Source organism: Monodon monoceros, unplaced genomic scaffold, assembly GCF_005190385.1.
Source record: "Monodon monoceros isolate NGI ecotype Baffin Bay Population unplaced genomic scaffold, NGI_Narwhal_1 Super_Scaffold_3, whole genome shotgun sequence".
Taxonomy (NCBI): Eukaryota; Metazoa; Chordata; class Mammalia; order Artiodactyla; family Monodontidae; genus Monodon; species Monodon monoceros.
The window spans coordinates 66339367-66615177 of NW_021703780.1; the positions used below are offsets into that span (position 1 = coordinate 66339367).

The 275811-nt window shown below is 52.1% G+C and overlaps 11 protein-coding genes and 3 pseudogenes across 27 annotated transcripts in view; 7 read left to right on the forward strand and 7 right to left on the reverse strand.

Annotated features, from left to right (window-relative positions):
• The first annotated feature begins 4136 nt into the window (after positions 1–4136).
• ALAS1 (5'-aminolevulinate synthase 1) lies at positions 4137–17981 on the forward strand. 2 transcript variants are annotated; one of them, XM_029244014.1, is made up of 11 exons: positions 4137–4312; positions 5282–5500; positions 8653–8880; positions 9645–9794; positions 10205–10427; positions 11512–11696; positions 12547–12726; positions 13038–13202; positions 15297–15565; positions 16283–16445; positions 17667–17981. In XM_029244014.1, the coding sequence occupies exons 2-11, from the start codon at positions 5302–5304 to the stop codon at positions 17825–17827; spliced, it is 1923 nt and encodes a 640-aa protein (XP_029099847.1). In that variant the 5' UTR covers positions 4137–4312; positions 5282–5301; the 3' UTR covers positions 17828–17981. The 2 variants fall into 2 exon arrangements, with proteins under 2 accessions (XP_029099847.1, XP_029099846.1); XM_029244013.1 differs by lacking the exon at positions 4137–4312 and adding an exon at positions 4448–4910 and having other exon boundaries at positions 17667–17979.
• A 5324-nt stretch (positions 17982–23305) lies between these two features.
• On the reverse strand, positions 23306–40973 carry LOC114907445 (twinfilin-2). 3 transcript variants are annotated; one of them, XM_029243118.1, is made up of 9 exons: positions 40793–40973; positions 36996–37073; positions 34527–34705; positions 34017–34112; positions 33679–33783; positions 33405–33530; positions 32560–32710; positions 32322–32443; positions 23306–26631 (listed from the first exon to the last, which is right to left on the reverse strand). In XM_029243118.1, exons 1-9 carry the CDS (start codon positions 40815–40817, stop codon positions 23542–23544), a joined length of 3972 nt encoding a protein of 1323 aa, XP_029098951.1. In that variant the 5' UTR covers positions 40818–40973; the 3' UTR covers positions 23306–23541. The 3 variants fall into 3 exon arrangements, with proteins under 3 accessions (XP_029098951.1, XP_029098949.1, XP_029098950.1); XM_029243117.1 differs by lacking the exon at positions 23306–26631 and adding an exon at positions 31274–31881; XM_029243116.1 differs by lacking the exons at positions 32322–32443; positions 32560–32710; positions 33405–33530; ... (3 more) ...; positions 36996–37073; positions 40793–40973 and adding an exon at positions 27515–29628 and having other exon boundaries at positions 23380–26631.
• A 9262-nt stretch (positions 40974–50235) lies between these two features.
• Positions 50236–62434, forward strand: PPM1M (protein phosphatase, Mg2+/Mn2+ dependent 1M). 3 transcript variants are annotated; one of them, XM_029242874.1, is made up of 10 exons: positions 50236–50504; positions 51184–51307; positions 51461–51715; positions 52167–52279; positions 52656–52740; positions 52830–52948; positions 53114–53177; positions 53410–53517; positions 53630–53778; positions 60984–62434. In XM_029242874.1, exons 1-10 carry the CDS (start codon positions 50281–50283, stop codon positions 61174–61176), a joined length of 1434 nt encoding a protein of 477 aa, XP_029098707.1. In that variant the 5' UTR covers positions 50236–50280; the 3' UTR covers positions 61177–62434. The 3 variants fall into 3 exon arrangements, with proteins under 3 accessions (XP_029098707.1, XP_029098708.1, XP_029098709.1); XM_029242875.1 differs by lacking the exon at positions 60984–62434 and adding an exon at positions 54123–55014; XM_029242876.1 differs by lacking the exon at positions 53410–53517 and having other exon boundaries at positions 50241–50504.
• Positions 58682–76847, reverse strand: WDR82 (WD repeat domain 82). The gene is made up of 9 exons (XM_029242877.1): positions 76410–76847; positions 72227–72324; positions 69415–69481; positions 63372–63471; positions 62850–62966; positions 62450–62605; positions 61563–61632; positions 60866–61008; positions 58682–59866 (listed from the first exon to the last, which is right to left on the reverse strand). Exons 1-9 carry the CDS (start codon positions 76568–76570, stop codon positions 59837–59839), a joined length of 942 nt encoding a protein of 313 aa, XP_029098710.1. The 5' UTR covers positions 76571–76847; the 3' UTR covers positions 58682–59836.
• Positions 65162–65594, forward strand: LOC114907048 (annotated as a pseudogene).
• Positions 76848–96780: 19933 nt separating the features above from the next.
• Positions 96781–102706, forward strand: GLYCTK (glycerate kinase). 3 transcript variants are annotated; one of them, XM_029244317.1, is made up of 5 exons: positions 96781–97007; positions 97492–97907; positions 98139–98290; positions 98892–99067; positions 99330–100572. In XM_029244317.1, the coding sequence occupies exons 2-5, from the start codon at positions 97531–97533 to the stop codon at positions 100194–100196; spliced, it is 1572 nt and encodes a 523-aa protein (XP_029100150.1). In that variant the 5' UTR covers positions 96781–97007; positions 97492–97530; the 3' UTR covers positions 100197–100572. The 3 variants fall into 3 exon arrangements, with proteins under 3 accessions (XP_029100150.1, XP_029100151.1, XP_029100152.1); XM_029244318.1 differs by lacking the exon at positions 96781–97007 and having other exon boundaries at positions 97232–97907; positions 99330–99846; positions 100116–102706; XM_029244319.1 differs by lacking the exons at positions 96781–97007; positions 98892–99067 and having other exon boundaries at positions 97232–97907.
• An 8231-nt stretch (positions 102707–110937) lies between these two features.
• On the forward strand, positions 110938–201379 carry DNAH1 (dynein axonemal heavy chain 1). Its single transcript, XM_029244354.1, has 80 exons — positions 110938–110964; positions 111990–112154; positions 112269–112385; positions 128862–129234; positions 130247–130319; positions 132547–132721; positions 133167–133323; positions 134256–134388; positions 136755–136916; positions 137486–137738; positions 149323–149480; positions 150536–150747; positions 151437–151735; positions 153135–153285; positions 153986–154179; positions 154275–154500; positions 154985–155104; positions 155460–155542; positions 156596–156737; positions 157318–157473; positions 157882–158080; positions 158160–158413; positions 158987–159199; positions 160741–160905; positions 161626–161747; positions 161906–162011; positions 162595–162774; positions 163418–163558; positions 164178–164341; positions 164571–164684; positions 165439–165627; positions 165911–166016; positions 166717–166830; positions 167287–167436; positions 168931–169017; positions 169110–169296; positions 171803–171894; positions 172275–172429; positions 173892–174069; positions 174864–175058; positions 175147–175266; positions 175487–175645; positions 175805–175909; positions 177023–177163; positions 177311–177471; positions 177874–178031; positions 178389–178562; positions 179362–179400; positions 181893–182071; positions 183073–183303; positions 183999–184195; positions 184618–184753; positions 185675–185883; positions 186094–186265; positions 187263–187454; positions 187845–187955; positions 188761–188946; positions 189383–189574; positions 191060–191227; positions 191317–191508; positions 191688–191819; positions 192163–192288; positions 192932–193051; positions 193174–193323; positions 193418–193578; positions 194410–194635; positions 194773–194968; positions 195282–195433; positions 195976–196172; positions 196420–196564; positions 196823–196981; positions 197065–197196; positions 197586–197756; positions 197846–198025; positions 198094–198270; positions 198897–199067; positions 199186–199316; positions 199668–200019; positions 200338–200572; positions 201137–201379. Exons 3-80 carry the CDS (start codon positions 112345–112347, stop codon positions 201256–201258), a joined length of 12876 nt encoding a protein of 4291 aa, XP_029100187.1. The 5' UTR covers positions 110938–110964; positions 111990–112154; positions 112269–112344; the 3' UTR covers positions 201259–201379.
• LOC114908087 lies at positions 143200–143682 on the reverse strand (annotated as a pseudogene).
• A 452-nt stretch (positions 201380–201831) lies between the features above and the next one.
• BAP1 (BRCA1 associated protein 1) lies at positions 201832–210626 on the reverse strand. Of its 3 annotated transcripts, none has more exons than XM_029243988.1 (17): positions 210434–210626; positions 210306–210335; positions 210142–210196; positions 209018–209150; positions 208571–208690; positions 208038–208099; positions 207810–207952; positions 207464–207542; positions 206879–207002; positions 206420–206567; positions 205764–205948; positions 205187–205320; positions 204214–204692; positions 203939–204099; positions 203573–203665; positions 203367–203439; positions 201832–203153 (listed from the first exon to the last, which is right to left on the reverse strand). In XM_029243988.1, exons 1-17 carry the CDS (start codon positions 210468–210470, stop codon positions 203020–203022), a joined length of 2190 nt encoding a protein of 729 aa, XP_029099821.1. In that variant the 5' UTR covers positions 210471–210626; the 3' UTR covers positions 201832–203019. The 3 variants fall into 3 exon arrangements, with proteins under 3 accessions (XP_029099821.1, XP_029099822.1, XP_029099820.1); XM_029243989.1 differs by having other exon boundaries at positions 202312–203153; positions 203522–203665; positions 209090–209150; positions 210434–210526; XM_029243987.1 differs by having other exon boundaries at positions 202312–203153; positions 203522–203665; positions 210434–210526.
• Positions 210627–210844: 218 nt separating this feature from the next.
• On the forward strand, positions 210845–222678 carry PHF7 (PHD finger protein 7). The gene is made up of 11 exons (XM_029243261.1): positions 210845–211497; positions 212676–212779; positions 213538–213590; positions 213990–214081; positions 218883–218984; positions 219360–219484; positions 219948–220107; positions 220675–220781; positions 221213–221329; positions 221754–221878; positions 222099–222678. Exons 2-11 carry the CDS (start codon positions 212736–212738, stop codon positions 222215–222217), a joined length of 1044 nt encoding a protein of 347 aa, XP_029099094.1. The 5' UTR covers positions 210845–211497; positions 212676–212735; the 3' UTR covers positions 222218–222678.
• LOC114907523 lies at positions 213880–216232 on the reverse strand (annotated as a pseudogene).
• A 9422-nt stretch (positions 222679–232100) lies between the features above and the next one.
• SEMA3G (semaphorin 3G) lies at positions 232101–242228 on the reverse strand. 4 transcript variants are annotated; one of them, XM_029244402.1, is made up of 16 exons: positions 242058–242228; positions 240105–240265; positions 239928–239990; positions 239613–239732; positions 239251–239341; positions 239013–239129; positions 238634–238779; positions 238319–238433; positions 238158–238227; positions 237734–237878; positions 237186–237417; positions 237000–237091; positions 236313–236354; positions 235349–235577; positions 234897–235036; positions 232101–233567 (listed from the first exon to the last, which is right to left on the reverse strand). In XM_029244402.1, exons 1-16 carry the CDS (start codon positions 242164–242166, stop codon positions 233121–233123), a joined length of 2319 nt encoding a protein of 772 aa, XP_029100235.1. In that variant the 5' UTR covers positions 242167–242228; the 3' UTR covers positions 232101–233120. The 4 variants fall into 4 exon arrangements, with proteins under 4 accessions (XP_029100235.1, XP_029100234.1, XP_029100237.1 ...); XM_029244401.1 differs by having other exon boundaries at positions 232101–233570; XM_029244403.1 differs by having other exon boundaries at positions 233231–233514.
• Positions 242229–256108: 13880 nt separating this feature from the next.
• TNNC1 (troponin C1, slow skeletal and cardiac type) lies at positions 256109–259106 on the reverse strand. Its single transcript, XM_029243444.1, has 6 exons — positions 259057–259106; positions 257536–257566; positions 257168–257314; positions 256772–256886; positions 256410–256546; positions 256109–256327 (listed from the first exon to the last, which is right to left on the reverse strand). The coding sequence occupies exons 1-6, from the start codon at positions 259078–259080 to the stop codon at positions 256296–256298; spliced, it is 486 nt and encodes a 161-aa protein (XP_029099277.1). The 5' UTR covers positions 259081–259106; the 3' UTR covers positions 256109–256295.
• Positions 259107–260552: 1446 nt separating this feature from the next.
• The window catches only part of NISCH (nischarin), a 44257-nt gene continuing 28998 nt past the window's right edge, over positions 260553–275811 (forward strand). For all 5 annotated transcript variants that reach the window (XM_029244118.1, XM_029244119.1, XM_029244116.1 and 2 more), the window contains exons 1-7: positions 260553–260781; positions 262972–263055; positions 263743–263925; positions 271532–271580; positions 272600–272763; positions 273140–273235; positions 274541–274636. In XM_029244118.1, the coding sequence (XP_029099951.1) occupies positions 260686–260781; positions 262972–263055; positions 263743–263925; positions 271532–271580; positions 272600–272763; positions 273140–273235; positions 274541–274636 (768 nt within the window). In that variant the 5' untranslated portion in view covers positions 260553–260685. The remainder of the gene's footprint in view (positions 260782–262971; positions 263056–263742; positions 263926–271531; positions 271581–272599; positions 272764–273139; positions 273236–274540; positions 274637–275811) is intronic.

A 275811-nucleotide genomic window follows, 5' to 3' on the forward strand; every position in this document is an offset into this window, starting at 1 on the left:
GGACATCACATGTCCACAGGGTTGGGGACCCACTGAAGGGAGCGCTGGTGGAGAAGTGGAGACAGCACGTCCTGCCTGGGCCAGCCCAGGGGCTCCAGGTCTGCTGAGTCCTCAAGAGAAGCTGGAAATCTAAGTTTCAATTTAATGATCTCCTGACTGCAAAATCTTGACAACTAATTCACATGTTTAAAAGCACTGTGTGGGGACTTCCCTGGTGGTGCAATGGATAAGACTCCACGCTCCCAATGCAGGGGCCCCGGGTTTGATCCCTGGTCAGGGAACTAGATCCCACATGCATGCCGCAACTAAGAGTTCGCATGCCACAACCAAGGAGCCCACCTGCCACAACTAAGACCCGGCGCAACCAAATAAATTAATTAATTAAAAAAATAAAAGCACCTTGTGGGTCAAACAGAACATGTCTGGGCCACAGTCTGTGGGTGGTAGACTAGAAGGCTAGGTTCCAGGGCCCTCTGGGGCTCTCTGGAAGGATAGTGTTTGCTCTGGGGGCATTTCCTGCTCTCATTTGGCAAGAGGGTGGCATGCTGTTCCTTGTGTACCACCCCAGACCTGCTTCCTGGAGCATTTGATGGCTTTGCTCCACTCTGGCCTCTTTCCCCGACTAGTCAATCGGAGTTCACCCCTTGACCTGTAGATGGCTTCACAAACACAGGCCCAGGCCTGCCCCAGGTAGGCCAGAGCCTGAGAGGGTTCCAAAGGCAGGGTCAGCATAAGGCAGGTGTTGGGGGCCTCAGAACCCTCTTGCCCCGCCCAATCCCCAAATTCCTATCATAACTCCTGGGCCCTATCACTGTAAATCCTGGAGCTCATGTTTCCAACCCTCAGGGCAGACCTGAGCTGTTTCTAGAAACTCTAGCCACTCTGCAAAGCTGGCCCCTCACCCACCACTATTCAGACAGGGACTGACACCCCAAGGAGCACTGCTGGGCCAAGGCCACACTGACCATGAGCAGCACAGGCTGGAGGTTTTGTCTGTCTCTAAAACTGTCTCATGTCCATTCGGGTCTCCTCAAGGTGAAGGCTAGCAAGATTTCTCAGCTGGCTGGCAGACGCGGAAAATGAGGCCCAGAGGAAAGCAGTAAGCTTGCTCAAGGTCCCTGGGCTGCGTGATCCTTATAGAGGGGCACTGCTAAAAATAGTTCCTGGAACCCAGAGTGGAAAAGGATGAATCCTGGGGCTAGCGTCAATGTTTTTCTTTTGCCTTGATCCCTGGGCAGATGCTGTATGCAGCAGCCCCTGAGGGTGAAGATGACGCAGACGGGGCAGAGAGTGGGGAGGAAGGAGAAAGTCAGGGAGGCCAGATCCCAGCATCATCCCCAGAACGGAGCCTGACCTTGCCTGAACTCCGAAGGCTTGGGCTCCCCTGCCCAGGGCCAGGGTGATAAGATGAGTTTATATCGCAGCTCTGAGGAGGGAGGCAAGACAGGATTGAGGGAGAGAAAAGAGAGGGAAGGAAAAATCACGGGGTAGGGAGAGGGGAGTAAGAATGTTAAACCCAGGAGAGGGACGACAACTTTGCCAGAATGGGGCCCACCCAGACTCATCACTGAGGCAGGAGGGGCACTCCCACTTCACAGATGCAAAATCTGAGGCTTAGGGCATGGGGTAATTTGCCCAAGATCCCAGAATCAGAAAGTAGCACAGTCAAGATTAGAATTTATGGCTTTAGCCTTTGCCCTTCAAGCAAGGTCTCAAACTGAAACCACTCAGGCAGCATTTCCCAAAATGTGGCCCCAATATACCCTACCCCTGCATTACCAGGAGGGAGCCTGGTTAAAATGCAGATTCCTGGGTCAGAATCAAAGGGGCATGGCCCAGGAATATGCATTTTGACCAGTGCCCTGCTGGTGGTTCTTTGAGACCTAACACTGGGAAGCTCTGTGGCTCTCTTTTGGCTTTTCTGGTCTGACTTCCTAGCCCTACATCCTAGCTGCACCCCTGCAGCCAAGCTATTCAAACTGAGTCACCCTGCCCTCCAGGACAGAACTGGGCCTTTCCCATCCAATGACTCGCCCACCAGTCTCCCAGTCCCATATAGACCCACCCTTCCAGCCAGTACCTCTCTTCTGGAAGCCTTCCTTGTGTCTGGGATTCCCCTCTCCTTCAGCCTGTGTTGAAGTAATATTGGGTTGGCCCAATAGTTCATTTGGGTTTCCCATAACATCTTACGGAAAAACCCTAACGAACTTTTGGGCCAACCCAATAGCCTCCTCCTCCCTCTGAAATTATTTACAACATCCTATTTTACTTTCCGAGTGGATCTGCTTTGTTTCCCAACCTTTCCCTCTATTAAACAGGAAACTCCCAGAGGACTAGAAACTTATTGGTTTAAACAATAAGCCTCTGAAATCCATGACTTCACTTGACCCTCTGCCAACCACAAGTGGCAAGGCTGGGAGAGCTTTACAATGAGGAAATGGAGCCTTAGAGAGATTGTAGCCTACCTAAGACCAAATTAGATTGAGCCGGGGTTAGAACCCATGTCCAGCTCCGATGTCCAGTTCTTTCTGCTTCTGCTTTGCCTCTGATCACTCAAACAGCTCTGCGACGCGGGCAGAACAGGGATTATGATCCCATTGCTCAGATAAGGAAAAGTGAGGCCCAGAAATGGACAAAGCACTCAATACCATCTTTACCCTGTTTTGGCTGCACTTGGGTCTGACCTTTTCTCTTACCCTCTCTCCGGCTGTTGGGCACTGCCCAGGGCCCCTCAGCAGGATGGGGCAGAGCTGAACTCTGGGTTCCCAGGCAAAGCCCTCATCCTGGACCCCTGGAACGGTCCCAGTGCCACTCCAGACCCAGGTGCCTCCTCTTCAGGTGGAGACCCGCCTCACCTGCCTTGCAGCTGGCTGGAGATTCAAAGAGAGGGAATTGGGAAATACCTGGACACACCTTGGTCACCATCACTCTAGACTTTGTCCCTTTTATTAATGCCCAGCTGAGGAGGAAGCAACCTGGGTGGTCCTTTCCTGAAGAGTGGAGGAGGGCAACTCGGAGCCTGGCACGGGCCCAGCCCAACCAAGCCCAAGTTAAGCTGGGAAGGGTGTGGAGCAAGGAGGCCAGGCTGGCGTTCCTGAGAGGGGTTTGCCAAGCTGTACTCCACAGGTGTGGTCTGGGGGAGACTCAAAGGAGGTGAGGGCAACTCTGAACTTTGGGAGAGAGTACTGAGTCACCCAGCTGGTGCCCGGCCAGGGTGGCCAGCAGGGACTTTGGACAGCCCACAATGGAAAATAAAAATAACAATTGGGCTTCCCTGGTGGCGCAGTGGTTGAGAGTCTGCCTGCCGATGCAGCGGACACGGGTTCGTGCCCCGGTCCGGGAAGATCCCACATGCCGCGGAGCGGCTGGGCCCGTGAGCCATGGCCGCTGACCCTGCGCTTCCGGAGCCTGTGCTCCGCAACGGGAGAGGCCACAACAATGAGAGGCCCGCGTACCGCAAAAAAAAAAAGTAATAATAATAATAATTAATATATGTCAACCCCCAACTATGTGTCAGGTCCCTTGCCTCCACCCTCACCCCCCACCCAGTGTGTAGTGTGTGGGTTCCATCCAGCCCTGTTCCTTGTGCTCCTTCTCTGCATCAGGTTAAGTCCCTTTATTTCGGACCAGAAAATGCCACGGCTGGGTCTCCGTCTGCTTCTCCTCGTCCTCCTCACTACGGACCCCTCCCTCCAGCTCCCTGGTCATCACCCCCAGGACCACTCCATCCTTGGTCAATCCAGCCCCCCCTCCTCCGGGAAGTCCTCCGCCATGAAAAAAGCCCCGGGTGGGTCAGATCCTGCTTAAGACCCTGGTCCGGAACTCCTCGTTTCCCCTCCCTCCTCTATATCCAAGGCACCCGTTTTTGCAGCCCTATAACCCCCTGGTTACCCTAGAGGCGCTTCCCCTCCGACTCTGCCCTTTTATGCTCCACAAAGGATCCTGAAGCATAGGGTAGTTAGGGGAAGCGGCAAGGTGGTGCAGCATGAAGTCATCCGTCCCCAGCCTTGTTCTTCGTCCTCCCAGCAGACAGTCCCGGTAAGCCCAGGTCCCACCAGCACAAACCGAGCTTAAGGAGGAGGGCCTTTACGCCCCGCCCCGCCCTTCCAACTTCTGGAGTGCCCCGAGGCACGCCTGCGCGGAGGACGCCCCGGCCCATGGCGCATGCGCAGCTGTCTATCTGTGTATATTAGGACGACTGGGTTCGCGGCCTGAGGATTCTCGCGGATAAGGGCAAGGGTTTGCTTCTACCCTTGTTTGGGTACACGCCGCCGACGCCGCCTCCGCCGCCTCCGCCGAGTCTCCCGCGCAGGTGAGGGCCCCGCGCTCTGGATGCGGCGCGGCCGGGGACAACCCCCCGCGTGTCCTGCTTGCCTGCGCCCCGCTACTCCGGCCATTGGGACCCCATCCCCCACCGCTCTAATCACCCGCCGCCTCGGGGTCAACTTTCATATGCCCGATCTTCTACCTGATCGGCCCCCTCACGGCGTTCCCCGTTTAACTGACCGCTTTCGAATTCCCTTCTTAGACACCTCCCGTTATTCTCGAGCTCTCGACGCCCCGGGTAACCACAGACCTCCCCTGCCCAGGACCACCACTTTCCACCAGACCCACGGCCCTCATTTTTTAGCCCTTGTCTCTTCCCAGTTAGCCCCAGCGGCGCTTCCCCTCGTATCCCTGGCCTTCTTTATGCCCCCTCCTTTCTCAGTTCTGCCCAGTTCACGGAGCTGTAGGGGCATAACCTCGGGGAAATCCTGGCCTCAGGAACCCAGGGCCGGACTGGATGCCTTCTTGGGGTCTGGGAGTGTAGGGACCCGGAGAAGATCAGGATCCCTAAGAGTCTTCTCTGCCTTGATGGATGACAGTGGCTTCTTCCCTGGCCTCACTTCTTCACCTGGGTGGGTGCCAAGGTGTGTTATCTGCACTTCTGCACTGTGTATCTTCCTCAAGGAGCCTCTGACCTCCTAAACCTGTTCCTGACTTGTCCCTCCTGTCCCACCCCCTTGGTTATTGATCATCAGTATTTACCGTATTTGGTAAAGTAGTTTTGCAGGTGCCTTTGTATGGAGCTGGGGAATGAAGGTGATCTGGGTAGAGTGTGGTCACCACTTCTTAGTTGAGTCCCTCATCAGTGCTGTCCTTAGACATTTTTGAGTGAGACTTGTTAGTATCCCACAGTACCCTTGCTATAAATTTCAGGTGACACCTGAATCCAGTGACCTTGGAGTGGTATTTGCGTGATTATTAACAAGTGTTGGTATCACTCCTCATCTTTGTACAGGATCAGTGCACCTCCGGGACATGGAGACTGTTGTTCGCCGCTGCCCATTCTTATCCCGAGTGCCTCAGGCCTTTCTGCAGAAGGCAGGCAAATCTCTATTGTTCTATGCCCAAAACTGCCCTAAGATGATGGAAGTTGGGGCCAAGCCAGCCCCTCGGGCCCTGTCCGCTTCAGCAGTACTCTGCCAGCAGGTCAAAGAAACCCCTCCGGCCAACGAGAGTAAGTGTCCTTAGCAATGAAGTAGAGAGTGGTGATGTTTGCATTCATTACAAGACCCTGGAAGCAATTCTCACGCACAGTGCTGATGAGGGTCACGCGAGGCGGTTACTTGGTGCCAGGGTCAGTTCTCTGCATAGATTATCTCATGGAATTGTCATCCTAACCCCACAAAGTAGGCAGTTTTAGTTTTCACATCTTTAAAGGTGAAACAGTGGCCAGCATTCCACCTTGTGGATTGCATGTCAGTGTCTGTTGGAGTTTGTGAGTTGTCAGTTCCTCATTCATGTAAATGTAAAGTTGGAATCTTTACGGTAAAGTTGGAATGTAGAAGCTTGTAGCTTTTAAAGTGGTGATTTTTTTTCTTCTTTTTTTTTTTTCCTTGCCTTTGCTATGTTGCCTGACCTGTGCCTTTTGCCCTCAATTCCTTTCTGTGCTATGCCTTCCCAAATTCCTGGTAGTTTCTTATGCAGTCACTTATCATACCTTATCTCTTTGTCTGGCTCCAGACCACATAGGCTATTCCAGGCTAAACCATCTTCAAAGTCAACTCTACCTGTGAGTTTTTCAGTTAGGTTAGGCTACACTGAGGTATCAAGCAACCCCCAAATCTCAGGGCTTAACACATAAAGATTTCTGTCTTGTTCACGCAAGGTCCACTTTGGGTCATCAGGGCAATTCTGTTCTAAGCAGTGACCTGGGGTTCCACACTCTGGTGTCCTACAGCTTTAACTCTGAAATAGGTGGCTTCTGGGTCACTATTGCATAAGGGGAAAGTGAGAGGGTCTCAAACCAGCTCATCTTTTTAAAACTTTTCATAACAGTAAATTTCAATTATGAACAACAATAATCAATCCAGGGCCAATTTTGCTTCACTTGTGTCCCCATTCACCCCGCCTGCTCCCACTGGATTAACTTGAAACTGATTCCAGAAATTTCCTCTGTAAATATCAGTATGCACCTTTAAAAGATATGAGTTATTTCTTTTTTTGCGGGCCGGGGCACACCACGTGGCATGTGGGATCCCAGTTCCTTAACCAGGGATCGAACCAGTGGAAGCGCGGATTCTTAACCACTGGACCGCCAGGGAAGTCCCTATGAGTTCTTTCTAAAAGCACCATCACAATACCATTATCACACCTAAAAAATGATGCAATTTCCTAATATCATCAAATACTCAGCCCCACCGGCTCTCGGATATTTTAGCCAGGAAGCAACACACAACATCCATTGGCCAGAACTAGTCACACGGCTCCAACTAAATGCACGGATGCTAGTTTTCTCTTTTTTTAATTATGTTTTTTACTGTGGCAAAATGCATATAACATAAAACTTACCATCTCAACCATTTTTAAGTGTACAGTGGTATTAAGTACATTCATATTGTTCTGCAGCCATCACCACCATCCAGTGTCCAGAACTCTTTTCATTGTCCCAAACTGAAACTCTGAGCCAACTAAATACTAACTCCCCATCCTCCTCCCCCAGATCCTAGCAAACATTATTCTACTTTCTCTTTATGAATTTGACTACTCTAGAAACCTCACATAAGTGGAATCATACAAAATTTGTTAAAGTAGTGATTTTTTTGACACATGTATCTTTTTTTTTTTTTTTGGCACGGCTTGCGGGATTTTAGTTCCCCGACTAGGGATCAAACCCAAGCCCCCTGCAGTGGAAGTGCTGAGTCCTAACTACTGGACCACCAGGGAATTCCCTTAACACATGTATCTTTATTTTGTATATGAATTTTTAAATTTTGCTTTTAATAAAGACATCAGAGATTTAGTTTTGGTCTGTCTTTGCCAGGAAGGAACGAAGCTTTTCAGATACCACTTAATTCTAGGGAATAATTTACCTTACAGGCTCTGTTAGGTATGTTCTCTGGATGTGGACTTGTAAGAAAAGAATGTTTTTTACTAGAAAGGATTTAATCCTTTCTAGGATTTCTTTTCCTCTTTACCATTGTTTAGGAGTTAGTTATGTTTTTTACCATTCTGTCCCTAGCAGTAGATTCCTCTTCTGTTCCTGGTTGAGTAAAATGTGACTTATCCACTTGATAGACTGCCATGCATCCATCACAAATGATACTCACAAACTATTTACTAGCTTATGTAGATCTTTATAATGAAAAGGGCAGAATAAACAAGCATATACAGAATAAGTACAACTTTTTCTAAATCTACACATAAGGGGTAAAGAAAGATAATATGCCAAGTTGTCTGCAATGGTTATGTTTTGAATAATAGAACTCTATTTTTCTAGACTTCCTACAATGAATACATATTTACTGACTTTTATAGTGAGTGAAATGAACTTGAAAGCAGGTTTTTTAAAAATTTTATTTTTTCACCGCACAGCATGCAGGATCTTAGTTCCCACACCAGGGATTGAACCCCTGCCCCCTGCAGTAGAAGGGTGGAGTCCTAACAACTGAACTGCTGGGGAATTCCCCAAGGCAATTTTTTTGCTTTCCTTTATAGATTTTAATACAAACTGTATTGAGACACTGCCCAAGTTGTAGGAGAGCCTAGCCTATGACTCACAGGAGGATTCCAGAATGATGAAGAAAGACTTCTCTGGAAGGAAGATGAATGCATTTGCTCAAGGGGAGAGGGAAGTCTAGAAGCTTACCAGTCAACTGCATTAAGTCATGAACTTCTTTGAGGCATTTAGAGAAAACTGGTAGTTTATCTGTTAAGCAATGGCAAGCTTTTTTTGTCAAGAATCTGTTTAGAAAATATTAGCAGAGAAAAAAACCGTATGACCACTTCCAGTTACCTTCAAGAGTGTGTCCTCGCATGAAATATGCTGAGTGTACTTGGGATAGATTTACTGGAAATAATTCAACTCAAGAATGCTGGGCTGTCTAGAACTAGAAAATACTACTTTGGGGATTTATAAGTGAGAAATACTATGGGTTTGAGAGGTAGGTGAACTGTGCCGGTTAACTCTTCACAGGAACATTGTGTCCAGTGAGGCAGATGAGAAAACAGTTGATTTAGCAGAACCTAATAAGAATAAACTTGTCTTTGGATCATGGGATAGAGTAAGTATAAGGTTTGTCTTTGAGGCAACAAGAGAAAGAAACAAGTGGGCTTCTGTGTACCGTGCAACCAGATCTGATGCTTCAGTTTTAACATTTCCCCCCTCAGAGGACAAAACTGCCAAAGCCAAGGTGCAGCAGGCTCCTGATGGATCCCAGCAGACTCCAGATGGCACGCAGCTTCCGTCTGGACACCCCTCCCTTGCCGCGAGCCAGGGCACTGCGAGCAAATGCCCTTTCCTGGCAGCCCAGATGAGCCAGGGCGGCAGCAGCGTCTTCTGCAAAGCCAGCCTAGAGCTTCAGGAGGATGTGCAGGAAATGCATGCCGTGAGGGAAGGTAAACAGATGACATGAGCCATCAGAAGAGCAAAGAGGTTCTTTGGCTCTTTCAGACCCTCAGATTTATGTGTGAACTATTATTAGGGTAGTATTTGTGTCAGCACCTTCCTGTTTTAGGGCCGAGGAAGAAGGTCATCAAGATAGAGGACTGTATGGCAAAATGTGGAAGTTCTTCTTCTGTGTGTGTGTGTAGGATATAACCAGCTTTTACAGTAATTCTTTAATTTCTGAAAATACCCCTCAGGCATAAACTATTACCAGTTGCCCTTTGTTTCTTTCCCACCATTTGGTTGGATAAAAGGTAAAAAGCAGTGTTACTGCAGTAAGTGCTAGTTTTAGGACTCCCAAGCTGTGTGTCTTAGTGGTGGTCATTGAGTGGCAACCTTAATTCCACTTGTGGCTGTATCCATGGAACACATAAGGTCCCCAGAAATTCTCCCCAGCAGAAATGATACAAGTGGCTGAAATTGTTTTCTGTGAAGAAATTAGGGTAGGGGGGGTGTGATGGGGAAGGCAAACCAGCCAGAAAAAAAAAGCTTTGGACTTTAATGTTCCTCAAAGCTGACTGGTAGCTCTGAAAAAAAACCAAACAGTAACTAAAGAAGAAGAAAAGCTTCATACACTCAGTTACATCTCACTTTCGTTATGATGGGCTATTTTTGTGAACTAGGCAGTAAGCCATTTTTAACAGTATGTCTGGAAGGTATTGTAGACTCAGAATAGAACATTGGTCCCCTTTGCCTCTTGCTACTTTTGTTACAGAGGTTGCCCAAACCTCAGTGAATCCCAGTGTGATTAGTGTGAAGACCGATGGAGGGGAGCTGAGTGGTTTGCTGAAGAACTTTCAGGACATCATGCGAAAGCAACGACCAGAAGGAGTGTCCCACCTTCTTCAAGATAATTTGCCAAAATGTGAGTCTTCTTGTTATTTGCCTGATGCAGGAGAGTTTATAACTTAAACATACATCAGATTAAACGTATAATTGCATGGTGAGTTGTGGATTAAAAGCCATGTCTCTTGCTTGATGCAAGTAGATGCTCTTGGCCATAGTGAATGCCAGTCCTATTGATAGCCTGCCTCATCTCTCTTAATACCTACTGTCTGCTCACGGGGTCAGACATTGTCATTTGAGACATACACAGACTCAAGATAGGGATGTCAAGGAACTTGCCCAGATGAGTACTTAGTACTTAGTACGTTAGTTTGTCCAGAATCTCCTTGCTCCTGAATGGCCAAGCTGGGATTGGAACCTAGGTCTTACACCAAAGCCTAGATGTGCTTTTTAACCGTCAAACTGTACCATCTTTTGTTCGGTTTTTAGCTGTTTCCACTTTTCAGTATGATCATTTCTTTGAGAAGAAAATTGATGAGAAAAAAAATGACCATACCTATCGAGTTTTCAAAACTGTGAACCGGAGGGCGCAGTTCTTCCCCATGGCAGATGACTACTCAGACTCTCTCGTCACCAAAAAGCAGGTGTCCGTCTGGTGTAGCAATGACTACCTAGGAATGAGTTGCCACCCACGGGTGTGTGGAGCCGTCATGTAAGTAGCCTTCAGTTTTCAGATGTCACTGGCACGTCACTGGCATGACTTAGCAAGACACTGATGATTTATAGAAATTGGATCTTTTATGGGGGGGGTATTCAGCAGCTGAAAGTGTGCCATAGCAAAATGCTCTTCTTAGCCTTTAAAAATATGTACAGGTTACTTTTAGAGAAACTCTAATGTGTAAGTAGTTGGTGGAGCCCCTTTGTGAGAGTTTTTTCTGGGCTCATTGACTACACATGTCCACTTACTACCCCTCCACAGGCAAGTCTTGCACAGAGGCTTCCTGGCTTGTGGTTGTGGGTGGAGAAATACAAATCGAGCAGCACTGGATGGTAGAGGGACTGCCCTGGTGGTACAGTGGTTAGGACTCCACGCTCCCAGTGCAGGGGGCCCGGGTTCAGTCCCTGGTCAGGGAACTAGATCCCACATGCATGCTGCAACTAGGGAACTAGATCCCACATGCATGCTGTAACTAAGAGTTCACACATGACAACTAAGGAGGCTGCTTGCTGCAACTAAGACCCAGTGCAACCAAATAAATAATTAAAAAAAAAAAAAAAAAAAGGGCTGGTAGAGCCTGTCGTTCATGTCCTTCAGGAGGTTTGCCATGGCTAGGAACACTTGAGAGAGTTGCTGGTCAAACTCTCCAAGCAGGCTTGCTAGAGAGAGCCCAGTCTGAGGTTTAGTAATAGAGATAGCCTAACATTATGGGACTGGTTCACAAAGAGTTTAGGTAACCACCATTCAAGATGTCCCTCTAGAGCCTGAGGTCATGTTATTGGAGAAAAAGATGTTTGTCAGAGAAAAGAAATCTCAGTAAGTTAACTAAAACTCAACTAAGATTGTTAACACTTGCTCTTGATGTTCCCTAGAGGCCTCATCACCCTGGTGTTGAGACCTTCTCCCGCCCAGTCTAGAGATGAAGTGGGTTGAAACTTGTGTGAACTTCTGGTTCACAGGGAGAGAGGTGCTACATCAACATCAGTTTCAGTCTCCTGGATCCTGGAGGGAGGAATGTTCGCATCGTATTCAGAACCATGAGATTTATTTTCTGTCTGCTCTTTTTTTTTTTTAAAAGGGACACTTTGAAACAGCATGGTACTGGAGCAGGGGGTACTAGAAATATTTCTGGAACTAGTAAATTCCACGTGGACCTGGAGCAGGAGCTGGCTGACCTCCACGGGAAAGATGCAGCACTCCTGTTTTCCTCGTGCTTTGTGGCCAACGACTCGACCCTCTTCACTCTGGCTAAGATGATGCCAGGTAGGAAACTGTCGTGGGCGCCTTAGAGTTTTCTGGCTTTCTTAGTAGTAACAGGAATATTGACAACAAAGAAAGCTTACCAGAACCACTCAAGAGTTATGATAGTAACTGGGAGCATTTGTTCTTGAACTGAGCATAAAGTGTTAACTGTGTATTATAAATGCCAGTAGAACATGATAACGATAAAGAATCAGATTTGCAGGGCTTGTCTTTAAGCTAATTGCTTCCAGTGTGCTTTGTACTCTAAGAAAATCCTTTGGAGAATTCTCTTAATTATGTGTAGTTATCTTTCTTTCTAAAAAAAAAAAAATTAATTTATTTTTGGCTGCATTGGGTCTTCGTTGCTGCGCACGGGCTTCTCATTGTGGTGGCTTCTCTTATGGTGGAGCATGGGCTCTAGGCGCACGGGCTTCAGTAGTTGTGGCTCGCTGGCTTCAGTAGTCATGGCACGTGGGCTCAGTAGTTGTGGCATGCAGGCTCTAGAGCACAGTCTCAGTAGTTGTGGCACACGGGCTTAGCTGCTCCGCAGCATGTAGGATCTTCCCAAACCAGGGATCGAACCCGTGTCCCCTGCAATGGCAAGCCCTGTAGTTATCTTCCATTGAGTTTGGAGTGAGACAGCCAGATTTAAAAGCAGATTAGTTGCATGCCACTGGGTTATTTTATACCTATGGGCCTTCTCAGAGGAGAAGCACTAGTTAGTTATTTTTCCAGGAAGAAACTGCCACACAGGGTCTTTTTCCTACTGGGCAAAGCAACATTTTCAGGTCAAAGTCTGTTGTCCTTGACTGTCGAGGAAATAATTTGTCTTTGGTGCAGATGGCAATAAATAGCATTTTTGTGTTGCTAGGCTGTGAGATTTACTCTGATTCTGGGAACCATGCCTCCATGATCCAAGGGATTTGGAACAGCCGAGTGCCAAAGTACATCTACCGCCACAATGATGTCGACCACCTCCGAGAACTGCTGCAGAGGTCTGACCCTGCCGTCCCCAAGATTGTCGCATTTGAAACTGTCCACTCAATGGATGGTAAGTCTAGGTAGAGGCCAATCTGGAATCTTAAATGAAAACAAGGCCTGAACTTTCATTTTTGTAGTTTCTTTTCACTTTGCCAGGATTTTGTAGTTGCGGGACACTGTATAGATTGGGATGAATGTAGATATTCTACTCTGGCTTTTACTAGTCTCCAAACCCCAAGGTAATCCAGAAACTGGGGGAAGTTAATTGGTTTCCCCAATGTTAAAAATATCTTAGAACATACGTTGTTGTGTTGTAACTCTTACCAAAACAGAAATTCATGAAATAGCAAGCACTTCAACGTGGTCTGTGGTCTCTCCTAGGGGCAGTGTGCCCACTGGAAGAGCTGTGTGACGTGGCCCATGAGTTTGGAGCAATCACCTTTGTGGATGAGGTCCATGCGGTTGGGCTGTACGGGGCTCAAGGAGGAGGGATTGGCGATCGGGATGGAGTTATGCCAAAAATGGACATCATTTCTGGAACACTTGGTATGTACACTCTGCATAGTCTGTAATCTGCACTAAAATTACATTCTTTTAACAAGGCCAAGGACTACTGGTCTAACAGGTCAGGTGAGGAGATGGTCTGATAGCATCTAAAGCCTGGGTCACTTTTTTGAGTGAGTTTTTCTTTCCTCAGTGAGTGGTGGCACAGCTTATCAGAATCCCTTGAGTCATGGCATGGCCCCCAGAATCAAAGTAAATCTCACAGCCTAACATGATAGAAGTACCATTTGTTGCCATCTGAGCTCATTCCAAATAGTTGTAGCTTTAGGTATACGCCGTGGCAACAGCCTTTACTCTCTGTGCGTCAGATTTTTCCCTTATATTAAAAAAAAATAAAAAAGAAGAATTTTAGTGCTTTTCTCCTAGAGCTGCAGGTAAGGCATTGTGCTGTGAAGCACTGAGCTCTGTGCCTACCGGGTGGGAACATTCCAGTTCACCTGGCTACTTTGTATTTCCTCTGTTCCTCCCAATAGAGAGGCTGTGTCTCTTGGAGCAACTCCAGACTCTTCCAGACTCCATAGCCATGCTGCCTGCTGGGTGTAAATCTTGCATGCTTAATAACTCACTAGCTGTGTGACCTTGGGTTTGTGGTTAACTTCTCTGTGCCTCAGTTTCCTCATCAATATGATGGAGGTAACAATAGAACCCACCTCAGCTTGGAGAAGATAAATGAACTGTATACAAACAATTACTGTAGACATTCTTTTGTCTATGAGGTAAAAATGTAAACTGTACAAATTTTTTTTTTTTTTTTTTGGCTGCATTGGGTCTTTGTTGCTGCACACAGGCTTTCTCTAGTTGCGGCGAGCGGGGTCTACTCTTCATTGCGGTGGGCATGCTTCTCATTGAGGTGGCTTCTCTTGTTGCAGAGCACGGGCTCTAGGCACATGGGCTTCAGTAGTTGTGGCACGAGGGCTCAGTAGTTGTGGCGTGCAGGCTCAGTAGTTGTGGCACACGGGCTTAGTTGCTCCACAGCATGTGGGATCTTCCCGGACCAGGGCTCGAACCCGTGTCCCCTGCATTGGCAGGCGGATTCTTAACCATTGCACCACCAGGCAAGTCCAACTGTACAAATCTGAGGATTTCAAAAGCTACTAAGGCAGCTGGAGACCACGTAGTGGTTAGCTAAAGTGCCACTTTACAGCCTGTAGTTGGTAAAGGAAGGGCAGGGAAAAAAAGAGCGTCCTTCAGCACTATGAAGGGGCGTGAGAACGTCGTGCAGACCAGTAGAGCCTGGGGCCTCGCAGGGCAGAGCCTTGCCAAGAGGAAAGCTCTTGTTCATGTGTCCTAATTCCAGCAGCCCTTTTCTTGTAAAGAGCTCTTATGACGTGGGCTCTTTGAAGGTATGGTCACTGTGAGATGAAAAGGGCTGGAGAGAGAGATTTTCCACTGTCAGAGATTATACCAACCCAGCAGTGCGCGGGGCTCAAGCAAGACTGTTAATTACAGAACATAATGTTAAGATCGAGGAGGACTCTTCTGGAGTCATTAATCCTGAAACCCGAGATACCGATTATACAAGGGGACTTAACAAGAATTGAAAAATGAGGCCAGCCCTAAATCAACCCTAACAGGGTCTGAGTTTTCATATTTATCCAGCAAACACTCCTTGTCAGAGTTTTGTGGTTACTTAAGTAGAAATTAATACCAGCCCTGCCAAAACAGTTAATGTCTTAGCTGGGTGACATTCCGGCCTCAAGGGTAATTCTCACAGTGAGCCCCCCGCTCAGACCCTGCCCTGGAGCAGGCGCCATGCAGAGCGAGGGGGAATGCAGCCAGCCTGGGTGGGAAGGGAGGTGGCACGTGGGGCTCAGGCAGGCTGTGATCAGTCGCCAGTGCCAGGCCTGGTCTGGAGACCTGTGCTTTGATCCTGGTCAGACACCAGCTTGGTCTTGTGACTTTGGTCAAGACCCTTTCATAACGTTCTCAGCTTTTTCCCGTTTGGAAATGGGCTTGATTTGAGTCTTAGGGCAAATAAAGATGAGGAAGAGAAGAGTGAATGCTCTGAGGCTCTGCAGCACCTGGGTGTGCACACTTAGGGCAGTTGCTGTAATAAATGAGCCTGTCTCCTCCCAGGCAAAGCCTTTGGCTGTGTTGGAGGGTACATCGCCAGTACGAGTTCCCTGATCGACACCATCCGGTCCTATGCGGCGGGCTTCATCTTCACCACCTCCCTGCCGCCCATGCTGCTGGCTGGAGCGCTGGAGTCTGTGCGGATCCTGAAGAGCACCGAGGGCCGGGTGCTTCGGCGCCAACACCAGCGCAACGTCAAGCTCATGAGGCAGATGCTAATGGACGCCAGCCTCCCAGTCGTCCACTGCCCCAGTCACATCATCCCCGTCCGGGTAATGAGTGGCCTGTGATTGGACTCGCTGGGGGCTGGGGCTCCGCACTCGATGGGAGATGTCCTGGTTCATGCCTTCCTGAAGTTGGGCTGCGGCGGGGTGACTGCCAGGGCGAGGGACTGTAGCCAGTGGCCCTCTGCCGTGTTTCTGCCTTTGGTTGACTTCACAATGAGAATGAAGCCTTTGAACCCAGCAGGCTGGAGCAGAGGTTCCTCCTCCAGAGCACTAGCCTTGACAGGGTAAACACAGAGCTTGTATCTGGAAAGCTCCGGAAGCCTGAGCTTGGCTAGCTTTGAAGTATGGCTTTCTATTCATTTAATTTTGAAATGGGTCTTGCTTTGCCTGCTACAAAGGGTAGCCCTGTTGGTGTCACAGTTGAATTCATCTGAGTAGTGGAGCTGGTATAAAAGCTGCCTTATCCCCAGGATGCACACGTCCAACTACCGTCATACTGGGGTCACAGAAGCTCCCGTTTCCCCCATTCGGAGTCTGGGCGGGAGATCAGTGTGAAATTTACTTCTAATATGGTTTCAGTTCTCTGGTCTGTAGTGAACAACACTGGACCCTTTAAGTCGCAGGTGTCTGGGCAGCGCTTTACCTCTGTGCCAGCCTTGCATACGTGGCTCCAGCCTGAGCCACGTGGGCACGCGTGTCACTGGTCTGCTAAGAGGTGGTCCATCCGGTTCTGGTCTTACCTTCTGTCATCATCAAACTTAGGTTGCAGATGCTGCTAAAAACACGGAGGTCTGTAATGAGCTCATGAGCAGACATAACATCTACGTCCAAGCGATCAATTACCCCACCGTGCGCCGGGGGGAGGAGCTGCTGCGCATCGCCCCCACGCCCCACCACACGCCGCAGATGATGAACTACTTCGTGGGTGAGTAGCCGGGGAGCCGCCAGCGCCTCATGGGAGAGTGGCATGAAGCTGTCTTTTCAGTGTCTATAATTGAAGCCATTCAGAGTCATTCAGATTTGTCTCTTCTTTTTCCAAGTAATTCAGAATGTTCTCAGATGGTATAAAACTGTAAAAGACACTTAGTCGTTTGTGTTCACTTCAGGAGGGTGCAGTCATTTGGGAAGTGCTGAGGGAGGCTGCTAATCCACTCACTGTTCCCATGCCCCTGTCTGTGTGACTCAAGGATGCCTGGTCACGGCTGTTGCAGGAGAGATGCCTCTGAAGGCCTAAGTCTGCCCAGGCCTCCAGAGCTCAGCTCTGTACTTCTCTCTGTTCTCTGAACCAACTCCACACAAACCCCTTCTGATGAGAGTCATTGTTCAGCATTTTATATCCTCATAGTTCTGTAGAAGCCAGTCCTTCACCCCCCCCCCGCATCCACCTAAAGGCAGAGACCAACGGGCTGCTCCTGGTTGCCTCTGCCTCAAAGGTGCGTTCTCCTCCTGAGCCGCCACCCCTGTCTGAGGTGTTTCCCCTGCCTGGAGCCTTTAGGGCTGCTCTGCTAGGCGTGCTCAGCCCGACACAGTGGAGCCATGTGGGAGCAACTTCTTTCCTGAAGGCATGTAAAGGAAAGCCAGAGTTGGGTTTTGTTTCTCTTTTTTTTTTTTTATAACAGCCTATTAAGATGGAATTCACATACCGCAAGTTCCACCCTTTCAACGTATGAAATTCAGTGGTTTTTAGGTAATGTGGTGCAACTGTCACCACTCTGATTCCAGAACATTTTCATCACCTCAAAGAGAAACTGCACACCCCTTAGCAGCCCCTCCCCATCCCCAGCCCCCGTCAGCCATCGGCCCTGATCCACTTTCTGCCTATACATTTTATGTAAGTGGAATAGTACAATATATGGCCCTTTATGCCTGGCTTCTTTCACAGCACAGTGCTTTCAAGGTTCAGCCATGTTGTAGCATGAATCAGCACTTCATTTCTTTTTATTACCAAATAATCCTCCTTGGCACAGATCTACCACATTTTGTTTATCCATCAATTGACGGATGTTTGGGTTATTTCCACTTTTTGACTATTACGAAAATAATGCTGCTGTGAACATTTGTGTGCAAGTTTTTGTTGGGGGCATGTGTTTCCATTTGTCTTGGGTATGTACTGCCTTTAATTTTTAAAAACTGTTCCTCCTCACAGAGAATCTGCTGGCCACGTGGAAGCGAGTTGGGCTGGAACTCAAGCCACATTCCTCAGCCGAGTGCAACTTCTGCAGGAGGCCGCTGCATTTTGAAGTGATGAGCGAAAGAGAGAAATCCTACTTCTTTGGTATGAGCAAGTTGGTGTCTGCTCAGGCCTGAGTGTGTCGCGCCCTCAATTACTTCACCTAACCCCAGGCCACATTGTATCCAGGTAGTCAGTTCTCCAGAGTTGTCTTTGTATGTGAATTAAATTATATTAAATTTTAATCTGTAGTAAACGTGTAGTCCTGAAAATAAATTCTTGTCTAAATCATGGGTCCTCTTTTCATTGGCTCCTGAATCAAAAAATCATTCATCCCTTTAAACTTGGTCTGTATTGTTGAGATGTATGAAGTATATAAAAACATCCTGGTCCTCTGGTAGTGGCTCCAGACCCTGCTGGGATAGCAGGACCTCCCAGTCCGCAGGAAGCTAGCATGTCTTTAATGCGAGCCAGGTGGTGGCGCAGCTGCGCCCCAGCCTGAGCAGTTCTGAGAGCAGTCACCACAGGGCACCACACGGCGGCTGTTTCACTCCGAGCCTCTCCCCACACCTTACGCGCAGACCGCGCTGCAGCGGCTTCTCCCTTTCCGCTTTCCCTTCCCAGCCACTGCCTCCCTCTCACACTTCCCTGTGAAAGTTGGGCAGTCGGGCTTGTCTGTCACCAGCAGGTCCTCCAGCACCAGCTGCACCTGTGATCGCGCCCCTCCCCTCAAAGTGGAGGCGTTTGTGCTCCTTCCCCTGACTCATGCCCCTCGTGTTCCGGGTCCCCTGGCTTCTCGTGCATTCCTGCAACTATCTCTTGCCTTCTCCCCATTGGCCTGCAGCAGGCTCTCCCTCAGTCTTGACCCCCAGCTAGCTGCTGCCTCCGTCCTGCCCCTTTTCTGTTTAGCCCTCCCCACTTGGTCCTTCAGCCTGTTCCTTGTGGAGGCCGCTCTTTTCTTGCCACATCTTGCTGCTTCTTGCCAAATCCAGTGGCCTCCTGTTTTCCTTTCATTGGATCTCCCAGTAGTGTTTGAGGTGGTTGTCCTTGGCCTTTTTACAGCTTCCTCTAAGCTTCCGTGCCACTGACCTCTCCTGATTGCCCTCCTCCTTCCTGAACTGGTCCTTCTCTGAACATTGAGGACCCCCTGGGTTCATCTCTAACTGCATGTAACCCTTCCCCTCCCTGCACAGGATCTCCCCCAGCCCTGGGGGAGACTGGGTTTCCAGTTCCAGCTGTATGTCACTGAGGGCCAGCAAACAAGCACCTGAACCACGCAGCTCCTGAGGGCGCCCTGGGTCTGCCCACTCCTCCCCTTCCTGCCTTCCTCCTCATCTTCCCACATCTACCCAGTTACTCCCGCCTCTCATGTGGAAAACAACTCTGTCTTGCCCACGCATGACACTGTTAGCAAGTCGTGTACGTCTTACCTCAAAGATACACCTCAGGCCAGGCCACTTCCTGTCACCTCCCACTGCTATCATCCTGCTCATGCCACCATCATCCTGGCACCCGCCCCAGCCTCTACCCCACACAGCAGCCTGAGAGAGCTTTTTTAAAAAAATGGAGTTCCGTGGCGGTCCAGTGGTTAGGACTTGGCGCTTACAGTGACGGAGCCCGGGTTTGATCCCTGGTTGGGGAACTAGGATCCCGTGCAGTGCAGCCTAAAAAACATATATATCACATCCTGTCCCTCCTCTGTAGAAAATTTTTCTGGGTCTTCGAATTGCACTCATTAAATTCTAGACTGTCACACAGACTGATGACATTCTCTGGGATCAGGATCCCATCCAGCTCTGCAGCCTCATCTCCCATCCCACCCCAGTCTGTTCACTCTGCCTCACGTGTGGAAGCATACTCCTGGGCCTCAAATACCCACGGACGTTCTCACCAGCTTCCAGACCTCAGTGTTGTTAGCCATTGTTTCTCTCCTGGATTTCTCTTCCCTGGATCGTGGTGTGGATGCCTCTCTTCACACAGGACAAGGGTCCGTGTGGAGACCTTCCCTGAGCCCCCGGACTAAGGCAGCCCCTCCTGTGTTCTCACCATCACTTGGCCTCCCCCCGGGCTTCCCTTCAAAGCCTTGGTCACCACCCCTGTTGACCGTTTCCCTGTCATTCTCCTTGCTTCTCTCTCCCCAATGCCGTGCACTGTACCTGACACACACAGTGGACATTGAGCAAATGTGTTGAGTGAACGAAAGGGGACTGTCTCAGCTGTAACGAAACACCACAGACTGCGGGGCTTAAACAACAAACATTTGTTTCTCACCATTCTGGAGACTGGAAGTCGCGGTCAAGGTGCCAGCAGATTCAGTTCCTGGTGACAGCCCCTCTCCCTGGCCTGCACGCAGCTGCTTTCTCACTATAAAATGTACGTGACCTTTCCCTCTTCCTCTTCTTATAACACCACTAACCCCACCACAAGGGGCCCACCTGCTGCCCTAATTTAAATCTGATTACCTTCCAAAGGCCCCACCTCCAAACGCCATCACCTGGGGGTTATTGTTTCAACCCATGGGAGGACAAACATTCAGCCCATAATAGGGACCAGTGAGAACACCCAAGGCTACTTTACCAGAAAGAATAGGTGAGCCGAAGATGGAGGACACAGAGCCTCCTGGCCTCGCTGGCCTGTCTCAGCTCCAGGGGTAGCTGGGGGTGGCCCCATGCCCCTAATCAGCCCAGGCACTGAGAGAGCTCACTGAGCCCTGGTCCCATCAGATAAAGCCACACATCTGGGCAGGCCGCTGGGCGTGATGGAAGTCACGTCCCCTTGGAAAAACCATGCGGTTCCTTTCTGCTCAGGAAACATGCCTCACTCAGCCTTCCCAGCTCTGTTCCCTCACGAAAGCCTTCAGGGCCTTTCCATTGTCCTACACGTTCCCACGCCTGGAACTCCCTCCACCTCCTTTCCGCCCAGTGTGGTTTCCCCTCTACCTTGGGTCGTGTTTCTCTCTGAATGCTTAATGAGACCCACCTTCCTTCTCATTAAGACTCAGAGCCAGCTGGGTCAACAAGGTCATGAGCTCAACTTCTCCTTGCTGCTGGTGGTTATGAGAACAAAGGATGATGGAATGTTCTGGAGGGCGCGGGTGGGTTTATCAACTGCTTACACAGGAGAAGCTTGGCTTCTAATAAGAGTCCAAGTGTGAAAATGTATGATGTCATGGAAGTTTCCCAAGAATATTTAGAAGCCTAGGGTGTTAAATAAAATGTATTAAGGGGGAAAGGGAGAGCTGTAGCTTAGAATCTTAGCAGGTAGCATTTCCTTACATTTACATTTCTTCGCGTCAAGTTGTCCTAAGTCTCATGCCCTCTACTTGTCTAGCACACACTGCTCCCCAACAACAAAGAAGCACAAGGAGGCAACACCAGGGTCCGCAGGCACCCCGGTCCTCCTCCCAGCTTCACGAGCCTCTGATGCAACCACATTTACCTCCAAACCCCGTTCAGTGCTCTGGGCAGGGGCCCTGATTCAGGAGGGTCCATCTCTGGGTGGAGAGAGAAAATCTCGAAGCCATATCAGCTAGTTGTCCTCAGCATAAGTCCTTTACCTAATAAGGACCACCAAGGACCCGCTAGGTTTCCCAGACTTTACACACATTACCACAAACCCTTGTAACAGCCTGCAGAGTAACTCTGGCCATCCCCATTTTCAGATGAGCGAACAGACTCTGCAAGGTAGGTCACCTGCACAGGATAACCCAAATGGCAGAGCTGGTGATCGCCCCAGGTAATCTGACCTGAGGCCCATCTCTTCCACAGCCTTGCAGAGCTGCGCTGTGGGCAGTGTCGAGGATGTCCAGCAGTGTGGAGGAGAGGGCTGGGAGCCAGCCACGAGCACCCTTCCTGACCACCGTATATCCCTCCCAGCTCCTAGCGCCCCCTGTGGGGCCTGGGTTAGTGGCTCTGTCCCCGACGCCATAGACAGCAGCAGAGCCTTTCCCTGCAGATTGAACCAAGCACCATGGACCCGTAGACTCACTTAAGCGGAGCCCAACAGTGCTCCTACCATAGCCCCCATGCTTCATCTCCTCTTCTTCTGAATCCTCAGCCCCAAAAGAACCAGGTCTGGGAGCGTGAGCGAGTGACCGTGTATGTGGAGGCTCTAGCTGGGAACTACCCAAGGGCAGACTCTGCTGGTCTGAGACAGGCAAATCGTGCTTCCCACATGCAAAATGTTGTGCCCTGGACAGGGCCCTGACTCCTGATCCAGATGTTGCCAGAGCGGTCTCAGAGCCACTCAGCAGGGGCCTCCCCCAAGACTCCAGCCTGGGGGAAGGATGGTTCCTGTTTTCTTTTCTCCCCGGGCATGGGCCACGGAAGCTCATGGGGCCACGCTATAAATTCAGCCTGCCCTTCCAGAAGCCGGATTGGGTCAGGGCCCTTGTGGGGCTTCTGATAGGTGGGTCAGAGATCCTCCTCTCTCTTCCTTTCAGGCAGGCAGATAATAGGGGATGCCAGCCCCCTGCAGGAACCCCTATACCCAGGTCAGAAAGGAGAAGGAAACCTATATTTCTCTCCCACCTGTGGCCTGGAGGGAGGGAAAAAGCAGCCTCCCAGCCCCACCAGGGCTGCAAAATTAGCCAGGTCTGCATGAGCTCCAACCTTCCAGCCCAGAGGCCCTGAGCTGCCCCAAACTGGCCTGGGCCAGCTCGTTCCACTCTCCCACCGCCCCAGGCCCCAGCTCTGACTGAGAGGCTGCAAGTGTCTCCTCTGCTCCTCGAAGGGCAGATTTACTTGTGGGGATGGTGAGGCAGCCGGCCTGGGCAAAGCACCACAAGAACTCTGGGCCTGACAGAACCCACAACTCCCCAAACACTTGTGGAGACCATGAACAGGTTGTCTCCAAACACTGGGCATGTGGGCATCAAGGCTCCTGGCAGTATCCCAAAATCTATACTGAAATCTAGTATCAAAACTAGAAACACACACACATACTCCATCCTGGCTGCAACTCTCACCTAAGTGCAGTCAGCTGTGAGAGGTGGCGGCTCATCTAGGTGTCCATTTGATGTCAGAACAGAGAGACTCAGCATGTGCTCTAGGTGGAAACAGAAAGGGATGGATTGTGAGCTCACCCTAGAATCTTCCCTGACTCTCAGCTCGCTGCGGCCAGGATTCACCCTCAGGCCTTCCTCTCCCCAGCCTGGACCAGCCTCCTGGGTGCAGGACAGAAATGGCCACCAGAGGGCGCAATCACCCCTCTGAACTTGCCTCAAATCTTCCCTATCTCCTTAGGAATGAACATTCCCCAGGGCCGCTGCCTCCAAGGAATCTGGCGCCAGTCAGAAATGAAGGGGGCCTGCAGGTTCTCTGCCCTTGAGGCAGCTTCATTTCCATCTGGTGAGGGAGGCAGATCCTGAGACCAGTTCCAGAGGAATGCTGAGCTCGGTAGGCCTGGGCATCTGGGGAGGGGTTGACAGGGGCAGAAGACCCAGCCTGCTCTCTGGGAAAGACCAAGGCCGCACTTGGTGACCTTCCTCAGACTCCCCTGAAAAGATGCCAGTGAACACAATTGCCCTTAGCATCTTCCCTCCCCTGCGGACCCATGCCCCGTGGGCCCTCCCTTTTTCTCCATGACAATTACCCCCAAATCACCTCTTGCTCCCCTTCATTTTAGGAAGGCCTGGAGAATTCTCCCCTTTTCCTCCCACTCACACCTCCAGTGAGCTCAGGGTTAGGGGTTGGCCCTCCGGTAGCATTTATTAAGTGCCTGCTATATTCCAGGGGGCTGAGGGGAGGGGGAGGCAGAGCAGTGGTCTCGCAGAGCAAGGCAGGTTGGGGCATCCCAGGCAGAGGGGCAAGTAGAGGTGGGGCGATGAGGCACGCTGGGCTGTTGCTCTGTGCTATTCAGCTGTCGTGGGGCCCCGGCAGAAGTTCCGGTTGTAGAAATGGCGGTTGTCCCTGGTCAGGGCTGTGCCCAGCTGGGCCCAGAAGCTGCCCTGGCCACTGGGCTGGTGGGGCCAAAGGAGGACGCTCTGGCGGCACAGGCGCTGGCGCAGCCGCACGTAGCGGGAGCGGTAGGCTTCGGGGCGCAGGATCACCAGCACCACGACGTCCTTGCGGTCCTCCAGCAGGCGCTGCTGGGCCAGCAGGAAGCTGGCACGCAAGAGGCCGCTGACCCGGTCCGTGTGGGCCAGCACAAACAAGGTCTTGCGGCTGCTGTAGACCGAGGCCCAAAGGTTCTCAAAGAGCGTCTTGCCGGGTAGCCAGTCACGCTCCTCCAGGCATAGGCGGAGTGCCCGGCGCCCACGGCGCTCCTCCAGCTGCACCCGCAGCTCGTTGTACACCCAGTCGGCCACTGCACTCTGTGCCTTGTCGAAGACCACGAAGGCATCGTAGAACAGGGCATCTGCGCCCCGCCGCTGCCCCCACCGGGGCAGCCAGGTGAGGCACAGGTGGAAGCAGTACCAGAGGTCCCAGCCGCAGAGGTGGTGCAGCATGGGCACAGCCAGGCCCAGGGCCACCACCATCAGGGAGAGGCCAAAACAGTCCCAGGAGAGGTCCTCGTCCAGGCAGAGGCGCAGGTCCTGTGCGAAGATGCTGCGGCCCTGGAGCTGGCGCGGACTGCCACACTTGACTCGGCTGGGCAGCCCGGGCACGGCAGCCTGCACCTCCAGCAGGAAGTCCACAAAGGCCGCCCCACAGGCGCAGTGCAACGGGTTGGTGCTCACGTCTAGGATTTTCAGGGTGCCCGCTAGGGAGCCAAACCAGGAGGGCTCCACCGTCTTGAGGGCGTTGGCACTGAGGTTGAGCTCTTCCAGCCGCTTGGCGAGCACAAAGAAGCCGGGGGTCACGAAGCCGATGCTGTTGCCGCTGAGGTCCAACTTCCGGAGCCGGGTACCAGACGGCAGGCTGCCATTGCTCAGGGCCTTCAGCTGGTTTCCCGCCAGGTCCAGTGTTTCCAGCTGGGGCAGGAGGGCCAGGCTGCTCCAGTTGAAGAAGCCCAGGTTATTGTCACGGAGACGCAGCAGCTTCAGGCTCTTGGGGAGGTTGTCCAGGGTACATGGCAAGAGGGTATGCAGGCGGTTCTGGGACAGGTCCAGCAGGACCAGGCTTCTCAGGCCTTGGAAGAAGCGGAGATAGAGGTCTCCCTCAGCCCACATCTGGCTCAGGGCATTGCCACTGAAATCCAGGGCCTGCAGCGAGGCGCTGCAGAGCTGCTGGGACACACGGCTACAGATGTCGTTGTGTGCCAGGCTGAGGTAGCGCAGGGAGCGCAGCTGGGCCACGAAGCTGAGATTGTGGCCCACGCCCTGCATGCTGAAAGGCTGGCTGTTGTAGCTGAGGTCCAGCGCCTCCAGTCGCGGCAGCTCCGTGAACGAGCTCCCGTGGTACAGGTCCAGCTTGTTGTGGGACAGGTCCAGCACCCGCAGGCTGGTCAGCGGCACGAACTGGGAGCCATTGACCGCCTGCGAGATGCTGTTGTGGCTCAGGCGCAGGCACTGGAGGCGTGAGAGGCGGGCAAACATCTCTGGCTGGATCGTCACCAGGTTGTTCCGTGACAGGTCCAAGGTGAAGCTGAAGTTCTTGCAGCTTAGCATGAAGTCCTCCAAGCTGAGGGTGTCCAGTGGGCCTGGAGCGAGGTCCCTGGACGGCAGCCAGATCTTCGGCCCACTGTCCGCCTCCCCCAAGGTGGCTGCCGGCCTTGCAGCTCCACTGATGCGGTTGTCCGACAGGTCCACGTAGAGCAGGCCCGGGAAGGCCCCGAAGATGCTGAGCTGGGCCTGGTTGATGAAGTTCATCTGCAGACGCAGAATCTGTAGCATGGGCAGGTGTGTCAGCGGCTGAAGCGTGGTCTCGCTGAGCGAGCGGAAGAAGATGCCGTGCATGTCTAGCTCCTTCAGGGAAAGCAGGCCCCTGAAGGAGGGCGCCAGGTGCAGGTGGGCGAAGGACACCTTCTTGTGGTAATTGAAGGACAGGTTGAGGCTGCGCAGCCGGGCCAGGCCCCGGAAGGCCGTGGTCTTGGTGATGCAGTCATAGAGGAAGTTCTCACTCAGGTCTAGCACTTGGAGCCTGCCCAGGCCACGGAACCATCTGTTGTCCAGTCTGTAGAGAGAACTGTCCTTCAACACCAGGCCTTCGAGGCGGCTCAGGTGGCTGAAGGTGTCGGGGTGCAGCTTGGGGAAGTGCTTCGGACACTCCATGCAGGGGTTGCGGGCATGGTCACAGCGGCGGCAGTTCCCACCCACGTCCAGCACGCGCAGGGCGGTCAGATTGGCCAGGTCCTCGGGCGCCAGGGTGACAATGTGGTTATAGGACAACAGCAGGGTCTCCAGGCTGGGGGGCAGGAGACGGGGCACCTCCGTGAGGTTGTTGTACTTGAGCGACAGGTGCGTGAGGTTGCCCAGGCCAAGGAGGGCGCCCGGGGCCACCTCCAGTGTCCGGTGGCAGGGGTTCTTGTAGTAGCAGTTGCCGTCCATGTACAGAAAGCGCAGGGCGTGTAGGCCGGCGAAGTGGGTGGGGTCTAGCACCAGGATGTTAGTGTGGCTCAGCGACAGGGACACGAGGGACCTGGGCAGGGCGGGCACGGTCGTGATGCCGTTGTAGCTCAGGTGCAGCTCCTCGAGGGTGGGCACGGCCAGGAAGGTGTTGGGCTCGATGGTCATGTGGCAGGGGAAGTGCATGGGGCTGAGGCCGGCCGGCGGGCAGTTCCACTTGAGGTTGAGGATCCGCAGGCTGGACAGGTGGGCGAAGTCGGAGTCATGCAGGTGGTGGATGCGGTTGGAGAGCAAAGAGAGGCTGGTGACATTGGCCCGGGGCGCCGCAGCCGAGAAGTGTGGCACGGACTTCAGGAACAACCAGTTGCAGTTCACCAGGCCGTGGGGCTGGAGTTCACAGGGCAGGAAAGCAGGCAGGGTGCCCTGGGCCAGGGCTGCAGCCAGTGCCACCGCCTGCACCAGGAGAGAAAGGGAGTGCCGGGCACGGCAGGGGCCCTGTGGGGTGGGCACCGTGTGAGGGCACGGCCCCAGCTCCACCTCTCCTGCCCCCCCCCCAGGTCTCCCGCAGGGCTCCCAGCCCTCCAAGGAGGTTCCTGTTTCTCTGCCCAGTGCCCATCCCACCTCCAAGGCCCACAGGGAACTTGGACTCGGGTCTGAGGCCCAGCCTTTGACTCAGAACGGGGAGTCAGAACTGGTTCTGAGACCTGGAATCCAGACTCATGATCTAGAGCTTTCACTCAACCAAACCCCAACTGGACAGGAGAGCCAGGTAGGTGGTCAACAGGCCCCCCAGGATCTCCCCGACTCTCCCCTTCCATTCCTCAGAGGTCATTTCTCTTTCCTCCTGAGCAAGGGGGCATCTTCCCTTCCCTCCAGCCCCCTGAAAATCTCCCTCTGCTTTCTACCAGGCTTCTCCCAGCCCTCCCTCTCTGTTTGGCCAAGAGGTGGGAATGAGGGTCTCCTGCTGGGGCTCAGGCTGTCTACCACCCAGGGTCCTGGCCAGAGTGGGCACTGCCCAGCTCTTTCCCCGTCTGCCCACCTCACCCAGCCCAAGCACTCAACCTGCTGTGGGTCAGAACGGATTGGAGGGGAGGTTGGGCAGCAAAGGGCAGACAGGGCCCAGCCTGGGTGCTCCCCTTGCTCGCAGCCCAGCACCACCACTGAGCGCAGCCCTAGGCCCCAACCTCCTCACCCAAGCAATGGGTTTGTGTCTCATGGCTCAGAGAAGGTCTTCTGCTCTGATATCTTCAGGGTTCAGTGAGTTTCCCCAGGGCCACCTGGGTGACTGTCCCTTTCACCATTGCAGCCACCAATCCCACCTTTCTCCCTACCACTTCCCACTGTCCCCTTCCCTGGGGACTGAGGGCTGCTGTCCTACCATGACAGGGAATGGGGGCTTCTCCAGAGGGTCTGGCTGGCAGACTAGGCAGCAGCTGCAGGGAAGGATGCTTCGCATTCACAGCCCCTTCCCGTGGTGACGGCTTGGGGAACAGAGGAAGTGAGAATTTCGCAATAACCTAGCCCCCTTCCCTCCCCCACCCCATGCCCAGGGCAGGGGTGTCGGGGTGGGGGGCGGGGATGCAATGAGTCAGGCCATTTGCATAGTCAGGTGGCAGCCGGCCCCTTCACCTCTTCCTCTTTCCACTCTCCCCCCAACCCCTCTTCTCCACAGCCTGTCCTAAGAACCCTCCACATCCCACATGGGCCTCACACCGGTCCTCTGGGAAGTCTGGGGAGAAACAACCACCCAGAGCCCAGTCTAAGGTCAGTGAGAGAGTGGAATTAGGGGCAGTGCCAGACCTGGGTGGGCTACTGACACCCATGCCAGGGCCTGCTCAGCCCCTGCCCCCAGGCAGCACTCTCAGGCCAGCAGCTCCCGCACTGCCCTTTCCTGCCCTGCGGCTCCATCCCCAGGGCTGTGTGCCATGCCGGGCCTGGCATACAGGGTCGGGGGGCAGCACTGGCCTTGCCCAGGCTCACCTGCCCCACTGCAGCTGCCACTTCCTCTAGGAGCAGGGACTCCTATGCATTCCCAACACACCATCAGAGAACAAACCCCATGGCTGGACCAGCTGAGACCTCCTGGCTCATCCTCCCCTGAGGCTCTTCTCACACGATCCTTCTGACCCAGGTAATCGTAACAGATCACTCAGGCCCAAAGCCTCAAGGTGACCCGGGACCCTCAGCAAGTCCTGCTGGCTCCAGGTTCAGAATCTGCCCGTTGCCCCCCGCCTTCACATCCACCAGCCTGGTCTGAGCCGCCATCACCTCTTGCCTAGACCAGTGCAGTCATCGCCTCCTCAGGGCTGTCCTGATTCTGCTCTCAAGCCCCAAAGCTTATTCTCATTAGACCCTTAGGTCACATTAGGTCCCTCCTCTGCTCAGACGCCTCCACGGCCCTTTCTGGGGTCAAAGCCAGTCTACATCATAGCCAGCAAGGTCCTATGGTATCTGCCCTCTCACTGCCTCCCTGACCAGTCTCCAGCCATTGGCCTTCTAGCTGTGGCTTGAACACACCCATGTACTCTCCTGCCCCAGGGCCTTTGAATGTGCTGTTTGTTTATTTAGCTGTGCTGGGTCTTAGTTGTGGCATACAGGATCTTCATTGTGGCGTGCAGGATCTTTTAGTTGCGGCATGAGGGATCTAGTTCCCTGACCAGGGATCAATCCTGGGCCCCCTGCATTGGGAGCATGGAGTCTTAACCTCTGGTCCACCAGGGAGTCCCCATTCCCTCTGTCTTGAAGCTTTTTCCAGATACTCACATAGCCCCCTCCCTCACCACCTTTACATCTCTGCTCACACATCACCCTCTCAATGAGGCTTTCTCTGACATTCTTATAAACCTCCTACCCCAGATTGGGTTTTCCTGAGCTCTTTTACGTAATTTGTCCTTAACAGTTTTTACCTGCTAACATACCATAATACTGATTTTTCATGGTTTCTTGTATATTCTCTTATTCCTCTGCTGGAACGTCAGCTACTTGAGGGCAAGGACCTCTTTGTCTGTGTCCCCAGAGCCCAGCACAGTACCCGGAACATAGCAGGTGCTCAATATTTGCTGAATCCATGGGTCTCCAGCACTCAGCCCTGGGCAGGCACAGAGAGTGTTTCTGAGTCATGGTTGAATGAATGAACAAATAGGGCTTCTGCTGGGAGGGGGAAGCTTCTCTGTGCTTCTCTGTGCCCACCTCTGGACGGGTGTCATGGCAGGCAGGCGCCAAGCTGCCAGGCGTCCAGCTGGTGCACAGGCCCAGGTGGTTTAGCAGTCTGAGGGCGATGGCATTGTCCTCCTGCTCACCTGAGAACCAGTGTTCGGGGTGGGAAAGGACAGGTCTCCTTCTCTGGATTCTGGCTAGGGTTCCAGCTCTCCTCCCTACAATTCTAAGTGCTTCAGGACTTCCCTGGTGGCACAGTGGTTAAGAATCCACCTGCCAATGCAGGAGACATGGGTTTGAGCCCTGGTCCGGGAAGATCCCACATGCCTTGGAGCAACTAAGCCCGTGCACAACTACTAAGCCTGTGCTCTAGAGCCCACGAGCCACAACTACTGAGCCTGTGTGCTGCAACTACTGAAGCCCGTTAGCCTAGAGCCCAGAGCCCGCGCTCCGCAACAAGAGAAGCCACTGCAGTGAGAAGCCCATGCACTGCAACGAAGAGTAGCCCCTGCCCGCCGCAACAGGAGAAAGCCTGCGTGCAGCAACGAAAACCCAATGCAGCCAAAAATTAATTAATTAATTTTAAAAATAAATAAATAAGGGCTTTAGTAGGGGCTGAGAGAGGCCCCAGGGATGGGATACTGCCCTGAGTCCCAGCCCAAGATGCACTCTCAAGAAAAAGGACGGTGCCCATCGAGCAGCTGAATCCATCATCAGCCCCACATGTCCCCACCCCTGCACAACTCCCACCCAGGATGGGCGGGGTCTTCCACCCACTTCTCAGAGGCAGAGAATGAAGTTCTGGTTCCTGCTGAATCCCAAGCCTGAGGGAGATTCTCCCAGACTCCCTGGGACCAGAAACCCAGGCCCTTCGGGGCAGAATGCAGGTACCCAAGAGAGGGCCCATGAGATGACAGTGAAGTCTGCACATGCACACACCGGCTGGAGACACCAAGACCCAGAGGTCCACGGAAACAGCCACCATGCCTCAGGGCCACGGCAGCCAGGAAACCTAGTGGACAGAGCTTACTCAGTGTGGCAGGCCCCCAAGGAGGTCCATGTCCTAATTGCCAGAACCTGTGAATATGTTCCCTTATGTGATAGAGACTTCGCAGGTGGGATTAAGTTAAGGATCTTGAGATGGGCAGAGTATTCCGGATTATCTGAATACAATCACAATGTCCTTATAAGACAGAGGCAGAGGGGATTTGACTACTGATGGCCATATGATCACAGAAGCAGAGGGAAGCAGAATCAGAGATAAGATGCTATGCCCCTGGCTTTTAAGATGGAGGGGCCACAAGCCAAGGAATGCAACCGGCCTCTAGAAGGTGGAAAAGGTGAGGAAATGGATTCCCCCGAGGCCTCCAGAAGGAAACAGCCCTGCTAAAACTGTGACGTTAGCCCTGTAAGACTCATTTCAGACTTAAGAACCGTGAGAGAATAAATGTGTAGTTTTTTGTTTGTTTGTTTTTGCGGTATGCAAGCCTCTCACTGTTGTGGCCTCTCCCGCCGCGGAGCACAGGCTCCGGACGCGCAGGCCCAGCGGCCATGGCTCACAGGGCTAGCCAGTCCGCGGCATGTGGGATCTTCCCGGACCGGGGCACGAACCCGTGTCCCCTGCCTCGGCAGGCGGACTCTCAACCACCGCGCCACCAGGGAAGCCCTAAATGTGTAGTTTTAAGCCACTAAGTTTGTGGTACTTTGTTACGGCAGCCACAGAAAACGAATCTACCCAGATCCCCTATATCACAGCAGAGGTGTGCCTGCCTCTTGGATGGAGCTCCCATCGACAAGCCGGCCTCTCCACGTTGTGCCCTCGTATACAGGAACACAGATTCCCACACATCTGCAGCCGGGAGGGCTGGGGCTCCACCTAGCAGGCCAACAGGCCCCTTCTGCATTGGGAGGGGACAGTTCTATGCTCAGGGCTTCCCCATTCCCGGTGCCAGAGGTGGTCCCTCAGGGCCAGACTCAGCTGTTGATTTAAAAATATTTTATTCTTTAAAAAATACAGCATTCAACCATCTCGTCCTGCAATGACCCCCTGCCCCAGCCCCGAATGACTGCACCCCTTGTGGCCAAAGGCTTCTGGGCCATGCTGGGACCCTAGTCTCAGTTCCCCTGGGGGCCAGGTTCATGCCAGGCCCCCCACCCAGCCCCTTGAACCAGCTGGGCAGGGTCCCCAGATGCCCTGGGCACATGGAAGAGAGGCAGGAACAGCAGAGGGGGAGGGTCGCAAAATGCCAGCCCAGTGGTCCTCGGAAGCTGCAAGAATGTTCACTCACCAGCCCTCCTGCCCACAGGAGGTCACCCCAGAGCCCAGGCTGGGAAGGAGGGAGGTGGCCGCGGGGATGGGGTCGGGGTCGGGTAGGGGCAGCCCCACAGTTCCACATGCCAGCAGGGCTCGGGTCCCGCCACCTAGCTGTCGTCCCCATTCTCGCCGGGGCCACGGATGAGGCGCTTGTGGCCCCGCTTGCCCCCGGGGCCCTTGGGCTTGGCGAAGGCCTGCTTGAAGGCGTGCTGCTTGGGGTGCACCTCGTCATAGAGGAAGCTGGCCGTCAGCTCCGCCCCGTCGCCAATCTCAATCTGTGCAGGGCAAGGCAGTGGTCGGTCACTCCAAGGGTGGAGGGCCCTAACACACACCACCCTTGGTCACCCCCACTCCTGGGGCACCCCCCTGATCTCTCTCACTCTAGCCCTGGGGTGTCCTCTCAGATCCCCACCTGAAACGCACCTCCAGGAGCACAGAGCCTAGGGCCTGCTGCCCTGAAGGCCTTGTCACCCCCTACCTACCTTCCAGACCCAGGAAAAGGAGAGACATGGGTGTCACAGCTGGGGCTTGTCCAAGACATCAGTTACCTGGGCGGCCTGGGCTATGCACACTGCCCCCTGGGCCTCAGTCTCCCCATCCAACCAACAGGGCAACAATGCCCCTGCTCTGCCATTCTCACGGGACCCTGATGCCCCACGTGGAGGGTGGGGTGACAGGGCCCTGGGAGGCGAGGCCCTAGGGAATGGGCACCCACCTTCTTGGCGATCTCCAGCTGGAAGTCCTGCTCCACGGAATCGAGGAGGCGGCTCTTGCAGCTGGAGTAGAGCATGCGCTCCTTGATGCTGCACTTGTAGCCAGGCATCGAGTAGATGAACACTGCAGAGAACAGGGAGGTGAGCCGCGGTGGGCCTGGGACTCCTGCCGCCCCATGGCCCCTGCAGGCGGCCCACCCAGCTGTGGGCCAGCGCGGGAACCCTGCTGTGGCCACTCACCCACAGACTCCAGGGGGTCACCCTCATGGGTGTGCTTGTAGAGGAAGAAGTGGTAGCGGGCAGCATCTCGGGGCACCCGTGATGGCAGCTGCGCCACGTCCGTTGGCTCTGTGTGCACCAGTTCGATGGTCTCCCGCTCCAGGTCCAGCTTCTGCCGAGGGGCAGGGGGAGACGTAAGGGCACCGCGCGGGGGAGGGCCCAGGCCCACCCTCGACAACAAGAATTCCCTGAGGTGGGAACCTGCTGTCATCTCCCTCTCCCGGGGCTCCCCTCCCCCATCCTGCCATGCGGGTCCCTCTGAAGAGGCCACTCCTGGGCGCTGCCCCAACTCTGCCCCTTTGAATACTCTGCTAGAGGAGCAAGTCCCAGCAAGGACAATGGACAGGACAGTGGAGAGGGCCTTCACCTCAAGGAGGCATCACCCTTGGGCCAGCCTATCCTCAGAGCTGAGGACCCATTCTGCTTGAAAGGGGGCAGGCTGGACCACTGGGGCAGAGGGACCCTGGTTGGGGACAGGGGGTGGTCAGGGGGCTGCAGAGGGAGTCTGGGACAGGAAGGGGCTCAGGGCTGAGGGGTGAACCCAGGGGTGATGTGTGTGCAGCGTGGAGGGCAGACTGAGGGACGGCGTCCCACAGGAGTCCCTGTGGGTGAGCCGGGCAGGGCCGGGCGGGGGAGCAGAGTGCAGCCACCACACGTGGCTACTGTAGGCAACAGGTAGGGATGGAGGGCAGCGTGTTCCCACCAGTACGTGGGTGAGCTGAAGTGAGCATGTGCGTGTGCGCAGGAGCAGGGTGGAGGCGCAGCACACCCTGAGCGTGTGCCTGGGACAGGGGACGGACACCCACCAGCTGGATGTAGTTGACTGTCTTCTGTCTGAGCTGCTGAAGTGCCCGCTGGGCCTGAGGCTGCAGAGGGAAGGCCAGGCCCTGCAGGGTCTGGTGTTTGCTCTCCACACTGATCTCTGTCTTCACCTGGGGACAGATGAACATTAAGCGAGGCCCTCACATGCCCAAACCAGGGTGTAGCCCACCTGGGGAGCACAGGCTTGGCCAGCAGGGCATGACGTGACCTCGAAGGCCTCGGGCCAGGACTGCTGCCCACCCTGTCCAGCGCACCCACCTCGTTAATACGGATCTGCTGAAGTTCTCTCTCGGCTGAGGTCAGCGGGGCGGGCGCCGCACAGGATGACAGGTGCTTCTGGTACCCAGCAAAGGAGAGGTCATCCTGGCCGGTGGATGTAGAGGCATAAATGAGCACCTTGGGGTGGGCTGGCAGAAGCCCACTAAGTTCCCCAGCTTGCAGACCTTGGACCCTCACAGCCCTCCCTACTCACCCCCAAGCCTGGCACCCACTTACTCTGGACCCTGTATAACACCTCACCCTCTGTGGGTTCATGACCGCAACCTAGTGATCCTGGCCTTGAAGGGGGCGAGGGGCACCCAGGGGAGGGGGCCTACCTTCACAGTCCCGAAGAGCTCATCCTTGATGTGGCCGCCCCCAAACTCCTTCTTCACTGTGGCCCGTGTGGCTGCATACAGCATCTTCAGCCGCACCTGAAGGGTGGGGGCCAAGCCATGAGACCCCTGCAGGCAGGGCTGCCCGTCCAGGAGCAGACAGGAGCCTCTGGGTGAGGACCTGGTCACTTCATTGTGCCCACACACCCAGCAGAGGGCGCAGCAGAGCACCCAGCAGAGGGGGCGAGGCTGCAGTAGGGTGACTCAGACAGCAGGGGGAGCCGCTGTCCAGCCCAACCTCTTGCCTCCTAGAGCCAGGCTGATCTGGCTGGGAGGCTCTCAGAGACCCCAGGCTCCAAGCGCAGGACCTCATCCCTTGCTCTCGTACCCTCTAGAGCAGGATCTGATGTCTCCCCCGTTCAGACTCCCTGGGGCAGGGCTGTGTTATCTCAATCAGACCCAGCTTCCCCCTTCCTCCAATCTGGGGGCTGGGCAGGGGTCCCTAGGACTCACAGGGGAATTATCAGGTGACCAGGCGAGGAAGAGCCACTCGAAGCCCTGGGCGTTCTGCGTGTCCAAGCGGTAGAGCAGGTAGCAAGGCTGCTGGGCATCCAGCAGCGGCAGCACGGCCCCATCATAGTCCTGGTCCCAGCAGCCCACCAGCTCCCTCGAAGCACCCAGCACGAGCTGCTCTGGGGGCAGAGGCCAGGTGAGCCAAGGAGTAGCCATGTCCCACACCCACCTGTGACTGTGGGCCTCGGCCTCTGGCGGTGACTCAGACCCACTGACCACCCACCCCACCTTCCCCTGGAGCCACCACGTCCCTGAAGGCTGTCTGTGTGACTCAGTCATGAGTGAATGAGGACACACAGCCGCCAGCCCGAGGTCGCACCTTCTACACACACACACACACACACACACACACACACACACAGAAATGGTCTCAAGAACATGCCCACAGCTGACCCAGCACAGGCAACTGCACCAAGACACACAGCCAGATGCCCACAGCCATCGACAACGCGACCCCTCACAGACATCCACACACTCAGACCCACCGCACAGCTCCTCAGCACACAGCCCCACTGGGCTACCTACTGCCCCCTCCTCCCTCAGCCTGGGGCTCCAGCAGACCCCCCAGCACACCCTTCTCAAAAAAATGTGCTATGGGAAGTGGGATCACAGCCTCAGGCCACAGGGATCTGCAGGCACAAAGGCACATGGGCAAGAGGGAGACAGGGGCTCTTACCAGACGCTGTATAAACGGCTACCCTGCTGCCCCCGACCAGCTGCAGCTTCCCCAAAAGTAACAAATCAAAAGCAGCCAACCTCTAAATGCCTGGGGCCGAGTGGCTGAATGGGGTATCGAGGCTGGACATACATTTGACCTATCAGCCCACAAGGCCTCAGTGTGGCACCGAACACCAGCCTGGATGTGCACAGGCCCAGGCTAGAGGAAGAACTGGGGCAAGGGGACAATCACCACCTGGCCAGGGGGTACCGGCACCTGACTACCAGGCCCTCCTGATGGGGGCATGGGGCCTGGTTGTCCAGGAGTCCCAACAAGCCAGGCCGCCTCCCTCTGGCCTTGGCCTCCTCACCTATCCTCCCAGAGCTCAGATGGGATCAAGGCTGAAACCCAGCAGTCACAGGCCGACTGGACCCCAACAGCACTGCCCAAGTTGTTTAATGTGTTGCCAACATTTTTCAAACTGGGAAGTTTCACATAAGAAGTGGAATTCATGGCTTCTCTAGAAAAATCAGGAAATCAAGCCACACTCAGTGGGAGCTGGGCAATGGCTGCCTGTCAGGAGGCCTGGACCCTCCTGGGCGCTCCCAGGTGCCCCAACAGCTGTAATGCTGAATGCAGGTAAGGGCTCACCTAGAGACTCCTCCTGGTAAACGTCTACAGGGACGACCTGTCTGGGAGGCGACAGGGAAGGCTGAGGACTGGGGTCCCTGAGTCTACTTCTTCGGAGGGGTCCAGGGAGCTGACCTACCCCAATGACCCCAACCCAGCCTCTGAGGGCATCTGAATCTGGGGACCCTGGACAAAGCCCAGCACAACTCTGGCCCTAAAGCCTGGGGTGAATTCTGGGTCTGGGAAGACCCTGCTTTGACCCAATTCAATGTGTGAAAAGTCAGCTGGGCACCAAGCCCATTCGGGGAGCCCCCAGCAGGGCCCACTACTGCATGGCTACCAAGAAGGGCTGGAAGGATTCGTGGTGGCCCGGCTCAGCCCCAGTCCTGGAGTCTGTACCCTTTACTTCCAGGGCCAGCCCCTCAGCTGTCCTCTACTCCAGGACTCCTCTACCCCAAGTCCCCCCAAGCCTCAGTCTAATCCTCTACCTCCTCAAAGCCCCTCCCCACTTCAGGCCTCAGCTCAAGCTCACCTGCCCCCCCAACCCCTATATCCCCAGCACCTCCCTTTGCGGAAGCCCCAGGTATCCCGGGTCCAGGTCAAGGCCTAGCCAAGCCCGGAATCCCCTAGTCCTGCTCTCAAAGAGGCTGACACGAGTCCCTTCTCCCCATTGTGAGGGCACTTCCCAAGGTTAGGGCCCTGGCTTCTCCTTAGGAATCTCCCCGAGCCAGTGGCCAAGCGAGGCCAGGCCTGCCGACCACACAGGGAGGTGAGTGGCACTAGCCACACGGGGCAGCGCCTGGCCTTACTCATCCTCTGCCACCCTACCTAACCCAGCCCAGCCCCCTGACTAGGCCAACGGCCAAGTACAGAGCCTCTGCGGAGGCTGCGCTGGACCCCCCGGGGAGGGCTCTCCTTGCTATCCCCCCAGCTTCAGCCTCCTGCTCAGTGTAACAGGCAGAATGACCATGCCCACCTCCAGCCCTCTCCTACAAGACACCTCCCATTTCCAGATGGGAAACTGAGGTCCTGAGGGGGCTGGAGGCCAATGTCCCCCACCTCCCAGAGAAGCAGCGGGGTCCAGCCACCAGCCTGTACCCTCGCCTGTAGGAAGCACTCACCGTCCTCAATGACGACTTTGATGAGTCGCACAGAACCAGCCCGCGCCTTGGCAAAGAACTCCTTCAGCTCCTCGGTAGCTACCAGAACAAGAAACATGGTGGAGGATGAGCAGACAGAGGGAGCACGGTGGGCAGGAACACACTCAGGGCCCGCTCTGTCCTGGGGGTCTGGTGGCGGAGCTGGGAGCCGGGTTAAATACGGCCCCCCATGTGACTGGGAACCTGAGACAGCCGCTGAACACAAGCTCCCAAATTTAGCCAGCAGAGGTGGCAGGCGGGCGGCCTGCTGGCTGGGATGGCTCTGTTGACAGGGCACATGGGGATGGGACAGCCCACCCGAGAATGGGGCGGGCTCTGGGACAGGCCAAACCAGCCAGAGTGAACGGCCCCCTCCTGTCCCCTGCCCCCCAAGAAGGCCCAGCACAGAGCTGGCCTGGGACACTCCCAGCACCGTCATGTCCACAGACAGAATACAAGAACAACTGCTCCCAATGCACACTGCCCACTATGTCTACTCACACATGTATATGCATACACACACGCATGCATTGCGTGTTGCACGTGCCAATGGGTACATACTCAGTCAGGAATGTGTGAACGAAACACATAAACACTATGTGACAGAGAGACGAACAGAAATGCAAACGCCCTCATACATGAACACACCACTCAGCTGGTCAAACATAAATGGACACACACATTTAAATGTGCAAACACACAGACACACACACACAGATACAGTCCCCAGGGTGCTAATAAATTCACACACAGGCAAATGCAGAGCATGGCTAACATGTTTGTACAGGCAAGTGGCTGTACAAAGTGTACACAGAAATAGAGGTACACACTGACACACATGCATGCACACCCAGCCCCGCCCACCAGCCACGCTGCCTAACCCTGAAAGGCCCTGGGGAGCCAGGCCAGCTCTGGCACAGCCCTGCCAGGAGGCGATAAGCCTCCACCCCCAGGCAGCTGGAAAGAGGAGTGACTCTCAGGGTCTCCCCAAAACAGACCCTGTCTTGGTCCCTGAGCCACAGACCTTAAAGGTGACAGCCAGTGACCAAGGACCCAAGTGCAGAAGTGAGGATCATGGTCAGAGCTAGGGAAGATCTAGCTCTGGAAGTCACAGATATACTGGTGGTTCAGAGAGGGAAACCAAGGTCCAAGTTGGGAAGGACCTACTTGGGTCTCTGGGTGCACAGGGCCAGGCCAGCATGACCTTGGGGCTGCCCAGGGGTCAGGAGAATTCTGCAGGAACACAGCTGGACGGCTGAGGTCAGAGAATATTTATAGGGCCCAGACCCGGCAGCTCAAGGGCGGGGTGGGGGGAGCCTTTAGGAAAACAAACTCTGGTCATGTCCTCAGGTGCCCATCATGCAGGGTGACCCTGAGCCTGAGACCTCACGCTGTGTACCACCCTCCAAGGCCACTGGGTGGGCAGGGTCCCAGCTAAGCCCGGCAGGCCCTTGGGGCTGAGAGCAGCATGGCATGGAGACACAGCCCCAATGCGCCAGGACAGAGCTGCCCCTCAGCAGACCTCAAGCAGGTCCCTGATGAAGAGCTTTACCTCAGGGGCTCCACCTTTCCCATAGCTATCTGTGACCTCTGACCTCATTGAACCTCAAACTCATCTATAACATGGAGCTAATACCCCTCACATGGTTAGAGCCTCTCCTAATAACAATTACTAATATTTTTTTAAGATTTTTTTCTGATGTGGACCATTTTTTTAAAGTATTTATTGAATTTGTTACAATATTGTTTCTGTTTTATGTTTTGGTTTTTGGCCCTGAGGCATGTGGGATCTTAGCTCCCCGACCAGGGATTGAACCTCCACCTTCTGCAGCAGCAGGTGAAGCCTTAACCACTGGACTGTCAGGGAAGTCCCAGAAATTATTAATTTTTATTACTGTGATGACGGCGGGACAGGCCGCACTGAGCTGTCACTTCCACCTGCTCAGACCTCTCCCAGGGAGAGGCTGACACGCCCCTTCTAGTGTTACCAGGACAAAGTGACACCCCGGTAGTGGAAGAGACATCCCCCTCCATGCCTCCTCAGCCACCATCAATAATCCAGAGGCCAGGCCTGGGACACCTGAGCCTCTATCATCAAAGATTCATGTCCCCCACCCCCACCCCCCGCTGCCTTACCTCCCGCCCCCCTCCCAGTAAGCCTCAGGTTACAGGTCTCTCCCCTGCCCAGCTCTGAGGCAGCAGGTCCACACCTATGGCCATGTCAAGGTTGGCACCTGGGCATCCAGGGTGATCTCTCCTGCGGCCTCCTCAGGACAGAAATGGGAAGGAGTGGGTTGCTCCCAGGCAGAAGGAGGGCTGGGAGGGGGGCTCGGCCCTCAGATTCCCCTAGGCAGGCCCATTGCAGCATATGGGAAATGAGGGAGTGAGGAAAGGCCCAGGCCACAGGACCGGTCAGCCTACAGTGGGGAGGAGGAGCCCTAACTTCTGATCCCCTCTCAGTCGGAGGCAGCAGCAATGATCAGACAAAGGGGAAGGAAGGGGCAGGTCCGGTGAGGGGCTGTTCCCTTCTGTGGGGCTGAGTCATGAAGCTGCCCCTCCAGCTCTTCTTGGAGGATGGCTGGCCCAGACCCAGGCCCCTGCCTTTTCTGGTCCTGTGGGGTGTGGCCAGGGAAACCCTCTCAGGGCCAGCCACCAAGCGGCCACAACCACAAGCAGAGATCCAGGCGGTCAGGCTGGTTGATGGTGATGGCCCAGGGCAGGGGATCCTGATGTGGTGGGAGGAGTGGCTGACAGCCAAACCACTGGGCTATCTGGGCCTTCCCCACAGGCCAGGCAGCCCTCCCAGGCCAGTGACACAGGAGGACACTGAGGCCCATGTAGGGTCAGGACACCTGGCTCCTGGCCACTGCTTCTTCCCCATCCTGTATAAGGAGGAAACCGGCCCCTTGGGGGAGGAGGGTGATGCTCTGGGCTGGAGAAGCTTGGGGTGGGGGGAGCTGGCCTAGAATCTCTAGGGTCAGGACCCTCTTCCCTGCCTCCAGCTTGGAGCAGGAGCCTTCCAGCACTGGCTGGGGCAGACTCAGGGGATCAGAGTGGAAAATGGCAGGGAGATCAGAGGTCAAGGTCAGATTGGCGACTCTCCACATCCCACTTAGAAAAAAACCTGTCCCAGGTTTTTCCCAGCCTAGTCTGTGAGGGTCCCAGGAGGAGCCCAAGGTCAGGGCCCCCTCCTCACACAGACACAAACCAATACGAGCCATACATGCATCCATGGTAACAAACGAACACTGAAATGCACCCAACTTGTGCACACGCACACAGACACCCACAGACATGTGCACACAGTCACGAAACACTGATGTCTAAAGATGATTCCATGCGACAGTGTCCAATCAGCCATTAGTGCATGTGCACTGGATGTACACAAGCAGTCAGATCCAGATGTGCACACACAGGACTGTACACACAAGACAAAATGCACATGCGTGCACACTCCCTCAGATGTGCACATCCGGGTACACCCACCCCCAGAAAGGAACAAAAATACATAGATGGGCACACACAGGCACATCCACCCCCAGGGAACACCGATACTTCCACCCCAGCTGTGTGCGTACATGTACGCCCACCCTCAACTATACACAGTAAGTGCGCATCCCACCAAGATGTGCCCACCCCAGGCGACCCGCGGCTGCAAAAGAGAACAGGAAGCTTCCCCAGGCTGGTGCCGGGGAGGAAACAGGGGCCGAGAGCCAGCAAGGGGGCGCAGCCGCGAGCACTGACCCTCGGCCCCCTGCCCGTCCGCCATCCTCCCTCACCGTGGATGCCGGTCTGGTGCGCCATGACTCTGTGCCCCGCTCCGCCCGCGCCGTCGGAGCCCTCGGCTTGGCCCCGGCCCGGCTCGGCTCGCTTGGACTCGTAGGAGGAAAAGAAGTAGGAGGATGTGGTGGCGGCCGCCCAGCCTCGCGCAGCTTCCCGGGCGGTGCCGCAGACCCGCCCCCAGAGCGCCCCGCCCCTGACGGGCGAGACCCGGAGGGGGCGGGGACTCGGGGCCGCGCGTGCGCGTAGTGGGCGCCTGGTTTCGGGTGGGCCCACGACAGAGTTGATCGCCTTGTTCGCGCGCTTGCGCGTGCCCTGTTTGTAGCCGAGAACAGGGCCTGCGTGTGGCCGAGCGTGTGTGGGCGCACGCGTGTTTGAGCCTGTGCACCATGATCCGAGTGGTCTATGGCTGGGGTGTGTCCGTGAGTTCCGACCAGGTGGGTTTGTAGGTGGGTGGGATCCACGGATACCCCAACCTGTGGCCTTAAAGCGGGCGGGGGGCGGGTGTGGTCTGTATGTGGATGGGCGTGCGTGTGTTTGAGTGGCATCCCTTTCCTCGGAGACGTTTCTTGAGCGTCTCCTGGGGGGCCTGGGCTCCTCGAGGCGTCCCGGCCCGCAGGCCCTGCCCTAGCAGTGGGAGCCCAGACCGACATTCTACTAGGCAGTCAGCAAATGAGCTGTGTCTGTGGCAGCGAGCGCCCTGTGCAGAGTAAGAGACCACTAGGAAGAGGTGATATTTGAGCGGAGACCTGGAGGAAAGCCTGGTAGAGCGAGGGAAAAGTTTTCTGAGAAGAGGGAATTGCGTGTGCAAAAGCGCAGAGGTTGAAGGAGGGTCAGAGCTTGGTGAGTCTGAGAAACTTCCAACTCCTAATCAACTTCTGGCTCCATACACAGCAGACTTGCCTTCTCTGGCATCAGCCCCTGCCTGCTGTTACCAACATAATGTATCTTCTAGGCCACCGTGATTGAGTCAGGATGAGCACATGACCCCAGTCTGTCCAGTCAGAGCCTGTCCTGGGACTTTGGATGGGACGATTAGAAAGGAGGTGGGCTTTGGGGGCTGGGGTTGCTGAGAGTTGATGATGGATGATGTGGCCTGCCTGGTATCTAGCCCCAGCTTGAGCTCCCTGCACCCTGTCCCTCTACCCCACCCTAACTAGGCAGAATTGAGCCCTCCTCTGTGTGTCCCAGACCCTGGGTTTCCTGTCTCCTGAGAGTCCAACTCACACAAAATTGAAAGGTTTTCTTGTTCATCTTCCTGTGCACGCCCTGAGGACTGGGCCTGTGTAGTAGGCTCACCGTGGCCACCCTAGCACTCACAGTGGAACATAAAAACCATGTGTGGCCCTGCAGCCAGCCCTTGGGAGAACGGTTCGTAGGTAAGTGCCCCCAACTCTGAGATCTGTCACAGCCCAGATGAGGCCAGCAACACAGAGCCACTGGTTACATCAACTCTCAGACCTGGCCACCTCCATAAGAACACTTGACAATTCCACAGAACCATAAGAACCTTGACCTCTTGGAAACAGGACTTAACCAAGAAAACAGATTGATGAAAAATAATAAGGTTATGTTCCCTATTAAAATGTCCATCACTGGGTGAACTACATGGCATCCTTAACATCAAGGTCTCCCCTGATACCTGGTTGGCCCCACCCTGTGTCATTCTCTGTTTTTATCACTACCTGATTCATATATTTACTTGCTTATTTGTTTATTGTCTTTCCCCCCACCAGTCATTAAATTTTTGCCCCTGCTCTATCCCCAACACCTAGAACAGTGCCCAGGATTAGTAGGTGCTCAATAATATTTGCCAAATAAAAAAAGTGTCTGAATGAACTATGAGTCTTTGTGTTGCACACTAACTATGACTGGGCACCTTTACTTAATCCTCATGACAGCCCTACAGGGTAGGTGTTATTTTCTCCTTACAGATGAAGAATATGAGGTTTGGAGAGAGAAAGTGATTTGATCAAAGTCACAAGGTAGTGAGTGTCCCCAAGAACCTTAGTTTCCTTTACTCAAATTGGAACAAAGGATGAGAAATCCTGCTGGGCAGTGGCCCTCATCGCCTCCATCACTGTCTCACACCTGAGTGATGAGGGTTTAACCAGAGAAAGGAACTTCCTGGGAGACTGGGATTGGGGCCCAGTCCTGCGCAGTTTCAGAGCCTAGGATGCAAGCGAGGAGCCTAAGGACCAGTGGAATATCCAAACAGACTGCATCTCTGGCTGAGATCTGGTTTCAGGCAGAAAGATGAGAAAGCTGCACACAGCTCCTCAAATGAGTCTAGGGATGATCAGAGTGTCCAGGAGCAGGTTGGTTGCTCCTTTCTTGCTGATGTTTCTCAACAAAGAGTCAGCCATTGAAATTATTGGAACATACATATTTTTTTTTCAGGTCGATCAAATATTTAAATGTTTTTTTAAGTGAACTATAAAAATACTGAAGAAACAAAGGGAGAAGATTGTAAAATCTTAGAGTAGAGAAGTCCTTCTGAGTATGTCACCAAACCCAGAAACCATAAGAGAAAAAAACATTTATTTACATTAAAAATAAAAAGTCTATGTGGAGTAATATTCCATTGTATATGTGTATTACTCAGCCATAAAAAGAAACGAAATTGAGCTATTTGTAATGAGGTGGATGGACCTAGAGTCTGTCATACAGAGTGAAGTAAGTCAGAAAGAGAAAGACAAATACCGTATGCTAACACATATATATGGAATTTAAGAAAAAAAAATGTCATGAAGAACCTAGGGGTAAGACAGGAATAAAGACACAGACCTACTAGAGAATGTACTTGAGGATATGGGGAGGGGGAAGGGTAAGCTGTGACAAAGCGAGAGAGAGGCATGGACATATATACACTACCAAACGTAAGGTAGATAGCTAGTGGGAAGCAGCCGCATAGCACAGGGAGATCAGCTCGGTGCTTTGTGACCACCTGGAGGGGTGGGATAGGGAGGGTGGGAGAGAGGGAGACGCAAGACAGAAGAGATATGGGAACATATGTATATGTATAACTGATTCACTTTGTTATGAAGCAGAAACTAACACACCATTGTAAAGCAATTATACTCCAATAAAAATGTAAAAAAAAAAAAAGTCTATGTGGAAAAACCCACCATCAAAACCAAAACACAAACATAAAACTGTAACTGGCTACAAACAATGTACTTGCAAGTCATTTCAAAATAAAGAGCTGATTTCCCTAATATATAAAGAGCTCTCATAAATCAATAAGAAAAAGACCAATGGCCCAGTAGAAAACTGGGCATAAGATACAAAAAGACCATCTACAGAAAAGGAACTACAAATAATGTCTCTCAAACCTGTGAAAAGTTGGTTATCCTTTCCTATTAAGATAAATGGAAATCAGAGACTTCCATGGTGGCACAGTGGTTAAGAATCCTCCTGACAATGCAGGGGACATGTGTTTGAGCCCTGGTCCGGGAAGATCCTACATGCCTCAGAGCAACTAAGCCCATGCACCACAACTGCTGAGCCTGTGCTCTAAAGCCCACGAGCCACAGCTGCTGGGCCCACATGCCACAGCTGCTGAGGCCCACCTGCCTAGAGCCTGTGCTCTACAACAGGAGAGGCTACTGCAATGAGAAGCCTGCATGTGGCAACGAAGAGTAGCCCCCGCTCGCCTCAACTAGAGAAAGCCCACGCACAGCAACGAAGACCCAACGCAGCCAAAAATAAATAAATAAATAAAAATTAATTCATTTTTAAAAAGATAAATGGAAATCAAACTAAACTTGCATATTTTTTACTTATAGGTAAAGATTAAAAACTTTAATAATGGGCTTCCCTGGTGGCGCAGTGGTTGAGAGTCTGCCTGCCGATGCAGGGGACACGGGTTCGTGCCCTGATCCGGGAAGATCCCACATGCCGCGGAGCGGATAGGCCCGTGAGCCATGGCCGCTGGGACTGCGCGTCTGGAGCCTGTGCTCTGCAACGGGAGAGGGCACATCAGTGAGAAGCCCGCGTACCGCAAAAAAAAAGAAAAACAAACAAAACTTTAATAAAAAAATTGCAATGGTCAAAGGATGGGGAAATAGACTGATTGGTGCAACCTTCATGTAGGACAATATCTACAAAATTATTAATGTGTATTCCCTCCCCCCCTTTTAAATTGAGGTGAAATTCACATAACATAAAATTAACCATTTTAAAGTGAACAATTCAGTACATTCACTATGTTGTACAACCACCACCTCTGTCTAGTTCCAAAACATTCTTTTTTTTTAAAATTATTTATTTATTTATTTTTGGCTGAATTGGGTCTTTGTTGCTGCACGTGGGCTTTCTCTAGTTGAGGGGAGCAGGGGCTACTCTTCTTTTTCTATGGATTTACTTATTTTGGATATTTAATATGAATGGAAGCTTAGAATATGCGACCTTTTGTGTATGGCTTCTTTTTTTAAATATTTATTTATTTATTTGGCTGCACCAGGTCTTAGTTGCGGCATGTGAACTCTCAGTTGCAGCATCTGGGATCTAGTTCCCTGGCCAGGGATCGAACCTGGGCCCCCTGCATTTACAGCATGGAGTCTTAGCCACTGGACTACCAGGGGAGTCCTGCATATGGCTTCTTAATATAACGTTTTGGAGGTTCATCTACCTTGTAGCATGTATCAGCATTTCATTCCTTTTTATGTCTGAATAGTATTCCATTGTGCATATATGCTACAATTTGTTTATCCATTCATCCAGTTGATGGATATTTGGGTTGTTTCCATCTTTTTTTTTTTTTTTTTTTTGCGGTTCCGGATGCGCAGGCTCAGCAGCCATGGCTCACGGGCCCAGCCGCTCCGCGGCATGTGGGATCTTCCCGGACCAGGGCATGAACCCGTATCCCCTGCATCGGCAGGCGGACTCTCAACCACTGCGCCACCAGGGAAGCCCCTGTTTCCATCTTTTGACTATTATGAATAGTGTTGCTATGAACAAGGAATGCCTTTGACACAACAGTTCCATTACTAGGCTGATCCTACTAATATGCCCACGCAAAAAATTGAAAACAATCTAAATGTTCATCATTGGGGGGCTAGCTACATAAAGTCTGCATATTTGCAGAGACTGCTCTGCAGCCCTCAAAAGGAACAAGGCAGCTCTTCAAGGACTGATACAAAAAGATAGAGGTATCTTATGTGAAAACTTCAGGTGCAGTATACAGTGTAGAGTATGCTATCATTTGGGTAAAGAAAAGGAGGGGAAGAGGAAAGATTTAACATATATATCTATATAATTTTTATTTATCCATTTATTTAAAGTGAGATATAATTGACATATAACATTGTATTAGTCCAAGGTGTACAACATGATTTGATATATGTATATATTGTGAAAGGATTACCACAATAAGTTTAGTTAATATCCATCACCACCACAGTTACAAGTTTTTTTCCTTGTGATAACTTTTAAGATCTGTTCTCTTAGCAGCTTTCAAATATACAATGCAGTATTTATTTATTTATTTATTTATTTAGCTGCATTGGGTCTTTGTTGCTGCACGAGGGCTTTTCTCTGGTTGTGGCGAGCAGGGGCTACTCTTTGTTGCAGTGCGCAGGCTTCTCATTGCAGTGGCTTCTCTTGTGGAGCATGGGCTCAGTAGTTGTGGCTCGCGGGCTCTAGAGTGCAGGTTCAGTAGTTGTGGTGCATGGGCTTAGTTGCTCCGCAGCATGTGGGATCTCCCCGGACCAGGGCTCGAACCCATGTCCCCTGCGTTGGCAGGTGGATTCCTAACCACTGCGCCACCAGGGAAGCCCTACAATACAGTATTGTTAACTATAGTCATCATGCTGTACAGTACATCTCCAGGACTTATGTATCTTATAACTGGAAGTTTGTACCTTTTGACCCCCTTCATTCATTTTGCCTCCACCTCCCACCACCTCCTGCCCCGCCACCTCTGGCAACCACCAATCTATTCTCTGTATCTATGAGTTTGGGTTTTGTTTTTTGTTTTGTAGATTCCACGTATAAGAGAGATCAAGCAGTATTTGTCTTTCTCTGACTTATTTCACTTGGCATAATGCCCTCAAGGTCCATCCACATTGTTACAAATGGCCGAATTTCTTTTTTTATGGCTGAAAATATAAAATATATAGAATATATATAATAAATTAAACATGTATTCTATATAGTGTATAGAATATATAATAAATATATTCTATATAATATATAGATTCTATATTATATATATATATATATATATATATACACACACACATATATGAACTTTCTTTACCCATTTATTCATTGATGGACACACAGGTTGTTTCCATGTCTTGGCTATTGTAAATAATGCTGCAGTAAACATGGTGGAGGCAGATATCTTTGAGGTAGCGATTTTGTTTTCTTCAGATAAATATCAAGAAGTGGAATTGCTGGATCATATAGTAGTTCTATTTTTAATTTTTTGAGGAACCTCCATACTGTTTTCCATAGTGGCTACACCAATTTACATCCCCGCAACAATACACAACAGTTCCCTTTTCTCCACATTCTTTTGCCAGCACATGTTATTTCTGGTCTTACATGTTTTTGTTTTTGTTTTTGTTTTTTTGCTTGAACTTGCACAGAATACCCCTGACATCTCTGGAAGGATCCACAAGAAACTAGTAATATTGGTTGTCTTCAGAGGGGGGAACTGTTTGAGCCATAGTGAAATGTATTAAATTTTTTGAATTAAATCTAAAATAAATCTTGTCAAGAACAGATATGGGACTCAACAAAAGCTATTTTCATGGTGCATGAAAAAAACATAGCATAAAAATCTTTTTCCTTTTTCTAAGCTTGCTCCTTCCCCTGCCTCCATCCCTCACATGCTGACTGAGTTAGCTGAGGCAAGGTCTCCGGCCAGGAGGGGGCAGGCTTGGGTTCCTTCCAGCGGTTGAGAGAAGGGTGTCAGGATAAGGGTATAACTGGAAAGTGAGGAGTTGCATGGCCTCCAGGGAGGACTCTACCCAGAAATGAAGACAGACCCACCCCAAGGAACCTCACCTACAACTTCAGGCACTGGAGACAGAAGAGCCTGGAGGCTTCTGGAGAGAAAAAAAGGTAAACAGAAGCCAATCCAAAGGCCTGGGAATGACAGGGGCACTGGATATCAGCAGCAGCAACAGCCAAAAAACAATGAACAGAGCAGTCAGAAAGAATTCTGAGCCAAAATATCAATCAAAAGCAAAGGCAGGGCTTCCCTGGTGGCGCAGTGGTTGAGAGTCTGCCTGCCGATGCAGGGGACAAGGGTTCGTGCCCTGGTCTGGGAAGATCCCACATGCCGCGGAGCAGCTAGGCCTGTGAGCCATGGCTGCTGAGCCTGCATGTCTGGAGCCTGTGCTCTGCAACAGGAGAGGCCACAACAGTGAGAGGCCCGCGTACCGCAAAAAACAAAAAACAAAAACAACAAAAAAAGGCAGAATACAAACCCTTTCAGAATTGCAAGGACCCAGAAAATTACCAGGACCCAGTCATCCTTTCTTGGAAAGTTGTTAGAGGATGTGCTTCAGCAAAATGACGGAGTAAACCAAGAGAGTCAGGCTTGGGATCCAGGCAAGAGCAGAGGCTCCCAGGAGCCTAGGGAGCCAGAGGAGCCTTGGTAGCACTGGAGGAACACTTAGGTCAGCTTGGAACAGGGAGGATGGGATTGCCATAGGGCTCCACATGGCTCTGAAAACTTAAAATAGTTAAGCTGGGCAACAGACCACCTGTGACACCTGGCTGCCAGGAGCTTCTCTGAATACACCTACAGGACAAGATCTTCATCTACCCAGGGGAGTCCAAGATGGTGAGTTTGGGGAATAAACTGTGTTTGCATTGTTTCCTCTAGTTTTAGACTTTAACAGCTTCTGAGCCATTGGCTGGTGGGATGAGGAGGTTACCCCACTGATAGAATTGGGTTTGCCCCACTCTGGGTCCCTGGTCCATTTCTGTCCTGATGACAGGTTGTAGCTCAGGTGTCCTTTGGAAAGCTTTCTCTGACTTCTCCCCCTCCCCCTTGCCAGCTGGATCAAGCACCACCCACCAGGACTTCCACCATCACTGCAGGGGAGCTCATTTCCATTAGTACTGCACTCCTGTGCCTAGTGCTTGGGGCCTGACACACATGGTGGGGTCAGTAAATTAGCTCCCAGGCTACCCTGGAACTGAATCATTTGAGGGAGGGGCTGTTGGGCACAGCTCCCTGACCCAGGAACCTTCTTCCTTGGGTGGAGGGAACTCCCAATGGGGCAAGGCTGGCCTCCTGGAGGAAGTAAGGCCTAGTGAGCATATGCTGGGCTTGGGTGTGGAGGCGAAGGTAGGGACTCCTCCTGCAGCCCTCCCTGGGCCCTGGGCTGTGGGGCCTCAGGGGCTTTGGGTTGTCAAGCCTGCCTTCCTGGAGGAGGGAAGGGGAAGAGAAATACCCTCTGGGGGTTCTGAGTCAGCTGCACTGTCATAATGGAAACAGCACAGCCCTGGGTGTCAGGACACTTCCCCTCTGTGGGCCTCAGAGTTCCCCTCGTTATGAGATGGAAATAACAGTCCTGCATAGGGAGTTGGGCTTCAGTGACAGAGGGTGACAAAGCACTCTGTTAACATGCTGCTGACCCCGCTGACCCAGTGGTGGTAGGTAACCAGGAGTTAAGAGGCTGCAACATCTTGCCTCCAACCCAGATGAAAGTCTTTCACTTCCCTTAGGCGCAAGTCTGAATTCTGACCAGTTGGAGTCTTTTGGGGACCATGGATTCCTTTTGTCCATCAGTCACTTGCACTCTAGTGAGGCCCCTGCTGTCTTGTCTAGAGAGGACATCTTGATTGGAGGAGCAGCTGTTTAGGAGACCTGGCCTTGAGGGCGGGAGCTGCTTGTCAGGATAAGGAAGGCCAGGGTGACCACCAAGCCCCATCTGGGAGTGGAGGGTGCCAGGCCGAGTGGGTAGGCATGGAGGTCTCCTGAGGGAACACTGTGCTCTGAGACTCTTACTCAATGTGTCAGTCTGACACCTCCAAGGACATCTTGTTCCCATCTTGCCCTTGCGTAACGTCCGGGCCCAGCAAGAAGAGGCCTGAGGCTCTGCCATGGACACTGATCCAGCCCGGAGGCCCAGGTGTGCTCTCATCGACCCCTACAGCCTCCCTGGGTAGGGAGGAGGGACTTTTCCCTCTCAAAGACTCGTGCCCCTTACGTGTGGGTGAATGTCAGCCTGCTCAGGTTCCTGTGTGAGCCGGGCCAGCGTCTTCGTCTATCTACGCCTCAGTGTTCTTGCCTGTAAAGTGGGGTTGATAACAGCGTTGGCTGATTAGGAGGCTTGAGGAGCCGGATGGCACCCAGGCCGCCCACAGACTCCGGGACGGCGGGAGGTTGGGGTTTGGGGGCGTCACCGCCCAGCCGGCCCCGCCCCGCCCCGGCCCGCTTCCTCCTCCCGGGTCGGGCGGGCGGTGCCGCCGGCCCAGCCTTCTGCCCGGCGCCCCGCGGGCAGCCCCGGGCCGCTGCGCCATGTCCGCCAACTGGTTCCGGCGCCGCTTCCTGCCAGGGGGTCCGCTCCCCGCGCCGCGGCCGCCCCGGCCCCGCGCCAGCCCCGTGCCCTACCGGCGGCCCCGCTTCCTGCGCGGCTCAGGCTCCAGCCCCGGCACCGCCGACGCCTCGTGCCGCCCGGACGCCCGGCCAGTGCGCAGCCCGGTGCGGGGCCGCGCGCTGCCCTGGAACGCAGGCTACGCCGAGTGAGTGCCCGGCCCCGAGCGGCCCCCCTGCCCCCGACACTCCCCGCTCCCTGCGACTTTCAATCCTGAGGCCCCGACCCCCACCCTGTGATCCTGCCTGGGGTCCCGTGCTGACCGAGAAAACAGGCCAAGCTGAGTGAAGGATCCCGCCTCCCCAACCTTGTGGATATCTCCCTCTTGTCGGCACTTCCGCACTCTTGACAACCTCCCCTATTCCACCTCAGGTCGGGAAGGACCTGCCCCCCTGGGGCTTTCAAAAGAGGTAGGGACACTGGGTAGAATTCCAGCGTTCTGGGCTTTGGAGACTCCCCCCCCCCACCCCACACACACACATCTCACCCTGGGTTATGGCCTGTGCAGCATTGGACAGGGATTCTGGCTGAGGAGGGACAGGGGGTAGGCAAGGAAGCCCCACACCTCCGCAGGCAGACTTGCCCTTACCTCCCGGCCCAGGTCAGCAGGTAAGCTCCAGATGGGCTGGGCCCTGAGTTTTGCTTTAGCTGTGACGTTACTGAACAGTTAGCAAATTTCCAGCATTTGTTTGTCCAGGTGTGTGTCAGGGACAGCATGGGGGCTGTTACTCGAGGGAGGGTTCCTCTCTGTGTTCCAAATCTGTTCTCTGTGCCCATGGGGGCATAGGTGTGTCCCTAAAGGGTCACTGATCACTTCCTGGCCTCAGGATCATCAATGCAGAGAAATCTGAATTCAATGAGGATCAGGCGGCCTGTGGGAAGCTGTGCATCCGGAGATTTGAGTTTGGGGTTGAAGAGGACCAGGAATGGCTGACCTTGTGCCCAGAGAAGGTGAGTGCAGCTGGGCCTGAGCCCCTTTTACAGGCTGGGGCCAAGATTGGGGCCAGGACTGTAGACTGAGGTTCTTGCCCTAGTGCCCTACATTCAGCCAGGGGACAACTGGGGAGGCCAGGCAGAGCCTGACGCCAAGCCCTTCCTGTGCAGTTCCTGACAGGTCATTACTGGGCACTGTTTGATGGTCACGGTGGTCCAGCTGCAGCTATCCTGGCTGCCAACACCCTGCACTCCTGCCTACGCCAGCAGCTGGAGGCGGTGGTAGAGGGCATGGTGGCCACTCAGCCCCCCATGCACCTCAGCGGCCACTGCATCCGCCCTAGTGACCCCCAGTTTGTGGAAGAAAAGGGCATTAGGGCAGAAGACTTGGTGGTCGGGGCTCTGGAGAGTGCCTTCCAGGAGTGTGTGAGTGTGACCTTTGGCTGGGAAAGGAGGGCAGGTTTTACCCTCAGGGACCTGAGGGACTCTGGGTTGTGGGGTGTCCCTGCACATGATGGTGATCACCCTGGATCTTTGGATTGGGAGGACAGATTGGGTTGGTTGGTTTGTTACTAAACAGTTATCATACCACCCATTTATCCAGCGCCTACTATATGCTAGGTGCTTTTACCTGTATCATCTTGTTCCACACCCTGTTGGTCCTTGGTTTCCCTTCCTCACTGTTTTGAATAGGACTTCTCTACCTCCAAAGGGATATGTCTAGATCTCCTGACCACAGGGATCTTGGAGTCATAGCTAGACTTTGCGCTGGGACTGCCATGCTTGCTAGTGGGGAAGTAAACTGTAGGGTGAGGGTTGGGGACAGTGGTATGCTGGCAGTACAAGCAGCAGCTAAAGTAGCCTTGGTTTGCTCCAGGATGAGGTGATTGGGCGAGAGCTGGAGGCCTCAGGCCAGGTGGGTGGCTGCACAGCCCTGGTGGCTGTGACCCTGCAAGGAAAGCTGTATGTGGCCAATGCTGGGGATAGCAGGTGAGTGAGCCTGGAGGGTGGGCAGGGTGGGGTGGGCAGACAGGCAGCAGAGGCAGTGGGGACAGTGAAAGGGGGAAGTCGAGAGACAGAATTGGGGAAGATTGGCTGAATTGTGTACTTAGCATGTGTACTTAGAATGTGTTGAGTGTGAGGGCGGACAGCAGATGCCAGGGAGGGCAGAGACCTCAGGGGCCAGGCCAGATGGCTGCGGCTTTACCCTGCAGGCCTTAGGCAGTCATGGGGGCCTTTGAGCAAGGGATTGTTATGGGCAGAACTAGCCCCTGGTGGTTGCAGAAGGGGCCGGCAGGAGGGAGGCTATGGGTAAGGATGGAGGCTGCCCCACAGACCTCTCCCTCTCCTCTAAAACCTCATCCAGGGCCATCTTGGTGCGGAGGGATGAGGTACGGCCCCTGAGCTCTGAATTCACCCCGGAGACTGAGCGGCAGCGGATCCAGCAGCTGGTAGGTGCCCTTGGCAGAGGGAGGCTGTGCAGCCCCAACTCCTGGGCCACCAGAGGGAGCCTGATCTGAGCATGGCCTCCCTATTCCAGGCCTTTCTCTACCCTGAGCTTCTGGCTGGTGAGTTCACCAGACTGGAGTTCCCTCGGCGACTGAAGGGGGATGACTTGGGGCAGAAGGTTTTGTTCAGGGATCACCACATGAGCGGCTGGTGAGCGAGGTGGGGTTGGGGGACACAGTGGGGAGAGCCCTGGGGTCCAGGCTCAGCTGTGTGGCCTGGGGCAGTCCCCTTCTACCTGGGCAGGGTGGGCCCTGTGTTGGGGCTGGTGAGGTGGTTAAGTAGGGCCTGGGTTGATACTGGGTTTGCTCCTGTTAGGAGCTACAAGTGCGTGGAGCAGTCGGATCTCAAGTACCCACTGATTCATGGACAGGGTAGGCAGGTCAGTGAATGGCGCCTCCAAGAATCTCTCTTAAATTAAATTGCCCCCTGTAGAGGTGGGAGCTCCTTTGTCCCTTGTGGGGAGCTTTGGCTGGGGTCCTAGGGACTGCTCCGAGGTCAGAGGATGTTTCTCCCTCAGCCCAGGCGCCAGGGCCACAGTCCACCTCTTGTGTGCTTTACTTGTACATTTGCTGGGGCTGTTTGCTGTCACCTCATACCTCCCTTGTCTCCAGGCTCGGTTACTGGGAACACTGGCTGTCTCCCGGGGCCTAGGAGACCATCAGCTCAAAGTCCTGGACACAAATATTCAGCTCAAGCCCTTCTTGCTCTCTGTCCCACAGGTGAGGGGGCAATAGCCTACACCAGCTTCTATCTGCCCAGAAAGGCAGACTACGCAAAGTTGGCTGGAGCTGGGAAGGGAGCCAGTGAGGAAACCTTAGGCTTAACTTGCAGGTGACTGTGCTGGATATGGACCAGCTGGAGCCGCAGGAAGAGGATGTAGTTGTCATGGCGACTGATGGGCTCTGGGATGTCCTGTCCAATGAGCAGGTGGCACGGCTGGTGCGGAGCTTCCTCCCTGGCAACCGAGAGGACCCACACAGGTACTATAGCTGCTGGGGATCTGCCTGGGCCTGAGTTGGTGCCAGCAGAAACACCAAGAAGTCATGGCTGAGAAGACAACACTGCAGATGAGTCCGGCTAACAGTTGGCCAGGACTAGAGCTATCTCAAGCTTCCTGGGGGTGACTGTGGGTCCCAAAAATCTCTGAGTCCAGACACCCATGGTCCAACCTGTGGCCTTCCCAGGCTTGTGGCTTGCTTGGCCCCACAGTTAAGACTGCATTGCTTGGGTCCTCAGTGTCCAGCACTGTGCAAGTTCTCCCTGAGGGCTGGCCTTGCCTCTTTGCTCTGGCCCCGAAAGTACATCTGCAGGATGGTCCCCACAGGTTCTCGGAGCTGGCCCAAATGCTGATACACAGCACACAGGGGAAGGACGACAGTCCCACACAGGAAGGGCAGGTGTCCTACGACGACGTCTCTGTGTTCGTGATTCCCTTGCACAACCAGGGCCAAGGGCGCAGTAGCCACTGAGGATTCAAACATCGCATCCCAGAACCACTTACGGGCCAGGTGCATTGTGAGCGTCCACCATGGTCAACAGCAGGTCTGCCTGCCCCACCCCCAGACCCAGCCCTGACCCCAACCCACTTCAAGGGAAGCATTTCTACAAGGCAGTCAGAACTGGAAGAACGCAGGGAGTCCAGCTCCCCAGGTCCCCCTTTGGCAGGCAGGGAAAGAGTGCTAATATCAATAATGTCTGGCAGAGTCACTTTACAACTTAGGAATCCATGTAAGCCTCCTCAGATAGGATCCTTAACAGCCCACTATATTACTCCCAGATGGGGACAGCTGGACTATGGGCATTGGCCAAGGATGCCAGGAAGGGCAGACAGCCTGTGTTTGGATCCAGGTCTCTAATGCATGAATGTCAGATTGTCTACTCAAACAACCCCCAAAGCCCATGCAGTGTCTTATGGGAAGCCTCGTATCTGCTAAACAGCCATCTTGAAGCAGCCCTTGGAGAGAGACCAGTTCAGGTCCTACCCTGCTCCCCTCCGTGCTGGAGGAGAGGCACAGGCCCAGGGGCTAAAGCTGGGGGAGAACTAAGGGCCAAGAAGGAGCCCCAGAGTTGGCTGAGTAGTGAATGCCCCGATTACTGCTGCTGCCTCTAGCCCAGTCTCCCAATTGCTCCTCTCTGGCTCCAGCCCTGCCCTAGGCTGATGCCTCAACAACACCATTTTGTTGTTCCCCATCACCTTCCTATTAAATGTTTGTGTGCAGAAGAACCCTTGTGAATCGTGAATTGCTGTATAGCTTGACATTACAGTATACCTTTTGCTTTTTCTTGTTCCCTTCTAAAAAAATCACTCTTAGCCTTAGCTCCATCTTTCAAGTTTGCCTATAGTCAGCATTGTGTTTTCTCTGTGGTGTCCCCAGTTCGCAGCTTGGGGTGAGCCCCAGTGAGACAACTGCTGCCCAGGGAACAGAAAGGAGGTCTCCACCATCATCTGTGGGCTCTGGGCTTGAGGTATTGGAAGGGATGCCTTGTTTTTTTAAGGCAAATTATAGTGATTTTAGTATAAAGTTTATAGTAAATTTATAATAAAGCTAGATTTACCGACTGGAGACAGCAAGTCAGTTGGGGCTCCAGAGCTGGCTGTTTGATGATGAGTAGCTTAGTTCTTCATGTTCCTCACAAGACTGTTTTTATCATCCAGCACTTGCCAAGGCTCAAATGCTCAGTAAGTGTTTGTTGAATTATTTGTTGAATTTCATGACCTCAGCCTTTCCTAACTCTTCCCTGGTCTACTCCTACTTTGGTCTACAATTGAGATTAATTCTTACCAGGCAACTCACAGCCCTAAACTGCAGCCAGAAAGGACAAGGGCCAGTAGGCCACAAAACTGATGGTTAAACTTGTTTATTTAACACAATGGGGAGACTTTCAGACCTCCTTTCCTGCCCATTAACTCATTTTAGACTCTACTTCCTGCATGTTCTCTAGGGAAGAGATAGGAAAAACTAGGAAACTACTCATTTTTTACCTAGTCATATTCCATAGCCCAGCACTTCTGGGCCTACATCTGTCCGCAGCTGGTCCTGAGAAAATGTGGTTGGCCCCAGAAGCTCTGGGCAGCCTCTCCAGGACTCTAATTAGGCAGCTGGCAAGAACAAGAGTGTGCCCTACCAGCCTGCAGTTTTACTTCCTCTTTCCTCAGCAGTCCCCACCCCCACCACTCACCTTCCTTCCCCCCCACCCCACCCCAGCAAAGCGTAGGCAGTATCCTGTGCCTGCCAACCAATCACCCACATCAACTACTGAGCCTGCTTGCCCCAAGTCTGCTTTGCTTTCCTTCTGATCCGGCCCACTGCCTGGTCTTGCTCCTCACACCACCAGGCTGAAACCCAGGGAGTGGGCAACAGTGGATCTCTCAACTGCGAACAAGCCAAACTGACAGGAGTGACCACTGCAGGGGCAGCCACTGACTTACGTGTTCATGTCTCTCAGCAGAGCCAAACGCTGCAGTAGCCCTCCCACCAGGCCGTGAGGGGGGGACTCTTCCTGCTTGAGCAGTCGTGTTGAGAGCCTATGCATGGCCTACCACTCACAAGGCGGGATGCTCCCTCTGCTGACCTCTAGAGTCCTTGGCCAACCTCTAATGACCATGCGCAAAGTGGCAGGCCAAAGGTGTTGCAGCTGAGGATGCTACTAGTGAGTTATCAACTCACCAGCCAGGCAATGGGTTTACAAGCAAGTGCCCAGGCCTTCTGCCAGAACTGGTACAGGAGCCTCAAAGGCACCCCACTGTCCTTGCCCCCCACAAACCAGGGCCTAGGAGGATGAACCTTATTCCAGCTAGAGGCTGCCAATCTGATCAAGGGTTGAGGTAACAGTGGGGGATGAAAGGCAGCCTGAGGTACATGCCAGATGCAGTCTTTGAGGATCTCAGGCCGACCTTTTCCTGGTCACTCATTTCTGGCCCTATGGCTGCTTATTAGAACCTGGAGTTGAGGAGACCCAGGCTGCTATGCATTGAGAGCTGGATCTAGGGGTTCCTCCCACCAGCCCACAGGCCTTAGTCACCAGGGGCAGTCCCAGGGAGCCCAACAACCCATCCACACAGCATTACAATGAGTCCCAGTGTGAGCTAGGAGATCTAACAGGAGACAACCCATCCCCTCCCTCCAACTCTAGGAACCAGGCAAACAATGCTATGAAAACTCAGTGGAAGAGGCTGCAGCCATAAAATTCTGTTTAAGACAGATAACATGGAAAAAACGTTTATATGTTAAGTACAAAAAGGACATAAAATTGTATATACAGTAGAATAACAACTATGTAAACACACCAAAAATCTATGCACAGAAATGTCTAGAGGAACACTAAACACCAAAAGATTAGCAGTGGTAACATTTTGGTGGCAAACTGATTCTTTTTAAAAGTCCCAGATTTTTCTTAATAAGCATTAATTATGATTGCAACGGTTTTCTTAAAAAAAAAAAAATACCCCACTGGCTGGTGGTTGAGCAGTGCAATGTCACTGTCACATATAAATCAGAGGCTTTGGCCCTGACTCTTGAGAGCGTGGTGCGCCCCCCACCCCCAGGAAAGCTTAAGCACCTCTGGCTCCTACTGAGGGTGTCCTGACAGCCCTGGTGCTCCTCAGCCTCTCTGACCCACAGACTCTTTTCTCCCTTAATTCTGCCTTTTCCCACTACCACATCATCTTCGGTCACTTCCAGCTGCATCCTTCCCTCTCCTTCCCAACTCAGGAGCCAGCTCTGCAGCCACAGGTCCCCATAAATAGAAGCAGTGCAGTGCAGTGCATATTTTCAAAGGACATGGTGCCTCAGCTTTGGACACGCAGGAACTCAATACAAATCATTTTCCTGCTGATAGACAAGTCATGGTGGCTGCTCTGGGTACAGATATGTTAATTATGCAGGCTTTCTTATTAACCTGTAGTTCCAAGTACTTTCTCTGAACAGTTATTCCTACCATGAATTTTCTATCCTGGAAAGCCAGGGGTGGGCAGTAACAGCTCAGATCACTTGGTTTCTAAAAGTCCCTCCACGCTGAGAATGCAGAGCTATACGGTGTGTGGCACCTCAGAAGCTGCAGATTCCAGCCTATGTCTGGGAAAGACGTATGCCCCTTGCTTTTAAGGTTATGGAACAAGCCAAAAAGTAACTGCTAAAAAAGCAAAACAAAACAGTAATTGCTAGCAATTCACAGCCTATTCCTGCTGCTGAACAGAGGCAGTAATGGCTTGCTTTCCCCACTAGCAGCTAGGTACTCTTGGGCAAGTCAAACATAACCTTGTTGAGCCTGTTTCTGGATCTGCAGGGAATGTGTTACTTGCTTAGATGTTTGGGAACTTAGTGAAATAATATGCCACTTGTCCTGCTCTAAGAAGGCCATGCAGGGGAAAAGGCAATGAGCTACGTGCAGCTCACCTCAACCCCGATCAGGAATCCTCCCTCTCCCAGGAGAAGGCAAGGAAAAGAAGTTAAGAAAGCAGACATACCAGGTAAACAGGAGTGACCTATAATTGGCAAACAAGCCTCAGACAAGCTGAAAATGCTCTGGTTCCAGCATCCTGTCCCCAAATGCTGGGAGCCAGACACAAAAGGCATGCAAAAGTGACTGTCACACACATACAGGCGCAGACAGAGCATCACTGGGCAAAAAGGGGGCTAATACTGCAGAGAAGGCCCCAAAGTGCGGCTTGAGGAACACAAGGGAGTCATTCCAAGACCCTCACTTAGCTGCCATGGGACAGCAAACACTCAAAAGCTTTGCTTTTGTTCAGTCTCCCAAAGGGAAAAAGGTAATAGGGAAGACTAACACTTGTGACAAACACTATTAGCAAGAATGCAGTCTTTCTCCTGGGGCAGAGGACTCTATCTCCTTCAGATACTTTTTAAATATATATATATATATATATATATATATATATATATATATATATATACACACACACACACACACATATGCATACATACATATATGTATATATGTATGCACACACATGATATATTTAAATGAAGGTGTACACACACTGTGCTAAAATACAAACAACAGAAATTCCAAGTCATATATAAAAAGGCTGAATATAACATATAACATATAACACAAGCCTAGAGCCAGCTCCTGGTTGGGAGCTGGGGAAGGGGTGGTATCATCTGGAGACTATGTACACAACTTGTAGTGGGCAGGGAAGGCATCAGTGTAAACAACTCAGACTCACTCCACAATACTGGCCCACAGAAAAGCGTGATGTATCTCATGTACAAAAATAGACGCCCACCTTGCTTCTGTATACAACCAAACTTGGCAGGCACCCAGAAGGACTGTGTGTTAGTTTTGATGACAGGGCACCACACCAAGCTGCTGCTAAACCTCCCAGCCCTAGGAACTCATCTGCTACCCCTCCTCCCTCACCCAGAGCCTGAGGCACACCCAGATCATCCACCCTCACATGACTAACTTGCAAGGCTTCCTGGCAAGCAAGGTCCTTCTGTATCTGTCCCTTTCTGACCCTAAGATATATGGAGACTTATTTCTGTAAATATTTGGCACCTAAGTAACTTGATGGTTGTGGATAATGCCACAATGACACAGGGAGAACCAGTAACAAGACATGCAGGGTGAGGGCAAGGGGCACTGAGCTGCCCCAGCATCTCAAAACCAGAACTGTGGCTTCCCACGCATTTATGGGGGTGGGCAAAGGGATGTGCAGAATTAACAACTTCACCGACTCCTCAGCAGCAAATACATTCAAAACTGAAGGTGTCTTGAGGGCCCCACTATACCCTAGTCACGAGTCTGGTCACTCCTCTGGAGGAGCTCGGTGCAGTGACAGCTGGAAAATCTGAGTCCTGATTGAATCTGCCGCACCAAGAGTCCTTTTGAAGAAGCTTGGCAAAGTAATTTTTTTCTTTTGAGCAAATGTACAGCACATCCTTGGGAAGGCCATGTGGAAGGATGCTCTCCAGCCCAGTCAAATGATCCAATCTCACTATTATCTTAGTTCCCTCTGAGTTTTTTCCTACTGGCCACCCTCGCTGTACAGAAAACAGCCAAGCACTATGCAGGTCAGTCATCAATGGTGGGCAACCAGAAGGCCTGGATGGAAGGAGAACATAAGTCAACTTTAAAAAGCCAAGCCCCTCTCCTCATTTCTGAGGGTTTTTCTTACCCCTCCCCAACCATCAAGGCACCCAACCCCAAAGTTAGAGGAGTTATGGCTGGTGGCCTTCCCTCCTGACCAGTTGACTCTGGCAATCTGTGGACAAACACTCCCCCATCTATGTGAAAGTAAACGTTGTCTAACTTCCACCATAGTGGTCCAGTGGTAAAGAAAAGAAGAAGTGCTGTCTGGGGAGGTGGGTGTTTGGCCTCACAGCTAATCTACCAGGTGACCTCAGACAGACCCTCTCATTCATGAGCTGTAAAAAATGTGAGGGACTGGACTGGATGGTTTTGCTGCATTTTTTTCTGACACTGTTTTCTTTGTTTAAAAAACAAACAAACAAAAGAAATGGAGCAATGTGTTCTGGGTAAGCTAGTAATGAAATGCCTCATACCCAAATACCCAGGTAGGTTTAGGAGATGCTAAGAGGAAACTGGAGGCTGAGACTCACTGATGTTTTGTTCTGCTAGTGTTGTCTAGGAAGAGACAGGGGCCTGGAGAAAACTCTAACTGGTGAGTTGTGATCAACTGTAAGAATTTCTGATGAACTCAGCATAACCTGAGAAGAATGGAAAACTGAAAGGTTACAGCCACAAAAGGCTGGTTCAAAGTATTTTAAGAAGCCAAAACGCTGTGAGGCATAGCCCCAGGTAGTTTGGGCATAAAACCAGGAGCCAGAGCAAAAAAACTGGCCTAAGATCTCCTGGGAGCTCGCGATCCCAGGTCATGGAAAGAAGAGCAAAAGTGAAAGACCAGAGCAACCAAAGATCAGATAATAGAGGTGAAATAGGGAAGCCACCAGCTGAGAAACATGAACTTCCGTGCTTGTAATTGTACCTATTTAGAACACAGCTCACTGTGCTCATTGAAGGACCCACCACCCCAACTGGAAAGGGCCCCTAGATGAAGGACATCTCCCGTTGTTCACATACCATGTTGGAACAAGCACTGGCAAAGGTCATGAACTTGGGGTTGAACTGCAAACAGGTAATGGGGCCTGTGTGTTTACCATCCAACACAGCTACTTTTATACCACTCTCTCCATTCCAGACATGGATCTTGCCATCCTCTGAACCTGAAGAGAATGATCAAGGAATATAACAACAGCTCAAGGCACAATACAAAGACAAGTGGCAAACAGACATGGATTGACATCTGGAGAGAGGCCAAGCTTCAGGACCCAGCCACCAGCAGAAATGGAGAGGGAGTAATGGCAGTGAAGAAAAGACACTTTGGGAACTGATCTAGACCCTAGTTATTTGTTCCTAGGCAAGTCACTTCCCCTCTAACTTCAGTTTTCTCATTTAAAAAGGGGGCTGAATACGATCACCCTACGAACATCTACACTAAGGTGACTGAATGAAGGGTTACATCAGTGCTTGTAGAGTTTAACTCTATGATGGTCCAGGGAAGACCAACATTAACGCCCGTTCCCAGAAAAGAAAGCAAAGTCAGGACAGTTTAAAGACACTATACCTTTGACATAACGTGCTACACAGAAATCTGAGAAACTCTATCTCAAAAGGATAATAAATAATATCTTAAATTAGTTAAAACTAACAGAAATAACATAATGCACAGTACCAGATAAGTAACACCCAAGGGGCGGGGGGGATAAAGGAAGCTTACCAATCATAATAAACTGCGAGTCTGGAGTAAACGAGGCCTCCAGTGTGACGGCTTTGCTGTTGGCATAACCCTAAAACAAGCAGAACAATTCTCATTACAGTGCCATTAACAAAAAATAATGGCCTACAAACACTGACCCCAGCACATACATCTTCTTCTTCTTTTTTTTTGATTAAAAAAAATTTTTTACAGTAAAATATAGATAACAATTTACTATTTTAAGTATTTTTAAGTGTACAGTTCAGTGGCACTAAGTATACTTAAAATGCTATGCAACCATTACCATCTTCTGCCTCCAAAACCTCTTCATTATTCCGAACAGAAACTTCATAATCTTTAATAGTAACTCCCCATTTCCCTCTTCCCCTGCTCCCTGGCAATCTCTGTTCTACTATCTATCTCTATTCTAGGAAACTAATATAAAAGTGGAATCGTCCAACAGTTGTCCTTTTGTGTCTGGCTTATTTCACTTAGCATAATGTTTTCAAGGTTCATCCATGTTGTAGTACATACATCACCTTCCTTTCTGTGAAACCCTTTCTTCCTCATGCACAGTGCTACCAAGGTTTCAAATTTGGCTACCACCCTTTACAATTCACCCCCTTATCCCCAACTCCATATTCAAGGGGGCAAGAAAATGTTTATGGTCAGAAGTTTATTATATTATCTAAACACCAAACTTGAGTCACTGGGTGAGAAGTGAATGTCTCAGAATCCAAAAGAAATAATGCCACGTGCAGGAAGAAAATGCAAGTCCATGCCTCGATGAGTGAGCCAAGGACAACTGCCGGTCTCCACCAACTAGCTAACACAATTCTCAGAAGGGATGAGCATGGAAAAAAGGTAGAGTATGGGGAAAAAAACACGGTTAAAAGTTGTCAGCTCACCCCAAACGTATGCATCACCACTCCCTTGAATGCATCGATCAGACGGATGAAGCTGCCATTGGTGGAGATGAGGATGAGTTTGCCATCATTGCTGAACTTAAGCCCTGTCCACTCACAAGTCCGATCATACTGCATCTTAAATGTCGCAAATGGCCCCTGCAAAAGACAGACAGCAGCCCTAGGCCCAAGGCACATCAATAATTCCTTCTGCCAGAGCCAAATCTCATTCTATCCCTTTAGATTCCTTTTTGACTAGGGAAAGCAGAAGATGAAGTACTGCTCTGACACTTTCTAATATCTACCACATACCTCCTCTACTGTAGAAAAAGGCTCTTAAATGTCCATCTCACCCTTCAAAACTTCCATAATATCAAGACGGTTCAAAGATTCAAAGATTTACCTTATCAAAAGAGCGAAGATCATAAAGTTTGACCATTTCAGAATTGACACCTGCAGCAAAAATTAATCCTTCTGGATCAAAAGAACAAACTGGCTTGCCCTGTAAATGCATGAGACCCTGAGAAAAAAGAAATTTTTAAAAAGTTAATGAACCCAGGATGCTACCAAAAGCAAACACAAAACTAACTAAAATGAAGTTAAAAAAAACCTGGTCTCCATGCAATTGATTTCAGATCAACCCTAACTGTATAATTTTATAGACACTGAATTCAAATAAAAACAAATCCCTGGAGTCTAAAATATATAGCTCAAAGGCTCCAGGAAAACTGCTTTTAAAGCACTAAGCCACAGATCATAATAAGTATGCACCGGATTAAGGTATTAGCTTAATTACCAGCTACCTACCAGGAAAAGATCTCCAAAATTTAAAGACTCTGGGATCCCAGGAAAGAATCACTGCTTTCCCCCTTCCTTGAGAGGGAGAGTTGAAAACGCTTAAAGTGTAACTGTGAGGTAACATTACCTGGCAGTTAGGAGACCGGAGATCCCAGAGCCGAATGGTCTTATCAAGAGACCCAGAAATGAAAGTATCATCCACAGGTGACATGGACAAGGCCACCACCCTGCAATGCATCAAGATAAATAGTAGTTGAAGCGAAATATTAACAAAAATTGGATATGAACTCTAAACCACTTTACCTGCCTACCTATACATATGTGTTCTCCTAAAAACTCCATTTTAAGAAACACATACGCAAGCAATCTGGAACAATCAAAGGCAATTAGTATAAAAAAGCAACTTAAAGCTACAGCATAAAAATAAATGATTCCAATGCAAATCAAATCATAATGAAATACCACTTCATACCCACTAGCAAAGCTATAATCAAAAAGAGAGATAACAACTGTTGGTGAGGATGTGGAGAAACTGGAACCCTCATACACTGCTGGTAGGAATGTAAAATGGTACAGTTGCTTTGAATAAGTTTTATACTTCCTCAAAAAGTTAGAGTTACTATATGATCCAAACATTCCACTCTTAGGTATATACCCAAGAAAAATGAAAACATATGTCCAAAAAATCCCCCGTACATGTATGTTCACAACAGCATTATTCATAATTACTAAAAAGTGGAAACAACCCAAATATCCATCACCTAATGAATGGATAAAGAAAACGTGTTATTGTCATACAAGAATATTATTTGGCAATAAAAAAAATGAAGTACTGGGGCTTCCCTGGTGGTGCAGTGGTTAAGAATCCGCCTGCCAATGCAGGGGACACAGGTTCGAGCCCTGGTCTGGGGAGATCCCACATGCTGCAGAGCAACTAAGCCCGTGCGCCACAACTACTGAGCCTGCGCTCTAGAGCCCGCGAGCCACAACTACTGAGCCTGCGAGCCACAACTAGTGAGCCCGCGAGCCTAGAGACCGTGCTCCGCAACGAGAAGCCACTGCAATGTGAAACCTGCGCACCACAACGAAGAGTAGTCCCCACTCACCGCTACTAAAGCGCGTGCAGCAATGAAGACCCAACGCAGCCAAAAATAAATAAATAAAAAAGAAATGAAGTACTGATTCATATTACAACATGTATGAAGTGAAAGAAGTCAGACACAAAAGGCCACATATGATCTGGTTCCATTTATACAAAATATCCAGAATAGGCAGTTATAGAGACAGAAAGTAGATTAGTGGTTGCCAGGGGCTGGGAAGAGGGGAAATGGGGAGTGTTAATGGGTACAGGGTTTCTATCTGGGGTGACGAATATGTTCTGGAATTAGATAGTGGTGATGGTTGCCCAACTCTGTGAATATACAAAAAACCACTGAATTGTACACTTTAAAAGGATGAATTTATGGTACTGAACTGTATCTCAATTAAAAAAAAAAAAAGCATGATTCCTTAACTAGAGGTTTGTGGACTATACTGATGTTCTCAAACCTGAGTGGCACCAGCATCACCTGGAGGGTGGGTTAAAACAGACTGCTGGGATCCACTGCCAGAATTTCTAATCCAGTAGGTCTGGGGTGAGGTCTGAGAATCTGTGTTTCTAACAAGCTCCTCAGTGATGGTGAGACTGGTGGTTTGGGCCCCACACTAAGAGAGCCACAGCCCTATGCTAATAGCCTATGCTATATTTCTGATATGGGTCCCCTCTTATGGTTACACCAGTCACTCACTGAAAAACACTTCTTCCAAGGCCTCATCCTGAGCTCTCTTGTCCCCTCTGCTCATGTTCTTGCTCTGCCACGCTCTGCGTTGAAGACACCCATCATCTCCCCGGCATTTGGGCCCAGCCCGTGGAGAAGGATGGCATGTGACTCCACTTTACTTGCCTCTTTCTTGGAGCATGCCACAGCCCTAACCAGAGGGATCCTTGAGGTCCGTGGGCTATGACCTGTACAGTGCCTATAAGTCTGTAGTACATAGAGGAAGCCCTTGTGAAAATGGACACTCAGATGGCTCTTCCTTCTGGGTGTTATGGAAGAGTAGTTCCACATTCTGCCTTGGCTAAAAAACGCTTCACAGACAAAGGAGCTGGTGTCACAGGTGAAGATTACAGAGGAAATGTTGGTGCTATACTGTCTCATTTTGACAAAAAAAAAATTGGAGTAAAAAAAGCGGATCAAATTGCACAGCTCATTTGTGAATGGGTTTTTTAAATGTAGAAATAGAAGAAGTTCAAATTTTGGATGACTCTGAAAGGGGTTCAGGAAGTTTTGGTTCCACTAGAAAGAATTAAAATGTATGCCATGAGTAAAAAATGGAAAAGTGTATTTTTTCTTAAAGTTTTTGACCAAAAAAAAAAAATTCTTCCAATATAACTAAATTAACATTTGCACTAGATCATCAACTTAAAAATTTAAAAGATACTATAAGCCAAAATTTCCTGGGAATGCTGAGGTGGTAATAAAACGGAGTGAGCAGAATGCATATGAACATGTAATTTTACGTCACAGTATTCAGGTCAAAAGTTCAGAGGAAGTCTATCTTGGCACAAGGCTCTACGATGAGAGGTAGAGGGAATACAAGGAGGAACAAGACTTCAACTCTAAGGAAGCTTAACTGTCTAGTCCAGACAACTCCAAGAGAGGGTCAGAGAAGGCTTTCAGGAAGAAGCAGCACCTGTGGTGAACAGGGTTTCAATGGGAGTGGCCTTTCTGGAAGTTGCCAGATAGGAAGGCATGAGGCAGTTCAGGAAGCAGCCCAGAGTTCACTTCAACTGGAGTGGTGGGAGATAACACTGGGAAAATGGGTCAGAGGGAAAAGAATCTGACTCCAAGGTTTCTTGAGGGAGGCTGTGGTCAGAGCTGTAAAAACAGGGTGCAGAAGCAGGATGTTGAGGGACGGGGAGATTAGGAGTTGACAATAATTTACCTGAGCTAGGACAGAAGCAAAGGAGTATGGAGCACAATGACACATGAGGTTAAACCTAAGTAGAATCAACGGGATTTAACAACTCACTGGATGTGAAGGCAGGGAAAAAGTAGTGAACAGGTAACAGAGACTTTGAGTCGGGAGAATTGGAAGGGACAGAGATGAAGAAACATGAGGCAGACAGAGGAGCTGGCCCAAGGAATTTAACGATGGATGGAGTATTGGACCTGTAGGTAGAAGTTGAGTCTGGAAATCATGGGCTGAAAATACTGATTTGGGAAGCTATCTGAGGTGAATGAAATCAGTGATGGCCCAAATACCAAGAGAAGGAGAAAAAAGCTAGGGTAGAACCTTGTTTAGAGTCAAAAAGAGAAAGAGAGGCAAAAAATAGCAAAAACAGAACCAAGATGAGAAGCCAAAGGAAAAAAAGTTTTACTGAGAGGTTAAGCACCAAAGAGTCCCAGGCAGTGGATTTTACCTGGAGGCAGCAGGGAAAGCGGAGTAAACAGCTTGGCTTAGATGAGTGAGTTAAACAGTGAATGAGTATGAGGAGGTGGAGAAGGGAATATGCAGATTATTCTTTTATGTTTGATGGCGAAAAGAAGTGGGTGACATGCTCAAGAGATAAATTTAATATAAGGAAGATAAAGAAGACCATAAGGAAGATAAAGAAGACCGAGTAGGTTTCCCCTGGTGAGTAGGGCTTCCCTGGTGGCGCAGTGGTTAAGAATCCGCCTGCCGGGTTCAAGCCCCAGCCCGGGGAAGATCCCACATGCCATGGAGCAACTAAGCCCGTGTGCCGCCAATTACTGAGCCTGCGCTCTAGAGCCCGTGAGCCACAACTACTGAGCCTGGAGTGCCACAACTACTGAAGCCCGTGCACCTAGAGCCCGTGCTCCACAACAAGAGACGTCATCGCAATAAGAAGCCTGCGCACCACAGTGAAGAGTAGCTCCCGCTCACCACAACTAGAGAAAGCCCATGTGCAGCAACGAAGATGCAACGCAGCCAAAAATAAAATAAATAAAAGTAAATAAATTTAGAAGACCAACTAAGTTTGTGGGCAGCAAAGTCCAGTAAGGAGACAGAAGTAAAAACAGAGGGGTTGGTTTTCTCAAAGAAGAAAAGGCTACTTCTTTCTCAGGGAAAGTGTTCTAAGAAAGAAAGGAGTTTAGGTGAAAGAGGAGTTGAACTCATTTTGGATGGCCTTGATTTTCTCAAAAAAGGAGGGACAAAGTCATCTATTAAGAATCAGGAGGTCAGGAGGTCAAGAGATTGGGCAACTGGGAAGATTGGAAAGAATTTCAAACAACTGCAATCAACTCTTTTATTTTATTTTATTTTTTTTGCGGTACACGGGCCTCTCACTGTTGCGGTCTCTCCCGTTGCGGAGCACAGGCTCCAGACGCGCAGGCTCAGCGGCCATGGCTCACGGGCCCAGCTGCTCCGCGGCATGTGGGATCTTCCCGGACTGGGGCATGAACCCATGTCCCCTGCATCGGCAGGCGGACTCTCAACCACTGCGCCACCAGGGAAGCCCTGCAATCAACTCTTAATTACAGACAGTATATTTGTGAACATTAATTTGACTATAAACAAGCAAAAACATCTACTTGTCACAAGCCATTCTTTGAACTACACAGTAACCAACAGCTGCCACCTCTTATCTTCAGCAACACAGAAATGCCCTTGCCCAATCAGAAGTGCAGCTGAAAACAGTGCTCTTGGTCTACCTCCTGTCAGGGCTCTGAATCACTCCAAGCTATACAGGGTTACTGTACATTTGCAAAGGAAAGCACCAATGATTAATATATCATCCAAGGGAAAATGTGTTTAACATTCAGCCCAAACCTGAAAAACTGGAGGAAAAATACCAAGGGAATTGGGATAAGAGACAGAGAGAAGCAACCTGCATTACAGAACAGAATAAGGGGGACTGCCCTGGTTGCTCAGTGGTTAAGAATCTGCCTGCCAATGCAGGGGACTCGGATTCGATCCCTGGTCTGAGAAGATCCAACATACCATGGAGCAACTAAGCCCATGCGCCACAACTACTGAGCCTGCACTCTAGAGCCCACAAGCCACAACTACTGAGCTTGCACACCACAAATACTGAAGCCCTCATGCCCTACAGTCCATGCACCGCAACTACTGAAGCCCATGCGCCTAGACCCTGTGCTCCTCAACAAGAGAAGCCACAATGAGAAACCTGCGCACCACAAGGAAGAGTAGCCCCCGAGCGCTGCAAATAGAGAAAGCCCGCGCGCAGCAAAGACCCAACGCAGCCAAAAAAAATAAAAATATATACCTTAAAAAAAAAAATAAGGAAACAAGTTTCTTGACTTTCAAAAAGTACGAAAGGAAAATTTTATTATTTTTTTTAATATATTTATTTATTTATTTATTTTTGGCTGCATTGGGTCTTTGTTGCTGCATGCGGGCTTTCTTTAGCTGCGGTGAGCGGGAGCTACTCTTTGTTGCGGTGTGCAGACTTCTCACTGCGGTGACTTCTGTTTTGCGGAGCATGGGCTCTAGGCACATGAGCTTCAGTAGTTGTGGCACGCAGGCTCAGCAGCTGTGACTCACAGGCTATAGAGTGCAGGCTCAGTGGTTGTGGCGCACGGGCTTAGCTGCTTCACGGCATGTGGGATCTTCCCAGACCAGGGCTTGAACCCGTGTCCCCTGAATTGGCAGGCGGATTCTTAACCGTTGTGCCACCAGGGAAGCCAACAATTTTATTAATTTTTTTACATATTCATTAAGCTCTTCATGTGGAACACATTTATGTAGAGCAGGGTCATGCTGAAATGGGGGCCACCTATACTGGAAGGCCTCAAACATGTAAATGTACTTTCATTAAGGGATGTCTGATATTTGGGATCCCTAAATGCCAAATGTTATTTTTACTACATAGGTTTCCACTGAATATCTTTAATTCACATTCTTCCTATTAATGTTTTAACTGAGGTTTCGGTTTATCTATGAAGTCCTACCCCTGGCCTCTACAACCTCGATTAATCATGAGTTGACTGTTTAGGGAAGGTTAACAAGAGAAGATTAAGAGGTATGCCAAACAGCGGTGAGAAACTAGCTTCAGTTCACTAATAAAATCTCTCCACTCTTTCATTCTCTGGATAACCTCAGGGATAAAAGAGCTATCTACTTCTGTAACACGTGCGTCTTACCTTTTGCTATGTCCAGGAAAGTATCTGATGTATTTGTTGTCATGCAAGGACAGGTAACGGATAGTATCTGTAAGAAGATAAATAAGGCATGATGATATCCTACTATTTTTAAAGGAATTTACTTTGCATTTTCATCTTGAAAAGACAAGGTCAAAGAATTCATTGTTTTCCATAATCCAAGCAAGGTGTGAATAACTACTTTTCATGGGACTAGAGATTTCACGTAATTCAAAAGCAGAGTTCTCAAGTTGACAGCATATACAGCAATGTTTAAAATCACTATTGCTGCCAATCTTTGGCTTCTGCATAGTTACAATGAAACTTGTCCTGCAAATATGCACCCCCCCCAAAAAAAAAACTCACAACAATTTTAATGCCCACAGAATGGCAAACCTTAAAGAAAAACATATGGCTACTGAGGAAATAGACTCAAAGAATTAAACAGCCATGCTGAGCTGAGGATCAGGCTGGATTCTGGCATAAGATACTTTTGTCCAGCGTTCTCCAACAGCATGTCAACCCAACCCTCACCTCATCTTAATGTAAACTGGATACACAATTTACATTAAAACTAAATAAAATGGAAAGAGAATTAATGTTCTACTACTTCTTTTCTAATTAACCAACTATCCAATGGTCCCTTATGCAGAAAAGTGAATTATAAAGTGGCCAAAGGAAATGAGAAAATTTAGGTTAAAAAGATCACAAGACATTTAAAAATCAAAGTCATGAACTATACCAAGTCATAGCAGTGAGAATTTGACAATATCCAAGAAAGAAATAATCACAGAGATTTGTGCTTGGGGCAAATAAGACAAATACTCTTAAAAACCAAATGATTCCTCTGAAAAAGCAAAACAAAAAATGATGATGGTGGGAAGGGAACGAAGTGCCATAAAGAAGAGAACTGGAAAGTACAATGCCCCTGAAAAGACTAGGAATAAGAAACAATTGTTGAGAAAAAGGTTATAGGAAATGGGGCCAAAATACAGAAAGGAAAGCATAGAAAGAACATTCTGGAGGCAAACACAACACAGGAACAAAAAGGCTGAAAGCACCAAGTCATCCCAGTGGTTCACAGGGGTACTAATAAGAGGGCATTTAACCTGGGAGAGGGAAAAAGGCACTCTTTGTATGTTCCAAAACTAAATATGGTTTTCTTTGAAAACATGTTCAAAGTTCTCGAATGACAACTATAGAGTATTCCTGGTTGTTCTATTGCTAGGAACTACTCACGTGCCCTAAGCAGAAAAAGACTTCCTCCCCATTACCTGGTTTTCCCAGAGATGAGCAGGGCGTCGCCATCCTCTCCGCCCCACTCGGTAGCTGGTGCGCTGTTCCTGGCAAGGCAGTGGCCTGTACAGTTATCTCCTGTACCGGGTGGTATCATAGACCCTCAAACTGTACAAACTACTACCTCAGCCTGGAATCAGGCAAAATGATACGGAGCGTTGGAGGAACTCTTCAGGATGGATGCACTCGAGACAGGAAAGGCAACATCCTCACAGCAGAGGCCTGGCAGCAAAGCTGCAAGTGCCACACATTTGCCTCATCTTGCACCATATTTGGAGAATCCTCATTTAATCACCCAGAAAAACACCCCAACAGAAGAAATATACCCCAATAGAAGAAATATACCATTCATTCAGATGATCACAGAGATATATTTCCTCAAGATCCTGTTTTATATTCTTGTCCAAAAGCATCAATTGCACTGCTTACTTAGAAAACCACTTCTGAAATAGAGGCATGAAAAGTATAAACGATATACTTACTAAAAACCAAGTACAGGCAGAAAAGTCTCATTTAAAAAAAAAAAAAAAAAGACTTCTACCCATCTGCTCTGAGGTAGGCATAACCAAAACAGCGGTCTAAGAAATCTTTGTTGAATGACATTAGAAAAATCGTACTGCTAAAAATGAAACAATCAATAAATCAATGAGATAAGTTAAAAAAAAAAAAAAAAGTCCTAACATGAAAGTGTTACAGCTCAATTCCAAGACAATCTGTCAACTGAGAATGACTTATCCCAGAGGAAAAGCAGGTAAAGGCAGAGATCCTTTATTAGAGAAAGAAATTCACAAGTTTAATTTCTAAAAATAAGTCTTTATTCTTCAAAGACATTAACTTTATTTAAAAGGAAAAAGGGAGAGACTTCCCTGGTGGTCCAGTGGCTAAGACTCCATGCTGCCAATGCAGGGGCCGCGGGTTTGATCCCTGGTTGGGGAACTAAGATCTCACATGTGTGCAGTGAGGCCAAAAAAAATAAGATAAATAAATAAAAGGAAAAAGGGATAAAATTCAAATCAAAAAGTGTCCCTGGAATCAAAGATAACTAAAGTCAGTATACTGTCCTTTGTGACACAGACCATAAATGGTTGGGCACACATCAAAAACTCTTCTAAGGTCTGCTAAACTACCATAACTCAAGCATCTGTAAAACTTTTCTCAAATCTATATATTTTGAAGAGGAAGGTAGCATTGTTTACCACTTGCTGTCAAGTATTCCTTCCTTTTATTTCTTCTAAAAGTATTCGTTTCAAGAAGTTCAAACCGTAAATACAATTTGTGGCTTCCTATTTCCACTCTCCACTCTAAACTGGAGACCTTTCATACTCAGTTTCAAGTCCTTCAGAAGTACTAACGGCTTGCTTGCTTCCAGCATCCCTTCAGTCATAACAATATTAGCACAGCTAACATCATAGGAAAATTTAAAGTAACTATAACCAAACAGAAGTACTCACAAAGATTCCGTGAACAATTTAACAAAGGAAACCATGACCATAACTTCCTAAAAAGAAGGTTTGCTTACCGTCTATTTTGTTAGAGCTGTAAACGACTGTGTTTGCTGCATGAGTGTATCTGATGAGGTCCACGCCGTATTTCTTACTGTACAGGGTTCTCTTTGGTCTGATGAGGAAATGGACAGAGAAAGAAAACCATCAAAATCCTCCATCACCAAAATCTAGGATCTTCATATAAAGAGAAGCACTTGAATGATGTGGGAAGGGTGAAGATTCTTGGTAACCTCTAACACTGAAAAGAAACAGAATTTCTTCCAAAAGGGTGGAAACAAACAATCAATCAAGTGCAACAGGCTTTCACCTCTGAATACCAAATGCCAAAGTTAGGAAGTGGAAGTAAATCTGAGGGCTCAAATCAGCCTTTACTACAATGTTCAAAAGTAAACTTTGAGAAGAAGTACATCTATTTGGGAAGAAAGACACACAAAACAAGTCATAACTTACAAGAAAGAGGAAAATGGGAATACGCCAGACCAATGAGGCCAGAACTTAAGCCATTCACTTGGAAAGAAGCTCTTTCTTTAAGAAGAAATGATTTATCAAAACCGAAACCAGATGCAAAACTGCCTTTCCTAATATAACCTAATATTTCCATCCTCTCTTACAGGTCCAAAGCACTTACTGAGCCTTTTACAAGACAAACCTCACTCTCCCTAACAAAACTAGTCATTGATTCTTTTCTCTTTACTTAAATGTAAAATCACATATTTCTAAGCTAGAGGTTATCAGTCCATTTGTTGAAGTTCCTTAAATATTATCTTCTTCTATAGCACCTTGAAGATCAAGCTGAAACTGATCTCAGCAAAATATTTAACCAAAAACTTCATAATATTCTACATTTAGGTATAGGAGAATTTCATAAATCCTATATTAATGTTTATCAAGAATTTAATTTATGAAAAGGAAATTCACCCTGTCAATGTAAAAGCCTCTTGAAACCTAGATGCTAAACAATCAGATGACTCAGGGAACTTTAATCATTTGCACTTTCAATTTTTGTGACGTCAAGGGTTTCCCTACATTAAACCTATTTACAAACAAGACTTCTCACTCCAAATGCACTTAATTTTCCACATTTTTACCTTTACTGAAAGATCAAATAAACAAAAAGAACAGCTCAAATGCTACCTTGTTAAGTCCACCACCCTGGGTTCTGCCATGTAGTTACTGTGTGGTAACCAGTGACTGAGTGAACGTGCGTGTGAATGTGTGCTTGCTCTCAAAAGATAGTTGACTTTGCTCCTACCAATGGAAACAGAAGCTTACTTATCTCAGTATTTACCCTACAATAATGAAGACAGAGCCTGAAGAACCAATGTTAAAGGAAAATTTTCAGTTCCACTTATATACGGCCTATTTGTCTCAAATATATCCATATCCAAATATATCCATAGTATTAACCTGAGAATTTGTTCTTAATAACATAAATCTTTTACCTCATATAATTTCCTAGTTTGAAAGCAAGATCCTAATGCATCCATTTCAGAGGATCTTACAGAGCTTATGCATAACATTCTTTCACGAATATTGTGGTAAGCTTCTCTGCACAAACTATGATTCTGGTGATCAGGTACGAATAAATAATATTAAATCCTTCTCTCTGAATAATTCGCATCACCTACCACAGATAATATCCTTTGTATACTTTCAAATTAAAAAAAAAAAAAAAAAAGAAACAAAACAACACTCGGGACTTCCCTGGAGGTCCAGTGGTTAAGACTCTGTATGCAGGGACAGCAGGTTCGATCCCTGGTTGGGGAACTAAGATCCCACATGCTATGTAGTGCAGCCAAAAAATTAAAATTAAAAAAATCACTCAATGGATGAACTCTATTACAAAGCAAGTTTAAGTGAACAGTACACATGGAAAATATTAAGCATAAAGAATCTTATTTTAGCCATTTTCAAACTCCCAACATTAGTACCATCTAATAAAGATACTGTGCCTTCCAAGAAAATGTTACTTTTCTTCCAATGTTGGTTTGACCTACACTAGTGGCAAATTTTTTCTTCACATTACCACTTAGGATCACAGATTCCTAGAGGCCAGCGAAGTGATCTGACCAATGTCACATACCTGGTCGCAAGGCCAAACTAGAACCCAGGTCTCCTATCAGGTTGCTCTCTGACCACAGATCACAATGAAACAAGGTCACAATTAATCCATACGAATATTTTAAAGAGCGTGCTGTATACTATTGTATCAATGTTAAATTCCCTAGTTTGGATAACTGTACTCTGGTTACCTAAGAAAACGTCCTTGTGCTTAGGAAATCCATGCTGAAGTTTTAGGATAAAGGGACTTGATACCTCCAAATTACTCTCTAATGGCTCAGGGAAAGAAAAAATTGTGTGTGTGTGTGTGTGTGTGTGTGTGTGTGTGTGTGTGTGTGTGTGTGTATCTACAGAGAATGACAAAGCAAACAGAGCAAAATGTAACCAATTATTGGCTCCTGGGAGTTCTTTGAAACAATGATGTAACTTTTCTGCAAGTTTGTAATTATGTAAAAATGCTACATGAATGAATAAACTGCATTATGTTATAAAATTAACATTTTACTTTTAACAAGACAGCCTTCAAGTCAATGTCATTCCTACCAACCACAGAAATTATGCAGTATTTGGAGAGAAACTGTGAAGAAATGCTGCCACAACCTTCATTTTCTTTGAATGAGGATATACATCTCCATCCTCAAATTCATCCAGGGAGAAGTTCTAATCTGTGCACAAGCACTAAACACTTCAAGCAAGTCAGCTTCAATTCACTTCTAGCTCCAGTACCCCACAACCCCAATCTCCACCCTAGCTTTATACGTTACTCTCTATTCCAGGCTAATGCAAGTGGCCGGACCTGGACGAAAACCCATCTATGAAATGAATAACATTGACTCACATCTCTCAGCATCAGTCCAGCTAACAATTCTCTCTTCCCTCAGGACCACCACTATAGGCCACTCTTCCACATACCGCAAGCAGATCCAGAGCCAGTTACATAATACTTTTTCCACAGCCCAAATGGGAAAAAATTGGGCAGAACAAAATAGCCCAGACCAATACAGCATTACTTCAGATAACCAAATTCACAAATGAAGAGACAAGTTCCAAAAGAAAGTTTATAGAAGACATTGGTTTAAACAAAACAGAGTAAAGGAACAGCTGGAGAAGGTAAAGAAAAACCCAAGGATTCAAAAAGGAGATCACAATTTAGCAAGGATTTGGAGAAAGCAAGTCTGGGGCGGGGGTGAGGGGAAGCTGACAGGTCCCCAGGGAAAAAGGCAAAAAGCTGTGCTTTTAAGATCTTGCAGAGATACAGGTGTGGTGAGTCTCCATAGGACTTGGGACAACCTAGAAATGTCATGATCAGACTCGGAATTATGATAAGTCCAAGAGGACCATAAAGTATAATTTTTAAAAAAAGTATAAGAAGAAACACGAAATTGTCAGACGATGCTTTCTTTGTTCTACTAGGAGGTTCACATTCAGGTTGGGATGCGACAGCCAGGTGTGTCTGGCAAAAAGGAAAAGTTTCGGATGCAGGTAAAAAGTTAACTATAAACGTGGGCATCAGGACTGAGGGAGCAAGAGAATGATTTGGACCAGAAAGGAAATGTCAGGGGGCCCAAAGAGGCAACAAATAAATCCTGACAGCCAACAACTGCAACCCACGCGGCCTTCCGGCAGAAGGGCGGCGGAAAGCTGAGGGGCAGGGGTCGGGTGAAGTGCCAGGGCTGAATCGAGGTGACCGAGCAGAGGGCAGAGAGAGCGAGCTGCCGCTGCTGAACGAAGCAGCAGAGCAGCCTCTGCGGTTCTGCGCGGGGGCCACAGCCGACTGGCACCTTCGACGGAGTCAGAGGAGCGTTAAAGCTACCAGCTGGGGCAGCGGTGGGCGGACCCTGCGTTTAAAGGTCAAGGTCAAGGTGTGGTTTGGTCAGAGATGCTAAGGCTCTCTGTGAGGAGACCGAAGGCAGACAAAACAAATATATGATTACTGTTATTGCTATCATTATTTTAAAAGAAAAAAAAAATGGTCTCCCGGACGGCTTCTGAGGGAACGCGGCCCCAGCGGGAGAATGTGCAATACAGGCCGCGGGCCAGACCCGGTTAGAGGGCGGGCCGCGGGGGGAGCGCAGGGCCACGACAGGGAGGGCGGGAGGGACTCAGACCCGGGCCCAAGGCCACCGGTGCACTCACTTGCCCTCCTGGCAGTCATAGAGCACGATGGAGTCGTCGTCGCTGCTCGAGATGACCGTCTCGCCGTTGGGGCTGAAGTCGAAGCAGTTAATCTTGTCCGAGTTCTCGCGGAACACCTTGGCGACGCGGAAGCTCCGCAGCACGCTGTCGGTCAGCTTCATGGCGGCGGCTGCTGGAGGCGGCGGCGGCGGCGCAGAGCCGGGGCGGAGCCCGGCGAACGGGCGGGCTGCCGAGAGGCCGACCCGGGCGGGGCGGGCGCGGCGCCGCGCCGGCGGCGGGCTGGAGAGCGGCCGACAGTCGGGCCGCCTCCTCCTCTTCCTCCTCCTGCTTGTGCAACACTCTTCTGCCGGGACTATAGGGTCTCGCAGACCGGTCCTCCTCACTGTCGCCTCAGGGCCAACCGGCGCGGCACCGGCTCATTGTGTCCGCCATCTTGGGGCGACAGGCAGAAGTCGAGGGCGAGGAGCCTCACCGCGGCGCCAGCCGGGAAAGGGGGCGGGGCGGGAACTGCGAAGCGAGGCGGGGTGGCGGGGCGGTGACGTCAGCGCGGCCGGCGGGGAGTGGTGTGGCTGGGTGGCCAGAGGCGGCGATTCCCCGACCCGCTGGGGGGCGGGAGGGGCGGGGATTCCCACGTCCTTCCCCGCCTTGGGCCCCAAGGCCTTGGGTTCCCGGGAGCCGCGGGTCTTTGTGCGGGGCCGCAACTCCCCCGAGAGACTCGGGTGCCCCCTGCAGGCGCCCCGGCCGCAGGCAGAGCGAGAGCAGGTACTGCGGGAGTGGGCTGCGCTCCAGGAGGCCTTTTCTGTGTATGAGTCATCGCCGTCGGGCTTTGACCGCGTGTCCACCACATCGCCAGAAGACTTAAATTTATGTATTTTTTAAATTAAGGTGTACTATACGGTAGACTGAATAAATTTTAAGTGGATGAATTTTTTTTCATTTGGGTGAATTTTTTTTTCATGTGGATGTACACTCTTGTGACCACCACCCGCAACTTTTCTTTAAGCCTTCTTTAAAAACTTTGTAATTGATATATAATATAAAGTGCATAAAATGAACTAATTTTAAGTGTTCAGCTCCACACATTTTATAAACACTCATCTTTAAGTTTTAAAACATATTTACAGCTCAAAAAACTCATAGCATCAATTACAAGTAAATTTTTTTTTTTTTTTTTTTTTTTTGCCGTGCGTGGGCCTCTCACTGTTGTGGCCTCTCCCGTTGCGGAGCACAGGCTCCGGACGCGCAGGCTCAGCGGCCGTGGCTCACGGGCCTAGCCGCTCCACGGCATGTGGGATCTTCCCGGACTGGGGCACGAACCCGTGTCCCCTGCATCGGCAGGCGGACTCTCAACCACTGCACCACCAGGGAAGCCCACAAGTAAATTTTTGAAAGGTAAAATTATCTCCTTATTCAACAAAGCACAGTTTTAAATTCTCCTGATATCCTCCTCCTTATTCATATATCAACATATGCTGTAGATGCTGTCATTTTCCCCCCTGCTTTAGCATTGTATCTTACACATTTTTGCATGTTACTTAAACCAGATTGTTGTTGGTGTTCTCCATTGAGGTATGATTTATGTACAGTAAAAATCGGCCTTTTTCAGAGATAGTTTTATGAGTTTTAAAATCCCCATACAGTTGTGGAACCACCACATTCAAGATATAGAACAGTTGCATTATCCTCTTTGTAGTCATCGGGATTGTTGTGATGATTCCCATAAGGGATTCTTTGCCTTAAAAGGAAGGAAAGTTGATCTCTAACAAAGGAAAACAATATCTGATCACAAAATAGGTACCATGCGCCTTGGCTTTAACTTCCTATGAGGGTTCATAGATCTCTAACTTGTGTGCAGCCCCTCAAACGTTTAATTGCCTGGGTCTCCAACAATGGAGACAGAGGCCTATTTATTTTGCTTCACTAAACTACAGTGGCTAAAGAGAAGGAAAGGGGAAGAGGAAAGACTGAAACATTTCAATCACTGATACTAGGAAGAAGTGATATCCAGAGATCAGATATAACCTGGACAATGGTGAAAGCAAAACAGAAACCTTGGGCTTCCCTGGTGGCGCAGTGGTTAAGAATCCTCCTGCCAATGCAGGGGACATGAGTTCGAGCCCTGGTCCGGGAAGATCCCACATGCCTCGGAGCAACTAAGCCCACGCACCACAACTACTGAGCCCGCGCACCACAACTACTGAAGCCCATGTGCCTAGAGCCTGTGCTCCGCAACAAGAGAAGCCACTGCGATGAGAAGCCTGCACACCACAACGAAGAGTAGCTCCCCGTTCGCCGCAGCTAGAGAAAGCCCACGCGCAGCAACGAAGACCAAATGCAGCCAAAAATAAATAAATAAAATAAATTTATTAAAAACCAAACCAAACCAAAACAAAACCAAAACAAAACCAAAACAAAACAGAAACCTCAGGACAGTTGGGGGCTTTCTGGAAAGAACCAGGGGCTATGTCCCATCCCCAGGTAAAAAAGAACCAGGATCCCTGCACATAAAGTGAACTTGTTCTCTGAGAGTAGAGGGCAAGATCCTGGCTAAGTCTGGGCTGCAATTGCCTCCTGACAAAGAGCAGAGCTTCTGGCTACAATTTGTTCTGGGGTCTGGAAAAAGCTTGTTTGAGTGGAACCCCAATGCATGGCAACTTTCCAAATTGCAAAGCAGTGGAAGAAAAGTCCTCTGTGCCCCCCAGAGCACAAACTTCCCTGCAATTCCTGCTTTTTTTATTTCACAGGCTAGAAAGGCTAATGTAGAGTCTGCTTTGAATGGTTCTACAGCAACAAAGACAGATCTGGTGCCATGTCTTAGAATGGTTGGGAAGATGAATACCCAGTGAGATACTATTTTTTGGGCCCTCTTAATCTATAAAAATAATCACAGAAACAGCCATAGTCTGCTGAATGTTGTAAGGCAAAAGAAATCTTTGCAATATATCTTTCAAGTTGTGTACTTCCTGTACCTTTCCCAGATTTCACTGTTAGACTGAAGCTCCCTCCCAAGACTTGACTTCCTGAATTATTTTTGGAATGGAAAAAGTCATTTTTTCATATTTTAAGAGCACCCTGAAATGGCTCAGCGTTTTTCACATTCTCACTGTTTCACATTCCTAGCCTGGCTCTCTGCCTGTTACAGTGGGGCTCTCCTGGCTTCCAATCCAACAGTGCCTTACAGGCTGGACTTTAAAAAGTGACCCAGAAGGACTTCCCTGTTGGTCCAGTGGTTAAGAATCCACCTTCCAATGCAGGGGATGCGGGTTTGATCCCTGGTCAGTGAACTAAGATCCCACATGCTGCAAGGCTACTGAGCCTGCACGCTGTGGATTCTGCACGCCACAACTAGAGAGAGAAGCACGCATGCCACAACGAAAGATCCTACATGCTGCAACGAAGATCCTGCGTGCCACAACTAAGACCCGACGCAGCCAAATAAATAAATAAATAGTGACCCAGAAAGGCTGGCTCCAGTGGGGGGTGGACAGAGGGGACAACTGCAGTCAGAAGTGAATCATATTGCCTTAAAGAGCATCAGCCTTAATTTTTTATATTTCCTTTCCTTTTTTTAAAAAAATTATTTATTTAATTTATTTATTTTTGGCCGCATCGTGTCTTTGTTGCTGCACGTGGGCAGCCATCAGGGGCTACTCTTCAGTGCGGTGCGCAGGCTTCTCATTGCGGTGGCATCTGTTCTTGTGGAGCATGGCCTCTAGGCGCGCAGGCTTCAGTAGTTGTGGCTCGCAGGCCCTAGAGCACAGGCTCAGTAGTTGTGTTGCACGGGCTTAGTTGCTCCGCAGCATGTGGGATCTTCCCGGACCAGGGCTCGAACCCATGTCCCCTGCATTGGCAGGCGGCTTCTTAACCACTGTGCCACCAGGGAAGCCCTATTTCCTTTCCTTTTAATCATTATTTCATTTACTTACATACATGGTTTCCCACATAAGCAAATACACATCCATTGCAGAAAACTAAAAAATACAAATAATTAAAACAACATAGTGTAAAGGAGTAGCTACTGTTACATTTGTTTTGATGTAGAACTTTTCAGACTTTTTCCCCTGAAATATATTTTTATTGGGTTCATAATATAATATTATTTATAACCTACCCTTGTCATAGAATACAATGAACATCTTCCAGATCAATAAATACAGAACTACACAATCATTTTGAATGGCTATCTACTATTCCATTATGTGTTCAGAAAGTAATTTTGCTTCCCATTTTATCCAGAGCCCAGCCAAGGTCTGACTCAATATATATTGTTAATTGAACAAATGAATTTAGCCAAAGGATTCAAGGTATTTAATTGGCCCATTTATTTTTTTTCCATTTTCTCTCTCTCTCTTTTTTAAAAAGACAGTGTTTTTAGAGCAGTTGTAGGTTCACAGCGAAATGAAAAGGAAGGTACAGAGATTTCTGTATACGCACTGCCCCCACACATGCACAGCCTCATCTATTATCAACATTCCTCACCAGAGTGGTACATTTGTTACAATGGCTGAACCTACATTGACGCATCATAATCACCTTAAATCCATAGTTTGCATTATGGTTCACTATTGGTTTTATACATTCTATGGGTTTGGATACATGTATAATGACATGTATCTATTATCATGGTAAACAGAGTAGTTTCACATCCGTAAAGAACCTCTGTGCTCTGCCTATTCATCCCTCCCCCACTCCCAAACCCTGGCAAACACTGATCTTTTTACTGTCTCCATAGTTTTGCCTTTTCCAGAATGTCATCTAGTTGGAATCATGCAGTATAAATATATCTTAAAAATTGTACTCGTCCGAACACTTGGGAATCAATCGCTACCTGGCAACATTATGTGTGGAGAAAGTAAAGGCTGTCTAGCTGTAATAACAATTATCTTACATACATACACATTTTTATTTATACACATGATCTCACTTGAGCCTCATAATGACTCTATGAGAGGCAAAAATGGAGACCAAGAGAGGTATTCCAGCAGCAAGTGGCAGAACCTGGACTTGTCTATAGATAATTATGTATATATGTGAAGCTGTTATCAAACTCAGGTTTGGCTGCTCACTGCTCAAAAGCCAGTACTCGAGAAACTAGAGTTGGTTGGAAAGGGAAATTTTGCTTTATTCAGGAGGCGGGCAACCTGGGGAGAAGGTGGACCTGTGTCCCAGAACCAACTCCAAAGATTCTGCTAGGCCATGAAAGTTTTTATTTTTTTTATAAAGGTTTTCTTTTTTTAAAAAATTATTATTTATTTATTTATTTGGCTGTGTTGGGTCCTCATTGCTGCGTGCGGGCTTTCTCTAGTTGTGGCAGGCGGGGTCTACTCTTGGTTGCAGTGCTCGGGCTTCTCATTGTGGTGGCTTCTCTTGTTGCGGAGCACGGGCTCTAGGCACTCGGGCTTCAGTAGTTGTGGCACACGGACTCAGTAGCTGTGGCTCGCGAGCGCTAGAGAGCAGGCTCGGTAGTTGTGGTGCATGGGCTTAGTTGCTCCAAGGCACGTGGGATCTTCCTGGACCAGGGCTTGAACCCATGTCCCCTGCATTGGCAGGCAGATTTTTAACCACTGCGCCACCAGGGAAGTCCCTAGGCTGTGAAAGTTTTTAAAGAGAAAAACGGGAAATAATCTCAGTTCATCATTAAGGTAGGGGGTCAGATTCTTTGTCACTTTCCGCTGTGTGCAGACTCCCCATGATCTTCCTTTAGATGCTATCTTTTTTTTTTTTTGGCCATGCCATGTGGATGCGGGATCTTAGTTTCATGACTAGAGATCTTAAATCCCGGACCGGGGATCAAACCCGTGCTCCCTGCAGTGGAAGCGTGGAGTCTTAACCACTGGACTGCCAGTGAAGTCCCCTTTTAGATGCTATCTTGTTCATGTAGTTTGCTTGCAGGATTACTGAAGGGAAGGCTGGGGAAAAGATCTAGTCATCTGTTCATTATTCTTCATTTCTACTTCTTTTTTCTTTTTAATTTTATTTATTTATTTATTTATGGCTGTGTTAGGTCTTTTCTGTGCAAGGGCTTTCTCTAGTTGCGGCAAGCGGAGGCCATCTTCATCACGGTGCGCGGGCCTCTCACTATCACGGCCTCTCTTGTTGGGAGCACAGGCTCCAGACGCGCAGGCTCAGTAGTTGTGGCTCACGGGCCTAGTTGCTCCACGGCACGTGGGATCTTCCCGGACCAGGTCTCGAACCCGTGTCCCCTGCAGTGGCAGGCAGATTCTCAACCACTGCGCCACCAGGGAAGCCCCATTTCTACTTCTTTAACCTAAGAAAAGAGTCAATAGATTAGGCAAGGCATTGTGTGATCAAAAGACTTAAAAGGTATGTTTGGGCTGGAGGCTAGTTAAGCATGGGGGGCACCTGGTGTAAAGGTTAGTTAAAATATAGTTTTGCTAAAGTGACAAGACAAAAAGCCTCCTGCAAAGAGTTGCTTCCTGCACAGAGTTGCTTCCTGCAGACAGTTGCTTACAAAGCTAGACAGTAAATGTGCCGAGATAGAGAGGAGGAGGTGGGAATTGATTGGGTAAGTAGACATATCTGAATGTATGTGGAGACATGTGTGGACCAGCAAAGAGATGAGGATATGCAAACATTTGTCCCATAATCATGACCTCTTGTCTGTCTGTAACTTAGGTCTCAGGATGTGGCTGTGTTTGAACTTGAGCTCAGAACACTGGGTTCTGTCTCAGTAAACTTTACTGTTCAGCAATAAATCAAAACCCCATTGCCTCCTCTTATCAGTCACCTAGTTACCTGGATTCCAGGAAAACCAATCCCAATGCGAGGAATTAGCTCTAGCACTTGGCATCAGTGGCAGATAATGATATATAAATAACTTCGTATTTTGTGTAATTGTTCTCATGTGCTGTCTACAAAATAAAATTGCTCTTGCTAAGATCAATAAAGATCTTCTGGTTGTCCAATCCAGTGGTCACTTTTCAGTGCTTTCCTTCCTGACCCTATCTATGTCATTAACAGTCTTGATCATTCTCTCCCTGAATCTTTTCTCCATGCTTCCCTTGACATCATTCCATTCTGACTTTCTTCCCACCTGTCTGGACACATTCCTACTCTCTTTCTGCCTGTCCTTTGGCCACTGTATGGCAGACACTACTGGTTGCCTAACCAACAGTTTTCTCCTCTTGTTCCTTTCTGATGAATCTTGATTTTGTCCAAGATATCCTCCCTTCTCTGAGTGGCAATGCTTTTCCCAAGAGTTAAGCCCAGACCTCTGAGATAAAACCTGATTAGTCTAAACCACTGGTTCTCAAAGTGTGGTCCCAGGACCAGCAGCAGCAGTCTCACCTGAAGAGTTCCAATCATCAAAAATTCAAATTCTCAATATTCAATATCCTGTGATAAACCATAATGGAAAAGAATATTAAAAAGAAGTTTATACACACACACACATCTGAATCACTTTGCTGTACAACAGAAATTAACACAACATTGTAAATCAACTATAATTCAATAAAATTTTTTAAAAATTCAGATTCTCAGAGCTCACGCTAGACCTACTGACCCAGAAGCTCTGGGGATAGGGCCCAGCAATGTGTTATAACAAGCTCTCCAGGTGATGCTGATACAGGTTCAAATCTGAGAACTGCTGGTCCAAGTCAATCACGATGAGTGGTCTTGTTCCTCTTCCTAGTGATGGTATCAGGCATGCACATATGATGACCTTTTTGCTAATGAGACATGAAAGCAAGTCTGCTGGGGGAGGGGTCTTGGAAAGATTTCTTTGCTTCTAAAAGAGGTAAAAGGAAAAGATGCTCCCTCTTCATCTGAAAGACACTGTTGTGCTGGATGTGATGCCTGGGAGTGCTATAGCCAGGCTGGACCATGAAGAGAGCAGCCTAAAGGTAGCAGCAGGTTGAGAATAGCAGAGCAGAAAGATGGACAGGGAATGTTATGAGTTGAATTGTGTCCCCCCTAAAAGATATATTGAAGTCCTTACCCCCAGTACCCCAGAATGTGACCATATTTGAAAATAGGGTTGTTGCATATATAATCAGTTAAGGTCATACTGGAGTAGTGTGGTTCCTAAATCCAGTATGACTGGTGTCCTTGTAGGATGAAAGACACAAAGAAGATGGCCATGTAACAGTGGAAGCAAAGATTGGAGTCTGTCCTACAGGTTTCAGAGGGAGCATGGCCCTGCTGACAACTTGATTTTGGACTACTAGCCTCCAGAACTGTGAGACAATAAAATTCCATTTTTTTTTTTTTTTTTGCAGTACGCGGGCCTCTCACTGTTGTGGCCTCTCCCGTTGCGGAGCACAGGCTCCGGACGCGCAGGCTCAGCAGCCATGGCTCACGGGCCCAGCCGCTCCGCGGAATGTGGGATCTTCCCGGACCAGGTCACGAACCCGTGTCCCCTGCATCGGCAGGCAGACTCTCAACCACTGCGCCACCAGGGAAGCCCAATTCCATTGTTTTAAGCCACCCAGTTTGTGTGACTTTGTTATGACAGCCCTAGGACACTAACACAGGGTCCTTGTGATCTATACAGCTAACCATACAGCCATTCTACCTTGATATCACTTGTTATGTGAAATAACAATTTTTCCTTATTGTTTAAGCTAGTTGGATAGGGTTTTTGTTTTCTTTTTATTTCCAGCTTTATTGAGATAATTGACATAACATTGTGTCAAGTTTAAGGTGTACAACAGAATGATTTGATACACTTATACAAAAATGTGAACTGATTACCATTATAGAATAGAGATTGGCCCATTTGTTAAATTTCTACATTTCATGCTGCAGTTTAAAGTGACCTAAACAATATATCTTCTTTCCAAAACTGAGGACTCCTTACGAATTCCAATTCTTTGAGATAAATTTCTGAGTTAGAATGCCCAGTGGGTCTTCCCTGGAGCTTGAATATTATGTTTGGGAGGAAAAATTTTCCCTTCCTCCCTTCTAGGTTCATCGGCTGGTCTAATAATTACATTGACATAAGACAGAGTAAGTAAGTATCACATTCAATTACCTAAGTATGTACAGCAGCCCCACAAAGACAGACTCAAAGGCAGTCAGGTAATTGAGGCTTATACACCATCCTGAGCTAAGAAGGGGGAAGTGGTCTGGGGCTTCAAAGGGGAGGAAGACAATTCACAGGAAGATGAGAAGAGCAAATGTCTGGTAAGCAAAGCTTGTCATGCCACACAGGTAAGTCTTTCTGATATAAAAAATTATTTCTCTCTTTCTGGTACAGGTTCCCTATCTAAATTCTCTTAGACAGTTAAGGGAGAGGTAAAAAGCTTTTCTTGAGTCTGCTGGGTCTTAATTGCCTTCAACTCAGAACAATCCACATGTGAAAGTAGCACATTTTGGGGTGGTTTTCTGCTACCCCTTCAACTTTTTACACAAGCCCTCACAGTAACCAGAGTCAGGTGACTCTTTTCTTTGGGAAGGCTGTGTGTGTGTGAGCTTAATTGCCGAAGTGGGAAAACAGAATGTTGGAACACAATCCCAACCCTTGGTAATTTTGTATAGCATGTTTCAATTGCCAGTTCACATGTAACCACTCCTTACCTGACAAATTGCTTGACTTGCTAAATGAATGCTTCATTTCACTTACCACCAAGAGGAAATAAACAGTGGCCATGAGCAGAGGTAACATTTTACATCAAACGGAAATTACAAAAACCTCTTCTATGGAGTTATAGGCATCCTCAGCAAGGTTTTATTTATTGAAACATATTTCTATTTTTTTTGTTGGTTTCTTGGCTTTTTTGGTTTCTGTTTTTATTCCTTCTGATGATGGAATTAATATATGCATAAAAGGATTAAAATTAAAAAAAATTTTTTTTAAAAATTAAAAAAATTAGGGCTTCCCTGGTGGCACAGTGGTTGAGAGTCCGCCTGCCGATGCAGGGGACGTGGGTTCGTGCCCTGGTCCGGGAGGATCCCACGTGCCGCAGAGCGGCTGGGCCCGTGAGCCGTGGCCTCTGGACCTGAGCATCCAGAGCCTGTGCTCTGCGACAGGAGAGGCCACGAGAGTGAGAGGCCCGCATACAGCAAAAAAAAAAAAAAAAAATTAAACATATTAATTTATTAATTAACTTATTTTTGGCTGTGTTAGGTCTTCATTGCTGTGCATGGACTTTCTCTAGTTGTGGCGAGTGCGGGGGCTACTCTTCATTGTGGTGCGTGGGCTTCTCATTGTGGTGGCTTCTCTTGTTGCGGAGCATGGGCTCTGGGTGCGCGGGCTTCAGTAGTTGTGGCATGCGGGCTCAGCAGTTGTGGCTCAGGGGCTCTAGAACGCAGGCTCAGTAGTTGTGGCACACGGGCTTAGTTGCTCTGAGGCCTGTGGGATTTTCCCAGACAAGGGCTCTCACCTGTTTCCCCTGCATTGGCAGGCGCATTCTTAACCACTGCGCCACCAGGGAAGTCCCAAAAGGATTTTAAAAGATTAGAACATTTGATTTTTTTAATTAAAAAAATTATTTTTTTTTGCAAGGAACCCGTGGCTGATTTCATCTAATTCATGCAGCCTGTACCACTCCTGAATTACATACTGTGCTCACTTTCCCCAAGGAATCAGCCTGTGTAGGACTCAAAGTGTGGCCTTAAGATACTGGGTTAGCCAGCCAAGCCTAGGGTTTCGACACCCCTTGATAAAGAGCTCTTCTGGGCCAAGCGACCAGGACATGCCTGTCATAGAAGGGGCCTCAAACTTTCTCATTACAGCCTCAGTCCTGCCCGGGAACTACAGTGCCACCTCTGCCTCTCCCAGGGTGTAGCACGGCTCTCCAAGTGTCTGGAATTTCTCAGAGAGGTCCTGAAACTCCAGGACCAGGAGGCCTGGTTGAAAGGACAGCATCTTTCCCTGGTAGCAGGACCAACTACATAATTTGCAGACCTAGTACAAAATAAAACAAATTCTTAAGAATTTACAAATCCCTCCTCAACAAATTGTTAAGAATTGCAAGACAGCAACAGCAGAATATTCAGCCAAGTGCAGGACCTTTCTGACCTTGGTTCTCTGTGTGACTGCGCAGTTCACACACCTGTGAAGCTGGCCCAGCCACAACTGTGAGCCTTTCTACGTGTACTTTATTTTATTTTTATTATTATTATTTTTTTATTTTTGGCCACACCACACAGCTTGTGGGAATCTTAGTTCGCCGACCAGGGATCGAACCCAGGTCCCCTTCAGTGGAAGCATGGAGTCTTATCCACTGGACCGCCAGGGAAGTCCCTTTATGTGTGCTTTAAACACATCATTTATTTCATGTTCTTAACCCCATTTTAATGATGAAGACTGAGAGGTTAAGTAACTTTCCCAAGGTCATGCAGTTAGGAAGCGATTTGAGTCTGGATTCACACTCTGCTTCTAAACTGGAAAGCGCCAGCTCTGTTTCCAGGGCAAAGGGTAGACAATCTTCACATTTAACAAAGTCCATTGTTGGTAAACAATGCCTTCTTGTTCTGGAAGGACGGGATGGAATCTTCCCTGATAAGCCTGGACTACCCACAGCCAGGAAGAACTGCCTAAAGCTACTGCCTCTAATACTATAAAACTGTTTCAAAAGGCTTAAAAACCCTTTCTGCCACTCTGACCTCCCTTGCTTTCGTAGCCTTCATCAGTCACAGCTGAGCGGCTTCCTGGTGCTTGTTTGTATTCTCCTCCACCCCTCCTCCCAAGAAAAATAGCTCTAGGGTGTTTTAAAGCCTTTACTTAGGACAGCTTCACTCCACCCCGCCTCCAGACTGCCTGACCTTCTCCCTCCCGCTGAGCAACCCTCCACCGACATCTTCCTTCACTAGAGCTCTGGCTCCCCCGAAGCACCCCACGTTGGGCCTGCCCTGGAAAAGCGTCCAGGCTTACAGAGACAAAGGTGGGGTGGGGGAGTGGGAGGTGGGAGAGGGGGCTCCTAAAAGCTCACTTCAGAGATGACTCTGGCAGCCCCCCAAGGGAGTTCTTCCACTCCTCTGTGAGCCATCAGGGGCTGAATGGTAAGGAAGAGAGCACTGAGTCCCCAGGTCCAGGATGTCAAGGACAAGGGGAGGGAGGCCACGGAGACCAGGAGCATCCCGCCCCGGGAAGGCCACTGTCTCCAGTTTGGAGTTGATGACTGACATCCTCTGACTTATCTCAGGTTTTTCATTAAAAAAAAAAAAATCAGGGACTTGCCTGGTGGTCCAGTGGTTAAGACTCCACACATCCACTGCAGGGTGCATGGGTTCAATCCCTGGATGGGGAACTAAGGTTCCTGCATGCCATAAATAAATTAAAAAAACATTTTTTAAAAATCACTTTTTAATTTTCACAGTGGATTTTAAGGTGGCAGAACTTTTTACAGGTTCTGTTATGAAGGCACTATAACAACTCACAATACTTTTCAGATTAAAGTAACCAAACTGAGTTTACCTTATTGAAGAAAAGTCTGAACACATTCATATTCACTATTTTTATATCAATATTACATCCCCTGCTGGTCCTGAATTCTTACTATCATTTGTCTCTGTCCAGTCATAATTAAAATGCAGTAAAGGAGGGAGACCCTAGCCAAAAGACACGTGAACTGATGGAATAAAATCTGCCCCGCCACAGAAACCCAAGACTGATGCTGTTGCAGCAAAAATAGAAATGAAGTTTTCCCTCTCCTAAGAACAAAGAAAATGAAGGGAACAGTGAACAGGCTAGAAAAGAAACATAACCTGGCCTGAAAGAGTTAATCACTCCTAGTTTTATTTTAACTGGTACTAATCTGTAGTGTCTGTAACTAGATTTGTACTTCACAAAAGCTAACCTATCACTCTTTAACATTGTGTGAATTACATCCTGCACTCCCTTGTAGCAAATCACCCCTTGTAGCTGTTTGCATTTCAGAAAGGAGGTCGAAGGTTGATAACCCAGAGACTAATGGACCAAATTACCGGGTTGCCTGACGCCAGCGGTGACTGTTTTGAAATAATGCAAGAAGAATGCAAGACCTTCACCATTTTGATCCTTATCACTCACTTCGACTGAGAAATCTCCGTATAAGAATCCCTGTAATTCCCTAGGGAAGGGAGGCACAGTTCTTGAGGCACTAGCCTACTGTGTCTTTCTTTTGCCTGGCAAAGAAAATAAAAAAGCCTATTTATCTTTTAAAATAAATTTATTTATTGATTTTTTAATTAATAAATTTATTTATTTATTTTTGGCTGCATTGGGTGTTCGTTGCTGCGCACGGGCTTTCTCTAGTTGCATCGAGCGGGGGCTACTCTTCATTGCAGAGCACGGGCTTCTCGTTGTGGTGGCTTCTCTTGTTGCAGAGCACGGGCTCTAGGTGTGTGGGCTTCAGTAGTTGTGGCACGTGAGCTCAGTAGTTGTGGCTCACGGGCTCTAGAGCACAGGCTTAGTAGTTGGGGCACACGGGCTTAGTTGCACTGTGGCACGTGGGATCTTCCCAGAAAAGGGCTTGAACCCGTTTTCCCTGCATTGGCGATGGATTCTGAACCACTGCGCCACCAGGAAAGTCCCCTCTCTATTTCTTATCTTCCAAATCTCTGTCTCTATATTTTTATTCGGCATCAGTGCACAGGGAGCCAAGATTTTTGCAACAATGCAAAGAATTTCTTGTGGAAGCTGCTTTCTGCTTCGTGCTCCTGCTTCACGGTATTGATTAGTGCACAACACTCTCCTGAGTTTGTGAATACGCACAGCAAAATGTTCTTGACCTCTTCAATGTTGTTATATACCTGTCAACTGAAAAAAAATGCACAACCTAAAAGTCGAGAGTTGTTTTATTCGGTGGACATACTGAGAACTTAAACGTGGGAGACAGGCTCTCAGACAGCTCTCAAGGACAGTTCCTAAGAGGTAAGGGAGGAGCCAGGATTTATAGTTTTTGCAACAAAGACCAGGTAGTGGGAACATCAAAAGATTGCTGTTAATTAAAGAAAAACAGACATCTCAAGTTTAGGAATTTAGTGCTTTTCTATGTATGGGAAGATGCAAAGTCTGGCTCATTGAAATCATTCCTTTGATATGCACCTCAGCTATCTGGGGCCAGTATCCTGTCTTCTCATCCTGAGTCTCCTCAGGTTGCACTATCGGGGGTGGCTGTAATGTGGTGGTTTGATGGCTGCAACATCCTGTTTACTGATATGGTAGTGGCATTCTTAGTTCACACTATTAGCCACTACCATGGTTTGAGGTTGGAGGACAACAGGACAAATTTCGATAGAGAAGTGGGTGCTTTCGGGGTATGACTGCTGGCTCTGCTGTGCTGATGACATGGACTAACACCTCAAACCTCCACAGGCATCTGAAACCTCAAATGGCAGCACATCATCTGTGATCATCTTCCTTAATGAGCAGGATTTATTTATGGCAAAGTTCCAGGTCAGAAAGCCCAAGATTTAGCACCATTCTCCTAAATTTGCACCCTTCACTAATCCTGGTGACCCCCTTGAGTTTGCGTGTGGGGTAGGGGGATATTTCAGACTTACAGGGACCTAGTACTTTATCCACGATGAATTCCTGAGATTCATCACTGTTAGTGGGGGTGGGTGCCATTATTGCCACCGTTGACTAACAAAAAATGCACAACCTAAAAGTTGAAGTTGAGTGTTATGTTTTATTCGGTGGACAAAACTGAGGACTTAAGCCCAGGACACAGCATCTCAGATAAATCTGAGAGACTGCTCCGCAAAGGCGGGGGCAGAGCCAGGATGTTAGAGTTTTTGCAACAAAGACCAGGTAGTTGGAACGTTAAAAGAGTGCTGTTAATTAAAGAAACCCAGATATCTCAAGTTAAGGAATTTAGCATTTTTCTATGTATGGGAAGATGCAAGAGTCTGGGGTCACTGAAATCATTCCTTTGATATGCACCTCAGCTACCTGGGGCCAGTATCCTGTGTCTTCTCATCCTGAATTTCCTCAAGGTGCACCATGGGGTGGGGGGTGGGGGGGCTGCAGTGTCTGATGATTTAATGGTGGGCATTATTTTTCTATCCTGAGTTCCCTCAGGGCTCACGGCTGGGGCACCTGTAATGTGATGGCTTGATGGCTGCAACATCCTTTGTTTACTAATATGACAGGCAATATTTTTCATTCACACCACCTTTTCCTGGTCATTGACTACCCAACATCACCCAGACATGACCTCCTCCTTTTTTCTAAAAGGGAAACTTTAAATTAAAGTTTACCCTGAATTAATCAATTCAGTAAACCTTCCCCTAATACGGTACAAGTAATGTGCCCCAATCCATAGCCTTCTTTCCTTTGGCTTGCCTGAATAATGAGGAAGGCTTAAATTCTACTTAAATGGCCTTTTCAACAGTCTTTTTAGTCATAAAATAGTCATGCTACAAAAAGTAGCATGTACATAGCCTTAATAATATCAGAATTTATATTATTTTTAATGTCTGTTTAGAAGTACTATAACTTATTTGTATAAATTCTCTTATCAATGATGTTCAGATTGCTTTATACTCATAAAATCTCTGGGCTGAATATCTCTTCATGTCCATTGAAAGGGATCAGAGTATGCCACCCCCAAATATGCCACTTTGGCATAAGAATTATTTTGAGTTGAAAGAATATGAGAAACAGCAAATGCAGGAAGGGCTCTGTGCCCTCCTCCTTTTTACCTAAAAGCAGGACAAATTTCCTGTGAGTGTCATGGAGCAATGGCTCCTGTGTCCATGGCACAGAAAGCCAAACTCTTGACAGAGGGTGTTTACAGCAAAGTAAGGGGTTATTGCAGGGCACCAAGCAAGGGAGTGGGAAGCAAGTCTCAGATCCAGTCCATCTTGGTCTCTGAGTTGGGGGTGTTTTTAAAGGGAAGAACAAAGAAGCTGGGATTAATTATCATCTGGGATTAATTATCGTCTTGGGACATTTCTATGACATTTTGTAATCATATTTTGGGGAGACAAGGTATTTCTGGGTTACAATTCTCTGGCCAGGGGGTTCATGGCTCAGGGGCCTATTAGCTCATCTTGCCCTGGAGAAACAACCCGAGTTTGTATGTTAATGATGATATTTACAACAGCAATTTTTGTACATCAACTATGTTATCTACATATCTACATCAACTATGTTATCTACAACTATGTTATCTACAACAGTTTAGTCATCTGACTCTGGTTGATTAGCATTCAGTTAGCAAAAGATTGTGGTCAAAGGGGACAAAAGAGGGATAGAGGTCAGAAGGGACAAGAAAGGGAATAAAGTTTTGGATAGAGAGATTAATCATAAACTTGGTAAAGGGAACCCACTGTTGGGGGGCTCAGTTTCATGAGAAAGGCACCCTCCCCATACTAGGAGGTGGGGAGCTAACGCTGAGGTGAATATTCACACACAAATATAACTTCAGCAATCCTTATCTTCCATTAGTTTCCCTCATATATTTACCTTCACGTAATTTACTGCCCTGAGAAGCTCAAACCCCTTTTGTCTCATCACATCTCCAAAAAATATCACTCTTTTTTAAAAATAGTACATAAGCTCTCAGGCCTAATGGCTTCTTTGGGGTTTTCATGTCATTTCTGTGAGGCCTCTCCTATCCATATGAAATAAACCTTTTTCTGTTGTTAATCTGTCATGTGTCAGTTTAATTTGTAGGGCCTCAGTCAATAAACCTAAGAGATTAGAGGAAAATGTTTTTTCCTCCCTTATACCATCTTTGTCCACATAACCAATTATTTCCTTGGACTGAAAATGTCTGTCACGTTTGACATTGATACTTATTGCCAAGTGTACAAAGATTGTAGACATATTCATGCCTACTATCAAAGTATGTTTAAGCATTCTAATGTGCCTAATTGTTTTCTTAGACCCAAATCCCACTGCCTCATGAAGTCTTCTACTCCCACGCACCAGCATCTCTTTCCCTTTTGTGCAATCCTTTCCACCTAGGGTCTGCAGCACTTTGTAGCTGAGCATTTCACTGTTTTCTTGAGAAAAAATTATTATTTTTTTTTTTGGCCAAGGGACTTGGCTTGCAGGATCCCAGTTCCCCAATCAGGGATCAAACCTGGGCCCCGGCAGTGAAAGCGCCCAGTACTAACCACTGGGCTGCCAGGGAATTCCCACCGTTAATTCATCAAAAAAAAAAAAAATTCCAGCTTGTATTTGTGCCTGGTCCTATGCAAGTCAGTGGAAATACAAATATTAATTAGACCAAATTGCCACCTTCCAGGAGCTCACAGTCCAGTGGGCATCTAAACCTTGTTGTTAAATGCATATTGCGAGTAGCTGTTGGGGTGGGATGTGGGGTGGGATTAAAAAAATGGATATAATTATTCTCCTGTTAACAATCTGACAGAACAGCACCGGCACAGTAAATGGTGTCTGTTTATGAGTCCCTGGGACTAATAATGAGAGGTGCTCAAATTTACACTCCCCACCCTCCCAAGCGTGGGAATGTAATTACAAAAGCAGAGTAAGTTTCCCAACTAAAAGTACCACTGCTTACTCATCCCAGCAGCTAGAGCATTTGGCCCACCTAGAAGGCACTCAGGAAATATCTGTTGAATGTTGGAGAAATTAATAAATGCATGGATGGATGAACACAGCTTACTATAAGCAAGGAAAAACTGTAATTTTAAGTATTTACAATCTCCCCACGCCTAAAGAGGGCAGATCCTCCTGAAGTTGCCTTTGTTTTGATGATGGGGTGGGGAAGCACTTGGGAGAAACTGATAGGGAATGAAAGGTCCTCTATTACAACAGGAAAGAAAAATCCGGGGAGACAGCTAGGAAGGGGGGAGGAGGAGTTCTTGACAAGAGCAGAGCATGGTTTGGAGAGGAAAGGGGAGATGTGGCAGCTACTAAAAAGAGCAGGTGGGGAGAAATATGTTTTAAGACTTTTAGCAGATCTATTGTGCTATTTGTGATCTTCCCAAGAAGACATCAGTAAAAACAATGTACTCTTCTGTGTCTGGTCAGGACTTGTCTTTTTTTTTGTGGTACGCGGGCCTCTCACTGTTGTGGCCTCTCCCGTTGCGGAGCACAGGCTCCGGACGCGCAGGCTCAGCGGCCATGGCTCACGGGCCCAGCTGCTCCGCGGCATGTGGCATCTTCCCGGACCGGGGCACGAACCTGTGTCCCCTGCATCAGCAGGCGGACTCCCAACCACTGGGTCACCAGGGAAGCCCAGGACTTGTCTTTTGAATGTGGGAAGGTATCAAGCCGGGCCCAGCGTGAGAGCAGGGACAGTGTGGGAGGCCTAGGGTCCTTTGTGTTTACACGCACCCTGCGTGTTCGAGAATCACGGACTAGAACTCTCTTGCTGAGTCAGAGCTGTGATTTGGTCGCTCAAGACAGAAGGCGGGGAACACGAATGAATTGTAGAATTACAGTGGTGAGGAGGGACGGGGATGACTTCATTTGGCCCCAGGAGGGGTGTGTTGTGGGTAAGTAGTGATTCTCAGCCTGTTTGCTTAGTCCAGTGCCTGGCACCTAACAAGAGGTCGGAATGTATCTGCGACTGGTTGAATCCTACAGAATAAAGGAGGGGACGGATTACAGAAATCGGCGATTATTATCCCATTGTAGAGATGAAGACACCGAGTCCTGAAGGTGACTCTAACCAGACCTCTTGGCGGTCAGGTCAGGGTCAACGCCCTAGTCGCCGTCCTGGCTCCCGTTGCCACCCGCCCCCGCTCCCACAGGCCTCCCGCCACAGGCGCCCCACCCACCCCATAATTCCGGATTCCGCTCCGCCCCCTCAAAGCAGTTCCGGTTCTCGAGGCTGGAAGACGCGGCCCTGAACGGTGTTGCGGTAAGACCGCGCAGCGAGGGCCCGCAAAACCACTGGGCCCAGTAACAGCGGGCCCAGGCGTCAGCGGGCCCTTATTTCTCGGACATTACACCGGACGTTACGCGCCCGCCATTTACCTCACGAAAGCTAGAGGTTCCGGCTTGAGGGTGACGCCATTTCCGGGGCTGGGCGAGCAGGCGAAGGCCGGAAAGGACTCCAGCCTCGCTTTGTGGCTGGGAGGAGTCAAGGAGGGCCCGCTCGGTATTTCCGGGTTTCTTGCTGGAGGGACCGGGAGTTTAGGAGAGGCGGTGTCACGAGTAGACTTGCTGGATTTGGCAAAAAAAAAAAAAAAAAATGCAGGGCGTCCAGTTAAACTTGAATTTTTAGATAGACAACAAATAATTTTTTAGTATAGGTATGCCCCAAATATTGTACGGAACGTATTTACATTAAAAAAATTCCTAATTTATCTGAAATTCAAATTTAACTGGACGTCCGGTATCTTATCTGGCTACCTTACTCTTGGGCGCCCCCTGCCCTGGGCTCTAATATCCAGTGGCAAAGCTGGTATCCTCTAGGCCTGTATCCATCAGGGAAACAGGTAACAAATTTCGCCCAGACTGTCAGAATCAGCTATCGCTACCTATGCCGCTTTTAGCGCCAATCCTAATGGGCCAGCCTCACGAGACCCCGGCAACAGCTGGGCCCATTTTGAGTCCCCATGGCAGCGCCCCCTGTGTTCCCTTTCACGGCTGGAGTCAGGCGCGGTTTGTCTTCTCTTGTGGGAAAGCTGAGCTCCATGTAGGCTAAGTGGCCAGAGGCTAGAAGTTGCCAGGTTTTTTGAGTATGGGATAAAGTGATGTTTGGAGTCCAGATTTTCAGTGTTAACAGTGGACAGCTTCAGAGAGCCCAGGGATGTCAAGGGGAGAGCATTAGTCTCATCTCACCTCTCGTTTTGCTCATGAGACCCAGTGAGAGAAATGGAGTTGTCCCTGTGGTAGAGCTGGAGCCTGATTCCCAGCCTCCTTCCCCTGCTCTGTCCACACTTGCTGCTGCAGTCAGCTGGCAGCATTTATGGTGGGCATTTATTAAAGTAATGCCTTTTTACAGATGAGCTCTTGGGGGCTTTATTGTCCCTAAACTCCGCTACAGCCTCTTGACCTTCACCTTAAAGCTTTTTTAGCCTTTACTGTGCCCAGTAGGGAAAATGACTATTTGGCCTCAGCTGGGGAAGCCTGCCCTTTGCCTACTCTAGCCATGCTGCTCTCACCCCTGTGGGTGGTGTGAGCCAAGACTTGTTATGCAGAGCCAAAGGCATGTTCTTGGCATGGGTGGGTCTGACCGTGTAGGTGGAAGGGCATCCTTTTCTGTCTTGCAGATTGGGCCCAATGGTATGTGGGGTCATGTGGCGTCTAAGGACTTCTTCAGGGTTCTACTATAGGCCAGGCTTTGCTGCCACTTCTGATTTGAACCTGAACCTGTTGCTGGACTCACCCTGAGTGCTGGGATTCTTTGGGCTGTGTGCCCCGAGGATGTGCCTGGACCTGCCTGTCGGTGTCCCAGCAAACCTACAGCCTCCCTACACAGACCTAGCCTTTCCAGGCTCCTCAGCCCAGACCCATGAGCTAATGAAATAGAGCAGGCTGTGTGCTCTAGAGCCCGCGAGCCACAACTACTGAAGCCTGCGTGCCTAGAGACCATGCTCCGCAACAAGGGAAGCCACTGCAATGAGAAGCCCGCGCACTGCAACAAAGAGTAGCCCCTGCTCGCCGCAACAAAGACCATGTGGTCGCCGCAACAAAGACCATGCGCAGCAACAAAGACAGCCAAAAATAAATTAATTAATTAAAAAAAGAGAGAGGGCAGGCTGGAGGTCACTGGGCTCAAGGTCAGTTGGTGGGACAGCCAGCAGCTTTGTAGCAACAGAAGTGGTAAAGAGGCAAGGAAGGAGTGCCAGAAAGGGGAGTTGCCCGGGCAAGGCTCAGAAGTGCAGGGGGTGGAAAAGGGGTGGGGTGGGAGCCCACTGATAGTAATTTCTTCTTCTGTGAATGATTAGCTCTCAGCTGAAGTGGGTGATCTAGGAGGAGGGCTCAGCTAACAGGACCTCTGGACTCTGGGCAGAGTGTCCAGAGGGCTGGCATGTGGCCTGTGGAAGAGGAGGACATGGTTGGGTGGCAGGCCTGGGCTCAGAAGACTGGACTGGAGTGAGATCAGGCAGCTGTGGGCCTTAGGAAATCTCCTTGGACTGGCAGATGGCCTATTCTTGCAGCAGCAGCTGTGGGGTCCACTGGCCCTGAGCCCTCAGAGCCGTGGCTGTGGGGAGCCTCCTGTCTGGCCTTGCAACGGTCTAACTAGTGCTTTCTTCCCCCTAGGCAGCCATGGATGCCAGGTGGTGCTGAGAGCAGTGGGGCATGGCTGCAGCCCTGCAGGTCCTGCGTCACTTGGCCCGAGCCCCCTTGAGACCACTCCTCTGGGGGTGCCCATTGGCCCGGCTGGCCAGTAGCATGGCCCTGGCAGAGCAGGCACAGCAGCTGTTTGAGAGCACTGTGGGTGCCGTGCTGCCGGGCCCCATGCTGCAGCGGGCACTGTCTTTGGACCCTGACAGTGGGCAGCTGAAGGTGAGGGACCGGAGCTTTCAGCTGCAGCAAAACCTCTACCTGGTGGGCTTTGGCAAGGCTGTCCTGGGCATGGCAACTGCAGCTGAGGAGCTCTTGGGCCAGCATCTTGTGCAGGGCGTGATCAGCGTTCCCAAGGGGATCCGTGCTGCCATGGAGAGTGCTGGCAAGCAGTAAGGAGCCTTGGGGGGCTGCTCCTATGTGGAGGGGAACCTGGGTCCAGACTCAGGCTGGATCGGGGCTTCCTTCCTTCACCAGCTTCCATTTTCTTCTGGGACTGGCCTGGCTCCAGGGTGGGTGTCAGTGGGTGTCCTTTTTAATGTCCCCTTCACCTGTACATCTGGGAAATCAGGTGGGAAGAGGAGCCCACCCCATATCTTGCTCTCCGTTCTCTCTCCCCTGAGGGAGATGCTGTTGAAGCCACACAGCCGTGTCCAGGTATTCGAGGGCGCGGAGAACAACCTGCCGGACCGAGATGCCCTGCGGGCTGCTCTGGCCATCCGGCAGCTGGCTGAAGGCCTCACAGCTGATGACCTGCTGCTTGTGCTCATCTCAGGTGTGGGTGCCAGATTGGCTCAGGACAGTGTGTTGATGGGGGGTGGGCGTTTCCAAATATCAGGCCTGCAAGAAGCTGTTGGTCTGAGCTCTCAAGGTCACAGGACAAGGGAGCAGTAAAGAGCCTGGATGGCTTAGTCCTTGGTGGCCTCCTGTGAGCTGTGGGGTCCTCCCCTTGACTGACCTTGTTGGATAACCGTGAGAGGGCACCCAGGGAGCACCTCACTCAGTCCTTGCCAGGAAAATGTCTCTGTTGCTGCTGTCTGTACCATTGTCACCTGGGGCTAGAACCCTGGTTTCCAGCTCTCTCAGAGTCTCCACCCTCGTTCTCCGCTGTCTCCTCTAGGTCTGCTTCCTTTTCCAAGCTGTTAAGGAATAGTTCTTCCAGTGTCTGCTGGGACCTGGGCTACCCCAAAGCAGGGTTCAACCTGGGTGTGGTGACTGTGCACACATTCACTGTATGTCCACACGGGGGCACCCTAGCCCCTCTTTCTAGCCTCCTCTTTTCTAGCCTAATATGAGCACTGACTGCCTGCTCCCCCGGGTAGGGAAGTCCCTTTGTCATCCATCCCCTCTGCCCAGCGTCTTCATTGTCTCTGCAGGTGGGGGCTCGGCCCTGCTGCCCGCCCCCATTCCACCTGTCACACTGGAGGAGAAGCAGACACTCACCAAGCTGCTGGCGGCCCGTGGAGCCACCATCCAGGAGCTGAACACCATCCGGAAGGCCCTGTCCCAGCTCAAGGGTGGGGGGCTGGCTCAGGCCGCCTACCCTGCCCAGGTGCGTGGGTCTCTTCTTCCCCAGGCAGCTCTGGGCTGGTGGAGCCAGGCCCACGTGTGCCAGGGAGATGAAGGGCAGAGGCCTGGTACAGGAGTCCACAGGGCTAGGTGTTTTGCACACCCACTTGAGAGGGGTTAGAAGTGGGTGAGGAAGTGCACTGGGTGGTGTGAGGACGTGTGGATAGGTGGAGGCAGTTTGATCTCATGGGCCCTGGGGCAAGGATCAGGTGGGACTGAGCCTTGCCTCTGCGACCCCTCCCCAGGTGGTGAGCCTGATTCTGTCAGACGTGGTGGGGGACCCTGTGGAGGTGATTGCCAGCGGCCCCACCGTGGCCAGCATCCACAGTGTGCAAGATTGCCTGCACATCCTCAATCGCTATGGCCTTCGTGCTGCCCTGCCACGTTCTGTGAAGACTGTGCTGGCTCGGGCTGACTCTGACCCCCATGGGCCACACACCTGTGGTCATGTCCTCAATGTGATCATTGGCTCCAATGCACTGGCACTGGCTGAGGCTCAGAAGCAGGCCGAGGCGCTGGGATACAGGGCTGTGGTGCTGAGCACAGCTATGCAGGGAGATGTGAAAAGTGTAGCCCAGTTCTATGCACTGCTGGCCCGAGTGGCTGGAACCCGCCTCACCATGCCTGGGGCTGGAGCCTCTGTGGAGGAGGATGAACAACTCTATGAACTGGCGGCTGAGCTCCAGCTCCCAGACCTGCAGCTGAAGGAGGCTCTGGAGGCCATGGTGGGCACTCGGGGCCCGGTCTGCTTGCTGGCTGGTGGTGAGCCCACAGTGCAGTTGCAGGGCTCAGGCAAGGGTGGCCGGAACCAGGAACTGGCCCTGCGTGTTGGAGCAGAGCTGGGACGGTGGCCGTTGGGGCCTATTGATGTGCTGTTTTTGAGCGGTGGCACTGATGGGCAGGATGGGCCCACAGAGGCAGCCGGGGCCTGGGTCAGGCCTGAGCTTACCAGCCAGGCCGCCGCCCAGGGTCTGGACGTGGCCGCCTTCCTAGCCCACAATGACTCACATACCTTCTTCTGTCGCTTCCAGGGTGGGGCACACCTGCTGCACACGGGGCTGACTGGCACCAATGTCATGGATGCCCACCTCCTGTTCCTGCAGCCGCGGTGATATTGTAGGTCGTGTTTTGGGAACCTAGAGGAGGCCTGCAGGGCAGCGTCCTGGAGCAGACCAGGTTTGGTCCCCAGGGCCTCCCCAGGCTTTAGGGCCTCTCCTCTCCTTGGCCCTAGCTACATGGTTGTCCCTCACACCTCCCAACCAGGGCCTCTGCTTTGTGTCCAACTCCTCAACCAGACAGGCAGATGGGGGTTCTCTTCCACCCCTACTTTTTCAGCCGTGGCAGCAGGTACCCCTGAGGACCAGGACGAGCCCCTAGGCCAATTTGCTGCTCCCATTGTTTTCCCCCAGGCAGCCCCTCTGCTCAGCTCCTGAGCCTGTTTCTTCTGTGGGGTGAAACAGGAAGGACTGAAAATAAAAAGGACCACACTATGGGTTCTCAGTGCTTCTTCCCTCACAGCAAAGGTTAGCGGGGAGCTGCCGGGAAGGGGAATGGTGTTGGGCAGCAGCTCCTGTGCCAGGGCCCTGCAGGAGTTCTCCGTACCCATCTCTGCAGGGCACTTGCTTCACTTAAACAGGAGCTTGGGAGGGTTGAGCGTGGCTCCCAACATGCTTGATGTGGGTGAGCAGAGACCCCAGGGAGGACAGGCCTAAGAACTTTAGTCTGTGAGGTCTGGGAGGGACTGGCCACCCATCCAACTGTCACTCTCCCCTGTGGCATCCCTGCTGAGGTCTCTCCACCCTGTTATGGAGTGCCTCTCTGGGCACATGCTTACTGCCTGCCGCCAAGGACTTTCTTCTGTCTTTGGACAGCCCTTAGCCAGACTGTACTTTCTTTGGTTGATAAACCCCTATTTATCCAGGGGTTACCCTCAGCCACACAGGACACTGGGTGTTGTTTCCTTGTGCCAGACCCATTTTCCCAGGCTGAACCACTCCCTGCCCTCAGAGCCTTTAGCTGTTTCTCTGGGAACACAGTCCAGTTCCTGGTGCCAGCCTGCAGTGGGGGTCTCCAGTGCTGGGATGGTGGGTCAGAGCAGTGGTGGGGTCCAGCAGCCCCTCTCCCCTTCTCCTGTTATGGCTGCCTGGGAAGAGGCCAGTGGGGAGGGGAGCAACAGAGGAAGGGCTTCCTTAGCCAGGCTAGCAGACTGCCCTGGGAGAGGGTGGGGCCGCTGTCCTGGCTCTCCTTGGGCCCCCTTGTTCAGTGTTCGAGCCCTCCGCTGGCTGCCCCCGCCGTGCGCCACGGCTCCAATCCCTATATGAGTGAGCAGTAGAATCACATAGGAATAAAAAGCCATAGAGAACAGCGAGGCCTGGGGCTGTTCCTGCTGGCCTCCTCCTCCATCCCAGCCGTGCCCTCCTCTCTGAGGGTGTGAGGGGCTCTGGGCCAGGGCTGGTGTGCCCTGCTCCTGGGAAGAGCCTCCCTTCTCTACTTGGGCTCCAGATGGTGCAGCTTGCAGGTGGTTCCTGGTGGGCTGGGGATGGGGAGGGAGGTGAGCAGGTGAGCCGGGTGCTGGGGTCCAGGGAGATTTAGGGGAGAGGGGAATTCATACCCCTCTGTGATGCAGGGGCTCCATTTCCTTCTGTCCTGGTGGGAGGTTTCTTCCGGCAGGGGTGGGGATGTCATAGTCTTAGGGGCTAGTGTCCCTGCATGGCTGTGCCTGTGCCCCGGTGCTCCTCTGGCACCCTCTAGATATGCCCTGTTCCTGCTTCAGTCCTTGCCCTCCGGGGCATGAGGATTAGCACTGGGTGTCAAGTTCCCAGCAACAGCAGGATAAGAGGGTTGGGGCTGTGGCAGAGGGCCTGTCTGCCATGTCCCCAGCATGTGCATGCGTATGTGTGGTGGCATGTGAGCGTGCAGGTGTTGGTGTTGGCATCGCAGGAGGGGGAGCGCATCTGTGTGTGTACACGGAGATCCTCAGCACGGGCTGTGCTGTGCTGCTTCCTGTGCGCATAGCTGCTTACACACCTGCTGAGGGGTGAGGGAGTGGGGTCTTGCCAGAGTCTCCCCCTGCCACCTTGGCCCCTGCCCTGGGCCTGTGTTTGTGGGGGCTGGAGGCCAGAGGCTGGATTGGGCCTAACCCATTAGATTTGCCCATTTGGTAACCCCAAGATGAGAACGGATATATTTGGCTGCAATCTAGATGAAAATATGAGATAAAGCCTACATGGTGAATGTTCTGTAGGACTTATTATTTGCTCCATAAATGTCAATTATGTGTCACAATAACTGCTCCCGTCCTGTGGCTCTTGGCTTCCGTCTGTCCCCACTTGGGTTCCTGCTGCCCTCGTTCCCACCTCATCTCCATCCCCGGCAGCTTTCCCTGGCTGCTGCCTTCACAGGCCCTTCCATTCTCTGCACTTGACATGAACTGAGAGCAGCTGGGCAATGGGCCTGGCCAGCCTTTAGGTGTCTGCCAATCCAAATCCATTTGTTTTATAGCTGGTGAAACAGAGAGGGAAGGTGGCTTGTCTGGGGCTGCATAGCAAGTCTGCCACAGAACCAGAATGAGAGCCTGGTTGGGACCTGCTTGACTATCCTCTTCCTACCCTCTGGGGCTTAGAGACCCTAGGGCCTGTCAAGGGCTCAGCCAGAGCCAGAGATCCACTCCTGCTTCCCTGCTGCCCTGCCAAGGGCTTGGGGATGGTGACGTGACCATGGCTGGTCTCTTTAGGGGTCCTTAGAACAGATTTGTCAGTCCCTCTTGGCTTAGATTTCACAGCTCCATTGTGTGTGTGATTTGGCAAAAAGCCACGTGTGGTGGGTTTCCACACAAAGGTGTGTGCCTGCATCTGTGTGCACATCTGTGTGTGTGCTCTGAGACGTGTCGGCGTGTGTGTCCAGTTCAACCCACGGTCACTGAGTGGGCCTCAGAGCCATGCTCTGAGTGGGGTGGGGGACACACACAGTTTGGTGTGGTTAGAATGTTGGGGAGACGGTGATGCAAGAAACGCAAGGAGGCCATAAAGGCTGGCAGAGGCCAATTGGCAAAAGGTCTCGTGTGCCTGGCTGAAGGGGTTGCACTTCACACTGACAGTGGTGGCAGGCCCCACAAGGAGTTTTTGGCAAGGAGTGATGCCAGGAGGCTGTCTTAGGACTTTGATGCTGAGGCCATCCTTACCATGGGGGTGGGGGGTGGGTGGAAGAGGTGCGGCATGTAGGAGAGAGGTGCATCCCCAGGCCCGGCAACCCCCTCCCACCTCCTCCCTGCCCACTCCTCTGCAGCCTCATTCCGGCAGCCTTCAGCCAGGCCAGGCATCCCTTTGGATGCCCACTTTGGAACCAAGGTTGGAAGCCGTGGCTCAAACACCCCTGGGAGTAACCTAGCCCCTCTGTTGCTGGGAATGCCTTCAGGGCACGAGGATTTGTGGGGCAGAAAGCCTGGGCAGCGAGTGGACTTTGGTGAGCATAGGCACCCCACCGCATGTAGGGTCTCACCAAGGTGGCAGTTAAAAGACCTGGAAGGAGCACTGGAGTGGGAGTCGGGTCCTAGGTCCTTATCTTGGCCGTGCCAGCCTCCTTTCTCCAGGCCTTGGTTTCCCCCTCTGTTTAATGGGACAACATCCTTATCTTGCTTACCTCTCTGGGGAGGTGTCGGCAGCAGATGGATGTAGGTAGGAAAGCTCTGTGGAAGGGGGTCAGGGACAGAGGGAGAGAAGGGAGAGGTATTGGCCTCTTCCAAGGAGAAGCTCAGGGAGTTCTTGTCTCAGGGAGGCCCCTTCTTCCAGGCAGGGTCGGGGTTGAGCTGGCGACGTCTTGGTGCTCACTGACTGAGGCCGAGTGAGTGACTACTGCCCTCTGGCACTGGACTGGCACTGGCAGGGTGTGGTATTTGAGTCTTTAGTGGCTGCTGGGGTGCACAGTGCCATGTGAGATCACAGAGCCGGGGGGGTGGGATCAGCTGGAGCTAGAGTAAGCTGACTCAGCCTTCGAGAGAGAGCCCTTCAGGGTTTAGAAAAACAGGTGGGGCAGCCTGATCCCTCTGGGTCTGGATCACGTGTGAGGGACCTGATGAGGCCCAGGCTGCGTGGGGGAGAACTGGCTTGACCCCAGGCCAGGAGTCCCTAGCTGGGTGAGAGGAATCCGGTGTGCTAGGGGAGGACAGGGGTTGAGTAGGGGCGGGGGGAACACTGACACGCCCTGAGTGGTGGGGAAGCCAGTGGCCTAGGTGGGCTGTCGCTTGAGAGATAGGGCCACAGAGCTGGGGTGAGCTCTGCCCAGGCTGGGAGGGTTGGCCTTTCTCCCTGAGACAGGGATGTCTGACGGTCAACCCCTCCCTAGGCAACCTGAAGGCCAGTCGTGAAGCTTTGCTGTCCTGCTTCCCTGGCTCGGGCTGCCCTGTTCTGGAGAGGCTGTGTGGGGTGGGCTCGGGGCCCCCGGGTCTGATGCCCCCTCTCTCTACAGGTTGCTCCGTCTGGGAGGGGCTGTTGCCAGCTCAGATATGGAGGCTCTGTCCAGGGAGAGTTTGCCCCCAGAAACAAGTGCCCCATCTACCCAGTCCTAGTGGGAAAAATGCCCCTCACAGCTCTGCCTCATGGGATCACTACCCACCATGATCTTGTCCACAGCTGCCTCCTGGGCGTTTAAGGAGCTGTAGGATCTGGCCCTGCCCTAGCCAGATAGCCAGGGTCTGGCCCCCAAGATGCACCCCAGTGGGAATCCCCCCACCCTTTCCCTCATACTCCTGGCCTTTCCTGCCCCTCCTCTGGCAGCCTGCAGAGCCTCCCTGCTCGCCTCTTTGGGGAAGTGTGAGAGGCACCCTCTGTCCTCATCCAGTGCTGTCTCTCTATCCCCAGCTCCAGCTGAGAAGGGGGTGGGGCCCATGGCACTGGCTCCTGCCCCTTCCATCCACTCCCACCCACCTAGTCAGCGTCAGGGTCTCTGGATCACTGTGTAGCCCTGGGTCATGTCCAGTACTCACACTTAAGCCTTTACTCAAGAGCCAGGGCTCCGTTTCCACCTGTTCTCTCCCAGCTGCCCACCACCCCCATCAAGGCATTCCTCCCTGTCCTGTTCCGTTCACCCCAGGAAGCTGACCGCAGGAACATGTGAGCTTGGACCTGAATCCCTACTGATTGCAACTCTGGGTAAAGCTGTCCTGGGGACCCCATCTTGGGGGAGCTGGTCAGAGACCCATAGGGCAGGGAGAAGCACCCCTCCTCCATGTGGCTCTCTGGGTCTGGTGGTCAGTAGCTTGGGGTGAAAGCAGCCAGCCTGTAGCATGGGGCAGAGCTCTCCTTCGCTCACACCCCCCACCTGGGCAATGGGAGTGGTCCAGCACATACCTGACCAGCAACCACAGCCCCCCAGGAATGGACACTTGTAGGGGTCACAGCCCCACGGACAGCTCCGCTGCTGCCACCCAGCAACCTCGCAGCCGCAGCCCAGCCAGAGGCAGGGTCCTGAGCTCTGGACTCTAGGACAGGGCATACATTCAGACCGTCAGGGATGGCTGTTCTGGGCAGCCCAGCCCCCCGCCCACCCAGTCGGGTACCCCCTGAGGGTCTCCCTCCACCCAGGGCCACCCACAGAAGCCAGGCACCAGGGCTGGGACAGAGCTTGCCAGCTCCTGACAAGCTTTGCCCCCCGTGGCCAACTGGCTGCCCCTCTGTCCTTGGCTCCTGCTAACCACCGGGGAATCTGAAGCTGGCACTCCGACTGCTGCTCCCACTGGTCCGGGCAGAGAAGCGGCAGGCTGGACTGCCCCGTCCCCCCACCCACCTGCCCCCAGAGCTCCGGCTGCCCGCGCCTGCCGGTGCCCGATCGCTCAGCTCACCTCGGCGGCGCTGTCTCCTCGCCAGAGGCACTGCGGTGTGGGAACTGTCCCGAGGAGCCGGTTCTCAGCTGAAACAAAGAGGTGGGGGAGAGAGAGGGGGGCAGCAGGAGAGGGAGAGGGTGAGTGAGCAGGCGAAGGAGTGGAGACTGGAGGGGGAAGAAAGAAGGGAGAGGATGAGAGAGAAGAGGGGAGGGGAGGAGGCCTGACTTCCAGGGACCGAAGGGCCAAGGAAAGAGGGAAGAGGAAATGGGGAGGGGGCGGAGGAGGTGAGGGGGCCAGACCTAGAGAGGGGAGGTTGTTAGAGGGGCGGGACGTGGGGCAAGTGAGGGGGCGTGGGCAGGAGAGGGAGTAGTGGAGAGGAGGGCTGCAGGGGGCGGGCGGGCTGGGGGCTGGGCAGGGTGGGCAGAGAGGCTCCACCCCATCCCATGCCAGGCTCTGCTACTTGAGTGGGCAAAAGGCCACGAAGGGGAATGGGAGGGAGAGGCTCTGGGCTGTGGGCTGGCTAGGAGGATGGGCCAGGGACAAAGGCGGGAGAAGAACAAAGGTGTCCGAATGGAGGAATGGGCCCCTGCTGACCTCTGGGTGCCGCAGTCTGGAGCGTCCTGGACAGAGTCTCCTGAATGGAGGGCAGGTCCACTCTGGGGCGGTCCAGGCTCTGAAGTGTCAGCCTGAGGTCAAGGGGAGAGGGGATGGGCTGTGAAAGGGGGCAGGGGTCCCCTTCATTCTGCTGAGACTGACCACACATAGGGATGCCACTGTCACTGTGTCTTTGGGGGAGGGGATGGTGGATGGGGTCCAAAGCCTGGACTGAGAACTGGGTAGGGGAAGTCCCCTTTTAGGGAAGAGCATTTGGGGCCCCAAGGGAGGTGGGGAGGATGGTAGGCACAATGGGGAAGAATGAAGGGAGTGGGGAAGCAGGGGATAGGGAGGGGGTGAGTTGGGAAGGAGGCTGCAGGGGGCGGGTCCAGAGCTGCAGCCCCTTAACAGGCCCATCTAAAGCAGAGGCCTCCTGCACATCCCACGATTCTTGGGCTGCCTAATGCAGACCTAATGAAGGATGGAATAATGAACCACTTCCTGCTGCTCCCTCCTGCTGCTAAGTGCTGCTGTGACAGGCAAGGGCACGAGGGAATTCCGCTTGGGCTTGGGCCGCTGCGGCACAAGTCTGTGTTAGTGTTGTGAGGGGCAGGGGAGGTAGGGTGGCCTTGATCAGAACCATCCTATCCCTCTCTAGTCCCAGGCACAGCACCCCGGGCTGGTCCAGTCTCCTCCCATGCTCAGAGGCACAGGAGGCCGTCCTAAGCTTATGACCAAGGGAAGTTCCCCTTCTCATTTCCACTGGAGACTCCTTATAGAAAGTCCAGCACACCAACATGCTTTGGAGAGCAGGAAGAGGGGAGGGAGCTGTGGGCTTGCCTAAAGCTGTGACAGGGAGAGGAGGAGTCAGCCTCCATCCCACCCTTCGTGGAAGGGTAAGAGCTAGATGCCCTTAGACTCTGCCTAGCCCAACTCCCTCCACCTCCTCAGGGAAGCTGTCCCAGCCCCACCAAGAAGGGCCACATCAACCCGGCTGCCACCGTTCCAGCTACCTCCTCTCGTAGCCTGGAATCCCATAAAAGGAAAGGACCTCCCTCCCTCCCTCCCTTCTTCCCTCCCTTCCTCCCTTCCTTCCTCCCTCCCTTCCTCCCTTCCTCCCTTCCTTCCTCCCTTCCTTCCTCCCTTCCTCCCTTCCTCCCTTCCTTCCTCCCTTCCTCCCTTCCTTCCTTTCTCCTTTCCTCCCTCCCTTCCTTCTTCCCTCCCTTCCTCCCTCCCTTCCTCCCTTCCTTCCTCCCTTCCTCCCTTCCTCCCTTCCTCCCTTCCTTCCTTTCTCCCTTCCTCCCTTCCTTCCTTTCTCCCTTCCTCCCTCCCTCCCTTCTTCCCTTCCTCCCCCCTTCCTCCGAAGTCCTTCCTCCCTCCCTCCCTTCCTTCATTCCATTTACTTCTAAATAAATGCAAATTTACAGAAGAATTGTCAATAAGAATAGTGTAAGATACCCATATACCCTCTAGCCACGTCAACTACTGTTAATATTTTTCCTCACTTGCTCTCCCTCTCTATATATGTATTTGCTCTGTATGTGTGCATAGTTATATGTATTTTTTTTCCTGAGCCATTTGAGAGTAAGTTGCAGATGTCATGGATAAAAGGATGGTTTCTTATCTGTTTCTGTCTCCTGGAGCCAGTGTAGGGGAGCCCAGACCATGTTGTGTGGAATGAATGGAGGCCTGGGACAGGCAATGAATGAGTGCATATCATCTATTGGGAGCATGAGGCCTGGGAGCTGGAGAGACTTGGCCGAGGCTGCCTTGGGAGTTGGGCCTGTCCAGGGCTAGGCCTCACGTTCCTCTTGTTTTTTCTTTCCTCCAGCCTGGGAGGCAGGGAGCCATTGCCCACCAAAGTGAGCATGTGGTGTTTGCCGGGTGTGGAGCTGCAGCATATGTCTATGGAGGTGGCAGCAGGCGGGTGGGGTGGAGCTGGGAGAACAGGGATGCCCACACTGAGGCACCTGGGCACACTCACCAGACTGGGCACTGCTTGGCTCTGTTGGGTTTGAGAAGACTCAGCTCTTGGAGGCCCCAGCTGCAGTGCTGAGGCCTCAAACTCTTGCCTTTGGGACCCTCCCCACAGCCTCATGAGAGACAGGTCAGGGATGGGGGCCCTCGCTTGACAGCTGGTCCATGGTGATAGACTTAGAGAGGGAAGGATGAGGGCTCTGGTCATTCTGGACACAACTGTCCCTGACACAGGGCTGGCATTCCTTCTGGTCCCTCAGTACCCCCAAATGGGTTGGACTCCCATCTGGGGCCGTCCTCCAGATGGCTGCTCTCTTCTCTCTCCTAACCCCAACCTGAAGATTATGGTTAAAAAGTTTGGCATTAAAAAAAAAAATCACACCTTGAAAGATTATCTGATCCCTGAGGCCCTTATGTCCTCTCTCACAGTTGAGGTCCTCCTCCTCCAGGAAGCCTTCCTGACTTCCTCAGGCTGTCTTCCACCTTACATGCCAGCTCTGTTTATTCCTTTGCTGGCTCACACTGGTGCTGTCCCCTGGGCCTAGGGCTTTGCTCGGTCATCAGCCTTTCTCCCTCCTGCTGTCCCAGGCTGGGCATGTAACTATTGTCCTATATAGGTGGATGACAGTGGCTTGGTTAGTCCTTCCTGGACATTGAGTCCCTCTGATGCCACTGTGCCCCGTACATCTGAGATTCCACAAGCTCTGGGCTGGCTGAGGTGGGGGGTGGGCAAGAGGACCCACTGGAGAGAGGTAGAAGGTTGTTTAAGACCACTGGCCTGTCAGGGCAAAGGCAGGCCTCCAGCCTGGATCTCTGACCACCTGTCCAGCACCTTCTGCTTTCTCCCCTGGAGCATGGGCAAGCCTGTCCAGGGCAGCGGCCGAGGGTCCTCCCTGAATCCCACCTGGGTGACAGCAGGACCTGCAAAACTGAGGGAACAATGCCCCCCCCCCCCGAATTTATTAGCCCCAGCCCATCCATGTGAAAGCCTAGGGGACACGGGCTTCCTCTCACCCTGCCCATCCCCTCCGAAGAGATTTCAGCCAATTAGCACATACAGTATTTACTTAATTAGGGTAATGACATAATTAGTGTAAGTTGGGCTCCATCACATGGCTTCAACATGCAATTATGAGCCGTCAGCGGGAGGCAACATTGTGAAAATGCTCATTCAGTTTTGGTTCCAGCATGGAGGCCGCAGCAGCTGCCTCTGCTTTGGAGGCAGTGGCCGCTGTGTGCGTGAGACGCGGCGACTGTCAGAAGCTGACAGACAGGCGAGGACAGAAGAGTCAGCAGGAGCAGAAAGGCAGTTTCCAGGGCTGATGGCATCCCTGACCAAGCCTCTCCCATCACAGATGGGCACTGCCGTCCCCACAGCCAGGGCCCTGGCTAGGCTGGTCTGGCTGAGATCGGGGGCCCGGGCAGTCTAGGCCCCTCTGCCCCCAGGTTCTCTGCCTGAAATACTACCATTAGCCGGCTGTCTCTTCTCTCTTCAGGGTTTTGATGCTCACACCAGCCACTAGCCTATTGGCCCCTCAGGGTGGCTCTTCGAGGCCACAGACTGGAAGGACTGGATTGATTACTGCTATCCTCATTGGACTTGTGGTAAACTGAGGCTTGGGGCAAGGAAGGTGTTAGATCTGATGGTGGCAGTGCTGCTGACCCAAGAGGCAGCCCAACATGGCCAGACACTCCTCGAGCCCAGGCAGCTCCCCCTCAGCTTCAGGAAGGTCTCCTGCCCCATGGCTCTTTCCCCTAGGAGGGGGCAGGGAATCACTGGGGGGCCCCCAGGGTCCTGCTCCCTCAGCCTCCCCTGCACTCCCCACCCCCTGCCTCCTTCCACAAGGCCAGGAGGTGGGGCCCTGACCTGCCTGAGACCATCCACAGCCTTCACCTCAGTGAGTCTCACAGCTTTCCTGGGCAGGGGTCGGGGTGGGGGGTGGGGGGAAGGAAGTGAGGGAAGATGGGAATCAGTGCCACCATTGTAAAGATGGGCAAGCCGAGGCTCCAGGGCCTCCAAGAGGTGCTGTTAGAGCCGAAATCAGGTCCCAGCAACTCTACTTTCTGTCTGGCTGGGTCACCTGGGCGGATTCTCTCTCTCAGGCCTCAGTATCCCTGTGTGAAGGGAGAGTCTATGATTTCAGACATCCTGACACTGTCCAGAGTCCCCAGGGAGGTACCTAAGGAATGTGACATCTTTCTTCCCTCTCTCCAAATTATGTCGTCATAGTTGTCCCTCCTCTTTCTGTCCCACCTGTGCCCTGCATGCGGGTCAGGCCCCTGGGGAGACAGCTCTGGCTGGCAATTCCAACTGCCCCAGGCTGGGCCCCCTGCCCTTCTGAACTGGGGAATCCTGTCTGGGAGGCATGGGCTCTGGGGGCCATCCCAAACCTTCCCACTCAGTGGTGCCCCCTCTTATAGGCAATACCCGCAACTGGCTGGACTTAGCTTTCATCCAAGCCCCTCTCTGGGTCTGGAGGCATATGATCAAGGTGAGGCCAACTTGTTTGCTAATTGCTGACTATGGGCCAGCCACCTTGGGCCTGGTTACTGGGGTTAAATGGGGAGCGATGGGCAGGCAAAGATGAGGGTCACTACCTCCAGGGGTTCATGGTCTCAGGGTTCAGACAGACCCAGCCCCAAGGAGTGTCCTCCAAAGGGTAGGCAGAGATAAGTGCCAGGAAGAGCCAAGTTCAAACAAGCAGAGGTCCCAACCCTTTCCCTCACCGGTCAGGAGACACGGCACCTGCAGGGCCTGGGACAGGCAAGAATTTCAGTTCACAGAGGATGTACTTCAGATGGTAGGACCAGTGTGAGCAGAGGCTGGGAGGCCAGAGTAGGATGTGGGGATGTCATCTTCAGGTGTGAGGTGTTTGGGTGGGTTCTGGGGAGCTCGAGGAAGGGGCTGGGGACTCTGGCTGTTTGTGGGAGGGTCAAGGCATTCCCTCAACATCCATTCAACAAAAAGTCCTTACTATGTGCCAGGCACATGTTCTAGGCTGGAGATTCAGTAGCGACCAAGATGAAATCCTTACCCTCATGGAACCTATACTCTAGTGGGAGTCAGGAAAATGAGAATAGTGTGGTGCACGGGCGATGCAGAAGATCCTAACAGGGCGATGTGCTAGGGCTAGGGGGGCCCGGGTGTGGCTTCAGCCCCAGCTGAGGCAGGGTGGCCAGAATGATGGGGCTGGGAGAGGGGCACTCTTCCTGCGGGTCTGGCTTGTGTCCCCTGGCTCACCCCCACTCGCCAACTTTCAGCTTTGAGGTTCACTCCTGGCCTGCAGGCATAACTCCTGGGTGTCCCTTCTGCAGGGAGAAGAGGTGGCTGCCACCACCAAAGCCATCCTCCTGGTCCCGGGCTCTTCCATGCCAAGCACATTAGGGGATAATTAAGTAAAAATAGGCCTTCTGACCAGTGTAGCTCATTAAGGCCTAATTAAGGTAATTAGTTCCAGGTGTGGGTGGTGAGGCTCAAGTGAGGCAGCGGCTATTTGCTGTAATTGCATTTTCACAGCCGCAGTGGTGGCAGCGGTAGCGGTGGTGGCAGAGGCGGTGGCTTCCTCTGAGGCCTGGAAGCCCGCCAGGAAGTCCAGGAGGCTGCCACTGAGCTGAGAGGAGTATGAAGCAGCAGAAGGCTGGCCCGGGACCACCCACAGAGAGCAGTAGCTGGAGTTTCAAGGTCAGCCAAGCCCAGGGAAACCTTCTGCCCTCTCAAACTTGCTTGTTCTCTGCCCAGGGGTTGGGGTTGGGGTTGGGGGCTGTACAAAGCCACCAACAGGCATCCCCCCTCCAGCTGAGCAGCGTGGGTGCACCGCGGCTGGACCTTTGGATTTCCTCACACCCGTGGTGATCCCCAGGAAGACTGTAAAATGGCTTTGCTGAAAGCGAAGATGTGGCTCAGAGGCAGTGGGTGAGACCTCTAGGAATCCACCTAAATCACCCTCTCCCTTTGGCATAAGGCACCAATTCCTGTCCCTTTCTGGCAGATGTGTAGCTGTTAGAGATGCCCCCTCTTTGCAGTTCAGGGTGGGGGGGGGCACACAAATCTGGGGCCTCTGCAGAGGACCTGCTGGCTCAGTCAGTCTCCTGCCCAGGACATCTCCCCGAGCCCACTTCCTGCTCTGGCTTCTACACCCAGCTGACCCCGGGGACCTGCCTCTATAGGACAGCCCTCCCAGCCTTGGTCACACTCTCATTCATTCATCCATTTGTCTCTCGGTCACTGAGCATCTCCTCTGTGTCAGGCAGCAGGGCTGGGGATGCAAGGCTGGGTGAGACAGGTTGGACCCTGCCCCATGGTGCCTTTGGTCTCTCTGAGGAGGCAGACACACACACACACACACACATATATATATATATATATATATATATATATATATGTTTTTTCTTTTGGTTGCACTGCATGGCTTGTGGGATTGATCCCGGGCCCTTGGCAGTGAAAGCGCAGAGTCCTAACCACTGGACTGCCACGGAATTCCCAAGGCAGACATATTAATGGTCATGGCTACACAGTTTTGTCATGGCTGTAGGAGCACAGGGGTGCTTAACCCAGACCTGGGAGGAAAGATGCCTGAGCTGCCGTGAATATGATCCAGGTGAGAAGTGGGCAGGCACCTGATTTTTACCAGGAACTAAAAGGGCCTCTCTCTGGCCAGAGGGCAGCACAAGGTGCCAAGTAGGGAGAGGGAGGGGCCGTGGAGGGGTCTAAGAAGGGCTTCTGGGTAGGAGGAACTGGTAACTGCTGGCTGGGAGGCCAGGGAGGTGGTGCCCAGGGCCATGGCTGTGGATCTGGAGAAGAGGGGATTTGAGGGATGTTTAGGAGTAGAACTGATGGGGCTTGGTATGAGGGGTAGGGAAGGAAGAGCTGTCAGTTCCCTAGGGAGGGGACGTGGGAGTGGGACTGAGCTCTGAAATGTCCCCACAGGGCTGGCACTAGGATGAGGCAAGTCAAGTGCATGGGATGCAAAATTTGGGGTACTCACTCCCAGTCTTGTGTTTCCACCTGTGCCTTGTCCCTGGTCCTCTGAAACTTCTCACTAAAACATACTTTGGAAAGTGGAAGCCACTCCTGGAGATGAGAAAACAGGGGGATGGTCTGGGCAGTGTGTCCCCCTCCATCCTTCAACCCCTACCTGGGAGGTGCTGCCTTCTCTGCACCCTCCAGGACTGGGGTGAGGCTGGGATGGATACCTTAGGGTCTCACATGCTTTGGACAGGGACTCTGTTTCCATCCTGATGCCTGAATAACAGGTATCCCATCCAGCATCTCCTTGCATGCCTCTCATGACAGGTGCTCCCTGCCACCTGGATAGCCCAGTCTCTTGGCTTAGGCCATTGCACAGAATGTTTTACCCTGAGCCCAGATCTGCCTTGCACTGTGTTCTGTGTTCTGCCACCTAACAGTGGCCTCAGCTATGCCCTCCTACCCTCTCCCACCCCTCAGGTGGGTCTGCTGATCCCCTTTCCCAAGCTTAACATTTCTGAGCTTTGGTGTCCTCACCTGTCAAAGGGGAAACAATAATAGCCACCATCTTCCAGGGCTGGTGTGAGGATTAAATGACATGATGTATAAACCTCATGACACATTCTAGTTCCTCAGTAACAGCTTCCTAACCCATAGTGATAATAAATAACTACAGAGGTGGACATTGTCCTCCTGCTGGCATGGGCCGCCAGTGGTGCAGCCTCAGCCCAGGCCCCAACACCCACCTGATGGCCTCAGGTAGCAGACTCTGCTACCGCCCCAGCACATCCAGCACAGATGCAGAGCTAATCCCAGAGGAAGATGTTCACGGGAAGAGGAAGTGACATTTTGTTGAGATGGCCGTGCCGTGTTGAGACGTGGGGTCGGGGCCCTGCTGTTTGGAACCGGTTCTCTGCTCAGTGTTCACTGCACTGCAGGAGAGCCCAAGACCCTCCCCTGTGGCCCTCTGCTCGTCAAGTCTCATTCAGGGGGACCAGTGGTGGCTGAGAAGGGGGGGTGCAGACCCACCCTGACTGAGGTGTCTGCCTGGAGGTGCCTCTGGGGCACATCCCCGGACCCTGTCATGTCTGTGGGGCTGCCCTGGTGGTGGGTGTCTGTCCTGAGCCTAAGGGGCCTGCAGAGAGAGCCCTGAATCCCATGGAAGGTGGAAGACCCTACAGAAGCTCACACCAAACCCTCAAGGTTGTGCTGATCATTGTTGGGGTGCCCAGACTCCTCCCACGAGACTGGGGTGGTAAGCCTGGGGCAGGGGCTTGTAGGAACTCCTGGCTCCTCTCAAAGATCAGAGGAGCCAGCCCAGGAAGAAAGGACAAAAGTTGCTACAGCCTAGTCTCTAAAGCCATCCTGCTCCCCTTCTGTGCCATCCCATCCCCGGAGCCAGGTCCACATCCCAGGAGCACGCTCTGCTTCTGCTCAGGGGTTCCCTGTTGAACATCAGAACTTGTCTCTAGGGGATTCCTGTAGATTTAAGCAGTGGTCATGCTCTCCAACTCTTGGTGACCTGGGACTTCCAGATTCCTGTGTGAGGCGGGGAGTGTGCCACAGGGGAGGGACCACAGGTGCAAAGGCCTGGAGCAGGGTGGCAGGGTGGACACATGGGGATGCCAAGTCCTCTGGGCAGGCCGAGGTGGTGCTGGGAGTGGAGGATGTGTGATGTTTGTGGGGTGGGCATGGAGCCTGCTTTGTGCAGAGTGCACCTTGCTTCATTCTCACCCCAGCTGTGGGTGGGAGGGCTCTCCATTACTCTCAACACCCCTTGATTTTACAGACTGGGGCTCCAGGAGGAGAAAGGGCTTGCTCATGGTCACACAGCTGGTGGGGCCAGGGTGGCCACAGCCTGCTCCCAGCCCTGTCCAATCCTGGTGGCTAGGCTCCTCCCCATGGGGGTGTCAGGAGAAGGGACAACTGTGGCGCTTGATTTGTCATTTGGCGTGGGGGCCTAAAGGCTGGAGGTCCTGGATCCCCAGTAGGCCTGCCTCTTCCTCTCGCTCTCTGTGGCGTGATCCAGGCCAAGGCCCAGCTTGGCTCTGTACCTTGGTTTCCTCAGTTATACAGGGAAGTCATTAAATTGTTCAGCCATAGTGCATCAGTGGAGAGGGGTGGTCCATTTATAGATGGGAAAATGAGGCACAGGGAGGGGACAGGAGAGCCTGGGGCCCTGGTCACTCCCAGGCCCACAGACTCAGCCATGAGAGTGTGGTCAGTAGCCAAGGGAGGAAGCTGCAGGGGTTGATGGCCAGCAAACCCAGCTTTTCCAGTTTCCTTTAACGTGCCCTCCAGTCCCCTCTGCCTCGGGTTCACAACTCTACCCCAGCTGAGTGTGTCTGGAGGCAAGGCCCCTTTCTCTCCACCCCCGAATTATGGCTTGGTCACAAAAGCTGGACCATGACCAGACAAAGGGACAAGGATGAAAGTGCTGGTTGTCATGACAACCTGGTGGGTTGCTGGGACCCAGGGGAGGGGCTTGGCTGTGTGCCTGAGCCCAGGCATCTGGACAACCTCTGAGCATGAGCCAAGGTGGCCCAGGGGCTCACAGAGATGCCCCTCCTGCTCAGGGCCCACAGGAGCCGGGTGAACAATGACAACATCACCCCCCACGGTGGCACCTGCTCCCTGGGCCTCCCCTGGTGGCCCCATTATCCTGCACCTGCTGCCCCCCACCACACCTGCTCCCCAGCCCAGGCGTCCTCCCCAAGGCACTCCCTGCCCATCCCCAGGCCCAGCTGCCTGCTCTGAGGGCCACTCAAGAGGGCCTGTGCAACCGGGAGGGGTAGCAGGGACGGACGGCCCTGGTCAAGGGCAGGGGGTCCAGCTGACAAGCCAGCTCTGCCTTACCAGTAGCATGTGTGTCCATGACAAGACCTCCACTCCAGGACCTCAGTCTGCTTACCTATAAAATGGGAGCTACCACTCCTGCCCTCAGGGTCTCCAAGAGTAAGTTTCCTTCTGCTTGGAAGGAGATCTGAGGCCAGGATGTCCCCAGAGCTGGGTCAGGGTGGACAGTTGGAGAGAGAAGAGGGAAGGGGGTTGTCTTGGGTCACACTCTCAGGGCCACCTCTGTTAGACCACGTGGAGACCTGAAAGCCTCCTACACACTTAAGAGTCACTGTGTAGAGGTGGAGATGACATTTCCCAGAGGCCCATCATGGGTACAGGGGAACTGGGCAGGGGACCTATCAGTGCCAGGTTCTTTTTTTAAATATATTTATTTATTTACTTATTTTGGGCTGCATTGGGTCTTTGTTGCTGTGCATGGGCTTTCTCTAGTTGTGGTAAATGGCGGCTACTCTTCCTTGTGGTGCGTGGGCTTCTCATTGTGGTGGCTTCTCTTGTTGCAGAGCACGGGCTCTAGGCGCGTGGGCTTCAGTAGTTGTGGCGCACGGGTTTAGTTGCTCTACGGCATGTGGGATCTTCCCAGACCAGGGCTCGAACCCGTGTCCCCTGCATTTGCAGGCGGATTCTTAACCACTGTGCCACCAGGGAAGTCCCTTGATCAGCTTTCCACGTCAACTTAGCTTTTGGAGTAGCTTTAATTGTCCATATGCAGTCAACTGCTTGGCTGGGTTTTGTTTTTTCCTCTTGTTCTACCTGAGTAGAACACACTATTCTGTCAGATCCTGACAGCTCAAACTGGCAATCTGGGATGGGATTTAAAATACCTCGGTAAGTAAAGTCTGGATCTGGAATAAACGAATATTTTGCTCAAAATCCCAGTCCTTCAAGTTCTTCATCAGAACTAAACTTAATCCACATGAATCTCCCTGTTGATCTAATTAATGGAGGGCTTTTCACACCACAGTAACAATCTATAAGTGGAGAGAAACCAAATGGCCCATCTTGAACTCCCAAGTGATCAAACCGACATTCAAATGATGGTTCTATATAATAATGTTTATCAAAGGTCAACTCTATTCTTTGACGTGGAGCAGCTTCCAAAATGTAGATGCATTCCTTGTTTGGTGGATATGAGTCAGGATAATTTGGTGAAGCAAAATGACCTCTGTTGCTGGTTCGAACCCAGATGCCACACTGGGTTGCAGGAATGTGCTTGATTCCAATATTTTGTCCATCTTGGGTCTTTTGGGCCCAGTGCCAGGTTCTTGAGTGGCTTGTTAGGAGTATCAGGGAAAGAGGACACTGGGGCAGGGACCCTCCATGAGGAAAGGATGGCCTGGGGGTCCCTGGTGATCCAACAGCCAGTTCAGGTGGGGACACTGAGATCCTAGGAACGATCTGTATCTGGCTCTCTGATACCACCTCCTCCGCAACCGGATGCTGGAATGGAGGAGGGACAAGGGTACAGGAGGAGTGGGAAGCTCCGGAGGATGCCCCTCCCCGTCCTGGAGAGGGAAGGAGATGCCTGTGGTCACTGGTCTTTGTGTTGTCTCCCCCTTCTAGTGTCTCCCTACACCCTGCAGGCCAGCCCCAGGTTCCCATCCTACTCTGCTGTGACCTTGGGTGAGGCCCTCTCCCCTCTTGCCACCTCAGTTTGCCGACCTGGAGTGTGGGAGCAGGTTGCCGAGGAGACTGCCAGCTCCAGCTGCCGCCCTGGGTTTTTGAACACCCCCAGGCCATCGCCACTAACTGTGGCCCCACCTCTCTGATAATGAGGAACTCCCTCTCTTGAACAAACTTATTTTTGCTGACCGGTCAGAGTTTCTTTTCCTTTCTTTTTTTTTTTTTAATTTTTTAAAACTGAAGTATAGTTGATTTATAGTATTGTGCCAATCTCTGCTGTACAGCAAAGTGACTCAGTTATATACATATAGACATTCTTTCTTTAAATATTCTTTTCCATTGTTTTATCACAGAATGTATATTTTTAAAAATATTTATTTATTTGGCTGCATTGGGTCTTAGTTGCAGCATGTGGGATCTTCATTGCGACATGCGGGCTTCTCTAGTTGCTATCACAGAATATTGAATATAGTTTCCTGTGCCATACAGTAGGACCTTGTTGTTTATCCATCCTATGTATAATAGTTTACATCTGCTTATCCCAAACTCCCTAGTCCTTCCCTCCCCATCTCCCCCTTGGCAACCACAAGTCTGTTCTCTATGTCTGTGAGTCTGTTTCTGTTTTGTAGATAGGTTCATTTGTGCCTTATTTTATTTTATTATAACACTAATTTATTTATTTACTTATTTATAGGCTATGTCAGGTCTTAGTTGCAGCGCGTGGGCTCTTTGTTGCGGTGCATAGGCTCTCTAGTTGTGGCACGTGGGCTTAGTTGCCCCGCAGCATGTGGCATCTTAGTTTCCCAACTAGGGATCGAACTGGCATCCCCTGAATTGCAAAACGGATTCTCAACCAGTGGACCACCAGGGAAGTCCCTGTGCCCTATTTCAGAGTTCACATATAAGTGATATCATATGGTATTTGTCTTTCTCTTTCTGACTTACTTCACTTAGTATGATAATCTCTAGTTCCATCCATGTTGCTGCAAATGGCATTATTTCATTTTTTTATGGCTGAGTAGTATTCCATTGTGTATATGTACCACATCTTATCTATCCATTCATCTATTGATGGACATTTAGGTTGTTTCCATGTTTTGCCTATTGTGAATAGTGCTGCTATGACTGTTGGAATTTCTTACACACTTCCTCCCAGAGGTCTGGCAAAGGCAAAGCTCTTGCCAAGAATGGAGGTATTTGGGGTAGGGTAACAGTCCTGGTGTACCTCAGACCATTCTGTACAGGAGGCCCAGGTTCAGGGCTGGGCAAGATTTGTGTTCTCCAATACGCAGATGGAAAAACTAAGGCCTGGCAAGAAAAGAGACTTGCCCAGTGAGTCAGCTGCAGAACCCAGGCCTCCTGCCCTGTTCATAGACCTTTTTAGAGGTGGGGAAAAAGTCAGAATGGCAGCCTGGTCCCCAGACTCAGCAAACTCAGGCTCCCAGGAGGGGTGGGATGGGGGTACCTAGTGGGTCACAAGGCTGAGATGATGAGGCCACCCACCCTGCAAAGAGATCATTCCACCGATGCTCAATGAGCTGCTTGGGGCCAAGGGGAAATCAGAGGTGCTCAGAGCCTAATTACAATAAGCAGCTTTCTGCAGCTCCTCAGGCCCCACAGAAATGTCTTGTACAAGATATCACTGTCTTGGGGCTTGTCATCTGGAGCTTTGGCCCAGGCAGGGTAGGAACTCCTCCTGGCTGCCACTCCCGGTGAGCAGACCTTAGCATCCTGGACCTTATTCACTGGTGTGGTCTGGAATTGCAGGTCAGAGGGAGGAGGTAGGCTGGGGAAGAGGGTGTAAAGTGTGATCATGTGCAGCTGGGCAGATGTTGGTGGCCACCATCTTCAGGGTGATGGCCTGGTGTGATTGCTCTGTCTCCTCAGCATTTCCTATGGGTTCTTGCAGGAGTGATGGAGCTGGCAGGACTGTTGGGAAAAGCAGCACCCCTGGTCCCTACCACACAAGCTCATCTTTCAGTTGGGGGGATACAGCAGTGACCATTGCATGATTGCCTGCTGAGTGGTACTGACTATGGTCCCCTGAGGAGAATGTGAGCATATTCTGTGGATTGAGGCAATCAGGGAGGGCTTCCTGAGGAGGTGTAGCTTGAGATGAGACGGAAAGTGGTAGATAAACCAAAAGAGGGAGGAGATTCTGTCTGCGAAGCTCCACATGGATGTAGGTGGGAGTGGGATTGGACTGGGGGCTGAGCATTCATGGGTGACTGGTCCTCAATCCTCCAACCCCCCAGGAACTCCTTTCCACTCTTCCTCCCTGAGCTCTGGGCTTTCAAGGTATTGTCTGTCAAGCTGACTGTGTGGATGAAAGGAGAATTAATTTGTCTCCATTTTTATTCATCAGAGAAAATGCTGTCAGAGCTGCTGAGGCCAGCTGGCCAATGGCAGAGAAGGGGAGGATCAGGGGAGGCCTGGGGAGAAGGCGTGCCTCAGACCTTGCCTGGCTCTCTCTCTGATACCCTCCATGCCTGTGACTTGGTTTCTCTAGGCAGCAGCTCAGAGCTCCTGGCCTAGCAAACCAGAGAGAGATCCTGGGGTTCAAGAGGCCAACTGGGGGCAGGTGGAGAGCGGGTAGCTCCAGCCACCCTGTCTGAATGCCTGTCGCCCTCCGTTCTGGCTTGTCGGCCACGTGAAGGGCCCATTCTGCTGCCTGTTCACACAAGGCTTTCATCTCTGCAGCTAGTAAAGCATTCCTCCGGGCCTCAGTGCTGCCAGCAGGAAGGCACAGGGGAGAGGGGAGCCCAGGCCTGCCATGCCCCTCAGACCCCTGGTCCAAAGGCATGGGCCTGGGCCAGGGTGCCCTAAGCAGCCTGTCTGCCCAAGTCGTCCCCCACCCCACCCCCCACCCCGCCGCCAACTCTTTCAGGAAGCCAGTTTCTCCCCATTTCAACAAGAGCAAGACTGGCCTCCCAGCTCATATAGGGCAAAAGACTGCCCTCCCACCACAGGAGGGGTAGGAGCCCAGGGTGGGGTCATGGCTCAGCCCCCTTGTTCCTCTCCCAGGGAACAGGTAGGCATGGTGACTTCTAGGGCAGGGCAGGAAGATCAAAGCCTGAACCCATGCCCTGCCATTGCAGAAGATGGCATTTGAAAGTAGACACTTGAGACTCAGGAGAGCGGGGACTGATCCACAGTCCCCTGCTGAGGAAGGAGGCAGTCACATCCACTGTCCACACCTGTAGAGGGGCAAGGTGGAGCTGGCAGGGCTGCTGGGGAAAGCAGCACCCGCTGGTCCCTGCCACTCAAGCCCACCTCCAGTTGAGGGATACAGCAGTAACCATTGCGTAGTAGAGGATGAGTGACTCTGTAAGCTAGATCTCCTGAGAGTGGACCCTTTCCACAGTGGCCTGTCCATCTGTCCAGAAGCCATGGTGCCTGTGATGTCACCAAACCACTGTGTTGCTTGGCAACTTTCCAGGATTAGTGCTCTGCCCCTGTCATCCCTGACGTCCCGCCATGGGCTGATGTTGCCTTGGCAACTGGATGGGTACTACAGCTGTTTGGACAGCTGTACCCAGTGTGGGAAGTGTCAGGCAAAAGAGGGGAAGCAGGTGCCTCTCCACAGGCTGATTGGGGTACACAGCCTATCTCCAGACCTATAGAGGAGCCAAGCTGCCCAAAACAGGGCTTTGGGGGGGTCTCTGTCCCCTCGAAGAGCTGTGGCCATTCTTGCCTTCAATCCCCCTCATGCTCTTTCCTTCCTTCTGCTATGGTCACCAAGTACCTATTGTGTGAATGCCAACAAGAAAAGCAAAGTAAACTATGGTTCAGGCTCAGGAAAGGTTTTATCAGCATTGGGTCTTGAAGGATGAATAGGAGTTGGCCAGGAGTGGGAGTTGGTGGAGAGAGATGTTATGGACAGAGGAAGCAGAAGTCAGTGCAAAGGCTGAATCATTATCTCTAGTCACAGCTTATACCCTGCCTCTGGGTTCTTTGTGGCCTGGTCTCTCTGGCTCTCTCCCACTTAGTAGACATTTTATGGTAGGGACAGCATCCAGTTCAAATCTGGACACTTAGTCCCCAGCACAGGGCTGGCACCAAGTCAGCATTACTAAAATGTCAAATAAAATCGGGCATTTGCATAATGAGCATCAGGTCCTACCACCTCCCCCAACACTAACCTGTGTTACCAAGCCTCATTTTCCCCATCTATGAAATGAGGCCAATTTTGAGAAGGCTCTGAGCAGGGATTCTCAGGTTAAGGTGGATTTTTACATTTTCTTTGGTTTGTAACCCCCCTCTTTTCCTTATAGAAAAATGGAAAGACTGGTGGGTAGAGTGGGCATCTGTATACCTTCAGATCCCCTAATTATCAGTATTGGACCACTTTTGCTTTATCTCCTTTCTATATATAGTTATCTATGTATAAATTTTGCTGAACCATGTGAAAGGAAGTCCCAGCAGCAGACATCCTGACATTGGTCCTTAAATTCCTTAGTGCACATCAGCTAAAACAAGGACAGTCTTCTGTATAACCACAGTAACATTATCACATCTGAGAAAATTAACAGTAATATCCAGGGCAGGAAGGAGGATCTAAGCCTGAACTCATGCCAGGCCTTGGAGCAGATGGGCACCTGGCGGGGGCGGGGGAGGTTCATCCACTGCCCACCCGGCGGAGGGCTGAGGTGGAGTTGCAGCCCGGCTATGTATGTATGTGTGTGTGTTTAAGCTGAGCCTCCGGGGGAACAGAAACGACCCTTTCCGGTAAATTTCCCCAAGTTTTCTTCCCACGTTGTTTACATAGCTTTGTTTTTTTAAAAACAGGATTCAATCAGAGTTGTCGCACTTTGAAAACAGCATTTGGCTGCTTTGTCTCTTTCTCTAGAAAAGTCTGGGAGGGGAGATGGATAATGGAGCCTGGATTTGAAAGCCTAGATGGCTGACACTTTCCTGCTGGCCCCCAACCCGCCGCTCGGAGGTGGCCCAGCCCTGGGTTGGGGAAGCCGCGTGAGTGAGTAGGGGCGGGAGGAGCCAAGTCAGGAGTGTGTAGGGAGGCTAGTGCAGACCTGCGGAGGTTCACTGGCGGAAGCTCCCGCCAGCCTTGCCGGATGGTCCCGCCCCTTAGCAACGGTCCCAGCGTCCCTCCCTAGAAACGGGCAGCCGGACCCCACAACGTGTGCGGTGGAGCCGGTAGGTCGGTGGGCCCAAGGGATGGCGGGGCAAGCGCCTGCAGGGGGACCTCCATAAGTCTCAGAGGGCAAATGCACAGAAAGGAGGACGCCCTCCCGGCCCCGGGTCCACATCCCTGTCCACGAGCCCCCGTGCCGTTTCTCTGCCTTGGCCTGTGGGAAGGGAGTGGGGTGCACTTTTAAACAACCTTGCAGATAAGTCCTATACTGACCACACCCCATGCTGAGAGTGTAGCCCTCTCCCTGTCCTTTCCCATGCAGGGAAAAAGCCAGGATTCTGGTCCTCATCAGCCACCAGTGCCTCCCCTGAGCCCGACCATGTCCAATCTTCTTAGTCCTCAGGGTCCCCGTCTGTAAATTGGCAGAGTACTGCTGCATCTGTCTCACAGGGCTTACAGAGATCAACTTCCTTCCTTTACTTACCCCATTCATTCATTCTCACAATCATTCACCACTTTCTAGGCACCTACCATGTGCCAAGCCCATGCCAGTCCCGTGCTAGGTGTTGAGGTTCCAGAGATCAGTGTTACTTGAAAATTGCTGCATTTGAGCACGAACAGAATATGTGAAACAGATAAGGGTGCAGGATCCTTGTTGAATCAGGGGTGGGTGGCTTAGAAGCCCTCCTGCTTAGGCACTCACCTTGCAGAACCTCAGGGCTCCTTGGCACACAGTTTGAGAACCACTGTTATGGTGCTAAGGACAGTGATCTTTGGGTCAGCCAGAGGCGGACACCTCAGTTTCTATTCTGGTTCTGCCACTTCTTGGCTGTGTGTCTTTTCCAAGTTTCTTGACGTCTCTGGATCTTAGTTTCCTTGTTTGTGGATTGGTGATTCTAGTAGTACCTGTAGTGAGGATCAAATACCCTTGTTCATCTGTGTCCATCCAGCCCAGTGCCTGGTGGGTGGTCAGGTCACATGGGGTTGAATATCAGTGAATCCAACCTGAAGCTTCCTCTGATGCAAACCAAAATGGCTACCAGGTGATCTAACTGGGTCACGGTGTATGATCTTCTTTATGTGTTCTTGGATTCAGTTTGCTAATATTTTGTTGAGAATTTTTGCATCTATATTCATCAGAAATTGCCTGTAATTTTCTTTTTTTGGTGGTGTCTTTGTCTGGTTTTGGTATCAGGGTGATGGTGGCTTCATAGAATGTCTTTTGGGAGTGTTCCCTCCTCTTTTGGAAGAGTTTGAGAAGAATCAGTATAAGTTCTTCTTTGTATGTTTGGTGGAATTCGCCTGTGAAGCCATCTGGTCCTGGACTTTTGTTTGTAGGAAGTTTTTTTGTTTTTTGTTTTTAGTTACAGATTCTATTTCATTTCTAATGATCAGTCTGTTCAAATTATCTATTTCTTTTCAATTCAATTTTGGTGGTCTGTATGTTTCTAGAAAATTGTCCATTTCTTCTAGGTTGCCAAATTTGTTAGCATATAATTATTCATAGTATTCTCTTATGGTTTTTTGTATTTCTGCGGTATCAGTTGATATTTCTCCTTTTTCATTTCTTATTTTGTTTATTTGGGTTCTCTCTTTTTTCTTCTTGGTAAGCCTGGCCAGAGGTTTGTCTCTTTTGTTTACCCTTTCAAAGAACCAGCTCTTGGTTTTATTGATTTCTTCCTATATTTTTAAAATCTGTTTTATTTATTTTCTCCCTATCTTTAATATTTCTTTCCTTCTGCTGACTTGAGGTTTTGTTTGTTCGTCTTTTACTAATTCTTGTAGGTGGTAGATTAGGCTGTTTATTTGAGATTTTTCTTGTTTTTTGAGGAAGGCCTGTATCTCTATGAACTTCCCTCTAAGAACTGCTTTTGCTGCATCCCATAGATTTAGTATGGTTGTGTTTTCATTGTCGTTTGTCTCAAGGTTTTTTTTTTTTTGCGATGCGCGGGCCTCTCACTGTTGTAGCCTCTCCCGCTGCGGAGCACAGGCTCCGGACGCGCAGGCTCAGCGGCCATGGCTCACGGGCCCAGCCGCTCCGCGGCATGTGGGATCTTCCTGGACTGGGGCACGAACCCGTGTCCCCTGCATCGGCAGGCAAACTCTCAACCACTGCGCCACCAGGGAAGCCCGTCCCATTGTCTTTTTTAGTAACATGTTGTTTAGTCTTCATGTAATCATTTTTCCTCATTTCTTTTCCTATGATTGATTTCTAATGCCCTTGTGATCAAAGAAGATGCTTGAAATACTTTCTATACTCTTAAATTTGTTGAGGTTAGTTTTGTGCCCTAGTATGTGGTCAGTCCTAGATAATGTTCCATGTGCATTTGAAAAGAATGTGCATTTTTTTTTTAATGTAATGTCCTGAAAATATCAAGTCTAACTGTTCTATTGTATCATTTAGGATCTCTGTTGCCTTTTTTAAAAAAAATTATTTATTTTTTATATTTTCTGCTGCGTTGGGTCTTCGTTGCTGTGCACGGGCTTTCTCTAGTCGCAGTGAGCAGGGGCTACTCTTTGTTGTGGTGCATGGGCTTCTCATTGCAGTGGCTTCTCTTGTTGCAGAGCATGGGCGCTAGCTGCATGGGCTTCAGTAGTTGCAGTGTGCAGGCTCAGTAGTTGTGGCAGGCAGGCCTTAGAGTATGTGGACTTCAGTAGTTGTGGCACATGGACTCAGTAGTTGTGGTGCACAGGCTTCAGTAGTTGTGTCACCTGGGCTCAGTAGTTGTGTCTTGCAGGCTCTAGAGTGCAGGCTCAGTAGTTGTGGCTCATGGGCTTAGTTGCTCCGTGGCATGTGGGATCTTCCCAGACCAGGGATCGAACCCATGTCCCCTGCATTGGATGGTGGATTCTTAACCATTGCAACACCAGGGAAGTCCCTTCAAATACATTTTCAATCCCCTTTCTTTTCCTTCTGGAATCCCTATTATGCGTAGCTTGGCACACTTTATATTATCTTATATATGTTTTTCATTTGGCTTTGTGTCTGCTGTTTCTCTTGAGACTTTTTTTTTTTTTAGTTATCTATTTTATACATATTGGTATATATACGTCAATCCCAATCTCCCAATTCATCCCATTCATTTCCATTATTCTATTTTCCAGATTACTTATTCTTTCTTCTGCATTATTTATTCTGCTGTTCATTGCCTTTAGCTCAGCTTTTGTCTTGGCAAATGAATTCTCTAATTTTTCTTGGCTCCTCCTTATAGTTTCTAGTTTTCTAGTCCCTTTTTTACAGTAATCTGCATTTCTGTTGATAGCCTTTCTTAATTCCTTCAGTATTTTCATTACCTCCTTTTTAAACTCGGTGTCTATAAGACTGAAGAGGTCTGTTTCATTGTTTATTCCTTCAGAGGAATTCTCTTGGTCTTTTAACTGGTGGTGGTTCCTCTGCTTCTTCATTTTGCTTATATTTCCCTTACTCTGTGTGTTCAGGAGAAACAATTATCTGCTATAGTCTTGGAGGGCTATTTATATGTGGGAGCGTCCCTGATAGCTTGTGTGGGTTTAATATTTTTTTGGCATGAAGGTTGTTTTTGGTTTGAATGCTTGCCGTCTCTTTCCTCAGGGTGTGCTGGTCGTTATCCCCTTGATAGGGGGTATGCAGATGCACAGCCCCCGTGCACGCTCCCAGGAGGGTGGGGACAGAGGTTGGCTCCCAGTGGCGGGACCCTCATTGGTGGTGGCCGCGGCAGGCCATGTGCTCCCTGGAAGGAGGACCCTCCACCTACCCCTGGAGTTCGTGTAGGCGGTGCCCTGCCACCACATAGTGAGCCTGGGAGAAAGAAGCTCCTATGGCGGCCCGCCCCGTCTCCTCACAGGGGCAGCCCGCAGCCTTGCCTCTCTGTCGGGCCCAGGCTTCGTCCCTGGACTCCCTCGGTTGTGGCAACCACACCCTGGCCCCCTCAGGCTTTCCTGACAAAGCCAATCCCAGTCCTCTCCCTGGTCTGACCTCCAAAGCACAAGCCTCAGCACCCAGCCCCCGCCCCCGCCCGCCTCAATGGATGAGCATCTCAGGCTGGGGAGTGCCAGGTGATGGCCCTGACCGTCTATGCAGATCTCTCTCAGCTTTGTCCTCCAAAAACCCGTTGCTTGCTGCGTTCTCCCCCAAAGCTCCCCCTCTGTCCAGGCTGATCTCCTCACCAGTGAGGGGACTTCCCAGTGTGTGGAAACCTTTCCTTTTTCACAGCTCCCTCCCAGGGGTGCAGGTCCTGTCCTGTTTCCTTTCTCTCATTTTTTCTTTTTTCTTTTGTCCTTCCCAGTTATGTGGAGATTTTCTTGCTCTTTTGGAAGTCTGAGGTCTGCCAGCATTCAGTAGATATTCTGTGAGGAACATTCCACATGTAGATGTATTTTTGATGCATTTGTGGGAGAAGGTGAGTGCTACATCCTACTGCTCTGCCATCTTGATCTGATCTCTCTGACTTTTTTATTTTTGCACCAGCATTACACACAAACCTCTTCTTTCTCATACCCTTTTCTAGTTTCTTATAGTGCTCCCCTGACCAAGGGTTTCCCCTGGTGGTGCATTTTGAGGTGGCCAAAAGCAGCAGTGGCTTGGCAAGGGCTTGCTTGCTGCACAATAAAAACTCTACAAACCCTCATCCTCGGGATGTGCATGCAGTCCAGTGGTGCATCTGTTTTTCCCTGTGGGGAGACAAGAGGGTGTCAGTTTCATTAGCTGAGTTGATCCTGAGAGCCAGGGTGTGGATGAATAGCTTTCTTTTGCTGGCAGAGGTATCTGTGGGCCAACAGAGGGTCAGGGTCCCTCTCGGGAGGTGATTTAGTCCTCTGGCTCCTGGGGTAAGGTAAGGGAGATGGGCATGGGTAGGGAGATGGGCATGGGGGATGCAGGGCATGGCTTCAGTAGTTGTGTCACATGGACTCAGTAGTTGTGTCTTGCAGGCTCTAGAGTGCAGGCTCAGTAGTTGTGGCTCATGGGCTTAGTTGCTCCGTGGCATGTGGGATCTTCCCAGACCAGGGATCGAACCCATGTCCCCTGCATTGGAAGGTGGATTCTTAACTGTTGCAACACCAGGGAAGTTCCTTCAAATACATTTTCAATCTCCTTTCTCTTTCTTCTCCTTCTGGAATCCCCAGCCCCACACTGGGAAGAGTCAGGGCAGGGCTTCCCTGGTGGCGCAGTGGTTGAGAGTCCGCCTGCCGATGCAGGGGACTCGGGTTCGTGACCCGGTCCGGGAAGATCCCACATGCTGTGGAGCGGCTGGGCCCGTGAGCCATGGCCGTTGAGCCTGTGCGTCCGGAGCCTGCACTTCTGGAGCCTGTGCTCCGCAACGGGAGAGGCCACAACAGTGAGAGGCCCGCGTACCACAAAAAAAAAAAAAAAAAAAAAAAGAGTCAGGGCAGTCCGGCAGGACTGGGTGGGGTGGGGCTGGGGCTGGGGGAATGGGGGCAAGGGGCACTGAGGCTGCAACTGGATGAAAGTTATTTTGGAGAAAACCAAACAGAGCTCTTCACTGAGTGAGTGAACTCTGGGCCTCCCTCTTTATCTCCCCTTGTGAGAAGCCAGGCCTTGCTCTGTAACACAGGGGAGAAGGGTGGGAAAGTACAGAAGGATGCACGGGGTTGGGGACATCTATAGAGTGTTCAGCCTCTGACTCTGGGGTCTCATTTCTCACACAGCTTCTAGGGAAGGCCCTGCTGTCTCCTGGCAGGACCTTCCTGGCACTCTGTGTCTGTTCCGATTAGAAGAGTACTCCCTCCCTCCGTTATCCATGCCTGGGGGCTGGGGCTTGTTGTGGGGTGGCAGACTAGGCATCCCTGTATCCTGGTGGCCTTGGGGGATGAGCAGAGGTTGGCAAGGGCCCAGTGACACCAGTATCTTCTAGGAGCTCTGGCTGGGACATCACCCTGAGAAGCAGCATGGAGCAGCAGCCTAACAGAGAAGGCCACAGCCCAGGAAGGACCCCTCAGGGCCCAGAGTGCAGCAGTACTCCTGTGGGCCAAGAGTGTAGTCTGAGAGACCTGGAGCATAACCTGGGGAGCATTCTTCAGGGACCAGATTCTGGGTCGGAGAAGCTTCCTCCAAGCCCTGACCCCAAGACCCCACCTTTGTACCTGACTGCAGCCCCACCCACGCCCTCAGACTTGGGGCAGCCCCGGAAGTTGCCCCTGACGGGCACTGATAAGAAGTACCCGCTGATGAAGCAGCGTGGGTTCTATTCTGACATCCTCAGCCCTGGAAGCTTGGATAAACTTGGGGTGAGTGTGGCAGCCATACCCTACCAAGCCTGAGCCTTCCTTGTGGGTTCTTTTTGCCCTTTCTTCCTTTTATCCATCCATCCATCCACCGATCTGTCTAGCAATTTTCCACCCACTCACCCATCTGCCCATCCTTCTGCCCATCCATCTCTGTCCATTCATTCAACAATTCATTACTGAGCACCTGCTATGTGACAGGCCCTGGGCTAAGCCCCGGTGACAATACACCAGGATTGTCATCCATATGCCTATTGTCATGGGGCAATGGCTTTGGTGGGGAAATACTCCCTCCCCCGGCCCCAGCTCTGGTTGGGGAGGGGGTCCTGGGACAAGGTGGTGTACTGCTGAGATTTACAAGATAGGTATGAATTTGCTGGGTAAGATAGGGGCTGGGGGGAGTGTTCCAGGCAGGGGGAACAGAAGATACAGAGACTTGAGATCCCTGACAGAGGCCATGGCCCACATGGAGGAGGAGAGTAGAAATAAGAGGAGAGAGATGGAGGGCAGGGGAAGACGGAAAGGGGATATAACTAGGGGAGAGTTCAAAGAGCCCTGTGCGTCCTGGACAGCCTTAGGATGGTTTTAGGCAGGGGAGGAGCCAATAGAGATAGGGTGAGGACCCATTGATACCCACTGTGCCAGAGGTCCCAGAGTGCCCTTGGCAGTGGAGGAATACACAGAGACACCTGCAGGCCTTACAGTACCTCTGTCTTGTGGCTCAGACCCTGGACACACACCAGGAGTGTTCTCAGAGTGAGGAGGGGAACTGTGCATGACCAGAATGGGGTTGGGCCAGGGATGTCCCAGGTGGCCACAGCTTGTCACCTACTGTGGCCTCTGAATGAGGAATTGTGCAAATTCCTCTTCACTGATTCTTCCTCATCCCTGTCCCTGTGCCCCTGGGATGCTCCCTGGTGGGCATGGGGGAGACATCTGACCTTGGGGGCCCTACCAGATCCTGCCTGTCCTTGGGATGTTTACGCTCCCTCAGGGCTATGGGGTTTGGTTTCAGGAAGTGTGTCGTGGCCCCTGCACGAACCAGGACCTCCTGCGGCAGGCCAACCTTGACAAGTTCACCCCAAGAGGTCAGTGCCCAGGGGGCTGGGTGGGTGGGTGCCTTTAGAAGCAGGGCCTCTGGCCTTAGGGAGATTGTCTCCTCTTGGCTGAGGGTTTCAATCTCCTCAACTGTGAATAACAAGAAACAAGGTGCTTTGCAGGGGCCCAGCTCATGGTGAGTGCTCGGTGAAGCACAGCTGCTTAATTGTGACTCTCTCGGCAGAGCTGTGTGTGACAAGGGCACCGTGGTGTGGTGGGGCTGCTGAGGGCCAGGTCCCCAGTTCCCTCTGCCTGGCTGGGGACAGTAGGACATTGACGTGTGTGTTTTCTGGTACGTGGAACGTGGGCTTGGAGGAGGTCAGGACTGTTGTTACCTGGCTCGGGCTGCAGCACCTAGAACAGGGCTTGGAGCAGGAAGGTGCCCAGGATTTCATTGCCAAAGAGGGGAAGGAAGACGCTCCTCTCAGGCTCCGTGATAAGTCTTGTAAGGTGTGGGGCAGGTCTGCATGGCGCAGACCAGTCCCCAGTGGCAGAGGGGAGGAGAGGGTGGCTCCAAGAAAGACAGCGAGCTGGTTGGGGCCCTGAGAGGCAGTGAGGCCTTGGGGACCCTCCTGGCTGGCCAGTGGACAGGACGCCCTTTCGATCAGGTCCAGAAGCTCCATGGTCCCAGCTGTCTGCCTTTCCACTCTACCCCCAGGAGAGGCCTGGCTCTGTGCTGGCACTGTCCAGATTTGTCTTCTTGAGACCCACAGTCCTCCTGGGGGCCTGTGAATCCCCAAAAGTGGCACAGGAAACATCACATGTACATGCCTCTGTGCAGTGACCTGAGGATCCAGCCTATTGTGGTCAGCAGTTTCACAAGTATCTGTGGCCCAGAAAATGGTTACAAACCACAGATCAAGGGCTGCGGGGGAGCTGGGGATGGGGCTCCTGCTATCCATGGCAGGGGCGGGGGACAGGGCTGGTCAGCAGCTCTGCGGCCCCACCCAAGTGAGGAAGAACAGCCCGGCAGGGTCACAGCGTGGCGGCAGTCAGGGCTCATGGCCGTCAGAGCTCTTGGCAGAAGGCTACGTGAAGGCCTGGGAAGGCTGCCTAGGGCTCCTGGACCAGCAGGGGCGGGGGCCAGGCTTTGCTGTCCTCACCCTGGCTCCTTCTTGGCTCCTGAGACGCAGGGCCAGGCCCAGGAATTCATGGTCCTGGGTGTGGAATGTGTTATGGATCCATAGGCTCAAGAGCAGATGATTCGGGATCTGAAAACCGCCCCTGGGCTGGACCGTTTTGGTAGCGTGGGGTTCCCCAAGCACCTGACAGCTCTGGTAAGAGAGCCGACTTAGCGGCAGGTGGATGGCCTCTGCTCAGCCTCTGGAAGCTTCTGTAGAGCCCCCGTGGGTACCCCCAAGGTAGACCCTCCTCTGGTGTGACTGCATCTTGACCCCAGAGACGTGAGGCCCAAGGAGGGGGTTACTAGGGCCTCCCAGGGGAGTTGTTCAGAGCCATCACCGAGCTGTCCAGAGCCCACCCAGGTCCTGGGAAAGGTGGCTCATCCCCGAAGCACTTTCCTGCACTCCCGCCCCCACCACTATGGTCTTGGCTTGTCTGAGATTTTCCTTCCCATTTAACATCCTGAGTCCCGGGAAACTGGAATGTCACCCTATCAATGGGCCTCTCTTCACCAGCTCCCTTGCCCTCAGACCTGGAATGGAAGCCTGTCTAAGGAGGTGTGGCCATTTTGTGACTTGAGGGTCCCCTGGGGGTGGGGTGGTGGTGCCACCCACTCCTACAGTATCCAGGATGTCTTGAGTCTGGAAACAGTCCCAGTGAGTGAATGACATTCAGACCCCGAGATGCTTGGGAGGGCCTCTGGGGTAGGGATGGCAGGAACCCATCCCAGACATGCAGGGAGCTACCACTTCACCTTCCTATCCAGCTGTAATCCTCACTGGTAGTTTGATTCAGCATCTGGCTTGAGCAAAAGCCGCTGGCACCGGGGCTGTGGGCAGAAAGGAGGGGAATGGTCGAGCATGCTGGCTCTGGGCAGGGCGAGCAGGACCAAAACAGACCTTCTGGAGGCCCTTGTCCTCCAGGCTCGTGACCCCTTGGGAGCCCGGTGCACATCTGGCTTCTCACTGCCACAGGCCAGCTCTGAGCTTCCCATGCCCCAAAGCTGCATGCCTGGTACCTGCCTAGCACTGTGTTTTGGGGGTGTTGGGCCCCAGCCTGAGCCCCTGCAGCTCCTGCCCCTGCCCCTGCCCACAGTCAGAACCTTTGAGGTTCCTGAGGACTTCGAGGAGCGCCTGGAGCATCAGCACATTGGGTGTACCACCAAGCTGCTCACCCAGACTGACTTCCCGCTGCAGGCCTACGAGCCCAAGGTGCAGGTGCCCTACCTGGTGCTGCCGGGCCAGTGCCCCCGCAAGATTGAGATTGAGAGGTAGGTATGGTTGCGTGAGCAGTGGGAGGGCTTGCCCTCTGGGAGGTGGCATCCAGCCACCTCAAAGAGTGAGGGATAGTAGACAACTAGGTGATCATCCTCATGGCAGAGGTTACTAAGCTGGGTCTGTGTGCAAGTGTTCAAATCTTCTAGCCCTTTGGTTTCTTAATAGGAACGAGTTGCTTTCCTTGCTGTGGAATCAGGGAGGGTGGCATTTAAGTCAACGTGGTGGAACTGACAGGCAGGATGCAAGGGCAGTTGGAGCCCAGGACACCAGCCCCAGCCACCATTCCACTTCCTGATAAGTCCCAGAAGGGCAGAGGGCCCTGGAGGGGGTCACTGGGCCAAACCCCTACTGCCTCAACTCCCTGGGCCCTTGCTGACCCCCATGAGACACCTCACACGCGCCAAGCTGTCATGAGATTTCCTTGTCTCCCTTGGCCAGGAGGAAGCGGCTGTACCTAAGCCTGGACATTGAGCAGCTGCTGGCCAGCGAGGGCATTGACTCCGACAAGCTCATGCCCAGGCACCCAGACCCCCACCACCCCCAGACCATCGAGCAGGGTCATGACCCGCTGTTCCCCATCTATCTCCCACTGAAGGTGAGTCCAGCTTCCACAGAGGGCCAGTGGTCAGGAGATGGGGGTACAGGACTCCAGCGGAGGGATCAGACTCAAAAGGGGATCCCATGGCAATCACAAGCACTCACTTGTCAAACAGGACAACTGCATAGTCAGAGTGCTACCCCCACTCCTGGGGTTTCAGGCATCCTAGGCTGGGGCAGGAGGGGCCCCAGGACCCCTGGGACGCTGATTTCCTGCTGCTTCCCTGGAGCCTGGGAACCCTGTGTACATGAGCTCTGTCCCCACCCCACCCACAGGCACCAAGAAGCAGCCCAGTTGGACTGTGGAGTAGTGTTCAGGCCTCCCTGACTACTGTGTCTGGTGTCACTGGGATGGGGAGACCTGTGGTAGAGGAAGGCACCATTGTAGCCCCTTTGGGGTACCAATGGGGAAACTGAGTCCAGAGGAGAAAGAGGGAGCATAGCCTGCCCTGGTTTTCACCCACTTCCCTGCCCTTCCTCTCCATGGTCCTGAGTATCTCTTGCCTGGTGGTCCCTGTGGGGAGACAGAGTTGCATATCACCCTACTAAAGATGGCCTTCTGACAACCTGAACTTCCATTATTTCTGAGTCTGGGTGGGTGCTCAGGAAAATCCAAGGGCCATCACTTCCCTTGGACCTGAGCTGGGTGATCCTGGCCAGTGGTGGGGGCGAGCCCATATCCTGCTCTGAGTCCCCAGATACCCCTCTGCCTGAACCTCAGTGTGGCTTGGTTGGACAGGGTTTCATAGAGCCAGACTCCACAGACCCCTGTGAACAGCAGAGGAGGCACTCAGGCCCCTGGGCCCCAGTCTTCAGCTTCTGCATCTGGGGAGGGGCCTACTCAGGCACCCCTACCCTCTGGCATGCCCAGCCCACTTGGGTCCACCAGGGGTGAGCCGCCTGCTCCCAGCATCTACTGTTTTCTTCCAGGTATTTGACAATGAGGAGTTTGACTGCCGGACTCCCAGTGAGTGGATCAACATGGGCTTGGAGCCAGGGTCTCAGAACAGGAAACCTGTCCCCGGAAAAGCCCTCCTGCCCATCAATGACTTCCTGGGGCACGGTGAGCAGGGCCAGCAAGGGCAGGGGGACAGGATCTTGTCTGCACCATCCTGTCCTGGCAGCCCAGCCATAGACTCCTAGACTGCCCTGGGGCCTCAACCATGGGAGGTGGGGGCCCCACCTTTTGAGGCCTCCCAGCTGGGATACAGGCCAGCGGGCTGGCCGCATAGAAGGAAATGCAGGGACCAGGGATGACATGGGTGGGTGGGCTGAGGAAGGGACAGCTGGATGGTGTCTAATGTTAAAAAAAAAAGGCTTTGATTTATTGGCAATGAAAAATATGCAAGCTTATTAGACATGTTCAAATGTGTATAAGGGGCACAATTCAAGCTGTTCCATCCCGTGCCCCAGAAACCGCATTGCTCCACCTATAACTGTGGCCTCTTGGCTTTCACTTCTGCATGGACAACACACACACTGTCACACACTCACACTCACATACTTGCTTTCAAACACACACATTCATAAGCCCACTGTCACACTCACCCACCATCCCTCACACACACACACACACACACACACACACAGCTGTACTCATATGCAAATTTTAAGCACACAAACACACATGCCTACTGTCACCCATTCACAACCGCTATCACACCCACATACACATCCCCACACTGATGTTGCACAGACTTGCCAAATCTTGCCCTTGTCTGTGTCTGCCCCTCCTTTGGCCCCAGGTCTGCCCTGGGGGCTGTGGAAGCTCTCTCCAGTTTGTTGCTGTCTGCCAGGCTGACCTTCCACGGTCACCACCCTGGCCTGCCACCATGGCTGGCATGACTACTCTCTATGTAGGCATCCTAGGAAGGTCTGGGTTATGAGATTGGAGGTGGCTGTCCCCATGTGCAGGGCGAAGGCCTCTCTGCTCCCTGCCCAGTGCGTGGATATGCCGCTGTGGAGTGGGGAGTGGGCCCAGTGGGCCAGCGCCCAGGCGGGAGATAGGATTGTGAGAGCCATGCTGGTTTTCAGACTGCTCAGCCTCCAGGGGGCCCACAGCGAGTCCGTTGTGCAAGCTGTAAGTTTATGTTTCAGTTTAAAAACATGTAAATGCTAGAATCAATTTCTTTGAACTAGATAAGAAACCCAGAATGTTCCCTTTACTTTGGACTTAATTACAAAAATAATTTAACTCAGTTGTTCCCAGATCTCCAATTCCTGATGATAAAACCAGAAGGTTTGGGGCTGTATTAACCTTAAATGTACCAGGTAGTGGCTTCCCTGAAGTGCTTCTGCTTGCACTGCTTCATATGGGCCCTGGCCCTGGGTGGCAGCACTAATGGTGGAGCGTTTCTGCCAGACCTCTGCTTTCTGCTAGGGGCTTCTTGAGACATCTTTTCCTTTAAGCTGAGTCAAGACAAGGTCAGCATTTTCAAAAAGGAAACTAATTAGGAAGAGGAGGGAAAAGCAAAACAGAGCCAAAGCTGGTGAGGTATATCCCACAGCAGCCTCCTTTACTTATCTACCTGGCATCAGTCAGTGGGAGCATTTCTTTGGAATTCCAGCCTGGAGAAGATGCATACACAATATGACTTTAAGCTCTGTGAGACACACAAACAAGGTAACAAATCAGAAAGGGCCTGGGGCAAAGGTGCTATTTTAGGCAGAGATGCTTCTACAAGGAGAAGCCACTTGAGCAGGGAACAAGCCAGCATAGAGGTGACCTGGATGAAGACTGTTCCAGGCAGAGGGCACAGCCAATGCTAAGGCCCTGAGGCAGGAGCAAGCTACAAAGTCATAGGAATAGCCAGACATCCAGTGTGGCTGGAGAGGAATGAGTGAGGGAGGCAGTGGCAAGAGGTGAGCTGGAGTAGTCAAAGGCTTTCAGCCCAGGGAGAGGGTGGGAGGCCCATCCTGGCCAAACAGCCCCTGAGGCCCACTTTGAGGCCATTGCAGGGAAGCAGTCTTCTACCCTGCCCTGCCCTGATGGGAGCAGCCCCGGGGCTCAGCTGCCACATGCAGCCTAAGGGCTTCCCTCGGGCCTTGAAGAGGTCCAGTTCAGACGTGATGAGCTCTACACCTAGATCCTCAACAGGGCTAGGCAAACAAGGACTAAGCAAACAAGCCCCTGTTTGCTTGGGGCTTTCCTGCCTCCTGTCCCAGCCCTGCTGGCCTGTGTCTCTCTCTGCCCTGATGGAGTCATGCAGAGCATCAGGGCAGAGAGACCTGCCTGGTTCCCAAGAGTCAAGCTCAGCTGGAAGGAAGTAGGCTCCCTACTCTGCTGCAGCCAGAGGGTGGGGGTCAGCATGGTGGGAGAGAGGCCAGACTAGTGACCACTGAGACCTTTCCTAGCATCCACTGCCCACATGCAGGGGCCTTTTCCCACCCTATGGCAGGGAGCACTGATGGGCACCCCTCCTGTTTCAGAGGACCCCAAGAGTCAGAAGCTGACGTACAAATGGTGCGATGTCGGCGTCCTGGACTACGACAAGGAGAAGAAGCTGTACCTAGTGCACAAGACGAATGAGGATGGTTTGGTGCGAGATGAGATGGGGAAGCCCATCCTGAATGGAGGGGTAACAGCTGAAGGTACGAGGTCTTTGCCCCTGCCTCAGGCAGACCCCCAGCTCAGGCCCGGCCTGGCCTGTGACTGAGGCCAACCCCTGCCCAGGGTATAGCCAGCTCGGGTCTGAATACCCCCTTGCTCTGTTGTCCTGGGGCTGTCTGTCCCCCAACCAGTGAGAACCAGAGGACGCATCACTCAGAGACCCCAGGAAGGGCAATTGGCCATTATTTGATATGCCAACTCTGAGCAGCTGGCAGTGCTGCTTTCAGTGTCATCTTGAGAAGGAGCCTTAGGCCCAACAATTAATGATGTCTGCCCTGGGTGTGGCATCAGGAATGGGCAATTGAATGGCCACCCCTGTATAACTCCTTGTCTGTACACAGCTTTTTACAGTTTACAAAGCACTTTCACATCCATCCATGACAACCTGTGACGTGGGTAGTTCAGGGAGTGTTGTCATACCCATTTCACAGATGTGATGGGGTCACTTGCTCAGAGCCACCATGCATCAGTGGCAGAGCCAGGCTGGAACCCAGTGCTTCTGCCCAGAGGGCCCCACTGCATGTTCCTTTCTCCCTCCACCCGACCCCAGGAAGGCCGCCCCTCCTGATCTGCCAGTACTGGGTGCCAAGGATCCAGCTTCTCTTCTGTGCTGAGGACCCACGTGTGTTCACACAACGTGTGGTCCAGGCCAACGCCCTGCGCAAGAACACGGAGGCGCTGCTGCTATACAACCTGTATGTGGACTGTATGCCCTCCGGGGGCCAGCGGCTCATCAGTGAGCAGAGCCTGAGCAAGATCAAGCAGTGGGCCATGAGCACACCTCGGATGCGCAAAGGGCCCTCGTGAGTACCTCCCCCAGACCCTTTCCCACACCAGAGCAGCACCTCCTCCAGGGAGCTGTCCAGTGGAAAAGCTGCCCAGTGGGGGAGGGGGGTGCTCCCTCCATGCTCATCTGTTTGGGGCTGTCTTGCCCACTGCATTATGGATTTCTTGGGCCCCAAACAATTTCTTGTTCATCTCCAGATCTCTCATATCAATATGGACTCATGGATTCTTAATTTTATTCCAAGGGTTATAATCTCTTACTACCATTTTTAATTTTGATGCTCAAATTGTCCCAGCTTTGGCCAGTGGGAGCCTCTTCAGGCTGATTCCTGTGTCCATTTGATATGTTCTTATTGTTCATTGAGTATGCTTTTACTTTCTGGCACAGCAAGAAGTTCCAGGTTCATCTTACTTTCCCAGACCCAGCCCTGAAATCAGCTGTTTTCCCAAGGAACCCTGGTTCCTCTTGGTGGGGAATGGTATTTAGAAGCTAAGATTTTGACATTAAGATGTGCTCATTGCTACTGGGAAATCAATACTTTGAAGTCCTTAGAGCAGATAGATCTAAGATATATACGTTATTTATTTATTTTATATCATATCATATATTCTTTAAACTTTTTTTAAAATTTATTTTTGGGGCTTCCCTGGTGGCACAGTGGTTGAGGGTCCGCCTGCCGATGCAGGGGACACGGGTTCGTGCCCCGGTTCAGGAGGATCCCACATGCCGCGGAGCGGCTAAGCCCGTGAGCCATGGCTGCTGAGCCTGTGCGTCCGGAGCCTGTGCTCCACAATGGGAGAGGCCACAACAGTGAGAGGCCTGCGTACCACAAAAAAAAAAAAAAAAATTATTTTTGACTGCGTTGGGTCTTTGCCGCTGTGTGCAGGCTTTCTCTAGTTGTGGCTAGCAGGGGCTACTCTTCATTGCGGAGCACAGGCTCTAGGCGCTCAGGCTTTAGTAGTTGCAGTGCGCGGGCTTCTCACTGCAGTGGTTTTTCTTGTTGCAGAGCACGGGCTCTAGGCACACAGGCTTCAGTAGTTGCGGCACATGGGCTTAGTCATCGTGGCTTGTGGGCCATAGAGAGCAGGCTCAGTAGTTGTGGCACACGGGCTTAGTTGCTCCGCTGCATGTGGGATTTTCCTGGACCAGGGCTTGAACCCCTGTCCCCTGCATTGGCAGGCAGATTCTTAACCACTGCATCACCAGGGAAGCCCCTCATACCATATATTCTTATATTACATTATGTTACATATAACCTCCATGCACATTTCTTTATCTATTATATATCTATCTGTTAAAAAACATGAGTTCATACTGATATCTTCATATTGACTTCAAACCACAGGGCTCGTTCTCACTTGTACATATTTGGTACTTCTTTTTCTAAAAGAAAATTGGCTTTTATTCCTCATAGTATATTTACTTATTTTCTCAGTCCTGGAATACACAGAAAGTAGTTTCAGTTGCTTAATCCATACCCTTTGGAGGAAAAACTCTACAAAGTAATCTTTGATATTTGTTTAGTTTTCTTTTCTCTTTAAAAAGAGAGGGGGTGCTTCCCTGGTGGTGCAGTGGTTGAGAGTCCGCCTGCCGATGCAGGGGACACGGGTTCGTGTCCTGGTCTGGGAAGATCCCACATGCCGCGGAGCGGCTAGGCCCATGAGCCATGGCCACTGAGCCTGCGCGTCCGGAGCCTGTACTCCGCAATGGGAGAGGCCACAACAGTGAGAGGCCCGCGTACCGCAAAAAAGAAAAAAAAAAAAAAAAAAAAGAGAGGGAGTATATAGTCCAAATACTATGTTCAAAAGTTACTTGGTTTAGTTCTTCCCACCCTGCTCAGTGGGATATATTCATTTGATGAATGTATATATAGCTTGGTCCGTTTGTTTTATAAATATAAATAAATATATGTGTATATATATAGAAAATACATGTAAAATATACATATAATATGTGTATTATATTGTAATATATACATATATATTGTTATATATTACATTATATATAATATGTATGTATAAAATTTAGAGAGAATATATATATGTAAATATTTCTTTATGTGTATAATATATACACACATATATAAAACATACTCACTAATATATGTTACTCAAAAAGTTATACTCAGAGATTTGTCCCTCTTCACTCTCATTCATTCTATCCTATCCACATCTCCCATCTTTTCCACTCTGTTCCCACTCATAGGTAACCAATATCACTAGTTTCTGGTTTATTTTTTCTGTATTTCTTTTTGCACAAATGATATTTTCATGTATATTTTCTTATCCCCCTTCTTACATGCAGGGTAGTACACTATAGATACTCTTTTTATTTTGCCTTTTTCATTTACAATACATCCTGGGAATCAATCCTTATCAGTTCATTGAGTCTTCCTTCATTCTTTTTTATAGCTGCATAGTAATCTATTGTGTGGATGTACCATGTATCATGGTTTATTCAACCATTCTCTAATACATAGGCATTTAGGTAATTTCCAGTAGTTTGCAATTACAAACAGTGCTACAATGAATAATCTTGTGCACTTGTATATTCATATTGATGGAGGTATAGCTTTATATAGTGTATATTCTGAGAAGTGGAATTGCAAGGTCAAAAGATGAGTACTCACTGTACTTTTGTTAGGTATCACCACATTTTGCTCCATAAGGATTTTGCATGCCCACCAGCAATGTGTGAGAGTGCCTGTTTCCCTACCCCCTTGCCAAGAGTGCGTTGTTATACAATTTAATTTTTTGCCAGTCTGCAAGGTAAGTCTGTAAGTATTATAAATGAGGCTGAATGTCTTTTCAATCTTTTCACATGATTAAGGACAAGTTTTATATCTTTTTGTGACCTGTCCATATTTTTTGCCCATTTTTTTCTCTTAGGTTTTTGGGGTATTTTCCCTCTAATGTTATGAGTTCTTTATATATTAAGGATATTGGTTCTTTTAAAAAATAATTAATTAATTAATTAATTTTTGGCTGCGTTGGGTCTTCGTTACTGCCCGCAGGCTTTCTCTAGTTGTGGTGAGCGGGGTCTACTCTTCGTTGCGATGTGCGGGCTTCTCACTGTGGTGGCTTCTCTTGTGGAGCACAGGCTCTAGGTGCGTGGGCTTCAGTAGTTGTGGCATATGGGATCAGTAGTTGTGGCTCATGGGCCCTAGAGCACAGGCTCAGTAGTTGTGGCGCACAGGCTTAGTCGCTCTGCGGCATGTGGGATCTTCCCAGACCAGGGATTGAACCATGTTCCTTGCATTGGCAGGTAGATTCTTAACCACTGCACAACCAGGGAAGTCCCAAGGATATTGGTTCATTATCTGTGATGTATGTTGTAAATATTTTCTCCTGGTTTGTCAGTTGTATATTGACTTTTCTTATAGTAATCTTTGCAATATAACTTTAAAAGTACGTAAACAGTTTTATTAATCATTTCTTCTATTGCATCTGGATTTTGAGTCATAGTTAGAAAGTCCTTCCCTATATTGAGGTTTTCTTCTAGAACTTGTATAGTTTCATGTTTTTGCCTTTTATATCCTTGATTCATCCTTATGTATGGTATGTGGTATGTATCCAATTTTATCTTTTTCCAAATGGCTAACTAACATTTATTAAATGGTTTATTATTACCCATCAACATTTATTGAAACCTCCATCTATGACACAGTGATTTGAGAGGCCACCTTTATCATACACTAATTTCCATGTGTACTTGGGTCTATTTCTGGATTTTCTGTTCTATTCCATTGTTCTGTTTGTCCATTTATGCACTCGTACTACAGTTTTTTTTTCTATAATTTTTTTAATAGATTTATTTATTTTTGGCTGCATTGGGTCTTCGCTGCTGTGTGCGGGCTTTCTCTAGTTGCAGTGAGTGGGGGCTACTCTTGCAGTGTGCGTGCTTCTCGTTGCAGTGGCTTGTGGAGCACGGGCTCTAGGCACACAGGCTTCAGTAGTTGTGGCTCGCGGTCTCAGTAGTTGTGGTGCACTGGCTTAGTTGCTCTGTGGCATGTGGGATCTTCCCAGACCAAGGATTGAACCCGTGTCGCCTGCATTGACAGGCGGATTCTTTTTTTTTTTTTTTGGCAGGCGGATTCTTAACCACTGCGCCGCCAGGGAAGTCCTCATACTACGGTTTTTATTTATTTATTTATTTGTTTGTTTATTTATTTATTTATTTATGGCTGCACGCGGGCTTTCTCTATTTGCGGTGAGCGGGGGCTACTCTTCATTACGGTGTGAGGGCTTCTCATTGCGATGGCTTCTCTTGTTGTGGAGCACAGGCTCTAGACACGCAGGCTTCAGTACTGTAGTACGCAGGCTCAGTAGTTGTGGTGCACGGGCTTAGTTGCTCCGTGGTATGTGGGATCTTCCCGGACCAGGGTTCGAACTCGTGTCCCCTGCATTGGCAGGTGGATTCTTAACCACTGCTCCACCAGGGAAGTCCACTACAGTTTTTTTATTTTTATTGTTTTGCGGTACGCGGGCCTCTCACTGTTGTGGCCTCTCCTGTTGCAGAGCACAGGCTCTGGACGCGCAGGCTCAGCGGCCATGGCTCACGGGCCCAGGCGCTCCGTGGCATGTGGGATCTTCCCGGACTGGGGCACGAACCCACGTCCCCTGCATCGGCAGGTGGACTCTCAACCACTGCGCCACCAGGGAAGCCCCTACAGTTTTAATTATAGATATTTTACAGTATGTTTTAATGTCTTGTAGGGCCATTATGTATATGGTAAAATATACATAATATAAAATTCACCATTTTAACTATTTTTAAGTGTACAGCTCAGTGGCATTAAGTACATCCATATTGTTGTCCAACCATCACTACCATCTATCCATAGAATATTCATCATCCCAAAGTGAAACTTTGTACCGATTAAGCTATAAGACCCATTCCCCTCTCCCCCAGCTCCTGGCAACCACCATTCTATTGTACTTTCTGAATTTGACTACCCTAAGTACCTCATATGAGTAGAATCATACATACTTATCCTTTTGCGAATACTTCCTTCACTTAGCATAATGTCTTTCAGTATCATCCATGTTGTAGCACGTGTCAGAATTCTCTTCCTTTTTAAGGCTGAATAATATTCCATTGTACATATATACCACATTTTGCTTATCCATTCATCTGTTGATAGACAGTTGATTGCTCCCATCTTTTGGCTATTATGAATAATACTGCTGAGAACATGGGTATACAAAGATAACTTCATGTCCCTGCTTTCTGTTCTTTTGGGTATAAACCCAGAAGCAGAATTATTAGATCATATGGTAATTCTATTTGTTGTTGTTTAGTTTTTGTTTCATAATCATAAACTTAACTCCGTAATCCAGCTAGACTTGGAAGGGGATAAGGAAAACTTGGAACCCCAAAAACTGCAGTGAGAGCACAAAGATTATAGGCTATCATGAGCAAATGAGAGAAGGAATGGTCTGGTAGTTAAGATACAATACAAGTCAAATTTATTAGAGTTATCCACAGTCAGAAATGGTGAGCTTCTTGCTGGTCTTGCCAAACATGGACCCAAAGCACTCCATGGTTTTCACAATATTCATGCCCTCTTTCACCTTGCTAAAGACCACATGCTTGCCACCCAACCACCCAGTCTTGGTAGTGTAGATGAAAAACTGGGAACCATTTATGTGGGTCCACAATTTGCCATGTACAAGATGTGAAGACCCATATGCTTCAGAGTGATGCTTATTATCAAATTTCTCCTTGTAGATAACTTGCTGCCAGTGCCATTATGGCATGTGAAGTCACCACCCTGGTACATAAACCCTGGAATAGTTCTGTGAAAGTAGGGACCTTTATAACCAAATCCTTTCTCCTCAGTGCTCAGAACACTCAAGTTTTCTGCTGTCTATGGAACTTTGTCTGCAAACAGCTCAAATGAGACATGGTCCAAGGCGACATCAACAGCGAATGTCAAAGAACGTTGTGGGGTTGACCATGGTGGGGTAGTGCAGGGTGGCTTCGGGTGGCATCGGTGGTGTCGGCAAAGCCCTATTTTTAATTTTTTGAGAAACCACCAACATGTTTTCCATAGCAGCTGCACCATTTTACATTCCTAGCAGCAGGGCACAAGGGTTCAAATTTCTCCATATCCTCACTGACACTTTCTATTTTCTGTTTTTTTTTTCCTTAGAGTAGCCATCCTAAAGGATGTGAAGTGGTATCTCCTTGTGATTTTTATTTGCATTTTCCTAATGATTAGTGATGTTAAGCACTTCTTTTCATGCGCTTATTGGCTATTTGTATATTCTTCTTTGGAGAAATGTGTATTCAAATTCTTTTGCCTATATTCAAATCTAGTTGTATTTATTTATTTATTTAGTTAGTTATGGCTGTGTCGGGTCTTAGTTTTGGCACGTGGGATCTTTCGTTGCAGCGCATGGGCTTCTCTTTAGTTGTGGCACACGGCCTCTCTAGTTGTGGCGCACGGGCTTAGTTGCCCTGTGGCATGTGGGATCTTAGTTCCCTGACCAGGGATCTAACCCGTGTACCCTGCTTTGGAAGGTGGATTCTTAAGCACTGGACCCCCAGGGAAGTCCCCAGTTGTTTTTTTGTTGTTGCGTTTTAGTTCTTTATATACTTTGGATATTAATCCCTTATCAGATATGTGATTTGAAGATATTTTCTCCCATTCCATGGGTTGCCTTTTTATTCTGTTGATAGTGTCCTTTGTGTAACTAGGACACAAAGGTTTTCATTTTGGTGAAGTCCAATTTGTCTATTTTTCCTTATTGCTTGTGACTTTGTGTCATGTATAAGAAATCATTACCAAATCCAATGTCGTGAAGCTTTCTTCCATGTGTTCTTTTAAGAATTTTACAGTGTTAGATCTTATGTTCAGATCCTTGATCCATTTTGAGTTAAATTTTGCATATGGTCTTAGGTAAGGGTCCAAGTTCATTCTTTTGCATGTGAATATGCAGTTTTCCCAGGACAATGTGTTGAAAAGGCTGTCTTTTTCCCCATTGAATGATGTTGGCACCCTTGTTGAAAATCATTTGACTATATATATATATGAGGTTTTATTTTTGGGCTCTTTTCTATTCCATTGGTCTCTCAGTCTGTCTTTATTCCAGTACCACATATTTTGATTACTGTAGGTTTGTAATTAGTTTTGAAACTGAAAAGTGTGAGTCTTCCCACTTTGTTCTTTTTCAAGTTTGTTTTGGCTATTTGGGGGTCCCTTGAGATTCCATATGAATTTTAGGATGAATTTTTCTCTTTCTGCAAAAAAAGTTGTTGGGATTTTGATAGGGATTTTGCACGCTTATTTCCTCACGTGAGCTTTAGTATCAACTTGTCTAGCTGTATTTTTAAAACACTTGGTATTTTTATTGTGATAGCATTATATTTTTAAATTACCTTAGGTATAGCTGACATCTTTGGGATCCTGAATTGTACTATCCAAGAACAAGGAATGTTTGTCCATTTGTTCAAGTCTACTTCTGTATCTTTCAGTAGTGCTTTAAAGATTTTTTCATATAGGTTTTGCATATTTCTAAGTATTTTATCTTCTTTGTTGCTATTATAAATGGGCTTTCTCTACTCTTACATCTATTGATTGATTTCTTTATGCCAATTTACATCCTGTTACCTTCCTAAAATCATTTAATGTTTGAGTTTATCATTGATTCTCTGGGACTTTCTAAGTGCACACTATCTGTAAATAGAGATAGTTTTACTTATTATTTTCCAATTCTTATTCCTCTAATTACTTTCTCTTGTCTAATTGCATTTTCTAATACCTCCAGTACAATATTGAATAGTAGTGGAGACAGTAGGCTTCATTACCTTGTTCCTAATATTAGTGGAAATACCTCTAGTGTTTCTGCCTTAAGAAAAATGCTAGCTTTAGGGTTTTGTTTATTTAATAATGTAGCTGTTGATTACTATTTTCTTAAATTTCTTTTTTGTCACAGGCTATTTAAGTACCCGTGGAGATAATCATATGTTTGTCTCCTTAGATCTATTCACATGGTGAATTATATTAATTGATTTGCTAATATTGAGACAACCTTGCAATCCTTTAATAAATCCCACTTAGCCATGGTGTATCATTTTTTTTAACATCTTTATTGGAGTATAATTGCTTTACAATGGTGTGTTAGTTTCTGTTTTATAACAAAGCAAATCAGTTATACATATACATATGTTCCCATATCTCTTCCCTCTTGCGTCTCCCTCCCACCCTCCCTATCCCACCCCTCTAGTGTATCATTTTTAATGTGGTATTAGATTTTGTCCATTAATATGCTATTTAGAACTTTATCATTGATATGTGATATTGGCTTGCAATTTTTTTTGTATTTCTTTATACAGGTTTGAAGCAAAGTTATACTTGCTTCATATAAAGAATTTTGACATTTTCCATCTTTTTCAGTACTCTGGAGCAATTTATGTTGCATTGGGGCTGTGTGGTCATTCTTTTGTAAAACCATTTGGACATGGGGCTTTTCTAGTTTTTCTATAACTTTATTTTTCTACAGATATTTGATCTTTTTAAGCTTTCTTTTTTCTAATGGAGTCAATTTTGGTATACTTTGTTTCTCTAGAAAATTATCCATGTTACCTAGTTTTAAAAATATATTTGCATAGACAACTCTTGTTGTCTTGCTTTGTATGTTGCTTTTGAGACATCTGATGTCAAAGTCCCCTTCTCTTGTAAGTTGTTTGATTTTCTTTTTTCTTGGAGACCTTGGAGATTTTTTTTTTTTTTTCGTCTTTAAAGTCTAATCATTTTACTAGGGTATGTCCTAGAGTTGATCATTCTGATATTTTTTTCCCAAGTACACAATGGGCCTTTTAAATGTATAAATTCAGATATTCTTTTATTTCTGGAAAATATTCTTGAATTGTAGTTTTAAATACTAGTTCTGTTCCATTGTTTTGTTTCTCTTCATCAGAGACTCCATACTATCTATCCATTTATCTATCTGTTGTGTTGCTTCTTCTTTGTCTGTTTCTAATTCAACTACTTTCTGATCCTTTTCTGTTCTTTCTTTTTCTAATTTTCATTCTCTTGGTTTTATTCGTGACTTTCTTAAATGTATTTTATTAACTTTTTAATTTGACTGTATTATTCTATGGCCAACTTGTAATTTAGCTTTCCTTCATAAGATAATTTAGTTTCTTCCATTTTTTTCCTGAGTCCAATTAAATATCATTTCTTTTCTTCCTGTTATTTGCCTATTTCTATGTTTTATTTTTCATATGCCCAAATACTTTGAAGAGATTTACTTTAGTTTGAAGTGTTGTGTTAGTTTTCTTCTGCTTTGTCTTTTTTTGTGGGGTGTGTGAGAATTTTCATCAATTAAGGTGTTTTTCTTTTTCTTATAGTAGCTTTATATAAATGTAGCCTTTCACCTACCTATTTCATTGATTTGTAAAGATTTACAAGATTTCTAGTCCCAGGGCGCCCTCCTCTGTTAGTATAGCAAACTGTTTTTATTTATTTATTTATTTATTTTTAATAAATGGCCATGGAGGGGGGCGGGTGTTGGGGGGAAGGGTCATGTGTCCTCCAAATTTTTTGTTCTCTCTTGCAGGACTCTACTTTTCACTTTTGTTTCTTTCTCCCTCACCCTCCAATCTCCAAAGGATTCCTCTTCTTTCCTTTTACCTTCCCCCCTCATAAGTCATGCCTTTCAGAGAATCCTACCTTGAACGCATGCAGCTAAATCCCTTCCTTTTAGTAAGTGCTGTGATTTACCAGGACTCTTGTTTTTGCAGTTAGGAGAGACTTTCTCTTTCTGGAAGGATTTTAGGTCCATATGGGGGCTACCATACACCACTCTTCTGCACAGTTTTTCCCAGACTGCCCTTGTTCTCCATGAAGGCTTGCAGCTGGAGTGTGAGTGAGAGTGCACTGGGAGTTGATGTTTATTTTTCTACTTGAAGATAATGTGAGTTTGGACATTCTCTTTATTCTAGTTATGCTAAAGGTGTACGTTTTGGGTAGTGCTATTTGTTTTTCTCGCTTTTCTTTTCCTCTTTTTTTAAAAAGTGTGCTGGGAGAGTTGAATTGATGTGGCCATCATTATCATGGTTGTCCAGAATTCCATTTCTTGAGTTTTATATCATTTAGAGTATCTTTGGCTATAAATTACAAAGATGCTTGGCTCAGATTGGCTTAGAAAACAGGGAAATTCATTTCTTTACATGTAACAAGAAATCTGATGCAGGACATCTCAGGCTTGGACCTCAGGGCTCTGTCTGGTGTCTGCTGGCTTTGTTCTCAGGGAAGATGGCAGCAGCAGTTTCAGAAGCACAAGGTCCAGAGTCCATTGACTCCTGCTGTGGATTAGATTCCCTAGAAATAGAGCCTGTTTCAGGGATTCATGTACAAGTGATTTTTTGGTGCAGTCCTCTTAGGAGAATCTACAAGCAAGTGAAGGAGGCAGGATAAGATGGAGGAAGCATCTAGGCAGAGGTGGGGTTTTAGGAGAAGCTAGCCTCTGATCCCACAGGGAATTCTGGAGCATGAATGACACCACAGAGTTTGTCCTGAGGTTGACAGGACAAGGGGGCTTGATTCTATATCTCTGCATCAGTCACTGGTCAGTCACAACTGGGTCCTGTAGCCACTCCTAAACAATTACAGTCGGGACCCAGCCCCACCAGGATCGACGTAGACTAGTTGAGATATACCCCTGGAGCTGGGGATTGTTCATCTTCCCCTGAGTCATGTGAGAAAGGAATAAATCTGGAGCAAAAGTGAGGTGCAGTTAGGAGGCAATGGATATCCGTCAGGCGGCCAGCCACGTGTGTGGCAGGTACCTATCTTGTGCCAGGACTGGGGCACAGTGGTGAGCACCCCCAACAAAGGGCTCTCGGTCTAGCGAGGAAGACAGGCAGTGAGAAAGCTGGGTGTCTGGGTTCTGATGGGTACTGTGATGACAGAGCAAGGTAAGGGAATACAGATGTCTTGGAGGGGCTGCTTTACATCAGGTGGTGAGGAAAGGCCTCGCTGGGGTGAACATTTGAGCTGAGGCCTGCAGTGCAAGGGGAGAAGAGGATTCTGGTTGAGGCAACAACGGTGTCGAAGCTGAGAGGTAGAGACACGTCTGGGGGATGTGAGGAGCAGTAGGGGGTTAATGCAGCCGGAGTGGACCAGAGAGGGCGCTGTAGCCTGGGAGACACTGGAGACGGAGGCCGGACGCCATGAGGCAGGCACAGGTGTTAAGAAGGAACGCGTTCACGGGCCTGCAGTGTGAGAGGAGTCAGGGAAGGGCTTTGAGCAGAGGATCGGCTTGACCATTTACATGTTTAAAATATATATATTTTTTCCTGCCAAGTGGAGAATGGGTTTTAAGGGGGCAAGAGGGGGAGGCAGAGAGGTCAGTGAAGAGTGGGAAGCAAAATGCACAGACTCAGGGACTGATGTGATCCTGGGGGCGGGGGTGGCATAGAAGAGGCACGACGGGTGCTGGTGGCTGGGGGCCAGGTAGGAGGTGTGCCCAGGAATGCAGAAGGGATGCCCCAAACTCATGTCCCCAGAGCCTGGGGCCCAGCTGGCCCACAGTGTTGTGGTGGGGGGGTGGAGCCCCCCTGATTCCACCTTCTCTGCTCCACATGGGCAGGGTTCTGGAGCACTTCAGCAATCTTTCGAGAGAAGTGAACCTGGACTACGAGCGCAGCATGAACAAGATCAACTTTGACAAAATCGTCTCCTCCAAGCCCAAGACGTTCTCCTATGTGACCCTGCCTGAGAAAGAGGAGGAGAAGGTGCCCAAGCAAGGTGACGCTGGCTAGACAGAGGCAGGCCCACGGCCACCCACGGCCAGAGCCCCTCCTGCCCCTCCCTCTGGGACCTCCCCTGTCCCCAGCATTCATCACCTTCTTTTCCTACCTGTCTGGAGAGCGGGGGGTTGTGGTTGTGGGGGTGGGGTAGAAGAAGGCTCTTTGATTTATTATTTTTTTAATTTTAATTTTAAAATATTTATTATTTATTTATTTATATGGGCTGTGCCCGGTCTTAGTTGTAGCATGCGGGATCTTTTTAGTCGCGGCATGTGGACTTCTTAGTTGTGGCACGCATGCGGGATCTAGTTCCCCAACCAGGTATCGAACTTGGGCCCCCTGCAGTGGGAGCGCAGAATCTTACCCACTGGACCACCAGGGAAGTCCCCGAAGGCTTTTTTAAAAATAGTAGTCTGAGCAGTGCAGAAGTGGCAAGGTAAACATGGACTAGGAAAGCAATTGTCCAGAAGTGGATGAAAAGTGCTCTGATTTTCTGACCTAGGGACATGCAGTCCTTTTCTTCCTCCAGTAGCAAGAGTAGGTTGGCACTGCTGCAGCTCCATTTGACATGTGGCAGACCGAGTCTCAGAGCTCCTTGCTTGGAGCTCTCTGATCCCTGCCCCAGCTTCCATGTGTGTGAGGTACCCAGGAAACTGGGGTGGGGTGCAGACCATGGGCACTCCCAGGGGCCTGATGCCCACGTCTTCCTTTCTTGGTGCTCCAGGGCAGGCCCCAGATGGGCCCCAGGGGTTGTGTGCAGGTTGGCTGGGAGGGAGTAAGGAGGGAGCCCATGGTTCTCACCCACCTTCAAGGGGCCTGTGATCCAGAGTGACCTGGAGGGAATTGGTTTACCCACCCCAGAGTGGGCACTTCACTGTGGAGCCTTGGGGTCACCCAGGTAGGCCATGGGGAAAGAGGGGTTCCAGGGACATGGGTGTCTCTTCCAGGGAGGAGGCAGGAGTTGTTCCCTCCATCAATACCTGGTAGATCTGCCCTGACCCCTGGTACATCCAAGGCCCATCTGACACTGGCCCTTGACCCCCATCCCTGCAGGACTGGTGAGTGTCCCCCAGTACCCATTCCAGGAACAGAAGGCAGACTTCACCTTCGTGTCCTTGCTCACACGGTCGGAGGTCATCACGGCCCTCAGCAAGGTGCGGGCCGAGTGCAGCAAGGTGACCGCTATGTCCCTCTTCCACTCAAGCCTCTCCAAGTACAGCCGCTTAGAGGAGTTCGAACAAATCCAGTCACAGACCTACTCCCAGGTGCGTGGGCATGCAGGGCACAGAGGGTGATAGCGGGCCAGGGCCTCGGAGCTGATGGGCACAGACAGGGGCCCTGGGAAGCCCGGAGTTGATCAGCCGAGAGCCCCTGCTTTCCTTAAAACCAGGCCTTGCCTCTTCCTAGACCTTGCGGGAAGCTGGGGTGGGTGCCAACCGGGTGTTTCATCTTAGAGAGAAAAGGAAAACCAGGCTGGGCTCCCTTTCTAGTCCTTTTCCATCCCAACACTGGTGGCCTCTGAAGCAGACTCCCAGTCTTGGAAAGGGGAGCAGGAACCCCATGCACCCCCATATCTACCTGAGCATGGGAGTGTGAGGGGGAGAGGTGCAGCCTCATGGGAGACAGGCACCAGTGGGCCCAGGAGGAGAGCTCCTTTTTGCTCCACTCTGTGCCTCGATCTCTCTCTCTCTGCCTCATTCTCTGTGTCTCTGTGTCTCTCCCTTGGCTGGAGGGAAAGCCCTGCTTTTGCTGCCCCTCCCTCCCTCATCCCCCCACCTCCAGAAGCCCTGGTCCCTGGGGGTCATAGGGGGTGTTGGTTGGCAGGGCTTGGCAGTAAGTTGGGGTTGTAGGGAGATCCCTTCATGGTCATCTGAGTCTGGAGAGTGCCCGAGCATGGTGGCTGTGGGCAGTGCGCCTGCAGGCAGCCACATGATGCCACCTGTGGCCACCGCAGGTGCAGATGTTCCTCAAGGACAGCTGGATCACCACGCTCAAGGTGGTCATGCGCAGCAGCCTGCGTGACATGAGCAAGGGCTGGTACAACCTCTACGAGACCACCTGGGAGGTGTACCTCATGTCGAAGCTGCGCAGGCTGATGGAGCTGCTCAAGTACATGCTGCAGGACACGCTGCGCTCCCTGGTGCAAGACTCTCTCGCCAGCTTCGCGCAGTTCATCAGCGATGCCTGCTGCAGCGTGCTCGACTGCGCCGACGACATGGTCTGGGGCGAAGACTTCATAAACAGCCCCTATAGGTGGGGCTCGGCTGGGCAGAGGCACCTGTCGACACCAGAGCTGTTCCTTGTCAGGTGCCGGCGGCTAGGGCGGTACAGGGTCAGGGGGCCAGGGCAGCCAGGGGCAGGGTGCCCAGCACTGCTGGGTCCTGGACACAAGGGTGGGCCTGGCTCCTGCCCTGGTTGCTGGGGAATGACCCAGCAGCTCTGCCTGGCATGTCTTCTGGTGACTTCCATCTCTGTCACTGAGTTCCTCAGTTGAGAAGTGTTTTTTGAGCACTTGCCATGAGCCAGGTGGGGTTCTAGGGGAACAAGAGGGGTGCGGCCCCTGCTCTCACATGGGCACAGACAGCAATCAAAGAAACAAACAGATACAGTCATTGCTGATCTCGGCAGGGGCTCTGACATCCAGGAGAGGGGACGTTGCCAAGGGGGTCAGGGAGGAAGTGGCATCTGAGCCAAGAACTGAGACAGAGGAAACCAGCCATGAGGGGATGGTGGGGAGGGGGCACCAGCTGGAGGACCTGGAGGCACGGAGGGAAGAGAAAAGTTGGGGCCGTCATGGAAGGAAAGGCCAGTGGCTATGGCTGGAGAGGGAAAGGCAGGGAGGGTTGGTCAGGATGACTCGGGAGAGGTTGCGAGGACCAGGCCAGACCATGTAGAGCCTCCTGCGGTCATGGTTGGGGGCTGGATTTATTCTGATTGTGGTCAGCAGCCATCAGAGGGGAGTAACAATCCAAATTATATTCCAAAACCATGCTCTGGGTTTGTGAGGATGAGTGAGGCAGAAGAGAAGTGAGACCAAGGCTCTTACCATTGTCTAGAAAAGGGGTGATGGGGCTGGGTAGGGCAGATTTGGGGCAGTGAATAGGCTGTAGTGCTGGGGAGAGGATGTGTAGGAGGAAGAGGGCAGGGGAGGAGACCAGGCTGACTCCTGGGGTCCACTGAGCCCTGGTGGGAGTCAGGGAACATGGAATGTCTGAAATGCTCATTTGAGGTCAGGGTGGTTGGCAATCCAGAGTGCAGGCGAGGCTTGGCTGGGATCTAGGCTTGAAGGTCGTTGCATGTAGTGGGTGTCTGGAGCCAAGGATGGTGGGCTCCCAGGGAGAGCATGGACGCCACAAGTGCCCAGGGCCTCTCCAACCTTCCCTCATGACCTCAGGACCACGTGGAGGTCGTCCTCCCTCTCCCTGGTGCCCATGGGCCTCTGGACAAGTGGCAGGAATGGAGGAGCCTGTCTGGTTGGTGTGGGTCTTTCTCTCTGGTAACTTGGAGGTTTCTGGGAAGAGGGCAGAGGCAAGTCTCGTGCATGAAGAAGCTCCAGAGCCATAATGCCGGCAGCAAGGGCAGGGACTGGGCTTCCTGTGCGCAGCCCTCTTCAGGCCCCTGCCCACAATCCGCCCGACCACTGTCCCCGCAGGCCCCGCAAGAATCCCCTGTTCATCGTGGACCTGGTGCTGGACAGCTCAGGGGTGCACTACAGCACGCCGTTGGAGCAGTTCGAGACTTCTCTGCTCAACCTCTTTGACAAGGGCATCCTGGCCACCCACACGGTGCCCCAGCTGGAGAAGGTACAGCGGCACTTATGCCAGGGTGCTGCCACAGTGTCAGAGCAGTTCAGCTTCATCATGGCTGGCAGTGTGCTCAGCCCTTTAATTCTTGTATAGCTCATTTAGTCCTCACCACAAGCTGAACTGGGTACCATTAACATCCCCATTTTGTAGATGAGGCTTGGAGAAGTTTTGCCCAAAGTCATATAGCTGCTAAGGGTCAGACCTGCCACTGGAACTAGGCTCACTCACCCACTCCTGCCACAGCCATGTCTGACCCAGATCCCATCCAGCTCCTGACCTCTCTCTTCCACTCAAGATGTAGACAGAGACTGACCTCCACTCTCGGGACCCCTTCTCAAAGGTCCTCATTCGTCACCACAGCACAGCCTGCTACCCCAGGCCCCACAGCTGCTGTAACTCCAGTCCCCTCTTCTGTCCCTTGCTGGTCAGTCAGAGACATCAGTGACCTGGTTGTCCCTGAGCCAGGCAAGGCAGAGGAAGATGCTGTCCCTTGGTGGGCCACCTGGGCCTCCCGCCTTGTATTAGTCCACAGCCTCATCTAAGAGACGTGGCAGCAGACCCTCTGCCCTGCCCCCACCATGCTGTCTATGCTCGGCCACGCTGCCGCTCACTCAGTCTTTGGACCACACTCCAACCCTTCTGCCCGCCTGCCCTGTGGCTCATCCAGCTCTGTGCGCCTTCCCACCTTGCCCCACAGCTGGTGATGGAGGACACCTTCATCAGCGGTGACCCCCTGCTGGAGTCGGTGGGGCTTCATGAGCTGCTGGTGGAGGAGCTGCGGGCCGTCATCGCCAATGCTGTGTGCAAGGCCACAATCCCACTGCAGGCCTACGCCAAGGAGTACAGAAAGTACCTGGAACTGAACAACAATGATGTTGGCACCTTCCTCAAGTGCGTGGGTGCGTCAGAGTGTGTCTGCTTGTCTGTGTGACCCCCACTCACCCTCTCACCACCCTCTGCCCCTCGCGGGTGCCCGCTGTCCACAGGGCCTTCCAGACGCAGTGCCCGTTGGCCGAGGAGGTGCGGGAGGTGGTGCTCACCCACCTGCAGGAGAAAGAGATCCTGGACAGCTCGTTGCCCAGCATCATCATCATCGGTCCCTTCTACGTCAACGTCAACAACGTCAAACAGAGCCTGTCCAAGAAGTGCAAGGCCCTGGCCACTTCCATGCTGGACATCCTGGCTAAGAACCTGCACAAGGAGGTGGATGATGTAGGTGCCCACCTGCCCGGCCCCAGAGACCGCACCAGCACACACACCGTGCATATGTAGTGAACTCCCATGAGTGAGGCTCAGGGGTGTCTGCAGACATCCAGGCCAATGGAAGGGTCTGGAAGTCACCCTGCCTCGACCCTGCCTGGGGTCATATGGGAGGTCCCAGGAAGTGGGGGCTTCTATCTTTTCCCCTGGACTTGTAAAGAGCTGGGAACCCCTCACAAAGAACACCCTGAGATGATCATTTCGCAGAGCTGAGGGTGTGCAGGTGCAGGTGGCTGGGGAGGGGGAAACGCACTGGGTGACCTTCAGCCCCCCAGTGTGCTGGAAGGGAGCACCTCTTTTCAGAATGCACCGTAGGATGTGGTGGGGTGGGGGCAGTTCCCTGTTGGGAGATACTGGGACCAAGAAGGAGGAGCAGGCCCCTGGGAAGGCAAGGGAGGGGCACGCGGCCTCCCCAGCGCCCTCCCCCTCCTGCCAGATCTGTGAAGAGTTCCGCAGCATCAGCCGCAAGATCTACGAGAAGCCCAACAGCATTGAGGAGCTGGCTGAGCTTCGTGAGTGGATGAAGGGCATCCCCGAGAAGCTGGTGGGGCTGGAGGTGAGGCGGGTACACGGGGGGCTGGGGGCTGGGGACAGGCAGGGGCTGGGAGAGCAGGAGCCGGGAGGCTGGGAGTGAGGTAGACACACAGAGGACAGTTGGCCTCGGAGGGTTATGAGGCTGGGTGCACGATGCAGATTCAGAGCTATGCTGTTTGGGCGGTCAGGAGGGCATGAGTGGGGGGCTGGAGTTTGGAGGTGTGGTGGCCCAGGCCCTTGGAGCCCTGAGCCCAATGCCAGCACCTCCTCCACCACCCCAGGCCTCCCCTAACACCCAACCACTTTGGGGAGCCTGGTCCCAGTTACCCTCCCACCTCCCAGGTACACATAGTTCTCATCAATGCCTATACATGCAGGATCGGATTGTGAAGGTCATGGACGACTACCAAGTCATGGACGAGTTCTTTTACAACCTCAGCACAGATGACTTCAATGACAAGTGAGTGTGAGGTCGATCCTCACTCCAGGCGGGTGGTGGATAGCGGGAGGTGGGGGAGGAGGTGCTGAGCCATGGCGGCTGCAGGCTGTGCGGTCACACGGCTCCACGTGGGCCAGGGCCACGTGGCCAGTGGGGCAGAAGGAAATCATTTGGCCCTCTTGGTCTAGGGACCCTGCTGCCCCACACTCTGTCTCCATTCTCTATCCCATCATTGGCCTGACACACACATGTTCACTGGGCCTGGGATCCCCTTGTTTGTGGTTGAGGCCCTTGGGGGTCCTTGGGAGCATGGCGAGAAGGCAAAGCCCAGCCTGGTGGGCGGTCCCTGGGGAGGAGCACTTGTCCCCACCCAGCTCAAGAGCCTCATAGGAAATAGCCTCAGGTTGGGACTGCCTTACTGAGGCCAAGAGACCCCTTGCCCAGCCTGTCTTATAGCCTGGGGCTGGCTCCAGGTTGCCAGCGTCTGGGAGAGACTGGCACTGTCTCCTGGGAACCCTGCCCAGGAGCCCTAAGTCACCTGCTTTATGGGACATCCTGGTGCTCAGGGTGGCCTCCCCCACGATCTGCAGCCCAAGGCCAACTGCAAGCAGAATCTCTGAAGCCCACAGGGTCACCAGGTCAGCCAGGCAGAGGGAGTTGATATGAAGGAAGCTGGTCTGGTGGCCCTGTCTGGTCACCAAGGAAATGCAGGCCAGAGGCTGTCACTTTGCCTCATCTGAGCTGAGGCCCCTTACAGACCTGGGGAACTCAGGATCGCTTCTCTCATTTTGGACACCATTCCCTTCTTGTCCTGTCACTGCGCTGGGCGCATTGGGTGTGCATCTCCCTGGAAGCTGCCCACAATCCCAGGGCGGGGACTGCTTTCCCTGCCAGGCAGCCCCACACTGCAGTGGTGGCAGTGGCTGCCTCCAGGCTCACTTCTACCTCCCGGTTGCCCAGCCCCGGCTGCTCCAGCTGCCGCCTGGATCCCCCATTCTCCCCTTCACCCTGGCCTGCACACCCCATGATTTCAGTGTGACATTCCCCCCCATAACCCATCCCTTCCCCATCCAGATGGGCTGCCAGCAACTGGCCTGCTAAGATCCTCGGGCAGATAGAGATGGTACGGCAGCAACACATGGAAGATGAGGAGAAGTTCCGCAAAATCCAGATCATGGATCAGAACAACTTCCAGGAGAAGCTGGAAGGGCTGCAGGTGGGGCTGGGTTGAGAACACACCCACACACACCCACACACACACACACACCACACACACACCACACACACACACCACACACACACATACCACACACACACATACCACACACACAGCACACACACAGCACACACACACACACACACACACACACATACATACCACACACACCACACACACACACACACCACACAGCTCTCCAGGGCCAGGACTTGCCCCTTGCAGTCAGGAGGTGCTGTGTCAATGTTTGCTGGGCGAGTGAACAAGTAGCTAAAAGAATGAACTGAAAGGCCAGAGAGGTGCCTGGGCAGCAAGTTCCAGGAAATTTCAGAGTAGCAAAGAGCCCCAACCCCTCTGTTGTGTCCTCATGGGCACTGTGTCTCCATCGGACCTTGCTGTGTTACCTTGGGGTGGTCAGCTGCCTGTGATAGGCCAGGAACCTCTCACTCCAGGAGAAAGTCCCCTCAGAACTGGGAGATGTTGATGCTCTGGGGACCTCAGTTTCCCTGGGTGTGCACAGGGATGCGTGGGCATAGGTGGGCCCACAGAGGCCTCTGATCCCTTGCTCCTTGGCCTGCAGCTGGTGGTAGCTGGCTTCTCCACCCACGTGGAGATTGCGCGAGCGCATGAGATTGCCAACGAGGTGCGCCGGGTCAAGAAGCAGCTGAAGGACTGCCAGCAGCTGGCAATGCTCTACAACAACCGCGAGCACATCTTTGGCTTGCCCATCACCAACGTAGGCCTCCTCTGGGCGCACTGCCCCCCAGCCCTGAGAAGGGCTCGAGGAGGAGCCCATGGCATTTGCGGCCACGTCTGGAGCCAGCTGCCAAGTAGCAGGGCCCTGGCATTTGGGGTGGGGGGGCAGGACTGAGCAGGCTGCAGAGAAGAGCTTACCCCCGTCTCCTGGCCCCTAGGGCGAGGAGGCTGCCGGGACCCAAGCAGGAGGCTGGAGGCTCAGTGCAGGCCTTGCTCAGCCACTCAGAGCCCAGAGCCCATGGGGGGAAGGAAGAAGGGAGGCCAGGCCTGAGTCCATGGGGACAGGATCAGGGACAGCAGCCAGGAGCAAGGAGGGGCCCCAGAAGGAGCATTGTGGAGAGAGACTGGGGAGCACCCTGACACAGCCCCAGCTTTTCTGCCCCTGCAGTATGACAAGCTCTCCAGGATGGTGAAGGAGTTCCAGCCCTACCTGGACCTCTGGACCACAGCCTCCGACTGGCTGCGCTGGTCGGAGAGCTGGATGAACGACCCCCTGTCAGCCATCGACGCAGAGCAGCTGGAGAAGAACGTCATCGAGTCGTTCAAGACCATGCACAAGTGCGTGAAGCAGTTCAAGGACATCCCAGGTAGGCAGCCCAGCCAGCCCGTCCCCTCCTTCCCTGCCTGTGCCAGCTGCCTCTCACCCCTGCCTGCCCTGCCCGGCAGCCTGCCAGGATGTGGCCTTAGACATCCAGGCCCGCATTGAGGAGTTCAAGCCGTACATCCCGCTGATCCAGGGACTACGCAACCCTGGCATGAGGACCCAGCACTGGGACATGCTGTCCAATGAGATCAACATTAATGTCAGGCCCAAGGCCAACCTGACCTTCGCCCGCTGCCTTGAGATGAACCTGCAGGACCACACTGAGAGCATCAGCAAGGTGGCCAAGGTGGCTGGCAAGGAGTACGCCATCGAGCAGGTGGGCCGCCACCAGCAGGCCTGCCCTGCCCCACCCACATGCTGCCCAATGGTTTGGGAATGTGACGGTATGGGGCCCCATTCACCAGGCCAAGACGTTGAGGTGCATCCTATTAAGTGCGTTAATAATGCATATGAAGTGCTTGGCATGGTGTCTACCACCCCTATTATTATTCAGTTATTCCTCTCAAGTTATTCCTCTCTCAGGAAGGTGCTGATAGCATTACCTCATTTAACAGATGAGCAAATTAAGGCTCAGAGAGGTTCAGCAATTGGCCAAGGTGGCATAGCCAATAAGGGCTGGAACTGGGACCAGAGCTCCTAACCAGTGCCTTAGCTGCCTCCCAACATGCTTGTTCATGCATGTTGTACACATACACCACATGTGAGAGTGAGTCAGCCTTGGATTCCCATGAGGGTCCATGGGGGATTTGTTGACCAGACAAGCTGAGAGTTTGCTGAGGGGGCCTGAGTGAAGATCATGGCCGGGTAGAACCTGCCCTTCCCTGCCCAGTGCTGCTCAGTGTGGGCCGGCTCTTTCCCGGGACCCAGCCTTGACTCGTTCCTACTCCAGGCGCTGGACAAGATGGAGAAGGAGTGGTCCACCATCCTGTTCAACGTGATGCCCTACAAGGAGACAGAGACCCACATCCTCAAGAGCCCAGATGAGGCCTCTCAACTGCTTGATGACCACATCGTCATGACCCAGAGCATGACCTTCTCGCCCTACAAGAAGCCCTTCGAGCAACGCATCAACTCCTGGGAGAACAAGCTGAAGCTGACCCAGGTGGGCCCTTTCTGTCCTCCCCTCCCCCATCCCCCCACCCTCACAGCACCCTGTCCCAAGGCTGCTCTTTATGGTGTCTGGGTGGGGCTGGAAGTGGTGGAGTGCCTTGCTGAAGGTTTGCACAGCTCCTGGCTCTCTGCCAGTCCCCTCACAAAGAGGAGGGGGACTAGAATGGGGCTCTCCATCTCAGGTTCGGCTGCTGGAGGAGGCAATTCAGAACGTGCCGGTGGGGCCAGTGTTTGGTCCAAAGCTGCAGCTGAGGAGGGGCATGAGAGCTGCCAGCAGACCCCCAAAGTGATGCCTAGGCTTGGGACAGCTAGGACCTCCAGTCTCAGGACTTTCTGGGCTGGACACCACAAGGCCCTGAGGCTCCTCAAAGTCCCCTCCTACTCGGCCCTGAGCTTCTCACTCGCAGCTTCTCACTTGGAGCTGGCTTGGGGTAAGAGAGCCAGGGCACTAGGGGCCGCTGCTCTTTGGGGCTCAAGGCCAGTGGCCGGCACTATCTGCAGAACCCTGAGCTCAGGGCCAGGGCCGGGCCTGCTGGTATGATTCTGGCAGCCCCTTGCTGGGAGCTGTTCAGAAACTTCCAGTGAAGGCCAGAAGCTGAGCGAGGAGGGCCTGCCTGTATGTTCCTTGGGTCACCCAGAGAGGCCTGAGCTCATCAGCATTGTCCCTGGGTCTCCGTCCTTTGCTCACACTGTCCTCTCTACCTGGAGTTCCATCTCCTCCAGGGCTCAGCATCGAGCGGCCCTCATTGATTCCCCCACACCTGCCTGCAAGGTATTCCCATCGAGGCCCTTGGTCGGTGCCTCTTACAGAACCCATCACACACACTGGGCCCTTGGTGATTCAGAGGCAGAACTGGCTGTTTAGAGGATTGTGGGCTCCTCAAGGGCAGGGACCACACCCTCCTCTGTTTCCTCTGGAGCCCACATGGACTTGACCTGGGCCTGACACAGGCTGGCCACAGCACACTGTCTCATGAAGAAGAGAATGAACGAATGAATGAATGGGTTTGCACTGATAGGAAATGGCAAGAGATATATTTGGAAAGGGGAATCTGGAGGCAGAGGGGAAAGTGGCTTGAAGAGGTCTCACTCTTGGACTGATGTTTCACAGAGTATTTTAGGGGATCTCAAGCTCAAGTCCCAGTACACCTCAAAGAATCGAGGGGTCATAGACCCAAAGTCCTCCCAGGAGAGGAGACTGGTTTGGTCTTCCATGCACTGGGCTCTTTCCTTGTTACTTTAGGGTTTGCTGGTTGGGGCGTGGTTCTCTCATAGGAAGAGTGGCTCCCCTGGCTCTGTTGGAGGATTGGGCATCCTGTGGGGGATTTGCGGTTACTCTGGAGGGCAGACATCCATGCAGCCTCTTTGTTCCCTGCAGTACCGTGGCTGACAGCGCCATCTAGAAATTTTCCCGTGGACACTGGCTCTGGTGCCCAGTGCTCTGCCTAGAACTCTAGTGGGATAGAATGTCTAGGTCATGGGGGACAGGACCCAACTTGGACCCCAGGCCCTGACAGTCCATGCCCTGTCCAGGAGGTGCTAGAGGAGTGGCTGAACTGTCAGCGGGCTTGGCTCTACCTGGAACCCATCTTCAGCTCTGAGGACATCAACCGGCAGTTGCCGGTAGAGAGCAAGCGCTACCAGACCATGGAGCGGATCTGGAGGAAGATCATGAAGAATGCCTACGAGAACCGGGAGGCGAGCTCACCCGGGGATGGGAGGGGGAAGCTGGGACTACCGGGGAGCCTCCTGGTGTTGTCTCTACTGAACAAGAAAGACTGGAGGACAAGTCCAAGGCTTTGGTCTTGGCCCGTGTCCCCCTGGGTGGGCTCCCCAGTCTTGAGAGACATTCCTCAGAAACACAGCAGTTGATGGTTTTCCCCTTGGAGATTTGCAGTCCACAGTAGTATTTTTATTATTTAATTTAATTAATTAATTAATTTTATTTGCGGTACGCGGGCCTCTCACTGTTGTGGCCTCTCCCGTTGCGGAGCACAGGCTCCGGGCACGCAGGCTCAGCGCCCATGGCTCACGGGCCTAGCCACTCCGCGGCATGTGGGATCTTCCCGGACCAGGGCACGAACCCGTGTCCCCTGCATTGGCAGGCGGACTCTCAACCACTGCGCCACCAGGGAAGCCCCACATTAGTATTTTTAAAGACCCTGACAAGTCCTACAGCAAATCAAATTACTTGGCTTTGGTTAACCCTATTTATTTTGATCATAGACCTCTTTTCTGTGGGGCTGACAGGGGTGATGGAGGCAGCCCCTGGCTCGGGGCAATTTTCCTGCCCCCGTTTCTTCACGGGCCCCACTGAAGGTCTCTACGTGGCAGGCATGGGTCCTCTCTGAGCCCACCTTGCTGTTTCCCAGTCAGACCGCTCTTACTTCCAGTTTCTCTCTGACCCGGGCCATCCAGGTGATCAATGTGTGCTCTGACCAGAGGCTGTTGGACAGCCTGCGGGACTGCAACAAGCTGCTGGACATGGTGCAGAAGGGCCTCAGCAAGTACTTGGAGACCAAGAGGAGCGCCTTCCCCAGGTGGGCACCACTGGCCCATGCCCACTCTGTCAGTGCCTGCCCACGAGGCTGGGGCCCCAGTGCCCCTCCAGGCTGGGGTGCAGGGATGTCAGTGGTACTGGGGCAGCTGGGACCCCGTGGCTGCCTGACCCACTCCCTCACCCCTGTTCCCCTGGCAGATTCTATTTCCTGTCTGACGATGAGCTACTCGAGATCTTGTCCCAGACGAAGGACCCCACAGCTGTGCAGCCCCACCTGCGCAAGTGCTTTGAGAACATCGCCCAGGTGGGTAACTGGGCCAAGGGCTCAGGGCCAGGAGCACTGGGGCACCTTCCCAGGGAGCACACCTCTTCTCTCACCTCAAGTCTCTTTAGCAGGAAATGAGGTGGCAAGTGAGATTCCTGGCTCTTAGAGACATACCTGGGGCCTGTGGGAGGAAGGTCAGCTGCAGAGCCCTTGGCTCAGGGTTGGGGGACCCTTGCTCCCAGCTCACCCAGGGGATCCCTGGCTCCTGCCATACACTGAGGTTCTGGCTAGGCTGAGAAACCCATGAGGCCAGAGGCTCCTGACTCTCCTTGCCCTCATCTTCGTCTACGAGGGAGGCCACACAGGCTTGCGCAGGAGGGGGACACGCAGGGCAGGCTTAGTCCCCTTCCCCAAGTGGGCTGTGCCACAGCTGGGGACAAGGCAGTCCCATCTTGCCCACAAGCAGTCAGGGAAGGCCCAGCCAAGGTGGAGCTCTCTTCCAAATGTGAGAGCCACCTTCTGAAGGTGGAGGGCACAGGCGGGGTCAGCGCTGGGGCTCTGGTGGGCAGGGCTTCTGGGCACACTGAGGGTAACCCCACTCTTAACTGCCCCCTGCCCACAGCTGCTCTTCCAGGAGGACCTGGAGATCACACATATGTACTCGGCAGAGGGTGAGGAGGTGCAGTTGTCCTTCTCCATCTACCCATCCAGCAACGTGGAGGACTGGCTGCGGGAGGTGGAACACAGCATGAAGGCCAGTGTGCGGGACATCATCGAGAGAGCCATCAAGGCCTACCCCACAGTGAGCCATGCCTCCCCTCCCAGCACAGCCTCCCAACCTACTCGTTCTTCCGTTTGCTCCTTTCTCAGTGCCTCTGTGCTCTATCACGGGGGCTGGGCTACCTGTCTACCTCATCCTCAGTCAGCCAGAGTGTCTCTGGGGGCAAAGGGTCCTTGGGGCCCACTCAGGGAGGAATCTGAAAACAACCTCTAAAAAGTGAGAGTGGCTCCCAGTGATAATCAGTTGCTGTGGTTATGTTTCATGCACTCACTGTGTGCCAGGCCCTGGGATGGGACTTCACCCCCATTACCTCTCAGCCCCACAATCAGTGGCTAGCCTGGGTGTTAAGCCTTAGCCTACAAAGTAGCCGAGAGATGTTTCCTGCCCAAAGGGCATGTGATTCATAGGTGGCAGTCAGGATTTGAACCCAGGACTGTGTGTTCCCCAATCCTGGGCTCCCACCCCTCTGCTTCCAGGTCTCCTCTGCAGAGGAAGTAATGACTCTGCCCAGCCCTGAGAGGCCCAGAGCTTAATGGCTTCTCTGCTTTCGAGGTGGAATTAACAACCTGAGACCAGAAGCACAGATGACATTTAAGGGAAAAACAGTGTGCAGGGTCGGGGCTGGCAGCTTCCTGGGTCAGCCCCGTCTGTGTTATCGTCCCAGATACTCAGGACTCAGTGGGTTCTGAACTGGCCTGGCCAGGTGACCATAGCTGGGTGCCAGACCTACTGGACCATGGAGGTGGAAGAGGCTCTGGAGGCCAGCAACCTCAGTACCCAGCTGTTCCCCCAGCTTGCCCAGCAGGTGAGACTCAAGGGGGTCACCATCTGCTCCCCACAAACACCCCACACCCTGGGAGAGCCCAGGCCCTCCAGGAGCTTTGTTGTGTACTGATCCTGGAAGAGGCCTGTGGTTGGAGCCAAAGAGTAGAAAGTCAGACACCCTTGAAATGAGTGTCTCATGACCAGCCACAAGTGGGAGGTATTGGGGCTCTGAGGGGAGCTCTGAGGACAGGCAGATGCCCCTCTCCCGAAGGTCACAGTGGGACCCTCCTCCTGGAGCCCTCCTGGGCTACCCCGCAGCCTGCGCTCACTCTGTGCACTAGCTCCTCACCACACTCCTTCCTCAAGCTCCTTGCCAGGCCCCACCACCTCACCTGGCCCTTGACACCATAAGCTGCAGGGAGGCAGATGCCATGCATGTGCCTCCGTTTTTATCACTTCCCTGCCAGACTTCCCATGTGACCAGTGCCCTGCCTGCCCTCCCCCTGCCTGGTCACTGCACCCCACCCATCCCAGACCATCAGAAGCCCCCAGAATAGAGGGGTTGTTCCTGGCGGAAGCCCACCCTCTGAACAAGGGAGGGGAAGCCTGGCTGCAGTGTGGCCCTGCCCATTCCTGATGGTGTCCCCTGACTCCTGCAGCTCAGTGACCTGGTGGCACTGGTGCGGGGGAAGCTGTCCGCCATGCAGCGAGCTGTGCTGTCAGCGCTAATCGTCGTCGAGGTCCACGCCAAGGATGTGGTGAACAAGCTGATTCAGGAGAACGTGATCAGTGTGAATGACTTCGAGTGGATCTCACAGCTGAGGTGAGGAGGCAGGCGGTGTGGCCACGTCCAGGGCCAGAGCAGCAGCAGGAGGGGTCAAGGGACGTGGGGAGTCAACTACAATAGGGTGGTCCCAGCCCTCAGGGCCCTGGGGCAAGTTGGGCGCCAAGATGACTTCACTCCCCAAAATAACCGCCTCTCCCCTACCACATACCCTGCACAATGGCCCGTGGTCCACATGGCCTGGGAACCTATCTCCCTGCAAAACCAGGTACTACTGGATGAATAACAACCTGTACATCCGGGCCGTGAATGCCAAGTTCATCTATGGCTACGAGTACCTAGGCAACAGTGGGAGGCTGGTGATCACGCCCCTCACAGACAGGTGAGTGCCCCCCTCCCCACGTACCCTCCCACACTGGGCCCCTCCCTCCAGTTCTGACTGGCCCAGGAGTCCAGGGCCCACAAGGCGCAGTCAGTCCATCAAAGTTAGTAGCTCAGCTTTCGGGTTTAAAACTGGCTCTGCCTGTCATGGGCTGGGCAACCTTGGGCAGGTGGCTCAACGCCCCCTATGCCTCAGTTTCCTCTGCAGCTTCCTCAGGGTGGTCATGAGAGTTTTGTGAGCTGATGTGTAAAGCTCTTAGCACCTGTGTGGTGCTCAGTAAGCATCTAATGGGTGTGGGCTTTACTGATTTTATCAGTCAGATCCTCCTTTCAACACGAGAGAGGAATTGATTTTGAGAGAAACAATGGGCGAGTCCCTTGACAAAGTGAACACTTCTCTTCTAAAGCAATCAGTTGTTTCCTCTGGCTGTCTGTATTTAGTAGCAGCTGGATTTTCAAATTGGGTTTTGAGGAAAGGAAGGGAAGAGTGGCCACAGGTCAGCCATCCTGGCAGGTCCCTGAGCCAAGCGCTGCAGGGCCATGGGGTGGGGGAGCACTGGCCAGGTGGCCGAGGGCTCCAGTCCTGACCCTGGCAGCCAGGGCTGGGCCCGCCTGGGTCCCTGAGAATGGGGAGGAGCAGGAGCTGCCCCTCCACAGGGCCCAAGACGGTGGGGGATGGGGGCTGTCTCTCCTCGTGCCTGTGGGACTCCTGAGGAAGGTGCACGGCCCACACCCATCTCCTCTCACTCCCACAGGTGCTACCTGACCCTGACTGGGGCCCTGCACCTCAAGTTTGGGGGTGCCCCAGCTGGCCCAGCTGGCACAGGGAAAACTGAGACCACAAAAGACCTGGGCAAGGCCTTGGCCATCCAGACCGTTGTGTTCAACTGCTCTGACCAGCTCGACGTCAGGGCCATGGGCAAGTTCTTCAAGGGCCTAGCCAGGTAAGGCTGGGTGTGCAGGTGGCACAGACAGGGCAAGAAGGCTGAGCTCTCCTGGGACATTGCCGAGAGGAGCCTCACGGTTTGGTGGAGGGGAGGGGATGGGATAACAGGAGTCAAAGGCTCGGCCCCTGGCGGCCACTGGGACGGGGTGGTGGGCGGTGGGATTGTGGCTGAGCTGACAGAGAGCGCCACTGAGGGCTTCCTCCCCAGCAGAGTCAGCGGGGGCCCCTGGAGGTGCCAGGGGGCTCTGAACTCATATCCCCCCTCAACATTCTCCCCTCAGTGCTGGGGCCTGGGCCTGCTTCGATGAGTTCAATCGCATCGATATCGAGGTGCTGTCTGTGGTGGCGCAGCAGATCACCACCATCCAGAAGGCGCAGCAACAGCGGGTGAGCCTCCCGGGAGCCCCCTCCACGCCTCCCGCAACTGACCACATTTTCCCTTCAGCTATACCCGTCCCGCCCATGCCGCCTTGCAGCCCACCACACTGGTGGGGTGAGAAGCCAGGTGCTCAGGCCTGCCTTAAACCCAGCCTCTCTCATCTCACAGGGGACTGGGGTCCCCCCACCCCAGAAGAGCTGTCTCTGGGGGACTTCTGAAGCCAGTCGGGGAGCCCCATATCCTTACTCCACTCTGGGTACAGCTCCTAGGCCAAGCTGCAGTAGATGAAGCGGTCCCTCCCCACATCCTGACCGTTATGGAAAGTCCCAGCCATTTGTCCTTCTAGTTTTGTTCAGGGTGGTCAGAGGTCTTCTCCTGGGGATAAGAGCTGGGAGGCTGGCAGGTGTCCCAACCCCAGTAAGGCGTGGGTCCTAGTAAGGGCTGAGTTTGTCCAGGTCTAAGGAGAATCAGTGTTGGGAAATGGGGGTGGAAGAAGATATGTGAAGGGAAGGGGAGCCGGGACCTGGGAGGCCACGGGTAGCCAGTGGGACCAGAGGTCTTAGGCCAGATCCTGAGAGAGGAGCCAACCCATGGTCAGGGGCCCAGTCCAGGCTGACCAGTTATAGTCAGGACAGGGACATCAAGAAGGGATGAGGGGGAACATCCAGAGGATGGGGCAGGTGAGCCAACCCCTCCCTACCCCTGTAGGTGGACCGCTTCATGTTTGAAGGTGTTGAGATCCCACTTGTGCAGTCCTGCGCTGTGTTTATCACCATGAACCCGGGATACGCTGGTCGCACGGAGCTGCCCGATAACCTGAAGGTGAGTTCGGACCTAGGTTTGTCCTGGAGGCTGCTCAGGGTATTGGGAAGCACCAGAGCTGTGGCCTGGGCTCAGAGATGCTAAAGCACTTATGCAAGTACACACAGCTGCTGGACATCAGGGACTGTGCTTCCCCATGGCAGCCCTCCTGCCCAGGGGCCCTGAAGCCCACCCCCAGCCATGGAGAGGAGGGCCCAGGCTTGTCCTCAGGGCTTGGGAGAAGGTAAGGGGCAGGTTCAAGTCAACACAAAGGACCGGTTTCTAATGGGCAGAGGGATCCACTCATAGGGGCGTATAAGCCTCAGCTGTGGTAGGTGCAGTGGAGGGAGGATCCAAGCGTCGGTGGGGCAGGAGGGCAGTGAAGCTTCCTTCAGAGGACCAGACAGTCCAGAGAGCAGGTGGTGCTCTGGGAGGGGAGGTCGGCCTCTCCATTCACATGTACACCATGTGCCCCAGGCACTGTTCCGGCCTGTAGCCATGATGGTTCCAGATTACGCCATGATCGCTGAGATCTCCCTCTACTCCTTTGGCTTCAACGAGGCCAATGTGCTGGCCAAGAAGATCACGACCACCTTCAAGCTATCCTCCGAGCAGCTCAGTTCCCAGGTGAGGTCATGCCCTAACCAGGTTCCAGGGTCTGAGAGCTGCTGCCTTCCCCTAGCAACCCTAGGAGATAGGTATTACATCCCCATTTCTCAGCTGAGGACACTGAGGTCCTAAGTAGGCAGGAGCCTGGCCAGGCTCATGTGGTGCACAGGGGAGCTGGAGCAGGAGCCGGGAACAGATGCCCACCTGGGCCAGTTCAGGTGCAAGTGAGGGTCAGCCAGTAAGAGACCAAGAGCCACACAATCCAAGGCTGGATAGCAAGTGCACCTAGGTCTCGTGGGACCAGAGTGGGACAACCAGCACCCCCTCCACCCGAACCTCCCAACACCACGGCCTTCCCCTCAGTGAGCTGAGCCCAGGTTCTAGGGCACATGCTGTTGGTATAGGCACCAGCACTGGCGGATGAGCTTTCCTGTTTGGCTCCAGTCTCAGGCAGGCTCCCCCTTTGCAGTGGCAGAGATGAGCCCTAGCTCTGGGCTTACATGCTGCCAGCTTAGTTTCTTAATGGTTCCAAAAAAGTCCCTGGTGTCACCCTAATGGGCCCTCTTTAGGTGACCTGCTCATGCATGAACACCCATCACTGTGGCTTGGGAGACCATACTGCCTTTGACCAGGTGGGGCCCACCGAAACCCATGGGCTAGAGGAGCATTCTGTTACTGGGAAAAACAGCAGCTGTCCACAGAGTGCACCATAGGTGCCAGCGCCTCCACACACCCTTCTTTCTAACCATCCACTTTCAACAATGTACCCCCTCAATAGAGCAGCTATCCCCACATTGTTCTGGAAATGCAATCAACCCTTCCCAGGTGCTGATGACCCAAAGCCAAGCCCAGCCTCTTCATCCAGCTCCAAGTCCAAGATTTCTGGGAAATGTGCTGGTCTGTGGGTCAGGTCCAGATGTAGCTTCCTGGTCTGGCACCATGAGGCAAAATGATAAGTTTAACTATTTCCAACACACCTGCTATGTAATGGAGAGAAACAGAACCAGAGGCAAAAGCGGGGAAAGCCAAGGTAGTACGGCCGAAAGGGTGGGTCTGGAGAGATATGATGAATGTTAGAAGGAAGCTTAAAGGCCATCGAGGCAAGTCTGCTTGTGGCACAGATGGGAAACTCTTTCATCCCCTTTTTGAACAAAACTTGAGTGTCTCCCTGCCCTTGGCGCTGTGCTGGGACCACAGGGATTGAGCCATGACCAAGGCAGACCCCTCACTCTCAGGGGCCAAGAGGCAAGCAGGGGTGCAGGATAGGTAACCTGGTAAGGGGAGTGGGCCACTGGGGCAGTGAAGTAGAGGGCACCACAGGAACCCAAAGTGGGGCACCTGACCCAGGCTGGGGAATGCAGGTGGGTGCGGATGGCCTGCAGGGGAAGTGACACTTCAGCTATGAGCTAGGCGATGAGGCACGGCCAGGTGTCAGGTGGGAGACAGTGTTCCAGACAAAAGACCCGAGAGGGACAATGCTCACCCACACCTCCTCCTGTATGGTGGTGACAGGATCACTATGACTTCGGGATGAGAGCTGTGAAGACTGTGATCTCAGCTGCCGGGAACCTTAAGCGAGAAAACCCCAGCATGGATGAGGTGAGCTGCATCCAAAGAGGTGTCTGGGGAGTGGGGCTCTAGGGAGGCTCTGGAGCAGCTAGAGGGGTGTCTGACCTGGGCCTCTGCTGCAGGAGCTGATTTGCCTCCGGGCCATCCGAGACGTGAATGTGCCCAAGTTCCTGCAGGAGGACCTCAAGCTCTTCTCTGGGATCGTGTCTGACCTGTTCCCCACCATCAAGGAGGAGGTGACTGACTACGGCATCCTAGACGAGGCCATACGCAAGGCCTGTGAGAAGAACAATCTCAAGGACGTGGATGGTGAGCCCCTGGTCCTACTGTCCTGTGGTGCCAGAGGAGGGCTGGGTCCAGCCACCCCAGGCTGCAGTCCAGCCTCAGGGTCCTCCCGCCTGGCCAGGCATGCGGCAGTCTGGGGCTCTCTGCCCCTATCTCCGCTGGGACACTTCAGGTGGTGGGAGTCTAGGGAAAAACTCTCCTTCACTCTCACATCAACACTTCTGACACCAGATGTATGGGGTTTTACCCCACGCTCATCAATTCTCGAACACAGCTGTGTTCTACAATTCAATTCAATCCTGACATTAATCAGAGTTAGCATAGACCCCACAGGTTACGGGCTCAGTCCCACAAGACTGCCCCCACTTCAGATACTAGTCACAAGTACTGGGTCCCCAGGTTACCCACAACCTCTGTCCTATTTGGCTACAAATCAGAGGTTCCCATGACCCCGCCCCCCTCCGGCTTGATCATTTGCTAGAACAGCTCAAAGAACTCAGGGAAACACGAACGCTTGCTGATTTATTATATAATAAAGGATGTGATAAAAAGGGTACAGATGAACAGCGGGATGAAGAGATACATAGGGCGAGGTCTGTCCCTGTGGAGTGGGGGTGAGTCACCTTCCCAGCCCGTGGATGTGTTCACCAATCCAGAAGTTCTCCAAACCCTTACTTTTGGGACCTTTTTCTGAGGATTCATCATGCAGGCATGGTCACTTACTAACTCCACTTTCGGACCCTCTCCCATCTCCGGAGAATGAGGGTGGGCCTGAAAGTTCCAAGCTTCTTCCGGTGACCAGTCCCCTCCCAGGAGTTCACCACCAAGAGTTGCCTCATTAGAACATAAGATGTTCCTAACACTTGGGAAATTACACAGTTAGGAGTTCTGTGTCAGGAACCAGAGACTAAATATTGGAACTTGAAGGTTCTCCAAGCACCCCTATTTACAAGGGTTTGAGGAGCTCTGCATCAGGAACCAGGAACAGAGATTGCCTATTATTTCACAGTGGGGAAGCAGGTGCTGCCCTTCCTCCCCATGGAGGAGCAGTCACAGCTTGGACCACACCCTTGGCCTTGTTACTCCTTGACAGAGGCTCTCCTCTGCCTCATCCTCACCTGCTTGGGGTGGGAATGGGGTTTGATGTCTGGGTTGGGGGAAGATGGTGAGCCCATCCACACCCCTGCCCTTCACTGTTCTTCATTAAATATGCGGCCCTAAGCAGCCCCCTGGCCTGCTGAGGCCCCAGCAGGCGAGTTGAATGAAGCCTCAAACTCTTCTCTCCCTCACGGCCTTGGGGCAGCTTTGCTAGCACCAAATAACTGGATCTTGTTCCTTTGGCAGGGGCCCCCAGACCTGCATCGCTCTCCTGGACCCCTCTTCTTGGGCTAAAGTGATGTGCTCATTCCCCACCTGTGTGGGACTGGCCTGCCACTGCAGCAGGCAGCTGCCCCTACAGCTCTGGTCTTGGTCAGTCAGAGACCCTGACCGACACCGGATCTTTTATTTATTTATTTATTATTGGCTGCATTAGGTGTTTGTTGCTGCGCGTGGGCTTTCTCTAGTTGTGGTGAGCGGGGGCTACTCTTCTTTCGGGTGTGCGGGCTTCTCGTTGCTGTGGCTTCTCTTGTTGCAGAGCATGGGCTCTAGGCACGTGGGCTTCAGTAGTTGTGGCATGCAGGCTCAGTAGTTGTGGCTCACGGGCTCTGGAGCACAGGCTCAGTAGTTGTGGTGCCAGGGCTCGAACCCGTGTCCTCTGCATTGGCAGGCAGATTCTTTTTTTTTTTAAAGTTATTTTTAGCACTCAGGATTTCTTTTTTTTTTTAATTAATTAATTTATTTTTGGCTGTGTTGGGTCTTCGTTTCTGTGCGAGGGCTTTCTCTAGTTGCGACGAGCAGGGGCCACTCTTCATCGCGGTGCGTGGGCCTCTCAATGTTGCGGCCTCTCTTGTCGCGGAACACAAGCTCCAGACATGCATGCTCAGTAGTTGTGGCTCACAGGCCTAGTTGCTCTGCGGCATGTGGGATCTTCCCAGACCAGGGCTCGAACCCGTGTCCCCTGCATTGGCAGGCAGATTCTTAATCACTGTGCCACTAGGGAAGCCCCTGACCCTGGATCTTGTCCCTGGGATTTTGCCTCATGTTGGCCAGCACTTCCCTGGGGCCATGCTCTCAGTCAGCTGGGTGGTAGCTTTGGAGCTGAAGTTGATTTTGAGGCCTGTGACAGTTCCTCATTGAGCAAGCCTGTGCCAGCTGGACACCCGACCAGTGGATGTTAGGGAGTAATAGTCACAATGGAAATAGTGGCTGGCCATTAGCAGAGAATTCCTGCTCTGTGCCAGGCTGTGTGCTCAGGGCTTCACCTGCCTCTACCTATGAGGTAGGTACTACTGGCATCCCCATTTTACAGATGAGGAAACTGAGGTGCAGGGAGTGAGGTAACCCATCACAGGTCACACAGCAAGCTAGTGTCAGGACCAGGATCTAAGCCCCCACTCTGATCCCTGGGCTCCCTGCCATGTCCTTCCAGGATTCCTGACCAAGTGTATCCAGCTGTATGAGACCACGGTGGTGCGGCACGGCCTCATGCTTGTTGGGCCCACGGGCTCTGGCAAGAGTAACGTAAGTGTTCCCTGTGCTATACAGTAGGTCCCTGTTGGTTATCTATTTTAAATACAGCAGTGTGTACATGTCAGTTCCAAACTCCCAATCTATCCCTTCCCCCACCCTTTCCCCCTGGCAACCATAAGTTTGCTCTCTATACTCCAGTATAAAATAAAAATTAAAAAAAAAAAAAAGACTAATATAAGTGGAGGCTAGCTGGGCAGCCCAGTACCCAGACAGTGGACCTGAGGGTAGAGCAGCCTCAACAGGGGTCTTGGCCCCCACTTGTGCCTCCTTGGCCTTTAGAATACCGTCCTGCCCGCCGTGGCCCACAGCCCACTTCAGCCCTTCTCTCCAGCGAGCTTGGAGGCTCACTCTTGGCTGGCCCTTCTCCACAGTGTTACAGAGTCCTGGCAGCTGCCATGACATCGCTGAAAGGGCAGCCATCCATCAGCGGCGGTGTGTACGAGGCCGTCAACTACTACGTGCTCAACCCCAAGTCCATCACAATGGGCCAGCTGTACGGGGAGTTTGACCTGCTCACCCATGAGTGGTGAGTGGCCCGGGACCCCTCCAGTGACTGTCCTGCTCCCAGACCTTTGCAGGCTATGGGCCGTGGGCCGCCTCCCTCCCTGAGCCAAGTGGAAGGTCGGGAGCTCTGGCTTTGGATCCCAAATGCCTGGGACTCTACCCACCACTGCACTTCCTCACTGAGTGACCCACCTCACCCCCAGGGCCTTTGTCCCTCATCTGCAAAGTGGGGAAAAAAATGACACCATTATTATGGAAGATGGCTGGGACAGTGTAGCACATGCTGAGCTCTCAGTACGTGTTGACTTTTGTTAGTACCCACGAGAGGCTGGTGGTCTCTCTTGGGGCCTCTGCTCCTGGGCTGAGACGTGCATTTTAGGGGAAGTGCACCAAACTGGGAGAGATGTCAGCACCTGAGGGTTTTCTCCAGGGCTATTCTGTCTCTCCAGAGAAGTCTCCAGTCTCCTGCTGGGGTGTCTTCTTGGTCCCAGTGTTCTGGAACCCAATGGAGGATGGGCACTGGAGAGGGGCAGTCACCCATCTTTCTGAATGCGGGCCTGTCCAGCTTCCCCCATTTCTGGTAAAGGGCCTCACCCACGCCTACTCCAGGCTCTTGTGTGGTTAGGTGAGGGCCTGGGGATCAGACCAGAAAAATGCCCTCCTACCCACCCCCTTCCCTGGCATTTGGTGCCTCTGAAGTCTGAGGCTTCTTGGGTTCTCTGGCAGGGACTAGATATATCTCATGACCCTGCTTTCTCTGCGAGGTCATTTACCCCTTTTCCACCTCTGTCCATCTTCCGGGACTGTGTGGACCTCTGTTTCTGTGTTGCCTCCTCCCTCATCTTCCTTTTCTTTCTTTTTTTTCTTAAATTCCAGGACACTATAGTTTTTTTTGTTGTTGTTTGTTTGTTTTTTGTAAATTTATTTATTTTTGGTTGTGTTGGGTCTTCGTTGCAGTGTGCAGGCTTCTCATTGTGGTGGCTTCTCTTGTTGTGGAGCATGGGTTCTAGGCGTGTGGGCTTCAGTAGTTGTGGCACGCAGGCTCAGTAGTTGTGGCTCATGGACTGTAGTGTGCAGGCTCAGTAGCTGTGGCGCACAGGCTTAGTTGCTCCGAGGCATGTGGGATTTTCCCAGACCAGGGCTCGAACCTGTGTCCCCTGCATTGGCAGGCGGATTCTCAACCACTGCGCCACTGGGAAAGTCCCCTCATCTTCCTTTTCTTTTGGGGATATTACTTTTCATTCTCCTTTAATAGAACTTTAGTGAGGACTCAGCAGGGAGAGAATATAAGCACACATTTTCATTATATTTATTATACCAAAAAGTCCCATTTTCCCTACTATAATTTTTAAATGAATGAAGATATTTAAGAAAAAAACAAAAGCAGAGCAGGGCCAGCATGGATCCAGGTTTCCCTGGGAGCCAGCTGTGCTTGCCGCCCTGCCTCCCTGCACCTACAGCCCTCTCCCCCCTGGTGGCTACAGGACAGATGGGATTTTCTCCTCCCTCATCCGGGTGGGGGCCATCACCTCTGACACCAACAAGAAGTGGTACGTGTTCGATGGGCCGGTAGACGCCGTCTGGATTGAGAACATGAACACGGTGCTGGACGACAACAAGAAGCTGTGCCTCAGCTCCGGGGAGATAATCAAGCTCACAGAGGTGTGTCCGCGTGTCTGCTCACTCTGCTCTCCTTCGCAGCCAGGTGGGCCCAGGGCACACCATGCTAGCCAAGCCTCATCCCCCTCCACCCTTCCCTCTTGGGGCCACAGCGCCATCCCCATCCCCAGGCTCCTGTACCGCAGGCACGTCCTACACATCTGCTCAGTGCTGCCCTTTCGGCAGACCCACTTTCTGTGATGCTCCGAGCCCAGGGCCAGGACAACTACCCCAGCTCCTGGTTGATGCTGTGCCTCCCAGGCCTATTTGCAGTCATATCGGCCCATTCTGGGTTAGGCATACTGGCAACGTGCCTGGAGTCTGGAGAACATGGGAACAGCTGCCTGGTGGGAAGTGTGGGGCAGTTCTTAGAGAAGGAGGGGTATTGCCTGAGCCTAAGAGCAGCCAGTCTCTTGAGTCCTTCTGAGAACACCTGGATGTCAGTGTGACCCTGTGTCCATGTACACAGGTGCGGGGCTTTGGAGCAGAGCACACAGCTCCCATCAGATATCCCCAGGGCTCTAGGGACCCCAAAATGCCCTGACCCGAGGCTGGCCAGAGGGCTCCCAAGAATCTCCTTAGACTCCTTCTTGGCCTCTGGGGAGGGCTGTGTTATCAGCTGAGGGCCAAAGGGTTCCTGCATTTGCCCCCACCCCAGTCCTGTTCCTGGCCCAGCACCTGCCCCGTGGCCTGCCCACGGTTGCAGGATGGGCAACACCTCCCCATGGCCCTGCAGCCCTTTCCCCTGCTGTGGAGGCTGGCGGCTGGCCCACTCACGCAGTTCATCTTGGCACCAGGCGATGACCATGATGTTTGAGGTGCAGGACCTGGCAGTGGCCTCCCCAGCCACAGTATCCCGCTGTGGTATGGTGCACCTGGAGCCCAGCATCCTGGGGCTCATGCCCTTTGTCGAGTGCTGGCTGAGGCATCTCCCTGCTTTACTCAAGCCCTTTGAGAAGCAGTTCAAGGCCCTCTTTGTCAGCTTCCTGGAGGTGAGTGAGACTACGGTGTGCCGGCCCAGGTGGGGCAGCCGGGTGCTATGGCCACCAGCCATAAGAGCTGGGTGTCCATCCCCTGTAGGGGTCCATCACTTTCGTCCGGTCCTCAGTGAAGGAGGTGATCACCTCAACCAACAGCAACCTGACCATGAGTCTCCTCAAGCTGCTGGACTGCTTCTTCAAGCCCTTCCTGCCTAAAGAGGTACGGCTCTGAGCAGTGGGCTGGGGGCCTTCTCTCCTCATCTGAGGGCCCTGAATCCCAAGTCCAGCTTTCTGGAAGACAGAATCAGATTGGCTCACATGGGTCATGGGACACCCCGACCAGTCTGCTGCAGACGCAAAACTACGGCAGAGGCCAAGGGATGGCCCCCACCCCCTGGCTTCCTCAGACCACTTAGTTCTGTCCCCGCCTCTGTCCCCAGGGCCTCAAGAAAATACCTCCCAAAAAGCTGAGTCGCATCCCAGAGCTGATCGAGCCCTGGTTCATCTTCTCCCTGATCTGGAGTGTGGGTGCCACAGGGGACAGCGCCAGTCGCATCAGCTTCAGCCACTGGCTCAGGATCAAGATGAAGACAGAAAACGTGAGAGGCGGCAGCCCCTGGGCTGGGGTCCAAGGTCTGGGATGCATACGCTGAATGCTGGGTGTTTTGGGGCCGTCCCCCAGGCCCCGGCCCCCAGAAACAAGTAGCCACGCAAGCCACCGGGTCTCACCACCTGGCTTTCCCCCTGGTCCTTCACAGCTGACCTTGCTCTTTCCGGAGGAGGGGCTGGTGTTTGATTACAGGCTGGAGGACGGCGGCATCAGCAGCGCCACTGACGATGAGGACGATGATGAGGGCAAGCAGGTGACTGCAGACCTGCCCAGGGAGGGCCCCACTGGGTGGCGGCTGTCCTCCTCGATCAATAGTGACTGCAGAGAAGAGGCTGCATTGACGGTCACAGGTCTCAGGCTGGGGTTATTTGCATCATCTCCTGAATCCTCACAGACCCACAGCGTGGTTATTATTGTGCCCATTTCCCAAACAAGGAAATTGAGGCTCAGAACTGTCGCGCCCAGCTAGTCGGTGGCAGAGCTGGACTTGAACCTGGGACTGGGAGATGTCAGAGTGCCTCCCTTCCCAACCATACACACTGCCTCCCCTGTGTTGATGCTGAGCCCAGGTATTAATCAACTCAGTTCTACTTAAAAGCCCCATTTGCCCAGGGGCTGGGCTCCTCAGGGGTGGGGGAGTAAGCCCCCATGGCCTGTCTTGATGTCCCCATTTCTCCTCTTAGCCAGCGAGGGTCCCATTAGCCTACCCTCATGGGATCAGGACTCCAGCCCAGAAGGAAGAGGGGCCAGAGAGGCATCTATAGAGATGGTTACTGCACAGGGTCCTGCTGGGGGTCTCACGGGGCACGTTTGAGTCTAACCATCAGTACCGTTCCCAATGGGACATGTGGGTTTGACCACAGTGAACACCCCCATCAAGGGAGGTCTGCAAGTTGAGTCAGGGCTGTGGGTGTAGGGATGCATGCAGGTGGGGATGGTGGGGAAGAGAGGGCCAGGTGACCTCTCAGCGTCTAGGCGATGCCAGCCCCATGGTTCTGGCCCTCACATGCTTGGGTAGCCTAAACTAAACAGCAGAGACCTTTGCATTCTGGGTTGTCCAGTTCCCAGAGTACTTCCTTCATGCAGAGGCCCAGAGACTGGCCCCACTGAGGTAGCTGGATGCAGGGAAGCCTTCACTTGGGCAGCTGTGTGCAGAGAGCCCCCCATTCCTGGAGGTTTGTTCTGGGAGTCCCCCACCCTGTGTGGAGAGTGGGCACAGGGATTCCTGTTTCTGTCAGAAGCAGCCCTTCACCTGGACCCTCTTGCTGAGTCCCAGCAGTGCCGCTCCTTGCCCTCCTGGTGCACTTGGCCAGGGGTGAGACGGGGAGAAGGTTCCAGGCCCACCCTGTGCCACCTGTGGTTCCAGGTTGCCTGGGTGAAGTGGATGGACTCCTCAGCTTCGTTCACCATGATGCCAGATACCAACTACTGCAACATCATCGTGCCAACCATGGACACCATCCAGATGTCCTACCTGCTAGACATGCTACTCACCAACCACAAGCCCGTGAGTGCCCCTGCCATGCCCTGCTTCACCCCACACTTCCAAGGCCTAGGTCAGGAGCGGCTGGCTCCCACACTGACAGGGCGGCAGCTCGTGCTGCATGCTGGGCCCTGTGAGAGCGCTCTGACCCTGTGTCCCCTGCTCTCCTAGGTGCTGTGCATCGGGCCGACGGGCACAGGGAAGACCCTCACCATCTCCAACAAGCTTCTCAAGAACCTGCCGCTGGAATACATCAGCCACTTCCTCACCTTCTCTGCCCGCACCTCAGCCAACCAAACCCAGGACCTCATCGACAGCAAACTGGATAAGAGGCAGGCACCCTGGTTCCTTCCTGGGTCCGATGTCCCCCAGCCTGGCTCGGCCAGCTGCTGTCCCCCCTCCCCTCCCGGGTGGCCCTTGGGCTCCCTTGCAAACTGCTCTGGAGCCTTCTTCCATCAGGAATTCCCACTGAGCCCTTCTGTGGGTGCTCTCCCTGGGCTGAGCACTCGGGCGGGGCTTGTTATCTATCTGCCTAGAGGCAAGACTCAGAGCAGCCAGGTGTGATGTCCCAGGACGCTCAGAATGGGACAAGGAGTTGCTCAAGAGGTTCAGCAATTCGGGGGAGCCTGAAGTTAGTGAGGGCTCCCCAGAGGTGAAGCTGCCATCCTGCCACCCTGGATTCCCTGAGGACCTGGTACCCGTGGGTGCTGGGCTTACACAGCCCCATCCCACAGGCGGAAGGGCGTGTTCGGGCCGCCCCTGGGGCGCAACTTCATCTTCTTCATCGATGACTTGAACATGCCGGCCTTGGAGACATATGGCGCCCAGCCGCCCATCGAGCTTTTGCGCCAGTGGATGGACCACGGTGGCTGGTATGACCGCAAGATCATCGGTGCGTGCTGGCCGCCTGGGGCAGCGGGGCGGGGCTGGGTGTGCTGGGCAGGGCCAGGGCCTCACCCGTTAGGAACAGTAGGCACAGGGCCTGGGCCCACAGGACTCACAGAGAGTCCATGGAAGTGTTTTAATGTCTTTTAAAATCAAGGGGAAAATGAACTTCTAGGTCAAAGAACATTTAAAATGCATAATATTAATATATTTGTCTATGTACCAATACTGTGGTAAATTATAATTTTTAATATATATATTGTTTAATGGAGGAGGAGGCCCAAGAAGGCAAAAGTGCCCAGGGCCTACAGAAGTCTTAATGTAGCCCTGGGCAGGGCCTTCTGACTTCCTGCCCTGACTCCAGGAGCCTTCAAGAGCCTGGTGGACATCAACTTTGTCTGTGCCATGGGCCCCCCCGGTGGAGGCAGGAATGCTATCACTCCACGGCTGACCCGCCACTTCAACTACCTGTCCTTTGCTGAGATGGATGAGGTCAGCAAGAAGCGCATCTTCTCCACCATCCTGGGCAGTTGGATGGGTGAGTATTGGGCAGGAGTGGGGTAGGAGGCCACAGGCTAGGGCAGAAGCCCCGGCCAGGTAAGCCACACCAAAGACAGCTGGGCAGCGCTGGGAAGGGCTGAGTGGCTGAACCACTGACATCAGCCCTGGCTTCACCCCTTACTCAGCTATGTTACCTTTGGCCAATTCATGAACCTCTCTGAGCCTCAGTTTCTTCATCTGAAATGGGTGATAATATCAGTGCCCAACACCCCGAGTTGTGAAGGTTAAATAAGACACTGCATGTAGAGCATCTAGCAAGAAGCCCGGCATGTGGTAACTGTGGAATATATGATTTATACATATGTATACATGTATTTTCATCCGTATAAGTACACGCATATATGGTAGAAAGGCTAGTGAAAGGATGTTACTTTTGTAAATCAGGAAGTGCCACCAAGATAGAATGGACAAAATGGCTCTGATCTTCCATGGAGCTTGACGAAAAGTCTGTTCCAGGATGCAGTTTCCCCCAACCAGTCCACTTCTTACATAACACACACTCTGACCTTTGAACTCCACTTGGCACTGTGCCAGGTGGTGGGTGATGGGAGTCAGGCCTTCCCTCCTCTGGCCTGGCCTGCCCTGCCCTGCCCTCAGGGGCTATAGACCAGAACTTGCCCCCATGCCCAGCTTGGAGGTGGGGGCCATGTGGCTCTGAGGAGGGGGGTGATGGTCAGTGGCTGCTCTGGGGCTGCCCAGCTGAGCACAACCGGTCAAGGTGGGCAGCAAAGGACCCACCTAACTCTGAGCCCCGTGTCTCTCCCTCAACCTTCTAGATGGACTCCTTGGAGAAAAGAGTTACCGGGAGCCCGTGCGTAAGTGCAGGCCTGGGCAGGGCCTGGGAAGGCCTGGATGGGGCAGGGGCACTGGTTCCAGGGGGCGCCCTGGACTCCAGTTGGATGTCGTTGAGGCCGGGTCGCAGGGGCCACAGTGAACCATCCTCAGACTCCTGAGGGGACCTCGGGCCACTGCTAGAGCAAAGGTTGCCCAGCACCGACGGCCTGCATGGCTCATTCACCGTTACATGGCCGGTCAGTCTTTCAGTGCCCGGGTGAGTGTCCGACCCATAGTAGAAGCAAGGTGAATGCACATTGAATGAATGAATAAGGAATCCAACAAAGTCCCACCCTGTGTGAAGAAGCAGAGGCTCTGAGGAGAGGGCATGAGCCTGGAGCCAGGAGCAACCTGAGTTCGTGTCGGGCGTCCCCCGTGTGGCAGCGGATCTGCTGCTCATTGCAGCAGGGTGACTGGCCGCTCCAGACCTACTCAGGCCTCCGTGTCCACTGCTGACCTGCACCCAGGCCTCCCTGGGCCCTGTCTTCTCTCCTGTTCCTGGGAACAGATTTCCCTGCTCCCGTATGAGGCCAAGCCCTCCTCTTAGGCCTGAGTCCCATCCCCTATTGTCTGCTTGACAGCCACTGACATCAGTGTTCTCTTCTCCACTGGGCCATTCCATCAGCGAAGACACGCCCCGATTTCTCCCATCTTAAGAACATAACACAAAACAAGCCCCTCTCTTGTCCCCTCCCTACCCCCTCCCCCAGCCTTGGCTCCATTTCTCTGTCACCTTGAGAGCAAAACACTCCAAGAGCGTTTTCTCCTCCTGCGGGCACCAGCCCTCCCTCCCACTTTCTCTTGAGCCCCACCAGTCCCCGGAGAGGGCTCTTGTCACCAGCAGCCTCACAGCGTCCAGACCAAAGGTCAGCTGGGTCTTCACCTTTCCCGGGCTGTCAGCTGTCTGTGGGGGTCACCCCTCCTCCTCCCAGTCGCCTTCCTAGGTGGACGGGGGGCTTACTCTCAGCCTCTACTCCCTCTAAACACACTCTTCTGGGACATCATCATCCTGCCCTGGCGATAAACCCCTTAGTGCGGATGCCGCTGAGTCTGTGTGTTCAGTCCAGACCTCTCGCCTGAACCTCGGACCGATGTCTCCTCTTGAATGTCCACTGGGCGTCTCAGGCTGAACATGTCCAAACCCGAGCCCCTGACCCACCAGCACCTGGCGCTCCATTCTTCTCAGCTGATGGCCACTGTGTCCTTCCACTCGCTCAGGACAAGGGCCTTGCCACCATCCGGACTTGCTCACTCTCTTTGTCTCTCTCTCAGCAGGTTCTGCTGCCTCTCCCTCCAGAACCCCCCCTGAATTGCGCTGCTCAGCACCCCAGCCCTCACTCATAGGCCGCTGCAGCAGCCCCCCACACGCCGGTCTCCCTGATTCTGTCTTCACCCCCCTGCATCTGTCTGTTTGTCTGGAGGTCTATCCATCCTCCACTTGCAGCCAGAGGGACCCATTCAAACGCTGAATCAGATCACATTCCTCCTCTGCTCAACCATCTCATGCAGACTAGAGCCCAGGTCCTGGCAGTGGTGGGCACCCCTCATCACTGTCTGCTCTCACCACCCCCTTGCTAAGTCCTTAACCCCCCCAGACATGCCTGCCTCAGGGCCTTCGCCCTGGCCACGCCCTCTCTGGAACACCTTCTCCAGTTCTGAACCTGCTTGGCACCTCAAGGCTTCGGGTCTCTCTGCTCAAGTGCCCTCCTCCGCAAGGCCTCCCCAGCATTTATGTCAAATCCCCCAACGCTGGCTCTCCCCAAACCTCTCTCCACACATTTTCCATCCCCAGTTTACTGTCAGTCCCCCAAAGAAAGTCAACTTGTTGGGGGTGAGGAGCATGTCTGCTGGGGCTACCCTCTGTGCCCAGCACCTAGAACAGTCCCTGTGTTAATGGATGAGCCCGCTTTGGGGCTAGTGAGTCGTCCTGCCCCTTCTTTGCTTTCTTCCCTCTTCTGGGGGCTCCCTCTGCCCCAAATTCCCACTGACAGAATTTTGGTTCCCAGCAAAGAATTGCATTGTTTTCAAAGCACAAGCAAATAGGTTATGTTAGTGGTGAAAATGCAAGGGGGTGATAAGCCCCCAAGGTCATGGCTGAGCCCCAGGCCTCCACGTCCACTGTGGTGCACTCCTGAACCCCGTGTGGGCCATGCAACCCTCCCCATGCACAGCTCAGAGTGGCACGTTTCAGGTCTGGCCCCATTAGTGTTCTCAATTCCATGAATGTGTCCCAGTGCCCCAATATATGGACAGGCTATATCAGTGATAAGGATGTAAAAGGGGGGAGCTCCGGGTGAGAGATTCCTCACCCCATGGTGGGGGATACCAGGAAAACCTTGCTGGGGAAGTAGCATCGGAGAGGGCTGCAGAGTGGGCAGAATCCAAGCATGCAGGCTGGGGAACGGTATGTGCAGAGAACACAGCACCGGATCTGCAAGGGCTGTGACCCAGGGCCACTCTCCTGTTCCCACAGCCGGTGCCCCCAACATTTCCCACTTCACGGATCCCCTCGTGGAAGCCACCATCATGGTGTACTCCACCATCACCTCCCAGCTGCTGCCCACCCCAGCCAAATCCCACTACACTTTCAACCTGAGGGATCTCTCCAAGGTCTTCCAGGGCATGCTCATGGCCGACCCGGCCAAGGTTGAGGTGAGGACCGGTGGGCCCCCTCCCCAGTGTCCAGCAGTGGAGTGCCCACACTGCCCTCACAGTCCTCCCTGGTTTTAGGCCTTCCTACCCAAACACTCCTCAGCCTTCATCTGGCCAGGCCCTCGGGCAGGGGGTGGAGCTGGGGACACGGCAACAGGTACCAAGCCCCCAGGAGCCCTGCCTTCATGCAGCTGAGTCCTATCTTGCAGGTGAAATCCACGCCTAGAATGCTGGCTGTGATGGGATCACACAAAAGCAGGAGCCGGGGCATGGCAAGGGAGGGAGGGTTCCTGGTGGAAGCCCTGTGTGTGAGAAGATTGAGGGGAAGAGTGAATGGTACCAGGTGGAAGGAGCAGGAGTGCAGCATGGAGCAGTGTCAGCTGTGCTGGGCAGGCTCTGGGGGCTGCAGGGGCAGAGAGTCCTGAAGGTGATGGGAGCTGGGGGGTGGGTAGGGGCACATTTGCACTTTGGGATGGGGAATGGATGGGTCAGTGTGTGGGCCCAGCATCAAGGGCATAGTGTGAATAGGACAGATGCCAGCCCTGGCCCTGCCTAGCTATAGCCAAAGGAGTCGAGAGAAGAGCTTTGGGGCTTCCTGAGGGCGGTCCTGTCACCCAGGGAGAGGCAGGGAGGTCAGCATGGAGGTGGCAGCAGGATGGGGGTAGAGTCAGAGGGAGCTTTGGAGTCAAGTGAGTGGTTAGATGTGAGGTGTCAGGAAGGTATAAGGAGAATCGGGCATTCCTCTCGGGCTTGGGGTTTGGGGAGCTGTGGGGACCCTAAGAGGGGAGAAGCTAATTGAGCTGGGAGCCCCACAGGCACAGCTGCGCCTGGAGCTGGGGGTGGAGAGGCCCAGGCGTCAGCGTGTGGACTCCACGCTCTGTGGAGACAGCAGACACCCAGGGCCCTGGCAGGGTCTTGGTAGGAGAGCCAGGCCCAGGTGCTTCGAGAGGTGGCTGAGGGTGCGGGGCCGAGACCGCGCCCTGACGCTGGGGCGGCCGCAGGACAAGGTGCAACTGCTGCGCCTGTGGTACCACGAGAGCTGCCGTGTGTTCCGCGACCGCCTGGTGAATGAGGAGGACCGCAGTTGGTTTGACAAGCTCCTGGAGAGCTGCATGGAGCAGTGGGAGGTGGCCTTCGAAGAGGTCTGCCCCTTCCAGCCCATCCTCTACGGGGACTTCATGTCGCCAGGCTCCGACGTCAAGTCCTATGAGCTCATCACCAGCAAGAAGAAGGTGAAGGGGCCTGCTGGGGCCCTACCCCTGACCCACAACCCCTGACCCCCGAGACCCCAGCCCTCTGCAGCCACTGCTAAGAGACCACCATGCTCTGACCGGAGGGTCGGACACTGGTCTGGAAGGCCAGCTCAGGGACTTCAGGCCAGAAGTTGCTTCTCTGAGTCCCATCGCCTCGCCTGTCAAATGGGCACAGTAGGCCCCGCTTGGCCCTTTCCTGAGGACAAGCCTAAGGTTCAACTGAGACAGGCTCTGTAAGCAGGAACACGCTATGCCAATTTGAGGGACTAGTATCCCACCCACAGAGCCGCGGCAGGGCCCTGGGCACCGCGAGTCTTGAGTCAAGACCCCAGGGTGGCAGGATGAAGCTGGAGTGCGGGGGCCTCCTGTTGGTTTCTTCACACAGACCCTCTCCTAGCTCCCAGGAGCTCCCACGGGGCCCCAGGTCGGTACATCCTGTTGAGCCCTCAAGGCAGCAGGCAGGTCTCTGACCCGACCCTCAGGCCTTGGTGTGTCCAGGGGGTCAGGCCTCATCCAGGCAGACCTGGCATCTTAAGGCCAACATCCCTCTGTGCACAGAGGAGCAGGGCTGGCTGGGGGGATGGGGTGTTGTGCTCCCTTGCGGGGGGGCACAGTGCACGGGGACAGAGGGAGGACCCAGCTCTCCCCGTGCCCCCCCCCCCCCCCGCTGCCAGTTGATGCAGGTGATTGAGGAGTACATGGAGGACTACAACCAGATCAGCACAGCCAAGCTGAGGCTGGTCCTCTTCATGGATGCCGTGAGCCACGTCTGCCGCATCAGCCGCACCCTGCGCCAGGCGCTGGGCAACGCGCTCCTGCTGGGTGTGGGCGGCAGTGGCCGCAGGTCCCTCACGAGACTGGCCTCGCACATGTGAGGGCCCCCAGGCGTGGTGGGCAGTGGGCGGCCGGTGGCAGACTCAGTTCCATTTGCGTTCTTCCACATGTTCTATGCTGAGGCAGACGCACCTGGCCCTGGGAGGGTAACCTGGGGTCCAAGGAGAGACAGCAGCAGTGCCCTGTGATGCTGCAGGGATGGGGGAGGGGTAGATGCAGGCATCCAGGAGAGATTCCTAGAGGAGGTGGCCATGGACCTTCTCTTCTAATCAAGGCTGGGAGGATGGAAGGGAAGGGCATTCCAGGCCGAGGGAGCAGCCTCAGCAGATGTCTGGAGGCAAGAGAGCAGGTTCAGCGTTGGGGGAGTCAGCAGGTCTGCCCAGGATGGGAGCAGATGGCTGGGGTGGGGGCGCTTGGCCTCAAGCTCTGGCATGCCTCCACCCAACCACCTGTCTCCAGGGCCGAGTATGAGTGCTTCCAGATTGAGCTGTCCAAGAACTATGGCATGACCGAGTGGCGTGATGATGTCAAGAAGGTCTTGCTCAAGGCTGGCCTGCACAGCCTGCCCATCACCTTCCTGTTCTCAGATACCCAGGTGCCACCACACGGGCAGTGAGCGGGATCCAGGGTGGGTTGGATACAACCCACCCCAGTGTGGCATCCTGGAAGGTGGTCAGTCCTTCATGCCCACGTCACTGTCAGTTGGGGTGGATCTTGGGAGGAATAGCTGGGACCAGCGGGAGGGGGCCAAACCTAGCCTGTCAGGGCTGGTGGGGGGCAGAGATCATTACTATGCCCCGAGGGTAAAGAAGGCCCCTGGCACCATGGCTTACCACAAGCAGCACCACACTCACTGGCCAATGGCTTCCTACCTCAAGGACCACAGGACTTGTGCCTGAGGTGCTGTGACTATGGCCCCCTTCTTGGGGCTGCTCCGTCTGGAGCTCCCTAGATGAGGCCTCGCCCCAGGTCTGAGAGAAGGAGAGGTTGTGGGTCCAGGGTCTCAAGACAAACAGGGCAGTGCTTAAACCTGATTGGTGGTCAGGACTGGGCCGAAGCTGAAGCCCTGGAAGGCTCCCAGCCCTACTCCTATCCCCCAGGCTCCCCTTACATAGTCAGGCAAGTGAGGGTGCCCTCTGGCACTGACTAGGCCCTGGCCATATGAGATGGACAAGGACCCGTTTCTGCCTGTGGCCTGGTTTTCTCCTGTGAGTAAACTGAGACGTAGAGAGGCCTGGCAAGAGAGGAGGAAGACACCACATCTCCCACCCAGGACCCAGGGCCCTTCCACAGCCCAGCAGTGATGTTCAGAGTCTCTGCTGTAGGGCAGGCCTGGGTGTGAGTCCTGGACCACAACTTGTGAGGTCACTCGTGTGACCCTGGGCTTCTCTGAGCCTTAGTGGCATGGTCTGTGGAATGGGGCTCCTGTGAAGGTCCAGTGAGACCATGGTCATGGAGCCCAACACCCAGGGGCCATCATCAAGACTCAGCTCCTCCATCCCCATCTTCCCCCCAGATCAAGAACGAGTCCTTCCTAGAGGACATTAACAATGTCCTGAACTCAGGCGACATTCCCAACCTCTACAACACGGATGAGCAGGACCAGATTGTCAACACCATGCGGCCCTACGTCCAGGAGCAGGGCCTGCAGCCCACGAAGACCAACCTCATGGCTGCCTACACCGGGCGTGTGCGCAGCAGCATCCACCTGGTGCTGTGCATGAGGTACAGGTGGCCACTGCAACCTTGCAGGGACAGTGGTTTTAGGTGGGGGAGCACCTGGGCCTACCACAAGGGGAAGTGGCCTGGGCCTGGCCACCATGCCATTGGGTCCAGGCTGCCATGTCACAGGGCTGTGAAATGACCCTGGGTCCTGGGTTCCTGGGGGGTGTAAGTCAGTGTCTCAGGGCCTCATTTGGACCCCCACCTCCCCAGCCCCATTGGAGAGGTCTTCCGAGCTCACCTAAGGCAGTTCCCCTCCCTGGTCAACTGCTGTACCATCGACTGGTTTAATGAGTGGCCGGCAGAAGCCCTGGAGTCTGTGGCCACCATGTTCCTGAACGAGATCCCAGAGCTAGACGCCACCCCCAAAGTAATTGAAGGACTGGTAGGTATCTTGGTGAGGAGCAAGACCTTGAGGGGGACTGCGTAGGTTTGGGCTTGGGGTCACCAAGGCCTGGGTAAGATTCCCAGGCCCACCACTGATGGGAAGCCTTTGGGCAGACAGCTTTATCTGTCTAAGCCTCAGTTTCCTCACCTGTATAATGGGAATGCCACAAGGTTGTCACGGTGACGCAGGAGGCTGGGCACACAGTTACACAGTCACTGTTTATCTTATTCTCTGAGGGCTCCACGGAAACTTTCTTTAAAGAGTCGCCTGATATAGGGACTTCCCTGGCAGCCCAGGGAAGATTTCACCTTCCACTGCAGGGTGTGAGGGTTCAATCCCTGGTCGGGGAGCTAAGATCCCACATGCCTTGGCGACAAAAAACCAAAACGTAAAACAGAAGCAATATTGTAACAAATTCAGTAAAGAGTTTTTTTTAAAAAATGGTCTACATTAACAAACAAACAAAGAGCCCCCTGATACAACCCAGAGACTACAGATGGGGTGGGGGGTAGATTCGTCTGGTCCAGCCTGAGACAGTGATGGTCACCTGGGGGCCAAGAGCTAGGGTGAGCCCATTTCTGCCCAGCTGTGCTGAGGCCTTGGGCCCTCCCTCCCCACATCTACAGCCTCCGAGAGGGGCCCCACCTTAGGGCTTTCTGAGAGAGGCAGGTCATAGGGGCTGTGATAAGAGCACTGGGCCAAGAGCTGGGACACACCTGGGTCCAAGTTCAAAGTGAACTCTGCCCTTGACAACTGTGTGAACTCGAAAAAGCCCCTTGATTTCTCTGGGTTGTGGGATTTTTCGTCTGCAGAATAGGTGACCTTTACCTGGAGGTCGTGAGGATCATAGGAGAGAGTGAGTGTGAGGGCCGTTGAGGTTCCTGCACATGGCTCCCTCCCCAGAACCAGGCTTCAGTGGCTTCAAGGGCACCCTGGTGCCCCATCTTTGCTGGGGGCTCTACAAGACTGGCATCAGTGGTCTGCTCCCTCACAGATTCAGGTTTGTGTGTATATCCACCAGTCGGTGGCCAAGAAGTGTGTCGAGTATCTGGCCGAGCTGGCCCGCCACAACTATGTGACCCCCAAGAGCTACCTGGAGCTGCTCAATATTTTCTCCATCCTCATCGGGCAGAAGAAACAGGAGCTGAAAACTGCTAGGAACCGCATGAAGAGTGGCCTCGACAAGGTGGGCTGGGGTGGGGACTTGTGGGCAACGTATAGCTGCCCGTGGTTCTGCCCATGCAGTCTCAGTCCTGACCCCGGAGGCCCAGCCTGGCCTTTCAGTTGGCAGCCCACAGTGTTTAAATGGGTGGCTTCCTCCCTCACCAAAAGAGCTGCTGGCCAAGGGCAAGGCCAAAGCAGGTCACCCCAAATATTTTTAGGGGACTGCTCCCTTCCTCTGGGGTCCACTGGGCAACCTGGGGGCCACTGAAGCTGCTGGCCACAGCCTCTCGTGAATGAGGGCGGCCCTGCAGGGACCTCTCCCCTGCCCCCTCCAGGCCTAACTCACTCTCTGGTCCCCATCACACCGTCACACCGGATTTCCTCTCTGTGCCCCCCGCCTCCCACCCCGCAGCTGCTGCGCACTTCAGAGGACGTGGCCAAGATGCAGGAAGAGCTGGAGATTATGCGCCCCTTGCTGGAGGAGGCTGCCAAGGAGACCACGCTCACCATGGAGCAGATCAAGGTTGGGAGTGCTCCTGGCCCCCTCCCTGACGGCTGACCATGTCTGAGGATGCTCGGCATCCCCATGCAACCACAAGATCCCTAGCTGCCCAGCCTCACAGTTTGCTTAGCCTCTTGGTGCCCAGTTCCCTCATTCAGTCATGTGTTCATTCAACAAATGCTTGCTCAGAACCTATTCTATGCCAAGCGCTGCACTGGGCAGAGGATATGGTGATGAGCAAGACAGACAAATCCAAACCCAATAATCACAACACGGACTGAGCAGCAGGGCAGCCACAGGTAGCGGTGCAGAGTCTGCCTGAGTTTCCCTCTAAGATCCTCTGAGTCTACAAGAGGGCCCACATTCGAGGGCCGGTCCTCACAGCAGCCTCTGCAGGTTTGCATATTCATGATGGCAGCTTTCTGGCAGAAACAATCATGTCCTGCTCTACAAAGGCAGTGGTATTGAAAATTTTTCCAGCAGATGGAAAGAAAGTGACTTGTGGGAGGGGAGTGCCTTTCTCTGTTTTGCATGGAGGTGCCCTGTGGGTTTAGGGGGTCCTGCCCATGGGGTAGTTATGCTCAAGCATGTAAAGCCCTGAGCCCCATGCCAGGCCCATGATGAGCACTCAGGATTGGAAGGGGTTCCTAGCACTCCCAGGTCTCCGTGGGCTGTCACAGCCGAGATGGTCCTTAGAGAATGGGGCATCCCAACCCTCATTTCCTTCCACCTGGGGAGACTGAGACACAGAGAGGAGAAAGGGGAGGAGGGCACACCTGTCCCTGACACGGGCCATCCCTGGGCCCTCCCTACTTCTGGTCCCTAGGTAGACACAACCATTGCTGAGGAGTCCCGGAATTCAGTGCAAGCAGAGGAGATCAAGGCCAATGAGAAGGCCCGGAAGGCACAAGGTATTGCTGACGATGCCCAGAAGGATCTGGATGAGGCTCTGCCCACCCTGGATGCAGCCCTGGCCAGTTTGCGCAACCTCAACAAGAATGATGTGACCGAGGTGGGTGGCTAGGCAACCCCAGGCTTTTCTTGACATCCCTCCCTGGAGCCCTCTTGGGTCCTGGCCCCTAGGCCCTCCCTCTACACATCCCTTGAGGGTCATATGTCAAGAGATGAGGGCAGAACTAGGGCTTGAATCCAGCTGCCTGCCCTTACCTCCTTGTATCAGCGCCCAGGGCCCGGGCAGGTGCATGAGGGGGGCTTTGGGCCTTGAGAAATGAGCGTACAGGACCTCGTGGCCAGGCCTGGGTATACGGGGGAGCAGTAGTTGCCATAGGCTAAGGCAGACCTTGGGGGATCCCCGGGTGTGCCCTTGGTCTGTAGTGGTAGGGACTTGGCTGGTGGGGCCCACCCTGTCTGGTGGCTGTCCCTGCCTGGAGGTACCGTACCACTCCGTGATGGACCTCCCCCTTCCCCACTCTTGGCCTGGCCCACAGGTGCGTGCCATGCAGCGGCCACCCCCAGGTGTGAAGCTGGTCATAGAAGCTGTGTGCATCATGAAGGGCATCAAGCCCAAGAAGGTCCCTGGAGAGAAGCCTGGCTCCAAGGTGGATGACTACTGGGAGCCAGGCAAGGGGCTGCTGCAAGACCCCGGCCGCTTCCTGGAGAGCCTCTTCAAGTTTGACAAGGTGAGCGTGCCAGGCACCCAGCCAGCTGGGAGTGAGTGAGGGCAGGACCCAGCTGGGCAGAGAAGTGAGGAGAGGAACCGGCCCCCTCCCCGCCACCAGCGCTGGGGCCTCCATCCTATCTCACTCTGCCTGCAACACACACAGCCCTGTGGCCACAGAGCTGATGGGACCAGATCCTGGCACAGAGGAGCTCTCCAGCTGGTGGGGGAAACAGACGGACCAACCAACAGATGGGTGTTGAGGAAATCAGGACCTGGGAAGGCTCCTATGCCCATAGGACATCACCCACAGTCACTCCAAGGCTCCACAGCCTGGAGATTCTCTCTCCTGCTCTTTTTTTCCTGAAACCCCCATGGCGCTGGCCAAGACCTTCCCTGGCTGCTCAATCATCGCCTCTCCCTCAGCCTTAACACCTGAGGTTTAGTGCCTGTCTGTCTCTGGATTTCTCTGCCTTCCTGTCTATCTGGGGTTCTCAGTATCCATGGGCATGCTCTCTCATGGGGCTGCTTAGGGTTAGGTCAGCCTGGAGCCCGCAGCCCTCTTGGAGGGCCCCTTTCCAGCCCAGAAATTAGTCCCACGCGGGCCGCTCCCCCCCTCCCCCACCATGTGTCAGTGTTGGAGCCCTGGGCACGTCCCAGACTGCACTGGGAGGGCAGAGACAATGGCCCATCTCAGTGACAGCTGGACTCTATGGGCTTCCCCATCCCTCTAACTGAGCCCAAATCAGGAGGCTCACGGCCAGCACTCAGGTTCCCCTGGTCCCAAGCTCTGACCTCGGGGGGCTCATGAACAGTACAGATTCCTGGGCTCATCCTGAATTACAGAGCTGGATTCTCCCAGGGTAGGACAAGTGCTCCAAGAGTATGGTGAGCTCTTGGGGTAGGGATTATTACATTTGAACGTGAGCCGGGTTGGGCATCAGAACCACTCACTCGTCTCCACATCAGCCAAGAAGGAGCCCTTGTCTCTAAATGGGTTTTAAATGGGGCCTGCATATTATCAGGTCTTCATTTTTAAAAATTTTTAATATTTATTTATTTATTTAGGCTGCGCCGGGTCTTAGTTGCGGCACGCGGGACCTTCGTTGCAGCATGCGGGATCTTTTTAGTTGTGGTGTGTGGACTTCTTAGTTGCGGCATGCATGCGGGATCTGATTCCCAGACCAGGGATTAAACCCGGGCCCCCTGCATTGGGAGCGCGGAGTCTTACCCTCTGGACCACCAGGGAAGTCCCTGTATTATCAGATCTTGAGGTTGTGTCATTTCTTGAGAAAGAAAAATCTCTGGTCATGTTATTTGAAATCCTAGAATACAGAAGATCCTCTTCTGGCCAGCTTTTGTGGGTTGTGTCTATTCCCTAGGGAGGACACCTGTACTGAGGCCTACACGGGGCATAGCGGCAGGAGCAGGATGCCCCTCAGCCCTGCAGAGCCTTCTCTGTCCTCCCTGGGAAGCAGCCCCCTGAGCCCATGGTTCCCATCCCCAGGACAACATTGGGGAGGCGGTGATCAAAGCCATCCAGCCATACATCGACAATGAAGAGTTCCAGCCGGCCGCCATCGCCAAGGTGTCCAAGGCCTGCACCTCCATCTGCCAGTGGGTGCGCGCCATGCACAAGTACCACTTCGTGGCCAAGGCCGTGGAGCCCAAGCGGGTGAGGGCTGGGTAGACCTAGGGGGCAGGGGAGAGGGCATGGGCTCCTCTGGGCACCAGGAAAGCTGGTCCTGCACCCTCTGCCCGCAGCAAGCCCTGCGGGAGGCCCAGGATGACCTGGAGGTGACACAGAGGATCCTGGAGGAGGCGAAGCAGCGCCTGCACAAGGTGGAGGATGGCATTGCCACGATGCAGGCCAAGTACCGAGACTGCATTGCCAAGAAGGAGGAACTGGAGCTGAAGTGTGAGCAGTGCGAGCAGCGGCTGGGCCGCGCCGACAAGGTGTGAGGGCCTGTGGTGTGGCCTGCCCCCGACAGGCTGGAAGGGCCCGGGTGGTAGGGGGGGTCCCAGGGTGGCTGTCCACACCCCCCACACCGGCCACCTCGGGGACTGCGCCAGGCAGGGACACCCAGGCCCCCGGCCCAGCCTCCCAGAACCCACCCCATGGGCTGTCCTTGCAGCTCATCAACGGGCTGTCAGACGAGAGGGTGCGCTGGCAGGATACGGTGGAGAACCTGGAACACACGCTCGACAACATCTTCGGGGACGTGCTGGTGGCTGCAGGCTTTGTGGCCTACCTGGGCCCCTTCACGGTAAGGAACCCCTGGCCCTGCCTTGAGGCCTCACCTCCATGAGGGGTGGCCTGAGGGGCGGCTCTTCTCTCACTCATTCAACAAGCACTTCTCAGGCCTCTCATTCAATCCTCACAGCTGCCCTCATGGGTGGGCATTGTTGTTCTTATGCTGGTTCCACAGATAAGGGGCTGAGGACTGTGGAGGCCGAGGATGTTCCCCAAAGTGGGGCTAGAGCTCAGGCCTCCGTCTCCATGTCTGAGCTCTGACCTCTGCACAACTGCTGAGCGCTGGGGTGCAGGGGGAAGTGGGAGGGCATCACGGCTGTCTCAGTGGGGTGGCCCTGAGTCTGGCATCTCCCCAGGGCCAGTACCGCACGGTGCTGTACGACAGCTGGGTCAAGCAGCTCACGACTCACCATGTCCCACACACCTCTGAGCCCACGCTAATCGGGACTCTGGGGAACCCCGTGAAGATCCGCTCGTGGCAGGTGCCCACCCCGGGGGGCTGGAGCAACTGGGCTGGGCCTGCAGTGTGGTCGGGCTGGGCCAGGAGCCTCCCGCCTCCCTCCCACCCTCTTTCCTGGGTCTGCTTAGAGATGCGTCTCCTGAGCCCGCCCGGGGCCAGTCAGAGGCTGGTGGGTAGGAGAGGAGAAAGCCGAGCGAAGGGTACAGATGCTGGCTAACTGTGGGCAGAGAGGTCAAGGGGTGCTTATGAGAGTGGGAGTGGGGTGGGAGAGCAGTGTCCAGAGTGAGGGTTATGAGGTCGTGTCCGAGCTAGACCATGGAGGACAGGTAGAGTTGGCGCAAGGAGAGAACCAAGAGGCTCAGGCAGAGGCTGAGCGTGAACACAGTCCGGGAGGGCTGATGGGCTTTACTGGCTCCGTGAAGATGGTCTGACTGAGCAAGGACTCAACAGGCATGAGGAACAACGGGCCCAGCGAAGGAGGGTGTCGGGAGCCAGCCAATAGGAGGGAGACCAGTTCTGGGGGCTGAGACCTCAGGACTGCCCTTCACCCTCAAGAGGGTGCAGTAAGGAGAAGGGAAACACAGCCAAAGCACAAGGTTGGGAGTGGCTGATGTCCCAGCTGAGCCTGCTGTGTGAGACCCCCGACCCAGCCCGGTCCTCCACAGGTTGCTGGCCTCCCCAACGACACACTGTCAGTGGAGAATGGGGTCATCAACCAGTTCTCCCAGCGCTGGACCCACTTCATTGACCCTCAGAGCCAGGCTAACAAATGGATCAAGAACATGGTGAGCCTACCCACCGGGTGCCACCACCCCACCCAGCGGGGCTTAGCAGGTGCAGGGGGAGTAGCTGAGCCTCAGGCTGGTTCTCAGCCCCCGCGGCCCCCACCTGCCCCCTGTGCCCACAGGAGAAGGACAGCGGGCTGGATGTGTTCAAGCTGAGCGACCGCGACTTCCTGCGCAGCATGGAGAATGCCATCCGCTTTGGCAAGCCCTGCCTTCTAGAGAACGTGGGCGAGGAGCTGGATCCCGCCCTGGAGCCCGTGCTGCTCAAGCAGGTGGGCCTGCAGCAGTGGGGGTGGGGGCGGCCCCCTTCCCCTGCCTCACTGGTGAAGCCCAAGCCACAGCGCTTGCCCATCCCATCTGCCACAGACATACAAGCAGCAGGGGAACAAGGTGCTGAAGCTGGGAGACACGGTGATCCCCTACCACGAGGACTTCAGGATGTACATCACCACCAAGCTGCCCAACCCACACTACACGCCCGAGATCTCCACCAAGCTCACCCTCATCAACTTCACCCTGTCTCCCAGGTAAGCCCTTGGTCCCTGGGACCCCCAGCATCAGCTCTGCCTCAGCCTGCCTGGCTGCCTCCTCCCACCCCCAGGCAGAGACTCAGTGGGTTTCCCCCTGAGGCCCCGCCAGCTTCCTCCCAGGCACTCTGCATTTCAGGTCTTTCTAGCCCCTCCACGAACTCCCGTTACTTGCCACCGTTTCCACCTGAGAAACCCCACCCTCAGATCATCCTGATCCCTGGTCAGGAACCCCTCCCCCAGCCTCCCTGGCCAGCACTAGCCCCACCTCATCCGGATACCCTTTCCCCACAGCCCTTGCTGAGCCCTTGTGTACTCACCCCCAGAGCTGTCCTGGAGCCCTGTGGGGGGCATACTCTGGCTCCCTGCACCCAAGCCGTTTCCTGCCCTTGCTGCCCTAAGCCCAGGCACTATAGCTTTTGCTAACCACCCACAGAGAGTGCTAAGGCCTCCATGCCAGTGGCCACTATGAACCTCTCCACAGACAAGGGGGTGAAAACATCCTTAAGGCCTGTCCCTCCCCATCACCCCCAGCCCCCTCCTGCTGAGAGGGAGTTTTTCAGACCCCAGCAACTCACATGTTCAACTGCCTGGCCCCTGCTGGGATTCCAAGCTGCCACCTGAGGTCTCACTGAGAACTGGTCACTTTGAAGCCAGGCTCTGCCTTAGCCCTACAGCCTGAGACAGAGGCCAGGCCTTCCAGGCTGACACCAACAGGGATGCTAGGCTCTTTGGAGCCCCAGGAGCACAGGTACATAGGTCAGCAGGCTCCAGGCTGGCCCTCCAGGGCCCACCAGGTGTCACAGACATAATGTCCCCTGCCCCTGGCAGTGGCCTAGAGGACCAGCTGCTGGGCCAGGTAGTGGCTGAGGAGCGGCCTGACCTTGAGGAAGCCAAGAACCAGCTGATTGTCAATAATGCCAAGATGCGCCAGGAGCTGAAGGACATTGAAGACCAGATCCTGTACCGGCTCAGCTCCTCTGAGGGCAACCCTGTGGATGACATGGAGCTCATCAAGGTGCTGGAGGCTTCCAAGATGAAGGCTGCTGAGATCCAGGTCAGCAACTGCCGGCCCACCCCTGCCTGCCTCTCCCTACCTGCCCCAGGCCTGCCCCCTATCGCCACCCACCTCTGCCTGGTGCCCTTTGACAACCTACCTGGGCCTGACCAGCACCCCCTGTACTGCACCCCCAGGCCAAGGTCAGGATTGCAGAGCAGACAGAGAAGGACATTGACCTCACGCGCATGGAGTACATTCCCGTGGCCGTCCGTACCCAGATCCTCTTCTTCTGTGTGTCTGACTTGGCCAACGTGGACCCCATGTACCAGTACTCCCTCGAGTGGTTTCTCAACATCTTCCTCTCAGGCATCGCCAACTCAGAGAGGGCAGGTAGCCCTGGCACAGATGCACATGTTGACACAAACACCAGGCTCTACCCTGGCACAGGTGTGACACACCTGGATGCATTTCCACAGCGGGCACACACACGTAGACTCACACCCATGTCCACTCATACACATCCTCGTCAGACTTACACTACGTAAGAACACACGCCCCTCCTACCCTCCTCGGAGCAAATGCCCCAAGCGGGTGACCAGACTGCCCCTTTGGCTACTGGGGAGATGGGCTGGGCTGGGCTGGGCCCCAGGGATCTTGCTTCCCTCCCTTCTCCCTGCACTGCCATCACCCCTCTGCCCTGCAGACAACCTAAAGAAGCGCATCGCCAACATCAACTGCTACCTGACCTACAACCTCTACAGCAATGTCTGCCGCAGCCTCTTCGAGAAGCACAAGCTGATGTTCGCCTTCCTGTTGTGTGCCCGCATCATGATGAACCAGGGCAAGATCGACCAGGTGCGTGATCGACCAGGAGGGGCGGCCAGGTCCTTGCTTGAAAACAGCCAGGAGGCTCTGGGTTAACTATGGCCCAGCAGCTCCTGTGCCCATGTCTTCTCAGAGCCTTGAGAGTGCTGGTGAGCACAGACAGTCCTGAGCCTCCCGGCTCGTGGTCTCATGAGCCCCAGGTATTTCCTGGTGCATTGGAAAGCACTGAAAGTCACAGCCACTACTGCTTGAGCCCTCACTGTGTGCCGGGTGCTGGGATCACAGCTACCCTCTGACCTACCCCCACAAAACCCCTGGGAAGCAGAGTTCTGATTCTTCCTACTTTCCAAGTGAGGAAACAGAGGCTCAGAGGTCAAATCCTTTGCCTAAGGTCACACAGCCAGGGAAAGGGAAAGGGAAAGAGGTGACACTAACCCAGACCTGTGCAACTGCCACCCCTAAGGGGAACTCCATTTCTCTGGCTGAGGATGGTAGGGGAGGCACTGCTAGGTGGGGCGCTGGAGACAGGCCTCAGGGCCTGGGCACTAGCCTCCCCTGTCTCCCCTTGCCAGAGCGAGTGGCGCTACCTCCTGTCCGGGGGCTCTGTCCCTGTCATGAGTGAGAACCCTGCCCCGGACTGGCTGTCAGACCGGGCCTGGCGAGACATCCTGGCACTCTCCAACCTGCCGGCCTTCTCCTCCTTCGCCCTTGACTTCATGAAGCATCTGTCGGAATTCCAGGCCATCTTTGATAGCCCTGAGCCCCACCGGTGAGCTGGGACCCGGGGCACAGCAGGGTGGGCACATCCAGGGGCTGAGACCCAGGAACAGGCTTGCCCTGGAGCCTTCTCTGAGGGGCCACACCCGGTTGCCCTGCAACTGTGACTACATCTCTTCCATGCCCCCGGCCATGTACCCCTGGACACCCCATTCTCCCCTGCTGTCCAGCAAGCAGAGACCCTGTGGCCAGTGCCCTCCCACAGGTTGGCTCTCAGGGGGACGTGGGCACTGTTGCAGGGAGCCCTTGCCTGGCATCTGGGACCAGTACCTGGACCAGTTCCAGAAGCTGCTGGTCCTCCGCTGCCTACGTGGGGACAAGGTTACCAATGCCATGCAGGACTTCGTGGCCACCAACCTGGAGCCACGCTTCATTGAGCCCCAGGCAAGTGCTGTCAGCCAGCACCTGGGCTAATCCCCACCCTGGGTCCCAGGATCCTAGCTGCACCTGGACAGACCACTTTGCAGCCTTGGTCAGGCCAGGACCCCTAACCACCCCAAAAAGCTCTGAGAGGTTCCAGGTCCCACCAGGAAGCCCCTCTGGGACTACTCTGGGGGCCCCAGGACCCCCCCTACCTCGCCCTGGTCGCCTGCCCCTGAGGAGAAGCTCTAGGTGGCCCCAGCATCTCTCCCTGCCCTGCAGACAGCCAATCTGTCATTGGTGTTCAAAGACTCCAACTCCACCACGCCCCTCATCTTCGTGCTATCGCCTGGCACTGACCCGGCTGCCGACCTCTACAAGTTTGCCGAAGAAATGAAGTTCTCCAAGAAGCTCTCTGCCATCTCCCTGGGCCAGGGCCAGGTAAGGGCAAGGGGGTGGGGGAGAAGGGAGCTGGTGGGCTGGGCCAGCTGGTCCCCCACCACTCAGCACTCCTGTCCCCACAGGGCCCTCGGGCGGAAGCCATGATGCGCAGCTCCATAGAGAGGGGCAAGTGGGTCTTCTTTCAGAACTGCCACCTGGCACCGAGCTGGATGCCAGTCCTGGAGCGCCTCATTGAGCACATCAATCCCGACAAGGTACACCAAGGGAATACAGTACATCCATCCAGGACTGATAAGGCTAAATGAGATCGTCCCACAGAGCACTCAGCCCAGCCACCAGCACACAGTGGGCGCTCAGGAAGTGACATATGTAACACATATCAACTAGATTAATCTTCCCAGTGGCCCCCTCAAGTAACTGCTACCAGTGACTCGCCCAAGCCCACCCAGCACAGACGGGTGACCCTGGAACTTGCCGAAGCCCATGTTCTTTACCAGTGGTCCGTGCAGCCTGGTCTGGCCCAGCCCAACCCAGGGGTGGAGTCAGGCTGAGGGTGGCTCAGGGTCCTTGGGTAGGAGGGAGCCTGGTGTTGGGGCAGCCACCAGGTACGGGTCTCAATGCTCACGTGGAGCGTGGCCACCAGGTGCACCGGGACTTCCGCCTGTGGCTCACCAGCCTGCCCAGCAACAAGTTCCCAGTGTCCATCCTACAGAATGGCTCCAAGATGACCATTGAGCCGCCACGCGGGGTCAAGGCCAACCTGCTCAAGTCTTACAGCAGCCTCAGCGATGACTTCCTCAACTCCTGTCACAAGGTGAGACACACTTGGCACGTGCACCCCCAACCTGCCCCATCTCCATCCCCACCCATCACACCCCTCCGCCCCGCCCCCACCTCTGGCAGGTGATGGAGTTCAAGTCCTTGCTGCTGTCTCTGTGTTTGTTCCATGGGAATGCCCTGGAGCGTCGTAAGTTTGGGCCCCTGGGCTTCAACATACCCTACGAGTTCACGGACGGGGACCTACGCATCTGCATCAGCCAGCTCAAGATGTTCCTGGACGAGTATGACCACATCCCCTACAAGGTGGGCTGGGGATGGGCTGAGGGCGGGGAGCTGGGTGCCTGTGGGGGCCTGACCTACCCACCCCGTAGGTCCTCAAGTACACGGCAGGGGAGATCAACTACGGGGGCCGCGTCACTGACGACTGGGACCGCCGCTGCGTCATGAACGTCCTGGAGGACTTCTACAGCCCCGCCGTGCTCTTCCCCGAGCACAGCTACAGTGCCTCGGGTGTCTACCACCAGATCCAACCCACCTACGACCTCAACGTGAGCACACACAGGGCTATGCTTTAGGCAGCCTGCCAGGCTGGGGTCCTGGGGTGCCGTGAACACCTGGGTGCTGGAAGACTTGGCCCCAACTGGCCAGTAGCTCCTTTTCATTGATTGATCCATCCCACAAAGATAGCCCTGGAGCTCAGGTTCTGTGGGCAGAGGCCAACTCCCGCCTCTCAGCCCCTGCCCGAGAGGACTTTGTGAGGCTGGGAGGGGCCGGGTGGCTCCTCTGAGGCTGCCAGGTGAGGCAGTGAGGTGGGAAGCAGCCCAGACCACAGTCAGGGAGGGCTCCCTGAGGAAATGACGCTTCAGCTAAGATGTGTGAGGAGCAGGCAGGCGCTGGGTGGAGCACCCCAGAGTGTGGGTCAGCAGTGTAAAGGGCCTGTGGCAGGAGGGGCTGTGACAGGTTTGAGCAGCTGAATGAAGAAGCAGGGAGCTAGGCAGCAGGGAGAAGTGGGCTAGGAGGGAGCAGAGGCCATGGAATCCTGAGGGTAAGAGGGACATGCATAAAGCTTGCAACCAGGGGTGACGAGTAGTGGATGCTCTCAATTGGAGGGCTGTCCCGCAGGCTGGAGGTAGAGCAGGGCAGGGGCTTCAGTCGCAGCGCTCCTACCCTCCAGGGCTACCTCTCCTACATCAAGAGCCTTCCACTCAACGACATGCCTGAGATCTTTGGCCTGCATGACAATGCCAATATCACCTGTGCCCAGAATGAGACCTACACCCTGCTTGGCACCATCGTCCAGCTGCAACCCAAATCATCCTCTGCAGGCGGCCAGCACCGGGAGGAGGTTAGTGGCAGCAGGGGAAAGGGCCCAGTGGTTGGGCAGGACCAGTCTCCTATCCACCATCATGCCTGTTCCCCTGTGGGAAGGAACTCTGTGCATGTAGAATTCTTTGCACCCACAGATAGTGGAGGATGTGGCCCAGAACATTCTGCTCAAGGTGCCTGAGCCCATCAGCTTGCAGCGGGTGATGACCAAGTACCCTGTGCTGTATGAGGAGTCAATGAACACGGTGCTAGTACAGGAGGTCACTCGGTAATCCCCTGCCACCCCCAGCCCTGAGTCAGCAGGCCACTGGGCGGCTGTAGAGTAATGACAGTAAAAGCTACACCAAGTGCTATAAACCCATTCTCTAACTCAGCCACATTTTTATTCCATTTTACAGATGAGTAAACCAAGGCCCAAAAAGGTTACATGACTTGTCTAAGGTCATACATTTACTAACAGCCAGAGCTGGAACTGGTACTCAGGCCACTCGACCCCACTCTATGCTCTTAGCCCCTATGTTCTGCCATTGGTTTTTTGTCTACTGCCTACAACTGGGGAGTGCGGATATGGCCACACGGCCCCAGACCACTGCCTTCCTCCTTGCCACTGCCTCCATAGGTACAACCGGCTGCTGCAAGTGATCACACAGACGCTGAGAGACCTGCTCACAGCACTCAAAGGGCTGGTGGTGATGTCCTTGCAGCTGGAGCTGATGGCTGCCAGCCTATACAACAACACTGTGCCCGAGCTCTGGAACGCCAAGGCCTACCCATCACTCAAGCCACTGTCCTTATGGGTCATGGACCTGCTGCAGCGCCTGGACTTCCTGCAGACCTGGATCTCCAAGGGCATCCCAGCCGTCTTCTGGATCAGCGGCTTCTTCTTCCCCCAGGCTTTCCTGACAGGCACCCTGCAAAACTATGCCCGCAAGTCTATCATCTCCATCGACACCATCTCCTTTGATTTCAAGGTCTGGACTCAGCCAGGGCCAGGTCAGGTGACAGGCTGGGGTGTGGCCCAGGTAGGAGGAGCACGGAGGCCACAGCTGGCTGGCAGAATCAGGGGAGCCCCTGAGAGGGGGTTGGGGGACAGGGAGAGCCAGAAGAGACCATAAGCCCCAGGGAAATCCCTAGGGGCAGAGCACAGACTGTAGGCTACCAGCTGAAACAGCAGGTGAAGGGGGGAGGCAGGCAGAGCCCTCAGGAGGGAGCTTGTGCCTCCTGACCCAAATCCTAACCGAGATTCTGGGTGTCTATATGTGAGGGGGCATCTGTGTGCCCGACCACAGGTGATGCGCCAGTCGGTATCAGAGCTCAAGACAAGACCCAAAGAGGGGTGCTTCATCCATGGACTGTTCCTGGAAGGTGCCCGATGGGACCCTCTGGCCTTCCAGCTGGCTGAGTCTCGGCCCAAGGAGCTATACACAGAGATGGCCGTTATCTGGCTCCTGCCAACGCCCAACCGCAAGGTCAAGAACCAGGACTTCTACCTGTGCCCCATCTACAAGACACTGACCCGTGCTGGTATGTATGGGGCCCAGGGCGGGGAGCCTACACCACAGGTGGGGGCCCAGGGTTGGGCCAGTTAGGCTGACCCAGGTTAGCTGAACAGGATGGCTGACAGAGGTCAGTCAGCACTCACTCCTGAGACTGACTAGGCCAGGACAGAGCTGGGCCAGTAGTAGGCAAGGTGATGCCCAGGGGCTGGGCCCAGTCTGTGGGGAGTGGCCCCTGAGCTCACCATCCTCTTGCTTCCCTTAGCAGACCCACCTTGGGTCCTGGGAGGCCCAGCCTGCCAATGGAGGTTCAGAGGGGGTAACTGAGGCCTGGAGAGGTGGGGTGGGCCTGGGCTGGGTCCACAGGGAATGAGCAGGGGCGTCAACTCTCCCATTCCCATCCTCAATTGTCAGTGCAGTAACTTAGGGCAGGCCTGAGCCTTGGCCACACTCCCCAGACAGGCTTCCTCTTGGGTCAGGTCCCCTTCCTTGTCCCAAGCTCAGTTTGCCAAGTCCACTGCCTTTCTTTATACCCTGTTCCTGCCCTAGCTGAAGCAGACAACTTAACCTTCCCCCTTCTTGCCTGCTCTAGGAACACTGTCAACCACAGGCCACTCCACAAACTACGTCATTGCTGTGGAGATCCCCACCGACCAGCCCCAGCGACACTGGGTAAAGCGTGGTGTGGCCCTCATCTGTGCCCTGGACTACTAGACCCAGACAGAAGGGCTGGGGCCATTAAAGCTGCATTTCGTCAACAGTCCAGCTGAGCCTTAGCTGCTTACACCAGGCCCCCTCTGTAGAACCCACTGCCAGCGAAACGGTGCGGGTGAGAGGCTACAGGGGCCTCAAGAGAAAATGTGGTTAGCAGGGGGAAGAGTGGCACAGTTGGCAGCTCTTACCTGCAACAAGGGAAGAGAGGTGAGCCTTGCAAGGTCCCAGGGCCCCTCCAGGGACTACACACCAGGCAGGACTAGAGACAGAGGTGCCACCTCCACTGAGTCCCAACACCTCTCCAGGTTGCAAAGCCACGGCCCTCTCCTCCCACACTACACCTTGCACACAACTCCTCAGGTTCCACAGCCCACCCGAAGCCCCTCCTCAGTTCAGACCCTAAGTCCCAGGCCTAGGGTCCCAAGAACCTCTGCCCCAGAAGGCTGAATGCCCGAGAATGCACTCCCCTTACCTCTTTGGTCACACACAGGGCCCTGGGCCCAGGTCTGGTTAGGTCCTCACTCCCACCACAGCCCTGGCCTACAAACCTCAGGCCAGCAAGCACAGGAGGACTAATTTTTTAGGAGAGTTTTATTCATTCATTAGTCCAATATTTACAGGGGCCAGAGGGGTCGGGCTATGCTTAGCGCAGAGGCAGCTGCCATGCCTGCCAGCTGCCCCCCACCCCGGTCACTATGTACACATAAGGGGCCCGCCTGGATCACCTTCAAAGCCACCTAGAAGAGGCCATGGGGCTATGTTTGGGGCCTGAGCTCCAGAGGCAGTGCTGGGCCCATCAGCCGTTGGCATCAGGCCCTCTGGGAACATGGGGCTCCAACTGGTTGTTTTGGTCCTATTGTCCCCCACCCTGAGTGCCTTGCAGAAGCTGAGAAAGCTGGCATGGCAGGGAGAGCTGAGTGGTGCCAGCTTCCTGCAAGCAGCCCTGTCTCTCTCTGCTGTCTCTAAGAAGAGGGAGACATGGTAATACTGAGGGGCGGGCAGAGGCTCCTCTGAGCCCAGGAGCCCAAAGCAGGCCCCTTGCCAGGGCCACAACACTGAAGACAAAGAGCCCAGGGCCTTGCCACAGAGAGCAGTCTTACCAAGCCTGGCCAAAGCCAGGCCACCAAACAGCTCAAACACTCCTCTCTGCTCAGGCCATGGGACCCAAGCAGGCTGCTCACCCCACCCCCGCTGGAATACCCCACTCCCGGTCTAGCCCAGCAGCCAGGTCCCTGAGTTTGGAGCTCTCCCAGGAGGAACAGAGAGCAGACCTGGCTTTCTCGCAACAGGGACAACTGGGGCCAGAGCAGCAGGGCCCCCAGCTGTGACCCTGCAGGAGTGACCCTGGCCCTCCAGGATGACAGCTGTTAGGAGAGAACTCAGAGTCAGGAAGCTGACTATGTCAACACAGTGGTGGCAAGATGGGTTAGAGCCCAGAAAAATAGACGTCTCTGTAGGTAAAATATATATTCTGCTGCCCAGGCAGAAAGGCCAGGTCCTGCCACTCCACAGCCGGCTGTGGAGGAAGCTGCAGCACCTCCCTGTGCCCCAGCTCCTGCTTCCAGAGCATGACGGGGCAGCCCTGCCCTGGCAGGCACTGGGGTACCGTGCAGAGAATCCTGGCCTGGCTCCTATTCCCAGGGTCTGGGCTCTCTGACTGGAACTATTCGGTAATACTGGGAAGAGGGGGAGTGGGGCAGGGGAGGGCCCTGGTGAGGGCCGTGTGGCAAGAGTGAGCGGCAGGGTCAGGGCCAGCAGTCCTCACTGGCGCTTGGCCTTGTAGGGGCGTGAGCGTTTCCGCCGGTCAGGCTTCCGCTGCTTGTGGAGTCGGCCAATGCTGACCCCCTGGCGCCGCCGCACCGAGATGTTCTGCTCCACCAGGTTGGCCAGCATGCCTGTGGAGAGGCGCAGGCCCTTGAGCGGGTGGCTGGATGCCCAGCAGCCACTCGCGCAACGGGCCACAGCCTCCGGTCAGAAGCTGAGGGTCTCTCGGCCCTCCCTGAGACTACAGTCTGCTCAAGCCCCAGCAGAGGCCTGAAGGAGGGGGCCTGAGGGCCAGGGCTCTGAGCAGGGCATGCCAGGTAAGGTGCAGCAGCGAGACCCCTCACCTTCCTGAGCCAGCATGGAGATGAAGGTGCAGATGAACTCATCGTAGTTGTGTGTTCTTCTCTGGTCGTCGATCTGTGGGAGAGAAGAGTGAGGACATGAGGACGCTGCAGCCATCTCCCCAGAGCAGCCACCAGCTGACCCCAGCAGGTCGCACCTCTGGGAAGACAGGTGGGCAGAGGACCAGGCAGCTGGAGAGAGGGCCCACCTTGAACTTCTTCCTCTTCTCCACCTCTTCCTTGAGGCAGGCCTCGTAGTTTGCAATCTCAGCCTCCACACACTTCAGCAGTGCCAGCAGCTCCTGCCAAAACCCAACAATTGCACCCGTGGTGGGGGGGCTGGCCAGCACCAAAGCCCCACTACCAGCAGGCAGCTAGAGGCAAGGACGAGCAGCCAGAGTCCCGGGAGCCTACTGAGGCCCCAGCCACCACCCGACCCAGACAGGCTTCCTGGCACCTGGCTTCAGCCACCACCCTTCACACCGAAATACCAACTAGGAACCCACCACCTGGGCAGCAGTGCCCTAGGCCCTTCCCTTGTCAGTATTAGAAGAGAAAGCTTCAGAGGGGCTCACCTTGGGTGAGTACTTCTCCCCGCTCAAGGGCTCACTAGGCCTGACCAGCCCAGGCTTCTCTCTGCTATCCACAGCCTCCACCACCTCTTTCTCCTCTGGGCTACCAGACCCCTGGCTGCCTTGGCTCGGTCTGATGGAAGGTGAGGAACCCTTCCCACTCTCTGGGAAGAGAAGGCACGAGAAGACCCATCAGAGTGCAGGACACGTGGTGGTCACTTGGCCGCCTCCCTCCTCAGTATGCCACTGGGAGGCCAGTGAGCCAGCCCGAGGCCCACCTGTCAGTGCCAGGGGACTCAGCACACCGTCCTCAGCCAGGTGCAGCAGGCCCGTGCTGATGACAGGACCCAGGTCGCGTACAGCACGATTGTAGCGAATGCAGTCAACACGCAGCAGGCTGTCGTCCTCTCCAAAAAGCACCTTGGAGATGTGGGAGGTGACGGGGCTAGAGGGCCGCGTGGGGTTGGCCGAGCGGATAGGCGAGCGTAGTGGCGAATTGAAAGCGCTGCCGATCTCAGAGGCTGTGTCAGTGCTCTCATTGCTGGGGGTGGGCGAGGGCTGTGAGTGCGTGGGCACTGCCACAGCTGGACTCCCGGCCCCGCTGCTCGTCTTGATGGACAGAGGAATTGAGAGGTCTTTCTGGGACTCTTTGAGCTTCTCGGCCAAGACGTTGATGGTGTTGGGCTGCAGCACCGACAGCTGCCCATCCCCAGAGCCACTCAATGGCCCTGGTTTCCCCGGCCCCTTTCGCTTATACCTGTGGGGCCCAAGGAAAGGTAAGCCAAGGGAATGGGCCAGGTGACCACGTTCAGCAACGCCCAGAATAACCTGAACACATCTTGGCCTCCAGGGACTGACCCTGAAGCTCCAGCAGCCTGACCTGGCCATGCCAAGGCTGGCACACTGAGCTTCGACAGCTGCAGCCAGGTGTCCTCAAAGGACACCTCCTCTATTCCAGCTGTCTCACTTCTGGCCTTTTGCCAATGCCAGTTCTTCCAGCAAAGATATCCCCCACCCCATCTCTCAAGGCCTAGACAAAAGGCCTTGATGTCTGGTTAAATGTGCACAGCCCTCGCCCAAGCCCTCCAAAAATTTCTTGGGACCTGGAGTCGGCCCCTTCACGTCAGCCTCCCCGGGGCCCTGCACTCAGCAGGCATTCAGCATTATCTGCTGAAGGGCATTTTCTGGGCTGGAAGATTCAAGATAGGATCTGCAGCACTCAGCCTCCAGCCTTACAGAGCTGGGGCTAACCTGATGGCGGAGTTGGTGTTCTGCACGTCATCCTCCTCGTCATCCTCGTAGTCGTCCTCGTCATCTGAGTACTGCTGGGGTGGGCGGACTGGAACTCGGCTGCGGCCCACACCTGCTGCCAGGTCTTCCTCCTCCTGGGGCAGAGACCCAGGGCGGCCATGAGCCAGGCTGGACACAGCAGCCACAGCCAGGAAGCCAACATGGCTCTCCGGGTTCAGTCCACTGATTCCCTCCAGGTGCTCCAGAGCCCACCCACACTACCTGCCTACATAGGGCTTCTAAGAGAAACAGAGTGCCCTGAAACACCTGCATTTATTTTGCCAGTAGAACCCAACTCACAGAGCTGAATCCAACCCCATGCCCTAAACATTTAGCCCCACAGCCATGAGACTGAGTTTAAAGTCAGAGGAGCCCTCTCTGCCTCCCTCAACCCCTGCCATCGTAGGGGCTTCTGAGAATCAGACAGAGGAACCTGGTTACCTAGGCCCCGACAGAAGGCAAACACCAATGAATCACCTGAGGAAAGTGCCTGTTGCAACCTCTCAAAAGAATCCTGGAGGGAATCCTCCCAGCTTACCTGCATGGGGGACTTGGCATAGTTGTGATTGTCCAGAAAGGCTGGCAGCCGCTGGACGATAGGAGTGGGGTTTGGGGGAACCCCATTGATGCTGCTCCCTGGAGGCTTCACCACCAGCTTGGGTTTGCTGGGAGGGCTGTGGGTCGGGGCTTGTGGGCACGAACCAGCCACCTCCTCCGCACCATCTGAGAGGGCGAGGGGCATGGGCAGGACTTTTAGCCAGACCCTCAAGAAAAGCTGTCCTCAGCCCACGTCTCCCCAGTCCTGGGGCACAGTACTGCTCCCCTTCCCTTCTCAGAGAAGAACAGCAGAGACAGCTGATGGGTGGAGTCAGCAAGCTCTAAGTCATGGGGCCACAGTGAGAAAGGAAAAGGATGAGATGAAAAAAAGGAGGCAGAAAGAAAAAAACTTCAAGAGAGGCTAGAAAGGGAATATACATTAAGGAGAAGGCTTGGGGGACTGTGGTAATGGCAGCCCTTTCCAGGTGCCTTTGTTTAGGGAGGGACTGCTCTTCCTCCATGTTCCGAGGGGAGAGGGCTCTAGGTACCAGGCTTCAGACCTCCTGCAGGAGCCTCTGAACCACTGCCCAACTGCCTCCACAGAAAAAGACCTGCTCTGCTTGGGGTGGCTCTGAGGCCCATGAAAGGCTCCAATACCTGTGTGGGTGCCCTCAGAGGCCGCTGGGGCCCTGCTTGTTTCCAGGGCCAGAGGGGACTTGCTGCTGACTGCTTTGGTCTCTTCAGGCAACTGTGACTCTTGAGACTTGTGGGTCTGAATCAGCTCTGGCTGCGTTACCCTAATCAGCTGAAATCAAAATCCAAGGTGCAGAGGAGTGAAGGCAGACCCTAGCTTCTACCTTGGACAGCTAAGGGCCTTGGCTCTACTCACTCACTTAAAGGGAAATAACAACAGTCAAACCTCCTTTCAGAGGCTATTCTCCCCCTCCCCATGCCAAGTCCCATCACCTTTCCCACAAAGGGAGCAAAGGAAAGGAGTGGTTAATTGAAGCCCAGATCCACAATACAGAGTAATGTGGGAATCAGACACAGATGCCCCAGTGGAGGGAAGGAGTGGGTGGCTGGGCTAGGCAGGGCCTGGGCAGGAGGGGTACCCACCTGCTGCAGGGCCTCCAGTACTGTCTGACGGTTCACCTTCAGAACGTGCAGCCTGGCCTCATACTTGATCCTGCGGTCGGGCACCACCGCCATCAGGTTGAAGCGGATGTCATGGTAGGGCTCCCTGCAGTCACAGCCGTGGCCGTGAGAGCAGCTCTCACCCTGGCCCCGCCATCAGGTTGAGGCAGATCTCCTGGCAGGGCTCCCTGAAGTCACACCTGCAGCCACAGGTACAGGCCCCACCCCAACAGGCGGGCAGTAGCTGGCCATGCACACCAGGCACCTGAGCTGGTGCCTTCCAACAAGCTGCGTGAGGGGCCTGTCAGGAAGTGAGCCAGCACACGTGGGCCAGCCGGGGCTCCACCAGGGCCTGCCCCTCCCCAGGCTATCCTGAAGCAGGCCACACGCAGCCTGAGTGGGAAATAGGGCAAGGAGTTGGGAGCACAAGATCTAATCCTGATCTTGCCAGATTCATCACGTGGCCTTGCACAAGCCATCTGGCCTCTCTCTGCCTTGGTTCCCTCTTCTGTGTCCCTCCCAATGGGGGCACAGCTCCAGAAGGTAGGGCAGGCTCAGGGCCCTTACCCTGCAGTGGCGAGGCCGATACGCTCCATGATGACCCTCCGGGCCTTGTCTGTCCACTCCTCATCCTCCCCCCAAGGCCCTGGGGAAACCAAGACAAGGAGTCAGTAGGTAGGAAGCCCGGAGCTCGGGCAGGCCAGGAGTTGGAAGGATGATGGAGAGAAGGTGACCCAGAGAATCAGGGGCTAGTTGGACAATGCAGTACAGGGTGCCATCCTGCCAAAACCACGTCTTCAAGACACCCCTGCCACGCCCCACCACTGGGTCCCAAGTGCTTGAGGACCTTGAGCCCCACCTCCTTAGGAGGTAAGCAGAGAAATCCAATGGGCCCCCAGCTCAGAGTGCCTACCATGGTCAATGGGGTAAACCTTCAGCCCATCCAGCTCAAAAAGCCGGCCTGTGATAGGCACATAGCTGACAAAGTGGAATGCCTCCATGGTCCGCACAGCACTAAGGCCGTTCTGCTTCTCGGGGAGATGGCGTGGCTCCGGCCTGGGGAAGGACACAGTCAGTGCCCAGAATGGTACAACCCCCTTCCTTGCCCCCACCCCCATCAGTTCCCACAGCTCCCACACACCTGGCATGGCTATTATGTGCCTTGGCCAACTCTGGAGCATTGCCAATCGCATATCCTTTGCTCTAGAGGGAAGAAAATAAGGCCACATCAGAGCAACTTCTCAGGCGGGCCTCGGGTGGGAAACAGAGCTCAGGAGAGCAGGCCTGGGGGCATTCCAGGAACTTGAAGAAGCACAGGTGGCCTCTCCTGAAGGCCTAGTGGGGGCAGAAAAGAGCTCTGGAGCCCCCAAAAGATGGGCTGTACTGGCCTTGCACAGTAATCAGTGGACACTGGAGAACAACATTGCCTGATAAAGTCCTACTAAGGTGTCACTTAAGGAACGTTCCTCTCTTCCCTAGGTCTATCTCCTTTTCTGACAATTGGGCCTTAAAAAAAAGTTGACTTACACAATTAATTTACAGGTCAAATATAATGTAAATATCATTTGAAAAAGCCTCATAGTGCCAAATGCCGTGTAGTGGCATTATCAGTGGTAGATCTGGTGGTCACATCTGCCTAGTCAGCTGAGTCAGGATTAAGGCACTGTGGCCTACCTCAGGGCTGAAGCCTTTGGTGAAGTCCTTCATGCGACTCAGGGTGGGCCCCAGGTCCACATTGCTGCAGTTCAGGAGCACGCTCAGCAGGGCATGAGTGGCACAAGAGTTGGGGATCAGCTGTGAAACAAAGAACAGTCACCCATCCACAGCATCCCTCACCCCAAGCCCATACTCATCAGGAATGGGGACTCAGAGAGGGACAGTCATGTCTGGACAATCCTCATCAACTCCCCTCATCTTTACCCAACATTTGTTCACTCAACTAAGTACCCATCAGGAGTCTGGGGACATGGAGAATGGACTCAGACATCACCCTGCTCTAAAGAGACTCCCTTTTTTTAGTGAATAAGAGCTCAGTTCCTTCTGCCTTTCCCCACTTCCACTTTCCAAGCGAAGAAAACGGCAGCATCCCACCCTCCAGAAAGAACACAGAGCCCAGCAGACCTGGTGGGCAAAGAACATGTTATTCACAATATCATCATCAATCACAGATGTATCATCCACCAAGGTAGAGACCTTGCGACGGGATCGGCGCTCTTCGATCCATTTGAACAGGAAGATGAATCCATACACGGGGCTGGGGAAAGTAAGGGACAGAGCTAGACCAGTCAAGTGGGGGAAGGCAATCTGCATTCCCTTTCCTCTCCCCTATTCCTTTGCACTGTGTTACCACTCAGGTGCCCTTCCTGTGATCCCACCTCTCCCTTGGCTTCTTCCCAACGCTGTCCAAAGTGGCCCTGCGCCCTCGCACCCCAGAAGCCCACTGCAGGCAGAGTCAAGCATCAGCCTCTGGCTGTGATGCTCCAGGAGTCACCCAGTATCCTTATGAAGTCTATGGTTCTGGGATAAGAAAAGCTGGAACGATGGCTCAGGTCCGGGTAGGAACAGAAGGTAAGGCGAGAACAATAAATGTGATGAGGAATTTAAACACTAATTCTCACTTGTGAAGCCCAGGGCCTGGGCCCCAGTGCAATCAGGGAAGTTAATGAACACCCATATCAGTCCGTTCTTTCCTGAAGGGAAAGAAGCAGACTTCTCCGTTTAGTCACTGTAGCAGTTCCTCCACACCTCTATTCTGTAGGACCACCAAGACAAGACCCTGACCTTGGTCACCCAGGAGAGTCCTTGTCAGATGCCACAAACCAACCAATCAATATGAGACCCCTGTGTGGGGATTAAAACCACTGGCACATGGGCACAGTAAAGCAGTCATTAATAAATTACAGCTGCACAAAAGGCACAGGGTGACCCGAGTCAAGAGCAGGGGGTTTCTGGCTGGAAGGCCACAGAAAGCAGATGAATTTAATCCAAGAGATGGTTAGAATTTGTATTGAGGGGAAGAGGCTACCACATAAAGGGAAGTGTTGAGGGAAAACTGGGAGAAACAAAAGCACAGCACCAGCTTCATCAGGAAGGCACCCAAAGAGGAGGGATGCTTCCTTATACGAGATTTTACAATTTGGAGCCTCTGATACTACCTCCCTTGAGGAGCACTCTCTCCCGGGTCCCTCCCTAGCCCTCGGGGCGTAAGGGGCGACCGAAGCCACGCCGCATGCCAAGCCACTCACCCCTGGCATTTGCTCTGAAGGTCATAGATCTCCTCCACCTGCACCCCTTTGACACCTGCGATCAGGTAAGGAAAGAAGTCGGGAAGGATAGCCTCTGGCTGTGGAGCGAGGGCCCAGGAGTGGGCCCCCACAGCCTGGTTCCAGCGCGTAGGAGAGGCTCTTACCGAAATCTTCCACCAGGAGGGTGAAGAGGCCTGGGTGGGGCGACAAGAGGAGCGGGTAGTGGTCAGAAAGGCGCGTCTCGGACCCACCCGGCCTCCCCAGCTCCGGGCCTGCCCGGTCCCCTCCTCACCAGGGTCGCTCTCCAGCTCCAGCCAGCCCTTATTCATCTTCCCGCGGGGCGGCCCCTCAGCGCCATGTCCAGGCCCTCCCGACCCCCCGCCGCCCCCCGCCGGGAGACCCCGCCGCCCCCGGGGCCCCTAGCCCCACACACAGACAACGGGCCCCGTCGCGTCACCCGCCCGCGCCGGCGGCACTACGTCACCTCTGCGCGACGATTGCCGCCCCGCCTCTGGCCTTGTCTTCTGCAGTTTCGACTCCAGACGCCGGCGAACTCGCGCGGGAGTGCAGGGCGAGAGGACGGGGCGGAGCTAGAGCGCGGGTGGCGCGAGAAGGGGCGGGGCAGGCGCGCGGCCGTTAGCGCGCTACCGTTAGCGGTCCCACTCTACGCAACCGTGAGCGTCGCTGTGCTGCCAGCGGCTGCAGTCTCTGTGCGTCGCAGTCCTCGTGACCCAGTCCCCGTTTGCGTTGTCACTCCCTTCGCCGGCGCAGTCACCGCACGGGGCGGCGGCCCGTGAGGTAGCTACCACGGCTTGCGGCAACGAATAAAGCTCCGGGACAGCGGCGCCCTGGGCGATAGCTGGGCGGGCGGCCCCGGCCGGGAGCGGCCGCCCGTGCGCCACCGTGAGGAGTGAGCGGCTGAGGCGACCTCCGGCCCGGCCTCGCACCAGCAGCCCGGCAGGCGCGACATGAGCCTGGTCTGGCATCCGCGGGATGCTCCTTGAGCCTCTTCTTCGGCTGTTACCTCCGGGGGATGGTTGTGGCCACACCGACTCGTATTTTCCAAATAAATCATTGTTTATTCTTGCGGTGGCGGGGCCGAACACGCTTATTTATTTTTAACTTTCTCAACAAGTTTTACCCAGCACTTACCCAGTGAAACAACTCGGTAATCGTTTCAAGGGAGCATCCGCTCGGTTAGGAAATCTCAGACTGAGCAGCTTGTGGAAGCCAGCATTTGCAACGTCCTCCTCGCATGCTTTGAAGATCCTTGCGTCTTCCTGTAACTACCACTGTGCGCAGGATCCCGCTCAAGGAACGTCTTGGTCCAGCGATTCAAAGAACTGACGTTTCAAGGTTTTATTTCTATTGCTAGATCTGGATTTCCCCAATGACTCGGAACTGTTCAGTAGCCAGCTAAAGTGGATCCCCTAGTGCACGCCCTTCTGTCTCCTCTTCCAGCCTGTCCAAGTGCTTTTGTTGAGTAAAAAGCCATCAAATGTCATTTACCAATGCAAATGCAACTCATGGGTTAGAAGAGGAGATGGAGCCCTAGTTTGCAGAACAGCTAGTTGCCAGAGTAGTTACGTTCATGCAGAGTAGTTGACAGTCCCTAAAGATGTTCATGCTCTCCAGCTGTGGTCTGAGGACATGGGTACTGGAGTGTGTGTCCCTGGACTGACTTAATTCACTCAATTCTCCTAAGAAATGCTATCCTTCTCCTCTCCCCTGACTTGACACAGTCCTTCCTTCAGAGGAGTGCTTTTTATTTCTTTTGTCCCCCTTCCCATTCAGGGATTTCCCCCTTAACCAATGAAAACTGAATTTATAGCCAGCTGACATTGGTCGGGGGAGGAGTGGCAGGGTGTCTTTTCCACTTCTGGGCCTTTTAACCTTGGTTCACATCTAGAGGAAGGCTGAGAATAGGCCAGACCTCAGTGATCATCTGAGCCTGGTGAAAAGAAGCAATAGGAGCCAAGGGGTGATTTGTCAGGGTTATATCTTGGCTCTCACTAGAGGGAGTTCTCGCTTTAGGCAGCCAGAATCTCACAGGCTCCTTTTCCTAGGAAAGAGCTACCTAATCTAGCTTTTCCTGGGTGGAATTAAGGAACTTAAACTTGGGGCAGAAGGAGGCATTTTTCCTGAGTGCTACCTCATACATTTAGTAGGCACAAAGAGAACAAAGAACCAGTTAGCCAGTTCAAGCAATAGTTCCAAGTTCTCATACCGCTGTGGTGTATCAGTAACTGTGATCTTGAGCAAGTGCCTCTGTGTGACCTCTCTGTGCCTCAGTGTCATCTTGAAAATAGGGATAAAATGGTACCTATTGCCAGGGGGGTTTTCGAGTTAAATGTAAAATGCCCAGAACAGTTCTGGGCATGATTTAATAATTATTGGCTATTACTGGCATTGATACTGGGCGTGTCGCTTTTATTCTGTCACATGCATGGGGAGGTGAAGCGCACTGTTGCTTTGACCCTGTGGAACTTGATAACCAAATGTAGAATTAATTGCTGACTTGTTTATTTTTATAGCTGGAAGAGCCGGTACTGTTCTCATTATAGTATAGAAGAATTCAAGATAGGCAGCAGCAAATGAAGACTGTAAAAGGAAAGAAGAAGGAACATCAAAGATTGAGGTAGAGTAGGCAACTTAAGAGAGTTTGGGAGAAATTGTCCAATGGCCTGTAGTATATGCTTCATTTTTTGTCTCCTTTGCTTGGTCTTGGAGGCTAAGGTTGGTTAGTGTTGAAGCATACACCAGTGGTCCCTGGGAAGCTGCCCAGTAACCTATCCTCCCAGGGATGTCCCTACGGGCAAAGTCTTGGCTGTGGAGCCCTTCTGCCTAGAGTCATATCCTGGCTCTAACACTTGCTAACTAGGTGACCTGGGACAGGTTATTTCATTTCTTTAGGCCTCAGTTTCCTCATCTGGAAAATGCATAATAATAGCACCCACTTTTTAGAACATTCTGTAGATTCACTGAGCTAATACATATAAAGAGCCAAGAATATTGCCTAGCAATAGGAAATTCTTAATCAATTTTAGTATCATTTTATTATGCCTTGTGAACATGGTACCACCTGAGATTCAGGGTAGGTGACAGGAGAAACAGTAAAAGAATAAAAGGGGGTTTGTTCTTGCATTCATTCAGTCAACACAGGCAATAGAGGCACTAGAACAGAAAGATGGCTATGATCTCACTTAATTCACATAATTCCATGGGCATGTTTTGTGCTTTCAAAAAATATGAAAGGGAAGAAGAAAACTGATGTCTTAGTCTTTAGCTATTTTGGTCCTTCATCAGACCCATGGATAGCATTTTGAGGGAAATGTTACAAGAGATGCCAACAGGATCCTCAAAGACTACCTTGTACTTTTTCCATCTCTTGTATAGAAAATCTGCCAGGACAAGAAGAGTAACCCAGAGGAAGCCTTCTTCAGGGCCTGGTAAGAAAGACTGGAGGTTCTGTTTGGCTGCTGCCTCCCGACCTCAGCAAAGGCCACTTGTGTAGGGCAGCAAACTTGCTCTTCTCACTGTCAGTTCCTTCCCAGAATCTCTAAGATCCTGAAGAACTCAGAGACTGTAATTTTTAAATGTCATGTCCAAAGTTCAAGGAACAAGTTAATTAAAGCCACTTGAGATAAAAGTATATCTTTTATCTCAGTGAGCAGTTGCAGCCAACTCCGTCAGATGTGGCTAAAATTATATGAAAACCTAACTGATATCAAATAACACTTCATCCCAACCTCCTCCTTGTCAAAATGACCCTCTTCCCAGTACTGTACTCCTCCTTGTACTTAGATCGTTATGCTCCCAAAATGAATTCCTAACATCCTTTCTTCCAGTTTGCCGGCTATGCCTTCAAGAACCTGGGGATCCCGAAAAATTAGGGGAATTTCTTCAGAAAGACAATCTCAGTGTGCATTATTTCTGTCTTGTGAGTATAAGGCCCCCTTTGCTTTGAATGTCCTATGGCTTTGCTGTACAGTCTGTGCTCTGTTTTTGCGTCCAGCCTCAGATCCTTTGCCCTGTTTGCTTGTTTTTCTTTTAAAATCTAATTTTTGAAAAGTAATGTGTGTACCTGGTGTAAAATCCTAACAGTATAAAGTATGTACAATAGAAAGTCTCTTCCCCTAGTAGTATTCCCAGTCCTTCTCCCTCTCCCCAGCAGCAAATTCTACCAACAGTTCTTCCAGCTATTTTTTCCTGATATTCTTTTAAAATTAAGTATAGTTTGTATGCTATAGAATGTACCCATTTAAGAATACAGTTTGGTGAGTTTTGATAAACTCATATATCATGGGGATATAAAGTATGTCCCCATGTAAACACTACCCCCATCAAAATAATTATTTCCATCAGGCCAGAAATTCCCTCCTACCCTCTTCCAGTCAGTTCCCTCAGAGGTGATCACTGTTCTGATCCGTAGGTTACTTTTGCCTATTCTTATACTTCATATAAATGAAACCATACAATTTGTACTCTTTTGTGTCTGGCTTCTTTCACTCAACACAGTGTTTTGAAGACTGATCCATGTTGCATGCGTTGGTAGCTTGTGCCTTTTTATTGTGTAGTTATATTCTGTTGTATGAATATATTATAATTTGCTTATTTATCCACCTGCTGATGGACATTTGAATTGTTTTCATTTGGGGGCTATTATGAATAAAGCTGCTACGCATATTCACGTACAATTTTTTGTGTGAAAACATGTTTTCACTTCTCTTGGGCAAATGTCTAGGAGTGAAATTACTAACTATGTTTAACTTTGTGTGAAGTTGACAGATCACTTTCCAAAGTGGTTGTACCAGTTTACAATCCCACTAGCAATTTATGAGATTTCTGTTTGCACAATATTCTTGTCCCAACTTGTTGTTGTTAGTCTTTTTAATTTTAGCCATTCTACTAAGTGTGTTTTGGTATCTCACTGCTGTTTTAATTTGCATTTTTCTGATGACCTAAAATGTTGAGCTTCTTTTTGTGTGCTTATTGGCCATTCACATGTTTCCGTTTGTGAAGTGTAGGTACAAATATTTTGTCCATTTTAGAAGTTGAGTTGTTTTGGGATTTCCCTGGCAGTCCAGTGGTCAAGACTCCGCACTTCCATTGCCGGGGGCACAGGTATATTCTGGCTACAAATCCTTTTTCAGAGATGTGTTTTTACTATTTTCTCCCAGTCTGTGATTTGCCTTTTAATTTTCTTTTTATTTTTCAAATGAGTTGGTTTCATTCCAGGTGATGCAGAATTCAGGATAGAACAAGGACTTAGGAACACACTTTGGCAGGATTCGGTGCTGGGTTTATGCGGATCTCATAGCTAAGGTAGAAAATGGCTGAGAAAAACTATAGACAAGATGAGCCACTGTATGATTTTCTTTTTTTTTTACAAAAATTTATTCTTAAATGTACAAAAGGTTCCAAGCTATAGCTATAGGTGGTGACAGATGTTATGGCAGGGAATCCAGATGTTTAAACAGGAATGGAATCATCATTGCCTCAGGCACAAGGAACAGCTTACTTTTTAAAAATTTTATTTTACTTATTTTTTGGCCACGCTGTGCAGCTTGTGGGATCTTAGTTCCCTGGCCAGGCATCGAACCCGGGCCCATGGCAGTGAAAGCGCCAAGCCTTAACCACTGGACCACCAAGGAATTTCAGGAACAGCTTACTTTTTGCCAGATTTCTTAATTCCACCTGTGGCCAGGGGGCCTTTCCCCGCAGCCTTCCCTTTTAGCTCCTCGAGTTTCTTCTGCTCCTCCTCCTTTTTCTGCTTGAGTGCCTTATCTTCCTTGCCCATCTCCTTGGCTTGCTTCTTGGGCTGCTTCAAGGACTTCTTCTTGCCACCTTCATGGCCCAACATGGTGCCTGCTGCCCCTTCCCCCTGCCTTTTTATTTTCTTAATGATGTCTTTCGAAGAACAAAAGTTTTTAATTTTGATGAAGTCCAGTTTATCTGTTTTTCCTTTTATGGTTAGTGCTTGTTTGTGTGTCCCAAGAAATCTTTGCCTACCCATTGAATTACCTCAGTGCCTTTGTCAAAATCAGTTGACCATGTATCTGTGGATCTGGATGATTTATTTTATGTCATAGATCTGTGTGTTGATCCTTACCAATACCACACTGTTTTGATTATTGTGGCTTTACAGCATCTTGAAATTAAGTCTTGTTCTGCAGTCTTTTCCAAGATTGCTTTGGCTATCGGGTGCTTTCCTTTTCCATATACATTTTATATTTAGTTTGTCAATTTTTTGTTTAAAAAAAAGCCTGTTGGGATAGTGATAGGGATTGCATTGAATTTATGGATCAATTTGGGAAGAATTGACAAACAATATTGAATCTTCCAGTCCATGGACATGATATATTTCCCCATTAATTTGTGTCTTTTAAAATTTATCTCAGCAATTTTTTTTTTTTTAGTGAAGAAGTCTTGCACAAATTTTGTTAAATGTATTCCTAAATATTTTGTGATTTCTATGCTATTATAAATGATATTTTAAAATTTTATTTCAAGTTTGTTGCTGGTGTACAGAAATGCAATTTATTTTTGTACATTGATTTTGTATCTGCAAACTTGTTAAATTCACTTATTAGTTCAGTAGTTTTTATTTTTTAATTTTTTTGTAAATGCCTTAGGATTTCCTGTGTACACAATCACGTGTGAATAAGGCAGTTCTTTCTTTCCAATCTTTATGTCTTTTAATTCTTCTTCTTGCCTTATTGTAATAGCTGGGAACTTCAATCTAGTGTTGAAAAGAAGTTGTATGAGTGAATATTGTGTCTTGTTCCTAACATTAGAGGACAGCATCCAATTTTTCACCACTAAATATGATGTCAGCTGTAGGTTTTTCTTAGATGCTTTTTATCAGATTGGAGAAGTTCCCTTTTATTTCTGGTTTGCTGAGGGTATTATGAATGTGTGCTGAATTTGTCAGATGCTTTTTCTGCATCTGTTGAGATGATCATGATTTTTCTTCTTTATTTTGTGAATGTGATTTGTTACATTGATTGAATACTTTAATGTTAAACTAATCTTGCATTTCTGGTACAAATTCTGCCTGGTCATGATGTATAATCCTTTTTATATGGTGCTGGATTCAATATTTTGTTTCATTTTTGTATCTATGCTCATGAGAAAAATTGGTGTGTGCTTTTACACTCCTGTAAGTTCTGTCTTGTTTTGGTGTCAGGTCTTGTTTAATTTCAATGCATTTATAAGCATATACATTTTCAACATAAAATAAACATACTATACACAGTGTTTTGTATTTTACTTTTTTTTACCTCATATATTTATGGAGCTGTTTCCATATAGAACACTTTTTTTTTTTTTTTTTGCAGTACGCGGGCCTCTCACTGTTGTGGTCTCACCCGTTGCGGAGCACAGGCTCCGGATGCGCAGGCTCAGCGGCCATGGCTCACGGGCCCAGCCGCTCTGCGGCATGTGGGATCTTCCTGGACCGGGGCACGAACCCGCGTCCCCTGCATCGGCAGGCAGACTCTCAACCACTGCGCCACCAGGGAAGCCCTAGAACACTTTTTTAATAGCTAATTGGTATTCCATGGTACAGGTGTACCAAAAAGTATTAAACTCCTGTTAAAGGACATTTAGATTATTTTTAATCTTTCACTACTGATTTTTCTGTTTGTAGAAATTATACATGTTCATTGTAGAAAATATTAATACTTAAAAGGACTCATATAGTCCTAAAGCCTTGAGAGACTGTTAACATAGATATGTTTTAAGCCTAATTGGGATATAATTCAAGCATCCTCAAGTCATCCAACCTTGTAGGCTCACTTTTTCTATAATGTTAAAATAAGATAACCTCAGCCCCCATTACATATTACATGTAACTGCTGCAGTAGGTCCAGCACCCTCCTTAATATTTTTGGAAGCTTCTTGGGGTGGGGCTCAGGTATGACATTCTTCCAAATTATGTACACGTTCATTGTTCATGGGTACCTAACAGTTTAGCTTCTTTTCCCTTGATTTCCCATTCTAGACTCTGCTTTGGGGGCTTTTCAGAAACAAAAGGTCCTTTAAAGTATGTTTTTAAAGAAAAGTTCAATTCCTCCCCTTCCCCTATAAGGCAGAATGACTACAGACAGGAGATTTGAAAGCCCTGTTTCCCTTTCTGTGGAGAATACACTCTGAGAAGAGTATTTACTCTGTACTGAGGGGCAGTACAGCGGGAGAGTGAGAGTGTGGGTTCTGTGGGCTCACATGTGAAGGCGACTCTGCTGCCTCCTTTCTGGGTGACCCCAGCCGGGTCACTTGCTGCGCTACACCTCAGTGGCCTCTAAGATGAGGATCACAATGGCATCTGTATCACAGGGTTGTGGTGAGCAGACAATGAGTCACTATACAGGGAATGTTTCTCCAAAGTGCTCAGCACACAAAAGCAGTGCTCAGTGAATGAAAGGCCGAGTAGCACAAAGGTGGGTAGGAGCCCAGGTTCTGGGCTCTTGATCCTGTCACGTTATTTCTCCTATAAAATGGGGATGATGATAGTACCTACCTCTTAAGGTTGTTACAAGGATTAAATGAGTTAATACTTGAAAAGCACTTAGAGCACCCAACACTTATGCTATGTAAGGGCTTGTTAAGTAAATAAATTACCCTGTAAATGCATATATATTCCACCAAGCTCTGTTTCTCAGCTCTCTTACCCTGTCATCACCCACTGCACTGTTTCACTGATCATCAGTGTTGACAGCCTGGTTCTGCTGACCTTCTAGATCCTATCTAGCAAGCTGCCTCAGAGGGGCCAGTCCAATAGAGGTTTCTATGGATTCCTGCCTGAGGACATCAAAAAGGAGGCATCCCGGGCCTCTAGGAAGGTTAGAATCCCCTGAAATGGGGGCCTTGGGGTAGGCCTCTTCTCATACTCCTCTCATCATCCCTGTTTCTATTCTTTTCCCTAGTTGCTAGTTTAAAAGTCAGAGGACTCTTGAATTTCCCACTGGTCCTTCTCTTAAGTTCCATGCTTCTCTAGGGTATAGTATCCTAAGTGAGGAGAGGGAGCAACATCCTGAGAAAGCCAAAAAGAATTCAGTGCTGCTTGGAGCTCAGCTTCGGCAAACCCTAGAGCTTCTAGGTCCACTGAGGAAGAAGAATGGCTGTTGCTTCAAAAAATTTCCATTCCGTAGAATGATGTGCCACAGAATGTCTGTCTGTTTTGGGGCCCTGAGCACTGCCTGGGATCTCATTTGCAGATCTGCTTTGTGTGCAAGAAAAAGGGAGCTGCCATCAAGTGCCAGAAGGATCAGTGCCTCAGGAGCTTCCATTTTCCTTGTGGCCAGGAAAGGGGTTGCCTTTCACAATTTTTTGGAGAGTACAAGTGAGTGATGAAGGAGGAAAGTTGGGCTGCCCTTTTGCAATTTGTTATTTAGCATCTCATGAAATCAGAGTCCAGTTCTCACGGGCCTGTTTTGATTCACCAGAGAATCTGTCCCTCCATTCAATAATGAGAAACAGTATCTTGACTTGGCGATTTCACAGGGATTGCTTCTTGCTTCCCATCCCCTCCTTAAATTACAAACAGCTGGGGTTCTTAGCTGCTCAGAACTAAGTGGGGCTTTCAGGAGCAGGAGGCTGTGGAGACAGTCCCAGGAGCTTTGCTCAGTGGGAAAGCAGCTATGAGAAGGAATGTGGCTGTTCTTCGCCCTGCTCCTCCTCCTCCCCCATTAGTGTGGAGGTTCAGTGGACACTGGCCTGGGTGGTTGATTGCCCTTCCTAGGCCGGGCAGCTGGAAAACTGCATCAGTGACAAACCAGAAACCAAGTCTATTTACTCTACCACAGATCATTTTGTGGGAAACATCGCCCAACACAGGACATCCGATGGGAGAATGTGGGGGATGAAAGCTGTGTCTTGTGCTGTGAAGACTTAGTCCAAGCAAGTGTTGAAAACATCCAGAGTCCGTGCTGTAGCCAAACTATCTACCACCGCAAGTGCATACAGGTGGGGCTTTCCCTGGACTGGGGACCCTGCACAATGGCCCAGTTCTGAGCACCCTGGGAATGCACAGGCAATCTCAGCTTTTGTGCTCTGTGCTGCAGGCCTGTATACAGGACTGATTCCAGAGGAAAGTTAGCCTGGTCTCTGGGTATCCTTGACCTGTAGGACTTTACCATAAGATTTAGACTGAACAAAATCCTCAGGATGGCTGGAGCGAATGAGTTTATCCTAGAATGAGTCAAGTAGCCTCAAAATCAGCCATGCTTCCTGGGATTGAAGGAAAGGGAAACATGTATTCTTGGTACCTGACCCCTACTGGGTCGAGGACTGCCAGGCCCCATGACTGGAGATGACAGCTGAGGCACTCCTGGGCACTCTCTTGAGCTTTTGGTCCCTGGTGTGACGCCTGGATTTGCAGCCCTCTCCTCAGCCCATCCATATTCCTTGTCCTGTAACCCTTAGTCAAGCTCTCCTAGCAACATCCTCTTTGTGAGACGAGGGTGCGGGGTGGGAAGAATGTGTGCAAAGATAGTGTTTTTACAAACACTATCTTCCATGTTTATCTTACAGAAATATGCCCACACGTCAGCAAAGCATTTCTTCAAATGTCCACATTGCAACAATCGAGAAGAATTTCCTCAAGAAATGCTAAGAATGGGAATTCATATTCCAGACAGGTAGTAGAAACTTTATAGCAGGAATTGAGCCCGGAAGTGGGTTGCCTAGGTTTCTAGAGAGAAGGTGAGTGTGAAGATAGTTCAGAGAATGAGGAAGCAGCAGAAGCACTGATGTACAGTGAAGAGGGAAGGGTGGAGGGAGAGCTTTTCAATTATAAAAAGAAACGGGGGGAGGGTGAAGCAGGGGTGGTGGGCATGTTTCTGAAAAAGGTGCTTTGGGGGTCAGAATTCCTTGGGTTCTTGAATTCCAGTGTGGAACTAAGGAACACCTGTGTTCCACTTATCTGCTTCACCCCTCTCCCACTGCCAGGCCACTAGCCCCGCCTTGCTGAAAGTATTCAGGCAATCTGTTGAACTTCTTTGTTCTGTTGAACAAAGGTTTTACCACCCGATTATATGTCCTTTACTCACTGTTTCTTCTCCCACTGCAGAGACGCTGCCTGGGAACTTGAGCCAGGGGCTTTCTCGGAGTTGTATGAGCTCTATCAGCATTGTGATGCCCCCATCTGTGTGTATGAACAAGGCAGAGACAGCTTTGAGGATGAAGGGTAGGAAAAGCCTCATAGCCAGAAAGATCTCTCATCAGGGCCATCTTAGATCTTGCACAGTTATCAAGCGCAAGAAATTTACTTTTGTCTACAGACCTCAGGATGAACATAGCTGCTGAGTCCCATCCTTAATCAGCTCAGGACTCACTCATGTACAAGTGAACAGGTCTCTCTGCAGGGTCTACTCTCCTTGTGCCCCATGGAGAGACACTCAGGGCCAGTTCCTTCCACGATCTACCTTGCGAGTGGCTGTGCCTGACGGCAGGTCTTGGGATCAGCACTCAGCCACATCTCCGTCACGGGTAAAATGTGTAGTAAAGATACCTAGGGAGCCCTCATCAAAGGCCTGGCCTGCAGCGAACATTCCAAGAGTGGTAGTGAGTGTTAAATTTGTCCCACAACCCTCCCTTGGCTCTTCCTATAGGAGGTGGAGCCTCATTCTGTGTGCTACATGTGGATCCCACGGAACCCATAGGGACTGCTCCTCTCTCAGATCCAGCTGTAAGAAATGGGAGTGCGAGGAGTGTGCGCCTGCTGCTGAAGCCACAGGTGGGACTGGAGGGGTGGTCTGGTCTCAGAACTGGGGTGGGGGTCAGGGGTCCGGGGGACTTATGGTGCCTGGGAAAGGAGGAGGGTGTGCTATCAGATGGGGACTTTTAGTTGGTACTTTAGTTTGGGGAGGAAATCGGCTAGGGAGGGGCATAAGGACCTGTGCCTGGGAGAGAGACAGAGGGTCGAGTTTGCCTCTCCCACCTTTCTTTCACCACAGACTACACACCTGAAAACTCAGGTGACATCCCCTGTTGCAACAGCACTTTCCACTCCAGGGGGCATTTTTGCAGAGACATCAGCCTGGAAGAGAATCCGGGCCCTTCTTCGACTGACTGACCAGGCTCTTCCTCATTAGAAAAACCAGAGTCCTCTGGTTGCAGGACGAGGGGCCACTCCTGGCGATCCAAGGGTGTCAAAATCACTAAGAGCTGCAAAAAGTCCAAGTAACAGTTTCTGATTAGTCGCTGCCAAGCACATTTGAGTACAAAGCTGTGTTCCTCCATCAGGTTTGGGGGAGGGAGCACTTTGGCACTGTGAGTCAAGGAAAGGGGGCTAGCAGTGAGACTCTGAACCAAAGAAAGAGAAGTCCCAGGGGAACCTGAGTTCAGAGCAGAGTCCTGATGCCAACCACAGGATGCATTTGTGGCTTTGAGAGCACCTCTGCTCTTTCTGCCTGATTCCCAGAGGGCCTTTTCTACTCTTTTTCCACCAAGATTATTCCACCTTGATCTTGTTCTCATATACCTCTTCTGACTTCACCCACGTTTGTTATTATACAAATAAAAGTTTTCTCTCCATTGGTGTCTCCTTATGCATTCACTCTGGAATTTATCTAGCATACTAAGGAATCTGGAGGGTAGAGTGAAGGAATAGGAAAATGCACCTTTCTACTCTATAAAATTCAGTGAATTAAGTGTAGAACTTTCAACTTAGACATGTTGCTTTGGAGGGAAGTATTTTGCAGATAAACCGACTTTGCGGGGACAGAAATTTCATCGTTGTGCAAATAAACACACAGGATCTCATCAGGAAAGTGAGCCAGCAAAGGAGAACACACTGGACTGAGAATAGGCCACTATTGCAAGGCTTGGCGCCCTGGACTCAAAGGCCAGGGACTGCCGTGCTCACGTGAGACAGAAGGGGCTCCACTCACTCCAGGCAGCCTGGTCTTTAGCATACCTTCCTAACCCTAACACACCTCCACTCAAACCCTCCCGTCTGGTGGCTCGGGCATTTCTAGCTCAGGTAAGGGGGCCATGCCAGGACATTAGGCAAGACAGCTAGGACAGAAACCTGGCAGAAGGTCTTGGGATAAATTGAATAGAACATTTGTTTGTTTTTAATGATTTTATGGGATTTGGATTAGTGGGGGAAACTCAGGACCATTGCCAGGTGCCGAGTTCGCGGGGTCTCGCTGCGAACTTGGTTTAAATGTTGCTGACCCCCGGAGACTTACATCTGAATGTGCACAGTGATTTGGATTTGACCAGATTTATTTGGAATCACAAGGAGGCGGTGGGGGTCAAAATAATACTTCAAAAAGAAATCAAGAAATACTAAAGGGATTATAATGAAAAATACTCTCTTGATTCATCCTTCACTACCCCCAGTCCTATTCCCTAAAGGCAACTACTCTCCACATTTTTTAGCCATTTCTTGATATATTAATCTTAGACACTTTTGACGTACTACCATATTACATAAAGATCTAGCACCTTTAAAACCTTCCCATGTTCATTCCTTCCATCTTTTATAATTGCATCACAATTTTTGTTAAATTAACCTTCAGTGCTGAGTCAAGTGGTACACTATGACTATTTTTCCTCACCTGTACATTTTTAAAAATTTTATTTATTTTTGCTGCGTTGGGTCTTCATTGCTGCACGTGGGCTTTCTCTAGTTGCGGCGAGTGGGGGCTACTCTTCATTGCAGTGCCTGGGCTCCTCATTGCGGTGGCTTCTTTTGTTGCAGAGCATGGGCTCTAGGGTGCGCGGGCTTCAGTAGTTGTGGCACTCAGGCTCAGTAGTTGTGGCTCACGGGCTCTAGAGCGGAGGCTCAGTAGTTGTGGCACACGGGCTTAGTTGCTCCGCGGCATGTGGGATCTTCCCGGACCAGGGCTCAAATCCGTGTCCCCCGCATCGGGAGGCTGATTCTTAACCACTGTGCCACCAGGGAAGTCCTCCTGTTCATTGTTTATTCTCTTTTTTAAAAAATAAATTCATTTACTTTATTTTTGGCTGCGTTGGGTCTTCATTGCTGCATGCAGGCTTTCTCTAGTTGCGGCGAGTGGGGGCTACTCTTCATTGCAGTGCGCGGGCTTCTCATTGCGGTGGTTTCTCTTGTTGTGGAGCACAGGCTCTAGGCACATGGGCTTCAGTAGTTGTGGCACGTGGGCTCAGTAGTTGAGGCTCGCGGGCTGTAGTGCACAGGCTCCGTAGTTGTGGTGCACGGGCTTAGTTGGTCCGTGGCATGTGGGATCTTCCCAGACCAGGGCTCAAACCCGTGTCCCCTGTATTGGCAGGCAGATTCTTAACCACTGCGCCACCAGGGAAGCCCTGGTCAGGTGTTTTGTAGAGTGCCCCTCAATTGGGATTTGTCTGATGTTTTTCTTTTCTTTTCTTTTTAAAATTTATTTTTGGCTACATTGGGTCTTTGTTGCTGCATGCTGGCTTTCTCTAGTTGCGGAGAGCAGGGGCTACTCTTTGTTGAGGTGCACGGGCTTCTCATTGCAGTGGCTTCTCTTGTTGCCGAGCACGGGCTCTAGGAACGCGGACTTCAGTGGTTGTGCCTCACGGGCTCTAGAGCACAGGCTCAGTAGTTGTGGCACACAGGCTTAGTTGCTCCGTGGCATGTGGGATCTTCCCGGACCAGGGCTCGAACCCGTGTCCCCTGCATTGGCAGGCGGATTCTTAACCACTGAGCCACCAGGGAAGTCCTTGATGTTTTTCTTATGATTAGACTGGAGTTATGGGTTTGAGGGAGGAAGACCACACAGGTAAAGTGCCATTTTCATCGCATCAAATTGAAGTTACATACGATCAACATGACTTATCACTGTTGATGTTGATCTTGGTCATCTGGCCAAGTTAGTGTTTGCCAAGTTTTTCCAGAAAAAGTTACTCCTTTTCCCCCTTTATGTACTGTAAGTTTTGGAAAGAAGCCACTCTGTTCAGCCCACAATTAATGAGTGGGGATTTATGCCCCCTCCCTTTTTAAGGACAGATTATCTACATGTATTATTTGGAATTCTTCAGCATGGGAGATTTACCTATCCTCTCCCACGTATTTATTTATTCAACCATTTATATCAGTGTGGACTCATGGATATGTATATTATACTTTGGTTTATAATCCAATACTACTTTATTTTGTTGCTCAGATTGTTCTAGCTTTGGCCATTGGGACTCCTATTCCTTTTCACATACTGCCATTATTGTGTGTTTCATTTTGGTTTGGTTTGGTTTGGTTTTGAGCACTTCTTTACTTTTTGGCACTGCAAGATGCCCCAGGCTCATCTTGTATATTTTATTTATTTAATTAATTAATTTATTTATTTTTGCGGTATGCAGGCCTCTCACTGTTGTGGCCTCTCCCATTGCAGAGCACACGCTCCGGACGCGCAGGCTCAGCGGCCATGGCTCACAGGCCCAGCCTCTCCGCGGCATATGGGATCTTCCCGGACCGGGGCACGAACCTGTGTCCCCTGCATCGGCAGGCGGACTCTCAACCACGGCGTCACCAGGGAAGCCCTCATCTTGTATATTTTAAATACCTGTTTTCACAAATGATGTGTCTATTAGAATTAATTACCATTTTATAACCTAGGACCTAGAACATATAGTTCACTTGGGGAGGGTAGGAATAGACATCAAATAAAAATTCCCCAAAGCACCTGCTCCGCTTCCTCTAATTCTTACCTTTGTGGGAACCATGAACTAGGGCCAGAAACCTCAGAATCTCCTTATGTTTCCTTTTATGCTCAACCACCCTCTTTCTGGTCAATTTGACTATTTTTCAAATGTTTGCCTTCCTCTCCATCCCACTGCCAGTGTTGAGCTCAGACCCCTGTGCCTCAGAGGACTGCAGCAAAAGCCTTCTCTCTGCATGGTTTCCTATATCCACTTGCTTTGCTTGGCATATCCATCCTTAACCCTTCTGTTAATTGCCATAAAACATCTGCTAGCTCTTTACTTAGGATGGCCCCCGCTGAGATGGACATCTAAGCCCTTCCATGGGCACTCTGCCATGGCTACCCTGAAATACTGGGCCCTGAGCATGAGCTTTGCAGTCTGGAGAGCCATAACCTCTATCCTCAGCCTGATGGATCCAGCATAAGGGCCACTTCTTCATCCCTAGGCACTCTCCCTGAGCTCTGCTTATACCCCTATTATAGCCTATGTCATTCTCCATCTGGTCCCATAATTGTCTCTCCCTCTAGATTGGAAGCCCCTTATGGGAAGGGACCTTTCTGTCTTATTAACCTTTCTCCCCCTCATGGTGTCTGGCTCGGGACCCCACATGCAGAGGCAGTTTGATGTCTACTGAATTGTTGGATGTGCTCAACCCCTGCGTTCATAAGCCTGATGTTTTACTGTCAAACACCAGAGGGCACTGTGAGCATGTTGAGGAAGAAGATTATAACCCTTTAGGTGTGGAAGGTTATGAAGGGCTTATGAAAACTTGTTTCTATTTGGGGATTGCACAGGACTTACTGCTATTCACTTGTTCTAAACACATCCATTCAAGTTTATCCATGAGTTGTGCTCCTGTTATATCTAGAGGTTAGTATAGATGTTACTAATGACACTTCTATCATAGGTCAGGTCCTCAGATAAGACTGCCTTCATGGTCTCCCAGACCCAAAGTGATCCTCCTAACCCCAGCTGCCCTCCTCTCACCCCTAAAAATGGGGACTGCCAGTCCCAAGGGGAATGGGTAATATGATTCTGTTCCTCTTCTGCCCTACCCTCCTGCTGCACACACACACACACACACACACACACACTCTCTCTCTCTCTCTCTCTCTCTCTCTCTCTCTGACATCAGGGACTTTGGTTGGTGGTTCAAAGGCTCTAACTTCCTGTTGGCAGGGCAGGAGGTTGCTATGAGAAAGAGCACCTCCATTGGCCCTGACCCCAGGGACACAGCGTCAGCTCCCTGTGTGCTTCCAGGCTGACTGGAGGTGAATTACAGCATCACAAGGGCTCCTAGGTATGAGAAGGCTCCCTAACAGACTAAGCCAGGGAGCCCCATTCCAGAGGCGTTGGCTATTTGCAAGGGTCTCATGCCTTGTACATTTTTTCCAAAAAGCAACATGGCAATTGCAGGCCATAAACCAAAGAGTTGATGTTTTTCAGAAAATAATCTCACTTTTCCCTAGCAAACCACCTGTAGCCCTGGGGTCTCTGAGCAGTGTGACAGCATGAGGCCTCCACAGAAGGAGTGAAGCCCAGGAGCTTCTCCCCCTTGTCTTTGGTATAAACTTGTTCCTTGGGCCTGCCCTGAAGTGCACCTCTAATAAACAGGAAGACATCTGCGCCATCAATGTCTGTCCCTCACAGAGCATCTGAGACCTGTCTGGGCCATCAAAGCCATCCCTAGCCCCCAGGAGCATTCTGGAGGGGAACCTAGTCTCTCCAGAAACAATTCCCCATTGTGTCCCCTCACTTGGAAATCATAGATATGTTAACAGGCCCTTATATTTAGGCAGGTCCTGCCCTGGTTTTGTGCTAGTGTGTTGTTTTTTCTTCCCTGAACAATGGTCCTTTCCAGTAGGGCAAGCCGTTCACACCATTGTCTGAGACCCTTGGACTACAGGAAACAGCACCAGATTCTTATCAGCTGGGGGGGGTGGGGTGGGGAGGGGGCAGAGTGAACAGATGAGGTCATGCCCATAAAGCAAGCTGCTGGTCTGCCATGTCATTCTTCTATACCTTTATCTGTGAGAGCAGAGACCCCTTGTCCTTCTAACAGGCAAATCTGGGCTTTAAGTGTCTCTTAATACTGTCTCCTCCATTTGATGGCAGACACTTGGACTCTGCTTTAGGTCTCTTGATTCACTTTGGAATCCTCTCCAGCCCACAACTGTCCCCTTGCCCTGGTCTTCCCTCTCTGCCCGATGGGATGTTCTTGGCGGTGAAACACACCCCATTGGGATGGATTAGGGTGTGCTCCAGTCATCTTCATCCCTGGGGGAAAGGGGTCAAGACTGGTCACCTGAGTCCTCCTCATAGCAGAATCCCTGAGTACAAGCTACTATTTGACTGCTGGAGGCCTGGCGTGAGGGTGAAGGTGGGCATCCCTTTCAAGGCCTCCCTGGAGACTGTGCAGCATTTCCAATCCTCAGTGGAGAATGATTTTTTTAAAGGCATCATTGAGGAACCAGGAGTTTCCTTAATGAAAATCCAGCAGGGAAAGTGAAAGGCTTCATTAGGACACAGCCTCTAAGGAAGAGGGGGCCAGCAGTGGTACCCACACAAAGGCGGGCTGGGGCTGGGCAGTGGGAAGTGGACACAGGGCCACAGCTGCTGTTACTTCATCTCCTGTGCACCAGGAGGGTGGGTGAGTCTTGAAGAGGAGCCAGGGTGGGGGTCCAACAATCCTTGAGCTCTTTAGCAGGTATTATATCCAAACCTAGCCCCCCCCCCCACTCATTCCTTCTTTCTGCACACCAGGGCCAAGTTTGTAATCTCAGAAATCCCTGGGGATTTGATCCTGGTGTGTGTTGAACTTTCTCCTTGCCAGAGCCCCTGCAGACTAATACTTGGGTGAGGCTGGGGTTAATCCTTAACTTGGGTGGAAATTGGTGTGTTTCTGAGCAACTGTCTGCTACTTATAAGGAGATGTGGCTAGCTGGAGACACCTCAGTTTGCTGGACTGCAGAGGCACGAGAGAGTTCTCTGCGACCTACCTGGCTCTAGCTGCATCTGGGGCCATTGTGAGCCCACAGAGAAGATAACCTGGCAGGAGACAGACCTACCTCCTGATGGCTGCTGCCTGCCCACTCCTGAAGCTGGAGGATTCTATGGGTCTCTGGGACCTGACCCAGGCTTAGCTGAATGAAAGGGAAGCACAGAAGCCATTTGAGAAAGTGAAAAGGGCTGTTTTCCGCCCTTATTCTGCCCCTACCCTGCCCCTCACCTTTCCTTAGAAACTAGTCTTTTGGACTGCAGGACAGCCACAAGCTTGGGGTGAATCCCAGCCCTCCACAGTGGATGATGCCAGACACAGGAGGAGCAGGAAATGGGCTGGGGAGGCAGGCTGGGTGTGGGAGAACAGGAGCCAGAGGCAGGGCAGAGTCCAGGCCCAAGGGACAGCAGACTGGCAGCTTGACAGCCCTGGCCCTGGGGTGGCAGGTCCTGCTCTGGTGCCAGCCATGGGAAACCAAGATGTGGCTATTCCATCTGCGAAGGCAGGGGCTCCAGAGTTTACAGGCTTAGAAGGCAGAGATTAATAAATTAATCTCAAATGTAAAGGGAGGGAATTAATCTAACCAGCATTTTCCCAAAGTATGCTCTTCAAAACATTAGAAACATGAGGTGGTAACTGCTCCATGGGAAAAAAAAAGGATACAGGGCCACATGTTTTGGAGGATCATGTAGCACATAGTAGGCATGCCAATTAATGAGAAATCGTGAGCTCCTCAGGGATTTCACAGGGCAAGCAAGCAGGCAGTGCACAGCTCTGTAGGGGCTAAGGGGAGAGAAATCCCATGTTTATTTGGCCATTGTCGAGGATCTCATGAGACAGTTGTTCCAAAGGACAACTTTTGACTAGCCCCTTTCTCGAAGCCCCTTTCCAGTTCTAAACCTGTTTGGGAAATCATGAAACAGGACCAAAGACCAGGGGAAGTATGAGACTTAGAGGAAAAAGCTGGGAGAGGAAGATAGAGTGAAATCCCTGAGGCAGGAAATAGGGCTGGAGATGAGGGTGGTGGTGAGGGGCTGGGGGAAGTCCATGCCCAAGGGGTCTTCAGGGTGTGGGGGGTGGTGATGTGGGAGCAGAGGCACCGTGCACCACAGGAGAGAAGGGGGCTCTGAGGTTGCATTCACACAGCCTCCCAGCCCAGCACTCCATACCAAATGGTGCTCTGATGATGCTTCTCAGATGGGTGGTGATTGCCCGAGGCCGGGCAACAGGGTTTCACTTTCTGTGAGGCCTGGGTGCTTGTGCAGGGTCCAGGAGGTGAAAGCAGGGGTCCTGCTCCAGGGCCTGGGCTGCAAGATGGGACTGATGACTGTTAAGCCCCCTAGTCCATAGCACAGATTGAGGAGGCCATCCAAGCAAGAGGCTAATCTCTGTGGTGAGGTGGGGTGATGTCCCTCCCATCTTTAAAGCATCCCTGCCTTTACCCATCTCCCTCCAGCACCAGTGGAGTCTGCTCTTTGGGCAGGAGCATGATGTCACTGGGGGAGTGGGGCTGGGGGAGAGGCGTCTCCTGCATCCTGCCCCGCAGGCCAGACTCTGGGGCTCCCCCTCCTCTGCCAAAGCTGCAGCTCCCACAGCACAGCCTGGCCCCCCAGGCAAGAGCACAGTGGTCTTAATATATGTTGGTATGTGGCTGATGAAGACAGGCACCAGGCCAAGTGTCACTATCACAAAGTCAAGTGTTATTGTGAAAAAGGAGCAGTGCTGCCTACGTGCCCAGCTGCCCTTCGCCAGCATTTTTTACCCCTGGCTCAAGGTTTTCCTGAAGTTCCAAGAAGTCTCAGAAGCCCGCGGGACAGGATTTTCCTAATTTAATAGGCAATCTCAGCTTCATAGGCAAAGCCCTCTGACTCCTTCCTTCCTCTGATACCCATCTCCTTCCCGTCTAGAAAATGCCACCCAGGGTGGTTTCTCCCTCCTGGAAAGGACAGGGAAAGCCCCTCATTTCCAGCTCACACAAATGGCATCAGTTAATTTAGTACAGAAATTCACAGATACAATAATGGTAATAATTATGTGATATAAGTATTAACTTCATTCCTTTCCTTGCAGGTTGTGTGGAAAACCCCTGTGCTATCCTCACCAGCTCTCAGGGGTGGTGACGATAAAAAGAACAATAGTAATTATGAGAAGCGTGCTTTGAAGACAGAGAAACCACAAGGCTCATCTCAACATATGAATACAAAAATAGAATTCACACATAGAAGCATTTCCAGGAGTGAATAACACACGGTACCGTGGAAGCGGGGCGGGGGTGGGGTATGGACCAGTAGAAGCTGTCCATAATTTTCCAAGCGCAGGTGTTCCTTGTTCAGGATTTTTAACTCCTTCTCCCTCTGTTTTCCAGAGTAACTTCCCCAGGGGACCCAGCCTAGCGGCCAGTGCAGAGCCTGAGATAGAGGGGCAGAGCTGGCTGCAGCTCTGACACCCATTCCTGGGGCTCTGCGCTGTCTCCCCACCCTCTTCCATGGCCTCTCTCTCCTCCTCCCCTCCACGGTCCTCCTCATCTGCTTTTACGTGCTGACATCCCAGCCACAGCTACCCCAGGCCAGAGGCTTCCCAAAGTGCTGTCAGGTTAACCTCAGTGCTTCTGGTTCACTCACTGTGCAAAGATGGGAAGAGGGGCCTTTTTCAGACTCCAGTTCTCTAGAGGTGGTAGGGGCTGGGGGGGGCGGGAAGGAGTGCGGGGGTGGCTCGGATAAAATCCAAGGCAGACAGAGTCTGGGTTTGAGTTCAGTGGGGCAGGAAGCCCTGTCTTGCTTTTTATCTGTTTTTTCCTCCTTCCTTCATCTTGGTTTTTAATGGAGGGAATCTCAAACCTGATGCTCTTGTCTCCCTCCTGTCGGTTTTGCGCGTCACTGACTTGTTCACATGCAGGCTGGGAACAACTTTTCATTTAGTCCTCCTCCTCCTCCTCCTCCATGCTCCCCAGCCCAAGAAACACATTACTGCTGATGGCAAAAACACCTCCCTACACGCCCAGACACATTGCGTCCTGGCCACCTGAGCCAGCAGCACCCCCCAAGAACCAGCAGGACTTAGAAGCTTCCCCCTACATTTTTTTTCCCTTAAAAGAAAAAAAGGCTTCATAAATGAACCATCCGTGACAAACCCTTATTTAGCAGAAACCAAAGATCCCAGGGTGGGAAACATCTGGCTCCTGGGCTAATTGATGCCTTCTGGAGTCCTTGAGAATGCCCGCCCCTGGGTCCCATAGGCAGTCCTAGGGTCTCCCACCCTCTCCCCATCTCAAAAGCCTCAGTCTTAAAAAAAAAAAAAAAAAAAGCCTCAGTCTTCTGTGGCCTCCCAGGCAAAGCCCTGCCCCTTGTCCTGACCACCAGCTGCAGCTTGCTCCCAGAGCTGCCACATCCCCACCCTCCCAGGCTGTGGGTCAGCTTGCATTGCCCCGGGAAAGACAGCCCACTCCTCGAAACACCCCACACTTCCCCAGCTCCCCTCTCCCTATCTCTAGTCCACAGAGTTGGGGGATAACATTCTCCTAGAATTCACCCCCTCCCTGCTCATCAACATGGAGACCCTGATGCTGGGGAGGGGCAATCCCATCAGGGGGTGTGGGCATCCCAGGAAACCTGGCCTGGCTGCTCCGAGATCCGATGAAGGGATGTCAGGCTGGGAGGTCCAGACCATCCCCAGGTCCCAGGGAGCTCTAGTAGTCTATGCTTCTGTGATTCTGAGATGCAGAAGAGGGGTTGTGGAGCGGCAGGGAACTACCAAGATATCAGGGCACAACGTGTGAGGGGGTCTTGCTGTTCCACCTTCTCAGCGCCTCCACTTTCCCTCCCCACCTCAGTCAGGGTAGGTCTTCTTAGCAGGTACTAGCTTAGAGGCAACTTCCACCCTCCTCAGCTGCCTGAGGGCCCCCTGCCCAGACACCTCCTCAGCTGCACCCACACACCCAGTCTAAGGGTCACTCAGAATGGCCATTGTTCTGCAGGCTGGGTAAAAATCACCCAGCCCTCTTGCCTCCGGCACAAGTGGGAATGTGCTCTGGAGGCCTCATTCAAGAACAAATAGCAGGCCCACTGGAGTTGCCAGCAGCCCGAGGGTGCTGGCTCCAGCCTGGGACTGAGAGCACAGAGAGCGGCAGGGAACAGGCCCAGGACATAAGGCCCTCCATCAGGCCCCAGCCTATCCTGTGGGTTGCCTGGTAGGGGTCTGGGGGCAGAGATTCCCATCTCTAAGAGGCAATCAGGCATGTTGGCCCCCTCTGCCCTAGCTGGGTGGGTGGGAGAGGCTGGGGGCTGCTGCTGGCCACTTGGCCCATCCCGACCACGCCCTCCTCCTCACTCTTCTATGTGGCCTCCACCTCCCGGGGTGTCCGATTACGCTCGGCTTGCACCTGGCTCTTTACCTTCTTGCCTAGTTCCAGCCCCACCCAGCTCTTGCCCTTGGCCTGTTTGCTGCGGCCTCGGCTGCGGGAGGGGCACCACACACGCTCACAGTACTCATCCACCCGGGGCAGGTTGGCAAAGCCGATGAGCTGCAGGATGTCCTTATACCAGGCCTTGGAGCGGGTGGAGGCCGGGCCTCCTTGGGCTGCAGGCTCCTCTGGCCTCGGCTCCCAGGGGAACAGAGTGTCAAGCTGTGCAGCCGTGATCACCTCCAGAGCCAGGCGGACCACCACCTGGGAGAAGCCGTGCTCCAGTGTCATGCAGGTGTAGGTGCCTGCATCCAGGCGGTTGAGCCTGCGGAACAGCAGCCCCTGTTCCGTTTGCAGGACGCGCTCATCTGTCTTCACCTGCTGGGGGTGTGGGAGGGCGTGAGGGCGCCTGGAGCAGGGCCTGCACCGTCAGCTTCTCTGCCCCTGCTTTTCCAAATTTGCCATCTCAGGGCTCATTCTCCCCTTCCCAGCAGCTTGGCCGGCTCAGCATCCTTGACCGTGAGCTAATTGCAGGCTGGGACTCACCTTCCCATAATCCAGGACAGGGCCTTCTCAAAGATTTGACTGACTGGTTTCTCCCCTACTCAGAGCTCTGGATCCCCTGTCTTGGCCTTGGGGGGCCCTGGCACATATTCCCAGGGAACAGAGGGTTAAAGAGTATTTATGGGCTTTTACTCAGGGGGGCTATACCCCCAGACCAAGGACAAGAGCTCCCCTCCACTCTACACACACACACACACACGCACACACACACACACACACACACAGAGCCCTCCCTGTCTTGGTCTGCATTGCCCACTCCCCCCACAGTGCAGGGCCCACAGCCCCATCACAGGTGGAACACGGTTCCGATCCAGCCCTGTCTCTGGCCTGGACCCTGTCTGGGCTTTAGTCCGCACATGTGTACTTTGAGGCAGCACTGCTTGGGTGGTGAGTGTTGTGTAACTCCATCTCATCGCTCCCCTGCCCCTTCCCCACTGGGGGAGACTTCTCAGTGCCCAGCCCAACAGCTGGCCCAAGGCTGGCCTCCTCCAGTTCTCAAGCTGGAAGGAGAGCCCCTCCTGTAATCAACCCACTCCCTCCTCTTCCCTACCCGTGGGAGTGGCTTGCGAATGGTTCTTCACCCTGCCCCCACCCACACCCAGCCTCAGGCCCCAGACTGAAGCCATCTCTGGGCTTGACAGACTTTTCTGGATGGGGGAGGAGAGGGCCTAGGCAGACAGCTGGACTCCAGGGAGGACGTGTGGGGCCAGGCAGTGTGTGAGTGTGTGTGTGTGGTAGAGGTGTGTGTGCAAGGGCCAGTGATCAGGGGCCCAGGCCTAAGGCAGAGGAGGAGGACCAAGAACCCTTGGGGAAGAGACCCCTTTGAAGATGAGCCATATGTGTAAGCATGGGGGCCTTCCTGACCAGCCTAGACCCCTTCCCTCTCTTCTATCTCTGCTACCCCGCTCTCAGACAGAGCCTAGCTCAGTGCCCAGGAGTTTGTGGGCTCCCTGTCACTGGAGAAGTTCTACCATATCTGGCCTGGGTGTTCCCAGATGGCAGGAACAGGGGCACCTCCTTCTAGGCACCCCAGGGGCTTTAATACATACTTTTCTTAAGTTGATCTTGGCAAGTTCCCCCCAGAGTTCATGGAGGGGTATGACCTCAGGACACAGGCAGGCTGGAGCCAGGGTCCTTGCTCACCTGGTCAGGCCTCTCGTTCCCTGGCCTCTGTAAGAACCAGCGCACAGCGGCCTGGGGGTACTTGGGCAGGCACTCCAGGAAGGTGCTGTTGTGCTCTGTGCCGTAGATTGTGGTGGTCGCCACGAGTCCCGCAGCCTCCTCTGGAAGGATTTGGAGGTGGGCTCAGCTCAGGAACTATAGGGCTCCTGGGACCACCCACTGACTCCCTCAGTCCTGGAGCCCCCATGAATGCGACAGGGACCTAGGTGTCTACTGATCCCTAAGCCGCTCACTCTGCCCAAAGACCCTAACCTATATGCTGACAGGAGCTGCCCACATACGGAAACTGTGGACTGCCTGTTACTACAAGAACGGCCTGAGGCCATACTTCACAGGGGTCAAGCCCAGGCCACAGGGGTGAGTGGGGGCCCTGTGAGAGCCCAGCTGGCGCCCCCATGCCCGCTGCCACTCACCCTCCTGGCTCTGGCCCAGGCACTGCAGGGCAGGGTTGCCATGCCGGATGTCCTGCCGGCGGAACCGGCGCTTGCTGGTGCCGGGCCGGTAGCGGGTACAGGAGGCACCATCCCAGGCACAGTACGGGTCCCGGGCCAGGCAGCACTCTGCACAGGCACTGCCGTAAGTCTCACACTGGTGCAGCTGCAGCTGGGCCACGCCCAGCCTCGAGCCCACATACAGCATTTGCTGGGAGGAACATAGGCAGAGCCCGAGGTGAGCCTGTGCTCTGCCTGGAAGCAGCTAGGCTCTCAGCTCCCTTGGCTTTCCTGAGACCCCTGACATTTGCAAGAGTCTTCCAGAACCTCTTGAGTGCATTCCCAGAAGAAAAAATGTTTATCACCCACCTGATCTACATCAGATCCTATGTTAGGACGTGGAGGGAATGGGGCACACCTGGGGTCTTTTCTCTAAGGGGCTTCTCCAGACCCTCCCGGCAGCAGACCTTTGCCCTCTACCCCAATGGCCTTTATCCTGTCTTGCCCCTGACTTTGGAGGTGAGCTCTGCTTTAAGCAATCCCAGTACAAAAGTCGAGATTTACCCAAAGATGAACTGGGGCAGATGAACTTGGGGAGATTTTGCCACTTGCAAAAGGACACACAGCAGGCCACTAAAATCTATTTGATTTAAAATCTGCATCTTGTTTTCAAGCACTTTTTTGTCTCCCCTGAGGAACTGGCCTTTGTGGATCTCCCCTTATCTGAACACATGCTCACTTACTCCGGGCCTCCCACTCCCACTGGTTTCATGCGTGGGAATCTCAGCTCCCAGCTGAACTCTCAACCCTCATTGCAGGGCTTAATCAGGCAGCCCCAGGGCCTGCTGTGACTCAGCTTTCCATCAGACAACAGCAGTGCTCAGGGAAACTTCAGGAGACAGGTGGAGAGGAAGGAGGAGTGGGGAGAGATGGCAGCTACTCTTACCCTTTTGACGGAGATCTCCATCTCAGTGATGGGTGTTGGCACCTGGGAAAGAAGGAAGACCTCCCCTGCGTCCCTGTTTTCAGCCTCTTCCAGACTCTGGGTGGAAACCATCTTTTTCCCAGGTCAGTGCACTCCCTGGCAACTAAGGCCAGACAGTCTCTCCTACGTTAGAAAGGTCCTCTCTCCCTGGCTGGCCTCCAAGGCTTGGCTACAAGCACAAACCTCTGGTGTCTCCTCCCACAGTCCTGTTCCCCAGCAATGAGGCAGCTGTCCCAAATCACCCATCCCATGTGGGGAAGCACAACGGTTCCCCAAACACAGATGATCCCCTGTCTGACTCTATAGAGGGGTCAACAGAACCCCTTGGGGACTTGGGGTGTCAGCTGCCCCTCAGTGCCACTTGGCAGCCCCTGGCAGGGCTTTGTCAAGGGGTGATCGCCTTGGCCATCCCTCACTGGGCCCCCCAGCTCTCAGCTCACAGACTGCGTCTCCAGGCCCTGCAGTCATTTCGAAGCATCGGCAAGGCCTCTGCAGTAGTGAGCGTCATCACTTTCACTCCCCACTGGCCGCAGGTTCAGTACAGCAGGGCCATCTCCCTCCTGTACTTTGCTCCTGCTTTCTCGTAGCCAGGCCTAGATGCAGGGACGGGGCTTGAGGGGACCCTTCCCATCAGTTGCCCCCACTCACCTTAAACACCTGGAGCTCCTCCAGAACCACCTCCTCAGGTTCATCAGGGCCCCCCACCTGGAGGGCAATGACCTTGAGCACGGAGCCTGAGTCTGGGGCAGGGGAGGAGGTGTCAGTGGGAGAGGAAGGGGCAGCATAGGTCCTCACACACCTCCCCTGCCCGGCCACCCCACTCAGCCCACCCACCCGTCCCCAGGAAGATGACGTCATAGGACCCGTCCTCTGCCTCCACGCGGTCCACCACGATCTGACGCAGCTGCTGGGCCAGGTGGGTTTTGACGAGGACGGGGCGACCCCGCCGAGGACGCACTGGCCGGAACATAAGTGGGTGGGCTCGGGCAAACTGCAGCACCTCATCCGGGTAGTCCTTGGTGCTGCCAAAGGGTCGTCCTGGCTGTGCGGTCATCTTGCTGGGGCACTGTGGGCAGCAGCAAAGGGAGTGCCTGAGGCTTCCTGTGATGTCACATTCCCCACCCCAGTCTGTTTCTAGGCTCCACTGGCTGGGCACGCCAACCTCAGAGGGACCACTTGTGGACCCTTCATGCTGTAGGAGAGACTCCTTAGTGTGGTCTGGGCTCTGCTTCCATCCTCACCCCACCCAGCCCAGCTGCTCTGGAGCCCCAGCTCAGCCGCTGCCTTGGGGCTGCATGCAGACACAGGCCTGTCCTCAGGCAGAGCCCCTCCTGGCATCTACTCAGCCCTCTTCCCTGCCCTGGTCCCAGGCAGATACTTACCACACCAGGACGGGGAAAGGGTACCTTGCCCGCATAGGCCCCCCACTGGTGCTGGGGACCATCTTGGTGGGCAAAGGGCCCCTTGAAGACCTCCCAGATATCAGCCATGTGGTACACGCAGACGGCATAGCCCTGGAACACAGCACTGCCAAGGGCGGACAGGGACAGTCAGGCCAGGGAGGCTGTCAGAGGCGGGAAGGGGGCAGCCTGGTTCCACAGGTAGGACAGAGGATGATGGTGCCTGCAGTCAGCAGAGACCAGAAAACGAGGACCCCCAGGCAGAGAGTACAGCCACGGAGTCACCGAGTCAGGGACAGAGACGGGGACCCATGGCGAGGCCGGACGTGAAGGCAGGGGCTCAACAGGGGAGGCTGCAGTGCAGAGACGGGGCCGGGGTGGAGGGGAGGGGAGGCCGTGTGCCCACCTGACTGTGCTGAACAGAGCGTACACCTCCAGGCTCTTCCCTGAACTGGGCCACAGCAGGAACACGTCCTCTGGAGACAGAAGGCCACGACCAATGCCTGCCACTCACTGGCTCTGAGCCCTCCCCAGCCCTCACCCAGCCTGTCCTGGCCATGCCCTTACCCAGCTGGTCAAAGTGGGTCTCGGCACCTCCAGGGCCAGGCACGGAGCAGAGCAGCCTGGCCTTGAGGAAGGTGCTCCATTTGCTCACCAGCACCCGCTGGCCGCCTGCGTCATTCTGGGGAGTGGGGGCCAGTCAGCCTTGTGTCCCAAGGACAGGCCCCTCCTCCTGTTCCTCCACATTCACCCTTGTGGGGGAGGCATGGATGTCGGCTCTACACCCTCGCCTCAGTTTGCCTACTGCTGCAGTTTGGGACAGGTCTGGGAAGGCACACACGGCCAGGATGTGAACCTCACTGTCCCTGCCACAGCTCTCACCACACAGACGCGGCCCACGCGGCTGACAGTGACACGGCCCGGGCCTCCGTCAGGTGAAGGGACTGTCTCCGAGAAGAAGAAGTACACCTTGTCATCGTCCTGGTCGGAGTTGTCAGGGATCCGGGCGGCCATCACAAACCTGGGCTCTGTGAGTTAACACAGTGAAGCTGGCGGGGGCCTCACAGAGGAGGGACAGGGTTGGGGGTGAGCCAGTGAGGAGGGGAAGAGGTGCAGGGACCCCACGGAGGCCAGAGGCCCAGGCAGTGAGTGGGGATGGGCTGCCCCTCTGGTCCCCCTCCAGCGTCAGCTCTCCCACCTCCCTGCCAGTGCCAGGGGCAGACCCCAGCCAGCCTTGCCCTCAGCAGACCCCTGGGCTCACCGTGCAGGAGGTTCTGGTCAGAGTCAGAACGCAAGGCCGGTCGGGGACCCCCACTCCGGAAGATCATGGCTTCACGCCCCAGGAAGTCGGCATTGAGGCCCGTGTACAGCTCCCCTCCTAGGGTGAGGGTAGGGTCAGGGGAGGAGGGCCAGGCCCTGTACCCAGACCCCATCTCATCCCAGTGACATTGGCCGGCTCCCACCCTTGTCATGCCCGCCCTGGCCTGGGCATCACCCACCTACAAAGGTGCTGGCGAAGGGACGGCTGGGCTCGTGTGGGCACCTCCCCCGCCCACTTTCCACACTGCGGGGCTCCAGACGGAGCACATGCTGGGGAGAGGGAGGGAGGGAGGAGAGGCGTCACCTAGGAAAGCAGAGCCAGCCCCAACCCGGGCTGCTGCCCATCGCTTGCGGCTGGAGAGTGGGGGTGGGCGGAAGGCGCCCTCATTCAGGACCTCGCCGGCAGGGTCAGCTCCCTGGCACAAAGGTGCCTTTCAGGCTCTGACCCCTCTGCCCTGACCCAGGCTCAATGGGGAGCGTTCAGACAACAGGGAGGAAATGTTACTGCTTCCCAGTCCCTTGCGGGGCTGCCCCGGCTCACCTCTCCACGATGCCCAACGGCAATGAGGGCGCAGGTTGGCTGGAAGGCACCAGTGCCACATGCCAGCAGGTGGGTCTGGTTGTGGGGCTGCAGCACCCGCACAAAGTTGGCACACTCCACCTAGGGGGAGGGGGGGGGTGGGGGGATGATCTAGGGGGGGGGGGGGGGGTAGATTCTTCAGCACCGTCAGGAGCTTTCAAGATCTGCTTAAAGTGGCCCCAGAACAGGCACCTGGGGAGCAGCCCCAGGCTCTCCTGGGGATCAGGGACTGGGTGTTGGTCATGGTGGGGGGCAGTCACTCCTGACATCACTCACCGAAGGATCTCTTCCCTTGTGAACACACTCCTCCCTTTGTCCGGGCTGCGGTGGCCACAGCACCTGAAACACAGCCTGTATGACCCCTGACCTCATAGCCTCAGTTGACCCAGCTGGCCTCCCATCTGCAGTTGCCCAGCTCTCAGACAGAGACGCTTCCCGGTCAGTCCAGCTCACCTCCCGGGGATCCAGCCATGCCTGGTCCAGCCGCAGTGAGTAGATGGCATCGCGGCCGCCCAGAAACAGGCGGTCCCGGTACTCGTCCAGGTAGAGGGCCCGAAGGTCCAGGGAGCCCCGGGGACCCAGAAAGACGGCAGAGCGGTTGGCAGAAAGGAGGTCTAGGAGGGAGGGAGGGAGGGGGTCAGGGCCTGATGCTCAGCCCACTTCTCTAGCCCATCTGTGGAGGTGGAGTGTCCCAGCGGTGCCTTCACCGTCCCCGCCCCCACTCACATCTGGAAAATGTTTCCATGCAAGGGGTGCTGGAGGGCTTCAGGGAAATGACTCCTGGGGGTGGGTGGGACAGGGGGCTCTGAGCCCCTCACCCAGCCCAGCCTACCCAGGGGCCTGCCCCCTACACCTTCACTCCGTGGCCCCCTGGTATTCAGTTAACATCTCCTTCCCCCTGGCCCATCTGTGCTCTACCCAGTCCCTAGGGAAGATGGCCCCACTGGCAGAACTTATGGCAGCAAGCTGGGTGAAGTGCTGGGAGAGCCTGGAGGAAGGGTGGGTGGTCTGAGAAGCGTGCAAGGCTGACTCAGTGGGACAAGCAGATGGACAGGGGAGAGCGTTCCATCAGAGGGAGCACCTGGCTAAGGCCTGGGTGTGGGAGAGGCCAGGTATGGCCAGGTGGATCTCTAGGCTCTTGTCCAGCGATATGGCTAAAGAGGGTTTTCTCTTCCATAGACGCTGCCCACCAGGCCCCAGGGACGGGGGTGGCTCTCTGGGGATGGTGACCCCAGGAGGTGGGGATCCTGAGGTAGGTCCTTGGGGTCCAGCTAGGTGGCTGGAGATGATGGGTGGGCAAGGGCAGAGCAGCAGGATGTGGTGGGAAGGGGCGATGGCCACCACTGGGAAGGTGAGGTATCCAAGCCCAAAAGGTCATCCTCTCTATCCCCAAACACTCACTCTATCCCCAAACTCATTAACAGCCTCTTCCAGGAAGCCCTCCATGCCTGACAGTACTTCAGAGGAGATTTGCCCTATTTGAACCTTTTCTTGTAGCCAGACTTAGCCCAAAGCCACAGCCCCAGGGCAGGACCACATTCCACAACCGCCAGCCCCCCCCGCCCCCCCCCCCCCCCCCCCCCCCCGACTCCCTTCAGACTCTCCAGAGTGGAGCCATGTCTCCTGCCTCCGACTCTCCAGAGAAAGCCTGGGTCTTCCTCCTTGGACTGGGGTTCCTGGGGGAAGGTGATCACCCCTCTGGTTTCCCCAGGAAGAAGAATCTGTGGAGAGCCTTTGTCTCATCTGATTCAGAAGAGGCCTGTGCCAGCTGCCGCACAACATATCAGGTTAGATCTGCAGAGGAACCTCCTGGGCCAGGATGGGCAAAGAAGGGAGGCTACAAAGAGCCTCGTGGATGGAGGGGAAGAGGAAAGGCCAGCATTGCAAAGTGGGCTGCAAGAGGCAGGAGGGGGAACAGTGCTGGGGCATAGGGTGAGGGACCCCACTTCAGGGCGGACGAGAGGGACAGGATGCTGCCCTCTTCTCCACTGTCTGCCCTGGGCAAGGGGCCCAGCTGAGAGCAGACAGATGCTCCAGACCTGCCCTCTCTGCCCCCTCCCCATCTCTCTCTGCCCATCTCTGCTGAGGTCTCTCTCCTTTTCTCAGCAGTCCCCTCAGTTTCTCCCCCAGTATGTCTCTGTCTCTCCCACCTCCACCCTGGCCATGTCTTCCAGGACCTGTCCCCCTCCCCCTGCCTTTCTCCCAGCTCCTGCCTCTGGCGGCCAGCGGGGAGCACATGCCAGGGAATGACTGTAAAGTCCTTCCCACAGCCTGTGCTGGGAGTGACTGCATCCCTCCTGCTGTCAGAACAGACTGCCCTGGGCTGGCTGGGGTCCCATAGCTGGGGTATGGCAGGGTCTGGGGCTCCCAGGGACACACACACAAACAGGGTGTGCACTGCCCTACCTCGGTAGGAGAGCCGCAGGCGGGGCACGCTGGGGCCAGGGCTGAGGCTGCCGCCGTGGAGCAGAAGGCCCCACAGGAGGCAGCAGATGGCCCAGGCTGAGGGGGCCATGCTGGGGAATCGGGGCACCAAGCTGCTTGTAGAGCTGCCCTGGGTCCTGCCGCTGCCGCTGCTGCTGGTTGTAGTTTGCTCCGTTGCCGACGGGCCTGCCACTTATAAGGCAACAGCTCCACCCCGTCCCAGGCCAGGAAGGCGGGGAGGAAGAGGGAGGGAGCAAGTGCCCTGCCATCCACCTGCAGCCTCTCATTCCACCTCGGCTGGCCCAGCTGATGCCTCTGTGTCAGAATAGCTAGTTCCCCATTTTGGGAGACTCCTTCCCAGCTGCGCTGTGGGTGGTTTATACAGAAATGTCCACAAACCCAAGTCCCTAAGCTCTAGCAAAATGTCAAGGGGGGAAATAGCTTGGAAGGGAAATCAGAGGTTGATGGGCTGGGTGGGGGGGGGGTCTAGCTGGGCTCTCTTTTGCTCCTTGCCCCTCTGGTGCCCATGAAAGAGACCCCCACAGACTGATTCTGGGCCCTGGTCCCTGACACCAAGGGCCCAGCCCCCTGAAGTCTTGGTCAGGCTCCCCAGTTCCCCAGGCAGGGCCCGATTGCCTGGGGGGAGTCATTCCAGGCCAAGGGGCTGGATGGGGGGCTTGAGGTCTGGCCACACTTCACAGATCTGCAATTGGCAATAGATGAATGCCCAGACTTCTCCACCCTTGGTGTCTTGGATCAATGGGCCCAGCCAAAGGCATCTTGTGCCATCTAGTGGACAAAGTAGGAACTGCAGGAGGTCCCACAGCTGCCGGCTGTCTCAGGCCTGTCCGTGTCTGGCCTCCAGGCCCCATCCCAGCCCACTGGGGCAGGGAACAGGATTCACCCTGTGCCAGAGAAGCCCTTATTGCCCTGCTTCCCTCAGTCTCTAGTCCTCACTGAGCCCCAGGGCCCAGAGCGTCACCAGGGAAGTGGTGGGTTCTTCCCAAGGGTGAAGGGTGGGTGCTCATGCCCCAACTCCCTCTGCTCTGAGCTCTGATCCAGGGGACAGGAGAGTCACAGAAGAGGCACAAGGGGGGAGATGGAGCTGAGGGGTTGAATAGGGCAAGTGGGGAGACCTCCCCCCCTCAACAGCAGCCCCTGTCTCCACCCTCCACAGCTGCCACCCCACCCCATTCCAGACCCCTACGCTCAGAATCTGAGGCCTTGGGTGCTAAGATTTCCACCTTGAGCGAGAATCCTGGTACTCCCAGGATTCTAGAAACTCCTGTAAGTTACCAGCCCGGGCCCTCAGATGGTGGTCAGGAAACTTGGGGACATCAGAGAATGGAGGACGTGGCCCAGGCCACACAGCAGCCTGAGAACAGGTCTTGCTCAGTCCTGCCCCTTCCTGGGACCCTCTCTTGCTTCTCAGGCTCCTGAGGGTACTGGGACCCCACCTCCCTTCCTATCTCATTCCTGAAAGAGAAACAGCTCAGTCTCTGAATCAGCATGAGAAGGACCCAGGGACCTGGGACCCTGTCTCCCTGTCCCCATCTCCCCTCAAAATATATATGCCTCTTGACCTGGGATTGGGCAAAGTGCTACTCAGGGAGGCCACCTTGCCTCTGAAGAAACTTGGCCAAGGCCTTTCCCTCTCTGGGTCTCAGTCTCCTCCTTCCAGAGCCAGGGACCAGCCACCTTAGGTGTAACAGGCTCTATAAACTGGTGAGGGGTGCTTGTGCAGCAGCTGCCATGATGATGATCATATCCTGGGCCCTTGGAGGGGTGGAGCCCCTCTGTGTCCATCTCCCTGGGGAGATGTTTCAGCCTAGTAGCCCGGGCTGGGGGCCAATGTCTGGCTAGAGATTGAGCCAGACAGCCCCTCAACCAGCATGTGGCCACCAGCTGTGGGTGGGAAGCCCAACAACTCGTCAACCTGCCAGCTCACCCTGGGGATCTAAGCTCAGCCAGCCCCCAGCTGTGACTGCAGGGGAGGCCTGGGTCTACTGGAACAGGATGTGGGGGCAGCCCGTTCCACACTGCAGAAAAGCAGCCTGTGGCAGGGGCTAAACTTGTTGTGTGGCCTCGAGCAGGTGCTCTTCCTCTCTGCGTCTGGTTCCCAGTCTGGGAAGGGGATAAGGATCTTCTGTGAAGATCTCTGCTTGCAGGGAATTCCCTGGCAGTCCAGTGGTTAGGACTCTGCAGGACTCCGTGCTTTCACTGCCAAGGGCCTGGGTTCCATCCCTGGCTGGGGAGCTAAGATTCCACGAGCCGCGTGGCACAACCAAAAAAAAAAATAAATAAATAAAGATCTCTGCTTGCTGGTTGCAGGTGGGAAAAAGACCCCATGTGTGCCCTTGGTGTCTTGGATCAATGGACCCAGCCAAAGGCATCTTGTGCCGTCTAATGGACAAAGTAGGAACTGCAGGAGGTCCCACAGCTGCTGGCTGTCTCAGGCCAAGTGATGGGCAGCAGGGCCACCCAGCAGAAACCACACCCTCTTAGGACATCAGGCAGTAACCAGGCACCCTTAATAGAAAGAGGCAGGGGCAGTGGGAGATGCTCCAGTGATTGCTTCTTTTTAAAAATTTGTAAAATTTATTAATCATTTTTTCCTAAGTATAGTTGATTTACAATGTTGTGTTAGTTTCAGATGTACAGCAAAGTGATTTGGAGATATACATATATATATATATATATATATATATATATATATCCTTTTTCAGACCCTTTTCCATTGTAGGTTACTACAAGATATTGAATATAGTTCCCTGTGCTATACAGTAAATCCTTTTTGTTTATTTTATATATAGTAGTGTGTATCCCATACTACTAATTTATCCCTCCCCCTTTCCCCTTTGGTAACCGTAATTTTGTTTTCTATGTCTGTGAGTCTGTTTCTCTTTTGTAAATAAGTTCCTCTGTATTATTTTTTACATTCCACATATAAGTAATATCATTATTGTTTGTCCTGCTCTGTCTGACTTACTTCCCTCAGTATGATCATCTCTAGGTCCATCCATGTTGCTGCAAATGGCAATATTTCACTCTTTTTTATGGCTGAGTAATACTCCATTGTGCATATATATACATATATATGTATATACCACATTTTCTTTATCCATTCATCTGTCAATGGACATTTAGGTTGCTTCCATGTCTTGGTTATTGTAAGCAGTGCTGCTATGAACATTGGGGTGCATGTATGTTTTCTTTTATTTTTTCATTTTTTTAATGTTTATTTTTTATTTATATATTTTTTCTTATTAGTCATCCATTTTATACACATCAGTGTATACATGTCAATCACAATCTCCCAATTCATCCCACCAACCCCACCAACCCCCGCCGCTATCCCCCCTTGGTATCCATACGTTTTTTTCTCTACTTCTGTGTCTCAATTTCTGCTCTGCAAACCGGTTCACCTGTACCATTTTCTAGGTTCCACCTATTTGCGTTAATATATGATATTTGTTTTTCTCTTTCTGACTTACTTCACTTTGTATGACAGTCTCTAGATGCATTCACGTCTCTACAAATGACCCAATTTCATTCCCTTTTATGGCTGAGTAATATTCCATTGTATATATGTACCACATCTTCTTTATCCATTCACCTGTTGATGGGCATTTAGGTTGCTTCCATGACCTGGCTATTGTAAATAGTGCTGCAATGAACATTGGGGTGCATGTGTCTTTTTTTTTTTTTTTTTTTTTTGCGGTACGCGGGCCTCTCACTGTGTGGCCTCTCCCGTTGCGGAGCACAGGCTCCGGATGTGCAGGCTCAGCGGCCATGGCTCACGGGCCTAGCCGCTCCGCGGCAGGTTGGGATCTTCCCGGACCGGGGCATGAACCCGTGTCCCCCGCATCGGCAGGCGGACTCTCAACCACTGCGCCACCAGGGAAGCCCCTGCATGTGTCTTTTTGAATTATGGTTTTCTCTGGGTATATACCCAGTAGTGGGATTGCTGGGTCATATGTTAATTCTATTTTTAGTTCTTTAAGGAACTGTTCTCCATAGTGGCTGTATCCATTTACATTCCCACCAACAGTACAAGAGGGTTCCCTTTTCTCCACACCCTCTCCAGCATTTGTTGTTTGTAGATTTTCTGATGATGCCCATTCTAACTTGTGTGAGGTGATACCTCATTGTAGTTTTGATTTGCATTTCTCTAATAATTAGTGATGTTGAGCAGCTTTTCATGTGCTTCTTGGCCATCTGTATGTCCTCTTTGGAGAAATGTCTTTGGAGAAAGGTCTTCTGCCCATTTTTTTTTTGCGGTACGCGGGCCTCTCACCGTTGTGGCCTCTCCCGCTGCGGAGCAGAGGCTGCGGACGCGCAGGCTCAGCGGCCATGGCTCACGGGCCCAGCCGCTCCACGGCATGTGGGATGCTCCCGGACCAGGGCACGAACCCGTGTCCCCTGCATCGGCAGGCAGACTCTCAACCACTGCGCCACCAGGGAAGCCCTTCTGCCCATTTTTTGATTGGGTTGTTTGTTTTTTTAATATTGAGCTGCATGAGCTGTTTATATATTTTGGAGATTAATCCTTTGTCCGTTGATTCATTTGCAAATATTTTCTCCCATTCTGAGGGTTGTCTTTTCATTTTGTTTGTAGTTTCCTTTGCTTTGCAAAAGCTTTTACGTTTCATTAGGTCCCATTTGTTTATTTTTGTTTTTATGTGTGATTTATGTCAGAGTGTTCTTCCTATGTTTTCCTCTAAGAGTTCTAGGGTGTCCGGTGTTACATTTAGGTCTCTAATCCATTTTGAGTTTATTTTTGTGTATCGTGCTGGGGACTGTTCTAATTTCATTCTTTTACATGTAGCTGTCATAGATTAGTTGACCATAGGTGCATGGGTTTATTTCTGGGCTTTCTATCCTGTTCCCTTGATCTATATTTTTGTTTTTGTGCCAATACCATATTGTCTTGATTACTGTGGCTTTGTAGTATAGTCTGAAGTCAGGGAGCCTGATTCCTCCAGCTCCGTTTTTTTCCCTCAAGACTGCTTTGGCTATTTGGGGTCTTTTGTGTCTCCATACAAATTTTAAGATTTTTTGTTCTAGTTCTGTAAAAAATGCCATTGGTAATTTGATAGGGATTGCATTGAATCTGTAGATTGCTTTGGGTAGTATAGTCATTTTCACAATATTTATTCTTCCAATCCAAAAACATGGTCTATCTCTCCATCTGTTGGTATCATCTTTAATTTCTTTCAACAGTGTCTTATAGTTTTCTGCATACAGGTGTTTTTTCTCCCTAGGTAGGTTTATTCCTAGGTATTTTATTCTTTTTGTTGCAATGTAAATGGGAGTGTTTCCTTAATTTGTCTTTCAGATTTTTCATCGTTAGTGTATAGGAATGCAAGAGATTTCTGTGCATTAAGTTTTGTATCCTGCAACTTTACCAAATTCATTGATGAGCTCTAGTAGTTTTCTGGTGGCATCTTTAGGTTTCTCTATGTATAGTATCATGTCATCTGCAAACAGTGACAGCTTTACTTCTTTTCCAATTTGTATTTCTTTTATTTCTTTTTCTTCTCTGATTGCCGACACTAGGACTTCCAAAACTATGTTGAATAATGGTGAGAGTGGACATCCTTGTCTTGTTCCTGATCTTAGAGGAAATGGTTTAAGTTTTTCACCATTGAGAATGTTTGCTGTGGGTTTGTCGTATATGGCCTTAATTATGTTGAGGTAGGTTCCCTCTATGCCCACTTTCTGGAGAGTTTTTATCATAAATTGGTGTTGAATTTTGTCAAAAGCTTTTTCTGCATCTATTGAGATGATCATATGGATTTTATTCTTCAATTTGTTAATATGGTATATCACATCCATTGATTTGCGTATATTGAAGAATGCTTGCATCTCTGGGATAAATCCCACTTGATCATGGTGTGTGATCCTTTTAATGTGTTGTTGGATTCTGTTTGCTAGTATTTTGTTGAGGATTTTTGCATCTATATTCATCAGTGATATTGGTCTGTAATTTTCTTTCTTTGCAGTATCTTTGTCTGGTTTTGGTATCAGGGTGATGGTGGCCTCATAGAATGAGGTTGGGAGTGTTCCTTCCTCTGCAAGTTTTTGGAAGAGTTTGAGAAGGATGGGTGTTAGCTCTTCTCTAAATGTTTGATAGAATTCACCTGTGAAGCCATCAGGTCGTGGACTTTTGTTTGTTGGAAGATTTTTAATCACAGTTTCAGTTTCATTACTTGTGATTGGTCTGTTCATATTTTCTATATCTTCCTGGTTCAGCCTTGGAAGGTTATACCTTTCTAAGAATTTGTCCATTTCTTCCAGGTTGTCCACTTTATTGGCATAGAGTTGCTTGTAGTAGTGTCTTAGGATGCTTTGTATTTCTTTGATGTCTGTTGTAACTTCTCCTTTTACATTTCTAATTTTATTGATTTGAGTCCTCTCCCTCTTCTTCTTGATGAGTCTGGCTAATGGCTTGTCAATTTTGTTTATCTTCTCAAAGAACCAGCTTTTAGTTTTATTGATCTTTGCTATTGTTTTCTTTTTTTCTATTTCATTTATTTCTGCTCTGATCTTTATGATTTCTTTCCTTCTGCTAACTTTGGGTTTTGTTTGTTCTTCTGTCCCTAGTTCCTTTAGGTGTAAGGTTAGATTGTTTATTTGAGATTGTTCTTGAGGTAGGCTTGTATAGCTATAAACTTCCCTCTTAGAACTGCTTTTGCTGCATCCCATAGGTTTTGGATCGTCGTGTTTTCATTGTCATTTGTCTCTAGGTATTTTTTGATTTCCTCTTTGATTTCTTCAGTGATCGCTTGGTTATTTAGTAATGTATTGTTTAGCCTCCATGTGTTTGTGTTTTTTACTTTTTTTTCCCTGTAATTCATGTCTAATCTCATAGCGTTGTGGTCAGAAAAGATGCTTGATATGATTTAACTTTTCTTAAATTTACTGAGGCTTGATTTGTAACCCAAGATGTGATCTATCCTGGAGAATGTTCTATGCACACTTGAGAAGAAAGTGTAATCTGCTGTTTTTGGATGGAATGTCCTATAAATATCCGTTAAACCTATCTGGTCTATTGTGTCATTTAAAGCTTGCGTTTCCTTATTAATTTTCTGTTTGGTTGATCTGTCCAATGGTGTAAGTGAGGTGTTAAAGTCCCCCACTATTATTGTGTTACTGTCGATTTCCTCTTTTATAGCTGTTAGAAGTTGCCTTATGTATTGCGGTGTTCCTATGTTGGGTGCATATATATATTTATAATTGTTATATCTTCTTCTTGGATTGATCCCTTGATCATTATGTAGTGTCCTTCCTTGTCTTTTGTAACATTCTTTATTTTAAAGTCTATTTTATCTGATATGAGTATTGCTACTCCAGCTTTCTTTTGATTTCCATTTGCATGGAATATCTTTTTCCATCCCCTCATTTTCAGTCTGTATGTGTCCCTAGGTCTGAAGTGGGTCTCTGGTAGACAGCATATATATGGCTCTTGTTTTTGTATCCATTCAGCAAGCCTGTGTCTTTTGGTTGGAGCATTTAATCCATTCACGTTTAAGGTAATTATCAATATGTATGTTCCTATGACCATTTTCTTAATTGTTTTGGGTTTGTTTTGTAGGTCCTTTTCTTCTCTTGTGTTTCCCACTTAGAGAAGTTCCTTTAGCATTTGTTGTAAAGCTGAATTCTGTTAGCTTTTGCTTGTCTGTAAAGCTTCTGATTTCTCCATTGAATCTGAATGAGATCCTTGCAGGGTAGAGTAATCTTGGTTGTAGGTTCTTCCCTTTCATCACTTTAAGTATATCATGCCACTCCCTTCTGGCTTGTAGAGTTTCTGCTGAGAAATCAGCTGTTACCCTTATGGGAGTTCCCTTGTATATTTTTTGTCATTTTTCTGTTGCTGCTTTCAATAATTTTTCTTTGTCTTTAATTTTTGCCAGTTTGATTACTATGTGTCTTGGCATGTTTCTCCTTGGGTTTACCCTGTGTGGGACTCTCTGCACTTCCTGGACTTGGGTGGCTGTTTCCTTTCCCATGTTAAGGAAGTTTTCGAATATAATCTCTTCAAATATTTTCTCAGGTCCTTTCTCTCTCTCTTCTTCTTCTGGGACCCCTATAATGCGAATGTTGTTGTGTTTAATGTTGTCCCAGAGGTCTCTTAGACTGTCTTCATTTCTTTTCATTCCTTTTTCTTTATCCTGTTCCACAGTAGTGACTTCCACCATTCTGTCTTCCAGATCACTTATCCGTTCTTCTGCCTCAGTTATTCTGCTATTGATTCCTTCTAGTGTATTTTTCATTTCAGTTATTGTATTGTTCATCTCTGTTTGTTTGTTCTTTAATTCTTCTAGGTGTTTGTTCTTTAATTCTTCTAGATCTTTGTTAAACATTTCTTGCATCTTCTCGATCTTTGCCTCCATTCTTTTTCAGAGGTCCTGGATCACCTTAACTATCATTATTCTGAATGCTTTTTCTGGAAGATTGCCTATCTCCACTTCATTTAGTTGTTTTTCTGGGGTTTCATCTTGTTCCTTCATCTGGTACATAGCCCTCTGCCTTTTCATCTTGTCTATCTTTCTGTGAATGTGGTTTTTGTTCCACAGGCTGCTGGATTGTAGTTCTTCTTGCTTCTGTTGTCTGCCCTCCGGTAGATGAAGCTATCTGCATGTATGTTTTCAAATTAGAGTTTTCCATCTTTTCCAGGTATGTGCCCAGGATTGGGATTGCTGGATCATATGGTAACTATTTTTAGTTTTCTAAGGAACTTCCATACTATTTTCCATAGTGGTTGCACCAATTTACATTTCCACCAACAGTGTAGAAGAGTTCCCTTTTCTTCACACCCTCTCCAGCATTTATTATTTGTAGACTTAAAAAAATTTTTTTTGTGGTTGGAGTATAGCTGATTTACAATGTTGTGTTAGTTTCTGCTGTACAGAAACTACCACTTATACATATATCCACTCTTTTTTAGATTCTTTTCCCATATAGGTCATTACAGAGTATTAAGAAGAGTTCTCTTTGGGCTTCCCTGGTGGCGCAGTGGTTGAGAGTCCGCCTGCCGATGCAGGGGACGGGGGTTCATGCTGCTGGGCCTGCTCGTCCAGAGCCTGTGCTCTGCAACGGGAGAGGCCACAACAGTGAGAGGCCCGCGAACTGCAAAAGAAAAAAAGAAGAAGAGTTCTCTTTGCTATACAGTAGGTCCTCATTAGTTATCTATTTTATATATAGTAGTGTGTATATGTCAACCCCAATCTTCCAGTTTATCCGTCCCCCATCCCACTTTTCCCCCAGTAACCATAAGTTTGTTTTCTACATCTGTGGCTCTATTTCTGTTTTGTAAATAAGTTCATTTGTATCATTTTTTTAGATTCCCCCTATAAGTGATATCATATGATATTTGTCTTTCTCTGTCTGAATTACTATGACAATCACTGGGTTCATCCATGTTGCTGCAAATGGCATTATTTCGTTCTTTTTTTATGGCTAAGTAATATTCCCTTGTATACATGTACCACTATTTGTAGACTTTTTTTTTTTTTATTTTCCGGTATGCGGGCCTCTCACTGTCATGGCCTCTCCCGTTGTGGAGCACAGGCTCCGGCCGCGCAGGCTCAGCGGCCATGGCTCACGGGCCCAGCCGCTCCGTGGCATGTGGGATCTTCCCGAACCGGGGCACGAACCTGTGTCCCCTGCGTTGGCAGGTGGACTCTCAACCACTGCGCCACCAGGGAAGCCCTGTAGACTTTTTTTTTTTTTTCCTGTAGATTTTTTGATGATGACCATTCTGACCAGTGTGAGGTGGTACCTCATTGTAGTTTTGATTTTCATTTCTCTAACATAGTGATGTTTCACATCTTTTCATGTGCCTGTTGGCCATCTGTATGTCTTCCTCAGAGAAATTTCTATTTAGGTCTCCTGCCCATTTTTTTAAAAAATAATTTTATTTTATTATTATTTTTAAAATTTATTCATTTAATTTATTTATTTTAGGCTGCATTGGGTTTTTATAGTGCACAGGCTTTCTCTAGCTGTGGCGAGTGGGGGCTACTCTTCACCGTGGTGTGCAGGCTTCTAATTGCGGTGGCTTCTCTTGTTGCGGAGTATGGCCTCTAGGCATGTGGGCTTCAGTAGTTGTGGCACGTGGGCTCAGTAGTTGTGGCTCGCAGGCTCAGTAGTTGTGGCGTGTGGGCTTAGTTGCTCCGTGGCATGTGGGATCTTCCCGGACCAGGGCTCAAACCCATGACCCCTGCATTGGCAGGCAGATTCTTAACTGCTGTGCCACCAGGGAAGCCCCCTCTGCCCTTTTTTTTTTTTTTTTAAATATGAAATGAAATTTTATTTTCTCCCGATCTCTAGAGAGAAAGTAGCACCGCTTCAAGAGAGACACAATTCAATCCTTTAAAACTCTGGTCTTGGGCTTCCCTGGTGGCGCAGTGGTTGAGAGTCCGCCTGCCAATGCAGGGGACACGGGTTTGGGCCCCGGTCCGGGAGGATCCCACATGCCGCGGAGCGGCTGGGCCCGTGAGCCATGGCCGCTGAGCCTGCGCGTCCGGAGCCTGTGCTCCGCAACGGGAGAGGCCACGACAGTGAGAGGCCCGCGTACCGCAAAAAAAAAAAAAAAAAAAAAAAAAAAAAAAACTCTGGTCTTAATCTAGCATCACGCTGTAATAGAATAATTCTTCCTGGGGGTAAATGGAAGCATGCTTTAAGGTCCCAGCTTATAATTATTTTACCATTAGAAGCATAACCATATTTCGAAAACCTGGTGTTTACTGTTCTGATCTATTTGCTTCACTCCCAACCATCAGCGGGTTCCCACTTAGAGTGATGAGCCTGGAGGGAAATGAAGGCCTTTCTAAGAACTAATAAAAAACCATCTCTTCTGCAAGTGGTGTTTATATTATGTTTGCCATCGTTTGCTGGAAGACACTCTAGGAACTGCCCATTTTTTGATTTTTTTTTAATATCGAGTCGTAAGAGCTATTTGTATACTTTGGAAATTAAGCCCTTGTTGGTCGTGTCGTTTGCAAATTTTTTCTCCCAGGCTGTAGGTTGTCTTTTTGTTTTATTTATGGTTTCCTTTGCTGTGCAAAAGCTTATAAATTTGATTAGGTCCCATTTGTTTATTTTTTAAAAATGTTTATTTATTTATTTATTTGGCTGCGCCAGGTCTTAGTTGCAGCATGCGGGCTCTTAGTCGCGGTCTGCGATTTCCTGACCAGGGATCAAACCCAGGCCCCCTGCATTGGGAGCGTAGATTCTGAACCACTGGGCCACCAGGGAAGTCCCCCCATTTGTTTATTTTTGCTTTTATTTCTTTTGCCCTGGGAGACTGATTTGAGAAAATATTGCTACTACTTATGTCAGAGAATGTTTTGCCTGTGTTCTCTTCTAGGAGTTTCATGGTGTCATGTCTTATTTTTATGTCTTTAAGCCATTTTGAGTTTATTGTTGTGTTTGGTGTGAGGGAGTGTTCTAACTTCATTGATTTACATGCATCTAGTGCTTGCTTCTGGTGGAGGAAATCAAGGGGGGCTTCATGGAGGAAGCACTATCTAGGCAAAGGATGACACAGCCCAGAAGAAATGGAGAGGACTGAACAGAGCAAAACAGTCAGAACTGGGTGATGCATGTGGGGGGAGCGCAATGGCATGTGCTAGTGGGAACTTGTCAGCCCTTGGCTGTATACATGTGTGATGTGTACTGTCATGCACCATGTGCCCCCAGGTGGACATACAAAGAAAGGGACACAGCCCAGCCTCTCCCAGCTAGAATTCTGGGGTGGAAATGCCTGGAAGGAATGGATGTCCTCAGTCCCTCCTCCACCAACCTAATTCTGGAACAGAGATATTGGGAAAATCTCACAGGACTTCCCACCTGTGGACCCCTTCTTTAAGGCACCAGCCAGCCGCCCCCCTTATACTTTGTAGCTGGCCCAGTCATCCTCCTGTTTTGTTCACAGAGGGCTTGACTCTTGGGGCTTTCCTTTTCTCCTTCCCTGATCCCGTCAGCATCCCATACCCCCTGGGAACCCCTGGCCTCTGCAGTCCTTGTCCTCCTCCCCCCACCTCAGCCAACCATCTTCCAAGTCACCACCAATGAGGACGTGACCTTCATCATCTCCATTCAGAACGTTCCTCCTCTTATAGCACCTTGTGCTCAGCATCTCCCCTGCCACAATTCTTCCCTCCCTGCCTCAAGACCCCCATTCTCCTTGCCCAGTTTGGGTCCAGTCCCAGAGCTATAACCAGGCCCTTGACACACTCCTGGAGACCCTAGCTGCTCACCCTGTGCAGCTCTACCCCACATCTTGCTTTAACCTTTCTCCAGCTTCACTAGGTTGCTCCCATCAGCATACAGGCCACTCCCTGACCCACCTTCTTAAATGAACTTCCTTGAACTCCACATCTCCCCTCAGCTCCAGCTCAACTCTCTGTTCCCTGATCCCTTGCAAAACTTCACCAGTATTGTCCACATTTGCCATCTCCCCTTTACCTTGCCTCATTCCTTTGGCCCTTTTTAGTTGAGCTCCCATTCCACCATTCCAGTGAAACCCTTGTGTCCAGGTGGCCAAGGCCTTGGGGCCTCCAATTTCCCCAGCTTCAGGGCCATCAGCTGTCTTCAATGCCTCTTTCCTTCCCTTCTGGGTCCTTGGGCCCTTTGCTCACTCAGGTTCTCTCCTACCCCACCAGCCTCATCTCCTCTCCAGTCCCCATTCTAGCACTATGTTGGTTTCCTCACTGCACTCATCTCCCTCTTTGTCTTCCTGAGTTGACTATAAATTCCACAAAATTAGGGACTGGGCCTCACTCTGAAGGGTCCCAGCATTCAGCCAGCAGTGGACACATAGTAGGGGTGTGACTAAACCCTGGAATGGTACACTGGCTTGTGGTGCCACCCAATGTAGCCTTGCCTCTTCTCTTGAGACGTCATTCCTGGGTGTACATGTAGGTCCTTGAGTTTTCCAGCTCCCGAGGGCAGGACTGAGGGGACCCCTCTCCTCTCTCCGACCCCAGATCTCTCCAGGAACCAGGCAGCTCTGGCCTCCACTGAGGCATCTTCAGAATTCCAAGACTGTCTCCGGAATGCTGGGCCTCTCTGGGGAACGCCAAGTCTGGGGCACAGGTGGGGAGGCTGTGGAGTGGCTGGGCGGAGTATGGACAGCTGCTGACCTTCTGGCTGGAGCCTAGGTGCTGTGGCAGCTGTCCCTCTTGCAAGCACCACTGCTGGCACCTTCACTTCCTTGCAGCCCCCCATCTACCCAAAGCCAGTTTCACTGTTCTGGTTGTAGCTCTGGCCTGGGTGCACCCAGTAAGATGAGAGCCACAAGGCCCCATGCCTCTATTCCCTGCCAGGGAGGGAAAGTGGATTGCTGGAGCCGTGAGGTTTGCGGGAACTGGAAATCATGCCCATCAGACTCTGTTCCATCAGACAGAGTCCTCGGCTGGGAGCCAGGTGGCTCTGCTCTCTCCCAGACTCACTGGATGAACTTGACAGGCCCCTGAGTCTCTCTGGGCCCCAGGGTCCTTACCTGTCAAATGGGCAAGGGGAGTAGACGATATGCCCCTCGGTCCCGGGGAGTCAACGTCGCTGGCAGGAAATCCAGGTGAGCGGGCAGATGGACTGGAGCTACAGGCTCGCAGAGCCCCCACAGAGCCCTGCTTCTCCCCAACCAGAAGCGAGAGGGAGCCATGGCAGCCGTGCCAAGTGGCATCCAGGGCCTAGCCTGGTGCTGAGTGATTGCCCTCTCCAAGTATAGGACCCCTCAGCTGCCAACTGGCTGACTAAAGCCATGGCCCCCAGGAGCCTGTGAAATGCAGATTCCTGGGCCACGACAGACTCCAGGTGTGGAATTGCTGGAGACGGGGCCTGGGTACCAGCAGTTATAGAAAGGAGCCAGGTGGGTATGGAGCGTGGTAGTCTCTGATCTAACCTAACCCCTCCTGCAGAAGGTGGTGTGCAAGGGTGGTTAGAGCACAGGTTCTGGGACAGGGACAGAAATGGTCAGGGCAGGAATCCACCCTAGTGAAGATTAGGGAATGAAAGCCAGACACCAGGCCTCCAGGGAGCAGGGCTTTATTTGAATTCCCTAGGACAGGGCTGGGGGAGGTAGTCAGGGAGGGCCCATGGTCAAGGACACACCCAAGTTCACATCCTGGGGACCCTAGCCCCCTGCCCCTAACCCCAGGGCCCGGCTGGAGTTGGAAGTTGGCACAGGCAGCTCTGGGAGAAGGTCGGTGTCTACTCCACCCCCTTCATGAATTCCAGGAACTCTGTGAGAGAGGGGCAGGCATAGGTCAGAGGTCGGGGCTGGGGAGGGCATGGGCACTGGGGATTCAGCACACCCCTGCTCACCGTCATAGTCAATACGGCCATCGTTGTTCTTGTCACCATCCTTCATGAGCTCCTCAATGTCGTCCTCTGTGATGGTCTCACCCGTAGCCTGAAGCATGATCTTCAGCTCCTCCAGGTCGATGTAGCCGTCAGCGTTTCTGCCAGTTGGGTGAGGGGGGCCTCAGAGCCCATGGTAGGGGCAGGGGGAGGGGAAGAAGCAGCCCTGCCCAAGACCCCAGGAAGTAAGGAAGAGCCACTGGGAGATGGGGCATCCCATCCCGCATTGCACAGAACGGGAGACTGAGGCCTCGAGGTCACAAGACTGTCCCCCTCTGCCCAGTTCCACTAGGGTCAGGGGCAGAGGTCAAGGGTCACACACTCACTTGTCAAACATGCGGAAGAGGTCAGAAAGCTCCTCCTCAGACTTTCCTTTGCTGTCATCCTTCATGCACCGAACCATCATGACCAAGAACTCATCAAAGTCCACTGTGCCGCTGCCTGGGGGGGGTGGGCAGCACAGCCGTTGGAGAGCAACGGTCAGAATGGCTGGCACTGCCCTTGACACTAGACCCCACTGTTCTCACTGCATCCTCATAGCAACTCTGTGAGACAAGTGTGGTCATTGTGCCCATTTTATAGATGATATGGCCAAGGCTCAGAGAGGCTAAACAGCTCCTTTAAGGGCACAGAGTAATAAGTGGCAGAGCCAGGATGCAGGTCCCCAGAGAGTTGGGGGCACTATGGGCCCGGGGCGGGGGCAGGGGGGCAAAGGGGCTCACCATCCTCATCCACCTCGTCAATCATCTCCTGCAGCTCCTCAGGTGTGGGGTTCTGCCCCAGCATCCTCATCACTTTGCCCAGCTCCTTGGTGCTGATGCAGCCATCCTCAGCGCCCAGCACGAAGATGTCAAAGGCTGCCTTGAACTCTGTGTCCAATAGGAGGGGAGGGGAAACAGAGCAGCCAGGGCTCAGCAGCCAAGAACCTGGAAGGCCAGACCCCTAGGGCCACCTGCTAACCTGCCCACTTCCCTCTGAGACCTCTGAGGTCACAGGGAGAGGGACCCCAGCCTCTGGCCTCCAGCCTGGGGTCCTCATGCTCCCCCAGCCCGGCTCTGCTGTTCCCCCACATGCATGTTGGGGTACTCACCATTTTTCTGCTCTTCTGTCAGCTGCTCTACCTAGAGATGAAAAGAGGTCTCAGGACCCAGGCTCAGGCCTTAACTGCTGTCGAGGAAACCAACCCATTCCACAGGTGGGAAGACTGAAACCCGGAAGAGGCAGGCCATTCCCAGGTCACAGAGTAGAGGCCTCAGTTCTCCCTCCTAGCCCCCAGAATCCTGAGGTGACCCAGCTGGCCTCACTGAGACTGGGCTCAGGGCCAGGGTGACAGGTGGGCACCCCCTCCAGGACTAAGGTGACCCTGAGTAACAATAGTCAGTGACCACTCAATGCCCTTTCGCCCCCACCCCCCACCGAAACCCAAGCTGGGTGGCCTGAGAGACAGCTGTCCCTCAGGTTGGGACAATAAAACCAGTGTGGGGGTGGGCAAAGCCACCCACTGTAACCTGACCGGGGTGGCCACTGGGCTATTTTTAACAGGGGACAAAGTTAAACCTGGTGATTGTTCTGGGGACTCTGGCATGCAGGGGTGGGGCAGCGTTATCTGGCCCCCTGGCCTGCTGGTGCCTCAGGAGCCAAAATTAGTCCCTGGCTCTGCCAGGCCTTGTATGGGCACAGGGTGGAGGGCTGGTGTCCCCCTCCCAGCTCCACGGACTCCTGCAGGATAGGCAGGGGCACCCCCATAGCCAGCCATAGCCCCTCCCTGCCCAGGAATGGGGCCACATTTCCCAGGGCTGAGGGAGGGGTTCCCTTTTGGACAGCTGTCTGTGTCAGATGTCCTTGTCTCTGCGCTGGGGGTAGGTCAGCAACACGCCCCATCCCGAGATAGAATAGCATCTGAAGCCCCTCAGCGGCCCCAGCAGGGACTTGGGGTGACCTGACCACCCACTAGCCCTTACCCCTGGCTAAGCCACTGAGCCCTGAGCCTGCCAGGACAGATGGGGGCTGGGGCCCCAGTGCTCTGCTCCTTCTTCCCAGTCACTCCCTGCCTGCCTCAAACTTCAAAGCCCCTTCTTCAGCTCAGGATTCTGGCTCTGCAGCCCCCTTCTCACAACCCCTGTCCCACCCTCCACAGCATCTTTAGCCAGTCAAGGGACTGGAGGGGGTGGGGGATTGGGAGTGTGTGAGAAGCACAATGTGAGGGAAAGAGATGGGGGGCAGGGAAACAGCGACAGAGCCTCAGAGGGAGAGCCTGGGAGGAACAAAGAGACAGAAAGAGACTGGGAAAGTGACCAGAGACACAAACGCAGAGAGATGTGGCCAGGAGACAATGACACAGACTATAGATGTCTGGAGACAGGTCTAGACTTGTTGCAAAAGCTTCGACATCCTCTTCCACCACCCTGCACAGCTCCCACAGACCCTAAACTCACCCCTTCCACACCCGGGAACACCAGACCCACCGTCCCCTTGAAGGCCTGGGCTGAAAGTATGTGGGTCCTCTCCTGGGTCCCCACCACCTCCTGGGGGTGACCTTGCACCCCATCCCGAGCTGAATGAGCCCCCAGTGGGCCAACCCACCCCAGCCCTGCCCAGACCCATCCCTCACCGCAGCCTTGTAGATGTCATCCATACTGGCGGCTCACAGGGCAGGCTGCTGGGGTTGCCAGCAGCCCTGGGCTTAAATAGCCCTGCCGCATCTCATTCCCCGCCCAGCCCACCCCTGCCTGCAGTATCCTCCACTCCCTCCCCCCGGCTCTGGTGATCTCACACTGGCCTGAGTCCTGTGTCCTCTGCCCAGGGCAAGGAGCCGATGAAGGGCTACAAGGACCAGGTCTCTTTTCCTCTGTCCCCCATTCCCCCAGGGGACTCTCTGGAAAGGTTTTAATGAGTGAAAACGTGAGCCCAGGACAGGACAGGAGCTCCAGTGTCGTGGGCCTCAGGCCAGGCCCCTATACACATTAGCTCAACTCCTGTCCAACCAGGGGGGCGGGTGAGGCTCCTGGGGGGGTGGCGACTTGCTCAAGGTCTGTCTGACTTGGTAGCTCCTGCCTTAAGTTAAACCTCTCTGGAGTAGGGGCAGCAGTATACAAGAAGAGGCTGGGAGTGTAGGATCGGGCCAAGAGAAGCCTCGAATGCCAAGCTCAGAGTATGGTGCTGTGGAACTGGTGGAGAAGGAAGGCACTGACCTACCTCAGGAGAGTGTGGTCTGGAGCCCTTCTGCCAAGGGTGCCAGAGGAGCCATGCCCAAGACCTCTCATCTCCCCAGGGAGAAAAGTACTAGCTCTAGGCTTGACTGCACTCAATCAGTCATTCAACAAATATTGATACACCAACAGATGCCCCATCTGTGTAAGACTCTCCCCCTCCAGTTCCGTTACCACCTCTCTTTTCTAGACGTGGGTCTTCCCCTGAGTTAGGGCTGCTTCTCTGTGCTTCCCCTTTCCAGTACTGTAGTTCCTGGGTCCAGGACCAGGCTGTTGCCCCCTCATTCTGAGCTCTGGTAGGACTCCATCTGGGGGTCTTGTGCCAGATGGCCAGCACATATCCCCTCCTTCCACCTAACCCTTCACCTCCTTCACACAGAGCCTACACCAGTTCCCTGCCCTGCCTGACATGCATTGCATGGATTAACCCACTCAATTATCTAGAAACCCATGTGACAGAGATCTCCGAGTCTCGGAGAGGTTAAGAAATAGCCCAGAGTTATTCTGTCCCGCTCGGGCTCCAGGCACAGATCAGATCTTCCTTCTCTCTCAACCCTCTCGTGCCCTCCAGGGAATAAGCCCAAGAGCCAGGTGAGATGTGGTTACTGTTTCTTATCTGGAGAGGGAAACTGAGGCCAGGCGTGGCAGTGACTTGCTTCGGGTAGCCTGGAAGGTGCGGGGCCATCGCACCTCCCTTCCAGGGCACCTAGCGGCAGTGCCCAGAGCAGTCCCCGCATAGGCCTTCAGCTTCTCCCACGCTGCAAAGAGCACGGCAGGCGGCGCCACGCAGGTACCGGTTACGCAAGAGGACAGTCCCCGGCGTCCTGCGCACGCGCGCCGCTGGCGGCTGCTGTCAATTACGCGCGAAGGGGGGAGTGGGGCGGGGGCGCTAGAAGGCGGCGGGGCCAAGATGGCTGTACGGCGCTCGCCGGGGGCGGGGGGCGGCGGGGGCCTGGGGGCGGTGGGACGCTGACCCCGCCCCCTGCTGCTGCCAGTCTGCACCGGGCGGCGGCGGCGACTGAGCCCGGAACATGGCGGCGGCGGCGCGCAGCTTTGGTCCCGAGCGGGAGGCCGAGCCGGCCAAGGAGGCGCGCGTCGTGGGCTCTGAGCTCGTGGACACGTATACGGTGTGCTGGGGGCTTGGGCGCCCGAACTGGGGGTGGCGGCTGGAACCCGGAGCCTGAGTCGGGGGTGTTGGGGAGGGCGTCTGAGCCCCGCAACTGGGGAGCTGGGGGTAGGCGGGCTGCGATTTTGAGGAGGGGGCCTGGGATGGCGGAATCTGGGGAAGGGGCCTGGGCCGCGCAGCTCCGGAAAGAGGGTCTTTGGGTGGGGCCCAGGGAGGGGGCTTGGGAAGGGTACGCGTTTAGAAAAGGAGGCTAGGGTTGAGGAGAATCAGGGGATAAAGGGGGTCTGCGGAAGAGGGGAGTCAGGTTGAGGCGGAGGCCCCTCTAGATCCCCTAGGCCTGGAGGGGCGCCGGCCTGGGAGGACGTGACAGGGTGTCCCGGAGAAGGGGGATTAAGGAGTGGGGGATTTGATGGATGGAATCAGGGGAAAGGGTCAGGGCGCTGCAGGCTGTGAAGAAGTAGAGGGGGCGGGGCCTTATTTGGGGGAGCCTAGGGGTTGCAGTTGAGATTTGCTCAAAAAGTAAAGGAGGGATCTGGGGCCTTCGCGCTGAGGCAGAGACAAGAATGGGGGAGGGGTGGGGCACAGACACCGGGAACTGAGGGGGTGGCTCAGGGCTGAGAGGCCGAGACCCAGAAACCTTAGGGCTCTTCGTGGCTTTAGAGTGTGCGGGAGAGTTGGGGCAGCGTACCGCCCACGCACGCTTCAGGGCTGTGGGGGAGATGGAGGACAGAAAATGGGGGCAGTTGCGGACTGTGAAGGAGTTGGAGGCCCTCCGGGGTCTGGATGGGGTTGGGCACCAGGCCTGTGGGCCTCGGAGGCTGCCTAGCAGGGACTGGCCCCAAGGTGCGGGCATCCTGAGCACCTCCCAGCCTCCTGTCCTTTGTTCTCGGAGGGTGGGGGGGGGGGGCTTTGGCCTTGCCTTCACCCCACCTCCTTGGCCCTCATCCTAACCCTCCTCCTGAGGGTCATTTTTCTGGCTCTTTCTCCTTTCCTGGGCGGGAAGAGGGGGAGGGAAGCTGCCCGGCTGTGGAGAGGGGCTGGGGGCGGACCCTGGAGCAACAGGCCGGCCCTGGAGAAATGGCTGCTCCTCCAGGGAGGCTTCAGCAGAGTTGATTATTTTCTCCTCCCCCTTCCCTGCGTCCTTCAGAGAGGGGCGGGACCTTAGGACCAGGGGGCCTCATCCAGGTGAGGGTTGAGGTCTCTGAGCTGTTGGCTGGTTGGCCGTCACGCGTGCACTGCATGTAGCTGGAGGGTTGCTCCAAAAAGCCTTCTCATTGCACAGGGCTGAGTCCCTCCTGTGAATGGGTGTGGGGGGAGGTGGTGATCCAGGTGGACTGGACGGTACCTTTTCGTGTCCTCTTGTCCGGGTATGCTGGTTTGAGTATTATTAACACACCTACCTTTGGTTGAACGCTTGCTATATGTCAGGCCCTTTACAAAGCATTTTGCGTGCATTACCTTTGATTCTTAAACCTAGCAGATTTTAAGCTGGAGGAACTGAGGCTCAGACAACTTAAGGCTCCCAGTCACTTATATAAGTGACATAAATAACCCATAGCCAGGAAATGGCAGAACCAGATTTTGAACACAGGTCTTCCTTGACTCTACGGCCTGTTCCCTTCTGATAGGGCTTAATTGTCCATCGCTGCTTCCCCCTGCCCCGCCCCCCCCATCAGCTTCTTAGTGCCTTGACTCCTGGCTCAGCAGCAGAAATCACAGCTCTGAAGCAGCTGAAATCGTTGGAAAAGGACTTGATTCTAGGATACAGTCAGGGCACCTGGGAAAGAATTACAGCAGAAAAGCTGGTCCTGCCAAACCTGACCCTGTTTTGCCTCTCTTAGAAGGAATGGCCTTCCTTTCCTGCAGCTCAGGTTGGATTGGGCTTTGACTTACATGAGGCTGGAGTTAAAAAACTAAAGAGATGGCTTGATATGATAGCCACCTTTTCTGTTTCTCACTGTTGGATAGAGCTCAGACTTATCCCATGTGCCTGCCAGATCCAGTGCTAGGGCCGTGGAGGAGAGGGGGCCTTGCTGCTCATAAGGGTCAGGTGCAGAAGCTGGTGGGGAAGAGCAGCTTAACTTTGGCTTGGGGGTTGGGGGGGGTCTGGGTGTGCTACAGCTATCGTTAAGGGTAGGGTGGCACTTTCCTTACTGACGGCTGGGCAAGGGCTATCGGTTTTTCCTTTTAGGTTTACATCATCCAGGTCACTGATGGCGGCCATGAGTGGACAGTCAAGCACCGCTACAGCGATTTCCATGACCTACATGAAAAGGTAACCCTTGAGAGCTGGGGTCCTGTGTCTCAGGGCTTGGGAGCTTTTAGGCCAAGCTCCCATTGTGCCTGTTTTAGGGCAAAACAGGCTCTGTGCCAGTTACATCAATAAACTGGTTTGCTAATGTAACTGGCAAAAAAACTGGTGGATTCTGGGAGTTCAACCCTTGCATAAGATTGTGTGCAAGGAGCATATTTGAACTTTAGTTTTAAGATTGTCAGTTGTAGCTTGGATGTGAGATGCCGGGACAGTTTCCCGGGGAGGGAACAGGCTTGAACTTGTTCCATCTGACTATACCTATTCCAGAACCTATGCTTTAATATCTGACTGTGATTCCATATCTTCCTTTGCGTTTGGAGAGAGCTGCCTTTCTCTGGGTCATTTGCAGCACAAGTATTTTGTTCTGGTTTGGAGAAGATGGTGGTTTTAGGGACCTTGAGGTATTATTTTCCTAAATGTCTCCAAAGCCTCCGGATGGAACTCCTCATCTGAAATTGTATTGGTATTTCTAGTGCTAATTAAACTTGAGGCCAAATCCCAGGTGCAGCAGTTTGATCATTAATTCTGGTACTACTGCCAGGAGGGGCTGTGGAAGTCATAATAAGCACCTGCCCTCAGGCTGGTTGCCTTGCCCTTGCACAGTTACAGAACCTCTTGGTCTGTGGTTGACATTATGTTTGCTTACAGCTCGTCGCAGAGAGGAAGATCGATAAAAGTTTGCTTCCGCCCAAAAAGATAATTGGGAAGAACTCCAGGAGCTTGGTGGAAAAGAGGGAGAAGGATCTGGAGGTCTACCTCCAGACACTCCTGGCCACCTTCCCTGACGTGGCCCCCAGAGTGCTGGCCCACTTCTTGCATTTTCACTTCTACGTAAGTTCCTCTTGGGTTTTCTCCTTTGCCTACAAGCCCACAGCCACCAAAACTCCAGGCAGCAAACCCTTGTAGACCTCAGCTTTGAGGAGAGGTGGGCTGGAGCTGGAGCCTGAGGTTAGAAGATGGAGGAGCGTCCTGGTGGGGTTGGGGTACGGACAGAAGCATGTGCATCAACGGATTTGCCTTAAATTAGACTATTGGCTGTGGCCACGGAGCGGTTTTTCTCCACCACAAGGCGTTCTGTTTAGCATAAATGGCCTTTGGGTTTTTGAGCTACCTTCCGTCCAAATGGATGGGGTTAGATTAGAAACAGCTGACACTTGGCATTGACTGTTGTTGAGTTGTTGGTTCCCAGCTCAAAACTAATTAAGGGATCAGTCTGTGTTGGCAGAATATTGCCATCTTAGGGCATCGTCAGAGTCCAGGATGCCGAGTGAGAGTAGGTGGCTTCCTCCAGTGGGACTGTATGTCTCAGAGCAGCTCTGTACCCCCTTCTGGATGGAGGAACAACTGTCATGGGCTGCTGGTGACAGGATGAGTTGTCAAAATTCAAGGAGGGAAGTTTGGTGCAGTATGAAACCAAAATGTTAAAAAGCTAGCAATTTCATTTCTGAGAATTTATTCTAAGGGAAAATACTGGGCGATTGAGAAAAGGATATGGGTACAAAGATAGTCATTCCAGGATTATAACGAAATATTGAAGACAGTCAAAAGCCCAACAGAAGGCTACATTAAAAAAAAAAAAATTAAAGGGTGCAACCATGTAATTGGATATTATGCTGCTAGAAAAATGACGGTGTAGCTGTGGATTTGTAGGAAAACAAATATATTACTGTATGAAAAGAGGCCAGAAAACGGTATTAGGGTATGGTCCCATTTTCATTAAAAAAAAAAAGCTTGTATGAATATATTTGTCTAGGAAAATTCTAGAAGGTTATACATCAAAATACTAGGAGTCTTTGGGTGATAGATTTTTGGATAATTTACATTTAATTGTTTTCTCTTTGTGTGATGAAGATAGGGGGAATAAACTCCCTTTTCCTTTTCAGGCTTGCCTTTTAGGAAGGGACCTGTGGGTTGTGGTCTTAAAGGCCCAAACTTATTTAAACAATAACTGTCTTGAGCTATTTTCAGAGTAAGACAGCTGAACCTTTCTTGAAGTGTTAGAGCCTGGGAATTTGGTGATAGCACTAGCAATGGGCCTCTTGGCTTGGAGAGGCCATGTGGAAAAAAGGGTGGCATTTATAGATGGGAGATATATATGTATATATATCTTTGGATTTTGTTTGGCATATACCAGTAATGTATGTGGTTAGCAGTAGTTTCCTGTTATAGCCTTTATTTTTATTTATTTATTTTTTTGCATTTTCTTTCCTTATGTGAAAAGAAATGTCCATTCCTTATGCGAGTCTTTCAGATAAACTTAACTGGTTAGTATTTTAAGAAATGCTGTAATTTAAGAAAGCTTTGTTTGGCTATTTAGGTTTAAAACTTGATAAGCAGCACTTTGAAAATATAATTCATTGCTTAAGACCTGGGCCTTTGAGGAGGTCTCCTGGATACCTCTGAGCATGGAAAGGCCTGGACTGCTCTTTTGAGATAGGTTTGCCTGAGATAGGCCTGGGACCTTGCCCCACATCTGTGGTTCTGGTTTGAGGCATGCTCTACTGCTTGGAGCAGTTCGAACGTATTTGAAGTAACAGTTATCAAAAGGGCCACTTGGTTATATAAATCCAAGGTTTTAAAAAGTGATTGGTCCATCATTAAACTGAATCAAGGTTTCTCAGCTGTGGCACTGTTGACATTTTGGGCTGGACGATTGTTGTGGCAGCTCCTCTGTGCATTGTTGAGCAGCATCTCTGGTCTCTGCCCACTAGATGCCAGTAGCGTCCCCTCCCCCCACCCACCAAGTTGTAACAACCAAAAATGTCTCCACTGGTTGCCAAATACTGCCTGAGGGGCAAATTGCACCTGATTGAGAATCACTAGATTAGATCTTCAAATGACTTTGAATAAACAGGGTCCAAAAGATTTGTCAGCCTTTTTTATAGGCTGGAAGCCCTTAGGGAGTGTTTCTGATAACCTTTGCCCCATCAATGTCCTCTCTGAAATTGTTCCCAACGTGCTCCACCTCTTGTGGGGCTGACAGTGGACAGGGTGGACCCAGGGAACCCTGTTTGGCTGAGGTGTGGAATTTAAAAATTTGAGATATAATTCACATACCATAAAATTCACTCTTTTAAAGTGTTCAAGTCCCTGGCTCTTAGTATATTAACAGAGTTGTGCATCTATCACTACTATCTAATCGCAGAACATTCATCACCCCAAAAAGAAACCATGTACCCATCAGCAATCACTAACGAACTTTCATAATGTATGGATTTGCATATTCTGGACGTTTCATATAAATGGAATCATACAATATGTGACTTTGTGACTGGCTTCTTTCACTTAGCATAGTGTTCTCAAGGTCCATTCATATTGTAGCATAAATCAGTACATCAGTCCTTTTATGGCTGAGTAATATTCTATTGCTTGGAGACACCACAGTTTGTCCATTTATCAGTTAATGGACATTTAGCTTGTTTCCACTTTTTAGCTTTTGTGAATAAGGCTGCTATGAGCATTCATATATGCTTTTGTATAGACCTATATTTTTATTTTTCTCAGGTATATACTAGGAGTAGAATTGTTGGATTATATGGTAACTGTTTGAGGAACTGCCAAATTTTCTTCCATAGTGGCCGCACCATTTTACATTTCCACCAGTAATGTGTAGGTTCTTATGTCCCCACACCCCTGCCAACACTTGTTATTGTCCACTTTTTTGGTAGCCATCCTCATGGGTTTAAAGTGGTATCTCATGGTGGTTTTGATTTGCATTTGGCTAATAACTAATAATATTGAGCTTCTTTTCATATGCTTATTGGTTATTTGCATATCTCCTTTGGAGAAATGTATTTAAATTCTTTGCACTTCAAAAAATTAGGTTATTTTTGTTGTTGAGTTGTAGGAGTTCTGTACATATTCTGGATGGATATTAGACCCTTATCAGAAATATGATATGCAAATATTTCCTCTCATTGTGTGGTTTGTCTTCATTTTCCTGATAGTATTCTTTGAAACACAAAAGTTTTAAATTTTGATGAAGTTTATCCATTTTTCTCCTCTGGTCACTTGTGGTTTTGGTATCATATCTAAGAAACCATTGCCTAATCCAAGATCACAAAGAGTTACAACTGTGTTTTTCTTCTAAGAGTTTTATAGTTTTAGCTCTTGTATTTAGGTCTTTTAACCATTTTGAGTGAATTTTTGTACATACTGTGAGGTTGGGGTGTGGTGTGAGGTTGGTAGTGTGAATTTTAATGTCAAGGAAGGAAAGCACCGCTTCTCTCCCCAGCCAACTGAGATGGGGTGTCCAGAGGCCAGTGCAGCCCTGTGTTGCAGTGAAAGGGCACACCTCATCCCTGGCCTACTGTTGGGCTCTCTCCCTCCATATAACTCTGCCCTAGTGTTCCTGCACCCTCAGGGACAGACCTCATCCCAGAGCCCCTAGAGCAGAGGGCTTCAAATTCAGTAAAGTGGAATCCCATGGAGAATTTCAGCACACACCTCTTTGGGGCAGGATGTCTGACAGGCAGGCAGAGTTGAGTTTGTCTCCCAGCCCTGCTGCTTCCTGACGGTTTATTCCAAGGCAGTCATTTTAACCCCTGTGTCCCAGTTGCTCTTGTGAGCTGGAGAGTGATGATCCCGGGCTCTTGAGGATTGCAGGAGAACATGAGGTGAAGGTGAATGACCGAGAAGAGCGATGGGCCCGTGGCAGGGGCTCACCGGGTCCCAGCCAGTGCAAGTTCTCCTAGTTAGGAAAGGCACTCACTTCTTGTCAACGGTGGTATTTATATCATTTTCTTACTTTAAAACCCGTTGGCTAGGGCTTCCCTGGTGGCGCGGTGGTTGAGAATCTGCCTGCCGATGCAGGGGACACGGGTTCGTGCCCGGGTCCGGGAAGATCCCACATGCCGCGGAACGGCTGCACCCGTGGGCCATGGCCGCTGAGCCTGCGCGTCCGGAGCCTGCGCTCCGCAATGGGAGAGGCCACAACAGTGAGAGGCCTGCGTACTGCAAAAAAATAAATACATAAAACTAAAACCAGTTGGCTAGAACAAAGCCACTTTTTGAAATTTGAAATCAGGAGATAGGATAAAACTGTTACCAACCTAAAGGCAGCCTTTGGTGATTTGTTTTACTTGCAAAATACAGAGGCTGTAAGTGATAACACATCTTTGCAACTTAGTTACAGTCTTGGAACTCTCCTCAGCCAAAGCTTAGGCTTGAATCTATCCATCAGGAATTTTTACGCACCTAATATACCTGACTTTTGCTAGCGTGCCTCACAGGCGTGAAATAAATTATAAAAGGACTCCCAGCCCTTAGTGTGTGTGTGTAAACCACACAGTGATGTGTAATTGAGTCCCCTGTTAATGTCCCACTGACACACACTCTGTGCTTCAGTCTGTGTCAGGTAGGAGTGTCAGGCTGGACTGGGGTTATTCATTGAGTAGGGTCTGCGCTTCGGTGGGCAGTGTCGTGGGGTTCTGCATGCACAGACATGCTCAGTCAGAGCGGTAGTCGCCGAGCAGCAGCCTAATAGTCCATGGTGCGTTTGTGTGCAGCTCACACTGTTGCCCAATGTTGCAAACCAGCATGTGACCTGGCAGGTGGCTGATTGATTGGTCTGTAACACGTTTGGAGGTGGTTATTATAGTTTTTAAACATAGCTAATTTTTTTTAATTGAAAAAAAATTGAAGTATAAAGAATGTCCTTTTTTTTTTTTTTAAATGCATTTCAGTTCAGACATTTGTGGGACACTGAAGCACTTCAAGTCCCTTCAGCAGGATGGGTGGGGTTACCTGTTCCCACAGGTGACCTCTGAGCAGAATCTACAGGAGCTTAGACTGGGGCCCACTGTCCCCCCCCACCCCATTTCCTCCTGGCAAGGGGCTGCTCACCTTTGCACACAAGGCCACAGTTCAGCCAGAGCACCCTGAGGAGGCAGAGAACATGCTTCTCTGAAGAGACCTGTGCTCTAGATTTGTGGGCTGAGGCATTTCTTTGTTCCTTTTTGATTAAGGGTCTCCCAAGGTGAAGAAGATCAGCCTGGGAAACTAAGTAGATAGCGTTGCCACAGGGCACAGTTCCTCTGGCCCAAGAGCAGGGAAAGAAATTGTTACATAGTCTGCTTTTTAGATTGTTCAGAAGTGGAAACATGCTCTTTGCTTAGCATGAGCCCTTGGCTCTCACTGTCTCTGGGCTTTCTGTGTCTTCTGGAAATCCCAGCAGGGCTGGTGTTGACGGCAGCTGCCTGGAGAAGTGTAACTTTGAGGGTGAGGGTTGTTGGGCACTAAGGGTGGACAGGGAACCCTTTTCCCCACGAGAGACCTTCTAGGAGCCCAGTGTCAGTAAGGGGCTGGAGAGGCTGGGCAGCTGCTCTTGGGAATTGGAGGTGGGTGCGGATCAGGCCTCTGGGAGCCGCTCAGGAATCTGTATCTTTTTTATTTTTGCGATACGTGGGCCTCTCACTGTTGTGGCCTCTCCCGTTGCAGAGCACAGGCTCCGGACGCGCAGGCTCAGCGGCCATGGCTCATGGGCCTAGCCGCTCCGCGGCATGTGGGATCTTCCGGGGCCAGGGCACGAACCCATGTCCCCTGCATTGGCAGGCCGACTCTCAACCACTGCGCCACCAGGGAAGCCCAGGAATCTGTATCTTTTAAGGCTGTCCAGGCGTTCTGACTACAGGCAGGATGGGGAGGTGCTGATCTGAAGACAGGGCTTGGTTCTCAAAGGTGGAGGTAGAGAAATGAGCCTTTAGGTCGTTCCTAGGTCTTACTGATCTTCGGTTCTTCACAGCAGCCAAGGAAAAGGTAACTGAGTTGTTGCGAGAGAGTGAAGTTGAACTTCGGAGTGAACTGATGCCTTCTCCTCTCACTGGCTGGAGCCTCTCCTGCTCAGAGCCTGCTCTGCCCCTCTGGTGGCCATTTTACATTTGATCCTGTGGCTTGCCAGACTCTGAGCTCCTTAACGCTGGAGCTGTGTTTGCTCATTTTTCTCCCTTTTGCTTTTTGTTCATGTGTGGGAATAAGGGGAAGTTATTCTTATATTATATATAAATTGAATTTCAAGCAGATGAAATAAACACGTTTTATTTTTAACAAATACCTTAAAATACTAAAAGGAGAAATTAGGGGAATATTTTATAATCTTGAGGTGGGGGAAGAGGTTCCAGAAATGACAAAGGAAAAGAATCACAGGTTTAAAAACATGAGCTTGACAAACCTCTCTCTGTCAGGAGAAACAGGGTGAGTGTAGGTAAAAGGCATACACAGACAGGAAGAAGATATTTGTAGCACGTAAACAACATGTAAAGTATCCTCTATGTATAAAAGGTGAGAAAGAGACGAGCAACCAAGAGAAAAACAGGAAAAGGACATCGTGTCTCCTGCAACCTGGTACCTTTTGAGTCCGGTAAACATGTGAATTGCTTGTCCTGGTGGCAGAGGTGTTCCTGTGAGTTACAAAGGCGATTGTGCAGCCTCCATCTGGACCTGTTTATGAAAGTCCGTTTTGCTGCCATCTGTCAATTAGTTACAGTTCTTACCTGCAGGATGTGGGGCTGCGGGCCCCACGGCTACACCACTGAAATGCTGAGGCAATTGGTTGTGAACAGAGAGGATTCAAGACCAAGTGCTTGGGAGTGGAGCTTTGCTAGTTTCTAGCCATGTAAAATGGAGAACTACAGCACCTGTCCATCTCATTTTGCTTACCTGTGAAACAGGATTCAAAATAAGGGCCTCCTGGCCTAGGGCATTGGGAGGACTGAGCAAACCTCTGGGTGGGGAGTGCTCAGGCCATCGCCTGGTGTGAATTAGGACCCCAGCATGTTAGCTGTTTACTATGACTGAAGGCTTGTCCTTGTCGTGCCTCCTTTATCCCATCACTCTAAAAGGAAATCCTTTCATGCCTCTTTCTCATGACCCTGGGCTGAGTGGTGCTGTTGCAGGGCTTGAAGGGATGGGCATAGGAAGAGAGCGGGCGCTTGCTCTTTCCTAAGATACGTGTGGGACATGAATGTCAGTAGAAATGGTCCCTCTCAGGCAGGGTTAGCTCTGGGAGGCCCTTTTTCCCAGCAGGGTGATGGGAGCCTCTTTTCGAGAAGAAACAGGACTGTCTCTCTACCATGCGTCTCCTAGGAATCCCCCAGGGCCAGTCTGGGGAGCTGCTGGCTTCCCAGCCAGCTCTTGACATGGCCAAGCTTTGCAGCCTCCCGGGCCTGGTGTTCTCAGCCAGTGCCTGAGTGGCCTTGGAGTTGCAGTGTTAGTCTATTCGGTTCTCCTTTGGAGGAGACATTTCAAATGTCCCTTTAGCTGGAAATATTGTTTACCTTTCTGAGCTCTTTGATTCATTTTAGTTTATTCTCTCCATTTTGTTTTACTTTCTGGAAAGCTGGCATTGCAACAGCAGAGGGGTTCGATAGCAGGGAATGTGCAAGTCCCAGTGACTGGGAGCAGGTGGATTTCCTGACTGTGGGTTTTGTTTTCTCTGCAGGAGATTAATGGCATCACTGCAGCACTGGCTGAGGAGCTCTTTGAAAAAGGTATATGGCCAGGGGTCCTTGAAATACTGGGTGCAACTTGCCCAGCCCTGTTAGGCAGCCAGGGGCCCTGGGTGGCACAGAACTCCATCATTTGCTCTGTGCCAAGTGAGTCCTAACCAGGGCCCACCTCCCTGGGGTTGCCCAAATCCCTGGACCTCGTCCACAGCCAGGCCTGCCCACCTACCTGTTCTGCAGGTCTGAGGAGCTGTATTCTTCACCTTAGGACCCCCGGGTCCCTGTGTCGGGGGCCAATCCCAGGCTCAGGATCTATTCCAGGGCCTTATGGTGGAGTTCTGGAAGGTGGGTGGCATGCTGCCCTTTGCACCGGGTCTGTCCTTACCTAAAAAGATTCCGATGGCAAACAGAAGCTGACTTAGGGTCGCGGCCCTGCCAGAGAGCACAGTAACGGTAGCTAAGATGTAAAGAGTGCTTGTGGTCTAGCCTTGTGTTTGTATCTTACTGCCTCCCTCCAGGAGGGCCAGAGAAGGACATTGAGGATAAGAGGCCCAGTTACCTGCCTGAAGGCAGGTAACATGGTTGGAAGGTACATGGTTGGAAGAAGCAAAACGAGGACCAAATGCCAGTCTGTCTGGCTTGGCTCAGAACCCCCTCCTGCTCTCAGGCCCTGTACTGTGCTGGTACCTTAGGCCTCACCTAACCTTAAGACGTCTGCATCTTGGAGGTTGCAGCGTGGGCCCGATGCCCACAATGCTGCCTGCATCAGCTTTCTCCTGGCCCAGTGCCTCAGATTTTTAACTCAGGGAGGTTCCCCAGCTGCAAATTCCTGTGGCTCTTCCCTCCTTTGTAATCACGGGTCCTGGGTCTCCCCTGCATGCAGTCAGCTCAGGAGGGGGGCCGCTCCTGCATTCTCAGGACCATGGCTTCCTCCTGACTCGGTGCATCTAATGGGTGCTGGCCAAGTGCTTGTCCACTGTTGGCCAGGTGTACCGGTGCCCTGGCCACACAGTGGGGATGGGGCTGGGGCTCAGTGCTCACCCCTCGGGCTATGGCTGTTGCAGGAGAACAGCTCCTGGGGGCCGGTGAGGTCTTTGCCATCAGGCCCCTGCAGCTGTACGCGGTCACCGAGCAGCTGCAGCAGGGAAAGCCCACGTGCGCCAGCGGGGATGCCAAGACTGACCTGGGGCACATCCTGGACTTCACCTGTCGCCTTAAGTACCTTAAGGTAAAGATGGGGCAGCTTGGTCGGGGAGAGCTACTCAGTCGTGGGCATGCATCTCCTAGCCTGGCAGTACGTGTGTGTGGAGACTCCGTGGGCCCTGAGGGAAGGAAGGCTGCATTTGGTGATCTTGGCACTGTGCTTTCAGCTGTGAGCACCAGGGGGCAGTTGTGAACCAATGGCCCCTCGCTTTAAACGTCCGCTTTAGCCTGCTTTGTTGACCGTGGAAGTGGTGAGTGGGAGTACATGCCCAGCCTGCCTCTCACAGCCAGGCGAAGCTTCGAGTGCGGTTTGGTAGTTGCTGTAGCACCGCCCTGTGAACATGGATGGGAAGTGGTTGTTACAGCAGCATCTCTAATTCAAGCCATTTATTTGGCTGTAGGTTTCTGGCACGGAAGGACCTTTTGGGACCAGCAACATTCAGGAGCAGCTTCTGCCTTTTGATCTGTCAATATTCAAGTCTCTTCATCAGGTGGAGGTAAGTAAGGCCCAGGGCCCCTGGAATGCAGGCGGGGCTGAGGCCTGTGCAGGATGGTCTTGCATTCTGACCATCCTATCTTTGGCTATGGAGTGTTCCCAATGTTGGGTGTCTGGATTTAATTGTCAGGCACTGTTGCTTTTGTGTTTGTCAGTATGTGGCAGATTCCATTTAGGTAAGTTAGGCCCATCTGAAGGCGGAGAAAGAGGGGCTTCTGCTATTCTTGGCTGGTCTGCATGTTCCCCCCACCCTGCAGCATTTGGACAGGATGGAGCACTAGTGTCCAGCTCCTTCTGGGCTTCCTCATTGTGCGAGTTGAGGTGCTGGGAAGCCATCCTGAGGGTCAGGCAGAGCCAATTCCAAGTCTTTGTCTCCCAAGGCAGATCAGCAGAGGGTTTGGAGGGTCCTCTGCTCTCTGGCATGCCTACACCTAACAAGAAATACTTTGCATTACTCACTGCTAAACTCCTGGGTTCACAATGCCAATTTTGTTACCACTTTTTAAATAAATGAGAGGGGACTCAGTAATGGATAATAAAAAATTTCTCATCTCAGCAATGAGAAATCAATGCTTTTGTGTTCAGCCCTGTGCCCCATGTCTGATGTTCACTCCTTGACGGAACCTTCTCAACCATGTGAAGTGGGCACTTGTATTCCCATTTTACAGTTGAGGAAACTGAGGCTTAGGGAGGTAAGGAAGTTTGGCCAGGATCACACAGTTAACGAGGGGGAAGCTGGGATCTGAGTTCAGCTGAGTCTGACTCTGCAATGTGCTGCAATTGTCTCAGAGACCTTGAGGGCCATTCCCTTGATGGGCATTTGTGCCTCGATCAGCACAGGTGAGTGGGGCTGGGAAGTGAGAGGAGTGCCTGGCTGGGCAGGCTGAGGCTCCGCCGGGGGGTGTGTGTAGCACTTGGGCAGGTGGCTTGAGGGAGGGTGCTTTGGCCTGTACCCCTCCCTCCTCCTGCAGGGCCGCTGAGGCCAGTGAAGTGAGGCTGGTGAAGTCATCGGCTCTCCAGCTCTGGTGTCCCTGGCCCTCACTTTGTGTCCAGCTGCCAAGCCCCAAGCAGCCCTTCAGAGAAAATGGAGTTCATGGTTCATTATCTCATAAGCTACTTCAGAGAATGTTTAGTTAACACTAAAAATTGAGGAAAGGAGAGACTTAAGGTTTAAGTCACCGCCTGTCTCGAAGGATTCGGGGTCACCGATGGTTGTGCTCCTTTTGTGTGTGGGTGAACACCCACTTCCCGGGACTTCTGGTGGAGCAGTGATGCCGTTTCTGAGACGTAGCTGTTCTTGTTCCAGATAAGTCACTGTGATGCCAAGCGCATCCGGGGGCTGGTCGCGTCCAAGCCCACCTTGGCCACGATGAGTGTCCGCTTCTCAGCAACTTCCATGAAGGTAAGTGCAACCTGTTACCGCCCAGGGTGCTGTCTGAGGGGCAGGGTCCTGCACTGTGGTCTTCCCATGGAGGATCATGCGAACTCTGCTGCCATCTGTCAGGAGCCAGAAGCCAGACTTTCTCTGGTCAGCCGCACACTCATGTGGGACCTCCCAGTGCTCGACGGTCCCCGGGACACTTCAGTCCAAAATCAACACTGTTTAACGAGAGATTTTAAGGAACTGGGTAACCCCTCCCCATGGAAAAAGCCACTGTTTTTTTAATAACCAAATTGTTTAGCAGCGGCAAGTGTCAGAACAATTATTACGTGGACTGATAGAAATGTTTCTCTAAACATAAAAAGCCTTGGTGTGGCACTCGTTCGTATCTTGTTCTCAGTGGACTTGAGTAGACAGGCCAAGTTGTGTATGCTGGGCCCTGTTGTTTGTATGTGAGTGACACAAATATGCAAACTGAGAGTGTAAGAGATCTCTCTCTTTATGGGTTGCATCTTAGTAATGTTAAAATTCTTCTAGAAAGAAACATTGTGGCACTTTTAGAACTTAGAGTGTCTGATCAAGATTTGGGTTTGGTGAAAAGTCTTTGTCTTGAGGCTACTGGCTGAAAGGAGGAGGCTTGTGTCAGGCAGCCTTGCCCCTCTGGGAGGCACTCCCTGCTGCCTGGCTCAAGGAGCCCAAGATGATCCATTGAAAGAGGAGAGGTCTTATCAAAGGGCACCAGAAATCGAAACGAGGAGGCCTGCCTGCCTCCCTCCCCTTGGATGGTGCCCCTGTGCTCTGTGCTGCTCCCCTGTCTCAGGTCTGCTGGATTTTACCTTGTAAAGTAATGGTTAAAGGGCCTACTGTCCACCACGGGGACCACAGTGCCAGCTTATAAAGCACAGTTGCCTAGGAACACTGCAAATTCTGACCTTCAGTCTCTGAGATTTAAGCCAGAAAAGGCATCACCGTATAACGAGGCTCTTGCGAGCTGGAAAAGCATTTGCTCAAGTAGGGCCAGAACATATTCCAAGTGGCTGTTATGTTTCTGAACTCTTCAGTTATTTCACAATCATTTCAAGGCATATGAACCAAAAGCCCCATTTTAATGCAAGTTCACTTCCACATACTAAATATGCTCCAGCCCTTCCTGAAATTATGCAACGATTGTGTTCCCAGTCAGTGTTGCATGAGGG

What these genes read in the sequence shown, in the direction of transcription:
- ALAS1 (XM_029244013.1), top strand. Translation starts at nt 4,859, where the DNA reads ATGACAGTGGCTTCTTCCCTGGCCTCACTTCTTCACCTGGGTGGGTGC. An exon ending in AATGCATGCCGTGAGGGAAG is followed by an intron (nt 8,881 to 9,644) that starts GTAAACAGATGA and finishes CTTTTGTTACAG; the next exon opens with AGGTTGCCCAAACCTCAGTG. An exon ending in GTCACATCATCCCCGTCCGG is followed by an intron (nt 15,566 to 16,282) that starts GTAATGAGTGGC and finishes CATCAAACTTAG; the next exon opens with GTTGCAGATGCTGCTAAAAA.
- LOC114907445 (XM_029243118.1), bottom strand. Translation starts at nt 40,817, where the DNA reads ATGGCGCACCAGACCGGCATCCACG. An exon ending in CAAAGTCGTCATTGAGGACG is followed by an intron (nt 34,706 to 36,995) that starts GTGAGTGCTTCC and finishes CTCTGCCCCCAG; the next exon opens with AGCAGCTCGTGCTGGGTGCT. An exon ending in AGCAGATCCGTATTAACGAG is followed by an intron (nt 33,531 to 33,678) that starts GTGGGTGCGCTG and finishes ATCTGTCCCCAG; the next exon opens with GTGAAGACAGAGATCAGTGT.
- PPM1M (XM_029242874.1), top strand. Translation starts at nt 50,281, where the DNA reads ATGTCCGCCAACTGGTTCCGGCGCCGCTTCCTGCCAGGGGGTCCGCTC. An exon ending in TTCATGGACAGGGTAGGCAG is followed by an intron (nt 53,178 to 53,409) that starts GTCAGTGAATGG and finishes CCTTGTCTCCAG; the next exon opens with GCTCGGTTACTGGGAACACT. An exon ending in TCTTGCTCTCTGTCCCACAG is followed by an intron (nt 53,518 to 53,629) that starts GTGAGGGGGCAA and finishes CTTAACTTGCAG; the next exon opens with GTGACTGTGCTGGATATGGA.
- WDR82 (XM_029242877.1), bottom strand. Translation starts at nt 76,570, where the DNA reads ATGAAGCTGACCGACAGCGTGCTGCGGAGCTTCCGCGTCGCCAAGGTG. An exon ending in TTTCCTGGACATAGCAAAAG is followed by an intron (nt 63,472 to 69,414) that starts GTAAGACGCACG and finishes GATGCATTGCAG; the next exon opens with GGTGGTGGCCTTGTCCATGT. An exon ending in CCAGTGCTTGTTCCAACATG is followed by an intron (nt 59,867 to 60,865) that starts GTATGTGAACAA and finishes CCTTCCATCCAG; the next exon opens with GCCTTCTGGTTGCCCACCAT.
- GLYCTK (XM_029244317.1), top strand. Translation starts at nt 97,531, where the DNA reads ATGGCTGCAGCCCTGCAGGTCCTGCGTCACTTGGCCCGAGCCCCCTTG. An exon ending in ATGGAGAGTGCTGGCAAGCA is followed by an intron (nt 97,908 to 98,138) that starts GTAAGGAGCCTT and finishes CTCTCCCCTGAG; the next exon opens with GGAGATGCTGTTGAAGCCAC. An exon ending in GCTGCTTGTGCTCATCTCAG is followed by an intron (nt 98,291 to 98,891) that starts GTGTGGGTGCCA and finishes TTGTCTCTGCAG; the next exon opens with GTGGGGGCTCGGCCCTGCTG.
- DNAH1 (XM_029244354.1), top strand. Translation starts at nt 112,345, where the DNA reads ATGGCTTTGCTGAAAGCGAAGATGTGGCTCAGAGGCAGTGG. An exon ending in AGCCCGTGCTGCTCAAGCAG is followed by an intron (nt 193,324 to 193,417) that starts GTGGGCCTGCAG and finishes CATCTGCCACAG; the next exon opens with ACATACAAGCAGCAGGGGAA. An exon ending in TCCTCAACTCCTGTCACAAG is followed by an intron (nt 197,757 to 197,845) that starts GTGAGACACACT and finishes CACCTCTGGCAG; the next exon opens with GTGATGGAGTTCAAGTCCTT.
- BAP1 (XM_029243987.1), bottom strand. Translation starts at nt 210,470, where the DNA reads ATGAATAAGGGCTGGCTGGAGCTGGAGAGCGACCCTG. An exon ending in ACATGTTCTTTGCCCACCAG is followed by an intron (nt 208,691 to 209,017) that starts GTCTGCTGGGCT and finishes TTTGTTTCACAG; the next exon opens with CTGATCCCCAACTCTTGTGC. An exon ending in GCCCACCTGTCTTCCCAGAG is followed by an intron (nt 203,440 to 203,521) that starts GTGCGACCTGCT and finishes TCTCTCCCACAG; the next exon opens with ATCGACGACCAGAGAAGAAC.
- PHF7 (XM_029243261.1), top strand. Translation starts at nt 212,736, where the DNA reads ATGAAGACTGTAAAAGGAAAGAAGAAGGAACATCAAAGATTGAG. An exon ending in CAATTTTTTGGAGAGTACAA is followed by an intron (nt 219,485 to 219,947) that starts GTGAGTGATGAA and finishes ACTCTACCACAG; the next exon opens with ATCATTTTGTGGGAAACATC. An exon ending in GACAGCTTTGAGGATGAAGG is followed by an intron (nt 221,330 to 221,753) that starts GTAGGAAAAGCC and finishes CTCTTCCTATAG; the next exon opens with GAGGTGGAGCCTCATTCTGT.
- SEMA3G (XM_029244401.1), bottom strand. Translation starts at nt 242,166, where the DNA reads ATGGCCCCCTCAGCCTGGGCCATCTGCTGCCTCCTGTGGGGCCTTCTG. An exon ending in CCTGCGGCTCTCCTACCGAG is followed by an intron (nt 240,266 to 242,057) that starts GTAGGGCAGTGC and finishes CCTCCCTCCTAG; the next exon opens with ACCTCCTTTCTGCCAACCGC. An exon ending in TGACCAGAACCTCCTGCACG is followed by an intron (nt 238,780 to 239,012) that starts GTGAGCCCAGGG and finishes GTTAACTCACAG; the next exon opens with AGCCCAGGTTTGTGATGGCC.
- TNNC1 (XM_029243444.1), bottom strand. Translation starts at nt 259,080, where the DNA reads ATGGATGACATCTACAAGGCTGCG. An exon ending in ATGACATCTACAAGGCTGCG is followed by an intron (nt 257,567 to 259,056) that starts GTGAGGGATGGG and finishes TTTCATCTCTAG; the next exon opens with GTAGAGCAGCTGACAGAAGA. An exon ending in GACAGAAGAGCAGAAAAATG is followed by an intron (nt 257,315 to 257,535) that starts GTGAGTACCCCA and finishes TATTGGACACAG; the next exon opens with AGTTCAAGGCAGCCTTTGAC.